Source organism: Bos javanicus, chromosome 4 (genome assembly GCF_032452875.1).
Source record: "Bos javanicus breed banteng chromosome 4, ARS-OSU_banteng_1.0, whole genome shotgun sequence".
Classification (NCBI taxonomy): Eukaryota; Metazoa; Chordata; class Mammalia; order Artiodactyla; family Bovidae; genus Bos; species Bos javanicus.
Window position 1 is genome coordinate 82,902,300 of NC_083871.1, and position 288,358 is coordinate 83,190,657.

At 40.9% G+C, this 288,358-nt stretch overlaps 1 protein-coding gene, 1 long non-coding RNA gene and 2 gene segments (V, D, J or C); 3 read left to right on the plus strand and 1 right to left on the minus strand.

The window, feature by feature from the left end:
- Positions 1-12,371: 12,371 nt before the first annotated feature.
- AMPH (amphiphysin) lies at positions 12,372-227,317 on the plus strand. Its single transcript, XM_061414521.1, has 21 exons — positions 12,372-12,739; positions 112,273-112,357; positions 129,436-129,486; positions 137,365-137,459; positions 141,050-141,145; positions 150,837-150,944; positions 152,712-152,797; positions 156,385-156,460; positions 157,103-157,185; positions 159,877-160,015; positions 161,572-161,700; positions 174,327-174,443; positions 178,904-178,927; positions 180,435-180,458; positions 183,262-183,294; positions 191,477-191,524; positions 195,850-195,975; positions 211,722-211,931; positions 214,736-214,981; positions 220,477-220,578; positions 226,098-227,317. Exons 1-21 carry the CDS (start codon positions 12,671-12,673, stop codon positions 226,203-226,205), a joined length of 2,055 nt encoding a protein of 684 aa, XP_061270505.1. The 5' UTR covers positions 12,372-12,670; the 3' UTR covers positions 226,206-227,317.
- Positions 190,535-206,511, minus strand: LOC133246330 (uncharacterized). Its single transcript, XR_009736011.1, has 2 exons — positions 205,973-206,511; positions 190,535-191,926 (listed from the first exon to the last, which is right to left on the minus strand). It is a non-coding gene; the product is annotated as an uncharacterized LOC133246330 (long non-coding RNA).
- Positions 227,318-237,826: 10,509 nt separating the features above from the next.
- LOC133246900 (T-cell receptor gamma chain C region C10.5-like) lies at positions 237,827-249,311 on the plus strand. The segment is given in 6 exon segments: positions 237,827-237,938; positions 238,054-238,148; positions 238,330-238,402; positions 241,425-241,754; positions 247,155-247,190; positions 248,783-249,311. Coding segments are annotated over 6 exon segments (789 nt in total).
- Positions 249,312-274,326: 25,015 nt separating this feature from the next.
- On the plus strand, positions 274,327-278,295 carry LOC133246337 (T cell receptor gamma variable 8-like). The segment is given in 2 exon segments: positions 274,327-275,516; positions 275,642-278,295. Coding segments are annotated over 2 exon segments (486 nt in total).
- Positions 278,296-288,358: the final 10,063 nt, after the last annotated feature.

Here is a 288,358-nt window from a genome sequence, read left to right on the forward strand (position 1 = left end):
ATAAGAATGAATAACAAAAGAATCATGAGTCCATATTGACAATAGATAATAAATCTGTAACATTATGGGAAGAAACGGAAAGCTCTTTCATACAGTAGAGTACCAATTGACAAATATAGTAGCACTGTTAGAAGTAGAAAATTGCCATTTAAAATCCATCTTAGAGGGACTTCCCTGGTGGTCCTGTTCTTAAGACTTTGCCTTTCAATGCAGGGAGAATGGGTTCTATCCCTGATTAGGGAACTAAGATCCTACATGCCTTGAGGGAAAAAAGAAAAAAAAAAAGCATAAAGCAGAAGCAGTATTGTAACAAATTCAATAAAGACTTTAAAAATGGTCCACATCAAAAACAAGCAAACAAACAAAAAACCCCCAAAACCAAAAAGCCATCTTAGTAAAAATGATTTTAGGCAAAAACCATTATGCACACCAAACTGAGGGAGGGAGATTTTGATCCCCAAAATGAGGCATTTACATAGTCTCAGAATGTCTACCTTCAACTTTCTTGTTTATTACAGATGAAAAAACAGTAGCTATAGAGCAGAGAGCCCTGACAACACAGATGACCACTAACTTCATCAGTTATGGTCAAAAGGTCCATGTTTAAAGGTAGAAGTCTGGGCCTTATGGAGGATGATCAGCTTCAGAAGTATCTGAAGGTGGGAGGCAGGAAATGATGGGAGGGTGAAGAAACAGCAGGTGATGTCTGGAAGGGACCAAAGCACACGTGTCTACCATGTTCAAGATGCTCTTCTCGTGAACCACAGAGTAGGGGATGGCCTGGGACTACTGTCCAGATCTCCCTCCAGGAAGCGTCTGCTGCCCAAGTAGGGCCTACCAAGTGGGCTTCCCTGGCAGAGAGCTGCCTGGCCCCAGTTCACACCCCTCCTAGGGCCACTGGCCTCCAGTGACGGGTGTAATGGCCCAGGCCCTGTGAGCAGCATGGGGACAGTCTAGGGGCAGTGCTTGCTACACAGCCCCAGGCTTGCCTGGGTGTCCAACTTCCTCCTCTGCTAATTCTGCTCACTCCCTGTGCCTTTCACAGATGCAGTGATCTCTAATTTGCACCCCAAAGTTCCCCCCTGCTTCCTTAGAACCCAACCTGTAACAGGTTCACTCAAAAGCGACTGCTTTTCCCTAAATTAAGAAGGAAAATAAGGACAAATCAGGCACTTACAAAAATACATTGTTTCAGAAGAAAGAGGCAGATGAGCAGGAGCCGTTCCATCTAATGAAAATCTTGTTTTTGGAAATCTCTTTGTCAGTGATTTGGATTGGGGAATACTTTTTTTGGAGATGCATGCTGTTTTGAAGAAGGAGGTTGGATTCTGTATGAGTTTCCTAGATCTGCTATAACAAAGTAACAGGAACTGGGTAGCTAAAAACAACAGAAATTACAACCTCAGTTCTGGAGGCTGGAAGTCTGCAATCCAGGTGTCAGTGGGGCCATGCTCAGCCTCCCAGCTTCTGGAGTTGCTGGCAAACCTTGGTGCTTCTTGGAATGTAGCTGTGTAAGGCCCACCCCTGTCTCCATCATCACATGGCCCTTGGCCCTCTGCGTCTTGTCTTCACCTGGCATTCTCCTCAGTGTAGGTCTGATTTCTAGTCTCTTCTCCATTTTTTAAAAATAAAGACTGCAGTCCTATTGAATCAAAGGCCCACCCTCTTCAGTGTGACCTCATCTTAATTTGCATCTTAATTACAGGAAGTCCCCTACATATGAACCTTCCAGTTGTGAACTTTTAAAGATGAACGTGGGTACTAACTCCTGTGTGCCAGCTGTTATACTGTACTACTGTACTTTTCAAGGTACTGTACTTTAAGATTAAAATTGTTTATTTTATTTTTCTGTACATATTATTTGCGTGAAAAGTATTATAAACCTATTACAGTACAGTACTATATAGCCAGTTGTGTTAGCTGGGAACCTAGGCTAACTTTTGTGGACTTGCAAACAAATTAGACTTACGAACACACTCTTGGAATGAAACTCATTTCCAAATAAGGTTAAATTAACAGGTACCAGGGGCTAAGACTTCAATTATCTCTGTAAAGAAAAAACTCCTTTAGTGTGTTTCTTTTCTATCTCAATACTACTGTCCACCAAATGCTGGGGGCAGGGGGTAGGTTTCAACATGCCAAGTAATTCTGAAGCCCCAGCTGGGTGTCCTACAGGTCATCTTGGTCCTGACACTGTCCACCCAGAGTCAGCACCAGATCCCATAGTTTAAGGGCTCAGTCCCACCCTCCACTTCAGATGCCCATGGCAAAGTCTGGGTTGTTACCTGTGCTTCCTACCAACTGGCTGTAAATTGGAGGTTCCCATGATGCCCCTACTGGGATTTAATTAATTTGCTAGAGCAGTACACAAAACTCAGAGAAACATTTCACCTACTAGATTCCCGGTTTATTATAGGGGTATAACTCGGGGATTGCCAGATGGAAGAGATGCATAGGACGAGACATGTGGGCAAGGGTGTGGGGCTTCTGAGCCCCCTGCAGGCCCTACTCTCTCTGTCCCACCATGCGTTTACCAAGCTGGAAGCTCTCTGAATCTCATCCTTTTGGTTTTTGTGGGGGCTTCATTACATAGGCAACGGAGAAGGCAATGGCACCCCACTCCAGTACTCTTGCCTGGAAAATCCCACGGACGGAGGAGCCTGGTGGGCTGCAGTCCATGGGGTCGCTGAGGGTCGGACACGACTGAGAGACTTCACTTTCACTTTTCACTTTCCTGCATTGGAGAAGGAAATGGCAACCCACTCCAGTGTTCTTGCCTGGAGAATCCCAGGGATGGGGAGCCTGGTTGGCTGCCGTCCATGGGGTCACACACAGTCGGACACGACTGAAGTGACTTAGCATAGCATAGCATTACATAGGCATGGTAGAGTTAATCATGGGCCATCTGTGATTGAACTCAATCTCCAGCCTGATTCTCCTCTTCCCAGAGTCTGAGGGTGGGAGAGGTAGCGGGGTAGGGGGTGAAATGATCACCAGGTTGACTCTCCTGGCAACAAGTCCCCATTCTTAGGACTATTCCAAAAGTCACCTCACTAACATCCATTCAGGTGTGATTGAAAGAAGCTTTCTTAAGAATAGCAAAAAAATACCTTCATTGTTCTAGTCACTTGAGAAATTTCAAGGCTTGGTGAACACTGCAAAAACAGAGACAAACACCAAACATAATATTTCTTATCATAAATCATAATATCACAGGGACAAAATTCAATCCATGACAGGTTCTGTCCTAGACTAGCTTTACAGAAGCCTATCTAAGCCCAATAATGCTGACCTACAGCAGTAACATGGAAAGCAATACTAATAGGAACTACTACTATCATCACTACCCAACTTGTCTGACTCTTTGGACACTACTCTAGTCTTCCCAGGTGGCGCTAGTGGTAAAGAACCCAGCTACCAATGCAGGAGACATAAGAGACACAGGCTCAATCCCTGAGTCAGAAAGATCCCTTGGAGGGAGGAAAGGGCAACTCACTCCAGTATTCTTGCCTGGAAAATCCCAAGGACAGAGGAGCCTGGTGGGCTACAGTTCATGGAGTCACGAAGAGTCAGATGCAACTGAGCATACACGCACACATATTGCCTGTAGCTTAAAGTATACATCATAGCCCATCTTTGAGAACCCTGCCTCCCATACCTTAGTGTTAAGCTAAAATATCTTTGTTAAACTCACAGGGCTTCCCAAATGGCGCTAGTGGTAAAGAGCCTGGCTGCCAATGCAGGAAACATAAGAGACTTGGGTTCAATCCCTGGGTCAGGAAGATCCCTTGGAGGAGGGCATAGCAACCCACTTCAGTATTCTTGCCTGGGTCCCATGGACAGAGAAGCCTGGAAGGCTATTTTCCATTGAGTTGCAAAGAGTTGGACATGACTGAAGTGACTAAGCATGCATGCAAACTCACAGGAAACATCCTGACCAGACTCCCTATAAATGAAAGCAGGAAAGAAGAAATTAACACATCCCCTCTAAAGTATGTCAGAACCAGGAAGTATCTGCACCAACTTACCGTCTTTTTTTTTTTTTTTTTTTACTTTACCTCATCACCTTCCCCTCTTTGTTCTGTAAAAGAAACTACCATCCAAATTTGGGCAAGATGTTTCTTTGGGGCACTAGTCCATCATCTTATCTGTCTGCTGGCTTTCCAAATGAAGTTGCTATTGCTTGCCCCAGTGACTTGTCTCTCCATTTAGTGGTCTGTTGTTTGGTGAGCAGTCCAAGCTCAGGTTAGGTAACGGGACAGAAGGTTGTGTGGTCTCTGCAGAGGAAACATGCTGTACTCTAGAGGAAGAGGCAGATGTTGGGAGGACACGTTGCTTAGTCCTGGCTACTAGCACATAAAATCAGACCATGACCATGGACTGGCTTCATTAGCCAGGGGTGGAGAAGGAAATGGCAACCCATTCCAGTATTCTTAACTGGAAAAACCCATGGACGGAGGATCTTGGTAGGCTACAGTCCATGGGGTCACAACGAGTCAAACAAGACTGAGCAATTTCACTTTTTTTGATTGAAGTGTGGGCTTGGAGTGGAGGGTCACTGTAGTGAGGAATCTTATGACCCAAGATAATACCTCTACTATGTCAGCAGCCACAGCTCCAGGAGTAGTTTGGAGAAAGGTATGTGTGTGTGGGGGGTGCTGGCAAAAGATGGGCTGAGTTGGGGGAGCAGCCATGCAACCAAAGACAGGCATATGTGAATAGCTATACTCATGTAACATAAATATGGACGAATTTAATAAAAAATGAATTCCTTGAACCAATTAATAAGTCTCCAGCCAATATATGATAAAAATTAAGCATTTGTTAAAGAGGTTTTAAAGTAGATCACTGTTACAAAGCTGGGGTTTGTCCAAGCTGGAAACTTCCCAATAAAACAGTCCAGCTACATATGCAATTAAGAGGATGTTCTTGGTAGCCCAGACAAATGTGCCATTTCCCAGAGTGCACAGGGAATTTTTATAGCTTATATGTGGATAGAAAATAGCTTAAAATATTTGCAGGGACTTGTTCCTTTCTTCAGAACGAGTCACAGCTAATTAGAATTTCTATTCTATTTTGCTCCTTGACCTCTCAGTTAGCTTGTAAGCCATTAAGTGATGTTCAAGCAATTTGTTTTGGTGTATAGAAGCGGTTTTTCATATATTTTGCATAAAAGCATCAAACATGGTGTGGAATACTTTAAAGTTACTAGACAGTTTAATACAACGTTATTGTTTTCTTTGGTGCCAAGTGGTTCACCTATTAAAACCAAGCTCTTGCCTCTTATGTGGTATTTTGGGATACATTAGTGATGCATTATTTATAGAGTTAGGAAGTTTTTATTTTTAGACTTGTTTAAATTAGGAAAGGAAAGGACAGTCATTAAGGCAAAATTTAGTACAAAAATATATGTGGAACTTAAAATGTAAATAACTGGCATAATTTGAAGAGTTGAATATTTTCACCTCACATGTACAAAACAATCAGTCAAAAAAAACAGAGTACATCCTCCTTTCACTGCTCTTTTAACATTTGTGAGAGGAAAATAGTCTTAGTCTTTAGTCTTAGTCTTTAAACAAAGAGGTAAGAGTAAGCACTAGTCAATAAATTGGGTATGACAAAAGTCCAGTTAGGTTCAATCAAATGTTTAAATGGAATGGCTTCTTAATTATCTATAAAATGACACAGAATAGTTGTATTAGAATTATTAGAATTAGAATATATAGCATATATTTTCACTCTTATAAGTGTTAATAAATAGCTAAACACATTAAGCACTTGATCTAGAAAGCTCCTTCTCTAAGGGTCTAAAGTGAACTACCTGATATACAGATAGGTTAGGATATCTGTACCACTAAAACATCTGGAAACTGACTTTTGTGATAATACATTAGTAATTCTTGGCCTATTCCAAATTATCCAGTTCATTTCAATTCAGTTCAGTTGCTCAGTCATGTCCGACTCTTTGCGACCCCATGAATTGCAGCACGCCAGGCCTCCTTGTCCATCACCAACTCCCGGAGTTCACCCAAACTCATGTCCATCGAGTCAGTGATGCCATCCAGCCATCTCATCCTCTGTCGTCCCCTTCTCCTCCTGCCCCCAATCCCTCCCAGCATCAGGGTCTTTTCCAATGAGTCAACTCTTCACATGAAACTCCAAAGTACTGGAGTTTCAGCCTCAGCATCAGTCCTTCCAATGAACACCCAGGACTGGTCTCCTTCAGAATGGACTGGTTGGATCTCCTTGCAGTCCAAGGGACTCTCAAGAGTTGTCTCCAATACCACAGTTCAAAAGCATCAATTCTTTGGTGCTCAGCCTTCTTCACAGTCCAACTCTCACATCCATACATGACCACAGGAAAAACCATAGTCTTGACTAGACGGACCTTTGTTGGCAAAGTAATGTCTCTGCTTTTGAATATGCTATGTAGGTTGGTCATAACTTTTCTTCCAAGGAGTAAGCGTCTTTTAATTTCATGGCTGCAGTCACCATCTGCAGTGATTTTGGAGCCCAAAAAAATAAAGTCTGACACTGTTTCCACTGTTTCCCCATCTACTTCCCATGAAGTGATGGGACCAGATGCCATGATCTTCGTTTTCTGAATGTTGAGCTTTAAGCCAGCTTTTTCACTCTCCACTTTCACTTTCATCAAGAGGCTTTTGAGTTCCTCTTCACTTTCTGCCATAAGGGTGGTGTCATCTGCATATCTGAGGTTACTGTTATTTCTCCCGGCAATCTTGATTCCAGCTTGTTCTTTTTCCAGCCCAGTGTTTCTCATGATGTACTCTGCATATAAGTTAAATAAGCAGGGTGACAATATACAGCCTTGACGTACTCCTTTTCCTATTTGGAACCAGTCTGTTGTCCAAATTACCCAAATCTGTCATAATTGTCTTTTTAACTTATCAAACAAGTTGAAATGCAATTTAGAAGAAAGGAAGGTGGATTGGAAGTTAGAATTAATTCAGGAATTCTGCCTTGTTCACATGAAGATCTGGGGTTGTAGCTGTGATGCTGTTTATGAACCTGAATAATCATTAAGCATATTATAATTTAACATCCTGTAAGTAGCTGAGTAGATCAGTGGTAAAGAATCCGCCTGCCAATCCAGGAGATGCAGAACACTGGAGTTCAATTCCTGGCTTGGGAAGACCCTCTGGAGGAGGAAGTGGCAACCAGCTCCAGTATTCTTGCCTGGGAAATCCCATGGACAGAGGAGGCTGTCAGGCTACAGTCCAGGGGGTGGCGCAGGGTGGGACACAACTTAGCACAGCACATGGCAGGAAGCAGCTTCTGGCAGGAAAGAGCTCTCTGCAGGGGGCCTGTTTTGTCTCGACACTAACCATATACCAGGCACCCCCATGCTCTACTCACCTCCAGCCCAAGCACACTTTTCAAAAGCACGCTTTTTTTTTTTAAATTTTATTTTATTTTTAAACTTTACATAATTGTATTAGTTTTGCCAAATATCAAAATGAATCCATCACAGGTATACATGTGTTCCCCATCCTGAACCCTCCTCCCTCCTCCCTCCCCATACCATCCCTCTGGGTCGTCCCAGCGCACCAGCCCCAAGCATCCAGTATCGTGCATCGAACATGGACTGGCGTCTCGTTTCATACATGATATTTTACATGTTTCAATGCCATTCTCCCAAATCTTCCCACCCTCTCCCTCTCCCACAGAGTCCATAAGACTGTTCTATACATCAGTGTCTCTTTTGCTGTCTCATACACAGGGTTATTGTTATCATCTTTATAAATTCCATATATATGCGTTAGTATACTGTATTGGTGTTTTTCCTTCTGGCTTACTTCACTCTGTATAATAGGCTCCAGTTTCATCCACCTCATTAGAACTGATTCAAATGAATTCTTTTTAATGGCTGAGTAATACTCCATTGTGTATATGTACCATGGCTTTCTTATCCATTCATCTGCTGATGGACTTTGCCTGTTGTGTTGGCTCTTTCCATAGATCAAAGAAGTAGAAATGAAGAATAAGTAGTTAACAGATGACTAGATCTCTTCCCTAGCTCTCCCTTCAGTAATCTTGTGAACAAACTATGCGAACAAGATAGCATCTGGAGAAATATGGTATCATAAGAAGTCGACAAGCCTGTACATAAGCCTGCACATAGTGGGGAGTGCAAGAAACGTTTTTTCCTTGACTGACCAAGGAGAAAAATGTCTGTCACTATGAGGAACAGGCACAAGCAGGCAAGGAATATGGCTGGGAAGCCCCATTGGTGTTGGAGATGAAGGAAGCATACACAAAAGTATGGATCCTGCAATTTTAGAGATGGAAGGTGCTGCTAAGACTGCTCATCTCATGAACTTCCGCTGTGTACTGGGAATTACATAACTCTAGGTTGTGTTATTGTGTTCAGTTGCTCAGTCATGTCTAACTCTTTGCAGTCCCATGGACTGTAGCCTGACAGGCTCCTCTGTCCATGGAATTTTCCAGGTAAGAGTGGATTGCCATGCCCTTTTCCAGGGGATCTTCCAGATCTTCCTGACCTGGATCTTCCTGGCTCAGGGATAGAACTCTGGCCTCTTTGTCTCCTGCATTGGCACTAGCGCCACCTGGGAAGTCTGTAACTCTACGGGTCTTCCTTAAAGACAGCCACAGGGAGGGACCTGCTTGGCGGTGCAGTGGCTCAGACTCTGGGCTTCCAATGCAGGGGGCTGGTTTCCATCTCTGGTTAGGGATCTAGATCCCACATGGCGCAACTAAGACCTGTAAATAAAGAAATAGATAAATATTTTTTATAAAAGACAGTCATAAGGAATAAAGAAACTGCCTAATGGGTGGAGCTCTGGGCACTCAATATTCTTTGCACCCCAAGACGATGCATCTGGTACATTTGAGTCTTTCATAAGGTTTTGTATAAAAAAGACTCCACTGTATGGCATAACAATGTTTAAAAATCATAGTAAGTGAAGTGAGCTAGACAGAGAAAGACAGATATCACATGATATCACTCTTATGTGGAATCTAAAAGAATGATACAAATGAACTTATATACAAAAAGAAAATAGATGCACAGACATAGAAAATAAACTTTTGGTTACCAAAGGGCAGAGGGGAAGGGAGGGACAAATTAGGGGTTTGGGATTAACAGAAACACATATATAAAATAGGTCAACAATTAGGACCTACCATATAGCACAGAGAACTATATTCAATATCCAGAGGTAAACCATAATGGAAAAGAATATGAAAAAGAATGTGTGTGTGTGCACGCGCGCATGTGTGTAACTGAATGACTTTTCCGTACACCTGAAACGAATACAATATTACAAATCAACTATACTTATAATTTAAAAAAAATTATCCCAAGGAAAAAGATCACTGCATTGTTTGAGTGCCTTTCCCTCCACCCATGTTCCAGTAGCATTATTACAGAATTAGGAGAAGAAATAGCTAAGAATAGATCCTCATGAACTAGTCTCATGCATGCTTGCATTTTTTTTCCCAGCATATATTTATAACGCACCAATTAAGTATCACCCAAAATGCTTCCTCCATATTCCAGAGTGGCTAGAAAGAGCCACAGGGCAACCTGAAAATGGATACTGGTTGATTTGATAACAGTAGGCACATGACAATTTTTAAAATATGCTCAGCATGTATTCCAAATAGAATTATCAAGAAGTGACAAGTTTGCCTTTCCACCCACACTACAGATTTAGATTTGGGCATGTGAATGATAAGAAAAGTTAACCATTTGCAATTTTATTTCAAAAGATATTAATTGTGTTTATCTAGGTGGGGAGTAACTGCCAAGAGAGACAAAGGCTGGGAGAGTGGGATCTGATAGCTTGGCCTCTAAGGAAGTGAGAAAAAGTAAACTCATTGCTTGGAACTCTGTCCCTTGACTTATCAAAGAGAAAGCAGTGGCAGCTATAATGGGGGCTGTAGCCAGGCCCATCAAGGGAGCCGAGGGGACTCTGGTGTTCAGAGTATGAGTAACCATGGGCTTCCCTGATGGCTCAGCTAAAGAGTCTGCCTAAGATGCAGGAGATGGGAGTTCAATCCCTCGGTTGATATGATCCCCTGAAGGAGGAAATGGCAACATACACCAGTATTTTTGCCTGGAAAAATCCATGGGCAGAGAAGCCTGATGAGTGTCACAAAGAGTCAGACAAGACTGAAGCCATTGAGCATGCATGGACTGATATACTCCAGAACATTCTGGTATATTCCAACATTCAGAGGCAGAGCTAAGATTCAGAAGCCACTGACTCAAAATTCCTAACTTCTGAGTGGCCTTTTCTATTGAATACTAACCAAAAGAAGAATCAAGTTTCTCTTACTTTGCTCTGAAGTTAAACACCTATTTCACTGAGATGTTGGAAACAGGGAGATCAACTCAAGCAGTTTACCTAGGTCTTTCCTGGTTTTAGCACTGAAAGTCCTATGTCCTGGAAAGTCCTTCATTTCCAGGCAAGCTGGGATAAATAGGAAGCCTAAGGAAACAAGAACCAAGTGAATAGGTATTTCAGTAACAAACTATCCCAAAAGTTAGTGGCTTATAACTGTAATTGGGAAGAACAAATCTGACTCCATACTGAATCTGTTTCTTCTAAAATTTGTATTCTACTGTTCTTGCTTAATGTTAAGAATGTTGCCTACAGCCTGAAATGTACAGCATAGACCATTCTCAAGGCTCTGACCTTTAAGGGTCACTTTTGCATTCATATAAATATTAAAAAATCGCAGAACAGAGAAAAACATTTGTCTAGTTGGAAGTTTACAGGACCACCCTGAATTGAACTCCAGGGACAGCTGCAAGAACAAAGGATTCTGACACCAAGAAGTTCGCAACAATCACCCATGCTGCTCCTTCACCTTGCCTTTAAAATGTTTTGCTGAAACTCCTTCAAAGAGTTGAGGATTTAGGGGATCACGAGTCACCCACCCTTCTCCTGAGTCACCTACCACTCTCCTTCCATGGCCCTGCAGTAAACCTTTCTCTGCTCCAAACTCTGACATTTTGGTTTGCTTGGCCTCGCTGTGTGTCAGCCACATCAACTGGCATTCAGTAACAAACCCACTATTTTTTTTTTTTTTTGCTCACCATTCCACATTCTTGGCTAGGATTGGCTGGGCAGTTCTTTTGCTGGTCTTGCTTATGACTTTTTGTGTGGCTGCTTTCAGCCAGTGTGTCTCCAGGAGGCTGGGCTCAGCTGAGATGCAGGGGCATTTGGTTTTGCTCCCTGTCCAAGTAATCTCAGGGCTTCTCCCTTTCCATGGAGTCTCTCCAATGGCCTTTTTACAGCAGGGTAGCTGAAGCTTTACAGGGTGCAAGGAGATCCAACCAGTCCATCCTAAAGGAAATCAGTCCTGGGTGTTCATTGGTGTTTCATTGAAGCTGAAACTCCAATATTTTGGCCACCTGATGCGAAGGGCTGACTCATTTGAAAAGACCCCGATGTTGGGAAAGATTGAAGGCAGGAGGAGAAGGGACCGACAGAAGATGAGATGGTTAGATAGCATCACCGACTCAATGGACATGAGTTTGGGTAAACTCTGGGAGTTGGTGATGGACAGGGAGGCCTGGCGAGCTGTGATTCATGGGGTTGCAAAGAGTCGGATACGACTGAGTGACTGAACTGAACTCCAAGGGTCTTTTTACAGCAGGGTAGCTGAAGCTTTACAGGGTGACACAGTAGGAGCAAAACCTGCCTGGTTTCTCAAGGTGTAGGCCTGGAATTGGCACAGTGTACTTATACCTATCTTATTAGTGAAAGCCAGGTCACAGGGCCTTCTAGAATCAAGGTGAGGGGACTACCCCAGGAGTGGACATCTAGGGGGGCAGTTGATGGGTTCTGCCAACCTAACTGTTTACTCTAGAGGTGCAGTGAGATGCTATCTGGAACTCACAGAATTCCTGGTGCCTGATTCTCTTCTGGCTTGTTTGCGAGCCCGCGTGCCTTACTCTCCTCACATTCGTAGAAAGAAATGAATAGGAATAGTTGGACCTTCCTGCAGAGACTTCAAGAGCTCGGGGTACATCTAGGATAAGTTTATCCCTATTAAGCTTACTCTTGCTAAGTGTACTAAGGATGGTGAATTCCTGTTAAGGTTGCCAGAGGCGACAGTGTGTTCCTGAACACACAGATAATCCAGGGGTGCGCCTTCTGCCCTGGGTGGTCCAGTTGGTCCTTCTGGGAGACCAGCCCAATCCCCTCCATCCCAGAGTTGCTCCAGTTCCACATTCCTGGGGTTCTCCTATCTCCAACCCTTTTTTCCTTCTTTCTTTCTTTTTTTTTTTTTGCTGGAGAGAATTGGGGCCCCCCTCATCCTCCCCTACCACGAACTCCTCCTTAAAAGAACCCGGGAGCTGCTGAGGGCCTTGGGGTCGCTGCAGGCTTCCTTTCCTTTCTGCACCAGACCTCCTCTTCCATCACTGTGGGCACTCTCTGGGCTTTTTGACTCTCTTTCGCTCCCCACCCCGCCCCGGGTCACAGCCAGGGCCAGCGCGTCCCGCCTCCGCTCTGTCGCTTTAAGCGGGTCCCCGCCGGCGCGCCCCTCCCTCACCCCTCCTGGCGCTCGGCGGCTCTTCGCCGCCTCTCCCGCTCCTCCTGCTCCTCCTCCTCATCGTCTCCCGCTCCTCCTCGCCGCCCGCTCCGCTCCTCGCAGCCTCCGCGCACCCGCAGCCATGGCCGACATCAAGACGGGCATCTTCGCCAAGAACGTCCAGAAGCGACTCAACCGCGCGCAAGAAAAGGTCAGCAGCGCGCGGCGGGCCGGGTTGGCGGGGACGCGGGCAGGCAGGGCCGCGTTGGCCGGGGGAGCGCAGGAGGCCGTGCCGGGGCCGGGGTCGCGGGGACGCCCTGCCCTCCGCCGCAGCCGCTGCAGCAAGGCGGCACCCGGCAGTCGCGGGCGCGCAGACCCGGTCCCCGAAGGCGCGGGGTGGGCCCGGGTCTCCCGGCTCCCTCTCCCCCTGCGCGGCTGGGCGGGCGCCGGGCACGAGCTGAGGCAGGTGCGGCGGGTCGCCCGCGGCTCCCGGAGCGGAGCGCATCTCCCTCCCGGCGCCAGCTCCCCGCGCTCCCGCAGGCGGCTTTCGGGTCCCGGCGGGAGCTTGCGGCGCTGTCGTTCCTCCGGCGGGATTTCTGGCTACTTGGGTGCACCAGGCACGAGCGATTTCGCACAGAAGCTACACCTCTCAAATCTGTTTGGATCAAGAGGGCTGACCGCTCAAACCCAACCGCTTTAATACAGTGCAGTGAAGTGAACCCTGAAGTTCAAAACCGAGATCTAGATACATAACTTCTTTCTCTTTCTTTGCTTTTTATTTCTTTTTCTGAGGGGTCTCTGTTACACGTGTATCCCTTTTAACGCCAGTGCCCTTCTCTGGAAGGTCAACGATAAATATGACCTGAACCTAACAATTCTCTGTACATTTATGCATAGAGGAGGGCGTTTTACTGCATTAAAAAAAAAAAAAAAAGCCCATGTTGCAAAAAAAAAAAAAAAGAAGTCCAGTTGGGTTCCCTGATGTGTTTCACAAGCCCCTCAAGATTGGTCACAGTCAATTATTTTTCTCTCCGAGAGATGGGTACAAATGAATGGCAGGTCCACGTCAAGCCCAGCCAGCGCCCAACAGTTGGGGAGATACTGTTCCTTGCACTGGGCTTGCCTGGCTTGCCTTGCCTACTGCTTGTCATCAAGACCTTGCCAGCACTGAGGTCTTCATTTGTGTCCCTTGCAGAGGACATTCATATTGTATGTTAAGCACTGTGCTTGAAATTGACACCAACTAATAAGCCCCGTCGTTTGTGTCCGTTGAACTGTGTTCTCTTTCACGTGGAAGTATTTTCTGTCCCTGGGATTCTGGGTGTTTAGCGGTTTCCTGTTTTACTGGAAGTCAGATTTGCCGCGTTGCTCACTGTGGCAGTGAATTTCCCTCTGCAGACCCTGACTTAGACTGCCCTCCAATTCCCACTCTAGGCCAGGAACTGAGCGGAAGGAGGGCACTGATCCCTTTGCCTCTCTGTGTTCCCAGAGGCTTGGTGGCTGCCTTCAGTCCCTCCCTTCACACATCTAGGCTCTCAATGCAGTAAGAGGATTGTATTTCTTTTAATATCTACCCAAGCTTATCCTGAACCAACAGTGATCCTCCTGCCACTCCTTTAGCTGCTGAATTAGCAAGGCTTCCTGCCTGCTTCCAGTCCCTGGCTACTTGTCCAGAATGTAGCCAGAATCTGCCGGGAACCTGGTTAGGTTTTGTCATCATTTTTCCATACTTCATTTTATCCACTAGTAGATATTCCACCCCACCCTCTCCCTCCTTCCAAGTAATTACTTGAATTTTGGGTCTGAAGCTTTTCATTGAATCCACTTTCCATCTGTGAAGGAATTTAGTGATACAGTCTGCCTTTTGACATATTAAATTATTTCTTAATCTAGGTCACCAGCTGTTAATATGCCAGAAATAACTGAAAAGAAAATGTAATCTGACTTAGCATGCAAGCCCTTATGAATTGTTGAAAACTCACTGTTGCATTACTAAGGTCAAGTGTGTGTTATGATTGCAGTTGTGGCTGGTAGTTGATCACAGTGGTCTAGGGAAGCTTTGAGCAGGGCTTCAAGCGTCCTGCTGGGGAAAGCTGCTGATGAAAAGTGCCTGTTGTACCTAGTTTAGAAGATTAAGACACCAAGAAGCTGAGAGAGTGGGTTCTGGCCCTGGGTAAGTTCTGCCCCTCCTATTGAGCCTGTTCAGTGTATGGGAAAAAGAGCATGTAGAAATCCAGGTAAGGCAGTCCAGCCAAGCCCAAACAGTAGCCCCTGGACAATGGAAAACGAAGTGTGCTGCTGTTGATGGGTTCAGTAGACATCTCCTCCAGTGGTGCCTTCTTTTTGCATCTTCAGTCTCCTGCTCTTCTCCAGATGCTCTGTTGTAGTAACTATGTGCCACGTATGTTCTTGAGACGCTTTGTTCCTGGTTTTTACCATAAATTTTCTCAAAAGAGAGTCTACTCTCTCACTTTCTCATCATTTTTGATCCACCTAACAGCTTGCATGCATTTTTCCTCCAAATGCATGACAAACTACTCTTTCAGGTAACTTATGGCTTTCTATGAATTTAATATAGATTTTTAAATTGAAAGCCTGTAAAGTTTCTTTGGAGGAAAAAAAAAAGTGAAATACACATATAAGGGGGAAAAAAAAACCCTACCAACAAATTAGAACACTCATAAATTCTACCACCCAGAGACTCACAATCATTTGATGTGTGACCCAGTAGATATTTTCCTCTTGTGTATGTATGTATTTATACAACTAAAACAGATCCATCCTATATGATTTTGTAATCTGTTTATTTCATTTAATAATCATGAACATTCTTCAATAGATGTACATATTTTCCACCATGATTTTAAGTGACTGAACAGTATTGGAATGTATGCATTTTAGTGACTCCCCTATTTTTGGACATTCAATTTCCATTGTTTCTGAATATAAATGTGAGTAAGTGAGAAAACTTATAGGGGAAATGTTGGTACACATTCAAGTATCTCCTTAAATAAATTCCTAGAAGAATTATTCTGTTAAAGTTATGCTTATTTTTTATCATAGTTAGATTGCCTTTCAGAAAGGTTGAATCAATTTACATTCTCACCAGCAATCTGTGAGACTTTGCCAATAGCAGATACTAAAATTTAAAACATTCTTCAGATACATAATTGGAAAAAACTCTTGCTATTCTTTTTCTTGGTTTTATTTTTTAAAGGTCTAACATTTTTTGCATTGGTTTTTTTAATCTGTGAATTTTGTCTGTATAGTTTTGCCCATTTTGTATAGTATCTCCATCTTGTTATTTGTAAGGGCAGAAACTTTATCAATTCTTCCTTTTCTATTTATTTTTTAAGTTTTGAGCATTTTTTTTTTCTACTGTGGAGCATATTTATGTTTGTATTATGTTTATTTATTTATTTTGTATTTGCTTAAATCTATCAATTGATTTTGTGTGGTTTCCTCTTTTGGATGTTGAATTACTTAGGATCCTGCCACTTGTAAATGTGAGAAAACTCAGTTCAAACTGGCTTAAGGAAAAAAAAGAATTTAATTACTAAAAATAAAAATATGGTTCTTGCACATATAAATTTCATTTCAGTTCAGTTCAGTCACTCAGTCGTGTCCGACTCTTTGCGACCCCATGAATTGCAGCATGCCAGGCCTCCTTGTCCATCACCAACTCCCGGAGTTCACTCAGACTCACGTCCATCGAGTCAGTGATGCCATCCAGCCATCTCATCCTCTGTCGTTCCCTTTTCCTCCTGCCCCCAATCCCTCCCAGCATCAGAGTCTTTTCCAATGAGACAACTCTTCGCATGAGGTGGCCAAAGTACTGGAGTTTCAGCTTTAGCATCATTCCTTCCAAAGAAATCCCAGGGCTGATCTCCTTCAGAATGGACTGGTTGGATCTCCTTGCAGTCCAAGGGACTCTCAGGAGTCTTCTCCAACACCATAGTTCAAAAGCATCAATTCTTCGGCCCTCAGCTTTCTTCACAGTCCAACTCTCACATCCATACCTGACCACAGGAAAAACCATAGCCTTGACTTAGACGGACCTTTGTTGGCAAAGTAATGTCTCTGCTTTTGAATATGCTATGTAGGTTGGTCATAACTTTTCTTCCAAGGAGTAAGCGTCTTTTAATTTCATGGCTGCAGTCACCATCCACAGTGATTTAATGAGTACAAATACAATATGTACTTTTATTAAACTATGAACATAAATATATTCTTATATATGTATATTTAAAAATATATGTACATGTTTCTGTTATATATGTTAACTCATTTAATTCTGTGCAGTTAGGTACTATTATTATCCCTGTTTTATGGATGAGGAAGAGATTAAGTTACATGCCCAAGGTCACACAGTGTGCAGTAAAGCTGAAGTTTGAACCCAAGCAGTCCATTGCTTCTTGATTACATGGTACTGCCTCTTATAATTAGGAAAGGGGCAGGGGTGGACACATATCAGGCCTGCATGGAAGCAGGGATTCAACCACAGACATCAGGGCTCAGGTGTTTTCTCCCTACCTCTCATCTCTACAGCCATCTTGTCAGTCCCATTCTTGGGCAGGTTCTTCTCTTTTGGTGGCAAGATGGCGGCCAGCAGCTCTAGGCAAGAGCATGTCACTATTTATGGATAACTCAGGATAGCCCTAACCAGCCCAAATTGGGGCTTGTTTCTCACCCTGGAAGAAAGAAATCTCTGGCCAAGGGCCAGGGCCATGAGTTGGATTGGGCCTTAGTCACAGGCTTCTATGGAAGCTGGGATGAAGAAATGTCCCTTAGACCATATGCGGTGCTCGTGGAGGAGGGAGAATCAGAGGACAGAAAAGGGAATGGGTGCTGGGCTGGCAAAATAGAAGGTGTCCACTGAAGTGTAATTAAAAAGCTTCCCTGACCCATGTTTGTGTAAATAATCACATAGTTAGTAATTTGTAATTTAATATTCATTTAAAAATTTCCTATCAAATTAATACATCCACAGTTTAAAAAATAAAATATTAGTAAATGGCTTATTATGAAAAATATCAGTCCCCGTCTCTTCTCTCTTCTACCACCAATCTTGTTTCCCCAGAGGCAGCTCTTATTAATCACAGTGCCTCTCAAATTATGCTTAAAACTACTTCTGAATCTATCCTTTCATATTTGGTGAAATAGGTAAAGATTTAGCTCTCATACATTCTTTTCTCTACTTCCATATCCCCTAATAATATAGCAAAAATAGTTGATTGCTGAAGATTATATTTTTCCAGTGGTAAAGTATGGAAAAGAATAGATATGTGTACATGTATAACTGAATCACTTGATCGTACAGCTGAAACTAACACAACATTCTTAATCAACAGTACTCCAATGTAAAATGGAAAAGCTTTAAAAAGCCTACTTGATAAGATCAAAAGAAAGTATAGTGTTTGTTGACTATAATACACACATCTTAACTATTCAGCCTTCATGGATTTTTGTGTATATGGATCTCTGTATAGCTATCAGGCAAAACATTTCTATCATACCAGATAACTCTCAACCTTGTCTTTTTTTTATGTTCATACATTTTAAATTCCTTTACCATCATTTTCCTTATGAACACCTTTTATTGTACATATTGGTTATTTTGATATCTTCTTTTGCAAAGTGTCTGTTCAAGTCTGTGTTTTATTTGGGTTGCTTGTTGTTTCCTTATTGACTTGTAGAAGTTCTTTATATATTTAGTATATGAGTCCTTTCTCAGATAGACATTCTGTGAATGTATTCTCCCAGGAAGTGGCTTGTGTTTTTACTTTCTTAATGGTGACCTTTGATGAAAGGAAGTTTAAAATTTTTATGAAGCCTTATCAGAAGATTAGGTTTTTCATGTAGTTTTTTGTTTTCCTAGAGTTAATCATAGCCTTATTTCTGTTTGCTTATTTCTCTATGAGCTATATAGAATTGTTTGTTCTTGCTTCATCAGATCTGTTAAATGCCTACCAATATCGTATCAAAGGTCCGTATAGTCAAAGCTATGGTTTTCCAGTAATCACGTATGGATGTGAGAGTTGGACCATAAAGAAGCCTGAGCGCCGAAAAATTGATGCTTTTGAACTGTGATGTTGGAGAAGACTCTTGAGAGTACCTTGGACAGTAAGGAGATCAAACCAGTCAATCCTAAAGAAAGTCAATCCTGAATATTCACTGGAAGGACTGATGCTGAAACTGAAGTTCCAATACTTTGGCCACCTGATGGGAAAGAGCCAACTCATTGGAAAAGACCCTGATGCTGGGAAAGATTGAAGGGAGGAGGAGAAGGTGACAACAGAGGATAAGATGGTTGGATGGCATCACTGACCCAATGGACATGAGTTTGAGCAAGCTCCGGGAGATGGTGAAGGACAGGGAAGCCTGTGGTGCTGCAGTCCATGGGGTTGCAAAGAGTCAGACATGACTGAGTGACTGAACAACAACAACAATTATTATCAAGAGTTCAATAAAATCATATAATGCAATTATGTTCTCCTACTGGAGGACCCCCTCCCCCAAATTCCCTCAATTTGTCGTCTCTGCCCTTTTACTGTAAGCTGGGCTGATTTTTTTCTAAGCCTGCTATGCAGCTGTCATCCTGGGTCTTTCCTCGCCAAAGCTGGGGTTGAGGAAGGGACTTGAAGGCCCATTTATTCTATAATCCCAGGCTTTCAAACTGTTCCCCATTGTCAGTGTTGCGCTTTATCCTCACTTTTTGCAGTTCTTGGTGGATCCAGGTTCTAAGCTGGAATGTGTTTGTGACTAGTGAGAATTGGCTGCTTTTTCATGGGTTGCTTAAACAGGCACTTCTAGAAAGTAGTTGTCTCTATTCAGCTGAGTTGTTTCCATTCTTCTGTCTACTTTTTTGCTTCTGTAAAATTTATTGAGCTCTCTCATCTCTAGTAATGCCTCTCCTCTTTTTATCCATGTATGTTCATACCTTTTTTTATTCCTTTGTTGTCATTTTTTTTGCAAGGGTCTTGGGAGGAAACAGATGTAAATAATACAGTCAGTCGGCCTGTTTTTTCAGAGGCCTTTTTTACTTAAGTATTTAATCCCTCTGGGATTTTTTTGTCCATCTTTATTCATTTGTGAAATCCAGTGACATTTATTTGGTCTTAACCCTCCTTGACCTCTATGCAATATTTAAGTCAGTGGTGCAGTTCAAACAATGGCACCCCACTCCAGTACTCTTGCCTGGAAAATCCATGGACGGAGGAGCCTCATAGGCTGTAGTCCATGGGGTCGCTAAGAGTCGGACGCGACTGAGCGACTTCACTTTCACTTTTTACTTTCATGCATCGGAGAAGGAAATGGCAACCCGCTCCACTGTTCTTGCCTGGAGAATCTCAGGGACAGGGAAGCCTGGTGGGCTGCCATCTATGGGGTCGCACAGAGTTGGACATGACTGAAGCGACTTAGCAGCAGCAGCAGCAGTTCAAACATTTTGTAAGATTAAAACTGTGGCTTCCCAGATGGCACTAGTGGTAAAGAACCCGCCTGCTAATTCAGGAAATGAGATGTGGGTTCAGTCCCTGGATCGGGAAGATCCCCTGGAGGAGGAAATGGCAACCCACTCCAGTGTTTTTGCCTGGAGGATCCCCATGGACCGAGGAGCTTGGCAGGCAACAGACAGTCCGTAGGGTTCAAAAGAGTCTGACCTGACTGAAGTGACTGAGCATGCATTCAAACATATTTTTTAATGTGACTGTAGTGAGGAGGGAGGCTTTTGGCATGTTATAATACTAGCCTCTTTCAGTATTAGATTTTAGTATTAATAAGAGTGAAAGTAAAGTGAAAGTTGCTCAGTCCATGGAATTATCCAGGCCAGAATACTGGAGTGGGTAGCCCGTCCCTTCTCCAGGGGATCTTCCCAACCCAATGAGCGAACCCAGGTCTCCCGCATTGCAGGCAGATTCTTTACCAGCTGAGCCACAGAGGCTTCCCTCCAGTGTTCCCAAGAATACTGGAGTGGGTCAGATCAGATCAGATCAGATCAGGTCAGTCGCTCAGTCGTGTCCGACTCTTTGCGACCCCATGAATTGCAGCACACCAGGCCTCCCTGTCCATCACCAACTCCCGGAGTTCACTCAGACTCACGTCCATCAAGTCAGTGATGCCATCCAGCCATCTCATCCTCTGTCGTCCCCTTCTCCTCCTGCCCCCAATCCCTCCCAGCATCAGAGTCTTTTCCAATGAGTCAACTCTTCGCATGAAACTCCAAAGTACTGGAGTTTCAGCTTTAGCATCATTCCCTCCAAAGAAATCCCAGGGCTGATCTCCTTCAGAATGGACTGGTTGGATCTCCTTGCAGTCCAAGGGACTCTCAAGAGTCTTTTTCCAACACCACAGTTCAAAAGCATCAATTCTTCGGTGCTCAGCCTTCTTCACAGTCCAACTCTCACATCCATACATGACCACAGGAAAAACCATAGCCTTGATTAGACGAACCTTTGTTGGCAAAGTAATGTCTCTGCTTTTGAATATGCTATCTAGGTTGGTCATAACTTTCCTTCCAAGGAGTAAGCGTCTTTTAATTTCATGGCTGCAGTCACCATCTGCAGTGATTTTGGAGCCCAGGAAAATAAAGTCTGACACTGTTTCCCCATCTATTTCCCATGAAGTGGTGGGACCGGATGCCATGATCTTCGTTTTCTGAATGTTGAGCTTTAAGCCAACTTTTTCACTCTCCTCTTTCACTTTCATCAACAGGCTTTTGAGTTCCTCTTCACTTTCTGCCATTAGGGTGGTGTCATCTGCATATCTGAGGTTATTGATATTTCTCCCGGAAATCTTGATTCCAGCTTGTGTTTCTTCCAGTCCAGCGTTTCTCATGATGTACTCTGCATAGAAGTTAAATAAACAGGGTGACAATATACAGCCTTGACGAACTCCTTTTCCTATTTGGAACCAGTCTGTTGTTCCATGTCCAGTTCTAACTGTTGCTTCCTGACCTGCATACAAATTTCTTAAGAGGCAGGTCAGGTGGTCTGGTATTCCCATCTCTTTCAGAATTTTCCACAGTTTATTGTGATCCACAGAGTCAAAGGCTTTGGCATAGTCAATAAAGCAGGAATAGATGCTTTTCTGGAACTCTCTTGCTTTTTCCATGATCCAGCGGATGTTGGCAATTTGATCTCTGGTTCCTCTGCCTTTTCTAAAACCAGCTTGAACATCAGGAAGTTCATGGTTCACATATTGCTGAAGCCTGGCTTGGAGAATTTTGAGTATTACTTTACTAGCGTGTGAGATGAGTGCAATTGTGCAGTAGTTTGAGCATTCTTTGGCATTGCCTTTCTTTGGGATTGGAATGAAAACTGACCTTTTCCAGTCCTGTGGCCACTGCTGAGTTTTCCATATTTGCTGGCATATTGAGTGCAACACTTTCACAGCATCATCTTTCAGGATTTGGAACAGCTCAACTGGAATTCCATCACCTCCACTAGCTTTGTTCCTAGTGATGCTTTCTAAGGCCCACTTGACTTCACATTCCAGGATGTCTGGCTCTAGGTCAGTGATCACACCATCGTGATTATCTGGGTCATGAAGATCTTTTTTGTACAGTTCTTCTGTCTGGAGTGGGTAGCCTATCCCTTCTCCAGTGGATCTTCCTGACCCAGAAATGGAACAAGGGTTACTTGCATCGCAGGTGACCAACTGAGCTATGAGGGAAGCCCAGTAAGACAGTTACATTATATAAACTCTAAGGACATGTACTGTTCCATAGTCTTTGTGCTAGTTTATCTGCCGTGAGTGATTGTTACATAATAGTCTTAGGTGCAGTTTTTTTCATGCATTGTATCTTCCCAAGTAAATTGTAGATGCTTGAGGGGAAGGGCCAAATGTATTGTGAATTGTATGTATGCAGCGATGATGTATTATTTGACATTGTGTTTTCTTGCTAATTTACTTTCCACCTCTGCAAACACATTGCCTGAAAGCATCCACCTACATTATTCTTTCTTTGACTTTTGTGGAATTATGATAAAGTTTTCACTGTATATCACTGCCATTTGAACTGTCATTTTGTGAAGATAGTATATAAAATAAAATTAACTTTAAGAGTTCCAAAGATTGATGGAACTCCATAAATATTAGGTTTTGTTGTTGTTCAGTCGTTAAGTAATGTCTGATTCTTTGCCACCCATGGATTGTAGCACACCAGGCTCCCTTATTCCTCACTTTCTCCTGAAGTTTGCTCAGATTCATGTTGATTGAGTTGGTGATACTGTCTACCCATCGCGTTCTCTGATGCCCTGTTCTCCTTTTGCCTTTAATCTTTCCAAACATCAGGGTCTTTTCCAATGAGTTGGATCTTCACATCAGGTGGCTAAAGTATTGGAGCTTCAGCATCAGCCCTTCCAATGAATATTCAGAGTTGCTTTCCTCTACATTGAACTGTGCTAAATTCTTAGTTTTATAGGTCAAACAGATATTGGTAGAATCCTGTGGTTCAGCCCAATGTTGATTGTATGATATGGCAAGAAAGCAATGTAGTCTCCTTGCATGCCAAATTATGTGACTTTGTGGGTTTTTTTTTTTTTTAATGTTGCTTTCCGGATGCCCACATTTAGGTTTGTTCTCAAAGGGAGACCTATAAATGGTGCTTGCGTGTGCCTGTACTGGTGAGCATGTGTCTGTGTTTATTTTATTTATGCAGATTGAATGGGAGAAGAAATACCTTGCTCTGATCAGGAGAATTTACCTGGGACCAGAGCCTTGTCTGTGGAAGAGTAGCTTATATGACCATGTTTACATTTGAGGATTCTTTAGAGACTGAGTCTCCGAGGCATTTACAGGGTTTCCCCTTTTAAGATCATCTGAAGACTTTGTTGTCCAGTTCTACATTGTACGACGTATACCTTTGCTTCTACTAAGATAATTTTCTCTGGCTGTATTATAAACTGACAGAATGGCAAAACCAATACAATATCGTAAAGTAATTAGCCTCCAATTAAAATAAATAAATTTATATTTTATAATATCATATATGAAACGAGTCGCCAGTCCAGGTTCGATGCACGAAACTGGATGCTTGGGGCTGGTGTACTGGGACGACCCAGAGGGATGGTATGGGGAAGGAGGAGGGAGGAGGGTTCAGGATGGGGAACACGTGTATGCCTGTGGCGGATTCATTTCGATATATGGCAGAACCAATACAATATTGTAAAGTTTAAAAATAAAATAAAATTAAAAAAAATAAAATAAAAGTCTGTAAAAAAATAATAATTTTGAGGGCATTCTTGAGAGTAAGGTTTCCTTCTTCATTTTGTTTTTACACATAAGCATGCTTATATTCATCATCTTTCTTTCCCCAGGAATGAATACGATAGGAATCAGAACTGTAGGGACTGAGATTTAAACTTTATACAAAGTTATTATTATCCTTTGCAACATAGCATATTGTGTGTGTTTTCCATAAATCGTACTTTAAAAGTCAGCTTGTTTATGAACCAATACAACTTAAAATATCTGAAATAGTTGTATAAATAATATGGTCCACTTTACTTGGAATATAAAATTGGGTCCCATTTTAAAAAATACTCAAATCATTTTTTAAAAATACATAAGTTAAATGTTCCAGTGTATCATGAAGGTACACCTACTCCTCCCTGGGTTGTCTGTCTTATAAGTTCGGAAATCCTATGGGGAGTTTCCCTTCCCTAAAGAAGTCTGATTTTTACTCTGGCCGTATGGTAAGGGAGTCAGCTTTCAGATGTCAGTCCTGTCCCCCGGGATCAGGAACCCAGTGGCATTCCCCTTCACTACCCCGATGGCTCTCACAGAGAGGGCAGGGCCAGGAAGCCCTTTTGTGCAGGGTTATACTCAACTATGACCACTCTGTGTCACAGCAGCCCTAAACTCCCAATGTGTGAGCTCTTTATCAGTGGGTTTATCATTTCCAAATATACTTGCATATGTACCCACAGATTCTCACTCCAAGATTTCCCATCATGCCACGGTTCCTAAGTTAGGAAACGACATCAGCAAACACTGGTCATCCAAGTCATTCATGCCAGTCCGCATTCTTCTATTTTTGATAACATGCTCATAGGGACATACCAAATTGATTTTAAGCCTGCAGTTTGAGAATACTACCCTAGCGGAGCCTCAGCATCCTTTCCTGTAAACTACTTTTGGGTCACAAGTCCATTCAAAGATGTGTGTGTGTGTGTGTGTGTGTGTGAGAGAGAGAGAAAGAGATTATTTTAAAAAATATTGTGAAGTACTTTGTGAGCGAATGAGTTGAGAAGGCAAAGAGTATTTTTAAAAATGATATGTTCTGACTTTTTAAGTCTGGAAATTTCCACTTGACTCTTCAAATATACTTTTTTTCCATTTTTATAGCCCTTTAAATTAGGGGCCATCTGAATAGAATACCCGAAGAAATATGTAAGCCTGTGGGCTTCAGTGATGGGATAATGGATAAAAAGATTTCTTGTGTTACAGATAGAATTTTCCAGATAAATGGCTAATGTTTACATAATGGAACTGCCGTCATCACAGAGTTTGAGGAATTCACCTATGAAAGTATATATAGTAAGACTACACACAGCATTGTGTAAAATTAACACAAAAGTAATCACGATTTCCTGGGAACACATTCACAGGTCAACTTTTCATATAGTAATGCTGAAACTTCATTCTTATTGATTCAAAATCTAAATTTAAGTGTAGTATGTTATATTTCCTTAATATATACTGAGTGAATCTTTAGAGGAATAATGTTGGGTAAAGCCACGAATAAGATCTTAGTTTTAAAATATTTGCTATGCATAGTATATTAATTTTGATTACTCTGAAATTATTTAGAACAGATGTACAAAAATAAAAAAGCCACAATTTTGGTCTTTTTCATCTTATTCTCATATAGTTATTTATTCGACAGTTTAGTTCAGAAGTGGGAAGAACCTGAAAAAATGTATATACATATATATATACACACATATGGGGTGTTCCAGGTGGTGCTAGTGGTAAGGAACCCACCTGCCAATGCAGGAGACATAAGATATGCAGATTCCATCCCTGGGTAGGGAAGATCTGCTGGAGAAGGGTATGACAACCCACTCCAGTATTCTTGCCTGGAGAATCCCATGGAAAGAGGAGCCTGGCAGGCTATAGTCCATAGGATACCAAAGAATTGGACATGACTGAAGTGACTTAACACGCACACACACACACACACACACACATATATGTGTGTGTGTGTATGTATACATTTTTTTTCTATCTTAAAGTGCCTATAATGACTTAATAAAATACACATGGATCCGTGAATAAATGTACTCTTGTTATGGCACCTAACACTTGTTGAGTAAAAGCATGCTAGATGTACATATTCTGATAGTTATATATTCTATTGTAAAGTCAACCTGGTAAAATTTGGTTATTCATTTAGAATCATTTATTAAGAATCTAATGCCCAAAAGGCACTTGCTAGTAATATAGCATTATAATATAGCATTCAACAAAGACATCTTGGTTGAAGACCAAGCAGGAGCTGGTAGAGAGATAAACCTTTGAACTTAAAAGTAACTACATAGTAATTAATGAAAAATAATAATTAAAAAACTCTATGAAAAGAGAAAGAAATTTTAAAAAATGTAACTAGGGAGTTGGAGTGAGAGGGTTGGACATGCTTACCTGAAGAAGGTAGATATTAAGCTAAGGTTCTAAGGACGAGTTGCAGCTATCCAGACAAGGGGAGTAAGATAATGGTGTGGGAATTATAATAGTCAATGAGCATTCCAGACATCAGACTCTTTGTCCTTATTCACAATAGATAAGATAAAAATAAGAGCTATAGAAAATAGCATCAGAATTGACTGTTGGCATTGGCCTTATCAGTGATCTCTTCTACCATTTGCATATTTATCAAAGTGGAGAAGTGGATCCTAATTGGGATAGTCTTTTTGTAGCTGCAGTCTCTCTTTTGTGTGATCAGATTTTTACTCTCACATGTTAAAGGGTCTTTCTGGGGCAAAGTTCCCCCTTGATAGAGAGGCAGGATGCTGGTTTCAGACATGAATTATCTGTCATACAAAGATCCCTTTGTACAATTGCAGTAGACACAAGCGCAATCTGTTTTTATGGATATGTAACTAAAGAGCCTCTTGATGATGGTGAAAGAGGAGAGTGAAAAAACTGACTTAAAACTCAACATTCAAAAAACAAAGATCATGGCATCTGGTCCCATCACTTCATGGCAAATAGAAGGGCAAAAAGTGGAAGCAGTGACAGATTTTATTTTCTCAGGCTCCAAAATCACTGCCGACTGTGACTGCAGCCATGAAATTAAAAGACTCTTGTTCCTTGGAAGAAGGAAAACTATGACAAAGCTAGACAGCATGTTAAAAAACAAAGATTTACTTTGCGTACAAAAGTCTGTATAGTCAAAGCTTTGGTTTTTCCAGTAGTCATGTACAGATGTGAGAGTTGGACCATGTAGAAGGCTGAGTGCTGAAGAACTGATGTTTTTGAATTGTGGTGCTGGAGAAGACCCTTGAGAGCTCCTTGGACAGCAAGGAGATAAAGCCAGTCAATCCTAAAGGAGATCAATCCTGCATATTCATTGGAAGGACTGAAGCTGAAACTCCAATATTTGGTCACCTGCCGTGAAGAGCTGACTCATTATAAAAGACCCTGATAGTGGGAAAGATGGAAGGCAAAAGAAGAGGGGATAGCAGAGGATGAGATGGTTAGATAGCATCACTGACTCAATGGACATGAATCTGAGCAAACTCCATGAGATAGCGAAGGACAGCCGAGCCTGGTGTGCTGCAGTTCATGGTTCATGGGGTTGCAAAGAGTTGGACATGACGTATTGACTGATAAACAGCAGGGTCTCTTATAGTTCAGTTCAGTCCCTCGGTCATGTCTTTGCAACCCCATGGACTGCAGCACACCAGGCTTCCCTGTCCATCACCAACTCCTGGAGCTTGCTCAAACTCATGTCCATAGAGTTGGTGATGCTATCCAACCATCTCATCTTCTGTCATCCCCTTCTCCTGCCTTCAATCTTTTCCAGCATCAGGGTCTTTTCCAGTGAGTCAGCCCTTCGCATCAGGTAGCCAAAGTATTGGAGTTTCAGCCTCAGCATCAGTTCTTCCAATGAATATTCAGGACTGATTTTCTGTCGGATTGACTGGTTTGATCTCCTTGCAATCCAAGGAACTCAGAAGCCATCAGGAATTCAAAATAGAAATTAAAGTCCTTATAAAATTCTTAAATGCCACACGTTTGGAAAGATTAGTTTGTCTTGAAAAGGTTTGAATGGGCTTTCCTGATAGCTCAGTTGGTAAAGAATCCTGCAATGCAGGAGACCCTGGTTCAATTCCTGGGTCAGGAAGATCCCCTGCAGAAGGGATAGGTTACCCACGCTAGTATTTTTATGCTTCCCTTGTGGCTCAGTTGGTAAAGAATCTGCCTGCAATGCAGGAGACCTGGGTTCGCTCCCTGAGTTGGGAAGATCCCCTGGAGAAGGGAAAGGCTACCCACTCCAGTATTCTGGCCGGGAGAATTCCATGGTCTGTACAATCTATGGGGTCACAAAGAGTCAGATGTGACTGAGCGACATTCACTAAAAAGTTTGAATACACTTGGATTCCCAGCTTTTAATGAGAGAAAGAGAGAAGAGAAGAGAACCCACATGATTAATGCTGGAGGCCTTAATTATTTTGTGGGCACTGACCTGATTATATTGCAAGCTGTGGTCTTGAGTTTAGGAATCTGAGATAATTTACAGCTTGAGAAGAATCTTAAATTTGGAAGAGAATCTTCAGTTGCAGGCAGATTCTTCCCTTATCTAATAATGATTGCTAACAGTTGAGTAGCGTAGATAGCCCAAGCCATGTAAAGATATTCCATTTTGTGGTAGCACAGCCTAGAACAGTGTGATACCTTTCACATACTCTAGAATGCCTCAATATTTGAGACCTCCATACAAGAAATCCTGCCTTTTTAACCTGTGTGTTTCTACAGCAAAAAATGAACTTCCTACCTGCTCTTTGCTTAGTGGGTTCTTCTCTGAGTCTCCCAAGAAAACTGTGTCCAGATTTTTCTTCTCACCTCTGTAGGAAATGCATGTAAGCATGGGGATCACAGCATTATGAAACATGGTACATGAGAGGGCTCTCCTGGGAACTGATATTGGCCTGTGATTTCTCCTGTTAAGCCTAGAGAGTGAATCTAGAAATCCAGTACCCCAAGGTAGTGTTTTCTCAATAGTCAAGAATATTTGGGGGAGTGAGTGAGTTAAGAATGCAGATTCCTGGGCCTATTTTAAAACCTACCAGAATCTCATATTAAGACTCAAGAATATGCATTTTTAATAAGTTCTTCAGTTAATTCAAAGTCTTAATGAATGCAGAGTACACTGCTTTAGAGAAAGGGGCTTGGTTGAGATTTTGTAGTGGGTATGAGCTTCTAGAGGATTCCCTAGTGGCTCAGACAGTAAGGCATCTACCTGCAATGCGGGAGACCCAGGTTCATTCCCTGGGTTAGGAAGATCCCTTGGGGAAGGAAATGGCAATCCACTCCAGTACTCTTGCCTAGAAAATTCCATGGATGGAGGAGTCTGGTGGGCTACAGTCCATGGGATCACAAAGAGTTGGACATGAATGAGCTTCTAGGTCCACTTCAGGGTTATAGTATAGAGAGTAAGGCTTTCTGGGACATGAATTTGGGCAAACTTCAGGAGAGTGAAGGATAGGGGAGCCTGGCATGCTGCAGTCCATGGGGTTGCAGTGAGTCGGACATGACTTAGCAACTGAATAACAACAACAAGGCTTTCTACCACCTAGTGACTCTAAATTTATCTTGAATGTTGCAGAGAGCAAAGGATGAAAAACAGTGCCCTATGCAATGCTTAAAAATATCCTTATTCTTAAAATAGCCTACTTAGGTTTCAAAGAAACCAGTCAGTTTTGTAGAGGCCAAATCAGAGATGTTTCATCAAGGGCCAAATGTCTTCTTTATTAGGAGTGTTGTACAGCATGGAGGATTGAAGTCTGTGTAATCTGGTTCTCTAAAAGCCATTATAATTTTAGAATAAATCTGGCTAATGCATTGTTCACAAAAAGTAGAAATGTTTGTGTCAAAAAATTGCTGCATATTTTTGGTAGGTGATAGAGAGAGAAGGCAATGGCACCCCACTCCAGTACTCTTGCCTGGAAAATCCCATGGGTGGAGGACCTGGTGGGCTGCAGTCCATGGGGTCACTAAGAGTTGGACATGACTGAGCAACTGCATTGGAGAAGGAAATGGCAACCCACTCCAGTGTTCTTGCCTGGAGAATCCCAGGGACAGGGGAGCCTGGTGGGCTCTATGGGGTGGTGGACCGTCTATGGGGTCGCACAGAGTGGGACACGACTGAAGCGACTTAGCAGTAGCAGCAGCAGAGAGAGATGGGAAAATTTGAGAAATTTATTTATAATTACATTGATTTTGTGTGTTTTATTATGTAGTGAATAGTAATGAGATTGCTTAATATGGCTCATAGAGAGTGTCATCAAAACACAGAGGATAGTTTTGGTCTCTAGTTGAAGAAGCCCTATTGATAGGAACTAGATTATCATATTCTACGTTTAATTTTTTAAAAAGTATTTTGTTAAGAACTTGTGTCTGTGTTCTTTTTTAAAAAATTAATTAATTTATTTTAATTGGAGGCTAGTTATTTTACAATATTGTGGTGGTTTTTGCCATACATTGACATGAATCAGCCCCAGGTGTACATGTGTCCCCCATCCCAAACCCCTCTCCCACCTCGCTCCCCATCCCATCCCTCTGGGTTGTCCCAGTGCACCGGATTTGAGTGCCCTGTTTCATGCATTGAACTTGGACTGGTCATCTATTTCACATATAGTAATATACATGTTTCAATGCTATTCTCTCAAATCATCCCACCCTCGCCTTCTTCTACAGAGTGCAAAAGTCTGTTCTTTATATCTGTGTCTCTTTTCCTGTCTCCTGTATGGGGTCATCATTACCTTCTTTCTAAATTCCATATATATGCATTAATATACTGTATTGGTGTTTTTCTTTCTGACTTACTTCAATACAGTATATTAGGCTCCAGTTTCATCCACCTCATTAGAACTGTTTCAAATGTGTTCTTTTTAATAGCTGAGTAATATTCCATTTGTTTATGTACCTCAACTTTCTTATCCATTTGTCTGTCAATGGACATCTATGTTGCTTCCATATCCTAGCTATTGTAAACAGTGCTGTGATGAACATTGGTTTCCTTGGTGTGTATGCCCAGCAGTGAGATTGCTGAGTTGTACTTGTGTCTATATTCTAAATGGGTATTGTTTTATAGTTTTCTTTTTTTGTGATTTTTTTGCCTGTTTTTTTTTTTTTTTTTTGTATCTTAATAATAATGGCCTGAAATAATGAATTGAGAAGTGACCTGTCTTCTATTTTTTTGGAAGAGTTTGTGAAGTTCAATTCAGCTTAGTTGTGTCTGACCCTGGCAACCCCATGGACTGCAGCCCGCCAGGCTCCTCTGTCTATGGGGGTTCTCCAAACAAGAATACTGGAGTGGGTTGCCATGGCCTTTTCCAGGGGATGTTTTCAACCCAAGGATTGAACCTAGGTCTCCTACATTGTAGGCAGATTCTTTATTGTCTGAGCCCCCAGGTTTCTTGGAAGCCCCCAAGAAACCTAAAAATTAGTATGACTAGCCTTCCTGCAGTGTTCACTTTATTGTGGAGCTGAACCCACACTACCTCTGAGATATGCCTATATTGTACCAGATATTGCTAGTCCGGGAGAATATAAAAATTCAAAATTTGAAGTATACTTTCTACTGAATGGGTATCACTTTTGCACCCAGATAAGTTTGAAAATTGTAAGTTGAACTGGCCTAAGTCAGGAACCATTTGTACATACATATATCAAATCCTTATGTTGCATACCTTAAGCTTACACAATGTTATATATCAATTATATCTCAATAAAACTGTAAAAAAATTGTTGGCCTTTGTTTTACAGCTTAACGTGATCTGTTCTGGAGGATGTACCATGTGCGTTTGAGAAGAATTGTAATCTGCTGTTGAGTGAAGTGATTTATAGATAGATGTGTGCTAGGACCACTGATTTACAGTGTTATTCGTATCCTCCAGTTTCTTACTGGTTTTCTGTTTAATTGTTCTATCCATTACTGAAGGTGAGGTAGTGGAGTCTTCCACTAGTATTTTTGAATTGTTTATTCTTCTCTTCAGTTTTGTCATTTGTTGCTTTATACATTTTGTTAGGTGCATAAATGTTTATATTTCTTATATTTTCTTTATGAATTGACCTTTTTGTCATTATAAAATGTCCCGCTTTGTGTCTAGTAACAATTTTTGTCTACAAGTCTATCTTGTCTGCTATTAGCATAGCCACTCCAGCTGTCTCTTGGTTACTGTTTGCATGGTACAAACAGTATCTATCTTTTCCATCCTTGGGCTCTTAACTCATTTGTGTCTTTGAATCTAATTTGTGTCTCTTGTAGACAGTGTATAGCTGGGTTTTTTTTTTTATCCATTTTTCCAATCTTTGCCTTTTAGGGTGCTTAACTTATTTACATTTAGTGTAGTTAATGACACATTAGGATTTATGTCAGCCAATTGTATGTATTTATTTTTGTTCCTTGATTTCTCATCACTGCCTTCTTTCTGTTAAATAGACATTTTGTAGTGTGCCATTTTAATTCCCTTGTTTCTTCTACTATATTTTTTGAATTATTTTCTTAGTGGTTTGCCTGGAATTACAATTAACATCTTTTTTTTTTTTTAAAGGGATGAACTTAGATTTTTAAAAGAAATGTTTATTTATTTATTTATTTATAACTATGCTGGGTCTTCATTGGTGCACACAGGCTTTCTCTACTTGTGGCATACAGGGGCTAGTCTATACTTGTGATATGTGGGCTTCTCACAGTGGGGGCTTCTCCTGGTGTGGGCTTCTCACGGTGGGGGCTTCTCACGGTGGGGCTTCTCACGGTGGGGGCTTCTCACGGTGGGGCTTCTCACGGTGTGGGCTTCTCACAGTGGGGGCTTCTCACCGTGGGGGCTTCTCATGGTGGGGGCTTTTCACGGTGGGGGCTTCTCACGGTGGGGGCTTCTCACGGTGGGGCTTCTCACGGTGGGGGCTTCTCACGGTGGGGGCTTCTCACGGTGGAGGCTTCTTATGGTGGGGTTTCTCATGGTGGGGGCTTCTCTTGTTGCAGAGCATGGGTTCTAGAGGGAGCAGGTTTTAGTTGTTACGGCATGTGGGTTCAGTAGTTGCTGCTCAAGGGCTCTAGAGCTCAGGCTCCACAGTTGTGGTGCATGGGCTTAGTTGCCCCTTGGTATGTGAAATCTTCCTGGACCAGGGATTGAACCTGTGTCCTCTGCATTGGCAGGCACATTCTTAACCACTGCATCACCAGGGAAATCCTACAGTTAGCATCTTAATTTATAGCAGTGTAATTCAGATTGAAAGTGAAAGTCACTCAGTCGTGTCTGACTCTTTGTGACCCCATGGACTATACAGTCCAGGGAATTCTCCAGGCCAGAATACTGGAGTGGGTAGCCTTTACCTTCTCCACGGGATCTTCCCAACCTAGGGATCAAACCCAGAATCCACACTGCAGGAAGATTCTTTACCAGCTGAGCCACAAGGGAAGCCCATAATTAATTCAGATTGAAGTGAACTTAATTTCAATAGTATAGAAAACTTTGCTCTCACACAGTTCTATTTCTTCTTCCCTTTTGTGCTGTAGTTGTCAAACAAATTACTTCTGTATGTATTGTACATCCATGAGTGAAATTTATAATTATTGCTTTATTTTATTGTCTTTTAAATTGGATAGGATAAAAAGTAAGTTAAAAGCAAAAATATACTGTATTTTACATTTACATATGCAGTTACTTCATGTTTCAAAACATATATTTCTTATGAAATGGATTCTGTTTGTTAGGTAATAATTAGCTCATTTCTCAATTTTTAAAACTGAGACAAGAACACAGTAGGAGATAGCTAGTGTTAGCACATTTATTAAAGGAATTAGTCTTTAGCTTTATTGTAAATAAGTGTATACCTACAATCTGTTAGTCTGTTTAAAGAAAAGGTTTCAGACTCCTCTTAATGGTTTTATAGTTCTGTAGTTAAGAACTATTAAGTATTACTTAGGATTTAAAATATATGCAACATTTTATGCTTTTTTTCCCCTGGTTACACATAGTTTTTATCAGATTCTCAAAAAGGTCTATGACCTTAATAGCTTAAATACCAATTAGTCTATAAAGTATTAAGGATCTCTTTCGGCTCAAACATTTTCACAAAACTCCTGGAAGAGCAAGAAGGATAATGAAGTATTTAGTGGATGCTGGAACTACTCGCATCCAGGTGCCCAGTTGTGTTTTGGTTTTGGTCATGGTCCTTGCACCTTGAAGCATTGAAAACTCAGATTACCTGTGTTCCTCCAGATTAGGTCTGTTACTGTGCTTGTTTTAATATGGATGTGTGACACATGGCCTCCATGACGCCAGGCTCCTCATCATGTCTTTAAAAGAATTATTATTATTATTGAAGTATAGTTGATTTACCATATTGTGCTAGCTTCAGGTGTACAGCATAGCAATTCAGTTACACACACACAAACACACACACACACACATTCATTTTCAAATTCTTTTCCCTTATTCAGTTCAGTTCAGTTCAGTCGCTCAGTCGTGTCTGACTCTTTGCGACCCCATGAATCGCAGCATGCCAGGCCTCCCTGTCCATCACCAACTCCTGGAGTTCACTCAAACTCACGTCCATCGAGTCAGTGATGCCATCCAGCCATCTCATCCTTTGTCATCCCTTTCTCCTCCTGCCCCCAAACCTTCCCAGCATCAGAGTCTTTTCCAATGAGTCAACTCTTCGCATGAGGTGGCCAAAGTACTGGAGTTTCAGCTTTAGCATCATTCCTTCCAAAGAACCCCGAGGACTGATCTCCTTTAGAATGGACTGGTTGGATCTCCTTGCAGTCCAAGGGACTCTCAAGAGTCTTCTCCAACACCACAGTTCAAAAGCATCAATTCTTCGGTGCTCAGCTTTCTTCACAGTCCAACTCTCACATCCATACATGACCACAGGAAAAACCATAGCCTTGACTAGACGGACCTTTGTTGGCAAAGTAATGTCTCTGCTTTTGAATATGCTATCTAGGTTGGTCATAACTTTCCTTCCAAGGAGTAGGTGTCTTTTCATTTCATGGAATTTTGTATGTAGTAGTGTGTATATGTTAACCCAAACTCCTAATTTATGTAAACAAAGCCTTATAAAAAAGAATTATTTTGATCTGTTATTTAAGGGATAATAAAATTTCTTGGGGCTTTTCTCGTGGCTCAGTGATAAAGAATCTGCCTGCCAATGCAGGAGATGTGGGCTCAATCCCTGGGTTGGGAAGATCTCCTAGGGAAGGAGATGGCAACCCACTCCAGTATTCTTGCCTGGGAAATCCATGGACAGAGGAGCCTAGTGGGCTACAGTCTTGGGGTCACAAAGAGTTGGACACGACTAACCCACTAAACAATAACAGCAAAAGATTTCTTTATGTAGTCATTGTAGCCTAGGTTTTCCCAGTTGTCCATCCTGTAGTAACTAGAGATATGTATATCGAGGTGGCCTAGGTAAATGAAGAGGGAGTCTCTATGAGAGGTGATCAGGGAGAAATCTACATTTGTCTCCAGAGTGCATTAGATGAGTTCCTGTAGAGTCTGGGTGTTGAGCAACCTCTTTGGAGTAACATGGTAAAATTGCTGATCCTCCGCTCATCACTAAAGATCCTGCTTCCTCAAACTGAAACAGAAAGGTACACATGTGTATGTGCAGTATCTGTGTGTATGTGTGTGTGCATGTGTATTTTTGGGACTCTTTTAGAATGAGGTATGACATGCATATATTAATTTGCAAAACTCTTAGGTGTACAGCTGGATAAAATTTTATAAATATATATGTATAATATATAATCTGGCTTACACTCAGATGAAATGAACAGGCTCCCTCAGGCTTCTTCCAAGTTAATAAATCCTCTCTTCTGGTCTCTTCCTCCTACCAGGTAGCCACTACTCTGATTCTGCCTCCCATGGGTTAGTTTCATCTGTCCTTTAAATTGGTATAAATGGAATCATAACAATGTATGGGGCTTCCCTGATGGCTCAGTGGGTAAAGAATCTGTCTGCAATGCTGGAGACACAGTAGACAAAAGTTCAATCCCTGGATCAGGGATATCCCCTGGAGAAGAAAATGGCAACCCACTCCAATATTCTTGCCTGGGAAATCCCACGGACAGAGGAGCCTGGCAGGCTACGGTCCATGGGGCCTCAAGGAGTTGGATATGACTAAGAACTAATACACTGTGTACTCTTTTGAGTCTTACTTCTTTCACTCATCACAGTACGTATGAGAGTGATCCATGTTGCTGTGTGTAGGAGTTCATTCTTTTTTATACACGAATAGTATTACCCTGTACAATCTTATTTATCCATCTTCCAGTTGATAGGCATTTGGTTCTTAGGAATACAGCTGCTATGCACATTCATTATATATGTCTTCCAGTGGACAAAACCACCAATTTCTCTTGAGTTAATACTTATGAGTAGAATTACTGATTCTTTGAGATAGGCATTATTTAGTTTTAGGAGATAGGGCCAAAGAGTTTGCCAGAGCAGTGTATCAAATTTACACTCCCATCAGCAACTGTGAGAGTGTAGAAAGCCTGTAACTTCGAATGGTGAGTTTGATGTTGCAAACTGAGTTGTATTTGTCCACTGTTGCATCCACATGCGTGTGTGCATGCATGCTAAGACACATCAGTTGTGTCTGACTTTGCTATCCCATGGACTGTAGCCCATCAGGCTCCTCTGTCCATGGGATGCTCTAGGCAAGAATACTGTAGTGGGCTGCCATTTCCTCCTCCAGGGGATCTTCCCGAACACTCTGTCTTACATTATAGGTCTCCTTGATTAATGAACAGATGAGTTTATCTTTATATATTTTGCATATAATCATAGGAACATTTCTCTCAAGAACCCATCAATATATTGTGTTTTAATTAGGTGGTGGGGAAGTGGTCCATTTTTAACTCACACTGCAACTCACATATGCAGAGGAAGGTTACAGATGGTGTTGTGTAGATGGGGTGAGGGGGAGGAGGATTGTGGTGCAAACAGTCTCAAGGGGTCAGGGTTCTTTGCTGTGCTGTCTTCTTCCTCCTCTTATCTGGGAGCAGTGTCTCTGGTTCACACAGGTGCCTTTCCCTGTAGGTGTATATGGCTCAGTAACTTAGGATCTGAGCATATCTGGGTTCAAGCATGGTCCAATAGCATGGCGTGCTGCAATGGACTTAGCCTCACTTTGGTTTCTTCTGACCCTGTATGTGCTTCTGCCATCTGACTGGACTGATACACTGGGTTCTGGACCCCAGCCCTTGCTACAAAGCCATGTGGCTACTACCTCAGCAACCCACCCCCTCTTCCAGTCTGGTGAGTTGCCTGGCCAAATTTCCAAGTGACTATGTGTTCACCATGAGCATCAAGGCATTGCAGAATCTAAGCTTCAGGCCCTTCCTTCACCTTGTTGCCTCATGCAGCTAAAGTGATGTAGCTGTGCTCAAGGTTGGCAAATAGGTCAGGCTGAGAAGGGATCTTTCTAGAGTGTTTCATGAGGTGTAACGGTCATAGCTGCCTTTTGCTGTTGACATTATCCTTATTTCAAAGGCAGGGAGAGGAAAATTGGGATCTACTTTTCTTCCACCTTTTTTCCTCTTTTACAAGAAGGGGAAGGCTTTCCTTTTCATTCTTTGTATCTTCCTGACACAGAGCTTGCTAGGCCATCACGGATGGAGGGGGCATCTTTATTCCAGGACAGAAATAGTATGGACCTAACAGAAGTAGAAGATATTAAGAAGAGGTGGCAAGAATACACAGAAGAACTATACAAAAAAAGATCTTCATGAACCAGATAACCATGGTGGTGTGATCACTCACCTAGAGCCAGACATCCTGGAATGTGACGTCAAGTGGGCGTTAGGAAGCATCACTATGAACAAAGCTAGTGGAGGTGATGGAATCCCAGTTGAGCTATTTCAAACCTAAAAAATGATGCTGTGAAAGTGCTGCACTCAATATGCCAGCAAATTTGCAAAACAGCAGTGGCCACAGGACTGGAAAAGGTCAGTTTTCATTCCAATCCCAAAGAGAGGCAATGCCAAAGAATGCTCAAACTACTGCACAATTGCACTCATCTCACATGCTAGCAAAGTAATGCTCAAAACTCTCCAAGCCAGGCTTCAGCAATACAGGAACCATGAACTTCCACATCTTCAAGCTGAATTTGCAAAAGACAGAGGAACCAGAGATCAAATTGCCAACATCTGTTGGGTCATCAAAAAAGCAAGAGAGTTCCAGAAAAACATCTACTTCTGCTTTGTTGACTACGCCAAAGCCTTTGGCTGTGTGGATCACAACAAACTATGGAAAATTCTGAAAGAGATGGGAATATCAGACCACCTGACCTGCCTCCTGAGAAATCTGTATGCAGGTCAAGAAGCAACAGTTAGAACTGTACCTGGAACAACAGACTGGTTCTGAATTGGGAAAGAAGTATTTTAAGGCTATATATTGTCACCCTGATTAGTTAACTTATATGCAGAGTAGTACACCATGCAAAATTCTTGACTGGATGAAGCACAAGCTGGAATCAAGATTGTGGGGAGAAATTTCAATAACCTCAGATATGCAGATGACACCACCCTTATGGCAGAAAGCGAAGAGGAACTAAAGAGCCTCCAGATGAAAGTGAAAGAGGAGACTGAAAAAGCTGGCTTAAAAGTCAACATTCAGAAAACTAAGATCATGGCATCTGGTCCCATCACTTCATGGGAAATATATGCGGAAACAATGGAAACAGTGAGGGACTTAATTTTCTTGGGCTCCAAAATCACTGCAGATGGTGACTGCAGCCATGAAATTAAAAGACGCTTGCTCCTTGAAAGAAAAGCTATGACCAACCTAGAAAGCATATTAAAAAGCAGAAACTTTACTTTACCAACAAAGGTCCATTACGGTTTTTCCAGTAGTCATGTATGGATGTGAGAGTTGGACTATAAAGAAAGCTGAGTGCTGAAGAATTGATGCTTTTGAATTGTGATGTTGGAGAAGACTCTTGAGAGTCCCTTGGACTGCAACAAGATCCAACCAGTCCATCCTAAAGGAGATCAGTCTGGGTGTGCATTGGAAGGATTGATGTTGAAGCTGAAACTCCAATCCTTTGGCCACCTGATGGGAAGAGCTGACTCATTTGAAAAGACCCTGATGCTGGGGAAGATTGAGGGTAGGAGGAGAAGGGGACAGCAGAGGATGAGACGGTTGGATAGCATCACTGACTCAGTGGACATGAGTTTGGGTAAACTCTAGGAATTGGTGATGGATAGGGAGGCCTGGTATGCTGTGGTTCATGGGTTCACAAAGATTCAGACACAGCTGAGCAACTGAACTGAGAATGAGACTGATGGTTTTTCCAGTAGTCTTGTATGGATGTGAGAGTTGGACTATAAAAAAAGCTGAGCACTGAAGAATTGATGCCTTTGAACTGTGGTATTGGAGAAGACTCTTGAGAGTCTCTTGGACTGCAAGGAGATGAAACCAGTCACTCCTAAAGGAAATCAGTCCTGAATATTCATTGGGAGGACTGATGCTGAAGCTGAAGCTGAAGCTCCAATACTTTGGCCCCATGATGCAAAGAGCTGACTCGTTGGAAGAGACCCTGGTGCTGGCAAAGATTGAAGGCAGGAGGAGAAGGGGACCACAGAGGATGCGATGGTTGGATGGCATCACTACTTGATGGACATGATTTTGAGTAAGCTCTGGGAATTGGTGATGGACAGGGAAGCCAGGTGTGCTGCAGTCCATGGGGTCACAAAGAGTCGGACACAACTGAGTGACTGAACTGAATTGAACTGAGGAGCAAGACTCTGCCGTGGGCTTCATTTCCCTATTTAGCATTTGATATACTAAGGAGAGAAATGAAAGATTATGGAAAATTTGTACTTGAGGCATCTTCATTGTCATACCTCATCAGGTTTGCATTAAGAATGGGATGTTTCCTGGGGAATAGAGCCAATATGTTGTAACAACTACATGGAAACTAACTTTTAAAAATTGTGAGAGCCCCTGCACCACACTGAAGGCTCCCTTGTGCTGCAACTAAGACCTGATGCAGCCAAGTAAATGATAAAATATTTTACAAATGTATAAAAATAAAAATTTTGAAAAGTGAAATTTATCTTAAAAAAGTAAAGAATTCAGTGTTTTCTATCAATCAGGCACCATTATGAGCAATTTACCTATATTGGCTCCTTTAACTCCCATAGTAAACCTGTGAAGTAGGTGTTTTTAAGCTTAGTTTACAGATGAGGAGACTGAAGCACAGAAAGGACAAAGTTGGACAATTTGCCTGAGGCATTATGACCAACCTAGCATATTAAAAAGCGGAGACATTACTTTGCCAAGAAAGGTCTGTCTAGTCGAGAATATGGTTTTTCCAGTAGTCATGTATGGATGTGAGAGTTGGACTGTAAAGAAAGCTGAGTGCTGAAGAATTGATGCTTTTGAACTGTGGTGTTGGAGAAGACTCTTGAGCGTCCCTTGGACTGCAAGGAGAGCCAATCAGTCCATCCTAAAGGAGATCAGTCCTGTTGATTGGAAGGATTGATGTTGAAGCTGAAGCTCCAATCCTTTGGCCACCTGATGGGAAGAGCTGACTCATTTGAAAAGACCCTGATGCTGGGGAAGATTGAGGTGGGAGGAGAAGGGGATGACAGAGGATGAGATGGTTGGATGGCATCATCGACTCAATGGACATGAGTTTGTGTGGACTCTGGGAGTTGGTGATGGACAGGGAGGCCTGGCATGCTGTGGTCCATGAGGTCGCAAGGAGTCAGACACTACTGAGCGACTGAACTGAACTGGACTGAATAGTTAAGGCTGGCAGTGGCATTAGGATTTGATCTTGGACGTCTGGTTCCAGAGAGCCCACATTCTTTGAAATGAGTGAGAACTTGGCAGTGACATGTTCTTTTCATCCATTCTGATGACATTCTTCTGTAGTGTTGAGTTGAGAAAATGTCAGATCTCCAGTAGTGGCCCCAGATGGGGGAGAAATTCCATGTAGTCTGGTACCTGATGTGGTTTCATTCCTTTATGAGTCATTCATTGCTTCATGTGTTGTCATATTTGTGCCCCTGGGACCTTTGCATTTTCTTGAAGTGGGGCAAACCCATGTGACAGTCATCTGTTTTTGGTTACATTGTAGTTTTATCTCAGCAGCTCAAACTACTTTACTAAACATGATGCTCACACGCTTAAGGGATCTGGGAAGGAGTTGCTAGTCATTTGGGATGAGTCTCAAAAGGTGCATTTGGAAAAACCATAGAGAATTATCAAGTACTATCCAAGTTCTTTTCATTTCTTACAAGATGAACACCCTGCAAAATCTTTACAACTCACCCTAAAATTGAGTGTCAGTAAAAGTAAGAGAAAGACATGCCACTGGATATGACCTCACAGATGGCGAAGAGAGCAGAGCATGCATGTGTGTGTTCTACCAGATTGACAAAGGCAGCTTTCTACAAAGGGAAGATTTTTCCTAAGCCACCAGTGAACCGATGCATGTTCTATATCTGCATCTTAGAAATTTGCATTTGCCAAGAATGCTGATTTCCTCTTAATTTAAGCTCACTTGAATAACCCCATTTTCATCTCTCCAGATGCTTTTCCAAAGCCTCTCAAATCAGCAAGTTTTTCATGATCCATCACAGAAACTCTCTAGTGTTCGCTGATGATTCCTGTTTGTTCTTTTGTCACCTGATAGACAATTTCAGGTTGCCCCTAATATCAGTTCTTCCTCTTTCCTTCCTTTTTCTGGATTCCTATCCAGCTAATTATAGCATTTCCAAACTTCATTTGCAGCTAGTTGTGTCTGTGGGAGTAAGCTCTGACCAGAGGCAGATGAGTTAAAGGTGCACCTATAAAACTTGATTGTAAGCATAAGGGGTTGGGTTCCATGGAATGCTTCTTAATCCCTGCTCTCTGGAATGTGGATGTAATGGTGGGAGCCAGGACCTTAGACTGTGGATGTCCCATAGTCTCGAGTGTTGAGAGTGGCAGAAAATTGAGGTGTTGGGAGCCTGGGTCCACCACGCTGTGGAGTCACCGTAGCCTCAGGGCTCCAACAGAACAGTTGCTGGAGAGGGCAAGAGAATCCTATCTTTGCAGAAGCTGTTGTGTTTTCTGGATTTTATTCTTACAGCTAAACCTCCATCTTAAGGTTTAGTTTGAACTCTTTGAAACTGCCATTTTTTGAGAATTGAAAATTGTAAACAATTACAGTTCAACTTAAGAACACACATTCATTTAATCATTTTTTTTCCATTGAGTTTTGCACCTACTGTCTGAGGATGCATCCTGTGAAAGTAGAGAGTGTTTGATGGAAGGTGACTCAGACACGGTGGAGAAGTACTTGTGGTTTGGAACAGAGGGTAATGAGTAGGTGCTAGATGACTTAGAAATTATCCAGATTTGATCTGTTGAAAAGATTGTTTTCTTGGTTACGACCTTCCTGGAAGCATCATAAGGTATTATTATTATTATCCAACTATTATCCCAATTAGTTGGAAGGCAGCCACCTCAGCAGCTGAGTCTATCAATGGATGGCTTTCAAGTTTGACCCCTGAATGATACTCTTGCTTGAACTGTGATGCTAATGGTCCACTTGGGTTGGGTCATTTTTCAAGGGTAGGTGCTGACTCTCTCGGGACTATTCAAAGCTGTCTGTGATACTTTAGAAAGTGTATTTTTAGTAAAAGATAAGCTAGACTTCTAAGACTGCCAGGATTTGGAAGCAGTTAAGGATGATGGAAGAGATTTGGGAATTAGTCAGGTATGGGTTTGAATCCTGATCTCCTCACTTCCTAGCTGTGTAGTCAGTTTTTCTGAACCTATGTTTCCACTTCAGTAAAATGCAGAAAATGATGCTGATTTTTTTCAGACTGTACAGAATGAAAATCTGTTAGATTTTCAATCTCAATACAGTTAGTATCTGAACTAGTATTGTAAACATTTGTACAGTATATAGTAGTTCCATACAATAGAATAGAAATGGTAGCTATTTTTATTTTTTTGGATTTTAATGTCTTTCTTAAGGTGACAAATTAGTGCTCTATTTATATGGTTTCTAATCCTCCTTTAGGTGAGAAGGCAAAAAGAGGATCTAAGTATATACTCTACACATCTATTTGGGCCAAATTGGAAAGTGCCTTGTTTAAACTGAGAAAACCTGGTACATAACACATATTTCCTTTGGTCACATGCAAGTGTGCTAAGGAGGTGGGAAGGAGGTGGGCCAGAACCGCAGGTGGAGGGAGATAAACCATTTGCCATCGTCTGTCTACCCTCGGCTATTTCACAGGCAGAGTGTGTGGCCTGCATCCTTAGCCATGGGGAAACAGACCCAGGAAAACTTTGGAAAATCCTGGTTCTTATCTGTGCAGAGTACCAACAGCTTTTGTTGAGACCAAGATAGAAAGACATTCTCTCTCTCTCTCTCTTCTCTCAAAGCTGCCTACATTTCAGTGCCTGTGAGGTCCTTTGAGGAAACCATTCAGATGTTAAGGAGGAACTTGATCCCATGGGTAAGGTTTAATCCACCTTGCCCTCTGTTCAAGTTCTGAAGCCCTCCTTGTGATATTTTCGCTGTGACAATGGTACAAAACAACAAGAACCTTACTAGGGTTTTCACTGGACTTGGACTAGAACTTAAGACCTAGAAGGGAAGTGAGAAACCAGAGTGTGTCCTCAGACCCAAGACGTTGGCTTAGCTTACTGTCTTAAGTTGTGTAGACTGACCTTTTTTGGCATCTGTTACATTTACAGTAACCTAGGCTCATCTCTTCCTGTGATTTGGCTCTCTTATCAGTATAATTAAAATTTTAATGACTAACTGTTATAATTGACATTTATGAAATAAGGAATAAGAAACCTCTGTTCCAACCCCATAGGAAATATATTTAATACACCCATAAACAAGGTGAGCTGATATAAGTGGTCAAATTTAGGTGAGACAACCTGTGACATGACTAGTGGGTATAATTGAGGTGCTACAAGTAGCAGTTGCAGAGTTATTACACCCAGAAGGATACAGCAGTCTGAAGAAGAATTCCTATGATGTATGGAGACTGGACATTTAGGACATATTTCCAGAGTGGGGACAAGACATTTAGGAATCAGAGCTATACATTGGGCTTCATCATACTATCCTAGTTTTACAGAACAAATATGATCCTGGGGTCAGAAAAGAGAAGCTTACCTCATTTAAACATTAAAAAAATACTTTATTATGGTAAAAACACAATGTGAGATCTCCCTTCTTAGCAAATTTTAAAGTATATAATCCAGTATTGTTGACCACAGGTGCAGTGTTATACAGCAGATCTGTAGAATTTATTTGTCTTGTCTAACTGAAATTTTATTCCTGTTGATTATTGTTATTTAGTCATTAAGTCGTGTCCAGGTCTTTGGAAATCTCATGGACTGTAGTCCACCAGGCTCCTCTGTCCATGGGATTTCCCAGGCAAGAATACTGGAGTGGGTTGCCATTTCCTTATCCAGGGGATCTTCCTAACCCAGGGACTGAACCCACATCTCCTGCATTGGCAGGTGGATTCTCTAACATTGTGCCACCAGGGAAGCCCCATCCCTGCCTGCTTCTTCCTCCCTGCCAACCCCTGACAGGATGTCTATGAATCTGATTATTTAGATACCTCACATGCAGCATTTTGTCCTTCTGTGACTAGCTTATTTCACTTAGTATTGTGTCCTCAAGGTTTATCTATGTTGTCTCATATTACAGAAGGTCCTTCCTTTTTTAAGGCTGACTAATATTCCACTGTATGAATGTGCCATATTTTCTTTATCCTTCCATCAGTTTAGGGACAATGAGATTGTTTCCACATCTTGACTATTGTGAATAGTGTTTAAAACGATGAGCTGCTGAGGCATTTTTAAAGTGTTTTTATTTATTTATTTAGTTTGACCACACTTCACTGCATGTGGGAATCTTAGCTCCCCAACCAGGGATCGAACCTTGGCCCCCTGCAGTGGAAGGGTGGAGTCTTAACCACTGGGCCACCAGGGAGGTCCGCTGCTGAGACGTTTGTATCACACATAGGATAGAAGCCAGCCCAAGACTTTAATGTACTGATGACAGCTTCTGGTGACCAGGCTTTCCACTCTGATTTATCACCCCATGAGGCCCTGGACTCTGTTTCTTTGATTTGATGTCAGTATTGATCACTGGTATCAGTAGTGACAATTAATGGTATCAATATATTGGAGGGATTGGGGATATACATGACAGAGATTAAATAATTGGCCTTTCTTCTTTTAAGTCTGGGGGCTTTTGGGGGGTACTGATAGGATAAAAAACTTTTGCTGGAGAGCTGAAGAAGCTTAGACAGGGATCAGAGTGTTATATGAGGAAGGTGACAGCTAACTCAGTGAAGAAGAGGCAGAAGAAGCAGGCAAGAGAGGAAATTTATCTAATCTTCACCCCAGGATTGGGAGATAGACAGCTTTACTTTTCTTCTTACAGATGAGTACATTACGAATGCAGAGAGACAAAGTGAAGGATGATCAGAAGAGTTGGCAGTGAGGCAGCCTAGGGGAGAACTGTCCCACAGGTTCATGTTCAAATGCCCCCACAGTCCTGAACTCCATCAAAGCTCATGTCTTATGCAAGCGAACCCCTGCAGAAACTCTGACCATGGGGATTTGATGAATAGACACACAAAAATCCATCCCTGACTTATATCAGACTTTTCACCAAGGGGGAAAAAAGCAGAAAGTTCTATCTTTTAAGTCATTTTCATAATGCTTTATAAATGGAATTTTTAATGAAGTTAATGTTTGTAACATCAGGAATTGGCCTCACAAGGACTGGATATTGGAAGTCTTAGATCCTATTTTCAGTACTTCCAGTGGTCTATGCAATTAAAATCAATTACCAGGAAAACTTTATGAGCTCCTAGTGTTCCTCCTTGGAGCAGACCCCCTCACTTTCATATGATTGTGCAGTCATGGGAATAGATGATTTAGCAAACATTAGAGCATTCTCTAATAATGGAAACAAACTCTCCTATTTCTCTCTATTGCCTCCTTTCTTCCATTTGTCTGTAACTCTTGGTTCCCTGGAGGCCCCGATGTCTTCTGGAAGGGCTTTTTCACAATCCGCTTTGAACCATGATAGAAAGCTTCTTTGATGTTAGCCTGAAACATTGCATAAAATCATTCTGCTGTCAGAAATTGGATCTGTATCATCAATGTGTACCCCGAGGTACATTGAACTATTTTAGTGTTTTGGATGCTCTGCTTTGGAAATTTAGTTACAGTGGGGTTTTCAGTTGAGAAAATGAGGTCACGTTCTCCATTCCACACCCCAAATGCTCCCTGGCACTTGGATATAACAGGTACACAGACATGGTGGTCATAGAAGGAGCAAAGGCTTTGGGTCTGTGGAGTTGGAGGGTTTATTACCTCATCCTTTGGTCTTGTTGCAGTTTCTGTCTTGCCATCATTTGTCTCAGGTTCTACTGTCTTCTGAGGCTCTGCTTGGAGCCTTAAGGAGGAGGGCTGATTCTTGGGAACGTTAGCTACAGGCCACCTGGCAGGGTGCCCAGCCATGCCAATAGAAGACCCTGTTTCTCCAGGACATCTTAGGAGACACACACCCTGGTGCTTCTGCCTGTGGTCTGAACACTGCTCCCCACCTTTGTCTCTCAGGGCTTGGGAATTCAAATTCAGCTGCCACCCGATGTGTTCTTTGTTTTATAGATCTTGTTACTATAGGTCTTTTCTGTGTGTTGTGACAATGCAAATATCTCCTCTTTATTTAGAAAGATTTTAGTATACAGGTGAATGAGGTCCAACACGTAAAGTTTCATCTGCCGGCCATGGTCTTCATAAATGACCCCATCTGTCAATTGGACGGATTGGGTGCAATTGGACTTATTTGCCTAATTTTGATGTTTCCTTGAAACTGCCTCAACCCATCTTCATTCAGCAGAAGATGTAATTTTCACATTGAACTAACTTGGTTTTCTGCCTTATACTCTGTTCTTTGTCCGCTGAAAAGATAATACTTCTCATGCATTGGGCTTCCCTGGTAGCTCAGCTGGTAAGGAATCTGCTTGTAATGCAGGAGACCCCGGTTTGATTCCTGGGTCAGGAAGATCTGCTGGAGAAGGGAATGGCTACCCACCCCAGTATTCTGGCCTGGAGGGGTCACAAAGAGTCAGACACGACTGAGTGACTTTCACTTTCTCATGCATTGCACTCCCGCACATGTTGTGAAATTTGTCAAAACCTGCATCTTTTTCTTATTTTTGTTTCCAGGATGAGAGCAGGACCTGAAATACAACTCAGCTGGGCTTATATTTGGTAGCACTCTCCACACTGGAGCTTAGGAATAGTCTGGGGGCCTTAGGATGGTGCCACCTAATGACCGGGTTGTCTAAGCAGGGAGAGCTGGGGCTGTGCTAGGCTCTACTCACAGTGAGCTGTCATCATGGATTTGTTGAGTCTTTTGGCACATCTGTTTTCAGAGCCTGTGTGGTGCATTAATCTAGAGGCCTGGCTCTTCTGGTGGTCTTAAGTCAACCACTATACTTGTTTTATGCCACCACGGAGACATACATTTGTAGCTGTAACTTGTGCCTAGCTTGTTGCCAGAATGGTCTAGGCACTAGAAAGAATCTGACTCCCATGGTGAAATCCAAAGGAGATAGAATAGAAAAGAATTTCAAAACTAGTTTGAGTAGCTTTTCTTTTGCTTTGGAATTCCGAGAAATGAAAAGTATGTTTTCTCTTTAATGTGATTTAAAAAATATATTTCCTGTCTTATTTTATTTATACATTTTACTTTAACATTATTTCAGACTTATAGAAATGTTATAAAGTGTAACAGTATTCAAAATCAGGAAATTGATACCATGCTATTATCTAATCTAGAGACCTGATTCAGGTTTCATCATTTGTGTCTTTTTAGCATATCTTTCGGAGAAGGCAATGGCACCCCACTCCAGTACTCTTGCCTGGAAAATCCCATGGATGGAGGAGCCTGGTAGGCTGCAGTCCATGGGGTCGCTAGGAGTTGGACACGACTGAGCGACTTCACTTTCACTTCTCACTTTCATGCATTGGAGAAGGAAATGGCAACCCATTCCAGTGTTCTTGCCTGGAGAATCCCAGAAACAGGGGAGCCTGGTGGGCTGCCGTCTATGGGGTCGCACAGAGTCGGACACGACTGAAGTGACTTAGCAGCAGCATATATTTTTAGTCTCTTTTGAGCTCAAGCAATCCTCAACTTTTCTTTGTATTAGGATATTGACAGCTCTGAAGAATCTAGGTCATTTTTTTGTAGAATGCCCCTCAGTTTTAGTGTGCCTGTTCCTTGTGATTCAGTGATTTTGGCAGGGATACTGTAGAAATGGTGCGGTGTTTTCAGTGTGTCACAGTACATTACATCAATGTCTTGGAGATTGTAGTAACCAGAGTAATATGCCCTCAAGATGTTTGCATCCTAATTTCTGGAACCTGTAATATCGTACCTTGCCTGGCAAAAGGGACTTCACAGATGGGATTAAGTGAATGATTTTGAGATGGGGAGATTATCTTGGAATATCTGGGCAGGTACAAGATTATCAGGGATCCTGATAAAGGAAAAGGGAGCCACGGAAGTCAGAGGAGGAGACATGATGAAAGAAGCAGAGGTTGGAAGCTGTATCTTTAGTTCAGTGTCAGCCTGGGGGATATTGTCTATGGTAGCACTGTAACTTTGTAATAGTATCTTAATGTTTTATTAGATTTGTCTCATAACAAGGTTGAATAAAGAATGCTTAGCCCAAGATCACTCATGAATGTAGATACAAAAGCCCCATGTAAAAATGCTGACAAATTGAATTTAGAAGCACATTAAAGGAATTATCCTCCGACCACACAAGATTTGTCCCCTAGGTGCAGGAATGGTTTAATATTTAGTGTCTTTTAGTATGTTAGTTTGAACAATAGGGAATTGCTGTGTTTTCTAATTTAAAAAATGTTGGAAGGTTGGTATTTTCCTATGGTTCAGCCTCAAAATGTACCAGTCAATGGGCAATAATTTCAATAGATGAAAGAAGTGTATGATAAAATTTACCACCCATTCCTGATTAAAACCTGCTTTATTCTCATGACAAAAATATTGATATTAATCTTATAGTGAGCATCATAGTCCTTCTATTTAAAATCAGGAATATGAAAAGGATCTCCAGTTAACAATATTATTTGATGTTGATATGGAATTTCAGGCTGATTCAGAGAGTCATGTATTGGAAGTAATTTTATAACATAGGTGTGACATGATTAACAGATACAAAAACAAATTTAAATATACAAATAAAACTCAGGTAATTATTTAAATCATTTAGTACATTCGTACATATGAGACAAAGAAAAAATGACTATTTTCTCATATATATATATCAGTATTTGGAAGCTATGATAAAAAAATCGTTCCATTTAGCTTAACAACACAATATAAACTCTGAACAACCCTACTAAGCAATGTGTGGGAATAATTAAAAGGAAATTATATTCTAAGAGCCATAGCTGTAAGTTAAGTTCATGATGTGAAAATGTCTGAATGCATGGAGAGATGTACTGTGTTCTTTAGAAAGGCTGAGTATTTTTAAGATGGCAGAACTCCCAATTTAATCTCAATTTTAAAAACATCCTAGCAGCACATAATCAGATTAAAATACATCCAAATATTTTGTGTTATTTTGTGCTACCAGAGGACTTACCCTTTTCATATTTAATGTATTATAAAGGCAAAATCATGAAAACAATGGGCATTTGTTTAAAATCTATACACAGATTAGACCTCCTATACACAGACCTCCTATACACAGACCTCCTAAAAAGGCAGACCCATTGGGAAAGCATTAGTTTGACAAAGGGAATAACTCCAAAAATATATGAAAGGAATATTCAACAGTATTTCTTATAGAAAAAACAGCTAATTGGGGAAATCATGAATTGCATGTTTTCACCTATGCCATAAATGAAAACATTTTTCAGATGGCTAGCATATTGAAAAACAGAGACATTACTTTGCCAACAAAGGTCCGTCTAAGTCAAGGCTATGGTTTTTCCAGTAGTCATGTATGGATGTGAGAGTTGGACTGTGAAGAAGGCTGAGCGCAGAAGAATTGATGCTTTTGAACTGTGGTGCTGGAGAAGACTCTTGAGAGTCCCTTGGACTGCAAGGAGATCCAACCAGTCTATTCTGAAGGAGATCAGCCCTGGGTATTCTTTGGAAGGATTGATGCTAAAGCTGAAACTCCAGTACTTTGGCCACCTCATGCAAAGAGTTGACTCATTGGAAAAGACTCTGATGCTGGGAAGGATTGGGGGCAGGAGGGGAAGGGAACGACAGAGGATGAGATGGCTGGATGGCATCACTGACTCGATGGACGTGAGTCTGAGTGAACTCCGGGAGTTGGTGATGGACAGGGAGGCCTGGTGTGCTGCGATTCATGGGGTTGCAAAGAGTCGGACACGACTGAGCGATTGAATTGAACTGAACTGAATTATAAAAATGATATCAGATAATTAAGTGTGAATATATTACTGAATCTGGGATGACAAAGAATTTTCTAAGCATAAAAGCAACAGAATACTAACATAGATTTGAACGCACAGAGGTTTAAAGTTTGTTTGGAATGTATTGCTACTGCCAAGTCGCTTCAGTCGTGTCCACCTCTGTGCGACCCCATAGACAGCAGCCCACCAGGCTCCCCCATCCCTGGGATTCTCCAGGCAAGAATACTGGAGTGGGTTGCCATTTCCTTCTCCAATGCATGAAAGTGAAAAGTGAAAGTGAAGTCGCTCAGTCGTATCTGACTCTTTGCGACCCCATTGACTGCAGCCTACCAGGCTCCTCCATCTATGCTATTTTCCAGGCAAGAGTACTGGAGTGGGGTGCCATTGCCTTCTCCGTTGGAATGTATTAAGCAGTATTAAAAAGCAAACAACTAAAATATATCATTTGCAACATATGTGAGTTGTTTTCCTATTACAGCAAAAGGTCTCATGAGTCAATTAAAGTGTTCATAGTCTTTGGGGAATGGACCAATGGGTGGTTTAGATAGTCATTAAAAGAAGTTAATAGAAACGATTTGGAAAGGTATGAGACAGCTCAGATTAGTTGGTAATAAAAAAAATACATTTAAATTGCGATTTTGTCTTTTATGTTATTAGACTCTCAAAGAAAAATAAATAAAATCAACTCATTACCTCTTAGTGAGGGTCCAGTCACTTTAGAGTTGGGAGGGCAGTCCTTATAAATGTTTACAACGTATGACTCAGTAATTCTATTTGCAGGAATATATGATAAGAAAATTAAAACCCTCAAGGATATTTTTTATAGTAATGCTTTGTATAGGGGCTTTTTTTTTTTACTTGGGTGGGGAATGTCTTATAATAGTAAAATGTGGGAATAAATAGTGTTGGAGAATAGGAGTTTTAGTAACTATGTGGGATCCATTTATTATTAAGTTACCATTAAAATAATATTTACACAGTTTATTTAAATAAATATTTAAAATACTTCAAATCTATTTGATACTAGTGATAAAATATTAAGTAAAAGTTCATGCCACAGACTAAATATATAATTTTATATGTATGAATATATCAATTTGTATGTATATATTCATATAAATGGGAGGATATAGGTGATTTATTGTGTCCTATAAATTAAGAATATATGCTCTTATCTAGTACTTCATGAATATTTACACTGACAAAACTATACTAAGTTATGAAGATCATCTTTCTACATTGCTAAAAGCAGAAATCACATAGACCATACTCTTTCTATAACTCGAAGAATTAGAAAATAGCTCAAAAGTTTTATCAGAATTCAACTACAGAGGAATCAGAATTACAAAGGATTCTGTTAAGTAACTTGAAGCAAAAAGAGGAAATTAAAACCACATGCAGGGACTTCCCTGGTGGACTAGTGGTTAAGAATCCACTTTGCAATGCTGGAGACTCAGGGGTTTGATCCCTGGTCAGGGAACTAAGATTCCTCATACCATGTGGGGTGACCAAAAAACAAATTCTATATATGGAAATCACTGTGTAGGAATCAATGGCCGTGGCACATTGCACACTAACAGTCATGAGATCATGCAAAACTATACTCAGAGAAAAAGCAATTGCTTTGAGTGTTTTTATATGAGCAGGAAAGGACAAAGTTAAATAAAATGAGCTTCTACTCATGAAGTCAGGAATAAGGAAATAAAATATACAATACAATTGATATAGTAAAATAAGACTTAATTCTTTAAAAAGACTAATAAAAAGTGAATGTAACTCTAGGATGAGCAATCAAGAAAAATACTGGAATACACACCAAGAAAATAAGGAGAAAGGGGATGCAACCACAGATATAAGGCTGATTAAAATGTAAAATACTAAATCTGTAAGTCAGAAAATTTTGGTGAGAAGAACTAGACCTTGTTGTAACAGATGTCAAAATACTGCAAACACAAAATATGACTTGAACACTGACTGACAGAATTTTAGTGAAAGGAAATTGACTTTGTCTTATCAGGTATTAAAATATTGCAAACATAATGATATCAATAAGTGGAAAATTATAGAAAGTTGAGATATAAGGCCAAAGATATGTTAAGAACTATTCTGCATGTCTACTTGGGTCAACAACTCATCATTTTGGAAAAAAATATCGTATTTATTTTATGCACTCTGTATAAATATAAAAATCACAGCTAGAATGAGGATTAATGTGCAGAAGAGAAAAGCAATACAGGTGTTCTCAGAAACTACAGGTAAATATGTACATAGGGAGATTGAAAGTAGGAGAGTTCTTCTGGTCCAGCTAGCAAGGCAGACACCATAGCAAAAAGATTGACATATTTCACTCTGTTAAAAACACCAAGAATAAAATTTCCATAAATAAGATTAAGAGATAAAGATATTTTCAAATCGTATGACAGCTGGCAGCATGTTCTATTATGTTCTATTGAGTTTTGATAGGTGGATGTGATTAAGATGAGTTTAGTTTATCAGACATTAATGTTGTGTTCTGTGTGTATTCAGAGTATTTGGTAGGAGTAATTTCTGTTTCTGCTTGTGAAAGATTATAAAAGTCTATTTTAACTGTGAAAAAGACTTTTAAAAGCTAATTTAACTCAGCATGAGAAATGTATATTTAATTCTGTTTGAGAAATCCTAGGCAGTGAATTACTCCAAAGCATCTCTCTTGAATTAAAATATTCATAAATGATTATATATTTGTATATAATTTTTTATCTTGAACTCCTAGCTGTAGGGCAGATTCAAATCCATCGAGGTCAGGTGCATGATCTGCTGAATTTCGTGATTCATTATAGCTTTTGTCCTATTCCTCTTATGTGGCAAATATGCAATAGAGGGCTGCTGCTGCTGCTAAGTCGCTTCAGTCGTGTCCGACTCTTCGCGACCCCATAGACGGCAGCCCACCAGGCTCCCCTGTCCCTGGGATTCTCCAGGCAAGAACACTGGAGTGGGTTGCCATTTCCTTCTCCAAAGAGCGCTCAGTCGTGTCTGACTCTTTGCGACCCCATGGACTACAGCCCATCAGGCCCTCCGTCCATGGGATTTTCCAGGCAAGAGTACTGGAATGGGGTGCCATTGCCTTCTCCAATAGAGGGCTATTTTCTTATATAATAGAACTTTCATAATGATGAACTATTAAACAGAAATGCCATCATATACTTAAATCTATGAATTCCTATGATTGCATATGTCATACAGTTTTGCAAATAAACCAAAGAATTGATTATGAATCTGAAGCTTTTATTAAGTATTTATGGTATCAAAACTATAGGATGAAATGGATATTGTTCCTCTGCCTTTTCATTTGATTGTAATATTGACAAAGAATTATGTATCCCTTTTAATATTCAGTTCTGAGGTTTATCATCCCAGTTCAGTTCAGTTCAGTCGCTCAGTCGTGTCTGTCTCTTTGCGACCCCATGAATCACAGCACACCAGGCCTCCCTGTCCATCACCAACTCCTGGAATTTACCCAAACTCATGTGCATCAAGTCGGTGATGCCATCCAGCCATCTCATCCTTTGTTGTCCCCTTCTCCTTCTGCCCCCAATCCTTCCCAGCATCAGGGTCTTTTCCAATGAGTCAACTCTTCGCATTAAGTGGCTAAAGTACTGGAGTTTCAGCCTCAGCATGAGTCCTTCCAATGAACACCCAGGGCTGATCTTCTTCAGAATGGACTGGTTGGATCTTCTTGTAGTCCAAGGGACTCTCAAGAATCTTCTCCAACACCACAGTTCAAAAGCATCAGTTCTTCGGTGCTCAGCTTTCTTCATAGTCCAAGTCTCACATCCATACATGACCAGTGGAAAAACCATAGCCTTGACTAGATGGACCTTTGTTGGCAAAGTAATATCTCTGCTTTTGAATATGCTATCTAGGTTGGTCATAACTTTCCTTCCAAGGAGTTTTATACTAGGACTAAAAATGGAGCATACATAGAGATGATCTAAAATAGATTTTTTCACTTATTTAATGACTGTTTTGCGTTCTTGCCCTGGGCCAGGTGGCACTGGACTTTATCCTAAAGGCAGTGGGAAGCTGTTAAAACAACAGAGAGCTTAGATCTGAGTGTTTAGAGGGTCGTCTGGACTGTGGTGTAGAGGATGGATTGGAGGGGTAAGAAAGACTTGAAGCAAAGAGGTGGTGCATAGGCAGAGAGGTGATACATGGGTGAGGGGCAGAGGATGGAGGCCATCTGGCCAGGGGAAATGGCAGGGGCTAGAGAGGGGCAGCCAGGATTGAGGGGTCTTTGAGAGGGAGGACGCATGGGATTTGATATGTGGGACTGGGCAACAGAGATGGTCAAGGGCAATTTTAGGTTTCTGACTTGAGAAAGTAAATATAAAAGGAGGACTGGACTTCTGTCCTTTCTCATCTCTCCCTTCCCGTCCACAGTTTCATTTGATCACACTTGACCGCACTGTGAAAGTCGAAAGTCACAACACAAAGGTGCACTTCTGAGTGTGTTTATATGTAGTGTCCCAACTTCAAATCCAGTATGAATGGTGTGCCTTCACTCTTGACGCTATGTCCCACCACCTCTCCATAGTGTCTCTACACTTTCCCCTCTTGCTGCCCACTCTTTCCTTTCTGGAGCCTCCTTTTCTGATGGTCTATGAAATCCCCGGGCTCTTTGCTTGTGTCTAAAGGGCTGGTCCTGGGTGCTCCTTGCTGGAGTTGAAGTGGAGGAAAAGGCTGCAGGAGGCCCCCACTGATGGGTCCTGCGAGGTGGTGGCTTGTGGATAAGCTGCCTTCTGTACACTCTTCGTTTCTCACCTACAGGCAAGGGGCCCCTTCTCTTTCCTGGCAGTTTTTAAGTCTTGCATATCTCTTTTGCTGTATGTCCAAATTACAGTTGGGCTTTTATGGATGCCCTGATTTACATGTGAGAGGATTCTTGCTCTTCTCTGTGGCCTCCACTCTATATTTGGGCTTCACTGGCCATTCTGAAATCTTTTCTCTGCAGAAGAACCGCATCAGGGACTGTCCTTTTGACTGTTGATTCTCTAGCCTGGACCCCAAACACTCTCTTTTTGTACAACCCATTATTTTAGAAAAAATTCATTTTACTGAAGCATAGTTATTTACAATTTTGTGTAAATGTCTGCTACGCAGCAACGTGATTCATTTCCATTACGGTTTTTCTCAGGATACTGAATATGTTTTCTTGTGCTCTACAGTAGAACCTGGTTGTTCATCCATTCTATATGTAATAGTTTGCATCTGCTAATCCCAAACTCCCAATCCAGCCCTCCCTCTCGCCCTTGGCAACCACAAGTCTGCTCTCTAGGTCTGTGAGGCTGTTTCTGTTTCTCAGGTAAATTAACTTGTGTCATATTTTAGATTCCACGTATATGTGATATCACATGGTGTTTGTCTTTCTCTTTCTGACATACTTCACTTATGGTCACCTCTAGGTCCATCCTTGTTACTGCAGATCACATTATTTCATTCCTTTTTATGGCTGAGTAGTATTCAATTGTATACATGTTGTACAACTCATTTTTATGCGACCTTCATCTTTCCTAGCACTTCCCACCCTGAACCCCGGCATAGACCACATACCTGCACCCACCTCCCTGCCTACTGCCAAGGGGAGAGCAGGAAGCAGAGGCGATGGAAGGAAGCCACATGGTATGGAGCCTTGGGGAGCACTCTGCTTCCACTTGAAAGTGGAGGTCAGAATTAATAGGTCAAAGGCATAACTGGAGAGCAGTTCCCCGTCCCTCCGTGGTGACAGAGCACTGGCTGCGAGCAGACTCTTTGCCCCAGTTTCACTTGGCAAATATCTCTCCTGGAGAGCAAAGGCCATCTGTGTCCTTGCTCTTTTTATATTTGTTATGTGACATATTCCAATACAGTGGCCCTCTAATCAGTCTTAAAATTCTTAACCGCCCCCCCACCTCTTTTTTTTTGGCTCATGTCTCATCCCTGCCTTATTTCTCTTTGAAGGGTTTCTTGGATTCTTTATTTACCTCCACATCACCTAAGATGATCATTTCAAAAAATATTATTGATCAATCTAGGAATAATTAGCAGCAACATTGCCTTCTCTGTCTAGCTAGGATGAACTGCCCTTATGTGAAATTTGGTACAAAGGTGTGTTTATTTAGCCCATGCAAGTATTGGTATTTGTTTTAGAATGCTGTAGACACAGAATCTCAGACATATGTTTGGTAATTGTTTCCCTCTCTTTTTAAAGTCTTAATTGGGTAAGATTGAATGGGAGCAATATACGTTTTTAGAGGCCATTTTACACAAAACTATAAAAATACAGTTTTATGGTGTGGGTATTTTTTAAAATTACACATGTAAATATCAGGAGTGTCCATATAATAATCTGGATTTCAGAGTTCTCTATGAAGAAATATGAAGAGAAATATGAAGATGTAGCAATACTTCATATTTCAATAGAAATATGAAGATGTCGAATGACTTTCCCTTCAGGCAACAAACTCCTGGGTTGGAATATATGACCCCCCATTTATTTTATTTTGTTTTTTAGTTTTTTGACTGCACTGAGGGGCATGTGGGATCTAAGCTCCCTGACTAGGAATCAAACCCGTGCCCCCTGTGTTGGAAGGTGAAGTCTTAACCGATGGACCACCAGAGAAGCTCCTCCATCTCCCTTTAGACATGCTGTCTCTTCTCTGGGTCCAACTTCAGGCAGATCACCGACCTCTGCTGAGCCTCAGGTCTCTTTAATACAAGATGGAATATGAAAAAGAATAAAATAATGCCATTTGCAGCAACAGGAACGGAGCTAGAGGTTATCACTCTAAATGAAGTAAGTCAGACAGAGAAAGATGAATACCATATGAAATCTCTTACATGTGGAATCTAACACATGACACAAAGGAACCTTTCTATGAAACAGAAACAAGATCACAGACATAGAAAACAGACAGGTGGTTACCAAATGGGAGGGGCTTGGAAGGGGATGGAATGGGAGGTTAGGGTTAGCCGAAGTAAGCTTCTTTATGTAGAACGGATAAACAACAAGGTCCTAGTGTATAGCACCGAGAACTATATTCAGTATCCTATGATAATCCACAATGAAAAAGAATATAAATAAAGAATGTATATATATATACATGTGTGTGTGTGAATCACTTTGTTGTAAAGCAGTAATTAACACAACATTGTAAATCAACTATACTTCAGTGAAAAATGAAAGAAAACAAAAGCATAAGATGAGATAATAATCACCGCTGTACAAATTTGCAGTGTGGATTATGTGCACACAATCACAATGTCTAATATGAGGTAGACCAGCAGGATACATGGGTTACTGTCCTCTAGGAGCTGGTTCAATGGTTTAAGACATGGTGTGCTGGGAAGGTGTTTTGGGAACATAGGAAGATGTATTGGAAGGAGCTTGGAATTCACTAGGATCACACACATATCTTGTGTGCAGACCTGGCAGAAAGCAGAAACTGTGTCATCCTAGACTCTGCTCTTTCCTGCCCCACATCCAGTCCATCAATAAATCATATCAGCTCTGCTTTCAGAAGGAACCTGGAATTGGGTCGCCCCTCACTTCTCTCTCAGATCCAGACCATCATCATTGGTCACTTGGTGATGGCACTGGCTTCCCAACTTGGCTTCCTGCTTCTGCTGCAGACCCCTGCAACTTACACACCTCAAGACTATCAGAGCACTGAGGTCAGAGTGAAGCAGGCCACTTCTTAGCACTCTCCAGTGATGCTCACGTCACTGTGGTCAAAGCCACCACTCTCCGGGTCATGATCCGGCTCCCCTTTATCTCTCTGACCTCATTTCTTACTGCCTTCCCCCCCACCCTCAGCTTTCTTCACTCCATTTCTCTCCTTTCTGGGTTCTTTATTGCATCTTGAGCACTACTCCTGTCTAACACACTACTTATTTTATTTCTTCATCTTTTTTAAAAAATTAATTTTTATTGGAGTAGAGTTGCTTTACAATATTGTGTTAGTTTCTGCTGTACAGCAAAGTGAACCATGCTGCTGCTGCTGCTGCTGCTGTCACTTCAGTCATGTCCGACTCTGTGCGACCCCGTAGATGGCAGCCCACCAGGCTCCCCCGTCCCTGGGATTCTCACGGCAAGAACACTGGAGTGGATTGCCATTTCCTTCTCCGACGCATGAAAGTGAAAAGTGAAAGTGAAGTCACTCAGTCGTGTCCGACTCCTAGTGACCCCATGGGCTGCAGCCTACCAGGCTCCTCCATCCATGGGATTTTCCAGGCAAGAGTACTGGAGTGGGTTGCTATTGCCTTCCCCGAAAGTGAACCATAGGTATACATATATCCCCTCTTGTTTGGATTTCCTTCCCATTTAGGTCACCATAGAGCCCTGAGTAGGGTTCCCTGAGCTATACAGTAGGTTCTTATTAGTGATCTATTTTGTACATGGTATCATTTTGTACATGGTGTCTTCATCATATTGCTATTTCTTTCTGTAGTGGCATGTAAACTTTGGGAAAGGATTTTGGACTATCTATTCACTCCTCTTTTATATCCCCAGTGTCAAGAGCAATACCTGGCACTTAGTACTCACCAATGTTTGTGGACGAAGGAAAAAAAGCTAGTGAAAACATGTTACCAACTATGAGTTCCTGTCACCCGCTTCTTTCCAAAGCAAAGCTGTGAGGTAATGCAGCAGTTTAACGCTTGCTATTTTTATAGAGGCAGTTAGCTCCTGTGATAGAACTAAAAGCAATAGGGAGGAAATTATAGGTCCTTTCATATTTTTACTTGATTAAAGGTAGGAGTCACCCAGGAGCACTGTTTGTATCCCTTGGTGTAGTGAATGTTGACTTGGTTAATTCAACAGGGTTTGTTCCCTTAGAAACACATTCATCAGAGTGTCTTGGAAGCTCCTGGAACTTTTCTTTAAAGAATGTCAAAGCAATTTAGTGAATATGTCCTACACTGAAAGAATACATTCTGCTTCACTAGAGTGAAACAGATCCTTAAATACAAAAATAAATATTGGACTGCTTGTTAAGCTGTTTTATGGTTTCTTTCCTCTCAGAAGCCTTTCATGTCTATCATTTGGCTGGCAGTTATTGTGTCCCTACTGTGTGCCAAGGGTTTCCCTCGTTGCTCAGTGGTAAGAGAATCTGTCTGCCAATGCAGGAGATGTGGGTTCCATCCCTGGATTGGGAAGATCCCCTGGAGAAGGGAATGGCTACCCACTCCAGTATTCCTGCCTGGGAAATCCCATGGACAGAGGAGCCTGCTGCTGCTGCTGCATCTCTTCAGTCGTGTTCCACTCTGTGCGACCCCGTAGACGGGAGCCCACCAGGCTCCCCCATCCCTGGGATTCTCCAGGCAAGAACACTGGAGTGGGTTGCCATTGCCTTCTACAATGCATGAAAGTGAAAAGTGAAAGTGAAGTCGCTCAGTCATATCCGACTCCTAGCGATCCCATGGACTGCAGCCTACCAGGCTCCTCCGTCCATGGGATTTTCCAGGCAAGAGTACTGGAGTGGGGTGCCATTGCCTTCTCCAACTGAGGAGCCTGGTGGGTTGCAATTCATGGGGTTGCAAATAGTCAGACACTACTTGGGGACTAAACCACAACTGTGTGCCAAATGTTTTGTAAGAGGTAAAGAGACATTTAAATGATGTCTGCACTTTAGTAATTTGCAATTCAGCTGGAGACAGAGAATGCAGATTCTTAAGCATCTGTAAGAATGTGAATAAGTAGGAGAAAAGAGATGCATCTTTAACAGTCATTGGAATCTTAGAATATGCCAGACACCCTCCTCAGGGTAGGTCAAAGTGCGTGACCTTATTTATGCAGCTATGATGTAGGTATTGCTGGTCCTACAGTGCAGTGAGATGGAGAGAGCTTAAGTAACTGGGGATTCTGCAGTGGGAGAAACTGAATTTGAATCCAGGTCTTTAGACCCCAAGATCATTGGATCTCTAGGTCATTTCTCTTTCCATTCAAACATGGCTGAGAAGGTGCTAAGGTTCATGTGGTGGGGTGGGTGGGGGAGGATCATGTTTGCAGGGAGAGACCTCAGGGAAAGTTGAATGAAGGACTGGGCTTCAGAAGGACATGAGTGTCAGGGCAGTGAACAGGAGGTAGTAGAAGAGGCTCATGGAATGCAAGTGTAGGGTTGTCAGCAGTTTGGCCCTGAGCTTGTTGTGGGCAGGGGGCGGGGTGGTGATAGGGATAATGAGGATTCAGGGAACTTTGCAGTATTTTCCCACTTTGGAAACTCTCTCAAACTTAGAAAGATGGTAACAATAACCCTATATATGAGACAACAAAAGAGACACTGATGTATAGAACAGTCTTTTGGACTCTGTGGGAGAAGGAGAGGGTGGGATGATTTGGGAGAATGGCATTGAAACATGTATAATATCATATATGAAACGAGTCGCCAGTCCAGGTTCGATGCACGATATTGGATGCTTGGGGCTGGTGCACTGGGACGACCCAGAGGGATGGTACGGGGAGGGAGGAGGGAGAAGGGTTCAGGATGGGGAACATGTGTATACCTGTGGCAGATTCATGTTGATATACGGCAAAACCAATATTGTAAAGTTAAAAAAAAAAGTAAAAAAAATAAAAATAAAATACACCTAAAAAAAAAAAAAACTTAGGAAAGTAGAGTTGACCCCAAAAGCCTTTGGACTTTCAAGATTTGCATGTTATTCTCTCTCTTGACTGGGATAATTTTTATTTGGGAATTGCCTTAGCTTTAGGGAATTTGAGAGCTTGGTGGGAGTCAGAAGAGTGAGTGAGTGAGTGAATGAGTGAAAATTGCTCAGTCGAGTCTGACTCTTTGTGACTTCATGGACTACACAGTCCATGGAATTCTCCAGGCAAGAATACTGGAGTGGGTAGCCTTTCCCTTCTCCGGGGTATCTTCCCAACCCAGGGATCAAACCCAGGTCTCCCGCATTGCAGGCAGATTCTTTACCAGCTGAGCCACAAGGGAAGCCCAAGAATACTGGAGTGGATGGCCTATCCCTTCTCTAGCGGATCTTCCCAGTCCAGGAATCAAACCGGGGTCTCCTGCATTGCAGGCAGATTCTTTACCAATTGAGCTGGGAGTCAGAGGAGACCTGATAATTTAGCCCTATGCTCAAGAGAAAAAAAGAAATCATGGGACTTCTGAAGAACTGTGTGACTGGTAGAAAAACCACCCTGGGCTTTGGACGCAGATCAACCAGGGTGTTGACCCCCCCCTTCTATCAGTAAGAAGCTGTGTAGTATGTTTTAACCTCTCTAAAATGATCATAATGATATTTATCATGCTTTCTTGAATGTAAGGCAATCAGTGAGAAGATTCACTCTCAAAAATATTTTTCTCCCTGTGCGTGTGTGTGTGTGTGTGTGTGTGTGTGTATATACACTTATAAAGCTGTGGTTGAAATTGTTGAATATAAATTTCCAAAATTAATGTATTAAGTAGCATATACTTAAAAATCTATAAAATTTTTATAGATTAGAGATGCCCATGAAATATTCAATTAAATTTTTATAAAATTTATTTAGGTACACTGGGTCTTACTAAGAGCATCACGTGGGCTCTTAGGTGTGGCACTTGGGATCTAGTTCCCTGACCAAGGATCGAACCCGAGCCCCCTGCATTGGGAATATGGAGTCTTAACCACTGAGCCACCAGGGAAGTTCCTCTTCAATTAAATTTTAACAATGACAGCCATGATCTCAATATCTTCAATATAGTATCATGAGTTCTTTATACTGATGATTTGGTGGTAGAGAAATAATGGTCTTTAGCATTAAGGTGACTTCCAACAGGTTTTCTGAAAATATCTTTTTTCCTAATTATAGAAATAGTCAATACACATAACAATTAATGCAGTATAGCCACCCCCCCCCCATAACTGGAGAGTTAATTAGGCATAGAATAAAGTCAGGAATGTGAGTAGGGCATTTGTTGTTGTTTTTGGTTTTTAGTTCCTAAGTTAAGACTCTTTGTGACCCCATGGATGCAGCACGCCAGGCTCAGCTGTCCTTCACTATCTCCTGGAGTTTGCTTATATTCATGTCCATTGAGTCAGTGATGCTATGTAACTGTTTTATCCTCTACTGTCCCCTTCTCCTTTTGCCTTCAGTCTTTCCAAGCATCAGGGTCTTCTCTAGTGAGTCACCTCTTCTCATGAGGTGGTCAAAGTATTGGAGCTTCAGCTTCAGCATCAGTCCTTCCAATGAATATTCAGGGCTGATTTCCTTTAGGAATGACTGGTTTGATCAGTAGAGCATACTAATTGGCAGGAAAAAAAGTTTTACATTTTGATGTGCTGGCATTAACATATCTGTAACATGCACTAGACATTTAGAAAATCATAAATCATTGTGCCTTTGCTTACCCAGATCGGTTCACCAAGGGAGTAAAAGCAAGATAATGATTAAATATATCCTGGAATTGTTTTGCTTTTGTAATATCTAGGGAAGCCGAGTTCAGTGGAAAAGTTTCAAGATAATAAGAAACTCCATTATGTAGGTGATTGAGAGAGTGGTACAGACTTATCTTGGGAGGAAAAGATTATTTGAGATAAGATGGTAAGTAGTATAGAAATGACAAGGACATTTAATAAGCTCTTTTGAAGTTTAGAGTTTGGAACCCAAGAAGCCTAGCTGATTACTCAGGACTATATAAGGGCCTAATATTGGAGTAATATTATAATTTAGGGCTTGGAGAATGAGCATAGTTGGCAGTCACAATAATCATGATGATTTTCTTTTGGAATGGACAGGAAACATTGGCACATATGGGTGATCTTATGGTTTAGTACATCAAAGCAGGGTCATCCCTGTACCACTTGTTGGTACCATTGGAAGGTTTCGTTCATTGTTCAAGAAAATTATTAATTAAATATTTCATTCAAAGAATTAAATTCAGAGGACTTTGCATTTGCCAGCCCCCGGTGAACTATCTCAGAGTGCTTTCTCTTTTGTAAGCTTTCAGTAGTTACCTGTCAGAATCTTTCCAAATCCCTTTTCAGCTGATTTCAGTACAAGATGGTGAGTATCAGAGGATCTTTTACTACTTGGACTTACAAGCCACTGATAACTCAGGAAAATTAAGCTGACAGTTGCCCCTGGAAATACCTTCTTGTGAGCACTTCCAAGTTGATGTTAAATTGTTCTTTTTTTTTTGAATCTTTCTTCCTTATTTATTTATTTAGGCTGCACTGTGTGGCATGCAGGATCTTAGTTCCCTAACCAGGAATTGAACCGATGCCTCCTGCATTGGGAGCATGGAGTCTTAATCCCTGGACTGCCAGGGAAATCCCAGGATGGCACTGGGGTTAAATATTTCATTCAAAGAATTAAAATCAGAGGACTTTGCGTTTGTGAGCCCCCAGTGAACTATCTCAGAGTGCTTTCTCTTTTGTAAGCTTTCATTAGTTACCTGTCAGAATCTTTCCAAATCCCTTTTCAGCTGATTTCAGTACACTGATGGCACTAAAGAGTCACAGCTACCAAACCTCATGACCCACTTGCTCTGGGAAACATGGACACCCACAGTTGTTTCCTAATAGGTAAGGTGGTCTGAAGTGTGATGAAGGGTGCAGAGCCTGGTGTGAACTGACTAGTGTGGCTTCAGCTCCTTGATTTGTTTATTGTTGTTTGGTCACCCAGTCGTGTCTGACTCTTTGCGACCCCATGGACTGCAGCACTGATTTGTTTAGTCCCTTAATAATTCATAAAAAAGTTATAAAGTTCGTAAAGGACTTCATAGACTCAGATTTTAATCAGATATTACACAGGTACTGATCATTCATTAACAGAATGAGGCGAGGATTTTATTTGTGTGTGTATGTGTGTGCATATGTATGTGTGTTTATATTAATGATGTTTGGAGCCACAGTGTGTTATAGGAAAAGAATGCAAATTTTGAAGTCAGGAGGACCTGGTTTATAATCAAGACTCTGCTGAACAAGTAATCTAATATCTCTAAGCCTCCATTTCTCCATCTGCAAATTGATGATTAAAGTGCTTATTTTGCTGGAGATTAAAGAGATCTGTGAAGTGCTTAGGACAGGATGTAGGGTAGAGTAGATCAGCCTTAAATGGTAATGGCAGGGATGAGGATGACAAGAAGCAAAATTTGGGAGCTACGGTGTTAACTCTGGGGTGGTAGGATTCAGACCGTTTACATATTTATTTTCCTGGTTTGGGTCACATGCTGTCATCCTGTACGCAGTGTTGGCTCCAGACCACTCTTTCCATCTTGGTCTTTGTATTTTCACATGAATGCAATAAATGTACGAGAAAAGATCAGTGTTCTTTAGAGCTGACTCACTAGCAATTAGCACTTTCACATCTTGATTTGTTGCAAGCGTGAGTTACTATCTAGAGTAGTTTTGAAATTGAGCAGATGTTCTTGTTTTAAGATACCCCATGATGGGTACCACAAGACTGAAGTCTGATATTGTCACTTTATATCATGCTGTTATAAAATACCAATTTCAGACTCTACTGGTATTTTAATGTGAGGTTTGTTTTATGCTTGATCTTAGCCAAAAGGCCAAGAAACAGTGTGTAAGGTTTGTTTTGCTTAAAGAATGCCTTTTAAAAAATTCTGATGAGAATGGGATGGACATATGACCCAAGAATGACAGAGCTAGCTGATGGGTGTGTGTGGGCATGTTATACTATTATGTCTACTTATGTGTATTTTGAAAATTTTCCATAATAAAAATGTTCCACATTTTGAAATTTATAGGATGGTTTTCTTCTGTACTTGGAAGTAATGGGCATGTTTTAGTTCCATGTTTGAACTTGATACAGCTATCTTTTAGGCATTATTTAATGTATTGTGTCATTAGTTGTAGGATGAGATGATTTAAAAGGTCATAAAGAAGATGAAAACTAATTTCAGAAGAAATGTGGATGGACCTCTATCAGTCAGTCGCTCAGTTATGTCCGACTCTTTGTGACCCCACTTCCAGAGCTTGGAACTCATGTCCATCGAGTCGGTGACGCCATCTGACCATCTCATCCTCTGTTATCCCCTTCTCCTCCTGCCTTCAATCTTTCCCAGCATCAAGGTCTTTTCCAAGCATCCAGCTCTTTTCCAATGAGTCAGTTCTTCACATCAGGTGGATGGACCTAGAGATTGTCATATTAAGTGAAGTAAGTCAGACAGAGAGACAAATATATGATAGCACTTATATATGGAACCTAAAGTATGGCTCAAATGAACTTATTTCCAAAATGGAAATAGATTCACAGATTTAGAAAACAATTTATGGTTACCAGAGGGGAAGGAAAGAGAGGGGGGATACATTAGGATTTTGGATAACATATACACACTACTCTATATAAAATGGGTAAAAAGTAAGCACCTACTGTGTATAGCACAGGAAACTACTCAGTATCTTTTAGTAAAAGAATCTGAAAGAGTGTGTGTATATAACTGAATCATTTGCTGTACACTTGAAACTGATACAACATTGTGAATTAACTATACTTCAATTAAAAAAAAAAGAAATGGGAGAATATTAGCTCAGTGAAAATAGAGGAAGCCTAAGAAAAAATCTCCCATGACAACTGCAATCTCACTGTCCTCTGGTTTAAGGATTATGTAAGTAAAATCCTCTGTGTGGCCAGATTCTGTAGTTAAGCATACATTTATATTTAATTTTCCCATCAGGAGAAATAATCAGTACTGAAGCATTATTGGGATTTAGAAATTCTGGTGTATATAGTACTTAAATGATGAAAGATGTTCAGAAATAGCCCTCACTGCATTTAAATAGCCTATTAGAGCAGACCGGAAAATTCCACTGATACAGTGGATGGTGAACCTGTTTAACAGGTCCATGTATTAAAAGTTCAGGCTAAATTTGGGTCTGTGATGTGTACAACAACATCAAAGTCTAGTATAAAGCACATTTATCACGTTGTTTCTTCCAGTATTCTTATGTGTATAAAGAATGTATTTTTCTTAAGACAGGTGTGTGTCTGCAGGACCTGGTATCTCTGATGATCTCATGGCTTGCTTTCACCATCAAGGGCATCCTTCTCTTTGCAAGAGCTCCATGAGTGCCTTGCCATAGTTAGCAGCATTTATTTGACTCTCCTCCCATCCATCTGAAAGCTAGCAATCACCTTATATCTCCTCTGTCATGCCACCTGGAAGAATGATGTTTGTTCACTCTTTCCTAAAGAGTAATGGTTTAGGGCCTGGAGGTTGGAGTCAGACAGTCCTGCACATAAATCTCTGGTTGTTCTTGCTGTTTAGTTGCTCAGTCATGTCCATCTTTTTTGTGACCCCCATGGACTGTAGCCTTCCAGGCTCCTCTGTCCATGGGATTTCACAGGCAAGATTATTGGAGTGGGTTTCCATTTCCTTCTCCAGGGGATCTTCCTGACCTAGGCATCAAAACGGCATCTCCTACTTGGCAGGTGGATTCTTTACTACTGAAAAACCTGCTGCTGCTGCTGCCGCTAAGTCACTTCAGTCATGTCCGACTCTGTGCAACCCCATAGACGGCAGCCCACCAGGCTCCCCGTCCCTGGGATTCTCTACTGGAGTGGGTTGCCATTTCCTTCTCCAATGCATGAAAGTGAAAAGTGAAAGTGAAGTTGCTCAGTCGTGTCTGACTACTGAACCACCTGGGAAGCCCTTAAATCTCTGGACTACCTCCTAATACCTGCGTGCCCCATGGCCTCACAGATTCTCAGATTCCTTATCACAAAATGGGAATAACAGTGGTCTCTATTTCATAGCACTGTTGTGAAAAGAAACAAGATACAGCTCCTCACTTAAGCTGCCACCCAATAAATAATTGTGGGAATGGTTGTAGTTATTATTGTGATTGTGAGTCACTGACTTAGAAGTCTGAGTGTTTGATCATGTAGCTTGCTGCTTCCAGAGTTGGAAATTGCCATCTCTCCTAGTTGTCATGGAGAATTCCAAGATGAGTATTTTGTGATTCTTACTTAGAAGGGAGAGGAAATTTCAGTCTCAAACCTGAGGCATGAAGGGGAAAATGTAGACCTGGGGTCTATTTGGAAAAAAAAAATACACATATGCCCTCGCACACTGGATTCAAGCCCAGACATTTATGTAACGGCCACTTTATTTAGGTAGAAGTCGTGAGGACACAGCTCCATCTGCTCAGGTCTGTGCTGAAGCAGCAGTGGAGTCAGACTGTGCACCCAAGAGGGCTGAGGGAGAAAATTTCCAGGAAGCTTGCTCCCCATGAATATTAATTTCCCAGTTCTCTCACACACCTGGTCTTCCAAAGCTCCAGGAGGTCCTTTCCCACTTCTATGCTACAGCGTAGTTCCCAGTTGAATGCCAAGAATTACCCACCAGAGAAAGAAGAGTCTGTCTGGAGCTTTAATTTTTGGCAGGGTAATTGCCTGCAGAGGAGAGTCCCTCATGGATGGTACTGTCTGAAAAGGGAGATACTAGGTATTAGTATTAGTAAATGAATTATCTCCCTGCAGAGACAACTCATGAGATGAGTAAGACCACATATGGAGGGATATACTGCTGTCTGATGAAGAGGCTTAGAAGCAGAGACATCTATGCAAGAATAACCCATATCTTATGAAAAAGAACTGTTTCCTATTGAAATCTCTTACTGCCAGGACTCCTTGAAGAAATAGCTGATTCTGCATGTGGGTAGGAAATGTACATGATGAGTCTGGAATATCTTGTTATCCTTGAAAACAAGGAAGCTATCCAAGACTTTAGGTCACTTTCAGAGGACTGAGGTGGCAACTCAAAAAAGCTCCCAGTGACCTGAGGCATCACGATAATCAAAAGGATAATGCCTGTGATGGATTGAAACACACCAAATACATAAAAATAAACAGGATTTAAATGATCCTAAAAATGTTTAAAAACAAGTGTACATATAAAAATAAATTGGTCATAACCAAGTCATTCATTTTTAATGGATTCAGGCAGATGAGGCTCAGTTCCTAAACCCACAGAACACAGTGACAGTCCCTTTCTAACTTTGTCATGATAGAGCAGAACTCAGTGAACTGAGAAGTGTGGCAGTGGTGATGGTGGGAGGGGGAATTCTTTAGGGACAGCTTTCAAGGGTTGTTATTCATTTAAAGAAGATCCCAGGACTTAATGGCCGGCAAATGTTACTGAGTCCAAGCTCACACTGCTTACCTCACAACAGGCCAGTAAATTGAGAGATGGGTTGTTGAGGTAAGGGACAGCAATTTTATTCAGAAAGTCAGAAGACTGAGATGGTGGACTAGTGTCCCAAAGAACCATCTTCCCCAAGTTAGAATTCATGCTTCTTTCATACTGAAAGGGGAAGGGGTGTGGTTTGTTGTTGACAGCTTCTTGGTATCACAATCCTTGATTCTTGCTGCTGTCCACATATGTCAGGTCAAAATGTTTCAATAAACTTCCAGCAAGACAAATATTATTCTCTGTTCTGCAACTTTTTAATCTCTATTTGAATATAAAAGTGTTATATCTTTAAAGTTTAGAGCTTTGAGATTGGGCTGTCTGTATATTTCAGGCTATAGGCAATATTCTTAACTCATAGCAAGAGCAATAGAATACAAGGGTCAAAGAAACAGGTTCAATATGGAGTCAGATTTGTTCTTCCCTATAGCAAGTACTAATTTAAAATACTCTGATTTATCCTCTTCAGTACTCCCAGTGTCTACCCCAGTACCTGGCGTAGTGTAGGATTCAATAAATGTGTATTGAATAAGACCTAATAGAGTATGTCCTTGTCCTCAGAGTATACAGAAAGCTTCATTATGAATATTTACATTTGTTTTTTCCCTGTAAATCCTTTATTGTATTTTTTTTTTGCTTATTGTAAGTGTATCCTGACATTTTAATTTCACTGTTTTAAAGGTATATCTTGTTATCTATTACTGAAATACTAAAAAAAAAATCTACCATTTAATATCTATCATTTGCTTGACTCTATATTAAGCAGTTTGTAAAGTTGCTTCTTTTGACCTTCAGGAATTTCTGAAATCTCTGCTGAGGAATGAAATCTCAGAGAAGTTAAATAACTTGCCAAAGTCATTCAACTAGGAAGTGGTGGAACCCAAGTCTATGGAGCTTTCAAATCTATATCATTTTTTCTACACTGAGATACAGAAATGTCATCTTGGGCTCTTGGATGCTTTGAGTGAAGGGGAGATTTGATGAATATCATCTTTGAGAATGAGGAAGTAGGACAGTGATGATTCTGTTAGCTTTGACATTTTATGAAAACAATTCCCTATTCCCCTTAGTAATAAACCATATAATTGCCAATGCATTGTTTACTATTATGTATGGAGAACCATTCTAAGCTAAATTTCCCCTTAGACAAAAATATAATGAAGATAAAGAGAGTTGGTATCCATGTGCAGAATTGTGCTTGAGTATGAGATGATCATATGCATTTTAAATTCAGGTCCTGAATAAAGAGTTTTTTCATAGTAGAGCCTTTCAAACAGTCACAGATCACACCAAATCTGCTTTTGATTATGCCCCATGTCTCCTCCAGCATGTCCCTTTGGGCTGTAGCTTTGCTATATGCCAACTCCTAGGGCCTCTATGTCCTCTCAAGCTGATGGCTGATTAGTTAAGAAATGCATACAGCTCACTTACATCAGACAGTGGAACTGGGAAAAGATGCAGCATGGAATACTCTTTCATTCCCACTTTTAGTACCTATCTCTCTGTCTATCTACCTATATATATCTGTGGTTCTCAAATTTTGTTGATCTCTATACCATTTTGTGCTCTTAAAAACAATTGACCCCAAAGATTGTGATTTATTTGGATTATGTTCATTGATATTTCCCATATTAGAAATTGACGGAGAAAAATGCAAAGCATAAGAATTCACTGTATTAGCTGTCAGAGCAAAGATGCCATCACATATCATGGAGTCTCTGGAAAAAACTCATTCTACTTTCACTGCTCTAGGACAGGGCTCTGATAATGATTTTCCCCTTGAGAAATAAGTCATCACTTCACAGAGAAGACTCTAGGAGTATTTTACTAGGAGTATTTTACAGTAGTTATTCTCTCTCTGCTAGATCTACCAGTGATTTTTGGGGCTTCCCTGATCGCTCAACTGGTAAAGAATCTGCCTGCAATGCAGGAGACCCCGGTTCGATTCCTGGGTCAGGAAGTTCCCCTGGAGAAGGAGTAGGCTACACATTCCAGTACGCTTGGGCTTCCCTGGTGGCTCAGATGGTAAAGAATCTGCCTGCAGTACAGGAGACCCAGGTTTGATCCCTGGGTTGGGCAGATCCGCTGAAGGAGGGCATGGCAACCCACTCCACTATTCTTGTCTGAAGAATCCCATTGGACAGAGGAGCCTGGCAGGTTACAGTCCTTGGGGTCACAAAGAGTTGGACATGACTGAGCAACTAGCACAGCATAACACTCTCGTGAGAGAATAAGGGTGAAGATATTTTTGATTCCGAGGACCCATTGAAAGTTCTTGAGGACCCCTCACCAAGGGTGTGTGGACCACACATTGCTAACTGCTGATCTATGTGTTTTTCATTTCTCTTCTTCTTGAACCCACTCTAATCAGGCTTTCTACCTGATCATGCCAGATACACTGCTCTTGTTAAGGTCATCCGTTACCTCCACATGTTTAATTCAGTGGTCAGTTTTCAGTCATCACCTTACTCTACCTCTTAGAACCATTTGACACAGCTTATCATTCATTCATCCTTAGAATATTTTCTTCATTTGGCTTTTTCTGCATGACTCAGCCCTTGAACTTCTTTTCTTAAAAAAAAATTTAACAGATTGATTGTATCTATTTATTTTTAATGTGTATTTCTTTCTTTCTTTTTGGCTGTGCCAAGCAGCATGTGGGATCTCTGTTCCCTGACCAGGGATCGAACCCACGCCCCCTGCATTCGAAGGGCAGAGTCTTAGCAAATGGACCACCAAGGAAGTCTCAAACTTCTTTTTTTTTAAGCTCACCAAGTATTTGCTTGGTGAGGACATCATCCAATCTCATATTTTAAAATACCATTTATGTGTAGATACTCCCAAGTATTATTTTCAGTCTTGACCTCTCTCCTGAACTCCAGCTTCTTTGATCTGTGTCCTTAGCTGTCTGGTAGCATCTCAGACTTAATGCATGCACAACTGGGCTCCCCAGCTCCTTCCCTAAGCCTTCTCCCATAGTCTTTCTCATCTCAGCAAATGCTCATCTTTTGAGTTGCTCAGTCTAAACACCTGACTCCTCATCCTTGACTCCTCTCTTTCACACTCTTCACCCAGTCCCTCAGCTAGTCTAATCTTTACTCAAATTCTAAAATAGATCTAAAATCCTGCTATTTTGCACCACCTCCTCTGCTACACCACCCTAATGTCTTGCCTGAGTTACTGCAGAGCCTTTCAACTGTCCCTTGGTTCCTCCCTTGCTTTACTGTAACCTCTTCTTTGTACAACCATCTGGTTGTTCCTGTTAAAATGTGCATCAGATCATGGCTTTCCTGTGTTCCGGATGATCCAGGGCATTTTTATCTCATTGAGAAAGAAAGCCAAAGTCCTTAAAAAGGCCCCAAAGCCCCATATGACTGGTCTTCTACTTCTACGGTCTCTTTCCTTTTCCCCTGACTCACTCCTATCCCAATACACTGTATCCTGTGGTACCTCCTGGCTTTTGCTCTACAGCATCATCCTTCTAGAGAGTCCTTCTCATTTGTCTTGAGGGTTTACTCTTTCATCAAAATGAAACAAAAAATAAAAGAGTTGCAAGAGAACTTTTGGAGGTGTTGTGAATGTCTGTTCCTTTGACTATGGTGATGGTGGCAAGAGTGTTTGCACATGTCTAAACTCATCAAATTGTATACATCAATTATGTCCAGTTCTCTGTGTATCAACTATACTTCAATAATGCTGCTACAAAACAATACTGGACATTATTCACATATCACATTCTCATGTGAGGCCTTGTTAGCACCCACTTCTTGTTTTATTTTTTTCCCCATTACATGTTCTACTATCTAATTATATATTTTAAAAATCATCTCCCTTCTCTCCAACCACAACTGAAACTCTCTTAAGGCAGCAGTTTATTTTGTCTATATCTTCTCTTGCAGTTCAGTGCCTAGAGGGTGCCTGGCATACCCTAGGCTTGCATTAAAGATTTGTTAAATGATGAATGAGTGTGACTGTCAATTTCATTTCCTTGGGTTGAGAAAGAATTTATTAAAAATATCAAAGAAGCAGAGTAGGATTAGCTAATTCTAAATTCCGCATTTTAAGATTATTCGAAATAATGTGTAATTAAAAAAATGTCTCTTTTAATAAGTCTTGACTTTGATCATAGGAAGGCCCAATATTTAAAAATGACATCGAAGAACATTTATTTTATTAAATTTCTTTTAGTTTGTATATGGCTTCCCTGGTGGTTCAGTGGTAAAGAATCCACCTGCCAATGCAGGAGATGTGGGTTTGATCCCTGGGTCAGGAAGATCCCCTGAAGAAGGAAATGGCAACCCACTTCAATATTCTTGCCTGGAAAATGCCATGGACAGAGGAGCCTGGCGAGCTACAGTTCATGGGGTAACAAATCTTTGGACATGACTTAAGAGACTGAGGAGAAGGCAATGGCACCCCACTCCAGTACTCTTGCCTGGAAAATCCCATGGACGGAGGAGCCTGGAGGGCTGCAGTCCATGGGGTCGCTAAGAGTTGGACACGACCGAGCGACTTCACTTTGACTTCACTTAAGAGACTGAGCATGCAGGCATAGCTTATCACCAGTGTTGTGATAGTTTCAGGTGGACAGCAAAGGACTCAGGCACACGTATACATGCATCCCTTCTCTCTCAAATTCCCCTTCCATCTAGACTGCCATATAACATTGAGCAGAGTGCTGTACAGTAGGACTTAGGACTTTGTTGGTTATCCATATCCAATATAACAGTGTGTACATGTTGATCTCCAACTCCCTAACTATCCCTTCTCTCCATCCTTCCCTCCTGGCAACCATAAGTTTCTTCTCAAAGTCTGTAAGTCTGTTTTTATTTTGTAAATAAGTTCATTTGTATCATTTCTTTTTAGATTTCTCATATAAGGGATGGCGTATGATATTTCTCCAAGAAGACCCAAGTTTTCTTTTGGGGTTTAAGTGAAGACTCATACACATGGTGAGGTGCCTGGGGCATAAACTGATTTGGGAGTGGAAGAAGTCGGTGTGGGACTTCCTTTTGAGAACAAGTGCAGCTATTCCAGAGTTCTCAGAGCCTTATCAGCATCAGCAGCATCATTACTCCATTACCTTGCAACTTCTTATACTCGGATAATAGCATGTCCTCCTGTGTTGTGTGGTTAGTCGTGTCTGACTTTTTGTGACTCTGTGAACTGTAGCCAGCCAGGCTCTTCTGTCCATGGAATTCTCCAGGCAAGAATACTGGGGTGGGTTGCCATGCCTTCCTCTAGGGGATCTTCCTGACCCAGGGATAGAACCCAGGTCTCCCACTTTGTAGGCGGATTCTTTACTATCTGAGCCACCAGGGAAGCCCGGATAACAGCATAGGTAATAATAATAGGTAATAATACATAATAATGGGAGGGCAATTATCTCAGGTTCCTTAGGCTACGAGCTGAGGGAAAACAAACCCAGGTGCAGGTCTGGTTCATCCACTCAGGGCATCACACAGGACACCCTTGGGATCTGGCAACCTTGAGGTTTGACACTAAGGATATATAGGTGGGGTTGGCAAAAAGCAGGGAGGTTCAAGATAAAATAATCTGGGCGTTAACCAGTTAAAGTTTCTGCTTTTCCCAGAGCCTGTATTCACAGGTGTATAAAGTAAGCCTCTACGAAGGAGTTATATAGGACATGGTGCCTCGCACACACATTGGAATACAAACCCCTTGTGTTTCTGCAGCTCACTGCAGGGAATTCATGAACACAGTAGTGTGCCTTTACTATTTATATGTGTTACATTTTCTTTCATCTGTCTTCTGGCCTCTAACACTGGGAAGAGAAAGACTTAAACATTAAGTAGAAATGTCTCATAATGAAATGTTTCCTCCAAAATGAGAAGAAAGTCTAGGGGGGTATTTTATTTATGCAGAATTGGAGCAGTGCTCTGTTGAGAATTTGCAAGAGGGTGTGAGCCACAAAAGTCACCTGAATCTTTTCAAGGTTCCCACTAGGCTAGCTTTTTGCATAATTTTGTTTTTTTTGGTCACTCAGGGGCCAGTCTTACATTGCATGTTTTCTTGGTCCCTTTCCTTATTTATTCAAAGGTTTGGTGACGAAGGAGTCCTAAGTTAAATTTAAGTGTAGATATTAACGTCATTACTTTACATTTGGCTGTAAATATAAAACATATCTTCTCTTATTGATTTTTATTATTCCTTTATCCCTTAAAGAATGATTCTGGGAATATACCTATTGACATTACACAGTATTTGCACCTTTTGTAAGAAGGATTTCTAAAATTGTAGGCTATTAAGTTATCTTTTTTAAAAAAATTATTTATTTAGCTATACCAGGTCTTAGTTGCGGCATGCAGAATAGTTCCCTGACCCTCTGTGTTGGGACTACAGAGTCTTAGCCACTGGACCACCAGGGAAGTCTCTAGGTTATCTTTTTAAGATCTCAGCATGTACCAACTGGTCACTGAAAGTAAGTTAAGACAGTATGCCTCCCACAGATACAATTTTTTGTAGCCACTGCTACAATTAGAAGACAGCCTACTCTTGATGTATATTATATTGAAAAACAACTTAGGAATTGGCTTGAGAATGGAGCTGTCACCCATTCCTTCTTTGAGGCTTACAAACACTGTTCTCTGAAGAATGGTGCTGGAGGGGAAAGCAGAGGCCACATGTGGTGAAGAGGATCTGCTCATGTTTCTGTGGGAACCAGTGTTCCAGAGGAGAGTGACCACTAGAGTCAGCCCTGGACTGGGGCCAAGAATGGGCATTTCTGTCTCTCCTTTCATAGATAGTGATCTATAGACCAGTTGACCAGCTAGAAGGAGCCGTGGACATCAACACAGCCTCTGCTGGGTGTTTCCTAGTCTTTCTCTTTGTCCTTGGGTGGCTTGGAGTTGCAGCTCTCAAAGTGTGTGGTCCAGGGACTTTGACTGAACCAAATATTTTTTGAGTGGTTTTGTGAGACCAATATTATTTTCAAAATAACACTAAGATTTTATTTTTGCTTTTGTTTTTATCACTCTTATACTTTCACAGGTGTACAGTAGAGTTTTCCAGAGACTAGTATCTCAACAGATTGAATGCCAAGGTAGACGTGAGAATCCACCTGTCTTCTAGCATGACAAACTGTAAAGAAATTTGTAAACGTAGTATTTAAAAAGCTGTAAAATGTCATGAAATATATTATTTATATTGACATATAGTACATTTATTGTTATTTTAAATAGCTTCATAAATATTTAAAATAGTTTTTCAGTTAAAATTCAAATTGGGTAAATCATTAGTAAGAGGTAACTCTCATAAACTCAAGATGTTTTGAACATTTTAAGTATGCCCCGATATTGTGGGTATTTTTATTTGCTAAATCTGGCAACCCTAACCTCTCATCCCTTGTTTCTTGGGGAGGGCTTGTTTTAGCAGATATTCTTTGACTGTGTGGAGAGGGCAGAAAAGCCACTGTCTCTTCTTGTTTATTTACTGACTGCCAGTTTAGCAGGCAGTGGAACCAGTTTTAATGAGTATAGGCACACTGGGTTATTCTTTAAAAATTTTTTTTAAATTATTTTCTTTATTCTTATTTTTTACTGAGATCATATTGGTTTATGACGTTATATAAATTTCACGTGTACAACACTGAGTTTCTTAAATATGACTGTACACTACATTGTGTGCATGCTCAGTTGTGTCCGACTCTTTGCAACCCCATGGACTGTAGCCTTCTAGGCTCCTCTGTCCATGAGATTTTCCAGGTAAGAATGGAATGTGTTGCCATTTCCTCCTCCAGGGGATCCTCCCACCGCAGGGATTGAACCCACGTCTCCAGTGTCTCCTGCATTGGCAGGCAGATTCTTTACTACTGAGCCACCTGGGAAGCAGTATACCTTCTGCTTATTTCTTCTATATAAAAATCTTATTTCCAGATTTGCTCACACCCTGGTAAAGATGAGAATGTGATGGTAAGACTAAAAGAGAATGAGATGGTAAGCCAGAGTCCCATGCAGATCTTCTGCGAGAAATGATGACTGCTAGTTACTGAGAGTGTATTATGTGTGAACCCTCTGTTATTTCATTTGGGTCCTGAAAGCAGTCCTATCGGGTAGAGTTTATCATTTCTATTTCATAAGTAGGGTTTATAAACAGATTCCAGAAAGGCTGTCTTGCCATAGATCACACAGCTGTTAACATGGCAGAATCCAGATTCTGTCTCCAAGTCCATGTTCATATGCACATGCTGTGTTATGCCACTCACTTTGCTTGCGCTAGACCCAGGAAAGAGTTAAGTGGAAGTCTCTCTCTCAGGCATGAGGCTGGGGTTTCTGCCTGATCCTTAAACCTTTTCTTTAGAAACAGACATGGAAAAGAACAACAAGCAACCCTCTATGCCCCATCCTTTTGCCTTTTCTCTATGTACTCTCACTTGATAAATAAGACAAGATTGGCATTGTCTGGGCATCTAATTCTCATAACCAGATGATTTCCTGGAAGGTCCCAGATGGTTCATTCTAGGTATCCTCAGGTGGATAAGTATGGAAACAAGAAAAAATAATGAAGATAGAACAACAACACATTATAAGAAAATTGCCATAATTTAATATTTTAAGATATTAAATCAAACATTTGAAGGGCTGTCATGTGGAGAATGGATTAGTTCTGCCCTAAAGCAATGAACCAGGAGAACCAATAAAGAAAAATTACAAGTATGAGTTGTGGAGCTCACTGTTAGGAAGTTTTTTATTCTATTTCACTCCTGCCTTCCTTCCCCATTCCTTCCCCTCCTATTAAACTTTTCCAAAGTGATATGGGCTCTGGGGGAAGGTTTTGAGTTCTTGAGCATTGGAAGGCTTTCTGTGGTGGTGTTTTAGTTGCTGGTTTTGAACTGTGATCTTATATAGTGCCACATCTCAAGGTGTTTAGAAATTCCAGTGGCAGTCAGGACCAGAGGCTTATAAAATGTTTATCAGTGGACAAGTTTCCTTGTAAAAGTTATTTAGGGAAGAGGCGTAAAAACTACAGCACTGGCTGGAGGAGGTTACCCATGGCCCTGTCAGGCTCGGAGAGGCCGGGCAGGGGAGGCACCTCCACTCCCTGGCTCTGATTCCAGGTGAATGTCACATAAGAACAGCTGGGGGGTGGGTAGCAGAGGCTGGCAGTGGGTTAGGGAGTGCCAGGCAAGGTGGAGAGAGCATCACACTGCCTTTTGATGGCTTCCTTTCGAATCCTGGCTGTGACACATCGTGTTCACTCTCCGTTTTGTACATGTGTAAACATTATGAAATTGACATTTAATCACAAAATATTCATGACTATATTTTCCAGGTTAAAAAAATCAAATTACTGCAGAGAAGACTAAACACTTTTTGTTCTCTATCCCCAGTGCCTGATGTAGGTTCCGCACAGAGTAGGGCCTAGAGCACATTTGTTCGTAGAGGAAGGATGCAATGGGACAGTTGGGATCTGGATTTACTTGCACTATTCATTCCTTGTGAAGTGTTTAATAATGCCTCTTTTATTTAGATAATAGTTATAAGTGTCAATTGTAGAAATATAGGCAGCCTAGAAGACATAAATAAAAATTCCCCTATAGACCTATGGCAGGCATAAGGATAATGTTGGTAATCACTGCTCTCATTCTTTTATTTGTCCCATTAATATATATATATTTTTTTGTAGTAAGTGAATGGTTTGTTACAGTTTGTTACAGCTTTAATAACTGGTTTGTTACAGTTTTCAGGCCAGCCATTTCTTTGTTATAAGTGGCATTGGCTTCTGATTGTGATTCTCTTTTTGGTTTCCTCAATCTTGTGATTAGAGGAATTCTAAGGAGAGAGCAATAATTGGCTGGAGTTCTAGTCTTCAATGTTGTTAGGAGTGTTCACTTGTGTGTTGAGGATCCTGCTGTCTGAGTGGACCTCACCAGGAGCTGATGGGGCCAAAGTCTCCAGTTGTGAATTTGATAGATTATCTGCTGAGTTGTCTTCCTTAGTGATTCTGGAAACCCACAATGGAAATAGCAAGGTCCTGCTTCGTCTCTGTTGTCTTGCACAGGTGAAGTCAGGGAAAATAAGATTATATGTGATAAAGTTGACATCACTAACTAACAATGGGAGATGAGGATGGTTCAGTCACGTTGCTGGGATTGTTAGCTGGTTATGTAGGAAAGGCAAAAAGTACTTTTCAGATCTTTGTCTTGCACTCTTTGTCAAAATGCATCCCAGAGGCAGCATGGTATTATGTTTGAGCACCAAGAACCTAGAGCCAGCCTTGTGTGCTTGTCCTGGTGTGCTCAGTCGTGTCCGACTCTTTGCCACCCCATGGACTCTTTGCTAGCCCATCAGGCTTATCTGTCCACCGAATTTTCTAGGCAAGAATACTGGAGTGGGTTGCTACCAGTGGGTTTTCTACTCCATAGGTTCAAATCCTGGCTCTGCCACTTCCTGGCTCTGTGACTTTGCTCAAATTCCCTCCCTTCTGTAGGTCTCTCTTCTCACCTGTAAAATCGGAATCGTAGTAAAGGCTATTTAGGACAGTTGTGAGAATTAATGGTACCCTACTCCAGTACTCTTGCCTGGAAAATCCCATGGACGGAGGAGCCTGGAAGGCTGAACTCCATGGGGTCGCTGAGGGTCGGGCACGACTGAGCAACTTCACTTTCACTTTTCACTTTCATGCACTGGAGAAGGAAATGGCAACCCACTCCAGTGTTCTTGCCTGGAGAATCCCAGGGATGGTGGAGCCTGGTGGGCTGCCGTCTATGGGGTCGCACAGAGTCGGACACAACTGAAGTGACTTAGCAGCAGCAGTGAGAATTAAATGAGCTATTGCATTATTTACTGTTTAGAATGTTTAAATTTTACTTTGTATATCTACCACAAACTAGGTTCCATATAATTGTTTACTATGATGGTGATGATGTTTGCTATTATGTTTGTAATTATTCTTATTACTTACTACTACTATTATGCTTTACATATTTTTAATTTAAAAAAAAACATGAACTAGCCAGGAGGAAATAGCAATGGATATTTATCTGATTTTAAGATCAGAAAAGGTTCCCTAAGCATGGAGTCAGTATAAAAAATAAAAAAACACTGACAGATTCAGCTACATAGGCATTAACATCTGTATTGGCTAGGTCAACCAAGTAAAGCATAAATATTTACAATATTAAAAAGTAAATAAAAACACAGAATAACTAGTTGCAACATGTCTGACAGATGAAGAGATGATAACCTTCCAACACAATTTAGCAGGATACCAAAACTCATACCTTGGATTTATGTTCTATTATTTATGGTTGCCATTAGCCCGTGCTCAAAATTATGCATGCATACTTCTGTGAGTATACATATGTAAGTGTACATATGTGTGTATACATGTATGTATTTCTTTCCTGCTTGTTTGGTAAATGATTTACCAGCTTACAGTAATGCAAAATAGCAAATATTAAAAATAAGAGAAAAAAAAAAAGTGGAAACACTCGAGGAGGACTGAGGAGGAGTCACAGTGCAGTCTCAACATTCACTGTCCATAAGCCTGAATCTACCTAATTACTTAAGGGCCTTGCAAGTCATTTTGATAACTGAGAACAGAGGAAAAAATTATCTTCAGGGTCTTCAAGAGAGGGTACTTACTGGTTATATATTGATCAGCAATATATAAAAAGATTGATCAGCAATCTTTTTTAAAATTAAAAAAAAATTTTTTTTTGACTCTGCCATGTTTGGGATCTTAGTTCCTCAACCAGGGATCACACCTGTGGCTCCTGCATGGGATGCTCAGAGTCTTAACCACTGGACTGCCAGGAAAGTCCCAGTGATCACTAGTCTTAAGACCAGTACTTGTCAATGCTACTATTACTAATGATAATGGTGCATTTCATTCTCTTGGTATAGGCTGATGGCATCACACTAGAGCAGATCACAAGAAAGCAGTTTCTTGGAGTTGAGAATGGTAGCATTGTGATGCCGAGCAAGGGCCTGCCTATCCTCAAATGCCCTTTCTGGGGCAGATGCTGACCCTCCTCTGCTCTCTGCATTGGAAGAGCCAGACCCTGAAGCTCCAATTCCCAGGCTGTCAGTTGGCTTCTGGCTGGTGTTGGCCACTGGGACTTTTTCTTTCTCTGTTTTAGGAAAATTGCTTCCATCGCTATTTCCCTGGCTCTGTCTAGAGGGTGGAGGATGGAGGGCGAAGGGAGAGACTAGGGTAGTTCTCTCTCTTACCTCACCTGGGCTGATTCCTTTAGCTGCAGCTGTGTGTCCTTCCTGGGTCCAGCTTCCATGAACTGGCCAGCGGTGGTGCCAGCTTCTGTCCGCTGACCTTGGCCCCGGGTTCTCTCCAGTTCTGGTGTGGGAGTAGCTTTCCCTGTTGCTAGTCTTTGGAACTCTCACGTGTCCCTTTGACTTCTCACCTCCTCCATCTGGAAAATAAGTGGTTTCTGATTTCTGATTCATACAGACATCAGGTCTCAGCTGACCTGGCTGGATTCTGGATGATGATATATTGTCTCACGAATCAGCATCATAGGGACTTCCTTGGTGGTCCAGTGATTAAGGGTCTGTTTTTCCATAGTAGGGGGTGCAGGTTTGATACCTGGTCAGGGAACTAAGATCCTACATGCTGTGTGACACAGCCAAAAATAAAATACAAAATTACCTGAAGCTTGAAGACTGGCCTCACTAGCTAGTCTCCATGGCTAATGTGGAATCCATGGAATACATTACTTATTATAAGATCTTCTTGGTAAAGTTACTTCTGTGAGTATGCTTTCTCCACCAAAGGGCTGCTTTGGATTGATTGAACATTGAAAACTGGCCCAAAGTCTGGGGCCTCCAATTTCCAGGACTCATTCGGGCAATTTCCAGGCATGCTGCTGTGTTAGAATCTACTTGGACATCCACTTGCCTTGGGCACAGTGTTATGTAGAATGTGTGCTGTCATGGAGAATTACCATTTAGATTGAAGAAATGTGCTTCATTTGGTTCTGTAATTTATTTCCAAGAAACCTGGGCCCTTACAAGTAGAGCACAATTGGGACTTTCTGTTTCTCTGTTTTAGGGAAATTGCTTCCATCTCTATATTAATGAAAAAGAACAAAGTAAGAACAACTCAAAAGACTTACACATGCAGCTTCCCTATCACCTTTGATGCTGTGGCCCCCACTCAGGTGGGTACGCATAACCAGCCTCTCACAACAGTTATTCTGCTGGTACCTCCCCACCTCTGTGCCTGGTTGGCTTTTATTCCTAAGTCTTTCTGGATTCTGTGTGCATATGTGCTTAGTTGCTCAGTCGTGTCCGACTCTTTGCCACCCCCATGTACTCTAGCCCTCCAGACTCCTTTGTCCATGGAATTTTCCAGGCAAGAATACTGGAGCAGGTTGCCATTTCCTCTTCTAAGGGATTTTCCCAACCCAGGGATGGAACCCACATCTCATGCATCTCCTGCATTGGCAGACAGGTTTTCTACCACTGCGCCACCTGGGATGCCCCTTCTGGATTCTGACCTCTTTGCAAATTTCTTTAAAAAAAAAGTTTTTCCATATTCGTATATGTAATCAAATGGAATATGAAGTTTATTTATTAGAAATCTATTGGATGAAGTTCCTTCATGGTCCAGTGGCTAAGACTCCATGCAGTTTAGGCAGGGGTCCTGGGTTTGGTCCCTCTTGCCACAAAGAAAGATCACACATGCTATGACTAAAAAACATCCCACTTGATGTAATTAAGACTCAGCACAGCCAAATAAATAAATAAATACCTTTTTAAAAGAAGAAATTTATTAGAAAGTGGAAGAAACTCTGTCCCTGCCACTGTTATTCTTTATGTTACTTGGACTCCCCTGACACTTCTCCCCCAATTTCTGTTTGACTGTGTTTTGCACGAATGCAGGTACTTCTCTCAGATGGTTCTGTTTTCATATCATGTGAACTGGTATTTATTTTCTTTAGGACAAATGTACAAGCACAGAAATACAGTACTTACAATATATGTAGATACAAATACACATATAAACATAAGTTGTACTTGTGCTCAGTCGTGTCTGACTCTTTGTGACCCTTTGGACAGTAGCCCACCAGGCTCCTCTCTCCATGAGACTTCCCAGGGAAGAATACTGCAGTGGGTTGACATTTCCTCCTTCAGGGGATCTTCCCAACCCAGGAATCAAATCCGTGTCTCCTGTGTCTCATGCATTGGAGGCGGATTCTTTACCATTGAGCCATCTAGAAATCTCCAAACATAAGCCACTTATAAGTAAATGTTAACTAGCATTAGAGATTGTTTCAGTGTATGGTGATTCAAAAGAATTACTTTATCTGATTATAAAATGCATAATGTTGAATTGCATTTTATTTAGCAATTATGAGGAAGGTATTTGTGCATAAAGTCTGTGATGGGTTTTAGACTTAGGTGCCATAAATTATTTCTCAGTGATCATATTATGCAGATTATATTTATCAGCCAAAATTGATGAGGGTTGGGTTTATTAAATAATATAGCCATTTTAATTTTAAGAAAAATATGATTCCAATTATATAAAAGAGTCATTTCAGTAGAAAAAGAAGAAATATGCCAAATGTTCATAGTGGTTTTTGATGGTTGTTGAGATTATATTTTTGTTTTCTTTTGACTTTCCATGTTTTCTGTAATAGAGCATTTATAGCTAAGTAAGATTTATTCCTAATTATTTTGGGATTATTTTTATTGTTTTCAAATAATGATTCATTAAAAAAATACATTATTTCTCTCCTCAAGGTTTTAAAATCTCAGGTCATGGATTCATGTAAATCTTTTGTCCAATAGATACTTAATGACTGCCTCTAAGAGAGACTGTGCAGCTCACTGCATAAGAAGCTCAGGCCCTGGGAATCAGATTCCTGGATTCAAATCTCACCTGTGTTACCATTTGGTCCTGTCATTTTGAGGAAGTTCCTTAACTCAGAACTTTACTTTTATAGAGCTCATAGCCTTCTGGGAAAATGTGGTATGGATACTTATGGAATACCATGAAATGAAGTTATTTGATCATAATGTTCTTATTACTGGTGTTGGCCTATTGATTTCTCAAATAGGATTTGAGAATAAATGATTGAAACAAATTAATGAAACAAGATTGAATTAGAAAGCCTTTCCCCTAAAGATCTGTTGCTTCTTCTGGGGCATTTCTGTATGCAGTTAACAAGCTGCCCCTGAATGAACCCACTCATCCATTCAGTCACTTACAACTCATTCATCCATTCATCATTCATATATGCAATGCATTCATATCATCAGTCATTCAGTCCTTCAGTTCAGTCCCTCAGTCATGTCCAACTCTTTGCGACCCCATGGACTGCAGCATTCCAGGCTTCCCTGTCCATCACCAACTCCCAGAGCTTGCTCAAACTCATGTCCATTGAGTCAGTGATACCATCGAACCATCTCACCCTCTGTTGTCCCCTTCTCTTTCTGCATTCAGTCTTTCCCAGCATCAGGGTCTTTTCCAGTGAATCAGTTCTTTGCATCAGGTGGCCAAAGTATTGGCGCTTCAGCTTCAACATCAGTCCTTCCAATGAATATTCAGTGCTGATTTCCTTTAGGAATGACTGGTTTGATCTCCTTGCAGTCCAAGGGACTCTCAAGAGTCTTTTCCAACACCACAGTTCAAAAGCATCAATTCTTCTGCACTCAGCTTTCTTTATAGTCCAACTCTCACATCCATACACGACTACTTGAAAAACCATAGGTTTAACAAGATGGACCTTTGCTGGCAAACTAATGTCTCTGCTTTTTAATATGCTGTCTAGGTTGGTCATAGCTTTTCTTCCAAGGAGCAAGCGTCATTTAATTTCATGGCTGCAGTCACCATCTGCAGTGATTTTGGAGCCCAATAATATAAAGTCTGTCACTGTTTCCATTGTTTCCCCATCTGTTTGCCATGAAGTGATGAGACTGGATGCCATGATTTTCGTGAATGTTGAGTTTTAAGCCAGCTTTTTCACACTCCTCTTTCACACTCATCAAGAGTCTCTTTAGTTCTTGGCTTTCTGTCATAAGGGTGGTGTCATCTACATATCTGAGGTTATTGATATTTCTCCTGGCATTCTTGATCCCAGCTTGTAATCATCCAGCCTGGCATTTTGCATGATGTACTCCGCATATAAGTTAAATAAACAGGGTGACAATGTACAGCCTTGACAATGTACTCCTTTCCCAATTTAGAACCAACCTGATGTTCCATGTCTGGTTTTATTTATTACTTCTTGACTGCATACATATTTCTCAGGAGGTAGGTCAGGTGGTCTGGTATTCCCATCTCTTGAAGAATTTTCCACAGTTTGTTGTGATCCACACAGTCAAAGGCTTTATCGTAGTCAATAAAGCAGAAGTAGATGTTTTTCTTCCTAGAATTCTCTTGCTTTTTCAATGATCCAGCGGATGTTGGCAATTTGATCTCTGGTTCCTCTGCCTTTTCTAAATTCAGCTTGAATAATCCTTAGTGAGCATCTAATAAATAAAATGATAAGTGTGAAACGTCTCTTTCTAATGCCTTCTCCTTAGAAAATATGTTTTAATTCAAATAGGAAAACATGAAATGCTTAACAATTAACTTCCCAACTGGGTGTGAATGTAGTTGACTTCAAGTGACCATTATGGAATTCAGATATTGGTGGTGATGCTTTGTAAGAAGAACTTGGACAAGCCTTCAAGGAAGATGCCTTTGAAATCATGGCTCTAAATTCTGTTTCAAGTGAATCTTTTTCCCTTAAAAGAAGCTGAAGAGTTAAGTGTGAAGACACACCCCTTACATTGTTTTTTCTTTGTTTATTCCTTTTGCTGCAGTATTCTTGAAGTAGCAAATTACAAATAAAAGATGCATTTGTTTTTTTTTCTCCCCTTTCTCTTACCCCTTCAGCTCTGCTTTCTCTCCATGCCCCTCTTCCCACCTTCCTCTTCTACTTTCTGTAATCAAATCATGGTTCCTTTGAATGTTTTCTTACACGCCAACGTTCCTGCAGAAGTCTAGGCTGTGAGTTTTAACACCTCTTCATGTTTTTGCGAATCTGTACCTTTGCCTTAATTCTGTCACGTTCATGATGTGGGAGGCTTTTAAGTGTTTCTTCAGTTTCCCTTTCTTCTCTTCTGCTCTGTCGGTAGGTGATAATAAATATTTATGAACTAGTGATTCCATCTTGATGCTGTCACAGCACTGTAAATGACATCAATTTGAAGCATGTTTTAAAATTAATTGATTTAATGAGAAAAGGAAGCTACAGTGCAGTTAGCACATCCTCACCCTGTCAGACAGCTGCCTGATGCTTCCAGGGAGTGAGGGCTTTCTCTTCTGAATATCACGGGTTGTTTGAAAGAATTGAAATTGTTAATGGATTTTGCTTAGGATTGGACAGGATATATTTTTCCTTCTTTATTGGAAGCAAGTTGCCCCTTGCTTGCCTTCTTAACTTCTTCATTTTTCTTTTCTAGTCTTTTCCATCCATCGTAGGATTTACTTCTTTTCTTCCCACCTCTGTTTCCACCCATCTAAATTCCTCGTTTTATTTTGTACTTGGCCCTTCAGCTGAAGTCCCATCTCTTCTGGAAAGGCTTCTAAGTCAGCTCAGGCTCCTGTAACAAGACACCATGGACTGAGGAGTTTAAGCAACAGCTCCCTTTCAGTTCTGGAGACTGGACATGCAAGGGCAAGTTGCAGACAGATTTGCTGTCTGGTGAGGGCTCTCTTCCTAGCTTGTAGGCAGCAGCCTTCTCTCCATATGCTTACATGGCCTTTCCTCCAGCAGGTGCATGTAGAGAGACAGAGAGTAACAGTCTCCTTCTCTCTGTATAAGGGTACTAATCCCATCAGGGGCCTCTCCTCTCATAATCTCATCTAAATCTAATCACCTCCCAAAGGCTTCTCCATAAAATACCATTATCTTGAGGGTAAGGGCTTCTATATATGCATTTTAGGGAAGATGGACATTCGGGAAGATTCCCTGGAGGAAGGCATGGCAACCAGCTCCAGTATTCTTGCCTGGAGAATCCAATGGACAGAGGAACGTGGTGGGTTATAGTCCATAGGGTCATAAAGAGTTCAACACAACCAAAGTGACATAGCATGTACTGAAAAATATGTACAACCTAGGAGCTGAGAATTATCTTTTATTTGGTGGACAAAACTGAGGACTTAAGCCTGAGATACAGCCTTTCAGATAGCGCTGAGGAAATGTTCGCGAGAGGTGAGGGAGGAGCCAGGATATGTCACAGTTTTTGTAACAAAGAAACTTCAACAAAGGTAGTTGAAGCATCAGAAGATTACTGTTAAATAAAGAAAATGAATTTAGCAGTTTTCTGTGTATGGGAAAATGCAGGCGTCTGGATTCATGAAAATCATTCTTTTGATATGCACCTCAGCTATCTGGGGCCAGTATCCTGTGCTTTCTCAGCCTGAGTCCCCTCAGGGTGCCTCACTGGGATGGCTGTAGTGGTTGAGGGCTTGGCCGCGGGCAGCCGGTTTGTCCCCATGCTGATTTGCCTCAGGCCTCACCATCTGGTGTGGCTGAAGCAGCTTAATGGCTGCAACACCTTTGTTTACTGATATGGCAGGCAGCAATTTTCATTTACACGTTCAGAGCCCCTTGAGCTAGAGGACTTCTGCCTTCCTTTTTCCTTTAGGGTTACTTGTGTGCCAGCCACTTGTCTCTGGAAGGTTATCTCATCTCCTCTGCTTCTTTGTAAACATGGTTAGCTCAGGAATCCTGCATTTTGCCCCTTCTCTGTTGCAGTGCCTAACACGGAGTGCTTGGCTCAGGCTTGGCACTCAGCATTACTTGACGGAGTCTGTGCTGATCACAATTTATGTGCTGGCCCCTCCCTGGGCTGGAAGGACAACACTTTCCAGAGGGTGAGACAGGCCCTACTGTCCAGCTTCATGAGGGAAACCAAGTGTTGGTCATTTAACTTGATTGTTGGTAATTACTGTACAATCCGACATCAAAGCTGGATGAGAACTTAGTGTTCGTTGTTCAGCACCTATTTCCATATGGTAAAGACGACTGCAGGAAAGCTTAAATGACTTGCCTGCTTATGATTTGACATAGAAATAACCATGTACCTGCCCTGTGAGCCTTATGAGTGGACATAAAATAAAGCAAGACCTGGTGAAGAAGTCTGGCTGGCCACCTGTCCATATGCATAGATGTCAGGGGTGCAGAGAACGTGTGGTCTCTTGACTTGAAATCATCTCACAAGCTCAGCATCATGAAGTGATAGGTTATTAAAAGCATAGATCTCGGTTTCTGGTGCTAGTGCTATCATTTTTTAGCTATGTGACATTGGGCCATTTATTCCCTACCTACAAGCCTCTATTGTCATCTGTAAATTGGGGCCAATAATGCTACCTTCCTTACAGAGTTTTCATAAGGGTTAAGTGAAATAAAGCATGTAGCATAAACTTTCTCTGGATGAAGTTGTTGTAATCAGACATTCCCACTTGTCAGAGGAACAAGGTGGAACTTCCCTTAGTTCCTATTTAATGTGACCCAGGGCTCCAGCTGGACATCTGAGCCAGTTATCAGTGATGGTCCACTAAGCATCTCTCTGGGATCCCTGCTCCCCATTCCATTGGGAGACCCAGTGCAGCTGCAACCACAGTCTGGCTTTCTTCCAGGATATTCTGTAGAAGCCACTGTCTTCCCTTCCCCAGCCAGAAAATTTGATTTGCGTCTCTTTGTCCTTCATCTGTATTCACCTTGCGTGGGGGAGCTGTAAATTAAGTAGGCTTTGGGCCGCTCTGTCATTTTCTATTGTCATAGTCAAGAGAGGAGCTGAGGAAATATGGTCAGGTACCTGATTGAGATTTCAGTAGTACGCCTGCTAGGTTTGCCCATGGGCCAGGTGACAAAATGCTGGCAGCTGGCAAGCTGCATATCCCATGCCCACGAGGAACTTGAGTCGGCCACAAAGCACATGAATTATACCTTTTGACAACGTGAACATGTAATGGGCATGTCCTCTGTGACTTCAGGTTTTCATTAAATAAACTGTTCTTGGATTCTGAAACCCACGTGCTTTCCTTCCATCTCACTGTTTCCTGGTTGGTGTGTGGCTGCCAGGATAAATTAAGTGGAGTGACTACAAATGGAAGAATGCAAAATAATCTACTTAACGCAGAAGTCTGTTCATCATGTAGATGCCAGTTACAAAACAATGAGCATTGTTATTTTCTGCCATCCTTTCCTCCCAGATTGAACTAGCGGGGTCACTGGAGCCGCATGTGACTGTCGAGTGTCACAGGATTTACACTCACCACTCACTAGTGGCTTTTTAAGGCAACTTTCTTGAGATGTGAAAATTGTTATATAACATGTGGTTCAGCATCTCTTAACCTACAAACATTCCTTTAAAAGAAAATGCTTTACGTCTTTCTCACCCAGATGCTTGCTAACCAGCCTCCCACCTCCTTCATGGCATTGTGCCTTTCTTTCCACCCCAAGAGCTAAAAATAGCTTTAATCAAAGTGTTTAGAATGGTTTTTCAGATTTAAAGGCAAGTTTGGCGACGTAGAACATATTTTAGGTCCAGAGAAGTTTCAGTTCTCTGAATAAGCCAAGATGCAAATTTAAAATGAAGACCTAATTTCAAGACTACATCTGTCTTTTGAGTCCCGATCAATGGTTTCTGGCTAGGTGTGCCCTGGCATTTATCACTTTTTGATAGTGCAAAGCCTCTGGTAACATGACAGGCCAAACCATCAATGCCTAGACCTGTCTGCTCACTGCCCTTGAGCTGAGTGTTGTGGAAGCCTTTCTCTGGGCCATTTGCCAAGTGTGTTCATTTGGATGGACTTTCTCTAGGATCTGTGCTTAGAAAGGTTTCAAGAAATACATTATTTGCTTCAGCAGTTAAGTCACTAATGAGCATTCTGAATGTCCCTAGGCAACCTAGTAGTCACCATGTCTTGCAGATTTGACCTCTTAAATGTTTCATGAATCTCTTTTCTCCGATTAAATAACAAAAATTTAACCAAGTAAATTTAAAGATCAAGTTGGCTTTATTGCATGATTCATGAATCGGATGGCATCCCATCTAACAAACAGAAAGGACCTCTCCTGAGCTATAAAAGAGGAGAGGTTTTAAAGATTGAAAGAGGGCAGAAAAAGTAAGTTATTAGCAAAGTATGCATTGTTTAAGGAAGGTCACTCTCCTAAGGTGGGCAGAAGGGTTCTTTACTTCTGGGGTGGATTATTTCAATAATGCTGACCAGTTGAGATTACAAGCTTGTGGGTTGTTGAAGCTGCATTTAGGTTAGGTGTAAGTCTTGGTTTGCTGTTGTAGGGCTTAGCACAAGTAACTCAATGTTGGGCCTGTTGTCTCAATTTTTCCTTTTGATCAGACTCTCAGCCTAACCGAGGGATGTGGTCAACATTTAAGGCATTAGCACTACTCTCAGATACTGCTCTATAGTTCTTGCAGTTTCTGCTACCTTTTGTGTGATATTCGTAGATCATGACTTTATTGTTTAGTTCGGTTCAGTCGCTCAGTTGTGTCCAACTCTTTGCTACCCCATGGACTGCAGCACCCCAAGCTTCCCTGTTCGTCACCAACTCCTGGAGCTTATTCAAACTCATGTCCATAGAGTCAGTGATGCCATCCAACCATCTCATCCTCTGTTGTTCTCTCTCCTCCTGCCTTCAATCTTTCCCTGCATCAGGGTCTTTTCCAGTGAATCAGTTCTTTGCATCAGGTGGCCAAATTATTGGAGCTTCAATGCTTATTGAAAAGATTATTGTTTAATAATCTATTATTGTTTAATAATAATAAAAAAGAGATTATTGCTTAATCTCTGTGATATTCATGGGCCATGATTTTAGGTGCACAATTTTGAAGTTGGCCATTCTCTTTGTTCCTTTTCTGATGGTCCAGTCTCAGGCAGATTATTTGCTTGATGGTTAGTGGGCACAAACCTCCATTTCTCTTTTTGCGAGAATATCATGCCCCAAGGATACAGTTATAAGACTGTTATAAACTGTTATAAACAGGATAATTCCCAGTATCTGGAGTATACTTCAGACACTTCCTTGCTCAGCTAAAAACAAAACAAAAAAAAAAATCAAGGGCTATCCTATTATCAGTTTTAGCCAGAGAGCCTTCAGAATTTTTGTCAGGAAGCTAGTTCTTGAACAGTGGATTATGTAATACTTTCAAGAGTTAATGAGAGGTTCCTGATTGTATTCTCATGTACATTCACTCCTAACCAGGAAAGTATGTCCATCAGTGATATAAATCTAGGAAAGTCAGCCAGTGAGGTGTCTTTGTTTGTGCTAGGGTGGCACCCCACTCCAGTACTCTTGCCTGAAGAATTCCATGGACGGAGGAGCCTGGTAGGCTGCAGACCATGGGGTCGCTGAGGGTCGGACACAACTGAGCGACTTCACTTTCACTTTTCACTTAAATGCATTGGAGAAGGAAATGGCAAGCCACTCCAGTGTTCTTGCCTGGAGAATCCCAGGGACGGGGAGCCTGGTGGGCTGCCGTCTTTGGGATCGCACAGAGTCAGACATGACTGAAGCAACTTAGCAGCAGCAGCAGAGGCACAGTTAGATAAGTTAAGAGGCGTTGCTGGGCTGTATGACAACCATGTAGGCATTCGTGAGCCCGAGGAGGATGGTAACCATCACAGAGACAGACCTTGTTGGGCACAAACCGTTTCCTTTAAGACTGTACTATTCATGGTGCTTGTTCAGGCCAGCAGTCAGTTAATTTTCTCCCAGTTTGAAATAACGAAGATGGGTACTGTTGGTGAGATCTTTTAGTGAAAAAAGGCAGATCTTCTGTAGATAGTCAGGAGAACCTAAGGGTGCAAGTGTACTGATACATACTTAGGTATTTGTAGCTATTTGTCACATGTAGCTATAAGAGAAAGGTGAGAGTAATGCACTAGATGTTCTGGCTGTAAAAGTTAAACTCTGTAAGAGACTTCTAAGGGGGAAGGGTCAATAATTTTCAGTAACATAAGATAAATTGTTCATGGGGCAAACCAGGGGGTCTTTAGTATCATGAACAGATCAAAGTTTTTTGATGGCAAATCCAGTGCTCTGAAAGATTAGCAATGGCCTGGGAAATATGAATGATGGTAATTATTTTTACCAGGCCATGTCAGAGTGAAGGAAAGAAAGAGAAGATAAAAGGGTTTCAAGTTTAGCTAAAGTATGAAGTCTTGGGAGGAAGCAGTCTGCCTTGATGTTGGCTTCTTCCTTCTTCTTCCATTGGACTTGGAGTTCTCCAGCATCAGCACAGGACCAGATGTTAGGTGGAGCCTTCTTCAGCTGGGAGATGTGTATCTAAAGTCCAAGTCTTTAACGTTTGCCTGCCATCTGGGTAGTGAAGAAGACCTGGTTCTTTCTCTTCCAAGGAGATTCAAGCGCAGTCTTTGTTCTTGTGTGCAGACCAAGTCACTTCAGTCGTGTCCAACTCTTTGACACCACATGGTATGTAGCCTGCCAGGCTTCTCTGTCCATGGGATTCTCCAGGCAAGAATACTGGAGTGGGTTGCCATGCCCTCCTGCAGAGGAATCTTCCCAAACCCACAGCTCTTAGGTCTCCTGTATTGGCAGGTGGGTTCTTTACCACTAGCAGCACTAGTGATTCCGAATCAAAAGGCTGGGAGAAGATTGAGAACGTTCACTTGGAAAGTTGCAGCCAGGTTCTTGAGGAAGCTGGAAGCATTCAGGATGTAATGCAGTTTACAGGTATATTCAAAACTTTAAAAACAATGAATAGAATTAGACTCTAATACAGCCAAAGGTGCAAATATATTTTTTCTCTCTACAGTTATACCCATTTTTTTAAAAGGATAATCACGGTGAAACTAATTTGTTTGCATTATACTTGGTATGATTATTTATATAAATATGGCAAGAATAGTGGTTGACCTTATGAGGTCTTTTTAAGACTGCTTTTCTGGAAAATGGGAAATTATTTTAATAAAACTCAGTCTTTGTTTTCTAGGCAGATCATTTAAAAGGGAATGAAAAATCTCTATTTACAGTTTCTCATTAACAGCAGACAAACAATCCAAGGACAGTTGTTTTTTCATTGGATGAAAGAAAAGTAAGGTTTAGTTTTACATAAGTACATTAAAGCTTAATTTTATAACCCTTATAATAAATTTATTTGATTTATTGACTACACAAGATAAAAATCTATCTTTTCCCAACTTTTAATTTAAATTCTCTTTTTTTCCCTCCATTCCAAAATAACTAATGTAGGACAAAATAACTTTCTTTTCCCTTAAAAAAACGTATATGCATTCCTGATAACATCTCTTACTGAAAACACATATTCTACTTTCCATGTTTACAGAGGTTTTCTCCTATTGTTTGTAGTAGTTTTAATTATATATATTAGAAGTTTTATTAACCCTAAACACTTGACTTTTTATAAATTTTATTTATTTATTTTAATTGGAGGCTAGTTGCAATATTGTAGTCATTTTTGCCATACATTGACATGAATTAGACATGGGTGTACATGTGTCCCCCATCCTGAGCCCCCCTCCCACCTCCCTCCCCATCCTATCCCTCAGGGTCATCCCAGTTTACTGGCCCTGAGCACCCTGTCTCATACATCAAACCTGGACTGGTGATCTATTTCACATATGGTAATATACATGTTTCAATGCTATTCTCTCAAATCATCCCACCCTTGCCTTCTCCCACAGGGTCCAAAAGTCTGTTCTTTATATCTCTGTCTCTTTTGCTGTCTCATGTATAGGGTCATCATTACCATCTTTTTAAATTCCATATATATGCATTAATATACTGTATTGGTGTTTTTCTTTCTGACTTACTTCACTTTGTATAATAGGCTTCAGTTTCATCCACCTCATTAGAACTGATTCAAATGCATTCTTTTTAATAGCTGAGTAATATTCCATTGTGTATATGTACCACAGCTTTCTTTTCCATTCATCTGCCAATGGACATCTAGGTTGCTTCCATGTCCTAGCTATTGTAAACAGTGCTGCGATGAACATTGGGGTACACGTGTCTCTTTCATTTCTGGTTTCCTCAGTGTGTATGCCCAGCAATGGGATGCTGGGTCGTATGGCAGTTCTATTTCCAGTTTTTTAAGGAATCTCCACACTGTTCTCCATAGTGGCTGTACTAGTTTGCATTCCCACCAATGGTGTAAGAAGGTTCCCTTTTCTCCACACCCTCTCCAGCACCTATTTTTTGTAGGCTTTTTGATGGCAACCATTCTGACCAGCGAGAGATGGTATCTCATTGTGGTTTTGATTTGCATTTCTCTGATTATGAGTGATGTTGAGCGTCTTTTCATGTGTTTGTTAGCCATCTGTATATCTTATTTGGAGAAATGTATGTTTATTTCTTTGGCCCATTTTTTGATTGGGTTGTTATTTTTTCTGGTATTGAGTTGCATGAGCTGCTTGTAAATACTTGACTTTTTAGTGAAAATAAAGAGGTAAACAATTTAAAATTGTTATTTACATTAGTATTGCATGGCTTGACAAATTTACAATTATTTTTTATAAGTTCTAGAAATATATCCTTTCTCATAGTAAATTTTTTTAGGGTGGCATGAAATATGTTTGCTAATAAACCCAAATATCTGTTAGTTTCTTTGTAAAAGGAAGCCAAAAATGGATAAACCTGTGTTCAGTAATTAATTTTTCAGTATTTTATCTTATATCTTGATATTTAATGATTACCCATCATTTAATTTAACTTAATAAACTTTAAGGTTTTAAGTTAATGAAAATATTTGAAAAATTAACCCAAAAACTTTTTATCCTACTTACATCAATTTAATTTACTTGTTCTTAGCAGTTATGTTTATATTACCCATAATCTTTATGAGACATTAAACAAAATCAGCCATCAATCCAAGCTGTTTTTCTTGTTGGCAAAATTTGTAAGAGATTACATGAACTTATTTGACCTTACCTAATAAGCCTAAGTAGAATAGAAGTTGTATGTCTGCATTATTTTTAATGTTGATAACCATAAGGAAATGTCTATTTTAATTAAATTAACACATTTAGACTAGCTTTAATTTACTAAAGATTTCTCAGATCATGTGAACCTGAAAAGTGTTTGGTTTGGTTTTTATTATATGTTTAAGAGTTTTACAATACATAACATGTCAGAGTTTAAATTTCTTTAGGCCAATTAAATAGAGCTCTTTTACAAAGTAATTCTGGCAGTACCATATAGACATAAAAAATATGAGACATCTGTAATACATCCATATAGACACAAGTGAACAGCCAGATGCCAACAGTGGATAGCTTACATAACACTTTAGATTTCTCGTTTGTCCAAGTTCCAAATTACCTTTCCCCCTTTTGCTTTTCTTCTGATAAAAAATACATCCTTGAAATTTGTATTTTCATATTTACATCTCAGAGGAGCAGGGAAAGAATGTAAGTTTCTCCAAGAAGGACTTTGCTTTCCTATCCATATTTTACAAGTTTTATGAAGTAAGTACGGGAGGTTTAGGGATTGATCTAAAGGAATAGGTGAACCTCAAATTGCCTCTAGAATCATATTTCTAGTTTTGCAAAGGTTTGTAAAATAAGGACAGTTGCTCTTAATTCCTCAGAGAATTGGGTTGCAACCGAAATGACATCATAGGTTGATCCACCCAATAAATCCTTTTACAGGGGCTTTAGAGGTTTTTCTTTTTTCTCTGGGTACATCATTTGATTTTAGCTTAGGGGAGAAGACCTAAAAAAAATTTCTGTCGGGCTCTGCAATTTGACCAATTTCTGACCACAGAGCTGCTTTGTATTTTTTACCGGGCACTGACAGTATTTTTGGAAAGTATTGAACAATTGCTTTGACTCAAGAGGCCCCTCCGAAGAGGGTGCGAAGGTATTTTATTTTCCTCTTTCTATTGGGTATTACAGAGGTCTGGGAAAGAGGATTCTGATACGAATTCTTACCATCAGCTATCTTCTGACCTGTCTGCCTCTTCCGTAGTGTGAGCAAACCCCTCTCCAGCCTACAGAGGGTGGAGACTGGTGTTTCTGGTCCTCCTGGAGGCTTCCTTTATATCAGTTTCAGTTCTGAAATTTTATTTTATAGAAATCAAATTCTGGCAGTTCTCAAGGGCAATTTTTAAGGGCTTTAATCTGAGTAAATATCTATTACCCTTCTTAAGACACAGGCTTGTTTTGCAATTAGGGCTTTAGAACTTTGACTCAATGTAATATATATTTACATACATGCTACTTGATGTATATTAAAATGGCTTATTTGGATCCTCTCTATTCTGAGAGACCAGGGGTTTTTGTGACCAGATTTATGTGCATATGTGCTTTAAATCTGCAAATATGCCCCCAGCCCCTGCTCAGTGGATCCAAGATAGGCACACTGGGACTACTATGTATAAGATAAATAACTAATGAGAACGAACTCTTTAGCACAGGGGGCTCAGTGGTCTGTGGTGACCTAAATGGGAAAGAAATCCAAAAAGGAGGGGATATATGTATATGCATAGCTGATTCACTTTGCTGTACAGTAGAATGTAACACAACACTGTAAAGCAACTATCAGTTCAGTTCAGTCGCTCAGTCGTGTCCAACTCTTTGCGACCCCATGAACCGCAGCACGCCAGGTCTCCGTGTCCCTCACCAACTTCTGGAGTCCACCCAAACCCATGTACGTTGCGTCAGTGATGCCATGCAACCATCTAATCCTCTGTCGTCCCCTTCTCCTCCTGCCCTCAATCTTTCCCAGCATCAGGGTCTTTTCAAATGAGTCAGCTCTCCGATTCAGGTGGCCAAAGTATTGGAGTTTCAGCTTCAACATCAGTCCCTCCAATGAACACCCAGGACTGATCTCCTTTGGGATGGACTGGTTGGATCTCCTTGCAGTCCAAGGGACTCTCAAGAATCTTTTCCAACACCACAGTTCAAAAGCATCAATTCTTTGGTGCTCAGCTTTCTTTATAGTCCAACTCTCACATCCATACATGACTACTGGAAAAACCATACTCCAACATAAAAAGAAATTCAAAGAACAGAGATAGTCTTGGGCTATCAGTCTGGGCCCGGTGGGAGATAGGACTCAGCTCAGATGGTTCAAGATGCTTTAGCGTAGACTGTACAAGGGAGGAAGTGTTAACGGAATCATCAAAGACGAGTAACAACAGCAAGAAACTGTAACCACTGCTAGGACTCAAGGGGCAAGAGAAGAAGATGGCTCCACCAAATAGAGTGAGAGCTGGAGTCATAAAGGAGGGGTTTCTGGATGGGAGCCATAGGGGTGAAAGGTCACGAGCACTGCCAGAAATAGCTCAAAGCGGAGACAGAGACCTGACCTTCCTTTTCCACCTTTTTTTTTCCCCCTGCTGTTGCCTCCATAGGCACAGAAAGCTAGAGCCAAGGGAACATAGGTGAGGTGGTCCACTGGGTCAGTGGACTGACCACTGGTCCACTGGTCCACTCTGCTGATTGCAGAGACCTGTAGAGAATGGATTTTGGGGCTGGTGAAAGATTAGGTCTTGATGTAAATGTGCTACACAGATGGTTTTATTTCATTGCATGCATGCGTAGTCACTCAATCGTGTCCAGCTCTTTGGGACCCCATGGACTTGTAACCCACCAGGTTTCTCTGCCCGTGGGATTCTTCAGGCAAGAATACTGGAGTGAGTGGGTTGCCATTTCCTACTCCAGGGGATCTTCCCGACCCAGGGATCAAACCTGGGTCTCCTGCATGGCAGGCGGATTCTTGACTATCTGACCACCAGGGAAGCCCTTTGTTTTATTAGTTGTCACCTAAATGGTGAAAGAATGGTGGAGAAGAAGAGGAAAAGCTGAGACAGCTTTGGCTTACACTTGGCAAAGCTGGGGCATGAACCAGATACCCCCTCCCCAGTTATTTGAGCCTGGGTTTTGTTGAATTATTCGTGCAGGGCAGTTTTTGAGGCTGTTGTATGGATCCCAGTAACCTGAGCTGCACCTGGCAGAAGTTACAATGCAGGGATTCTGTTTGGGAACAAATGAAGCTTTCTCCTGCTAGTATTGGCCACTTTTTACAGCTAATTTAAGTATATTTTATGCAGACGAGTCTATCATGAAGCTCCCAATGAGAGATGAGAAGGGAAAAGGAAAAGAAAAAGAAGAAATGATAGGAGAAGTCCCCATGTTTGTGCATGTGCTAAGTCGCTTCAGTCATGTCCGATCCCATGGACTGTAGCATGCCAGGCTCCCTTGTCCCTGGGATTCTCCAGGTAAGAATACTGGAGTGGGTTGCCATGCCCTTCTCCAGGGGATCTTCCCTACCCAGGGATCAAACCCACATCCCTTGTGTTTCTTGTATCTCTTGCACTGGCAGGCGGGTTCTTTACCACTTATGTCACCTGGCAAGCCCACTGGAGAAGTCCCCACTTGCCATAATTATGTTCAGAGGCGGTGGTGACTGGTCATCTGTGTTTGTGGAGACTGCACAGAGCTAAGCTGGTGTCTTGTTCACAGCCTGATGCTGACTGGGCATTTGGTCACTGATGTTCATTAGGTTTTGTAGGAAGAAGCAAAGATTGGTTCAGTGTAAATGATGTATGGCCTGCAGACTTCTGGGTTCAGGCCTGTTTATTAGTTTACATACAAAGCCACCCTAGGACATGTGACATAGAAATAGATTTGTTCTTATTTTGCAGCTTTGACCGAGGTTAAAATTTCTTTACTTGCAGTCTGAGTTGCTTGAAACATTGAGGCCGAGGTCCATGTGATTTCAGTTGTTTTCACTGAAAGGACATGAGCACCCATCAGGGATTTTGAGCCATGACTTACTTACCATTTCGGGGGATGGCCAGGAAAACCTTCACGGATGTTCCTGTTTTATATATCTGAAGTTGTTGACTATCACTGAACCAGAAACTCGCATTTAATTCAAGTATTGTGGACAGAGACATGACTAATCGGAATGATTCCGTTTCCTATGGAGCGGTTTGCAGAATCATCTTTTTATAAAAAAACTGATTGTGAGCATTTCATTAAAATGCAAATTAAACTGCAAACAACCAGAACCCACTCAACTGTCCAGAATATTTAATCATTTGGAAATTTTTTCAGTCATTTGCTTTAAGAGGATGGAGGAAATGCTGAATAGAGATCATGCATATTCATTTAATTTATTTTTACAAAAATATTTATTTATTTGGCTGCATCGGGTCTTAGTTGTGACACAAGGGATCTTTTGTGGCGGGGCACAGACTCTCTAGTTGTGGGACACGTGCTCCAGAGCGCATGGGCTTCAGTAGTTGCAGCATGAGGGCTTAGCTGCTCTGAGGCATGAGGGATCTCAGTTCCCTGACTGAGGATTGAACCTGCGTCCCGCACTGCAAGGTGGATTCTCAGGGAAGTCCCCACCCATTCTTTTTAATAACCAGTGTTCAAGATGTATCCTATGATCATTGCAGCTTTAATCTGATGATTTTGCTTTTTTTCCTACATTGATAGCAAATGTCTAGAATAATGACTAATTTTTTAAAATTCACCTATAGAAATACCTATTGAACTCTTAATTTTCAGAGCAGGCTTCCCAAACTTGAATGTATGGATGAATAGCCCAGGGATACTAATGAACTGCAGTTTCCAATTCAGTGGGTCCAGAATTAGGCCTGAAATTCTGCATTTCTTGCAAGATGCTGGGTCAGGCTGATGCTGCTGGTATACGGATCCACTTGAGGGGTAAAGATTTAAAGAAATGTAAATAGGATGGAAGGACTCCATCTGATAAATAATCAGTTATATTTATTGCTTAGTAAATTCATCAGGATGACTAATCTTGAAAGCTGTTCACTAAAAAGATTTGCAAGTGTTCATAGGTTACTTCTTTCTGGACATTATACTGATCGAACTGCAGTATTCCTTCCATTTGCTAACTAATCAGATGTTATATATTATAAATTATGGCTTTAACAGGAGCATTGGAGTTGAAGGAAAAGAACCAACATTTTACAAAGCGATCTCATATTTGGATCTTTTTAAGAAGGCAGAAAAATACTTCTATAGTATTGCATATAATATAGTATGGAACCAATGTAGTCAGTAAAATCTAAAGAAATTATCTCATGAGAATGCACGCTGTGGAGAGGTTTTGCCTTAGAGTCATGGTCATTTATTTTTCTAAGAACATAGTATAGTCCTAATTTTTTTTAAATTTTGATTTCTGTTTTACACCAGAGACCGTGCATGGGATTTGGTTTCCCCATAAACATAGAATAAGACATATAGAAGCTAGTTGTTTGCAGGTGATTGTTTACTTTTTACTCTACTGGGAATTTACTTGGTGCCAAGGTCAAAGGTTTTGAAGGAAAGCACCCCTTTATTAGGACAAAAGTGAGTCATTCCAGCGTTAGTTTTCTATTCTGAAAGTTCGACTTTATGACTCTAAAGAGCTTTGGCATGGGATGTAGCATCCTTTTTTATTCTTCCTTCAAAATTGTTTTGACTATTCTGTGTCTTCTACATTTCCATATAAATTGTAGAATTATCTTGTCAATTTCCTCAATGAGCCTACCAGAGTTTTGGTTGTGATTACCTTGAATTCTCAGTGGAGGAAAATCAATATCTAAACAACACTGATGAAAAGATGATGTGCCAGGGATAAAAGTCCTGCAACCTTTAAAAAGGAAGAACAATTTGCCTTCAAAATAAGGCTGAAAATACCTACTAAACACTTTTTAAAGAGAATTATCCTTTGCTGACTGTAGAGCTAATGTTCCTAAAAAGCATCCTTGTTGGCAAAACCCTATTGTTGTGGAATCAGTATCTTTAGACTTGCTTATCATGCAAATTGTTTCTGGTAGGATGGATTGTGCTGGTTTGTTTTTAGACCATTTTTACACTATGACGCAGCAGTGGTGCTTTTTTAGAAGTGCTTTGGGTTGCTTTTGTTCATTAAGGCTCATGGTTGAAAGGTAAAATGGATACTGGGAGAGTTGGGAATGGATATCTGGGAATTTCAAGTGAAAGTGAAAGTCGCTCAGTCATGTCTGACTCTTTACGACCCCATGGACTATAGCCCGCCAGGCTCCTCTGTCTATGGGATTCTCCAGGCAAGAATACTGGAGTGGGTTGCCGTGCCCTCCTCCAGGCCATCTTCCCAATTCAGGGATCAACCCCCTGTCTCTTGCATTGCAGGAAGATTCTTGACTGTCTTAGCCACCTGGGAAGCCCAATGACTTATGGAGAGGGTTACAGGAAACCAGCACGGGATAGGAAAGGCTGCTGCATCTAGAAGGGTACTAGGGATCTTTGACCTCCAGGCCTAAAGAGGAAGGGGAAGGAGCTGTCATCAGAAGTTAGAGAGATGAAATTGTTGGAAGGGCCACCAGAAAGCGGGTAGATTGATGCGACTGCAGTCAAGCTGCAGGGAGGCAGCCAGGGGCACCAGTGCCCAAACCTCTTTGCCTCTGCCCTTCCATCTTCGGCTGCCTTGATTTCCCATGGTTGACTCCAGCCAGGAGCCAGAAGGCCAGGGCTGGGTGTAATCCCTAGAGGTCTGAACCGGGTGAGGAGTGGGGAGTGTGGATCTGTAGGCATCAGTGCAGAGTATGCCCCACAGAAGGGTCTGCATGTATTTACAGATGGTCTGAACAGCTCGTAGAATTTTCTGTGAGTATCACTCAAAGTCTACAGAAAACAACCATGTTCTTCTTACCCATCCTATCATGCAATAGTTTTTACACACCAAACTGTGCATAAAGTATTCCCCCATCAAGGCAAGAGTCTGGTGATGGAGCCCAAAGCAGCATACTCTTAGTACAATATTTCTTTGAAGGCTCAATATTTTAAATATTCAGATAAAGTTTGAGTTTAACATTATAAAATATTCCATGCTAACCATTCGAGCATGGTGATTCCAGCTCCAGAAGCTCAGATTAAATCTGAAAGTAGGCCTTCTCCAAACTGGTCAGTAGTTTCTATTCTTTAGTAATTCACTTCCTGCAGATCAGACTTTGAAAATAGCTGCAGAAAATGGAAAATCAAAGTGTAGAAACAAAATACAGAAATGTGTGCAGAAATAATGAGTGCTACACAATTGATTTACTGGTATCTTGTGGAGATTGCATGTTTACACGTGAGAAGTATTTTCAACTGAGCGCTCAGGAGGCTGAGTGCTCTGATAGGCAGCGCTCACAGATGATAAGGAACATCATCTGTCTCACCCAAGTCTCCGAGCACCTTATGTTGCCACTCTGTTCAGTGCTCTTTGAATAAAGGTCATGAAGGCACTCAGAGTTCCTTCTTGTGACAGATCTTAAGAAAATGACTACAGAAACAAACTGGAATACCATTTGGTTTTCAGCTTAATTAGCAATCTCTCACTCTCTCTCTTCTTTTTTTTTTTTTTTGACTTCCATTCAGACCTGCAATTTGTATAAAAAGTTAAAAATCAGATTATTGTTAGTTTTGGATCAAGAAACATTAAAGGTAAACACCACCAGTGAAATTGACTTTGAGTCACATCCTGATGGGTCCCTCTAAAATCCTTGGTAATGATGAGCCCTGGCATTTGGAGTGTGTTGTGTGGCTTTTGGGGGTCGTTTAGGAAACCTGTGAAACTGGGGTGGTATTCCAATCTGAGATTACTGAGAATGTGATTTCTAAAGTTCTTTAAGCTCCCTGTATCTTTCTCTTTGTATTAATTCACAATGTGAGGCAGGAAGGGTCAAGTTACCAAAGGCATCATTAATTAAAAAAAAAAAAAAAGGAGTTTGTTTGAAGAAGGCCAGTGTCCTTCCTGATATTTCAGTGCCCTCAGTGCAGACTTGGGCGTGAGGATATGTTCATACCATTCTTTCCACCAAAAGTTTGGGAAACAGTGAAGTGCTTGCCCGTAGAACACTTTGGAACAAGTAGCTAGGGCTTCCTTGGTGGCTCAGGGTAAAGAATCTACCTGCCATTGCAGGTGACACAGGTTTGATCCCTGGTCCAGGAAGGTCCCACATGCCATGGAGCAACTGAGCCCATGTCCTACAACTGTTGAGCCTGTGCTCTAGAGCCTTGGAACCACAACTTCTGAGCCCACGTGCTTCAACTGTTGAAGGCTGTGTTCCTGGATCTGTCCTCCACAACAAGAGAGGCCGCCACAATGAGAAGCCTGCACACCACAACTAGGGAGTGACCCCCACTCACTGCAACTAGAGAAAAGCCCGTGCAGCAAAAATTAAATAAACAGAGTTATTAGAACAAGTGACTATACTGCACTCCTCTGTACCTGAGGTTGTATTTTGTTTTATTTTTTCGTGTCACTTGTTGCTAAGACACTCTTTGTGGTCTGATCTCTAATGTTCTTATAATGAGGTGATGTCCTCCCAGGCTTTTTGCCAATCTGAAGCCAGTTGGACCTTTACTTCTAAGTAAGGGTAGAGTGGGGAGAATGCATATTTTGTATAACCCATGTCCACTCACTCAGGGTATTTGAATGACTATAGTGACCTATTTTGGATGGAGATGGCGTTGGATGGTTCCGTTTAACAAAAGTATGGATACAGCAGTTGTAATATTGATAGATGACGTGACCCAACCCAGAGGGACAGAGGGGCGCCCCCGGATTCCTAGAGAAGAAGAAGGAGTTGGCTATCAAAGTTCACAATACATTCGTCTTTGCTACATCAATATTCCTTGTTTTCTTTTTTAACAAGATTTTTTTTTAAGTCAGAGGACTAAGATGTCCTCAACTGTAAAGGATTGGGGAGGGTAGAAGAGAGCGAAAATCAAACATGATACCTCACCAGGTAGACCCTGATGGAGAGCAGCTTTGCCTGGTGTTTACTGTATCTGCATTTGAGGGGCCCACCTCCCTTATTTCTATCTCCTTTCCAGGCTCCTGACCTTTTTTCCTCTCATTCCAGCCAGTCAGTCAGTGTTAGTTGTTCAGTCATGTCTGACTCTTTGTGACCCCACAGACTGTAGCCCGTCAGGCTCCTCTGTCCATGGAATTCTCCAGGCAAGAGTACTGGGGTGGTTGCCATTCCCTTCTCCAGGGTATATTCCTGACCCAGGGATTGAACCAGGGTCTGCTATATTGCAGGCAGATTTTTTACCGTCTGAGCCACAAACTGCTTTGTAATTCCTGATTGCCCCTACCCCACTTATGATAAATCTGCTTATGTCTGAGACTTGTACTTTCTCTCTACCATATGTTCTTCTCGAAACTGTTTAAGCCTGAAGGCCACCCAAGTGGGATGGAAGGCTGTGAGGCTTTCCTCTCTCATCTCTTCTTATTTACTTCCCTAAAAGTCTTTCCCAGAATTAACAAGAAGACTCATGCCAACCTCTTGAGAGGCTTTGATGACGTGATGGCTAATGTACTGTTGAAATCTGCCAGGGCAGGAAGTGGATGTCATAGCGGTGCTGAAATACATCCTGCAGAGGACTAGGTGAAGGGCAAGGCGCAAGACTTTGACAGGTACCTGAATCGTACCAAAGGATGACTCGTCTTGTTCCTCTCAAGTTAGGGCACATTAAAGCCACTTATTTAGATTTTGAAACATATACTCCAAGAGGTCAAGGGACTAGTATCCTGAAGTTTGGGAAACATGCCCATAGGACCCTTTAGAACAAGCAGCTACCCTGTACTTGCAGGTACCTGGTGGTCACCCTTCAGTCCAAGGTTATGGATCTTTGCACAGCATCAGAGTGAGCACTTGATAAATGGATAGGTGAGTATACAGACAAATATTAATGAATGAATCACCTGGGCGAGGGCAGTGGTGGAAGACCAACTCTCTGCCTTCTATCCAAAAAAGGCCATGTCATCCCATGTAGTTGATTCCTGGGTTCTGTGGATAATGTATACAAAATCTGATATGGTGTTCTTTTTTTTTTTTTTTTTTCAAAGACAGAAAAGTGAAGAGAGAGGCACTTCTTTGTTCAGAGAATTGTAATTAAATTGTAGGATTATTACTATGACTTTCTGGATTAAGGAAGTATGACTCACACAGAGTTGGAAGCTTGTCTGGTCTAAGCCCTAATCAAATGCATGAATCTCTCTAGGGCACCCCGGAGGCCAATCCTGCAGAATTCTTTCCACCATCACCCTCATCCCAATATAAAGCTGTACATAAAAATGTGTCTCTGACACCCCCAATGGCTTTCATCTTTTTTGTTTGTTTTGTTTTTATTTTTATTTCTTTTAATTATAAATATCAAAATGAATCCACCACAGGTATACATGTGTTCCCCATCCTGAACCCTCCTCCCTCCTCCCTCCCCACACCATCCCTCTGGGTCTTCCCAGTGCACCAGCCCCAAGCATCCAGTATTGTGCATTGAACCTGGACTGGCATCTCGTTTTACTTTGTTGTCTGCATTTCTGCATTCCCTCCTCTTATCAGTTTCCCACTTTGGATCACAGGACTGGTTTTCTTGTTTAGAGTCATAAATTTCTTGACCTTCTTCGATCTTTCCCCTAATTAAAAAAAAGGGGTTTCCATGTGGAATGGAAGCTTGTGAATTTTTTGCCTTTGATTTTGAATGCCAACTACTTTCTTTGAAACCTGTGTACACAGTATTCCATTCCTAATTTTAACATATGGATAGAAGGCAAGTATTACTTTTATAATGGTCAGTATTTAATTTGCACTGGTCTCTGAGAATTTGAAATTTGGTCAGAATTTTGGCTTTACAGTAAGAGGAAACTATCCAAATTAAAAAGAGTTCTAAATTTTTAGGGACTTGACTTGGACACTTTACACGTGAACACTTGCTCTAGAAAAGTATGTGAGATTCACATCATTGGAGCAGCCATTGTAATCTAAGCTGAACAACCAACTGCTTTGGAGACACTGAAAGAAGCTTTATTAGTTGAAATAGTCCAAGTTACCATAGTCTTGCTTTCCCTTCCTGTTTAATTTTTTAAAAAAGATTTTGATGTGGATCATTATTGAATTTGTTACAGTGTTGCTTCTGCTTTATGTTTTGGTTTTTTGGCTCAGAGGCATATGGGATTTTAGCTCTTTGACCAGGGATGGAACCCACACCACTTACATTGGAAGGCAGTCTTAACCACTGAACTGCCAGGGAAGTCCCTTTCCTGTTTAATTTTTTATTTGCCCGTGTCATAGTCTCTTTCAGAATCAGATCAGAACTTCTGAACTTAGGGCTGAGAGTGAGAAGCTAAGCACCCAGTCAGCCCTATAGGAATATTTCGGAATCTCACTGAAAGGAAAGGCAATTTGAAAAAGCAACTTCAACTTAGAATATTATTTTGCATTTGAAAACCTTTAGCAACAAAAGTAACAACAGAAATCCTATTGTGTCAAAATAGGAAAGCATCAATGGAGATGAAATCATCTAAGACCTAAATCCTAAACCAAAATGCACCAGGCTTGGAATTTCTTCCTCTTGCCTAAGGAGGAGGAAGATGTGTCGTGTTGTCAAAATCTGAGTATCAGATGCTTGAATATATAGTAGTAATCCTCTTGTAGTATCAGTGATGCCAAACCGTTCAGGCTTAATTGGTATTTTCAGCATAACTAGTAGTGAGGTGAAGGAGAAAGGCCACCTAAATTATGAACACACTTTGAAATATTGTGATATTAAACATGGTAAAAGAATTTTATTTTTTGGTCGTCTCAATTCTAGGTTTCATTGACCTTGGTGCCACAGATACTTTCTTTCTTTTTTTCTAATTTTATTTAATTTAACTTTACAATATTGTATTGGTTTGCACATCAATCTTACTACCTATGTCAAGGCTGCTGGAGAAAAATCATGAAACTGCTTGAACATGGGTACCACTCAGCAGCGGTTTCTGTCTCACCTGAGCCTTTGGTTCCATCCAGAATTTCTGCTGCGTGTTTCTGGTTCTTACCTTTTACAGTCCCAAATCTAAACCATTCCCACCTCCCTGGGAAGAGAATCTGATTGTCACCAGATGACCCACTCGGCCGCCACAGTGGAAATGAGGTCATCCTTGACTCACCTCTATCCTTACCCTTTGCGTCTCATAAGCCATGGTGTTCTGTGTGTTTGCTTTGCGAGGATTGTGTTTTATCTGTTCCTTAGCTCCAGCTGTTTTACTGCCTAAACTATTCAAACAGCTCCTTAACTGGCCTTACTTTTCCAGTCATTCTCTCTTCTAATCTGTCCTTAATACTGTCACCAAGGAGCACAAATTTAATCATGTAGCTGCCTCCAGGGAAGAGACACTCTTCGTTGGCTTCCCACGGTCTATACAAGCAGATTGAAGTCTTTAGGCTTGCAGACGAAGCCTTCCCATAACCTGCCCTCTGCCTAGCATGCTGGCCACATCTGTCCTAGTTCCACTGTAGCACCCATGCTCAAGCCTGTCAAATGACCACAGTCTGGGGAACACAGCTGGCTCTTACGCAGTCCCTACCACAGGGTTTGCAAGCAGTGTTCAGCAAGTCAATATCAGTCGGAGATAGAAACAAACATTCTTCTCTGAGTTCTATTCATTGAGATTTGTATTCTTCTCTAGGGAAACTGTCTAACATTATACATTGATTATGGATTCAAGAATTAGAAGGTATTTGAAATATTATGACTTATTCTATTCATGTTTTCAATAAATAAATTCCTTTTCTAAAACTTCTAACTCTTCTGCTAAGCTGCTAAGTCGCTTCAGTCGTGTCCGACTCTCTGTGACCCCATAGATGGCAGCCCACCAGGCTCCCCCGTCCCTCGGATTCTCCAGGCAAGAGCACTGGAGTGGATTGCCATCTCCTTCTCCAATGCATGAAAGTGAAAAGTGAAAGGGAAGTTGCTCAGTCGTGTCCGACTGTTCATGATCCCATGGACTGCAGCCTACCAGGCTCCTCCATCCATGGGATTTTCCAGGCAAGAGTACTGGAGTGGGGTACCATCGCCTTCTCTGTCTAACTCTGGGTTAAGCTCAAATAACTCAAGGACAGTGAGCTCATTACCTTAACCAACAAACTATTTAATTTCTAGGAACACATGATAGAAATTTCTGGTGAAAACATTTTCTTGATATAGCTTTTACCTGTCCATGTTGGTTTTTTTTTAAATACCATTTATTTAATTTATTTATTTGACTGCACCAGGTCTTCATTGCAGCATTGTGGGATCTTTAGTTGCCGCATGCAAACTCTTAGTTGCGGCACGTGGGATCCAGAAGCAGGGAGTCTCAGGCCCTGGACCACCAGGGAAGTCACCCTTTGCTGGTTCTTGATCTTGGTTTCTTATCGGGAAAAGTCCAATCCTTCTTCCTTATGTTGGTTCTTCGGGTATCTGAAGACAGCAGTACTTTCTCCCCGGTAATATATTAATTAAAGAATCTGCCTGCAATGCAGGAGACAGGGGTTCGACCCCTGAGTGGGTAAGATCCCCTGGAGAAGGGAATGGTTACCCTCTCCAGTATTCTTGCCTGGGGAATTCCATGGATAGAGGAGCTTGGTGGGCTATAGTCCATGGGGTCGCAAGGGTCAGGCATGACTAAGCGACTAGCAGGCAGTGTGCAAATTGTGTCACGTATGCCTCTTACCTTATGGTGTCAGCTCTCTGCCTTTCTGGGGGCCCTTTCAGCTGGCTCAAGGTTGTCTGTGTATCTTTGTGTTTACCAACTAGTCAACCACAGAGAGGCTTTCAAGACTGCTCTCCTCGTATCTCTTAGGCTTGTTAGTGCAATCTGAGATTATGTTAGATTGGCAACAGTGTCACTTTGTCAACTCATATTGACTGTCAGCTGAAATTACTCCTTATTTCTACGTAAGGGCAGAAACCGTGTATTCTTAACATCCATCATGTTGTATTATAGTTGAAAGTTGAATACAGTCTGGTACTTAGACAATTATATTTTGACCTACATTTAATCCTTGTTACATTTTAACTGTTAAAGTTCTTTTTGTGAATCCTTATTCTCAGCATGTAACATATCCAATATCCTCCCCAGCTTTTTGCCAATATAAGTTTAGGCCATTGACAAGTTATTTAATCAGGTTAGATTATATCTATAATAAGAGTAGACATTTATTGAGCATTATTTATTTGCTGGGCTTCCCTGGTGGCTCAGTAGAAAAGAACCTGCCTGCCAGTGCAGGAGATGTAAGTTTGATCCCTGGGTTGGGAAGATCCCCTGGAAGAGGAAATGGAAACTCATTCCAGTATTTTTGCCAGGATAATCCCATGGATGGAGGAACCTGGTGGGCTACAGTCCACGAGGTCGCAAAAGAGTTGCGTCACAAAAGAGTCGCATCGCAAAAGAATCGCACACAACTCAGTAACTAAACAGCAACAGCAACAATTATATGGCAGGCACCAAAGCTCTGCCTTTCCACGTGTATCCTTGGTAGTTTCATACAGTACTGTTGATAACTCTCTCTTTACACACAAACCACTGAATCAGACATAGGTCCTAAGGGCTGCCTTTGGAAATCTTTCTTCCAGTTGATAGTAATTCACTCATCAATTTCTTTAGAGGAGAGTCTTTCAGCCAGTTACTAACAATCTTCTCACTTATACTATGATCTAATACATAAATCTCTTACATACAGGCTATCAGTATGATAAACTCCTGATTATTTATCTTTATGATTTTTTTCTGATTATTTTAGTAACATGTGACCTTTGAGGAAATAATGGCAAATATAGCAAATTATAAAGAAAAATAATAATCACTCTAAATCTTACCATCCAAGAATAACAACTGTTAACTTTAAAAGATTCCATATGCATTTTTGATCATATTTTTTATGCTTATTGCTTATTCCCTAGTTACAATGTCCAGTTCTTTGAAAAATTTAGTGTTTTCTGCTCTGTCTCTCAAAGAAACTCTTAACTGAGAAGAGATTATTAGCTGATAGAGTGATTATTTGTCCTTTTAGTAGTTATGTTACTGGATTCGTCCAACTCTGTTTAAATAATAAGTTTGCAATGAGGAATAATATATCTTTCATATTATTCATATGTGGTATTGGTTTGTGATATGAAATTGAGTGAAGTTGAGTAATTGGTAATATATGTGAGTCTATGTAAGTTTTTTTTTTAATCTTTATTAATGTGAAAGGAAGGAATATTAGCATATGTTATAAACAATTAGCTTTAGAGTCAGTCAGTCAGTTCAGTCACTCAGTCATGTCCGACTCTTTGCGACACCATGAATCGCAGCACGCCAGGCCTCCCTGTCCATCAGCAACTCCTAGAGTTCACTCACACTCACGTCCATCGAGTCAGTGATGCCATCCAGCCATCTCATCCTCTGTCATCCCCTTCTCCTCTTGCCCCCAATCCCTCCCAGCATCAGAGTCTTTTCCAATGAGTCAACTCTTCACATGAGGTGGCCAAAATACTGGAGTTTCAGCTTTAGCTTTAGAGTAGAATAAAATAATCATTTTTTACTTACATACTTAGAATAATTACTATTTACCTGCAAAGAAAATTTATTTCTTGGAAGAATTTGCAAGGACTCTGTGTTGTTGGGTAAATACTTCCATACTTGGGTTTATTTAAGACATTCTAAACTGGTCTCGGAGAAGGCAATGGCACCCCACTCCAGTACTCTTGCCTGGAAAATCCCATGGACGGAAGAGCCTGGTAGATTGCAGTCCATGGGGTCGCTAGGAGTCGGACACGACTGTATAACTTTCAAGTAGACAACCTGAGCGACTTCACTTTCACTTTCACTTTTCACTTTCATGCATTGGAGAAGGAAATGGCAAGCCACTCCAGTGTTCTTGCCTGGAGAATCCCAGGGACGGGGGAGCCTGGTGGGCTGCCGTCTTTGGGGTCGCACAGAGTCGGACACGACTGAAGAGACTTAGCAGCAGTAGCAGCAGCAAACTGGTCTAAGGAATTCTCAATTTGTACAAGATTATATCTTTGATTTTAGGAAATAAATTAGCATAAGCTGATGTAAAACTTAGCCATTGTTGTTGTTTAGTTGATAAGTCGTATCTGACTCTTTTGTAATCCCATTGAATGTAGCCCACCAGGCTCCTCTGTCCACAGGATTCTCCAGGCAAAAAAACTGGAGTGGGTTGTCATTTCCCTCTCCAAAGCGTCTTCCTCACCCAGGGACTGAACTCATGTCAGTCATCCGCCTTGTCATCCAACTCATGTCATCCACCTTGCATTGGCAGGTGGATTCTTTTCCACTGAATGGACTGGGAAGCCCTAAAACTTAGCTATAGAAAGTGCTTTGTTTGAATATATGTTTTAATGTCCAAATGTTTATGCTTCAGGAAAATATATTTGGTAATGCTATAGGGAATACGAATTCCGAGAAGGCAACGTTTATGGAGCTTTTGTAAATTCTTAAATAAGTCAGTATTTTAGACACTAGATATGGGAACCTTAAATAGTGATCTCCATGTGACTCTCAGGGTTCTTCTGCTGTGGCCCAAAGTAACTTTCTGCTATGTTTCTGAGAACCGTTTCTTCTGTTTCTTCTGATACCCAGCCCTGTGCTCTAGGAAAACAGAACCACTTACGCCCAGTCCATCATAATTTTTCCAGTGGTCCTTCTTTTGGTGCTTCCTTGGCTGGAATGTACTCTGCCCCGTTCCCTTCTGCTGGAGTTCCCAGCACATTTTCAAAGTTGTAGTTGATTACAGTGTTATGTTAGTTTCTGGTATACAGCAAAGCGATTCATACATGTATATATATTTTTCCATAGCCTTTTCCATTATGGTTTATTACAACACACTGAATATGGTTCCCTGTGCTATACAGTAGGACCTTGTTGTTTATGTATTTTATATATGGTAGTTTATTTCTGCTAATACATAATTCCTAATTCATTCCTCCTCCACCCCCTTTCCCCTTTGGTAACCATGTTTGTTTCCTATATCTATGAATCTGTTTCTGTTTGTGCTATAAGTAAGCACAAATAAAAATAAATCTGTAAAAAAATGTGTGCTGTATTTTAGATTACACATACAAGTGATATTATACGGTGTTTTCTTTCTCTTATTTCACTTAGTTTGATACTCTCTAGGTCCATCCATGTTGCTGCAAATGGCATTTCTTCACTCTTTTCTTGCTGAGTAGCATTTCATTGTATATACGTACCACATCTCCTTTATCTATTCATGTGTTGATGTATATTTAAGTTGCTACAATCTCTTGGCTATTGTAAATAGTGCTGCAATGAACATTGGGGTGCATGTATCTCTTTGAATTACAGTTTTGTTAAGATATATGCCCAGGAGTGGAATTGCTGGATTCCAGCACATTTTGAATAATCTCAACCAGCATTCCCTGAAGGGATATTGCTTCTAACATCTTGTAACCCCTTCATGTTGCTTATTACACATTGTCTTGATTTATTTGTAATCTTGCCTTGTCTACTTCATTAGATAATAAGTTTCTTAAGATTAAGTCCTGGAGCCTTGTTTTATTCATTTATATATTTCTGGGTGACCAGTGCTTCATATGGGCCTTGTGCTCCCAGGGCCTTCTTTGAGCAATTATTGAATTAAAGGGTCTATCAGGAGATGGTGGGGGAGAATTTACCATGTACCTGGCTCCAGTAATTCTAAAACCATCCTCTATGAAATAGGCTAATACTTTCCTCAAATAACTTTGGTTCATTGTTTAACCAAAAATTGAGCTACTATTATGCTTCAAGCATTGTGCCAGATACTTTGGACAAAAGGACAAGGCCTAGTTTTTGTCTTTAAGACATGTACAACCTACTGGAGAAAAGCTATGTGAATAAATAAATATTTCAGTATAGCATGACTCTTTCTCGATGTCATTGAGCTTTTGAGTGGCGGAACTGTGCTTAAAATCCAAGTCTGTCCAACTCCAAAGGCAATGAGCCATGATGCTTCCAGAATAGAAAAACTAGCAGTGTTAAGAGGGAGATCTCCTCAGAAGAGTGAAACAATAGCCTTCTTCCACAGATTGTTGAAAACATTAGTAAATAGAGCCATTTTGTTTTGTTCACGAACTAGGTCCTTCAGAAGCTTGGGAAAGCTGATGAGACAAAAGATGAACAGTTTGAAGAATATGTCCAGAACTTCAAACGGCAAGAGGCAAGTACATTTACCTAGTTTCTGGAGTGGGGAATGGGTTGACTTTGTGTTTTAGTGTGTAAATGAAATGCTTTGATGTTGAAGAAAGAACTCATTCACTGGGCTTGGTATTAACTAATTCTGTAGACGTTTTCTGTGTAAGGCAAAGAGGTAGTGGGCACTGCAGGAAGAAGATTTGTATTTTAGAATCTCAGGAGATAGAGACTTTGCTTTCCTGGAGCTCTTCAATACAGATTACTGATCTCAAGGAAAGGCGATCTTTTTAGTGGTTTATATTCCACTAAATATTATCAGTAGTTAAATATTTCTGGCATAATTACTTCAGTTGCTGCATGCATCAAGATCACGAATTCTCGATAGAGATTATATCTCCTTAAGAGGGAGAAAACTGGTTCTTGTTGGATGAAATGTACTCTTTTTATGAGAACACGTCACATAAATACTGATAGTATATCTGTGGTATTAAGATTTTATGAAGGGGTATGATTAGGAAAAAAAAAATGCCCAAAACATTTCCTCAAGGGCGGCAATAATGAGAAAAGTTTGAAAAACGCAATTTGTGATATTTGTTCCTTTCTTAGGGTGCTACGTGTTTAACAGTAGTAATAGTGCTCGGTTGCTCAGTAGTGTTCGACTCTTTGCCACCCCATGGACTGTACCCTGCCAGGCTCCTCTGTTCATGGGATTTCCCAGGCAAGAATACTGGACTGGGTTGCCATTTTCTTCTCCAGTGTTTAATAGACACATGAATAAATAAGCTATTTTGAAAATTATTTGTTTATATCACTAGGGCTTGATTCATGGTTAGCATATCACCTTTAGAGAGCAGACATTAGAGTCAGGGAAAAGGAAGCAGGGCCCTCTCAGGTTAGAAAATTCAATTTAGATGTGGGCTGGAACAACCAACTTTGGAAAGTGGGGTTTGGACATGAGGACAATGTAAGGACATGGGTTTATTTCTCTGCTTTTGTTGTAGCCACCAATGTCTACAGATGAAATTGCAGCTTCAGAGATAAGTATGCACGGCGTCAGTGATGACAACTTAGAAATGGAAAATCAGCACAGGTTTTATGTCACTCCCTTTGCTTCTGTTTTCAGATCCTTGACCCTGGAGGTTTCTTTTTTCCATTTGTGTATCAGAGTTTTTGACTGCATTCTAACTGGAGACAGGCTGTTTCTTTTCCTCACCCACAGGCAATATAAAATCCAGCAGGTAGAGCCAGGTAGACTAGTCTCCACCAAAGCACATTCCTGAGTGTCTCCAATTTCATTCTAAGACTAAAGGTTGGACAGATAGGAACTCAATTTAATATGAATGACAGTGATCTCATTCTATCTGAAAATGTGGAAAGAGAGGGGAGTTGGAGAAGAAAGCAGTAATAGAGAGAAAACTAGTTCTTATCCAAATCACTAAATATTATAGAGAACTTTGGATTTATGAAGGTAGAAGAGAGAATTCTTAGAGAAATGTTGGGTGTTGGCCCATAGAAGAAGGCACCCCCCCCCATCCCCCGGCAAAGTCTCCTCCAGGAGAACGGATTCTCCATGTTCCCTTATGTCCTCATTTGGTGAGTTCTCTTACACTTTTCATGCACTAAGATAGGGCTTGTGCAGATTATTGACTTGGATGGCAGCAACTTCCCATAGATAAACTTGTCAATCAGTGGCCTTGTTACTTTGCAGGGAGGTCCCCAATGTCTGCTTGAAGGGACTGGATTTGGATAGAAGAAGTGACTCATGTTTATAGTTTTTCATACTTGAGGATTACACTCTTTCCTTTGAAGCTTGGTCTTCCTGTCTAGTGTGTCCCTGTGGAGCTAATTAGTTCTCTGCTGTTAGATTTTTTTTCTCTATCTGTTTTATTATAGTATGATATTTTAGCACCCCTGAAGGCTGACCTTGGGAAGCATGAAGCTCAGGAATGCATTCATGTAAGGTAGTACTTTGCATTTTCCAGTTCCGGTGAATTTTTAGTTCTTTTTGGACTTTGTTGACTGAACAAGGTGAAGACTGTTTTTTGTCTAATGTATTAGAGAAAAGTGCAGTTGGCTGAGTCATCAACTTTTATCAGTTTAATACTGCTCTGCCATCTATTCCTGTCACTTTATACATTATCAAATATTGTGGAGCCAATAGTAAGTATGCTGTTATTCTTGAAGAACAGCATCTAAGTTCTGGCAAGATCATTAGCAGATTTCAGGATGCAGGTAAAACTTCAACATTTAGGGAAACTTAAACAAGCAATTCTACTTTATAAGAATAAAATGAGCAGAATGGAAATGTAGGAATAGTATTTCTCAGGGAGTCTCCTGACCCTATTTGGTTCCCTTTGGAAATACTCTGCATCAAAACCATCTTGCATTTGTCGATCTTGCTCATTTTGATATTTTCTGTTTTAATCAGAAAGAGTAAATTATAGTCATTTTCATGCCACAAGGAGGGAGGGAACCTTAACCTTGTTGGTAGATAGAGGGAGAAAAGGAAAAAAAGAGGGTGTGGGAGGAAGTTGAGGAGACTGTTTATTAATCTATCGAAATATATTAAAGTTTGGGAAGAATGGCTGAAGACTGAATTTATTAATACTCTAGAGGGAAAAATCCCTTTAATCCCCAGTACATATTGGTGACCACTTCCCATCCACTGCATATGCTGAAAAAAGGCATAGTCCTTGTGTAGAAATATTAACCAAGGATGAAGGATCTATCAAGATTGTGGTGACCTCTGCAAAGCCTACTATTTTTAGTATTAACGTGAATCATTATTCTAAAGGCAGAAGGCGTTATATTTAAAGATTTTTTTGATGTGGACCATTTTTGAAGTTTTTATTGAATTTGTTTACAATATTTTTTTCTGTTTTATGTTCGGGGTTTTTGGCCATGAGACAGGTGGGATTTTAACTCCCAGACCAGGGATTAAACCCACGCCCACTGTGTTGAAAAGCAGTCTTAACCAGCGGACTGCCAGGGAAGTCCCCGAAGGCATTATCTTACAGCTGCATTCTCTGAGGACATTGACCTAGGACATCTAGATTTATTTTTTCTGTGTATATGTATTTCAAATCCAAAAAGATATTATGTATAGTATAAAGTGAACTTTTTTTTTGGATTGGTACATTATATTATAGTCATCTGACCATACTCAATTAGTATTACATCAATAGTAGACTACTAAAATGTTCTAGAAAGTATTCAAACATTTTGGGCTTGCTTTTAAATTCTCTTGAAGAAAATCATAAAAGTCCTTGTAGTAATTCGTATAATTCCCTGCAGTAATTCCCTGCTCGTTCATGGTGGAAATGGGTCTGTGTTTGAGCTTGAGCTTGAGGCTTAGCTTTTATCTTATTCCAACTCCCAATTCTCTTTTTAATGCCAGACTTATTTTCCTAAAAGTTATATGATTTGTGTTAGCCCAGAAGCCTGGTTGAAGGGTCTGTGCATATGCTCTCATTGTCCACTGTGCTCCACGTTGTCATGGATTCTGTGGTCTAGATTTTATGAACAGCTCAGTTAGGACAGGGAGGAAGGGAGAGGAGGGTCCAGCAAGTGGAAATCAAGTGAATCACTCTCACCCCCTGAGAACTCAGGGCTTTCCATGGACAAGTGGTAAGGAAAGCAAGGATTAGAAATATCCAGCAGGAAGAATGAGATGTAACTTTACCCTTTCCTTCCCAGAGGGTTTGTTTCCTTTCTTACCAACACTGCTGACAAGTAGCAGAAAAGACTGCTGTGAGTGTTGGGTGCTTTCGTGTCAGTTCACTGGAGTGCCTGCTAACGGCTGTGTTAAGGAATCCAGAGTAGGTCCCCAAGTAAAAGAAAGGTCTTTGGGTTCTCTCCTTCCTGTCCGTAAACTTGCCCACTAAGATACCATGCTTGTGGCTGATGTACAGTTTACAACAAAATAATAACCCTGGGGCTGGTGGGGCCCAGATAACCAACTCACATTTCAGCGAGTGCAGATGTGGGAGCCCTAATGGAGGCACAGTCTGAAATTAGACCTTCTCATACAGAGGGGAAGGGAATCTCACTTCTACTCCCATCTCCATGGCTTCTCAGTTCCCACTGGAATTCTGTGTAGCTCTCCATGCCCACCACCAGGTGACGGCCTATTTGGTGTAACACAGATGAAGAAGGGGAGAGATATTGGGACGTTGAAATCTCTCCAGTTTGGAGGACCCACAGCCAGTGATTCTCATTATTAGGATAATCCATTGTCTGGAAGCTGGAGTCATGTCTTCAATACTGATCTCTCCTCTGCCCAGGGGTCCTATGTGGCTGCTTTCATCTTTTTCTCTGTACAGAATCTAGTGCTTTACACATAAACTTTAAAACATTTGTCAAACTTGAAGCTGAATTAATGGCAGAAATGATCATTTGGAGCATGTTCCTAGAGCACGTTTTTATTTCTGGAATGGAAGAAGTGTTGAATAGTGTGTGAATATTTGTAAGCAGTTTCATGACATTTTTTAGGACATATGTCCATAAATAGTTAAAAATTACAGAATAGAAGTTTGAAAAAAAGAGTTAACATGAAATGTACTCCTACAGTGTGTTAATGTGTGGATAAAATTTTTATTTATGGCAAACCACATTTACATACTGAAAAATTCTTTGATTTTCTTGAGCCGATATCCTAGAGCTATTTCTTTGTAACACAGATAACCGTGATATAAAAAGGAATAATTGGTTGTTCCTATGTCTGATGGTGTTATTTAGGGCCTGCCTGCTAGCTTCTAAGCTGTTCTTCCACTTTCTCCACTGCAGATGCTTTGTTATGATTGAACTATCCTTGCCTGTCCTGCCATCTCCATATGTTCAAATTCCACCTTTGCTTAGGGTCAGTTTACAAGATATTTCTTACCTAATGTCTGTCCAGTCTCCTCAGCCACGTTCTCTCTTTCTCTGTGTCCTCCAGAGTACATTTTCTTTTTTTGTAACTTATCCAATAGCTCTTGTTCCATTTTTTTAATATGACAGTTATTTTAGGTGTGCATCTATATCCTCATTAGGTTATAAAATGTTTAAAGGAAAGCAGCCTGTTGCAGTCATTAAAGAAATCTTCTATGTTCTCCAGCACCTGCTAGTGCTTGGTCAGGATATCCCTCCTTGTCACACATATCTCTGTATTCACCTTTTGTCTTAGATTTTCCATGCCTCCTCCCTCATTCAATATCAAAGCCTCCCTTCATTATCGTCTACTTCATCTCTTTGATCCTAGTTTTTGGCAGCAAATAGCCCTTGGACAGTGTCTCACATTGCCTGGACTTGATTCTAACCTGAGTTATCAAGACTAGGGAAAGGCTCTGGTCCCCTCCCTGGATTTTGAAGCTGCCCTAGTTCCATGCTACTCCATAATTATCAGCTGGTATGTACAGTATTTTCCATCTTCTAAGAGCTTTATTTACTTTTAGTCACAATATAGTAAGTCATTGTAATTATGCAGAATGTTATTCAGTCCTTGAATCCCAGCTACATTCTCCAATTTGTAGTTATTTTTTTCATGTGTTGTGTTTTAGAGCAAGCTCACTCTTCTGTGATTAGATAATATTTTGACCATAGGCATTAATATATTTCCAGGTGGCGCCAGTGACAAAGAACCCACCTGCCAATGCAGGAGATGTAAGGAACACGGGTTTGATCCCTGGGTCAGGAGGATACCCTGGAGAAGGAAATGGCAACCCACTCCAGTATTCTTGCGTGGAGAATCCCATGGACGGAGGAGCCTGGTGGGCTACCGTCCGTGGGGTTGCAAAGAGTCAGACACAGCTGAAGCGACTTAGCTTATCAATTCATTAATTGATACCAGTTAATTTCTTCCAAGCAACTTCTGAGAGAATTGTTGAGTCTTGTTGCTTGCATTTATACTTGGTTTCTAATAGAGTTTGCACTCAATAATTGCACAATATATTTTAAGAGAATTCATATATGTCTGCCTCTCTGGAAATAAAGTTTACTGGTTTTTCTGGTTAACTCTTAAGTTTTTGTGAGAATTCCATAGTACTGAAAACCATCTTAGTGTGCAAATATTTTACAAAATTTAAAATGTTTCTTCTTAATCACAACTTTTGAGGGAGTTTCTCAGTTATTTGATTGATCATAACCTGTGGGTACATGTTTAGAAAAAATAATACATAACTATGTCAATATCTGGCCTGCCTGCTGTGGTGAGTTTAACAGTTCTAACTAGGCAGTCTATCTCCTTGAACACACAATAGAGTAGCTCTGATCCAAAAGCTCAGAGTAGAGATCTGTATAAACTCAAGTTAGTTGGCTTAAGGGAAATACATGGAAAATGGTACCTGTAATTGCTAGCTAGCTTTCTAATTTTACTTTGTTGAAAGGCAAAAGATATTTGATTTGGTTTTCAGATCATAGGTGCTCTTGGGATTGCTGACAAGGATAGCTGGAAATTGGGCCATGAATCTTGGATAAAACTGTGGAAGCTGAGATGTCCTCTTTGATGTCTCTCTTCCTTCTCTGTACCACCCCCTACTGCCATTAGCCCAGAAATATGATTTCAAATGCACTCCAGTCTCCTGTCTATCTTGTATCTTTTGCATGAAGATTTGCAAAAGAAATCTTTTAAAATAAAGAAATCGGTTTATGAAACCAATGCTAGTTTCTTAATGAGAGCTCCTATAACTACAAAGAGCTCAAAGCAAAGAAGCAAAAAATATATGTTCCTGAGATCCTGCTGCTTTTACCTTTGAAAAACTCTCATCTTCCAACTGAATCGGAACCTGAACTTGTCAGAATAGAGCACTATTTCTTAGTAAACCAAGAATGCCTGGAGTGTTGAGCAGCCTAATGTGGTCTTTGATCATAAGTGGATTCAGACATTATTAGTTATCTGTTCATCAAGTTGCTGATTATGACTCCATTAGATCTCATCTCCTTGATAATCTAATTATCTTCTCAGCTTCAAAAATGATCACAAAATGTACTCACATTACTTTTAAGATTGAGTTAACCTGTCTGAACTCTGAGGAATTGAGCCAGTTTTAATTCTGATGTGTTACTTAACCTTTTCAGGAGGAAAAATAATATCAGTAAAGGCCAAAAATAATAATGTAACTCTGGGAACTTCTATAGGTTCATGATCACAGACGAACAGATAGGACTTACTGTTGTGAAATCACAATTTTTGAAGTTATATCTCTTCAGATCCAAGTTGTATACATCTGTTTGTGCTGTTGACCTTCCACCTGGACTCCTTTTTAATCATCAACTCACCATTTCTTAGTTAAAGAGGATAGTTAATAAAAAATGTTCTGTCTTGTGGGTGCTGCTTGATTTTTTTCTATTTTTAAGACAAAAGCTACCTCTAAATAGAAATCAGTATTACATTTACCATATTTTAACAAGTCAATTCAACAAAACATTGCTTGTTTAATAGGTATTACATACTCGTTGCCTTAAGATGTTTAGCTAGATCTGTATAATCTTGCAAATAAAATGCACTGGATTTGGTTTTGCAAGTACACTCAGGGACACAGTGGTATATATTCCGTGAACAAAGGTGTCATGTACCTGGGATTACAGTATGGGGCATGGTGCCCCTGAATTTATAGACACTGTTGCCATGAGTTTAGTTAATTCATTCTATGAATTGTATATACAATCTGGTAAAATTAATGTCTCATGTTTGTCTTCTTGCTTTCAGGCAAAAGTAAATGGGTCAAAAGTGAGCTAACAAAAGTTTACTTCTGTATTGGCTCCTGAAGTCCTAGGCATAAGTATATATATCTTTTTTTTAGTGCTTTGGAATTTAATGTACCTAAACAATAAAAGACATGACATTAATCTTCAAGTGTTATTCATCGTAGCTTAATGCAGTCCTGTTTTTAAGCCCAGTGCCCAGAGACAGTTTGCTGTAGTTGTAGGACTTAGAGACACTATCTTTGTGTGTCAATCTGTGGTAGCTTTCTTTATCAGGAACCTGACTCAACTTGTAGGAAATCTGTCTGTAACACTTCTTTGCGCTTACCAAAATGCAGTAGGAAACTTTGACATGGTGGCCTTTACAGCTGGTCCTTTGACACTACATAGATTAACTCATGAAAGTTTAAGAACAGCTGAGTCTGGGACCTGTCCGAGGTGCTGAAGAGAGACTTACGTGAGAACTATCCAAGAGCCCAGCTTGTCTGGGTCTGGACACCCTTCTCTGCTCTCCCCTCCCCTGAAGACATATAAACAAATAATTAAGAGACTGGTGTTTCTGAGGACCAATCTGATGTAAAACAACTTGGAAACACATTTAATTAGGTATGGAATGTAATTTCTTTGTAGTGGGTAACAGAGATATCTGAAACCTTCCATGGTGGTGTCCCTGCTGCATTCTTTCTCCAGCTATTTAATTAGATTTTATACTTCAGTCTAATCCTTAGAGGCAGATTACCATGAGAGGTGCTCACAGGACCAGGGGAAGAAAGCAACAGCTTCAAGAAACCACTTAGCAAGACAAAAAAGGGATTTTTAAACTTTTTTTAAATGAGGCAATGTATCTCAGACCTTTGTAAGCTTTTAAAACCATGAATACTTTTGCTTGCCTATTAATTCTTGGTGGCTTCATGATGAAACCCAAAATGACCCTGGGTTGTTTTCCAGGACAGCCAGGAAACAGGACTGGGGAGACAGCTTTCTTCTCCCCAGCCCTTTGAGGGTGTGACACCCAAGGGAGGGAGTGGGTGGAAGTAGCTTTAATGAGGAGGGAGAAACAAGTCACTCCCTCAGGCTGTGTGGGAAGAAAGTGAGGCCTGGGGAACCTTCTGGGCTTGAGAGGCAGCTGATCCTGACACTGATAAATGATTCATTTGAAAAAATGAAGAACCTCTGAGTAACACCAAGGCCATGTTATTATGCTGTATGCCAGGTGGGTGGTGAATCCTTCTAGGATCATTTCCTAATAGGAGTATTAGTAGGCAATGCAGACAACTTAATTATAATAGGATTCACTTGCCCATAAACCCTGAGGATAGTGTGACCAAGAGTTAGAATAATAATTTTATCTTGTCCTGTTGATAACAATATTAAGAAAAAGCAGGAAAAATTCTCAAGGTTGTGGAATTTTGAATCTCTTTTCGGTATACATAAACACTCACAGTACATAATTCAAGGGTGAATTACTGAAATGGAAATTTTCAGAGGAATGTGGAATGAACTTTAGATTCAGTGAAATCTGAGCAGTGCTATAAGAATTTATTTCTCATTTAAACCTTACTTGTGATTCAGATAGAATAATGATGCATAAATTTTATTATGCAATAGGTTTTGTGCAAAAGAACTACTCTGTGACATATTGTAGGTGAAAAATTTCTCTCCAGAGACTTACTTTTTCGACTCAGGCAGAACTTTATATGAAATTCAGTATGGTTATTACCAAATGCTTTATGAACCTTAATATTCATGAGGAAAATTAGGAATGTTAATAATTGGAAAAGAATAAAGTTATTTAAATTAGCTTCCATTTTATCTAGTTAAATTGAACTCATCTAGATAAGCCATTATTATATAGTTTGACTTTCTTCCACTCACAGTATTTAACATTTCTCCTGGGATTCTTAATTTATTTAAAAAAATTTTTATTGACCCCGTTGGGCTAGATGAATTCAGTGTATAGATTAGAACCTGAATATTTCATAGTCTTTCTAGTGCTCAAAGAAAAGGCAGAGACTTAATTGTGGACTTAGTTTGACATGCTTTATTCCTTAAATATTTGGGAAAAGAATGTCCTTCCACACTGTTCTTTTATTGTTTCCAGGTACTCTAGGCAGTCGTGGGAACTCAGAACCATCATTTACTCTGGTTGGCTTTGTATTACTTCCTGCAGGAAGAGCATCCTTCTAGGTGAGACGTGAGGCCTGCCTTAGCTAAGTACTTTTTGCATTCTTCTAGGGCAGGAGCAGAACAGCAGTAGAGCAGAACCCTAAAGCAGATGTCTGAAGACAGGAGACATCTGTGAAGTTCTGTTTCATCTCTACGCAGTTTTTCATTCTACATCATAGCAAGGTGGCTTAGTGATGGCAAAATAATGATTTATCCATTAGCTTCATTCAACCTCAATAAACAGATGTTCCACAGAGATGTTTTAGGTGTGGCTATAAGTGCCCTAGACAAACCATTAAGTACCCCCAAACTCTATACTTCTTTATTTTGAAAAATGTGGCCTTAGGGGAGTCATACCTTCCTAATTGCCCCCTTTTAGGATGTAGGCTTTAGATCAGCCTGGTTCTAGATCTACCTGAGTAAATCACATGTCTGAGTTCACATATTATTTTCTCTAAATGATCTGCCATCTGTTCGGACAAATGATTCTGGCCTTGCTGTCCTCTCTCAGTAATATGCAGCCTCTATCAATTACATGACTGCCTCTCAAACTCCATTTGCTAAACCATGCACTTTGTCCATCATCTTTTCAGTTTGAGTTCCTTTCTGAAGTGTTTCTGTAAATACCTTTAATGCTTTTCTGCTCAGTAACTCCACTGGCTTTTTGTTGTTGTTGTTATTGCTAGATTTCAACCTCCTCTGCCTTTCTGCATTTCTGCTCTTGACGGTGAACCATCGTATCAGGCTCTTTATGGTAGGTCATGCCATGGTGGCAATACCTCATTGGCTTTTAAGAGCAGGTTGGTTTCTCACTTGTGAAAACATACACGGACGTGTTCTTCATCTTCCCTTCACTCTGAGACCCAGGCTGGAGAAGCAAACCCAGTCTGGAACATCATGGGGCTCATACTAGAGGGGAAAAGGCATGATAAGAGTATGCGATGGCTCTTATATCTTCTGCTCAGAAGTAGCACATGGCACTTCCACTCACATTTCATTAACCAAGTCAAGTCCCACAGCCAAGCTTATTGTTGATGGGGCAGGAACTATAATCCTCCCCCAAGCAGATCTGGTAGGGAGGTGCAGTGTAGATGTGACAATAATAAAATCCCCCCCCAAAATATCTTTTCAGTATTTTACATACTTAGAATCTTACACAGTACCTGTCACAAAATCGATAATCAACTGGAAAAGACTTCCTTCTTTTTTCCTCAGATTCTCTTCATGTTCATGTTGGGGACCTTGGCTTGACTCTACCTGTTTCTTCTGTGGATCCTTCTTATCTTCTACCTTTACCCAAGTGTTTATCATTCACATTCTTCTTCATTCTCATTATCATTTGTCTACAGTTTTGCACTATACTTTGATGTTTTGGAAAGCCACTATTGTTGTTGAGTTTCTCAGTCGTGTGTGACTCTTTGTGACCCCATGGGCTGCCAGGCTTCCCTGTCCTTCACCAACTTCCGGAGCTTGCTCAAACTCATGTCCATTGAGTGGGTGATGCCATCCAACCATCTAGCTTGTGGCAGTTTGCTCTCACACTGTATTTCTGAATGGCTCAGAAAAACAAAGGAAGCCTAGAGTTTTCATATTCAGCCATACTGAGCCACAAGAAAGGGAGTCAGTTGTTTAGAACTCTGATAATTTCTGTGTTGCCATTCTGAATAGCACCATTTGTATTGAAGTTTATATGTGCTAACAAATGACTTAACATTAAGCTTTCATCTAGTAATACCTGGATTTACAGAGTTGCAAAAATAGCTTGAGATTAAGGCAGGTAAAGAAAACCTCACCAGAGTTTTACATAGACTTTAGAGAAATAATGTCACTATACCTGCATTATAATATCTAGGAAAATATTCTCTTCCAGAATTTATTTTGGAGTCCAGCATGGTCTTAAACACTTTTTTTCAGAGTTTATTTCTATTAATCACTATCTGTTTTTAAATGCACTGGGCATTTTATCTTTCCTTTATATTCCCAAACACTCTGGATGACTAAGTTAACATAATCTGCTTTGAGATGCAATTTTTCCTATAGATATTTTAGTTCCTCTACGAGATTGTAATTTACTGAAGGAAGTAGTTTTTTTCCTGTTCATCCCCTTCCTTTTTTGGTTCAGTTCAGTTCAGTTGTTCAGTCCTATCTGATTCTGTGACCCCATGAACTGCAGCACTGGAGGCTTCCCTGTCCATCACCAACTCCTGGAGCTTGTTCAGACTCATATCCATAGAGTTGGTGATGCCATCCAACCATCTCATCCTCTGTCAGCCCCTTCTCCACCTGCCTTTAATCCTTCCCAGCATTAGGGTCTTTTCTAAAGAGTTGGTTCTTCAGATCAGGTGGCCAAAGTAGTGGAGCCTCAGCTTCAGCATCAGTCCTTCCAATGAATATTCAGGACTGATTTCCTTTAGGATGGACTGGTTGGAACTCCTTGCAGTCCAAGGGGCTCTCAAGAGTCTTCTCCAACACCACAGTTCGAATGCATCAATTCTTTGGCGCTCAGTTTCTTTATGGTCTAACTCTCACAGCCATACATGACCACTGGAAAAACCATAGCCTTGACTAGATGGACCTTTGTTGGCAAAGTAATGTCTCTGCTTTTGAATATGCTGTCTAGGTTGGTCATAGCTTTTCTCCCAAGGAGCAAGTGTCTTTTAATTTCATGGCTGCAGTCACCATCTGCAGAGCCCAAGAAAATAGTCTCTTACTGTTTCCACTGTTTCCCCATCAATTTGCCATGAAATGATGGGACCAGATGCTATGATCTTAGTTTTTGAATGTTGAGTTTCAAGCAAGATTTTTCACTTTTCTTTTACTTTCATCAAGAGACTCTAGTTCCTCCTCACTTTCTGCCATAAGGATGATGTCATCTTCATATCTGAGGTTATTTCTCCCAGCAATCTTGATTCCAGCTTGTGCTTCATCCAGCCTGGCATTGTGCACGTAAGTTAAATAAGCAGGGTGACAATATGCAGCCTTAATGTACTCCTTTCCTGATTTAGAACCAGTCTGTTGTTCCATGTCCAGTTCTAACTGTGGTTTCTTGACCTGCCTACAGATTTCTCAGGAGGCAGGTCAGGTGGTCTGGTATTCTCATTTCTCGAAGAATTTTCCACAGTTTGTTGTGATCCACACAGTCAAAGGCTTTGGATTAGTCAATAAATCAGAAGTAGATGCTTTTCTGGAACTCTCTTGCTTTTTTGATGATCCAACGGATGTTAGCAATTTGATCTCTGGTTCCTCTGCCTTTTTTTAATCCAACTTGAACATTTGGAAGTTCTTGGTTCACGTTCTGTTGAAGCTTTGCTTGGAGAATTTTGAGCATTACTTTGCTAGCGTGTGAGATGAGTGCAATTGTGTGGTAGTTTGAGCATTCTTTGGCATTGCCTTTCTTTGGGATTGTGATGAAACTGACCTTTTCCAGTCCTGTGGCCACTGCTGAGTGTTCCAAATTTGCTAGCATATTGAGTGCAGCACTTTCACAGCATCATCTTTTAGAATTTGAAATAACTTAACTGGAATTCCATCACCTCCACTAACTTTGTTTGTAGTGATGCTTCCTAAGGCCCACTTGACTTCACATTCCACTATGTCTGGCTCTAGGTGAGTGATCACACCATTATGGTTATCTGGTTCATGAAGATCTTTTGGTTTAGTTCTTCTGTGTATTCTTGCCACCTCTATCTTAATATCTTCTGCTTCTGTTAGGTCTATACTGTTTCTGTCCTTTATTGTGCCCATCTTTGCATGAAATGTTCTCTTGGTATCTCTAATTTTCTTGAAGAGATCTCTAGTCTTTCCAATTCTATTGTTTGCCTCTATTTCTTTGCATTGATCACTTGCTATTCTTTGGAACTCTGCATTCAGATAGGTATATCTTTCCTTTTCTCCTTTGCCTTTAGCTTCTCTTCTCTCAGCTATTCATAAGGCCTCCTCAAACAACCATTTTGCATTTTTGCATTTCTTTCTACTGGAGATGTCTTGATCACTGCCACCTGTACAATGTCATGAGCCTCCATCCATAGTTCATCAGGCACTCTGTATATCAGATCTAATCCCTTGACTCTATTTCTCACTTCCACTGTATAATCAAAAGGGATTTGTTTTAGATCATACCTTAATGGTCTTGTGATTTTCCCTACTTTCTTCAATTTAAGTCTGAATTTTGTAATAAGGAGTTCATGATCTGAGCCATAGTCAGTCCTGGTCTTGTTTTTGCTGACTGTGTAGAGCTTCTTCTTCAGCTGCAAAGAATATAATCAATCTGATTTTGTTATTGACCATTTGGTGATATCCATGTGTAGAGTTGTCTCTTGGGTTGTTGGAAGAGGGTGTTTAGTATGACCAGTCCGTTCTCTTGGCAAAATCCTATTAGCCTTTACCCTGCTTCATTTTGTACTCCATAGCCAAACTTGCCTGTTACTCCAGGTATCTCTTGACTTCCTACTTTTCCATTCTAGTCCTCTATGATGAAAAGGACATCGTTTTTGTGTGTTAGTTCTAGAAGGTCTTGTACTGCTGCTGCTGCTGCTAAGTTGCTTCAGTCGTGTCTGACTCTGTGTGACCCCATAGACAGCAGCCCCCAGGCTCCCCCATCCCTGGGATTCTCCAGGCAAGAACACTGGAGTGGGTTGCCATTTCCTTCTCCAGTGCATGAAAAGAAAAGTGAAAGTGAAGTCGCTCAGTCATGTCTGACTCTTAGTGACCCCATGGACTGCAGCCCACCAGGCTCCTCTGTCCATGGGATTTTCCAGGCGAGAGTATTGAAGTGGGTTGCCATTGCCTTCTCCTAGAAAGTCTTATAGGTCTTGATAGAGTCATTCAGCTTCAACTTCTTTGGCATTAATGGTTGAGGCATAGACTTGGATTACTGTGATACTGAATGGTTTGCTTTGGAAATGAATAGAGATCATTCTGTCATTTTTGAGATTGTACCCAAGTACTGCATTTCAGACTGTTTTGTTGACTATGAGGGCTACTTCATTTCTTTTAAAGGATTCCTTTTTGGTAAATTCTAACAAATGCTTGTTGAAATGAATATGACCATTATAGTTACTATATTAGTGGGTATATTATTAACTATCAAGTTAGAGTTGTAAAATAGTTGTGATCATATTAATTTTCAAGGTGGAGTCATTCTATATGCTAGTTCTGTGTACTTCTATTCAATGACTGTGCAGTTAAAATACATTTTTTTGATGTGTTTCCTTGCAGTGTCATAGACAACACTGTTGGTGCCCAGCTATATGCCTTCGGTACCTACCTTTTCTGACCCCACTAGATTGACTCGCAGTTGCCAACAGCAGAACTCTTTGATTGAGGTCTTACTATGGTTCCTAGAGACCTGTCTGCCCCTGTGTGGATATAATGGGGAATTCATGTTCCCCAGAAGCAGGGTTCAGGCTTCCTTGCTAGCTCAGCTGGTAAAGAATCTGCCTGCAATGCAGGAGACCCCGGTTCAATTACTGGGTCAGCAAGATCTGCTGGAGAAGGGATAGGCTCCCCACTGCAGTATTCTGGCCTGGAGAATTTCATGGACTATTCCATGGGGTCACAAGAGTCAGACATGACTGAGCAACTTTCACTTTCATTTTAAGAAGCAGCCATTAGCCAATGTCCAACAGGAGATGATATTAAATGTCCCAACTCTCTTGTCCCTTGGTGAGGATGTCTGTAGGGTGTTTGAGTCTGTCTCCTAGAGTTCCCCAGTTGAATTAAGGCAGGGCTCCCCACTGTGGAAACTTACTTGTTAGTGCACCTTGAGTTACCTCTCTTTCCCTCCCTGCCTCACTTCCCCACACGACCATTAACATTTCCTTGGGTAACTCCAGACCAAAATCTAATCGTAGTCTCAGAGTCTGTGAGTTTCTAAATGCATTCCTGGTGGATTCATTTTGATATTTGGCAAAACTAATACAATTATGTAAAGTTTAAAAATAAAATAAAAAAAAAAAAAAAAAATAATAAAAAAAAAATAAAATCTAAGAAAAAATGTTAAATGTGAAAAAACAAACAAACAAACAAACAAACCAAAACAAGTATTCCTAGGCCAAAATTTACACTCTAACAATTTCTCTATTTTGGTGATGTCCAGTAGGAATATACGGAGAAGGCAATGGCACCCCACTCCAGTACTCTTGCCTGGAAAATCCCATGGACGGCAGAGCCTGGTAGGCTGCAGTCCATGGGGTCGCTAAGAGTCGGACATGACTGAGTGACTTCACTTTCACTTTTTACTTTCATACATTGGAGAAGGAAATGGCAACCCACTCCAGTATTCTTGCCTGGAGAATCCCAGGGATGGGGGAGCCTGATGGGCTGCTGTCTGTGGGGTCGCACAGAGTTGGACATGACTGAAGCGACTTAGCAGCAGCAGCAGCAACAGTAGGAATATAACACACACCACACTCATAATTTAAAATTTTCTAGTGGCCATATTTTAAAAAGTAAAAAGAGGCTGTACACTTGAAACTAACACAGTATTATAAACCAACTCGGGTTTGATCCCTGGGTTGAGAAGATCCCCTGGAGAAGGGTGTGGTAACCCACTTCTATATTCTTGCCTGGATAATTCCTCAGACAGAGAAGGCTGGTGGGCTATACAGTCCATGGATTGCAAAGAGTTGGACATGACTGAACAACTGAGCATGCATGATACTTCAATTTAAGAAAAACTGAAAAGAGTTACAGTGAATCTTAATAATATAGTTTAATGCATTATATCCAAAATATTGAATCAATATACAGTCTATCTAGAATATATTAATGATATATGTGTGTATATATGTGTGTGTGTGTGTGTGTGTGTATGTTTTTGGTACTAAATCTCTGTAACCCAGTGAGTATTTTACACTTCCAGTACATCTTCATTCAGGCTAGCTACATTGTAAACACTTGACAACCTTGGCCTAGTAGCTACCATATTAAACAGTGAACAGTGGTGGTTTCCTACCATTGTAACCTATGTGTCAAAATTGAGAGACTTACTAGCTCTTGAATGTATAGAAGGCTGTATGGTGGGTCAGTTTCTATTCTTAGCAAAGTCTTACTTGCCTTCTCCTTTCCCTCTTAAGCTGAAAAAAATCTCTGTAAATATCTAGAGTGATGGATACCTTGTTTAGTCTGAATTCACATATTTATTTTCTTTCAAGAATGAACTTCTGGTAAAAATAACTCTAAGCTTATGGCTTTGTGCATGTTTGCATGCAAAATATAAACAAGATGTTGAGCATCTCTGTGTTTGTGTGTTTTCAGGCAGAGGGTACCAGACTTCAGCGAGAACTCCGAGGATACTTAGCAGCTATCAAAGGTAATGTGTCTGGGTTGTTTACTGCATGTTACCAAGCACGGGTTGTTCTTGGAATTCAAGAGTGACAGGATCGAGTGTTAATTAGAAAGCCATTTGGCTTTCTGGCAGGATGGTTACTTGAGCACAGGTGTTCCATTCTACCCAGTCCCCAGTTCCCATTGAAATGATAATCAGGGTATATAAGGAAAAAAATATGTGGGCCCTTATGCTGTAAACTAGGAATAAGTGCCTCCCATGTGCCAGGGCTTTCTAGGAAGAGTTAGAGTGAGCTGCAGACCTTGTTTAAGAAAAGCTGCAGCTGGTTTCATCCCAAGGGAGAGTATGTCCCAAGAGTTTGAGGCTCTTAGACTTGCACATAAGCCCTCTAGCAGGAGCAGGCAAGGGATGACAGCAGCACTGACGTGAAACATGGCCCCGAATTGCCTATGACTTGTCAGGACCAGCTGCACCTGCAGCCCTGCCACTGTAGGGGAAAGAGAGGCTCTGCTGTTGTTTCTAGTCTCTTGATATTCAAGGCGAGGAAATAAGGCTAGTGGTGGAGAGTGGAGAGAGCAATCAGGTTGGGTACTCCATCTCTGCCTCCGGAGACACCCAGTCCCCTGCACTGAGTCAGATTCAAGTGCACCCACGGTGGATGATAAGGCAGGTTTTGAGATTAGTGGGGAGAGAATGGATCATCTGACAATGAGTCTTGGGTAAACTGGCCAAACACTCAGAAAAAAAGTGAGATTCCCAACCTCATTCTCTAGTCTCTCCTTCTTATTTCCAAATATAGTGAAAATTTAAATATGTAGACAAAGAAATGCGCTCAAGTGCCAGAATAAAATACAGTAGACTTAATCTCCAGTCTCCGGTGACAAGGTCTTTACAAGGCTCCCCGAGAAGGCAGAAATTGGAAAGGGCAAGTTTGAGAGATTTGACCTCATTAATGTACACAATGCTTAAAAAATTATTTTGACAGCATATTTTAATGCAAGTGAGCCAGGAGATAAAGAGCTCAGTAAGTAATCTAAATGAAGATTAGTGGATCAAAAGAAAAACTGAGTAGAACATATGGAGAGAAAATTAATCAAAGAAGATCTGTGGGTGGGTAATAAATGTGAAAAATGCTTGTCCTGAGTATTCAAAGAATATAATATGAAATCAAAGGGAGAAGATGTTATTTTTCTTGTAAGTGTTCAAAGACATAAAAAGTTAAAAAAAAAAAAAAAAAAGACCCCAAACAAAGCTGTAATACCTAGCATTGGCAGAGCCGTGGGAAATGGACTCCTTTTGTACACTTCTGGTAAGACTGCTTTCTTGAAGAGGGATTTGGCAAAGGCTTTTATATGTGATTTTTTATTTTGTGTGTGTGTGGAGGGGGCCATGCCTTTTGACACACTAGTTTCATTTCCAAGAATTTATTCTTAACAGTTTCCATGTGGATGTATGAAATTGATTACAAAGTTATGGCTACATAATGAAGCTCCTAATAAAAATTAGTCATAAAAGTCAAAATCAGTGAAAGTAATTTTTAAACTAAGATGTATTTAAGCTTTTATTATTTTATAAACCAGCCATATAATTTCAATTCACCTAACAACTCTATGAGGCAGGTACTTATTTTATCGTTAAAAGCCAGGCATAGAAGGGTTAAATAGCTTGTCTAGGGTCATGGGCTTATTAAACAGCAGGGGTGCAATGCATGGTCTGGTCTCTGTGTTTCCTGAGACCTTGCTATTCCCTTGGACTGCCGTTGAACTATATAGCCATCAGTATTGCATTGTTTCATAATTTGAGTTCATCTGTACAATGGAGTAATGACAACTTACCTCTGTTGCTTTTTAATGAGAGACCTGGGTTCAATCCCTGGGTCAGGAAGATCTTCTGGAGAAGGAAATGGCAACCCACTCCAGTACTCTTGCTTGGAAAATCTCATGGATGGAGGAGCATGGTAGACTACAGTCCGTGGGGTCGCAAAAGTCGGACATGACTGAGCGACTTCACTTTACTACATGCTAGGCTGTGTACTAACCCACTCCAGTACTCTTGCCTGGCAAATCTCATGGACGGAGGAGCCTGGTGGGCTGCAGTCCATGGGGTTGCTAGGAGTTGGACACGACTGAGCGACTTCACTTTCACTTTCACTTTCATGCATTGGAGAAGGAAATGGGAACCTACTCCAGTGTTCTTGTCTGGAGAATCCCAGGGATAGGGGAGCCTGGTGGGCTGCCATCTGTGGGGTCACTCAGAGTCGGACACGACTGAAGCAACTTAGCAGCGGCAGCAGCAGCAGGCTGTGTACTGTGTTTTATGCATGTTACTTCTTTGTCACCACCCATCACACGCTAAATGACATTAGCCTTATCTTGCAATCATTTACTTCATTTGTAAAGAAGTAAGACCCAGAGAATTTAACCTCCACAATTCACAGAGGTCATAGTTAACTGCTGTAAAAAAGTTTACCTCAAATATTTCTAACAGTTTGGTCAGAAAATAGAAGGCACTCTAGGTAATTTTTTCATTGTTGATTCAAGATTTGAACACAAGAAGTCATACACTTTAAAGTACAGGATTTTCTCTTTGTTAGCTGATTTTTAAAAAAGTGGATACTTTTGTTAAATGAATGAGCGAATTGGATCTCTTGTCCAAGACTATGTATTTGGGTCTATTTTACTGCCCTAGTATGGAGAATGCTATTTAAAAAGATTGGCTTATTTCTTTTCCCTAATGTGGTCTGGAAGGAGAATCCACTGTGAGAAGACTTGGCTCCAGGGAGACAATGGGTGCAGCGTCAAAGAGACTCTTCCATCAGTCTGTGCCCTGCACCCCACTTCTCATGGTGACATCTGCACATGAAGGAGGAGGGACTGTCTAGTAGCTTTTCCCCACAAATTTTGTTGATTGCATGACTAACAAACAAGACTAACAAACAAATCTCTCTTCTCTAAGAGAGATCTCTGTTTAAATGACTGGCTGAGGCTGTGGAATGAGTTTTAAACAGTTTACTGCAGAGTTTATCAGAACCCTTAACCCTTAATCTAATCTCCCATAGGCCTGTGGCGTGGGCAGCATTTTTCCACTGATTTAATTGTAGAATGCTTTTTTCTTCTCAAAGTCTTAGAAAGAATCAGCATTCCTTGGGGCATATTTTGAGTTTTGGAAACACACTTAAAGATAAGGGTTATACATTAAGTAGATTATAATTTGCTTTTTCAAAGTGCTTTCATGGCCCATTTTCTGGTTTTCACAAGAACAACTCTAGCTAACTAATGGGGTGGTTTAATACAGGCAGCATTACAGAGAATGAGATCTCACCAGTAGAGTGATGAGTCCTGGGTCCAGTCTCAGAGGCAACTATGGGATAAGCCAAGCCTGTCAACTGCCTCATTTGTAAAATGTGCCAGATGTTCCTCAGCTATAAAGCGCTCCAGTTGCTCTCGGAAGTCCCCCCACATCTCTGCTACTGGCATTCTATGAAATTGGATTCAATGAGCTCTACTCTTTGTTTTATTATCCCTAATCTCTGGGTGGCATTCACTCCTGTGGGGCTTTGTTATTTCTGCTGATGGCTTGGGCTTTGTAGGGGACTTATGCTCTCATTGATTTTAGTAGCAAACATTGCATTGAGTCTCAATTATGGGCCTGACACTGTTCTAGAAGATAGGGATGCAGAGATGAATGAGACAGTGTTTGCTCTCATGGGGCTTGTGGTAGAGAAAGCTAATAAACAAAAAGGCCAGATATGCACGGTAATGTGTAGTTTAAGAGAAGCATGCTCTGTGCTATCACAGCAAAGGAGAGTCCTCCCACCTTAGCTGAGGGACAGGAGACCAGGTTAGTAATGGCCCTTCTGCAGAACTTACACTGAATGAACCCAAGAAGGGGACATCCATAGTCATCAGGTGATAAGATATGCCAGGGAAAGAGGTTGATGTTGGAAAGACTTTCCAGGTAGAAGAAATCTTGGGTTTTATTGTGTCAATGGAGAAAGGAGTCCTTACATTCTTTTAGGTGAGGGAATGAGTCACATGATCAGATTAGCATTTTAGAAATAATTATTGTAATGGTATGAAATACAAACTAGAGGAAATGAAACTGGAGACTTTTTAGAAGTCTAGGCTAATAGTTTAATAATAATTATAGTTCACTTTTATTGAACACACGTGTGCCAGGCACAGACATAAGCTTTTTATGGCTCATTTCATGTATTATTCCTATAACATATGGTGTGTACTATAATTTATTACTAATGAATATTTTGGAAAACTGAGGTCTAGGATGCTCCAAATTTTTGGTGAGAGGGAAATGGTTCCCATCCAGTAGTAAGATGATCATTTGTCTATGTATGAATTTTGATACTTATGGTTTTGGAAACCACTAATCTTTTAAGAAAATACTCCCTTCTCCAGGGAATATTCTGGACCAGGAATTGAACCCAGGTCTCTTGCCTTGCAGGTGGATTCTTTACCATCTGAGCCACCTGGAAAGCCCAAGAAAACATTGGCACTTAGCATCTATTCTGCTTTAATGTTGCCAAATTACTTTGAAGGAAACTTGGGTTTTAGCTATGTTTTTTCCTCTTTAGCTCTGCCACCAGAGGAAATTCTAAATCTATGCCAATCTTTTTGTCTTTTAAGAGCAAGACTTGTGTTTTGTTCACCTGTCTATCTGTCAGAGTATTTCCTATGGAGGGTTGTAGAAACAGCTTTTTGTCAAAATAATGTCTTCCCAAATTACTCACACCTCTACTTATCCACACAGCAATTAGTAGTTATTTTGGGCTGATAATAGACATATTTACTGCAACATTGTGTTTTTTTGCCTCAACGAGTAAGATTTATATAATTTTATTTTAAACTTAAGTCACAGTTTCATTTTCCACCACAACGGTTTTTGTTCTGCAATACCATCATGCTTCTTTCTTCCTCTTAAGACATTAAGAGCTTGTCTATGTGCATCTGACTTGAAGAATTAAAAAAAAACTTTAGAAGCCTTTTGCCATCTGAATGATAGAGTTCTAACTAGTGATGCACTTTTGGTATGAATTTGATGGGTGCATTTCTTAGTATTAGTTTGCTTAGGGTTAGGGTTAAACATGGACATTCAAGATAAATATTCCTGCCACATATGGTCAGCAGTAACTGCATGTGAAGACCACATCACAAGAGAAAGATTCTTCCTTGCTTGGACTCAGAGTGCTAGAGGATGGATGAAGTTTTTGCATTACTTTTTGTGGCTCAGTGGGAAAAGGATCTACCTGCAATGTAGGAGACACAAGAGACATGGGTTTGATACCTGGGTTGGGAAGATCCCCAGGAGGAGTAATTGGGAGCTAACTCCAGTATTCTTGCTTGGGAAATCCAGTGGACAGAGGAGCCTGGCAGGCTACAGTCCAAAGGGTCACAAAGAGCTGGACATGATGAAGCACACACACAATGCAACGCTTGCCTGTCTCTACACCTATAAGACTGGTTCATCAGTGTCCCCAGAGAACTGAGTCATCACTGCTTTCCCACAGCACCCTGCTGGGCTTCATCTTGTGGTTGTCAAGTCATTTCAGCTGGTGTGGGTTGTTTGTACTCCTCGTGGTAAAGGGTGTCCTTAAACATGTTCAGTGATGTGCCCTTTATGGAGAGAGGGTCACAGGCTTTCACACGTCATGTGGCTACAAAACACGTTCATACTTTTCGTGTGCAAAAACCAAATAGGTATCTGCATCTTACCAGGGGAAAACAAGGGGGACTGTCTGTCCCCTGAAGTGAAGTGAAGTGAAAGTCACTCAGTTGTGTCTGACTCTTTGTGACCCCATGGACTATACAGTCCATGGAATTCTCCAGGCCAGAATACTGGATCCCCTTCTCCAGGGGATCTTCCCAACCCAGGGATCGAACCCAGGTCTCCCACATTGCAGGAGGATTCTTTACCAGCTGAGCCGCCAGGGAAGCCCAAGAATACTGGAATGGGTAGCCTATCCCTTCTCGAGTGCATCTTCCCAACTTAGGGATTGAACTGGGGTCTTTTTCATTGCAGGAAGATTCTTTACAAAATGAGCTATCAGGGAAGCCCCTCTAGAGAGAGGAAAAGTATTGTGAAATACCAGATTAGATGTTGACTCTTTTTTGGGGGGTGGAATTAATATTTTATTTTACTTCTTAAATAATTTATTGAAATATATTTGATTACAATGTTGTTGTTTCAGGTATACAGTAAAGTGATTCAGTTATATGTATATACACATATATGTGTGTATATATACACACACTTCTTAATAGTCTTTTCCATTATAGATTATTACAAGATATTGAATATATTTGACTGTGCTATATAGTAGGATCTTGTTGGTCATCGATTTATGTGAAGTAGTGTGTATATGTTAGTCACACACTCCTAATTTATCCCTCCCCTGCCTTTCCCCTTTGATAACCATAGGTTTGTATTCTAAGTCTGTGAGTCTGTTTCTGTTTTGTAAATAAATTCACTTGTATCATTTTTTTTAGATTCCACATATAAGTGATATCATATATTTGTCTTTCTCTGACTTACTTCACTTAGTGTGATCATCTCTAGGTCATTCCATGTTGCTGCAAATTGCATTATTTCATTATTTTGTGCTGCTGAATAATTTTCCATTGTGTGACTCTTGTACATATTGTTTGAGGATATACTTTGATCATGTCATACATCTTATTTTTCATTTTCTGGAGCAGAAAAAAATTTATTACAAGCACCAAGCAAGGAGAATGGGCAGCTTGTGCTCAAAAACCTCAAACTCCTCAGACGCCTTCTATTTTGGCTTTTTTTCTCTCACGGTTGAACCCAAAACTGACTGCTTTAAATCCAACAAACACATGGTTGAATTTAGAGTGTTGCAGCTTTCAGTTTAACAAAAAACTTTCCCTCTTTGATTCACTGCCATTGAGTTTATGAGATGTGTCTTTTATTTCTGATGATGGCACTCTGGTTTTTCTCTCCTCTCCTTCTATCCAGCCTCATTTCATTTCTCCTAGTGACAAAGGCCAAGGCACCAACTTAGCCAGGTCTCACCTTCTAGCTACGAGGAACAGTCTGGTGCCAAAGTGGCACTTCTCCAAGTCACCAGCCAAGACTCCTCCTTGTTCTGTTCCCAGCCCCGAGTGGTCTCCACTGTAGTCCACACTTTACCCCCATGTTTTGAAGGAGGGGCAGAAGGGAGATTGAAACAGACTTAGTGACACTTTATATCACCACGCTGCACTGGGAAACTTTATATCTTTACTATTGTTAATAAACCATATTTTTGCAACATACCAAATTATACCAATAATTAAAATTCTGACCCATAGACTGAAGAACTTGAAGTTCTCTGAGCCTTCTAACTTAAAACTGTATATATAGCTTTTGATATTGGAAAAAGAATTTTTTTTTAATTTAGGCCCCTTAAAACAGTTCAAATATTATGCCCCAAAATCCTGTTGATGGTGCTTCTGTCTGCTTCAAAAAAAAAAAAAAAGCTGTATTTCTAATATTCAAATTCATTTGGGATTAATTTCTAGGACTCTGTCATTTTATAGAGAAGAGCTCTAGGTGGCCTGTACATTTATGGTTTCACATCATTTAACAAGTGACAGCAAGCCTAGTAGGACTTATTGTTTTCAGAATAGAATGCCTTGTTTATTCATTTATTTTTTTAAGATCCTGTATCTGTCACTGTTATTGTAAATACAAGAAGGTGCATGCTGTAATCAGAATCAGGAAAGACGTGACTACAAATGCAAATAGCAGCTGTACTTGCCCAGTTTTTCCTTAAACATTTAGCAAGTGTTCAAGATTTTCCCTCTCACTTAGAAAAGTAGGGGAAGGAGGAAGAGACTTTTCACCCACCTCTCTCTAACAGGAATTGTTTCTCTCCAACGCTAGGCATGCAAGAGGCTTCCATGAAGCTTACCGAGTCACTGCATGAAGTCTATGAGCCTGACTGGTATGGGCGTGAAGATGTGAAAATGGTTGGCGAGGTGAGAGCCGGTCACAGCGCTCGGGAGGCCCAGCATGGCTTCCCTGCGGGTCCCACCATATCCTACTCACTCAACTTATCCCCTCTCAGCACTTCATGGCCCTAATCAGGAGGGGACACCATGTACCCAGAAGGCACTGTGCAGTTCCGCCATCCAGATTGATCCAAACTCATAGTGAGGAGTGAACATGATGATAAAACCACTTGGGTAGAAAGCTGGGAGTTTTAGACTGTTTTTCTTCAACATAAGAGTAGCACTTTTCTGTTCCTTACTACACTTCTTAGCCCATTTCAGCAGGAGAATTGGCTCATGACATGATTTTATGTACTGCCCCTACTTCCCCATCCCTCCTTGAAAGCAGGTACAGGAGCTGAGAAGAGGATCTGTTTCAGTTTACCACCAGCTGGTCCATTCGCCAGTCTGCAGGGCTAAGGACAGACCTTGCCAGTAGAAATTTAATTCATGAAATACTTTATCCCAAGACATGTCTTAACACTTAAAATGCAGTCTAGCCCAGGGCTGTCTGGCTCTGGAAAGCAAGAAAGTAGTTACTGTTGCTTTGAGGAAGGCAGGATGGGATGTGACACTGGGTGAGTTCTTTAACCTTCTTTGGCTTCAGTTTCCTCATCTGCAAAGTGAGAGTGTTAATTTTACCTCCTAATAACACACTGAAAGCCTGTGTACTCACATTCTTGACCTAGTGCACAGTGCATGTGATTGTTACAGACGTTAGGAATCCTGCTGTCGGGAGTTTTCTCATGACCAAGTTCTTTGTTAAAACAAAGAGTGGTTGTTTGTCATGCCCACTTCACGGGAGCTTGTTGCTTCTCATGAGGCATGGAAGACCTAAGAGATGTGGCCTCCACAACCCAGGGGAAGGTCTGGTAGGTGACATGCTGACCATCTATGCAGCCTTTGGAAAGATGGGTTAACAACTCATCTGGGCTGCTCCCTGAAAATTCTGACACTCCCATATTGATCACAAATCATAATCTTGTTATGACTGTGATAGAAACAGAGATTAGTTTTTTAATGAATAAGGCTCTTGTTAGCTCTGTTAACTTCTTTTGAAACCTTTCAGGTTGTGAATTGGGCAAAATCAGCCTCCACACACCATTTTTCAATGCTGTTTTGAGTAATTACATCTTCTCATATTTCTTAAATATAAAGACACTGTTTCAACAGCATGTTTTAAAGGCTTACCTCATTTTGTAAATTTCTGATTAGAGGTGTAACATTTAAAATTCATCATGAAAAGAAGACTTTTTAAGGGAATGATAGAAGCTTGCATAAATGACTTTTCAGAACACTGTGTTACGATTCTCTGTGTGGCAAATGCCACGATCTTGACCTTTATTCCTAAGGAAACAGCTGATATCCTACCTTGGTCCTTGTGGCTTCCAGAATTTTGGGAATCTTCAGTTGCTGACCCAAATATGAGCTCTTTTGAAGCTGAAGCACCTGACACCGCATGTTCAGAGGGTCTGCTCAGATAGAATATAAGCCTTTTTGTATAATGGATTTAAATTTTTGGGCTGCATAAAATTCTTGAATAAGGATCTATAACAGTTAGAACTGGGTTTTAAAGGGTGAAAAAGAAAAAGAAGCAAATCAACCATTAAAAAGTGGTTTCATCAAGACAGAAACTTCTCTCCCATAATGGACATTGAAGGTTGGCAGCCCATGTGTGGTGGGGGAACCCACGACCATCAGGGGCCCATCTTTGCATCCCTGATGTCATCTCTGCTTTCAAGTGACTGTCTGGCTCTGGCTATCAGCACTCATTTCTGTCTTCCAGTAACAGGAAGGAAGAAGCATGGAGGACAAACCTCCCTTTAAGGACGTTGCCTTCAAGTCCCTCCTGTTGGCAGAATTAGTCTCATGGCTACAGTAGCTTGCAGTGGAGACTGATAAATGTGGTCTGTGTCCTAGGAGGCCATGTGCCTGGCAGAAACTGGAGGTTTTGTTACTAAGGAGAAAGAAAGGGTAGATGGTGTCAGGAGACCCCAAATGTAGTGATGGGAAGAATATGGAGTGATGTTCTTACACACTTGCTATGTACTTGGGATTCTGTGAGGCACTTTATGTTGTCAGTTCCCTTGATTGGGTAAGCTGAAACTCATTCTAAAGTCACATAGCTGGGATATGAACCCTGTGCTGGTGAGGCAGCCTGGTGTCAGAGACAGATCGTGGGCTTCACATTCAAGCGTTGAACCCAGACTCTGTCATTTACCAGCTACATGACCTAGGCCAGGTTGTATATCATCTCTGGGCTTCAGCATTCTCTTCTACATAAAGATAACAGGAAGACTTTTCCTCATAAGAATATTGAATGGCATTGAAACATGTATAATATTGTATATGAAACAAGTCGCCAGTCCAGGTTCGATGCATGATACTAGAGGCTTGGGGCTGGTGCACTGGGACGACCCAGAGGGATGGTACAGGGAGGGAGGAGGGAGGAGGGAGGAGGGTTCAGGATGGGAAACACGTGTATACCTGTGGCGGATTCATGTTGATATATGGCAAAACCAATACAATATTGTAAAGTTTAAAAATAAAATAATAATAAAAAAGAATATTGTGAGAATTAAATCACACACACGCACACACACACAGACAAGTAAAGTGTTTAACCAGCTGCCTTGATGTCCATGGGTTGCAGAGTCGGACACGACTGAGCAACTAATACTTTCACTTTTGGGCTTCTTTGGTGGCTCAGATGGTAAAGAATCTGCCTGAAATGTAGGAGACCCAGGTTAGATCCGTGGGTTGGAAAGATCCCCTGGAGAAGGGCCTGGCAACCCACTCCAGTATTCTTGGCTGGGGCATTCCATGGGCAGAGGAACCTGGCAGGCTTTAGTGCCTGCAGTCACAAAGAGTCGGATGTATCTGAGCAACTATGACTTGACAGAGTGACAGTAGTAGTCATAACAGTCATAATATCTGATAGTCACTGTGTTTATCATAACTGGTACTCCATGCATGGGAGGGCCCTTTCCAGTGTAACTGTAAGTTTTCTGCTGTCTGTGTGGAAGCTTCAGCAATGGTTTGTTGTTTGTATGGAGTGGCTTCTAATTTCATGGACTGCTTCAGAAGCAAGCTGTTTTACTGGATTTCTTCAGACTCTTAGCCCCAAAATCCATTTATAAGGATTTATAAGGGGCCTTCTGATGGAGAGGGAAATGGAAACCCACTCCAGTATTCTTGCCTGGAAAATCCCTTGGACAGAAAGGCCTGGCAGGCTACAGTCCATGGGGTTGCCAAGAGTCGGACACAACTTAGCGACTAAACCACCAACACCAGGAGCCTTTTGAAGTTTCTGTTGAATACATTCTTTATTAATTCAGAAGCAGAAATGCATTTTTAAATGAGCTGAGCCCTTAGGTAACCTATATATTCAGTATTGTAAATTTAGAAATGGTAGCCAAATTAAGGTATTTTTAAATAATCCACATTCCTTCTACCATTTACTATCCAAGGAACTAGTACTTATCTGATTTTATAGTTTCAGGCTTTTTAGAAGTTGGTGAAAGGTATCCAATTAAAATAATTCTGCATTCATCTCTTTATTTCCTTTTTTCTTTCAGAAATGTGATGTGCTGTGGGAAGACTTCCATCAGAAGTTAGTGGATGGGTCCTTGCTGACACTGGACACCTATCTGGGCCAATTTCCCGACATAAAGGTATTTTATTCTGTGTCTACAAAGGGAAGAATTTAATGGTTGCATGTACTTATTAAAAATGGGCAAGAGATAAGTGGATAAGAGATAAGTTAAAAGTCCTCAGGCTTACATCAAAGACAGAAACTTTGTGCCTATTTAAGTGTGGGATTTTTATTCTGTTCCTATCAGTATAAAATGAAATATAGTTACAGAAATAAGATTTTCCCCTTTAATGAACTGCTTCATCTTTTATTTCTCTATAGAATTCTTTTTAATCCTATATATATATATATATATATATATATATATACACCTGATCATAAATCAGAGCTACTAAATAATTTCAGTCTATGTTCAAACCTTTTTATTATATGGGACTTGACAAGAATTTCCATTAGGATAAACAAGGTCACGAGGAAAGGAGAAACTTCATGGCAAATGTGAAAGCAAAATCTGATCTTTGTTCTGTATTTTGTATATGTTCATAGCACACCTGCACATTCTTAAGATGTAAGCATTTCAAATACATTTGCATCTGGATCTAAAAATATCCTGTCTAAAACATTTGTCTTATTTAACAGTTGGATTCATTGAAAGGGAAATACACAAATGAAGGATTGAATATCACAGTTTCAGAATTGACTCTCAAGGTAAAGATGGTTTTTAAGCCATCAGGCTTGTAGATAGCAAATGGTAGCTTTGATAGATCAACCCTCCAGTTGTTTTCCCAGCTGAAAGAGGACTTCAAGGTAAGACAGCCACATGCTGCCTTTCCTGTAGATCAAGGAGCCGTAAACCACCATCCATGGGTATTTGCAGTATCTTAGTAGGTGACCTTTGATGTAAAGTTCCATTTTAACCTGGTCTTTTTTTTTTTTTTTTTAAGAAGCTTATAACAATACCCATTTATTAGCTCACAGTCTGTAGAACAGAATTCCAGGCATGGTTGCCTAACCTTTATAGACATTGCCAAACACCAGGAAAATACCTGCAGTAGTGTGAACTGGCTTTGGCCATGAAACATAGTGAAACTTCTTGGCCGAAATCAATGATGTTCATTTCCTTGGCCCTGCACAGAATGCCTAATGCTAGTTGGCTAATACTTCAGTGTGTTTTGGGGAAGCCAGAGGCACCAGACAAGAACCTAAGTGAGTCAGACTAGATACATTAGCCTTGTTGGCAAAATATCCTGGAGAACAAATCTAGATATCAATTCTCAGTGATGTTATCATCATAGGCAGCAGAACAATTTATTCAGTCATTATATAACTACATCCTAATGAAAAGATTTTAAGTCAGTTTTTAAAATTTTCTGAGAATTAAAAAGTTTTTTAATAAATTTTAAAATTCTGTACACAGAGAGTGCATTTTGAGACATCTTCAGATACTTTGATAGGCATTGACATTTTGTATTGGAATTTGCAGCGTTTATGAAGCAAAGATTCTCAGAATTATCATCACACTTTAGAATATTGTTTATTGGATGGTAATTAATCTTCATGAAAATCAATTTCCAATAAGTCAGAAGGAGGTAAAAGAAAAGTTTGTCTTCCTATTGGAAAATTTCAAAGAACTTCACAACTTGTCTAAATTATTCAGATAATATTTGATAGTATGACTTTAATAAGCAAATGAAAATTGTAATTGCCTACAGAAGAACACATTTGAAAAGTTGTTGGGTTTCTTTCAGGATCAAAACTTAATGCCATCAAAAGAAGTGTGAAGCATTTATTATTTGTTATTTGCTATGGTACTTCCCAGCAAGTTATTTGGAAATTAGCCATTCTCTTTAGGAGTGTAAAATTACAGAAGACAAATAGACACAGAACTACTTATGTTGAAACATAGATTAAAATAAACTCCTGATGGATTATTTTGGTTTATGTTTTCAGTTTGTTGAAACACTCAGTGGGATTTTTACTTTTCCTGGGGTCCATGTGGTGGAGGGGCAAGCATAAAAATGATCCTCCACTTACTGAAACATCTTTATAAGAGAGATCTGGAATCATTTTTCCAGCTGCATGCCCTGAAGATAAATGAAATATATTTCATGGTTTTACCTGCATCATGAAAAGAACCTACATAATCTCTCTCTCTGTTTTTGTGAAGTCATGTTTAGACTATTAGAGCATACACATAGGGTTTCAACCAAGATAGAGGATTGCAAAGCATTTCATATGATGAACAGTGAAGGGAACAGCAGTGTTTATCTTGGAAAAGAGAAAATTTGGAGTTGGAGAGTAGGTGGGACAGCTGCTTCTAGTGATTGAAAGACTTATCTTTTATGAAAATACACGGAAGTATGCATTTACCCAGTGGCTGGAAGTTAGAAGTGGATATAGACTCCGTCGTTTCATAAAGTGAGTGTTGAGTTTTTATATAATGAATGGGTTATTGATGAAAAGGGGCTTATGATTAAAAATACAGTGGAGAATTTTCAAAGCTTGGGACACAGTTAACCTCCTTGACTCTTGTTAATATCAACAAGCTGTGTGTAACCTCAGGCAGATTTCCAAATATTTACTGCAACCCATCAGCAAAGACTATGAAGTACCAGTTATGAGGGGATGATGTTTGACTTTTCCAACTGTGATTGGCAGGGCACCTGGTGTTACAGTTTTTTATACAGCACTGACATCTAACATCAGTGTTGTAATAAGAGCCAGCTTGTCACTAACCCAGGCAGGCTTACAGCTGTGAGCTGTTACTGTAAAATGCGGTTTAGAGTTTATCTTGGCCGCCATGCCTGAGCCACTAAGCATATATCTAGAGCGGGGGGCCAAAATGAATGCCAAATTGGGAGTATTGTTGAAATTTTAAAAATTTCAGTAAATTATTTTCTTTGCTGCAGAAGGTCAATTCATAGTGGGAAATCTGAAGCACTTTTAAATAAACCACTTAGTTCAACTATTTATTGGGATTTCCCTGGTGGTTTAGTGGTTAAGACTTCACTTTCCAATGCAGGGGTACAGGTTCAATCCCTGGTCAGGGAGCTACGATCCCCACATGCCTTGTCACCAAAACAAAAAAAAAATAGAAGGAATATTGTAACATGTTCAATAAAGACTTAAAAAAAATGGTCAGCATAAAAAGCAATCTTTTTTAAAAGACAGAAATCATTTACTATTAAGCTAGTAAATTTATTTAATAAAACTTACTATTGGATGGTTAAATTAGAATTGTATCATTTTCTTTGTAAAAGCTGTGGTGTATTAACTCTACCCTTACTTAGGAGATGAGGTTTTCCAAATATCAAATAGGTAAGGAAATAAGAGTGGCTCTTCAAACACAAAAATATGTGCATCAAAATGAGTGATGGCCTTCAAAATAATAACTTCTACCACAGTAAGCTGAACTCTGTAATTGACTTGTCAGTTACACAAGAAAATGACTCACATTATTTACTTCACTTCTTGTTTGTGAACAAAAAATAAGATGATCCAGTGTACCTTCCCAGGCTTGGAAGTAATTGAATTTTAACGCTTTTCAAAAATCAAATTTGTCTTCAAAGAATCCAGGTTTGCTTCTTGGAAGATATTAAAGGAAACTCCTCACTCCCACCCCACCCAAGTCCACAAACAGAGTTTTGTAAGAGTTTCCATAGCGTCACACAAGGCCACTGCCTCGAGGGTCAGTGCTTCCTGGGAGGTAACAGATATTTGCTAAAAATAATGAGTTTTGTCACCTTATCAGACACTTCTCTCTGCTCTGCCTGGACTAATTCATGGCATATTTTAAATGAATGTGGTATATCAGCCAAATTTTTCGGTAACACCAGTTGGAAGTGGTCTGTGCAGAGTCAAGTGAAAGGGATTGAAAGTATCTAAATGAGAGTAACTGCCTCACGGTGCCTGTCACATCTCCTTCAGGGAGCGTGGAGGAGGAGCACAGCAGGACAGACAGTATCTGGACGACAGAGTCTGTCACAGAAACCTGGGCACTGCTAGAAGAGTACTAACCCAGAGTTAGGAGCAGGGAATGAGTGAGGCAAGTGAGGGCACAAAGGTTCAAAATATAAGGAGATGGGACTGCTCTGGTGGTCCAGTGGTTAAGAACCCACCTTTCAATGCCGGAGATGCAGGTTCAATTCCTGTTCTGGGAACTAAGATCCCACATAGCACGAGGCAACTAAGTCCACGCTTTGCAAACTGCACAGCCCACACGCTCCCACATGCCACAGTGAAAATCCTGCATGCCACAGCTAAGACCGGACGCAGCCATAAATAAAGAAATAAGTATTAAGAAAAACTCATTTTAAAGTCAAAAATTAAAAAAAAACACAAAATCTTATGTGCCTGTTTTTTGTTTTCTTTTTAAATTATTTCTGATACTCATTTCTTTGACAGCTCCACTTGGTATTGCAATTCTTATGTGGCAGTGAGTTCCCCCAAATGTTGTTTGTCTTAAAAAAAAATCTTTATTTCATCTTTACTTTTGGGAGGTATTTTCACTTGGAATAGAATTCTAAGATCTCTGTTGATTTTTATTTTTCAGTGCTTAAAAGATACCACTCCATTGTATTCTAGCTTGCACAGTTTCTGAAAATTAGTCTTCTGTAATTCTTACCTTTGTATTTGCTGTTTTTCTTTATTCTTGATTTTTAGCAGTTTGGCTATGATATAGCTGGCTGTGTCTTGTTTGGTATCTTTCTCTTTTGGGATTCTGAGTTTCTTGGAACTGAATTTTGATGGCTCCCTTATTTCATAAAGTTGTCAGCCATTATTTCTTCAAATGTTTCTTCTGACTCTTGTTCTCATCTCTTTCTGAGAAGTCCAATTTACACTATGTTAGACTATTTGATATTGTATTAGAGGCCTTTTGTGGTTGATTCTGTTTTGTTTTTTTTCTCCTTGTGGTTTAAAGAGAATAATTTCTCTTGAATTAGCTTCAACTGTACAGTTTATTTCCTCATCTCTTTTATGTCTAGTGAACAGATGTATCCTCTCTGATATATAAATTTTTTTTTGTCTTTAGCATTTCCATTTGATTTTCAATTGACGGTTTCCATGTATCTGCTGAAATTACCTGTTTATGTATTTTGTCTAATTTTCCAACTAGATACTTTAACATATTAGTCATAGTTATTTTAAAATTACTGATTGATACTTCCAACGTTTGGGTCATGTTTGGGTTTGTTCCTGTTGATTGCTTTGTGCTTTCTCATGGGCCTTTTTTGTTTTTGTTTTTTTTTTTTATGTATGTGTTTCAAAATCTTTGATTGAATGCCAGACTCCATGTATGGAAGAATGAAGACTGAAATAATATGTATGCCTGGAAGTGGGCATTCTTTGTTGGCAAGCTATTAATGTAAGAGCTAATTGCAGCTTGAGCTGGATTTGAGTTTCATTGTTGCTATTGTTACTTTCAGTGCACCATCGCTTTCAGATTCCTCCAGAACAGAGCTGCTAATGCCTTGAACGTATAGACTAACATCTATAATATTTTCAGACTCTTGAGGTCAAGTCCAGTTTTTGCATCTTTGACCCACATTGGGTGGGTCCTTGCATGCCAGAGAGTTTTTATTAGTGTTCCTGTTCCCCATCAGATTTCAGGAGTCCTTGTGTGCCTGTATTGCAGAGGGGCTTTAAACCCATACATTTATCCTTCCTCCAGTGGTAAGCAGCAATTTCTTGTTATTCAGTGGTGGACTTGGAGTGGGGCAGGGCTGCTTATGTTATCCTTTTCTGGTCTGTCTTAGGCAGAGCCAGTTTCACATTTGTGATTGGTCTAAGCAGGAGTTTGCTGCTCCTGCCCAGGTGGGATCAAACCTCTTCTTGTTATAGAAGTCAGATCTTAGGTCCAAGAAGTTTTTATTTTTAAAATATTTCTTTCTTTATTTATTTGGCTGTGCAGGATCCCAGCTGTGGCACGTGGAATCTTCAATCTTTGTTGTGGCATGCAAACTCCTAGTAGTGGCATGTGGGATCCAGGGATTGAACGCAAGTCCCCGGCATTGGGAATCCCAAGTTTTAGTCAATAAACCACCAGGGAAGTCCCCAAAGAATGTTTTATGTTCCTCCCCTATGGGTTGAGATTTTTTTTTCCTCCCACCCTTCTGTTTATTGCAATTATTTTTTAATATATCCTATGGACTCGGGGAATCAATAGTATGGGAAAGACTAGAGATCTCTTCAGGAAAATTAGAGATACCAAGGGAATATTTCATGCAAAGATGGGCTCAATAAAGGACAGAAATGGTAGGGACCTAACAGAAGCAGAAGATATCAAGAAGAGGTGGCAAGAATATACATAAGAACTGTATAAAAAGATCTTTATGACCCAGATAATAATGATGGTGTGCTCACTCACCTAGAGCCAGACATCCTGGAATGTGAAGTCAAGTGGGCCTTAGGAAGCATCACTACGAACAAAGCTAGTAGAGGTGATGGAATTCCAGTTGAGCTATTCCAAATCCTGAAAGACGATGCTGTAAAAGTGCTGCACTCAATATGCCAGCAAATTTGGAAAACTCAGCAGTGGCCACAGGACTGGAAAAGGTCAATTTTCATTCCAATCCCAAAGAAAGGCAATGCCATAGAATGCTCAAACTACTGCACAATTGCACTCATCTCACACACTAGTAAAGTAATGCTTAAAATTCTCCAAGCCAGGCTTCAGCAATACGTGAACTGTGAAGTTCGAGATGTTCAAGCTGGTTTTAGAAAAGGCAGAGGAACCAGAGATCAAATTGCAAACATCCATTGGATCATCAAAAAAGCAAGAGTTCCAGAAAAACATCTATTTCTGCTTTATTGACTATGCCAAAGCCTTTGACTATGTGTATCACAGTGAACTGGAAAATTCTGGAAAAGATGGGAATACCAGACCACCTGACCTGCCTCTTGAGAAACCTATATGCAGGTCAGGAAGCAACAGTTAGAACTGGACATGGAAGAACAGACTGGTTCCAAATAGGAAAAGGAGTATGGCAAGGCTGTATATTGTCACCCTGCTTATTTAACTTATATGCAGAGTACATCATGAGAAACGCTGGGCTGGAAGAAGCACAAGCTGGAATCAAGATTGCCGGAAGAAACATCAATAACCTCAGATATGCAAATAACATCACTCTTATGGAAAAAAGTGAAGAACTAAAGAGCCCCTTGATGAAAGTGAAAGTGGAGAGTGAAAAAGTTGGCTTAAAGCTCAACATTCAGAAAACTAAGATCATGGCATCTGGTCCCATCACTTCATGGGAAATAGATGGGGAAACAGTGGAAACAGTGGCTGACTTTATTTTTCAGGGCTCCAAAAACACTGAAGTTGGTGATTGCAGCTGTGAAATTAAAAGACGTTTACTCCTTGGAAGGAAAGTTATGACCAACTTAGATAGCATATTCAAAAGCAGAGACATTACTTTGCCAACAAAAGTCCGTCTAGTCAAGGCTATGGTTTTTCCAGTGGTCATGTATGGAGGTGAGAGTTGGACTATAAAGAAAGCTGAGTGCCGAAGAATTGATGCTTTTGAACTGTGGTGTTAGAGAAGACTCTTGAGAGTCCCTTGGACTGCAAGGAGATCCAATCAGTCCATCCTAAAGGAGATCAGTCCTGGGTGTTCATTGGAAGGACTAATGTTGAAGCTGAACCTCCAATACTTTGGCCACCTTATGTGAAGAGCTGACTCATTTCAAAAGACCCCGATTATGGGAAAGATTGAGGGTGGGAGGAAAAGGGGATGACAGAGGATGAGATGGTTGGATGGCATCACCGACTTGATGGACATGGGTTTGGGTGGACTCCGGGAGTTGGTGATGGACAGGGAGGCCTGGCATGCTGCGGTCCATGGGGTCACAAAGAGTCGGACACGACTGAGGGATTGAACTGAACTGAACTGATGGACCTGGGGGATTCCTGTCCCTTCCCAGGGTTAGTTTGGTTTTGCTTCTGCTTCTTCCCCAGAATGGAGCATCTCTGCCTGGTGTCTCTGGACATGAAGATCTGTTGTTTCCTCGTCAAGTGACATAAAGCTTTTGCTTTGTAAATAGAAAAATAACCTAGGAAATAGGCAGGGCTTTGTGTCTACCCCTTGGCAGTCAGAGATCACCTCATTCTCACCTGCACTGCAAGGGGGTGTCTTGTTCCCCAAACTCTGGTAGAATCCATTGGAAGCCCTAGGTAAGAGCTTGCTCATAATTGCAAGTTACCCTCATGTCTTTTTATTTTTGGCTGTGCCGGTCTTAGTTGCAGTACACAGAATCTTTGGTTGCAGCATTTGAACTCTTAACTGCAGCCTGTGAAATTCTTAATTGCAGCATGTGGGGTCTAGTTCCCCGACCAAAGATTGAACCTGGGCCCCCTGCATTAGCAGCATGGAGTCTTAGCCACTGGGAAGTCCCTCCCCTGTGTCTTGGACACCCAGCTATTATTCAAAACTGACACCTTAGCCCCCAGTGGATCTTTAACAATTTGTTAAAATTTTAGCTGATCTCTTGTCCACTTCCTAAAGGAAATCTGCCCTGAATATTCATTGGAAGGACTGATGCTAAAGCTGAAATGCCAATACTTTGGCCACCCAATGCGAAGAACTGACTCATTTGAAAAGACCCTGATGGTGGGAAAGATTGCAGGCAGGAGGAGAAGGGGATGACAGAGGATGAAGTGGTTGGATGGCATCACAGACTCAATGGACATTAGTTTGAGTCAACTCCAGGATGGACAGGGAGGCCTGTCATGCTGCAGTCCATGGGGTTGCAAAGAGTTGGACATGACTGCATGACTGAACTGAACTGAACTTGTCCACTTATATTGGGTTGGCAATAGCTTTTACCCACCAAAAGTGAAATGGTTTTTGTGTCTCATCTCTCCCTACAGGGACTTATCCCTCTTTGGGATTCAGATGGCTTTATTGGCTTGTGAGTTTATGTCTCTGATACAGTCAAGACAATTTATGTTTTTGTAGACTATCCAGATATTTTTTTCTTGTTAGTGTGGGAGTAATATTCTTTGCAGCTCTCTATAGCCTAACTAGAAGTGAAAGTCTCTAGGAATCAATATATTCCTAAAGCTCCTCAGATATTTCTAACAAACAAAAGGGTTGTCAAACACTTCTAGGAAAAAAGGGTTTCTTAGGATTTATATCACTGCTGTTAGTGTGAGTGCTATTAGAATTATAAAAGCAGATCCTAATACAGTCTTTGACTGTCTTTAAAATGGAACATTTAAAGGTTTAGAATAAAGACTAATAGAGAGTATAGGTTGATGTGCTTTCCTCCACCAATTCTGGAATTTCTCTGGTCTTTGACTGCAAATTCTGCCTTCAGATCTTAATGGTTGTCCTAATTATTATCAGAAGGGAGGTATTTACCTAATGGTAGTCACACAAATCTCTAGTGATAAGGAATCTGCCTGCCAATGCAGAAGATGCAAGAGACTCGGTTTCTATCCCTGGTTGAGGAAGATGCCCTGGAGTAGGAAATGGCAACCCACTCCAGTATTCTTGCCTGGAAAATTCCATGGACAGAGGAGCCTGGCAGACTACAGTCCATGATGTCACAAAGAAATGGACATGACTGAATGTGCACACACACACACACACACACGTATTCGCACAAAGGATTGAAGACAGTAGTTTGATTTCTAGCAGTCATTTGTCTACTGAAATTCTGGTTCACTTCGATCTCCAGCTACTCTGGACAAGGAAAGTGTTTTGGCAGTCAAGAAGAGAATCTGTGACCGTGTCTCTCTCTTAGTGCTTATGCTTCCCTGTTGGCAGAATCGTATCGCCAAGCGCAGCCGGAAGCTGGTGGACTACGACAGTGCCCGCCATCATCTGGAAGCTTTGCAGAGTTCCAAGAGGAAGGATGAGAGTCGCATCTCTAAGGTAGGGGCCAATTCCACTGTTGTCACCAGTCTCTGTACTCTATGACCTGTAGCAACTTTGCTTTTGAAATGAAATCTCTCTTTTCTCATGGAGATTGGAATCAGGACAGAATTTAAAAATTGAAATATGGGTCTTGTGGGATGCTGTCTATAATTTTGTAAGTTACACTAAGGGTTTTCAGGTCCTTGGTAGAATTCACTTGGGTGGCACTGACTCACACATTTTCATCATAATAAATGTTTACCCCTAGCAGTACTGCCTGATCATATAAAGTAATGTGTCCTTACACTCTTTATGTGTGTCACGTGTGTGCATGTGTGTGCATTCTAAGTCGCTCAGTTGTGTCCAACTTTTTGAAACAATTTTTGAGACACTGTAGCCCGCCATGCTCCTCTGTCCATGGGATTCTCCAGGCAAGAATGCTGGAGTGGGTTACCACGTCCTCCTCCAAGGGGTCTTCCCGACCCGGGGATCATACCCACGTCTCTATGTCTCCTGCATTGGGAGGTGGGTTCTTGACCACTAGCATCACCGGGGAAACCTGCTGTGGTCCATACTTGACGACAGAATGAAGATTCAACTAGGAAATGAAGTGTGAAATCCTCAGACGTAACTTGTGCTTGAGAGTACAGATGTGTGCTACAATTGCTTGACATTCATTTTTTTTAAAGAACCCATTGCCAGAGATTTCTCCATATATGTCAGTCACTGACAGCTCATTGGAGACACATACAAACTTCTCTCTTGGCTTCCAGTCTTGTCTCCCCCCATCTTCCCACATACAGCTTCCTGGATCACCTTTCTACTGAACGTACCCAGGTAGAATTTCTCCAGTGCTTAAGTCTTTTAATGGCTCCCATTGCCTGTCAAAAAGTTCTAAATTCCTTAGCATGGCCTATGCAACCTTCACAGCTGGTTTCTGGCTCACTTCTCCATCTTGTCAGCTTTCAAGTCTTCTTTCCCCTGCTTTCCTTCCTCCACACAAACATCCTAATCTAGAGCTTCTGTGACCTACACACCGGCTCCTAAGCAGTCACTGTAAGAGCTGAGTTTCACATCAGGCCCCTGAGAAGCAAGGCCCTGTGATCAACACTTTATTTACATCCACTTTCCTTAATACTCACAACACCTGTGAGGTGGACATTGCTGTGTTCGTTTATGGATCTTAGGTGCAGAAAGGTGGTAAAGAAAGTCCACATGGTTAGTGAGTGAGAATCCCAACCCGGGCAACTCCTCCTGTATGTGTTGTCCACCATTCCCCACCATTTCATTAGCAAACAGTTGCTCACTCTTCAAGATTCAGTATCAAGTTAAAATATCACCTTTTCCATGGAGTCTTCTCTAATTCTTGCACTATCTTTCTTAATGGCATGCTCCATAATAGCTTATAAGCCCTCTCTTGTAGTGTAGTTACTTAGACTTCCCACTAGACAGGGAATTTCTTGGGAAGCATCCTGACCCAGTATCCCTAGCAGAGTATGTAACAGTGTATGTGACAGGCACTTCACGCAATTTTGAAGAATGAATGAATCTGCCAGAGACTGCAAGAGCAACCATTGTAATCCATCACATTTTCCTTTTTCAATAAGACTTAACATTTCACTTTTATTGAAAATGATCATGTGGATTTTAACCAGATTTCTCTCCTTTCCAAAATGTTCCAGGATGCCATAAAGCTATTTCTATTTTATATTAAATGTTGTTGTGTCTAGAAGTGTGGTATGCCTGTGATGTTTTCAGTGTAAACATGTTATGTGTTATTTCTAGGCAGAAGAGGAATTTCAGAAAGCACAGAAAGTATTTGAAGAGTTTAACGTTGACTTACAAGAAGAGTTACCATCATTGTGGTCAAGGTAAAGATGGTTCTGTATATGTTATAAGTTCAGGAATAGTGAATATTACTTGTCTTATTTCCTGTGATGAGTTAGCACTCACTGTCCAGTAGAAGTGTTCAATAATCTGTAATTTACCATATGGTAGCTTCTAACCACATGTGGTTCACCTTGAACACTTGGAATATGTTTAGTATGACCTGGGAACTGAATTTTAAATATATGTTATTTTGTTTTAATTCGTTTAAATTTAAATAACCCAATTTTGTTAGCTACCACATTGGACAACACTGTTTTAGACTTTTATTTCAAGTAGAGATACAAATCTCATTTAGAGGCATTAGGAGAACTATCCTTAACCTTGAAATTTAAAGGATAAATTTTTAACCCTTGGAAGAACATTTTATTTCAAGGGGTCATCTAGTCTCTGTCTTTTGTGTGAAACCTCTACTGTCAGCTCTCACCTGTTAATCTGAGCTTCATTCTTATTTTATAAATGAAATATTCTTTTTTATGGGTACTCTGCATTTCTCATTACACTAACTTCAGTTTTCCCATTTAGTGGTAGAACCAAGAAGTTGTTGGGTGAAGTGGGGCCTTATGTCTCAGTTTTCATCAGCACACCCATGCTACCACCCTGAATAAACAGGATTGTGCTTGTCATGCAACACTGCTTTAAGTACAATTCCAAATCTTGGTTAGGATGTGGAGGTCAGGGAATCCTCCTACACTATTGGTGAGATTGTAAATTGATGCAGCCACTGTGGAAAACAGCATGGAGATCCCTCAAAAAATTAAAAATAGACTTACTATATGATCCAGCAGTCCCACTCCTGGGAATATACCTGGACAGAACTATAATTCAAAAAGATACATGCACCCCTATGTTCATAGCTGCACTATTCACAATAGCTAAGACATGGAAACAACCTGAATGTCCATCAACAGAGGAATGGGTAAAGATATGGTATATGTATACAATGGAATACTACTCAGCCATAAAAGAACAAAATAATGCAAAATTGCAGCAACATAGGTATACCTAGAGATTATCATACTAAGTGAAGTAAGTGAGAAAGACAAATACCATATGATATCACTTAAATGTAGAATCTAAAATATGGCAAAAATGAACATATGTGTAAAACAGACTCATAGACAGAACATGCTTCTTCCATTGAAGGAGGCTCAGGGGGAAGCAGTGACCAGCTCACTGGGGCTAGGGGAGAGTGTCCTGGCCTGCATTCTGGGACTGCAGTAGGCTCAGCTGTTAAGCCTTTCCATGGTTTCCAAGAACAAAGAAACCTCTTAATGAAGAAATTAAGTTGGTCTTAACAGCTAACCAGAAGGGCCCTGAGGATGCCTCAGACAAGTACTTTGGGGAAATGGTAATGTCTCAGAGTCCCTTGTTGATGAAGAGCTTGTGAAATGAATCCTCATTTTATAGCTGATATTATCAGAGTACCTGACAGCAGATAATATCACAATTCAGAGCCTGGTACTCTTTGTGGGTGTATATTTTACTGCTGACAACACCAGTTTTTTGTAAGTCAAGGTTATAGTCAGAATGTGTTCTTCCAGTAGAATGAGCGCCAGATTTGTTCATTCACTAGTTTGTTAATCTGCTTATCCGTTCGCTCATTCATTCATGGAATATTTACTGCATCGCCTGTTCTGTGCCAACTGCTATTAGGTGCTGAGTCTGTTCTTGTGAACTAGCCAAAGGCAGTTCCTGCTTTGATAGAATCTCTGATTTCATAAATAAGAATCAGTATATGATAAGTGGCATCAAAACTACTGAACATGTTTTTTTTTAAATTAAATACATCCTTGTTGATTTGATTTCTGAGTTCTCAAAGGAAATAAAATCGTAGAAAATCATAGATGTTTGTCTAGTCATTCTAAATAAGGTGTTTCTTACTAGTACTGTGCCAATTATTTTCCTAAATAATCATTGGAATAAACAAGCTGTGTATCAGGAAGCAATTTAAAGATAGAAGAATGGGGATTCTTGTTTTTGCTAAATGTATTCAAGGTTCAGTGCTTTTAATAGAAAATTCTGTATGAATAATAAGAATAAAACAAGCTCTAAGAAATAAACAAGCAAATTCAAATGGGCAATAGATAAAGGAACAAAAGAGGATTAACTCAGCTTTCATTAATGGAAGATAATTTAAAAGCAGGTGAGATGCTAGCTTTTTCCCAGCATATTTACAAAAGTTTTGTGTCAAGGGCCTAGAAGGTGCCTGCATAGGGAAGTGGGTCAGCAGCACCCGTCAAAGCTGCTTTTCTCTGTACCTTTCACCCAGCGTTTACAGTCAAGAAGCTTATTCTGAGGAAACAGTAAGCTGGACACAGAGTTAATTTCATAGATCTTCATTAGGGTTTTGTTTAGTATAGTGAAAAATCGGTGCAAATAAAACAATAACCACCAATCAGTTTCAGCTGGGCGTCCACCATGGCTCAGCAGGTAAAGAATCCGCTTGCAATACAGGAAACACAGGAGATGCAGGATCAGTCCCTGAGTCGGGAAGATCCCCTGGAAGAGGAAATGGCAACCCGCTCCAGTATTTGCCCTAAAAAATCCCATGGATAGAGGATCCTGGTGGGCTGTAGTCCACAAGGTTGCAAAGAGTCAGACATGACTGAATGACTAATCACAACTTCAGCTACCTCCCCCTTCCCCATCTGCACCCACCTTCTATTTAAATCTGATCCTTCTTCATGGCAGCCTGTTTGTCCTCTCAAGCAGATGTTTGCAGCTGGCCCATCCTACCCTCTTCTCTTAGTTCCTTCAGCTGTTTCTGTCCAAAGCTGCTGAGTTTTGGTATTTAGTCTTGTGTGGCCGTTTGTATTAATGTGAACATTCACATGCTGTTTTGAAATCTGCTTCTTTCTCTCAGCAGTATGAATGAAGCATATGTTCATTATAAACTTCTCTATCTCAAAACCTTTACAAAGTACATATCTAAAACACAAATTCTTGGGGCAGTGATTCTAGAATCACTGGTTCTGAACCAGCAGCATCAGCATCACATAGAACTTGTTAGAAGTTCATCACAGACCTGAGGTTCCCTAGTGACTCAGATGGTAGAGTTTGCCTGCAGTGCAGGAGACCTGGGTTTGATCGCTGGGTTGGGAAGATCCCCTGGAAAAGGGAATGACAACCCACTCCAGTATTCTTGCCTGAAGAATTCCAATGACAGAGGAGCCTGGCGGCTACAGTGCATGGGGTCACACAGAGTTGAACACAACTGAGCAACACACACACACACACACACACACACACACACACACACACCCCTCAGACCTATTAGATTGGAAATAAATCTGTAAGTGATCTTGATGCACATAAAAGTGTGAGAAATGTTTCTTTGGGTATTAACCAGATATCAGGAAAGACTGTGTTCTGTACCAAAAGATGGTATCCATTCATTAACGGATCAGGAAAGGTTGGACCTACTTTGGGTTAAGTATTTTTATTTAATCTAGTGTTACTCAAAATTATGTAAAGAAAACCTGTTTTTTAATATATGTAATAGCCATTAAAAACACAGTTTTGCTGATTGGGCTTTCTCTTCTTTCCTCTTTGTATTTCCACATGGTAGACGAGTTGGATTTTATGTCAATACTTTCAAAAATGTCTCCAGCCTAGAAGCCAAGTTTCATAAGGAAATCGCAGTGGTGAGTAATGATGATTATTTTTCCATATGGAATATAAAGTAAATGAACATTTATTCTGGAAGCAAATGCAATGGCACACATTAGGCAAAGAATTTACTTTCTTTCATGTTTCTTTTAATAGTGTGTTTTGACTCTCAGTGATATTTCTACATTGTTTTGTAGTGACCACATGTTTCTATAAATCTGGTTCAATTTGTACTTTCATGAACCCCTACCTACTTGTTACAATCATACAATCTTTTTTATTTTTTCAGGCAGTTTTTAAAGTTGGATTTTCAAGTCTTTAGGCTGAGGAAAAATTGGTCTCCAAATAGATAGTCAGCATTTGTGTCATTGAGTAATATTTTCTTAGTTCAACAGGGTGGTTGTATCACTTTATCTCTAATAGAATGAATGTAAATAATAAGTGTGTGTTTTCTCCTCTATATTCTGGTTTACGTATATGTTAATTTGTGTTTGTGGCCTTACAGTTTTGACATGCATTTAAATTGGACCCAATTCAGACATTAAATTATTCTGAGACCATCCATGCTATCATAAGTTTCTTGATGTTTCAATAAATAATTCCTTCCTGGGGGCAGTAGCCTGAATTTGCAGCAGAATGACTTAAAATTAACAGACAAGTGACATCTGTCTTCCTAGCTTTGCCACAAACTGTATGAAGTGATGACGAAACTGGGCGACCAGCATGCTGACAAGGCCTTCACCATTCAAGGAGCTCCCAGGTAGGCCATGTTCATGAAAGCCAAGTTCATCTGTGTATACCTTTAAGGCCAAAATTGTTGCAATTTCTACAGCCTATACCAGCATCTTTTACTCATCCTACAAAGATCTAAAATCAAGGAATTTTTCCATCCAGAGGCTGATACCAGAACTTAGTTCTGTGCTTTTACATTGACTCTTAGCCTTCAGATATATTCTCATGGACTTTTGTCACTACAGAGTGCTATCTACCTCTTTTTGCTTTCCAGCTATAATGTCAACTTCTTGCATACAAATTCTAGTTGTGCACTTGTTACTTTATTTGGAGAGGAAGAGAATTCCCTAAACCTACAACAGTTAGTCTTGTTATTTATTGGGTTGGCTAAAAAGCTCGTTCAGGTCTTTCTATTACCATATTATGGATTTTTCTATAACATCATATATTATGAACTTTTTGGCCAACCCAATATATTGGTGTTGATACCTTTAATGAATCCTTTTTGGGAGAGGCAAAAGGAAGTAAGTGAGACCTCACCATCATCTTCCCTCCTAACTTGACCTCGCAAACACTTCATTGTTTGGGTTTTGTTGAACATTGGTTTGTTTTTATTTTGAGTGTGCCTGTCAGATGTACCAAAGGCTCAGTGATCTGTAGATGAATAGTCTACAGTGTCAGGGTTTGGATTCACAGCATCTTACTCTTATGATTTGGGAATCCCTTTTATCCATCCTTCTCAGGCGTTATGTACTCAGGCTAGTGAGGCTTGGGTTGGAATTCAGAGGACTCAAATTTCAGTTTTCTGACTCTGCAGTTAATTTGCTCTGCCTTCCTGGAGGAAGTTCAATAACCTTTCTGGATAAAGGGCTCATTTAAAAAATCAATAGAAATAAAAATATGCTATTGAACTAAACAACTTGTAAGGAAATAACACAGTCCTGACAGTCTATGATTTTCGATCCATCGATGGATACCCGCATACCCATGCATTTATAAAAACACAGTGCTCTTACACAGGCACTGCCACCTCCATGTATTAGTGTTTGGAACCTCCTGGAGACAGGTAATTTTCTCATTTGATGCTATTTGGTCTAGTTATACATGTAGTCCCTACCCTGGCTGCTATACTAAGTGAGCATTAAGTATATTGTCTTAGAACATGGCCTAAAAGAAGACAGGAAAGGGACAGAACTATTGTGTCCAAACTGAACGAAATGTAATAGGAATATCACAATGACATTTGGGTGATTTAGGAAGGAAGTACATGGGGAAAGGTGGCTCCCTTATACAGAGATGAAGGGACAATGGATGCATGTATATGTAAGGCTGAGCTGCATCGCAGTTCACCTGAAACTACCACAGCGTTATCTGCTGTGAAAGTGAAAGTCGCTCAGTTGTGTCTGACTCTTTGTGACTCCATGAACTATTCAGTCCATGGAATTCTCCAGGCCAGAATACTGGAGTGGGAACCTTTCCCTTCTCCAGGGGATCTTCCCAAACCAGGGAACGAACCCAGGTCTCCCGCATTGCAGGCAGATATTTTACCAACTGAGCCACAAGGGAAGCCCATTATCTGCTATACCCCAATACAAAATAAAAAGTTTAAGGTTTTGAGGGGGGAAAAAGGTATCTGGAAATTTCGTTGCTGCTGAATCAGATACAATGAAGAGAAAATGGGGCCACGACTGCTTAACAAATGTTCTTCATTTTTTTCAACATTCCTCTGCAGAACGAGGTGGTGAGTGAGCTCAGAGGGGCCTCCATTAGGCATAGATTGGTGGCCGTGCTTCCCAGGGGAGACCATGATTGGCAAGGTTCCAATCATGTGTGTGTCCGTGTCCTGTCCACGGGACCCATTCCCTTGGCCTGTTGAATCTGTAGACCCTCCTGCTGTGTACGTGCTCATTTATTTGGGGGTACAGACCTGTTCCTTCAATCTGTAGAGTTTAGAAATTCTTAGAGAGTAGGATGTGTCCCCAGTGGTGGATTAACCATTGCATTTGGGCTGATCACGAGCATCTGGCCTGGGGCCAGGAGCATGATGGGCTGTCAGTAAACATTACACACTCTCATCCATCACATAATTCGTTTGCACATGTCTGAATTGAGTTATTGTGCTGTAAGGTGTAGAAAGCGAGACAATGAATTAATTTCTAAATATTATCAGAAAGCACGCCTACCAAATCTTAATGAACATTGTCCTGGGGATGCCTTTTAATAGCCAATTTATCACTTGGTGGGGCAGGGTAGGTTTTGCTATAGATTATGCCATAGCAAGTTTCTCTTATAAATCAAAAGTGAAATTAGTTCAATTAATTCAGCTTATGTTTGGAAGATTCTTGCAGAGCTATTTGGCTCAGTGGAAAGAATAGGAGTTCAAATTAGTAAGGCCTGAATTTGGATCCACGAAATTTTCCAGTGACATTAGGGATTTTTTATCCTCTCTGTGCCCCACTTTACTTAAGTGTAAAGTGGAGACAGTAATGCACTGGGTCTTGTGATCAGTGGAGGTAACATAGGAATGGGATCTTGCAGACAGGGACAATGAATGGCACCAGTTATTGCATCACCGTTACTAATAACCAGGATGAACAGGAAGAGGGAATAGATAACCAATAGTGCCTGTCATGCCTGAGAGTTCTGTGAGAAGGAAGGCCCCTGAGAAATAAGGACCACTCTGTAGAGAGCGCCTTGCTTACCCTCTGTGTTCATTCAGCGACTCGGGTCCTCTCCGTATTGCAAAGACGCCTTCGCCACCTGAGGAGGCTTCACCCATCCCGAGCCCGACCGCAAGTCCCAATCACACGTTGGCACCTGCATCTCCTGCACCAGTCCGACCTCGGTCACCCTCACAGGTAGGAAGACATCACATGTATGAGGTGGACCGGAAGAACCCAGGCTGAGCTGACCCCACCTGGGATAAGCCCATGGGGCGCAGTCATTGACAAGAGTTTTCAGTGTGAGCCTTGGCCATTGGGATCATCACTAAGGAATAAACTTCCCTTTTTTTTACTCAGATTTTTATGTTTCCTCACATACCCTCTGCTTCAGTGGGTTGAGACATCTCTTTCCATGATCTCAACTTCCTGAGGCTCTCATGATCTCGTCTTCTCAGCATCTTGCACTTTTAAGGCTCTGTTGAATCCTGCCTTCTCCACATGGCCTCCCTCCTGTTAGTCTTTAGGTTAAACACCTGGAGCAAGAACGGCCATGATGTTTATGTCAGTTCACTTTTTTTTTTTGTATCACCCGTGGCATATTGTGCATGCACTCAGCAAGTGATGGAACAAGTGATTGAAAGAAACAGAAAGGGCCAAGCAAAGGCAAATGTAGAGAAAAACAGCCACCCTCATTATCCCTTCTTTTGGAGAAAATGAAATTCCTATGGGGAAACTTAAACTGTCTAATCCAGCTCAAGCTTTCTTGTGTATGGTTGAAACTAAAGATCGTTGCGAAAAGATGTGAATAATGGATAGAGCTCTAAAGTGCGTATTTGTTGTTTATTCGCAAAGTCATGTCTGATTCTTGTGCGACCCCATGGACTGTAGCCAGCCAGCCTCCACTGTCCGTGGGATTTCCCAGACGAGAATACTAGAATGGGTTGCCATTCCCTTCTCTGGGGGATCTTCCCGACCCAGGGATCAAACCTGAGTCTCCTGCACTGGAGACTGAATCTTTACTTGACTTTATTGGCAGGCAGATTCTTTACTGCTGAGCTGCCTTTCCAAAATACTGGAGTGCAGAGTGAGGTGTATGCTGCCCACAGTGGTCTCACTGACTAGTGAAATCTTGTTAGATTTTAGTTCTAGAATTCTAATGTGCTGCTGAAGTGAGAAATCATTTGCTGTTGACTTTGGAGAACGTATGGCATTAGTTTGGGCTTCCTAGGTGGTACTAGTGGTTAAGAACCTGCCTGCCAATATAGGAGATGTAAGAGACGTGGGTTAAATCCCTCGGTTGGGAAGATCCCCTGGAGGAGGGCATGGCAACCCACTTCAGTATTCTTGCCTGAAGAATCCCCATAGACAGAGGAGGATGGCTGGCTACAGTCCATAGGGTCACACAGTCGAACACGACTGGAGCGACTTAACCCGAGCACACGCACGCATGGCCTTATTTTAACTTGAGAGGCACAGGTACGTGGCCCCGCAGTGCTGTGATATAGCACTTGTGTTAAGATGGATGGAGTCTTGTGGCCTGAATTTTCCTTATTGGACCATTATTTGTCACACCATAGCTACAAGCAGGCATTCTTTGCCTGAATCAGGTGGGCTGATTTCTCAGTGCAGACCAGAATTTGAATCAGGGATCAATCTCATCCCCTGGCTCTGTTCCCAAGACATTTCTGCATGTCTCCCATGCCATCTTCCACTGAATTAAACCCTGTTTGTTTGTGTGTGATGTTTCTTAGACAAGGAAAGGGCCTCCTGTCCCACCTCTTCCTAAAGTCACCCCAACGAAGGAGCTACAGCAGGAGAACATCATCAGTTTCTTCGAGGACAACTTTGTTCCTGAAATCAGTGTGACCACACCTTCCCAGGTGAGCACCTGGAACAGAGCTGGGATGTCCATGGACGCTCCATGGCAGAGGGACTCTCAGGGCTCAGCTCTGAGAAGGTGGCAGATGTGAGAGCCAATGGTGAAATTTAGTTGTTATTCAGGTTTGCTTTAATTACCTGATGTATCTGAAGGATTCTCAAGTGACAGATGTACAGTATTTGAGAAGACTCCTTCTTTCCATTATTAGGAGCTATGCATCATTACTATAGAAAGTTGGAAAATACTGAAAAGTGTAAAGTGAAGAATTTTAATAAGCTCTTAAATCATAGCGCTCTGACATAGCCACTGGTGCATTTAGGTTTGTGTGCTGTGTGTGTTTAGTCGCTCAGTCGTGTCTGACTCTGTGCAACTCCATGGATTGTAACCTTGCCAGGCTCCCCTGTCCATAGGATCCTCCAGGCAAGAATACTGGAGTGGGTTGCCATGCCCCACTCCAGGGGATCTTCTCAACCCAGGGATCGAACTCAGGTCTCCCTCATCGCAGGTGAATTCTTTACCATTTGAGCCACCAGAGGTTTATTTTATTTTAATTTTTTCTAAGTATATGTCAAATTTTGCAGCACAAAATTCAGATTGTATTGTTGCATATTCCTGACTTTTCTGTTTAATCTTATTGAGCATTTTTTTTCATGTCATAATATTGTCTTTTACAAAAAAATCAAAGTTTGACCAGAATATTTTATCAGATGAATGTAACCAACCCCTGATGGTGGTCACACTTCCACTTTTTTGTTACTTTATCAGCACCTTGGTGATATCAATATATATTAATACAGAAGTGTTAAATGTTAGTTACTCGGTTGTGTCTGACTCTGCAACACCATGGACTGTAGCCCACCAGGCTCCTCTGTCCATAGAATTCTCCAGGCAAGAATACTGGAGTGGGGTGCCGTTTCTTTCTCCAGGGGATCTTCCTGACCTAGGGATCAAACCCAGGTCTCCTGCATTGCAGGCAAATTCTTTACTCTCTGAGCCACCAGGGAATCCCTGGTGTATATTAATACATATTTGCACCTTTTATTATTTTTTCATATTGCTTCTTAGTAGAGAATAGGAAAATAAAATTCAAAGAGGTGAATATTAGGTCTTTTGACCTTTACTAGGTGTAAATGGATCCATTTACATGACTTGGCATGTAAATGCCTGTGTTCCCCCTAGTTTCAAAGACACCTGGGTGTGTGTACCCATTTATAGCTACCCTCGATGTTATACCTACACCTGTCCCAGCTTGGTTGTCCTTTGCCTCAAGGATAATCTTGACTTAGTTGTTCCTCATGTCATCAAAGCCATCTCTTTGTTAAGAGTGAATGTCCCCAGAGATCATGCCAATACCATTTCCTCCTGGTATTCTCACAGTCAGAAATAATTTTAACATTTTGCAAGGGGTGCAAACATAACATTGTAATTCCTGAGTACACAAATAACAGCTCTATGTCCAACATCCCAGTTACAATTGCATCCTATCAATAACAGAAATCATGTACTAAAAACAGGGGGTTCAGAAAATAAAAACTTAAAAGTAGTGCAGTGGTACGCCATAATGTCTCGTCTCTCTCTAGAGGGTGTTCATGGATCAGTGCAATGCCATTTGCTATTGTTTTCATTCTCCTGTTGTTTGTAGGAGATTTGAATTTGGTAAGCTATTAGGGCTTGAAATGTGATTTAGTAGCTCCTTTGAGGGGAGAAGGCAATGGCAGCCCACTCCAGTACTCTTGCCTGAAGAATCCCAGGGACGGGGAGCCTTGTGGGCTGCCGTCTGTGGGGTCGCCCGGAGTCAGACACGACTGAAGCGACTTAGCAGCAGCAGCAGCAACTCCTTTGAGGAAAGGGAATTGCATGTTTATCAGTGCATGGACCAGTAATATCTGTGGATACACAGATGCCACCAGGGTAGTGGTTTTAGAGCCAAATAATCTTACCCAGCATCCACCGTGGCCTTGGCACCAAACTGGAGCAGTTTTCACGTCCAAGTTGTTCTGTGCCTTTGTACTTCTAACAGCTTGTTCTGTTTTTAGCTTCATTAGTTTTAAAGTGAGAGTGTTTTAGAGTGATAAGACCCTTACTGAAGTTGCTGTCACCTGGACCCCTCAAGAGCATCCTCTCAATTCCATCTCCAATAAAGAATATGGTCACCCAGAAGCCGTGTGTGCTTAGCTAAGGACATCTCCATGTAGCAGCCAAGGCCACTGAAGTAGAGAAAATGTAACAAGAAGACTAGTTCTGAAGTAAAGATGGGGTTCAAAGATGTTCTTTCTTTGACAGTGTTTTTTTTATTTGCAGTTTGCTGGCTTACATAAGGGTCCTTCACAGTGGGGGGAAGAAAAAGAATCAAAGCACTTTAAAAAAATACAGATGCCAGAAGAGGTGCCTAAGTCCTTCTAAGAGGGTTAACTTTGGCTGGTGCTGTTGAGTGAGAGAGATTGATGAGCAAAATCAAGAGTTAGGGGAGAGGGTGAGGAGGCACTTGTCAAACCTGAAATGTCTCCAGCTGTGGCTACTGCAGTGACAATCAGCTGATAGCGGCCCCATCCTTGCCCCAGCTTGGCTAGCCTGTGTTCAGGCTCCCGGGCTGTTGGAATGGAAAGGAAAGGCATCCCCCCACTAGCACCTTTTCTAACTTACTGGCTGGGTCAAGTCCACCAGTGTGCCAGGGGACCGTGAAGGAAGTAACCCCCAGAGACATTATGGGGGTGCACTTCGGGGGATTTGTCTTGATATATATTGTTTTCTTTTAATCTGGGGAGGAGGCAGAAAAGGGTTTCTATCTTTTTTTTCTGGATCTAAGTGCCAACATGGCTATAGCAGGTGAACCCCAGTGTATTTGATGGGGTAAAATGATGGAAATGAGTCGAAGCATTTCCATTGACTCAGTGGCTGTGAGTCTTACGTCACCATGTTAAGAGCAAGGGTAAAGCAAGGATTTATATTTTAGTCTGCTTGCTCCCTTATTGAAGGATATAATCTAGCTTTATTTAATTTTATTTATTTTTTCTTTATAAAAGTATATTTGATTTACAGTGTTGTATTAATTTCTGGTGTACAGCAAAGTGATTCATGTGTGTGTGTGTGTGTGTGTTAGTCGCTTAGTTGTGTCCAACTGTACGCGATCCCAAGGACCTTAGCCTACCAGGCTCCTCCATCCATGGGATTTCCCAGGCAAGACTACTCGAGTGGGTTACCATTTCCTTTATATACATATATTTAATATATATATATAGTATATATATTCCTTCATATATATATACTATATATATTTATATATATGTTTTATTTTAATATTTTTAAATGTTTAATAAGTCATTTTAGATTTAACAAATAGGTTTGCATCCTCAGTTTGCTATTTTTATCATTTGCTTAATGGGGAGGAAAAGCATTTGTATGAATCCCACCCAGAAGTTCAAGATGTAATGAATGAAACATCCCTTGTCTCTAATGGATGTATTTCGTACACCCTGCTTCATCAGAGTGATAATTCTCTCTTGAGTGTGTCCTGGGGTTGGAAACAGAAATCCCTCAGGTCTACAGAGCCCTCTAATGGCCTAAACCTTAACTGTAGCATGTGGATTCTGGAAATATGTATATTTCCTAAAATCTTCCCTGGAAATAGCCATATCTATGTACAGGGACTTGCCTGCTTGTCTAGACCACAAGGCTGATTTTGTTTTTTTGGTTCTGTGTTTACAGAAATGGACCTGCCACAGGACATACCCACCTCTCCCTATTTTTAACTCCTAGTGACTTAAGTTAAAAAAGACATCCTTTGTGTGTGTGTGTGTGAGTCTGCGCACACCTGCATTATTCTTTGAAAACAGCATTTTCCATCTAGTCCCCTGAGATCCCCTTGGTCATTGGAGGCTTGGAGGGCTGCATCTCCTTTTGCTTTTTCACAGTGAAAAAGCAAAAATGTTCAGGCTCTGAGAACTTCCGTGACAAAATCCCTATTTACTTTCTTTAAATCAGAGTTTCTCAAGTAATCTCTCATTCTCCCCCAACCAGATACTCTAAGGAAGTGGATATTTGGTAAACATTTTTAAAAGGAAGATTGAAAAGGTATTATGTCCCTTGAAACCAAATTGTGGCAAAAAAAAAAATATGATTTTAACAGGAGATCAAGACCAAAATAACACAATCATGTATATACATATATATGTGTGTGTGTAAACATATATGTGTATATAAGCACACACACATGTGTGTATGTGCTTCCCTGGTGGCTCAGTCATTAAAGAATCCACCTGCAATGCAGGAGACCCGGTTCTATCCCTGTGTTGGGAAGATGCCCTGGAGAAGGACATAGCAACCCACTCCAGTATTCTTGCTGGAGAATCCCCATGGACAGAGGAGCCTGGCAGGCTACAGTTCATGTGGTCACAAAGAGTTGGACACGACTGAGCATCTAAGCACAGCACAGCATATATATGTATATACATGATTGTGTTTTTTGGTCTTGATCGCCTGTTAAAATCTTACTGCTTTTCATACAGGTGGTCAGGGGGCTCTCCATATAAACAGTCTGAGTCACATGACATGAGCATACCAGCAGCATCCTGGTGGCCACTCTCATGGGATCCCGAGTGAAATGACATGCTGGCCAGCAGGAACAATCTGCTCACCAGCCACCTTCTTGGAAGCAGGACTGGCCACCAAGTTTCAAGACAATCTGGTGGTTTATGAGTCCCAGATTCCTGGGGCATTTGGTGGACCCTCCCTGTGGAGTTAGGGTGGGACAGTGCTCCAAAGAGGAAAGACGGGGGCCATGCCCATGCAGATCCTAGCCCAGGGGTTTCTGCTCTGACGGCACTGCTGGTCCCCACCACCAGTGTGTGCATGCATACTCGGTCACTTCAGTTGTGTCCATCTCTTTGTGACCCTATGGACTGTAGCCCAGCAGGGTCCTCTGTCCACAGGATTCCACAGGCAAGAATACTGGATGGGTTACCATGCCCTCCTCCAGGAGATCTTCCCAACCCAAGGATAGAATCCGAGTCTCCTGCATCTCCTGCACTGCAGGTGTATTCTTTACCACTGAGCCACAGGGGAAGCCCCATCCCCCACATACACAACCAGAGAACGACCTAAAAAATTTCAAGGAAGGTGCTCAGAAGTGCAGGGACCCCTTGAGAGGCAGGGCTAGGGGAGCAGGGTTCCTTCTTGCTTATTTTCCTGTCAATTGGCAGTGAGGAAGAAAAGATGGCTTGTTTGAGGATTTTTTTCACAGCAGATACCTCAACTATTTGGCCTAAATCTATTCTCAGCATATTTTCTCTCTTTGATATAGCTTTCCCATTTACAAATCCAGAAGGATTATCTTCTGAACATTCTAGCTTATTCCTCCAAGCCCTCCTGTCACCCTGCTGTGCTAAAAAGCAAGATATCAGCACAGCCTTTAAGTTGTGTGACTGTTGGGATCAAGTCAGTGCTATGTATTTATTTATTTACGTAAGGCTGCATCTTACATTTTAAGTTCATGAAATCTTCCTATCTTGCCTAGTAAATCAAATCAAAATAAAATTTTCAGCTTGCAAAATACATTCACAAGATGGCTCTTTTTCACCTGTTCTGATGGGGCCAGCCTGAAATTATTTACATGTGCGCCACTCACTTCCTGGGTATCTGTAACCTGCTTTTAAATACCACGCTGGCTATTCAGTTCAATGTAGCAAATTTCTGGACCAGCTGCTTCTTCTTTCAGTGGCTATTTATTTCAAAGTAAACACATTAACATTCTTTGAGGACAAGGAATGAATAAGATGAAAATTGGAGGAAAAAATCGGTGCCTTTCAACACCAGAGTCAGTCAGTATGGGTTGAAATTTATTTCTTTACATATGGCGGTACAGTAGTTGAAGAATCTAGCTTTATTCTACTTAATTGCCTTTGTACCTTTGTGGAAAATGAGTTGTCCATCTGTGTATGGTTCTGTCTCTGGGCTCTGTGGTTTTCCTTTGATCCTTTTACCTACCTTTGTGCTAGGACCGCACTATCTTGATGACTGCCTCTTTATACTGTCTTGAAACCAGAGAGGGTTAGTCCTTCAACTTTGTTATTCTTTTTCAGAATTGTTGTGGCTATTCTAGGTTCTTTGAGTTTCCATATGAATTTTAGAGTCACTTTGTAAGTTTCTACAAACTTCCAGGACAATGGATTTGATTTCTAGGGCAGTTGTAATAAAGCACCACAAATTGGGTGGCTTAAAACAACAGGCATTTATTCTCTTGCAGTTCTGAGGCTAGAAGTCCAAGATCAGAGTGTCAGCAGAGCCATACTCCCTCTGAAGGCACCAGGGGAGGGTTCTTAAATGCCTGTCAATTTCTGGTGGTTGCTGGAAATCCTTGGTGTTCCTTGGTGTGTAGACCCAGCATCCCACTCTCTGCCTGTCATCACACTGCATTTTCCCTGTGTGTCTCTGTACTCTGTGTCTTCACATGGCGTTGTCCTTGTGTCTGAGTATCCAAAATTTCCTCCTCTTATACGGACGCCAGTCATTGAATTAAGGCCCATCCTAATCCAGTGTGACCTTATATTAATTTCATCACATCTGCAAAGACCCTGTTGCCAAATAAGGTCACATTCAGAGGTTCCTGATGGATGTGAATTTTACAGGGGACTAAGAGGGCATGATATTCAACCCAGTACAAATGATTGGTTATTGCATTGATTCTATAGATCAATTTGGGGAGCACTAAAGTCTTAATATTCGTTGGAAGGACTGATGCTGAAGCTCCAATACTTTGGCCATTACAAAAGACCCTGATGCTGGGAAAGATTGAGGGCAGGAAGAAAAGGGGGTGACAGAGGATGAGATGGTTGGATAGCTTCACAAACTCAATGGACATGAATTTGAGCAAGCTCCAGGGGATCATGAAGGACAGGGGAACCTGCCGTGCTATAGTTCATGGGTTTGCAGAGAGCTGGACATGACTTAGGGAGTGACCAACAACAATGACATCTTAATAATATTGAATTGTCTGGCCTATAAATACAGTATATGTATCTATATATATATACATATATATATATATAACTTTTTATGAAGATCTCTATTTTTGCCATGATTTGTTATGTTTAGTGTACAGGCATTTCACATCATTTGTTGTGTTTATCCCTAAGTATTTCATGCTTTTAGTGCTACTATACATAGTATTTTAAAATGTTCAGTTTCTGGGTTTTTATACTATTAAATATAAATATAACTGATTTTTATGTGTTGACGCTAACATGCAAAGTGTTGCTTGCAATCTTGTTAAACTCAGTATTAGAGCTTTAGCCTTTTTGTAGAGTTCATTGGATTTTCTATATACGTGATCATATCTTATGTGAATAAAGATAGTATTAGTTCTTCCTTCATAATCTGCATGCTTTTTAATGTGAATTAGGTAAAATTGGGTCATAGTGTTGCCTATATCTTCTATAACCTTATTTAATTTCTGTTTGTTCTACTATCAAAATTTCCTCTGCAAAATTAAGCATATTTCTATTTCATTTTGTTGTTTTCTTGGCTCTGGTTTCTTAAATTTTGAAACTGTAATTGAATGCACAAATGTTTAGGAATTGGCTTCTTTTTATTTCAGGAAATGACCTTCTTTATCCCTGCTTATACTCTTTGATTTGAAATCTACTTTGTTTGTTGTTAAATGTAACTATTCCAGCTTTCTTTTTGTTAGGTTAGTGTGTTTGTCTTTTTCTCTCCTTTTACTTTTAATCTATTTGTGTGTACATATTTGAAGTTAGTTTCCTGTAGACAGTGTCTAGTTGTCTTGATTTTTTAAATTCAGTCTGACAGTCTCTGTCTTTCATTATATTATTTAGAGCATTTTCATTCAAGGTGATTGTTCATATGGTGAAGTAAAATCTAGCACCTTGATCATTTTTTGTCCTGTTTTAGCCCTTCTTCTTCATTTATCTGCCTTATTTTGAATTAATTTATCATTTTTATTATTCTCATTTTTTTTATTAGCTATACTTAACTATTTTGTTATTTTAATGGTTGCTTTAGGACATAAATAACTTGTGACAGTCTACGCTCAAACAGTAGTATTCTGTTTAGGGTATGGTATACAAACCTTACAATAGTATATTTATATTTCTTCCTTTCTGATTTTTGTGCTATTTTGTCATTGAGTTTACTTTTTAATGTGAAGTAATTTCACATTACTTTGTTATCTTTGTTTAAGCAATCAATTACTTTTTAAGAAGATTTAAATAATAGCCAAAGTCATATATACTTGCCCACGTATTCCTATTCCTGATCCTCTTCATTTCTTTAAGTGGATCTGTATTTCTATCTGGTATCATTTCTTCTGCCTAAAAAAATGTTCTTTCACACAAATTCTAATGCAGATCTGATGGTGATAAATTCTTTCTGCTTTTGCATGCCTGAAAAAACTCTCCATCTCATTTTTGTGTTTTTTTTTTTAAATTTTATTTTATTTTTAAACTTTACATAATTGTATTAGTTTTGCCAAATATCAAAATGAATCCATCACAGGTATAAAAATATTTTCAAGAGGCACAAAATTCTAGCTTCTTCCTCTTAGTACTTCAAAGATATTGATTCACTATCTTTTTGCTTTCAGTATTTCTGATGATAAATCTACTATTACTTTTATGTCATTCCTTGTAAGTAAAATGTCTTTTTTTCTGGCCACTTTTAAGAATTTCTCTTTAACTCTAGTGTTGAGAGATTAGTTATGATGGGCTCAGATCTACTCCATGTGTCTCTCATCCTCTTTGGCCGGTGGCTGGACAAAGCTTGTACTTTTCATGAATGGCAGGAATCCGAGAAAAGGAAGTCAACCATTCAAGTGCATTTCAATCCTTTGCTTGCATTATGTTCACTAACATCCCTTGGCCAAAGCATGACACACGGTCACCCCCAAGTCACAGGATAAGGAAGTAAACTCCATCTATCATGAGGTCAAGGCAAAGCTCGGCATAAGGATTATGCTCACCTATACTGGAAGAAGTCCAGTACCTTAATTATAAACTTCAGCTGTCCCCAGCAAAAGCTGCCTCATGAAGTATAGCACAGAGGATTATTATTGTTGGTAGTGTTTCCCTTGGGTATCTTTCCTCACTGTGGTCTCCACACCTAGTCTCCTTTCTTAGATGCACATCCCAGGTCACCTCTTTCAGACTTTCAGTGGTAAAACAGTAGTTGACATCAAGCTCCCAGAAAGCTTTAAGAATGTTGGGACCTCATCAGATTGACTCCAGTGGTGATGCAGGTGTAAGGAATGAGAAAAGATTAATTCCCTTCTGTTATGTTAGGGGAAATTACATGTCACTGTTTTGACACGTAGTGACAGCACTGTGAGTACCTCAGTGCTCTTTTATAAAGGGATAATGCATAAACAGGCAACCCTTTTCCCACTCTCTTTGTAGCTCTATTAAATTACTATTTGATATGAGTGCCTTAAGGGATAACTCTCAAGATGAAGTAAGCAAAACCAAATAGATATCAAGCCCAAAGTAGCCAGTTACACCTTTTGAAGGCAGCCAAACTGGTATAGTGGATATTTAATGACAATACTTTTACACAGATCAACATTGTTACTAATAGCAGTTACTAATAGCAGGCTTCTATTTCCATTTTGAATATTTTCAGAATACTATGTTTAGTGTATTTGTTGTATTTATTGTTCATGGTAATCTTTTCTAGATATTATACTCTCATTTTGTGCATGAAGAGATGGAGGCTCAAAGAAGCTGAATTAACTGCCCAGGAAATGTAGCAAGTGGCAAAATTGGGGTGCAAACCCAGATTTATTTCAAAGTCAAAGCATATCTCAGTTTAGTATAATTTTTTTTTTTTTTAACCCTTGATCTCTAAATTCCCATTTAAGCTTCCTTAAGGGGCTCTTCCTCAGGCACTGATGGACATATTTGTGTGGCTCAATTTTTATGGAGAACTTGCAGATATCAGGGGTCCCTAAGATGTGGAAACAGGTCTCTGCAGCAGCCTGGAATAGCATTGGCGTCAAAGGACGGTGGAAAACCTGGTACAGCCTGTTCTACTCATCCCTGAGTGGGAAAATGATGCCATCTGGTCCTTGATTTTTTTTAAGGATTAGCAGTGCCCATCGGAGAAGGCGATGGCACCCCACTCCAGTACTCTTGCCTGGAAAATCCCATGGACGGAGGAGCCTGGTAGGCTGCAGTCCATGGAGTCACTAAGAGTCGGACACGACTGAGCGACTTCACTTTCACTTTTCACTTTCACGCATTGGAGAAGGAAATGACAACCCACTCCAGTGTTCTTGCCTGGAGAATCAATCCCATGGACGGGTAGCCTGGTGGGCTGCCGTCTCTGGGGTCGCACAGAGTTGGACGACTGAAGTGACTTAGCAGCAGCAGCGGTGCCCATAAAATGTGCTTTGGGGGAAGATAGTAAAGTAATTCTTTAAAGACAACAAAGTACATTAACACAAGTTATTGCTCAGATGTATCAAGTTCATAGAGCAGTGCCTAGAGCATTCTAAGTGTAATGTGTGTTTGCAAAATCATAAAAATATAATTTGTACCAATATACAATTGATGAAAAAAAAACTGCAAATTTTTAATAGGGGCTGAGGGAATCAATTGACAGTTTTGTTGTTATAATTATTAAAGAAAGAGGGATCTCAGAAGAACATTATCCGTGTTAATTTTAAAAGTATATATGAAGAATAACTGTGCTACTGAATAGATAACTCAAGACAATATGCAGGATGTATAAGCAGATTTCCTCCTACAGTGAGTATGGATATCCTAAAAAAAAAGTATTATCTGTAATGCCCTTAAGGTTTTCATACATTTCTAAATTTCTAAGTTTTATATCTATGATCAACATTAATTAAAACAACTCCTGTTTCTTAAATTTTTTTCTCCATACATCTCTATTCTTATATAATACTATATCCATTGTTGTTATCTTTCAATTTCTAGGCAACAGATGGTCTATATTGAGGCTTATATCAAATAACAAACACATGTACCTCGAATCATGTGGAAACTGACCTCAGTTCTCCCACTGTGGTATAGTTTATGAGGGCTGACCATCCCTGTGTAGCCCAAGCCCGAGTTAGACCAACTTCAAGCCCATGCTATATCCTGATCTCACAATAAATGTGTATTGGTGGGTATAGTAGTGAACAGAGGTACCTTCTATAATAAATGAACTAACATTAGTTCAGTATTATATATTTTTTGCTATTATTATAGCAAGACTTTCATTCTCTCTTTGGCTTGCTTTCTTTCTAATCTAAGAATGTTATTGGTGTAGGAGCTCATTTTTCAGTGGATACTGGGGCGTATGTTTTTCTCTCTTTCATTCCCTCATGAATGCAGTTGAGACAAACAATATTATGGATGAAGAATGGATGATATGATAACTGAATCCAGGGATGGGGGAGAGGCAGGTGGGATGAGGTCACTATAGATATTGACACCTTCCTTTTAAAAAAATTTTTTTTTAATTTTATTTTATTTTTAAACTTTACAATATTGTATTGGTTTTGCCAAATATCAAAATGAATCCGCCACAGAGGATGCTAATAGATGGAGAAATATACCATGTTCATGGATTGGAAGAATCAGTATAGTGAAAATTAGTATACTACCCAAAGCAATTTATAGATTCAATGCAATCCCTATCAAGCTACCAACGGTATTCTTCACAGAGCTAGAACAAATAATTTCACAATTTGTATGGAAATACGAAAAACCTCGAATAGCCAAAGCTATCTTGAGAAAGAAGAATGGAACTGGAGGAATCAACCTACCTGACTTCAGGCTCTACTACAAAGCCACAGTCATCAAGACAGTATGGTACTGGCACAAAGACAGAAATATAGATCAATGGAACAAAATAGAAAGCCCAGAGATAAATCCACGCACATATGGACACCTTATCTTTGACAAAGGAGGCAAGAATATACAATGGATTAAAGACAATCTCTTTAACAAGTGGTGCTGGGAAAACTGGTCAACCACTTGTAAAAGAATGCAACTAGAGCACTTTCTAACACCATATACAAAAATAAATTCAAAATGGATTAAAGATCTAACGTAAGACCAGAAAATATAAAACTCCTAGAGGAGAACATAGGCAAAACATTCTCTGACATACATCACAGCAGGATCCTTTATGACCCACCTCCCAGAATATTGGAAATAAAAGACACCTTCCTTTTTAAATCTTAGCTTCCCAGGGGGCATCACAGCAGTGAAATGATGTGATTACATCATTTCCAAGTCTTAGATCATTTTATTTACTTGGTTCTCTGTAAATTTTGACTTGAGTTTTATGAGCTGGCAGAGAAGGAGATTCCTTGGATCTTGCTGGCTTTAGGATACATTTCTCAAAAATTCTATTTGTTGCCTGAACTTGGAACTAAACAAAGAATAAGGATTGGAGCCTGGGCAATGTACCTGAGCAACTTGGCCAGGGTTGGCTATTTCCGCCTCTCATCATATAAAACTCTGGGAGCCCGTGGATGAGCCAACTAAATGGTAAATTATCAAAGCATGCTTTGGGAATATCAAATAAATTCGAGGATTATGCATGGATGAGGTCATGAAATCTGATCAGATTCAAGCTCATACATACTTTATTTTATTTCAACAGAATGAAATCCCTGAGGTGAAGAAAGAAGAGACCTTGCTGGATCTGGACTTTGATCCTTTCAAGCCTGATGTGACCCCTGCAGGTTCTGCTGGAGTGACCCACTCACCCATGTCACAGGTATCAAGTGGATTTTTTGATGGTTGGGGCTGATAATTTATAACCTTTAGTAAAGCTCAGTAAGGCATTTCCCTGATCCCTCTCCCTTTCACATGACTATTTCTTTTCACCTGACAAACATATCCTAATGGGAAGGAAGGATAGAGAGAGGACTTGATCGATGTCAATTATTCTCAACCTCCCCTACTGTTAGCTTTCTCTACCCACAGAGTTGGGATAACACACATTCCAGTTTGCAGGAATCATCCATCTCAGAGTTACCCATAGTTCCACATTTGTTCTCTGAAGTGTCCAGGCTTGGATGATACATTCTATGACTTCCCTAAGTAAGACTCTTCCTCTTGGCTTGGGGTTTAATCTTCTTACTGTTTTCTCTACTGTTTTTCCTCATACTTTGTAAATTAAGTCATTTGGCCATCACCATGAGATTTTGTCCAAACAGGAATCTTCTTCAGTCTTGATAGTTCTGAACTTGATGCTGATACTCATGATGCCTATGTGGTCTTTGTTTTTAATTTATTTATTTTAATTGGAGTATAATTGCTTTACAAAGTTATGTTAGTTTCTGCTGTACAACAATGTGAATCACTATACATATACACAAATCCCCTTCCTCTTTAGCCTCCCCTCCATGCCCACCCCACATCCCACCAGTCTAGGCCATCACAGAGCACCAATCTGAGCTCTCTGTGCTATACAGCAGCTTCCCACTAGCTGTCTGTTTTACCTATGGCAGTGTATACATGTCAATGCTGCGCTCAATTGGTCCCACTCTCTGATGTTTACATGATCTTGATGATAACTTGATGCAGAGTTAGCCTTGCTTATCCATGCTTACCCATGTCCACAACTTCCTCACTCTCAACATTCTTCCCATTTCAGTAGTTATTATGATCATAATGTCTGTCAGGGGGATACTGGTAAAGTAAAAGTAAAGTGAAGTCACTCAGTCGTGTCTGACTCTTTGTGACCCCATGGATTGCAGCCTACCAGGCTCTTCCATCCATGGGATTTTCCAGGCAAGAATACTGGAGCGGTTTGCTATTTCTTTCTCCAGGGGATCTTCCCAACTCAGGGATCAAACCCAGGTCTCCCACATTGTAAGCAGACGCTTTACTGTCTGAGCCACCAGGGAAGGTCCAGAGGGATACTGGTAGTGGGTGCTGAAATGACCTGTGGGTAATTTCTCTGGAATATAGTTACTTTACAGTCGTCTATGCTAATGGAAGGAAGTTAACTCAAAATATTTGCTACCCAGAAATTGTTTATGTCAGTATTTTTGATGTGGTTGGGGCCTCACATTTGAGTCTGGGAAAATCCAAGGATGCTAGAATATAACTTCAGATTAATTAATCAAAGTGTAGTGCAAAACTCAACTTAGATATTGAGACCCAACTCAACTTCTTGGTCTTGAGGCCTACTTGATACCTGATGGTAAATCACTGGGACACAGACAGCTAACTGTGACCTCCAGTAAATAAAGCATCTCTCTAATCCACACTTTGTTCAGAATGTGATCGGATTTATGCAAGCCTCCATGTTGTGATATTAAAGCAATAAAAATCTGAGATGTCAGTAAAGCAGGCGATTGAGTAGATTAGATGCTGGTCTGAAAGGTATTTAGCAAAAAAAAAAAAATGGGTTTCTTAGATGAATGTTTTAGGAAGTTTTATTAAAATTCCCTTTTAGGATATTCATGACATGCCTTAGAATATTCAGTTCAGTTCAGTTGCTCAGTCGTGTCCGACTCTTTGTAACCCCATGGACTACAGCACACCAGGCCTCCCTGTTCATCACCAACTCCCGGAGCTTGCTCAAACTCATGTCCATCGAGTCAGTGATGCCATCCAACCATCTCATCCTCTGTCGTCCCCTTCTCCTCCTGCCTTCAATCTTTCCCAGCATCAGGGTCTTTTCCAGTGAGTCAGTTCTTCACATCAGTTGGCCCAAGTATTGGAGTTTCAGCTATAGCATCAGTCCTTCCAATGAATTTTCAGGACTGATTTCCTTTAGGAGTGACTGGTTTCATCTCCTTGCAGACCAAGGGACTCTCAAGAGTCTTCTCCAACACCACAGTTCAAAAGCATCAATTCTTCAGTGCTCAGCTTTCTTTATAGTCCAACTCTCACATCCATGCATGACTACTGGAAAAAGCATAGCTTTGACTAGATGGACCTTTGTTGGCAAAGTAATGTCTCTGCTTTTTAATATGCTGTCTAGGTTGGTCATAGCTTTTCTTTCAAGAATATTAAAGGCTGCAAAAAGTCCTGCACTTGTAATTAGCCTCTAATTAAAATACATAAATTAAAAAAAAACTATTTAGATTTGTTTAAATTAGTTTCTCAAATTTGTTTGACCTCAGAAATGTGTTCCAATGAAACGTTCTTAGCATTCATGGGAGTGGTCCCTAAAACTCACTTTGGGAAATGCTAATGTGGTCATTGTCAGCAAGTTTGAGGGTTCTATCTTGTTGATCAAGCAAGGTAGAACGTGAATGTACGTATCATTCAGAATATCTCCTTGGCAGAGCTTTCTCATTGGATAGACAGCCAGCAGAATTCAAGGGACTTCTGCCTTCTCCAACATTCACTATGTTAGTGGCAGGAGGAAAGTTTCCACAGTGGATGCTGTGATGATCAGGGGATGAGATGCCATACCATTTCAAGCTGCAAGTTTGACTCAAGAGAGGAATCTCTTTTCTATCAAGTCATGGTTAAATGAATTCATGAATCACAGAATTTAAGACTAAGAGATTTTTTTTCAGAATTAAACAACAAAAAATGACCTGGGTTAAATATTCAGAGGTCATAGTCTCTGGCAGAAATTCATTACTGCCATCAGGGCAAGCTGTATGTGCCCTTCTGCTCTTCCCTCGGGTCAGGTGATAAACTGCTCTGGCTTCCCAGTGGCCGTAATTGAGTCACCTCACTGCAGCATTGACCTGTGATCCAACTCTAGTCACATAGCTCATCCTTGGTGAAGAAGAAAAGTCTTAGGCTGGGATGACAAAAATCACAGAGCTGTTAGATTTTGCTACCTTCTGTCTCCTTGACTCAACGTGATATCCCTTCCCCATCGCCTGATCCTGTGTTTTAAATTGCTGTTCTTTCTGCTCACGGAGCACCTCACCCTGTGATCTCTGCAGTGTCCACATGAGTTAACATGTCCTTTCATGATCGTAAGGAGTGATAAACATGACGTTTCACATTGCTGCCTTCCTTCAGAGAAAATGCCTGTGCTTTCTGCATTAAGCAGAGATGAGTAGGAGCTTTTAGAAGCTGTGATTCTTAAAGGGCTGTGAAGCAAGAAAACATAAACCATCTAGAAAACCAGAAAATGCATGTAGGGTGCAGAAGGACTCTGTGTACCAGTAACTGGCTTTCAGTTGTCATGTCATTCTACAAGTGAGTGCTAATCGAGAGACCGACCAGGCTGCCTAGAGCTGCAGGGGAGGGGGACATTAGAGGAGGCCCAGACCAGCCTGAGGGGGTTTTCAGTTGGAACCACAGGGCCTGTCTTCTGTAGTACAGAACCCTGTAATCCCATCTGGAAACTGTCATATTTTTCAGATGAAAGTGTCAGGCTCTCTAATTTTCTGTGCACATTTAGAGATTCAAAACAAGAAAACCAACATGGATGTAGTCTAGTCACAAAGGCATGAACAGAAAACGATGTGGCTTTAGCAGTAATTCTCGGTCACGAAGGAATTAAGAAAGAGAGGTCTCCTCCACTGTTTACACACAGTGGAAGTCCTTTCAACCATTTGGATTTATTCCCCAGGATCAATAAGTTTCATAATTAAAATGCCAGGAATAAGTGTAATTCAGCCACATGTCTTAGGGGGCACTCTGCTAATTTGCATGATGGCCAATTAATTGAGCTGTGTGTTGTCTGATTCAACATATTGAAGAATTGCTTTTCTGGAGGTCATTTACCATCAAACAGGTCATCCTCTTTAATTTGATAGGGGAGTGGGGTAGAATAAATAGCATTTTGAAGTGACTAGGATCTGCATTTCCTCAAAGAAGTGATAAACTCTAATATCTGGACACCTTGTTTACTTCACTTTAATTGTGTGTGTATGTGTGTGTGTATTAATGTAAGTCCATTCATCATACTTTGGATATAGATTTCACTCAGAGTGAAAAACAGATTGACACATGTGGATATTTTCAATAATCTACATTAAATATAAGAATGTAAAATTTAAAATTTGGTTCTGTTATACTTGCACATTTCAACTCCCAATACCACATATGACTAGTGGCTGCCATATTGGACAGCATGGACATGGAACATTTTGTCACCAAAGAAAATTATATTGGGCAGTGCTGTACTAAACGTTTCTAAAATGTTTATGATTCTGTTTCAAGAACTTATATCACCTCCGTATTTTTTACATGCTTGAGGTTTATCTGCTGATGGTTTTTTTGTTTGTTTGTTTGTTTGTTTGCTTTCAGACATTGCCCTGGGACCTATGGACGGTAAGAGAACTCTTATTTTAATGTATCTGGATGGCTAGATATTGGGAACCTTGTTATATTTTATCTATTATGGAAAGAAGACCCAGACATTTTTGATGACAATCATCAGCTCCCTGATGATTTCTAAGCATTTATCTGCACCCAGAAACAGTGGCGAGGAAAAGAGTAAATACCAGACTCTTGGGTGAGCAAGAATTCAGTGTTGTGCCCCTTCATGCATCTTCTTTGATTATCGGTGGCCAGAGGAAATGTTGTAGTAAAGGGCATATATATTTGTTACTGCTTATAGAATACATGAAAAGTATGGATGAGAAAATGTAAATGACAAGCTATTCCACACAGGGAACCATTAAAACTTAAAAAATTTTTTTTTGCCATGAGGCATGTAAGATCCTAGTTCCCAGACCAGGGATTGAACCTGAATCCCTTGCAGTGGAAGCGAGGAGTCTTAACCACTGGACAAACAGGGGAGTCCCCAGGGAACGCTTTTTTTTCATTATTATTTTCACTGAAGCTTAGTCACAGAGGATTTGAGCTTTAGAGCCAGACATCCCTGGATGTGAGTCTACACTGCAGTTACTATAACAACATGACTTTCAGCAAGTTCTGAAACTCTTGAAGCCTCAGTTTTTTCTCATCTGTAAAATAAGGGTTATGACACCTACCTCAGAGAATTGTGTGAGGATTAAAGGAGATAATATTTGTAGAGTATTTAGCTCAGTATCTGTCATGTATTGATACAAAGTCTATATTACTGCTGATGTTATTTATTCAGCTAATCTGATGTGCAAGGGTGAACATTTCCAAAACTGAGAATTGAGACTAAAGCACAGTTTGGTGGTGGCAACATCTGTGAAATTAAGAAAATAACTGCACCCATATGAAGCCCCATTTCTCTTGCGTTTGGGCCCTTTTCTCCCCTGTCTTAGAAGAGCCCTGGGTCACGTGATCTTAAGAGCTCAACTTGAGTTTAATGTTTTCTTCTCTTTTAATGAGATAGCAACAAGAAAGTTGGGTAGATCTAACTATTCATGAGCCTGGTCTTCTGAAGTGACATTGCTCCTTTCTTCCCTTAAAACAGAAAGATGACTATTCCCTTCCCTTCCTCAGGAGATTGAAGCATCATGGAAGGCTCTCAAGAAAAGGGCTAAAAAATTTCTGCATGAAAACATCTTTTATAGGGAGGTGGTTTTACTTGGATATTCACAAAAAGGGCTGACATTCAGAACATTGGGATTCTATAACCATAAAATGTTTTTGTTGATTTTAGAAAGTGACAGGGGCTAGCTTCATGTTTCAATTGTGTAGTCTTCACAATAGTGAAACAAAACTCATTTCTATTGCAAAACAAATTGCAAAACTTAATCTTAAACCAGTAAAAGTCAAAGTCTTCAACGGTATGTTGATTTTGGTCAGTGTGAGATTTTAATGTGCTAGGAAATTTTCTTTTCTTGTCTTATGATCATGCATATGCTTATTTATTATTATTTTTTTTTTACTCATATAGACAAGCACTGATTTGGTACAGCCGGTAGGTAAATATCCAGAAAATTCTGGATTTTTTTTCATATTTAATATACATTGTATACAGAGTGTATTATCTTAGAATGAGCTTTCATTTCTCATGGCATTGCTAGTCACAGACGTAATATTATACAATTTAATTTACATACTCTGTAGCTTTATTTAACTGGTGCTACTCTATTGAAGACTTTTGTGTTTCTCATCAAATCTTACCATGATCTATTTCATCTTATGTTTTTTTTTTTTTTTTTTCTTTGCTCTTCTGCATACTCTAAAGACTGATTCTTCAAAAAGTCTTTCCCTGTGTAACCTGATTATGGAGGAAACTCCAGACAGTGGGTTGACCGAAGAAATTCAAAGATCTCAGATTGATTTAGGTGCAATTATTTGGGGCCCCGATGGTAGTACAGACAGTGTCAGCCAGAAAATGACCCAAGATGGGTCACAGGAAGACTCTGCATGTCTCTCTGAAGCAGAACAGGACCTGGGATTGTCCACTGGAATGTTTCCTTCTGCTGATTGGCACACTGTAGCTGGGCAGGGTGAAAATGTCCTGCGGCCAGCCCCTCTATGTGGAGATGAACAACTGCCCCCAAACCCCATGCCTGGGGCTGCTTGTATGGAGATGGAGCATCCTTATGATTTACCTGACTCAGAGATACCAGCCATGGAAACTAGTGGCCTGGTCAAAGAAAGTCAAGAAGATATTAAAAAGTCAGAAGAAGAGGAAGAAAACCAGAAGACTGAAGATTCTATCTGGGCAGGTGTGGAGACATATGAAAAGGTAGAGGCTGGAACTGTTGGTGTCAAGGACCTAGAAGGGACAGAGGAATTTGAAGAGAGAACATGTGAAAGTACAGGAAATGGAGTAGTAGATCTTTTTAAGACACTAGGAAAGCAAGACCAGGAGACCTTAAAAATCAATGAAGAGGAAACTAGGAAATATCTAAGTGCTGAGTGTGAAGAAAGCATAAAGACTGATGAAAAGTATCTTGAGAAAACTGACATATTAGAAAAAGACAAGAAAAATGTAGATCAAGCAGATGAGTTTAGTGACAGAGCCCAAGGGCTAGATGAAGGGAATCAAGTAGTAATAAGTAATTGTGAAATTATAGAGAGTTCTGAAGCTAACGGTGCCAGTCATACAGATATTTTGATTCTGCCTCCCCAGGCTGACTCTGTGTCTAATACTGAAGATGCCAGCCCAGAGGGATGGTTCTTAGCTGAAAAAGACGAAGATAAAAAATTAATAGGCCCTCCTAGCCATAATATAATGTATCACTTAGCACAGGGGAGTACAGATGCTAAAGAGATTCAGTGTGGGGCTGTGTTACATGCGTTTGGAGCTGACAGGGATGGAAATCAGGCTATTGTTTTATCAGTAACACACAAAGCAGCAACTCAGTCTAGGACAGATCTTAATTCTGCTCTGGGAACTGATGCAAACAGAAGAGACTGGTGTTTGTGTAAGACAGAGGATTCATTAATAGAGGGACCTGAAAGTACAGGGACTAGGAACTGTAGCCAAACCATTAACTTGCCAAGAATTGCAAAACCGGGGCCTTGGGGAACAGATCCAGGTCAAATCCGACAGCCAAGCTTGGATTCAGCAGGGAATAATGTAGAAATAGTAGAATTCTCTGGTATACCAGATGGCCAAGCAAGTGGATTTGCCAGTTGTCTTGATTCTATTAACCACTGGTCTACCAGAGGCATAGAAGGCTTAGATAATTGCAGGGAATGCTTAGATACAGTTGGAAGCAAGAAAGGGCTGGAGGTGGATTTACTAGCAGATGTAGGTGGGAAACAAGTCATTGGTAGCTGCTGGGAAGAAAGCCAAGAGATAGCTATACCATTGGTTCTGGGAGCCTCCCAGAATGCTAGCACCGAGAGTTCTGCTAGTCCCCAAGACAATGACACCAACAACTCAGATTTATCTGAAGATGAAATTGCTAACCAGAGATATGGATTGTTGTACCAAGAAATAGAGGCTGATAAAGAAGAGGTACTTACCCCAGTATGTAGTATAGACTAGCCAAAGACTTCTGTAGGCTCTGTTTTTCCTAATGTTTCTCACCTACTTCATCATCCATCTATGTCTTCTCCAAGGTCTCCCTCATCTCCTTAACAGATTGTCATGTGCCTCTTGAAATCTGTGCAAACCAAACACAAATAGGTTGACAAAAAAAAAAAAACAGACAAAAAAGACAACCAAAATGACAACAGAAAAAGCAGAATGATTGTGTTGGGAATTGATGAGAGTCTATTTTACCATCCCATTTATTGTGTTTATTCTTTCTACTTTCAGTTTTATTGTTCAAGCATTAAGATATATAGAAAAAACAGACTAATTTACTGTTCCCAAAGTGGTTACACCCCAATAAAAGCACATGAAATGTTTCTACCAAGGTCCATTGAAACTATAAAATCTCATAATAGCTGTTCATTAAAGTGATGTATTTAGAGAAAAGTACTGGATGTGCTTCTAGAGTCTATCAATGGCTAAAAAAAGAACTATTTAAACCCTCATGGCTCTTGTACGGAATCATGTTCTCATTATCAGGAAAGTAGGCTTTGGTTAGCCACATACCAGCAATAATTATAAAACTAATGTTTCCCTTTTTTGTCAACCTATTTAAAATAATACAGTATGGCCTTTTCCATTTCCTAAGCATTTGAATGCACAGCGACCTTTTGTATTATTTTAAAATTTGTGGTGATCTTCAGTTTCCCAATTGTCTAATAGACATTTATCAATCCTACAGAAGTAATGAAAAAAATAACATACTCTGATTTCCATTTCTGTTTAGGCTTCTGGAGGTTCATTTAATGGATTCACCCAGGTAAGAAATTGACTTACTGGTAAAATTCATCAGTTGAGAATGTTGCAAATTTTAAAAATATGGAACCTCTGGTCACTGGAATAGCATAATGTTAAAAAATAAAAGAAAAAAAATAAGTATGTCAATATAAAATTTGACCCCACTTCTTGTGAACTTAGTAATGGAAATAGTAATAGTAGTAAGGTTGCAGGGTTGTTGTGAAGGTTAAATGAGATACCAGTGCAGAGACAGTCTAGAAGCCTGGCACATACTAAGTGCTCCATGACACTAACTGGCTATTGGTAATAAGGTATACTATGGAATTCTGATGGTTCCTCCACTAGAAATTTGAAGTTGTCTTAATCTGAGAGATCTGCTAGGCTCAGCAGCCTCTTCTTGGAAAAGAAGAGATAGGATTGGTTGGATCTAATGAGATGGCTCTTTAGACAATATAAGTGATTTTTAGGAGCCTCCTTCTAAAGATTCATTTAAGAGTCATACTACACAGAACCTTATTTTTTCAGTAGTTCTTCAGAAAGGAGCCATTGGAAGATCACAAACCATTGACCAGGGTGGCTCTGGCCAATAAGCCAGCATTTTCCTTGGAAGTCTGTGATGGAGGGGCCACACAATGGACTGTTCCATTCACTGCATGTGTCCCAACAGATGGACAGTGTAACCCATATGAAAAGCAGACCACATGGCTATCAAGTCATGGAATAAGTTCTGAAAACTTCTTCAAGGGAGACTTCAAATATCTGCCTAGCTGTGATGAGTGTTTCGTCTCAGATCTTACACATGATCAGTTTTGAATATCAACCTTCAGAATTTCTCCATTTAAAAGTTTGACAACTTTACCACATGTGATCTATAAAAAGAGAAAACCCACTCACACACTTGCACCTGAATACAGATACACACAAACACACAAACACACAGAGAGATGATAATGTATCTTTCCATAGAAGCGAACTCTTTCAAAAGATTGGGTTTTAAGAACTGTTCTTTATGTCTCATTTTTAAAGTCTGTATTTTTATCAGTTATAAACGCACATAATTTAAAGGGTTCAGTTCAGTCAGTCAGTCATGCCCGACTCTTTGCGACCCCATGAACCGCAGCACGCAGGCCTCCCTGTCCATCACCAACTTCTGGAGTCCACCCAAACCCACGTCCATTGAGTCGGTGATGCCATCCAACCGTCTCATCCTCTGTCGTCCCCTTCTGCTCCTGCCCACAATCTTTCCCAGCATCAGGGTCTTTTCAAATGAGTCAGCTTTTTGCATCAGGTGGCCAAAGTATTGGAGTTTCAGCCTCAACATCAGTCCTTCCAGTGAACACCCAGGACTGATCTCCTTTAGGAGGGACTAGTTGGATATCCTTACAGTCCAAGGGACGCTCAAGAGTCTTCTTCAACACCACAGTTCAAAAGCATCAATTCTTCGGCACTCAGCTTTCTTTATACTCAAACTCTCACATCCATACATGACCACTGGAAAAACCATAGCCTTGACTAGACGGACCTTTGTTGACAAAGTAATGTCTCTGCTTTTTAATATGCTGTCTAGGTTGGTCATAACTTTCCTTCCAGGAAGTACTTCAGTTCAGTTCAGTTGCTCAGTCGTGTCCGACTCTTTGCAACCCCATGGACCGCAGCACGCAGGCCTCCCTATTCATCACGAACTCCTGGAGTTCACTCAAACTCACGTCCATCGACTCAGTGATGCCATCCAGCCATCTCATCCTCTGTCGTCCACTTCTCCTCCTGCCTCCAATCCCTCCCAGCATCAGGGTCTTTTCCAATGAGTCAACTCTTCACATGAGGTGGCCAAAGTATTGGAGTTTCAGCTTCAGCATCAGTCCTTCCAATGAACACCCAGGACTGATCTTTAGGATGGACTGGTTGGATCTCCTTGCAGTCCAAGGGACTCTCAAGAGTCTTCTCCAACAACACAATTCAAAAGCATCAATTCTTTGGCGCTCAGCCTTCTTCACAGTCCAACTCTCACATCCATCCATGACCACTGGAAAAACCATAGCCTTGACCAGTTGGACCTTTGTTGGCAAAGTAATATCTCTGCTTTTCAATATACTATCTAGGTTGGTCATAACTTTCCTTCCAAGGAGTAAGTGTCTTTTAATTTCATGGCTGCAATCACCCTCTGCAGTGATTTTGGAGCCCCCCAAAATAAAGTCTGACACTGTTTCCACTGTTTCCCCATCTATTTCCCATGAAGTGATGGGACCAGATGCCATGATCTTAGTTTTCTGAATGTTGAGCTTTAAGCCAACTTTCTCACTCTCCTCTTTCACTTTCATCAAGAGGCCCTTTAGTTCTTCACTTTCTGCCATAAGGGTGGTGTCATCTGCATATCTGAGGTTATTGCTGTTTGTTCCAGCAATCTTGATTCCAGCTTGTGCTTCCTTCAGCCCAGCGTTTCTCATGATGTACTCTGCATATAAGTTAAATAAGCAGGGTGACAATATACAGCCTTGCTATACTCCTTTTCCTATTTGGAACCAGTCTGTTGTTTCATGTCCAGTTCTAACTGTTGCTTCCTGACCTGCATACAGGTTTCTCAAGAGGCAGATCAGGTAGTCTGGTATTCCAATCTCCTTCAGAATTTTCCACAGTTTATAGTGATCCACACAGTCAAAGACTTTGGCATAGTGAATAAAGCAGAACACAGTTTAAAAGGATTTTTTTAATTAAAAAAAAAAAACAAAAAACTTTAAACTTTAGGCCGTTTTATACCCCCTCCATTTCCTGCTTCTCAGAGGAAAATACTTTCACACCTTGTAACAGATTCTCTGGTTTCACTGCTACATGTGTGATGACTTTCTTATAATGGTCCTTCTTGATTTCCAAAGCATTAGTTATGGACTCATCTCTCTGGAAGACTAAAGTGTCTTCAATCTGCTACCCTCGGAGTTCATATCTCTTTCTCTGCTTCCTGCCCTCCAGTGACATCATAGCCAGCCAGCCAGCCAGTCAGTGGTGGGATTATTATGATGCTGTAAATGCTCTTATTGGTCAAGTGATGAAGTTTACATTTCCTTTTAGGCTAACATTTTTTTCCTTGGAGGAAGTAATTGTAGCATCTTGTTTGTGAGCTTATTTGTTTGCGAGCTTCTTTATTTGTTTGTTTAGTTTTCTAGGTACTTATTTCTAATTCAACCACATATTCTGTGGTTATAGAAATCTCTCTTTTTGTTTAAAACATTAACCATTCATTAAGTTTCATCCTCTTAAACATTGAAACTGTTCTTCGGGACTGCTCTAGTCAGACCTGGAAACGCTATGGATTATGACTTGCACAGCTATAATCACAGGGTCTCCCATCACGTCTGCTGTGGGGGTGGTCACCTCTCTTCTGTCCATCCACTCTTTTGAGGACACAAATCACCCTCATTTGGGGTTAAACCCCTTATTTGGATAGAGCACATCCTCCAGTAACTTCCTGAGAAAAGTGTGCACAAGACGCATGTATTTGTGACCTCCTGTATTGAAAGTATCTCTGTCCTCATGTACCTAATAGACTGTTTGGATATTATAAGTTATTCACTATATTCCCTTAGAATTTTGAAGCCGTTGTTCCACTCAATTCTATCTCCTAGTGTTGCCACGGAAAAACTGTCATTTCTTTTTCGTTTCCGTAGGGTACATCTTTTTTAACATTTAATAAATAATTTTATTGAAGTGTAGTTGATTATCAATGTTGTGTTAGTTTCAGGCGTACAGTGGAGTGGTTCAGTTATGCAGGTATATAATCTTTTCCCTATTCCTTTCCATTATGGTTTAATCACAGAATAGTGAGTATAGTTCCCTGTGCTATATGTAGTAGGACCTTGTTGTTTATTTTGTATATAGTAGCATGTATCTGTTAACCCCAAACTCCTAATTTATCTGCCCCTGCAATGGCACCCCACTCCAGTACTCTTGCCTGGAGAATCCCATGGACGGAGGAGCATGGTAGGCTGCAGTCCGTGGGGTCGCTAAGAGTCGGACACGACTGAGTGACTTCACTTTGACTTTTCACTTTCATGCATTGAAGAGGGAAATGGCAACCCACTCCAGTGTTCTTGCCTGGAGAATCCCAGGGACGGGGGAGCCTGGTGGGCTGCCGTCTATGGGGTCGCACAGGGTCGGACATGACTGAAGCGACTTAGCAGCAGCAGCCTTTCCCCTTTGGTAACCATGTTTGCTTTCTATGTCTCTGAATCTATTTATTTTTTGTAAATAAGTTAATTTGTATCATTTTTTAAGATCCCGCATATGAGTGATACCATATAGGATTTGTCTTTGATGAGAAACTGTCATTTTGAGTCTTGATATTTTGTAAGAAACCCTCTCTCTCTATTTCTCTGTGTGCTTGTATACCCCCCTACCTTTTTTTCTCTGCAAGTCCACGTAATCTTTATACCCATGTTTCTAAAATTTTACAATGATGTACTGTGGTCTGCATCTATTTTCATACATTGTACTAGGCCATTTTAATCTGAAAATTGATTTTTTTTGTTTGTTTTCTTGTTCTGCAACACTTCTCTTTTTCATGTACTGACTTTTTGAGTGAGTCTTTCTTTTTTCCCCCTTTTCCTTTTCTCTTTCTCTGCTTTCCAACTTGTCTAACAGATTTTTTAACTTCTATATATATATATTTAAATTCCCATAAGCTTTTTGTTTACTGAATATTTCTTTTTGAATAGCATCTTCTTATGTTGTGAGTATACCATCTTCCACTGTATCTCCAAGGGTATTAATAATTCTCAAAGGTGTAAAGTCTTTGTTTCTTGAGACTCCTCAAATGTCTGGTGACCTTGGCTGTCTCTTTAAGAGGAGGTCACTGAAAAACTGAGAGACTTGTACAAGTAGGTGGGACTCATTGACTATGGGTTTTGTTGTAGGATTTTCTGGCTCATCTTTTCTGTTGAGGAGTTCCTGGTATCAGATTCTTTTGACTTTTTTTCCTTCTCTCTCAAGCTGGTCATGTTTCTCTGGAAAGACTCTTCTGGTCTTTTGTCTGGGTATGTGAAGGTCGGGTCAGGGTTCAAGCCTGGTTGCCAGGTTAATTGGAGTTGAATGGGGAAGTAGTTGGGAGGAGCTGGGAGGAGTAGTGGAGGAGCCCTTGTCTCTATTATGTAAATATTCAATTAATTCCTCTACTTTCCTAATATACCTGTGTGTCCCCCGGTCCAGAGACTCCAGAGACCCTCTGTTTCAGCCTCTCAAAATAGGGGCAAAGGGTGTTGCTTGGTTTTCAAATATGAGACTATCTCCAAGTCTAAGTAATATTCACTAGACTTTCAACCAGTTCCCCTGGCTTTTGTACCACCGTCATTTCCATTTCTCGTGGTACCTAGCTTATAATTCTCTTTTAAATTAATTTTTATTAGAGTATAGTTGCTTTATAATGTTGTGTTAGTTTCTGCTGTACAGAAAAGTTAATCAGCTATATGTATACATATATCCCCTCTTTTTGGGGATTTCTTTTCCATGTCAGTCACCACAGAACACTGAGTGGAGTTCCCTGAGCTATACATAGGTTCTCATTCAGTTCAGTTCAGCTCAGTTCAGTCTCTCAGTTGAGTCGGACTGCAACCCCATGGACTGTGGCACACCAGGCTTCCCTGTCCATCACCAATCCCTGGAGCTTGCTCAAACTCCTGTCCATCAAATTGGTGATGCCATCCAACCGTCTCATCCTCTGTCATCCCCTTCTCCTGCCTTCAGTCTTTCCCAGCATCAGAATCTTTTCCAGTGAGTCAGTTCTTCGCATCAGGTGGCCAAAGTATTGGAGTTTCAGCTTCAGCATCAGTCCTTCCAATGAATATTCAGGATTGATTTCCTTTAGGATTGACTGATTTGATCTCCTTGCCGTCCAAGGCACTCTCAAGAGTCTTCTCCAGCACCACAGTTCAAAAGCATCAATTCTTCAGCATTCAACTTTCTTTGTAGTCCAACTCTCACATCCATACATGACTACTGGAAAAACCATAGCTCTGACTAGATGAACTTTTGTCAGCAAAGTAATGTCTCTGCTTTTTAATATGCTGTCTAAGTTGGGCATAGCTTTTCTTCCAAGGAGCAAGTGTCTTTTAATTTCATGGCTGCAGTAACCATCTGCAATGATTTTGGAGCCCAAGAAAGTAAAGTTTCTCACTGTTTCCATGGTTTCCGTGTCTATTTGCCATGAAGTGATGGGACTGGATGCCATGATCTTAGTTTTTTGAATGTTGAGTTTTAAGCCAGATTTTTCACTCTCCTCTTTCACTTTCATCAAGAGGCTTTTTAGTTCTTCGGTTTCTGCCATTAGGGTGGTGTCATCTGCATGTCTGAGGTTACTGATATTTCTGCCGGCAATCTTGATTCCAGCGTGGCATTTTGCACGATGTACTCTGCATAGATGTTAAATAAGCAGGGTGACAATATACTCCTTCTATTTTATACATAGTATCAATAGTGTATGTATGTCAACCACAATCTCCCAGTTCATCTGAACCTCTCTCTCCCTCGCTTTGGTATCCACACATTTGTTTTCTATGTCTGTCTCTATGTTGGTTTTGTAAATAAGATCATCTGTACCATTTTTCTAGATTCCACATTTATGTGTTAATATACAGTATTTGATTTTCTCTTTCTGTCTTACTTCACTCTGTACGACACTCTCTAGGTCCATCTACTTTGTTGATCCATTGGGTTGTTTTTGGCATTTCTACATCAACTTACAGTGCAGACTTTTTAGATCCTCCAAGTTACTGTTCATTTGTTTGCTTTTTAATTTCAAAATTTTGTTGCGGTTGTTTTTCTTTCTATTCTTTTTACCCTCATGGGTTTATGCCTTTAAAATTTAATTTTCTTCTTGTTATCTGGTTTGGATTCTGGAGGCAACAGAGGTAAATGCCTGTGTTCCATCCTCCATCTTTGACCAAATGTCACTGGCTTATCTTTTCTTTTGGAGAACCGTTGATATCTGATTATTTAGGGTTTTTTTTCCCTTTGAACTGGTTAGATTACCCAGGAAAGACTCTTCTGGTTTCTTGTCTGGAGAGTATAAGCCAGGTTACCCATATAATGGGGAATGAAGATTCTCCCTGAGATCACTGTTCCCTTACCTTGTCTCCATCTTGATTTTTTTACAATCCATATCCCAAATGAATATATTGCATACAATTTTATTTTTATTTTTATTTTTTTTCTAATCTTAATTTTTAAACTTTACATAATTGTATTAGTTTTGCCAAATATCAAAATGAATCCGCCACAGGTATACATGTGTTCCCCATCCTGAACCCTCCTCCCTCCTCCCTCCCCATACCATCCCTCTGGGTCGTCCCAGTGCACTAGCCCCAAGCATCCAGTATCGTGCATCGAACCTGGACTGGCAACTCGTTTCTTACATGATATTTTACATGTTTCAATGCCATTCTCCCAAATCTTCCCACCCTCTCCCTCTCCCACAGAGTCCATAAGACTGTTCTATACATCAGTGTCTCTTTTGCTGTCTCGTACACCGGGTTATTGTTACCATCCTTCCAAATTCCATATATATGCGTTAGTATACTGTATTTATGTTTTTCCTTCTGGCTTACTTCACTCTGTGTAATAGGCTCCAGTTTCATCCACCTCATTAGAACTGATTCAAATGTATTCTTTTTAATGGCTGAGTAATACTCCATTGTGTATATGTACCACTGCTTTCTTATCCATTCATCTGCTGATGGACATCTAGGTTGCTTCCATGTCCTGGCTATTATAAACAGTGCTGCGATGAACATTGGGGTACATGTGTCAATTAATTCATAGATATCACACTTTGATGAAACAATAAGATTAAGAATCCAACATTTAAAATGCTTAAATTTGTAGTTTAGATCCACTAAATTCTAATTCATTGATGATGTCCTGGAAAGAAGCTGCAGACCAATAATGCCTTTGAAAACTCTGCTCTTTGTTGAATGCTTCTCATCATATTATTGAATTCTACTAGGTCAGATTTATATTTAAAATAACTACTGTCAGAAATTATATTTGCATTTTTTGCTTTTGATTTAAACTAAATGAGACAAATGAATCTTTATAATGTATTTGTTGATGCAATTCATAGAAACTGATTTAAATGATATCTTTGTGTTGCTGTTTTGGCAAAGTAACTGAGACCCTAATAATTTGGAATCTTCTACTTTGTCCCCACTTTTCAACTCCAGGATACTTCATTGTTCACAATGCAGGCAGACCAGAGTATGTTCAACATGGTGAGTTGAATTTGGTTTGTGTTTTGGGAAAATTTTTCATTACCACCAAATGTTCCAAGGTTGATCATCGTAGGTAATTTAGAGCTTAAGTATTCAGAGTGTGGTTTCTGTAGCTCTCTCTTTTCTAGAAAATAGGAAGGAAAGCTCCTGAAAAATCATGTGACTTTGTATGTGGTTGCTTCTATTTATAAAGGCACAGTGATCCTGGCAAAAATCAAAGTATAGGCTTCGATGGAACATGAAGTCTAGCCATTCAAGAACATGGATGTTTCTGTGTAACTATAGCTTATGCTACAGGACTGACAACGGAATTGCCTCAAGAATTCACGCTGCAGAATAGATCCTTGCTTTTTCTTGAACCCGAGCTACTTCATCTCTCATCTCCTCTCTTTATTTTGTAACCTGTAGAAAGAAGTAATACATGGTAAAGATGTGATGCCTACTTTGCTGCCAAATGAGATAATGAGAAAAGTTTAGCTCAGGAGTGAGTAGGAAGCAGAAAGTTTACTCTGGGTGTTAGAGGAGATTCTTGCAAGATTGGTTATCATAGGAAACATATGTAGCAGCAGCTTACTACTAAGGCTGAACAAAGAGACCTTGAGTAATGTCACTGAGAGCTTGTCATTGCTGCACTATGGAGGATTTAGGCTCTTTGAGGATTAGTTCAGGAAGGTTATTTGTAGCGTACTGCTTTTCCTGTGGGAATGGCATAGAATTATCCTAGCTTCTGGCTTTCACTTTGGAAACTCAGAATTGGATTTAAATAGAATGAATTTTTCCTTTTAGATGATTTTACTTCTAAGAAAGGATTTCTGCTCTAGAAGGTTAATTGGCCATTTTTCAAAGACAAGTGTTTCTTTAACACTCTGTCCATAGATGGGTGTATTTTTGCCTTTTGGGTAACCAGGTAAAAGGTGGAGTCTGTGATGCCTGCAAATGAAGAGTTAAATGTTTAATATTCATATTATATTGGTGTTAATAATGGAGCTAGAGAGACTTATGTTTCATGATTATTAGTGGTTTTCAGTCTGGGTGATGGAGTAAGGGTTATACTGACACTGGAGGATGAGATTTTTAATTACCAATTGTGAATGAGTTAAAAAATGGAGAAACACTGCTGTAAAAAAAGGCAATGGGTCATCAGTAAATTCACACCTACTACAATTGCAAATTCCTGGCACAGAATCCAGTGGTTTTTAAGTTTCTCCGAACATCTCCCTACCACCCCTACACATACAGCTGGTTCTCGGATCTTCCATGTGGGCCCTTCTCTTCTCTTTCTCTGTGTTTTCTGAAGCAGATTTCTTGTACTGTCTTTCCATTGGGGAGCTTAGCTGTGTCATGCCCAGCACTGCAGATGCTGCTAGTGTTGGCTCTGCGCTGTGAAGGACTAGGAGATCACAGTGAACCTTGCCCACTGAATTGCAATTGTGTAGCATCTTCCCAGAAGCAGAACAATGTCTGGACATGGGTTCATTGACTGATCTGAGCAAAGCAGAGGCTGAAGTTGGTAGTCAGCTGCACATCTCCCTAGTCTTCATCTTGTGGCCCCAGGAGATATCCCTTGAGTACAAGTTTAAACCCTGTTGAATCTGCAAACCCTACTCTGGACTCAGGATTAGCTCCATGGCCCTTTGAAGTTCTCATTAGAGTAGCTGTCTTAAGTTTGGAGAAGGCAGTTACCATATTGGAATGCGTCTAGACCCTTAACTCCTCTCTCCCAAACCATCTCTTCTTACCCTGCATTGCCTGCTTTCCAGCTTATCACAGAGGATGCTAGAAAATGTGTACTCTAGCAACAATACTTGTTTTCTTCTAAAGCAGGAATTCTGTTTCTGAGTCTGCAGAGTTAAACCGTCGTGGCATCCTGCTGCCACTAATATATACAGAGAATACCTCTCCTCTGAATGTATAATGATGGCTACTTCAGTGAACACCAGTGCCCCCAGATGGGTACAGCATGGTATCAACCCGTTTAAAATGTTTGCCAGGGGAAGCTTCTTATAGAAAGAAAAAAAAAAGTGCTTGAAACAGGGCACAATTCCTAAAGGTCTACTTTAAGATCTTTCCACAAGATGCTGTTACCTTTACTTTTCCTTCTATCTTGACAAAATATTTTCAATTTTACATTATCGTAGAAGGATTAGATAAGTGACTTAAGTTTCCAAATTTGAGCAGCCTATTTTATGTATAGTCATGCTGTCATGTTTCAACCTTACTCATCATTCAGTGAATTCTATTTGTCCCCCTAGAATTTAAATTTATAATGCTATATTATAATATTTGGCGTGATATTATAATTAAAGGAAAATATTGTGACTAGTGGAATATAACCAATTCCTCCTCTTTATATTTTGCTTCCATTGAGTTATTGTCTGACTGCAACAAGCAAATACCATTGGACTTATTCATGAAAACACCCTGCCTATTCTTGCTGTGTATGAAACTTCAAAATTTCTCAGACTTCCAAGAAACCCAGACTGATGCAAATATTTTTTCATTTTAGGTTATCTTTGTGTTTGGTTTTGGGTTTCTTTTTTTAATCTTAATGTAAACAGATAGATTTATTTGATAGATGTTTTGAAACTTCCTTGGCTCCTCGTCTCCCATTGCAGACTCAGCTCACAGTGGGGCAACCATCTGCCCATGGGTTTCTTTGTCTTTGTCAAATTACTCTTCCAATCCTTGTTGTGTAGGTCATTTGATATCCTCTCATAGCAAGTCACCTTGACTTCCAAAATGATTAGATCATACTGTGAGAGCTTATAGTATTTCTTAGCTGCAATGAAAACTTGTTCTATTATGAAGATAATTCCTTTTGAACAATACAAGTGAAATCTTTTCCAATAAAGAACTCCTGAGAGTAGAGTGAATTTTATCTCATTCTTTCTTAAAACTTGTGTCACATCGCCCTTTAAAGGTTATAAAAACCCATAAAAATACCAGATCTCTGTACATTTATCTACCTAAGTATCCTTTTATTTTTATTATGCCCTTTCAAGAAAGGGGTAATGTGACCTTGGCATGGGTTGCAATGGAGGATTTGATGGCAGCATAAGAGAAATAGTTTGCATATTTATCCAACAACAGGCTATTCATTATTTTCTATTATCTCAGCATAACTTCTCCATCACTTCCCTATGGAACCTATCCTGTGCACCCATTTCAGTCTACATATGAGAGAAAGATGGCTTTTGATTTCTTATGGCAAATGTTTGACAGAGATTTCTGAATCCTCCAAAGGTAATATTTATTGGAGACTCCTTACTCTTTTAGGAAAACACTTTTAAACTTTCTTGTGGTTTAAACACCTTGATGGAAAAAGATCTTAGCATACCTTCCAGTGGCCATCTGTATGTTAATCTATGAATCAAAAGAGAGGAAATAGTTTCAGTAGCCACGGCAACATGCATTGATTGGCTGTGCTGTTTTTCCATAGCTAATTATTATTTAATCTTGCTAACTTTAAAACTGAAAAAGTCTGGAGCTAAGAGATTCCAGAGGTTTTGTTCAGCATGTAATTGGAATCAGGAGGGTGTCTGTGGGTAGAGGTCCTAGTAGGAAGACAAGACTTCACTCTGGTCTGCACAAGAATCTGATTGATATCAAAGAGAATACTGCTCAGTAGTTCCTTAAAGGATTAGTTTATCATGTGAAAACAACTGATGACTAAGGATTTTGTTGGAAGGAGAAGTGAAATATAGGGACTGAACAGCAATGTACGAGGGCAAGGTATCTATAACTGTGGTGGCTCCTTGCCGGGTGGCTGAGTCTGTTCCTCCTAGCTGGGCAGTGGCACAGTCATTCCATAGTGACCTTTCGTATGCATTAATGCATTTTGATCTGAAGCATTAGGATGACCCCTCAGTTTTTTGGCTGCATTGCCCATCAACAGAGCGGGCAGTGCCCAGAACTGTGTTCTCCTTGAATTCTTCCTTACTCCTTCCAATTTCCAAAGGAGGGAGCTCCTAGGATCTCTTCTGTCTCTGCTCCATAGTGCAGAGTACTGTATCAATGTCCCAAGAAGCGAATACTCAGAATGTTGAAAGCAAGTGCAACGAGTCACCAAAATGGTAAGTCTTTGCCCAACTTCAAAAGATATCACAGTGACGTTATTGTGAAACTTAATATGTTTATTCCTAGACTTTTTCAGTTCTGTAAAGAACCATCATGCTTAATCTGGATTTTTTTTTTCCAGCACACATTTAATGAAGCTAATTACCTATATCGTGATGAAGAAAATTGTTAATTGTCCAGTATTCCATAACATTATCTGTTCACATGTTGAATCTTTTTCCTCTAACCCTCGAAACAAACCATCAAAGGCTGAATCTGAACAGGCTCCACCCACAGAGCCGAAAGCTGAGGAGCCCGCTGCTGCTGTTCCACCTGCCACTGGGCTGGACCTTGGATTGGACACCCGGGCTGAGGAGCCAGAGGAGGGGGCAGCGGTGAGCGCCACCTCCCTCCCACCCTCCGCCCACCTCCCCACCACTGCTGTGCTCATCTCATCCCATTTCTCCCTTCTCATTCCTGTTTCACTTGGGCCACATCACTTCCATACCTGTCACAGCTTCCCAAGTTCAAATGGCCTTTATTCCTTTGACAGTGAAAGTTCATTCTCTTATTTTTTATTTTTTAAAAAAGGAAGATATCCAGAGACCTGATCTAACACTGTCATGTTGCCACAGGCTTGGTTCTCAATAAAGGGTACCTTGAATCTTCCTGCTACTCTCCCATTCATGGTAAAGAGGTGGTAATAACTCACAAATAACCAGACTTGTTAGTGCTTGCCCCACCTATGATGGCTAATGGCGGACCTTCCATTAGGGACCAACCTGCAGATGATAAGTAGAAGGGTAATCACTTTGTTGTTTATGTCTCCGTATTGATTTCTTACAGTATTAGTCTTGTAGGTTGGTTTAGGCCCCATGAGGGACTGAAATCCCACATTAAAAATCATTGAATCTACAAGGATTCCTATGTGTACCACTGTTTGCTCAAAATCAAGTCTGGTACTGGTTGTCATAATATGAGGGAGCTTAAGGATCTATTTTGTGCAGAGGTGAAGACTCGTCTGTCTGCCTGGAAACCTCTCACATTGCTCACTGCAGCTGTGTACCACAGCACATCCTAACGCAGAATGGGCTCTATATACACCATACTGAATTGCATCATTTAATACACGTGGAAGTGTAGAATGATACCAAAGAAAATATAATCCAAAATACCCATGGAGAGTGAAAAGAGTTTATTTATGAAATGCAGTTAAAGCATCTCCCAAGAATTTAATCAGAGTGTTGCTGCTGCTACTGCTAAGTCGCTTCAGTCGTGTCCGACTCTGTGTGACCCCATAGACGGCAGCCCACCAGGCTCCTCTGTCTCTGGGATTCTCCAGGCAAGAATACTGGAGTGGGTTGCCATTTCCTTCTCCATTTAATCAGAGTACCATTTAGTAAAGGCTGTAGTATTTACTACAGCCTTCATGTAATCTGTACAGAGAGGAGAACCAATCTCCCAGTTTCCAAAATAATATTGCCTAGATGAGATAACTAGAGGAATGAAAGTTATATTTTTCCTGTTGGTGCCCTCTGTTATTTTGCCACGAAAAGGCAGGTCATCTGTCTAATTTATCATTTATTAATAGAGTAGAAAAATAAATAATAGGGCAAGATAGTGATGCAAGTATAAATTAAGAATGACTCAAGAAAAATGGTCATATTTTCCATGTAGAGGTATAGAGTTGGGCCAAATCCTGTAAAGAGAACAAGAAATGTTCTCTTTCTGCTAGATTGAGTCCCTCCTAGGAGGGCTGCTTGCACAGACTGTAGACTGGGAAGTGCTAAGACACCATGCTCGAGGGGAGAGTTTTCTCAGCTCTCATCCCCAGATTCACAGGTGATCTTAGGAACTCAGTGCAGATTGAACTTTTTCATTTGGTGTCAGATTGTGATCTCTGCACCTAATTAGGGTGATTTATGTAACAAAGGAAGGCTTCCCAGGTGACTCAGTGGTAAAGTGAGGTGGCAGGTGACTCAGCTTGCCAATGCAGGAGACTCAAGAGACATGGGTTCAATCCCTGGGTCAGGAAGATCCCCTGGAGTAGGAAATGGGAATGCATTCCAGTATTCTTGCCCAGAAAATCCCATGGACAAAGGAGCCTGGAGGCTACAGTCCATGGGGTTGCAGAGTCAAACACAACCAAGGAACTGAGTGGTGGTGGTTTAGTTGCTAAGTCGTGTCCAACTCTTGCGACCCCATGGGCTGTTGTGACCCCACGGACTCTTGCGACCCCATGGATTTTTGTTTTCTCAAATTCTAAGTTTATTGGTTGTCCAGTGAACAATCTGAGTCAGTTATCAATTATCAAGTACCTACTTTATTATACCTACTACATTTATCAAGATTTATAAAAGATTGGTGATCTTTGAAATCAAGGGTAGTATTAAAAATACTTAACAAGCTGCATGGTAAAGCATCAACCATTACTAAACCTGGTTTCCCTCATGTTGAGTGAAGATATATTTGAAAGAATTCTTCATTCTGAAAATACTTGTCTCCTAAACTTCATTTGAACTTTAAAGAATAGAAATTTAGATTCCTTGTGAAATAGAAAGACTTCAAGCAGTTGACTTCTCCACCCTTAAAATGAACTAAAACATAATAGTAAGAGAGGGCAGCTCACAGCAGTTCAGTTTGCCTAATGCCCTTCAAAAGTGGATCCTTTTCATGTGTTTAGAATGAACATACTTGGATGAAGTCAGTTCTTCCCCAAGTTCTCCCTTCTTACTTAAGCAAATAATGTCAGACAGAATGTATTTTTGTTCTCTAACATAGGTTTATAGCTTCTTTCCCTTGGTGATAATCAAGATAATATTAGGGTTATTTTTTCTAAAGAAAGGTCTCTTCAGTTGCTAGATGTGTGATATTCAGTTGTAAAGACACAAAATCCACACTGTGTCCCAAGCTATTATTAAGCAGACTGGCTGTGGCTGTCATCAGTCAGGATGGGGTTGACGTGACCTTTTGAGGTCCTCATTTTTGCTACCAAAATGTCACCACATGGTTATTATTTCTAGTCTTGACAGAATGCATTTCATATTAGGTGAAATTTGTGGTGGTTTTGTTGAAAAAGAAACAAATGTAATTTTGAAAACAGGAAATTTAAGCAGTGGTTCACAAAGAAACCCTGGGCTCTCAAGAGAGGTTTATTACATTTTTGTTTGTTGTTTTATTCCCTGAATAGCTAATATTGCCTTTAGTTTTTCCCTACAGCACCAAAAGCACCAAATTTTACCTCTGTCTCTGCGGGATGCATTTTAAAAACCAACACTTGTTACCTCTTCTCTAGATGTTTCCATGTTATATAAGTACTGAAAATTTTCTTTAGGAAAGATAATCAATATTTGTTTAGATATATATTAGAGAAATAGATTAAAAAATAAAGATGATTTTTTTCCTATATTTATTTCATTTTCTTGCAGAGAACCCCTTCTTTCTCTAAATTTCTGTCTGATCCTATAGTTTGCTCAAACGATGTGAAGTGGACCAATGTCTTTTTTTCCTATTAGTTTTAAAGAAATAATGCAGTGTAATTGAGTTTAGGGTTTAGCTTTGTTTCCAAAACAAATAAATGGGGAAAAAAATCAAGATAGATATTTTTTAAATATTTAGAATAATTTTAGAATCCTGGAAGGTGAAACACTGACTACTTTTGATTTTTTTTGTGTTTTGTTTCTTTAAATATTTCACCAAACTTAGGTTGACTTGTCAAGGCCAATTTAAACCAACAAATATAGATGGATAGAAAGATAGATATAGATAGATATACCATGAACTTCATCTTGCCAGGGAATAGCTCTTTCTGTGTGTGTAGAAGGCATATGCTAGTTTCCCCTTTCATTCAGCTGGTAGACATATTTGAGCCTCTCTAGATGTGAGGCTCTGTTCTGGTTCTGGGGGATACAGTTTTGTAGGCAGTAGCTGTGGCTCCAGCCATCCTAGTTCACACGGAGTGGTGAGAGAGGAGGCTGACATTGCACAGCACTCGAGGCATCCTACTGCAATGAGCACGTGGGTGAGAAACAGCATTGAGTTTTCTCCTTGTGCTGCGTGGGCTTGGGAGCTCAGACTTCCGCTGTGTCTCTACCTGTGAACTCGGATCTGTCAGGAAGACACTGAGGACCAGAGGAAGCCAGATGAGGCCGATTTCTTGTCTGCTCTTCATTATCATAGAATTATGTTCAGATGCAAAGCACTCACTCTGAAGTATGCCTTACATATATAATTATATATATTTCCCTGGTGGCTCAGATAGTAAAGAATCTGCCTGTAATGCAGGAGATCGGGGTTCTGTCCCTGAGTTGGGACGATCCCCTGGAGAAGGGCATGGCAACCCACTCCACTCTTCTTGGCTGGGGAATCCAAGAGGCAGAGGAGCCTGGTGGGCTGTGGTCCATGGGGTCATGAACAGTCAGACCTGACTGAGCAACTAACACACACACACACACACACACACACCAGACTAATTTGTGTGTGTGTGTATGCATGCCTTGGAGATGGATTTACCTCTTTACTTTTCTTAGAAAAACAAAATCACAGGAATGGTTATTTTCTCTGAGTTTGACTGCACTCCTATTAGCAGCTAACTACATTCTCAGTATCCCTCAGGCCAAACAAATAGCTGTTTCTTTTGTGTCCCAGGCACCCAGCAGAGATCCGGGTGTATAATGTATGCCCAGTAAATTGTGAGTCATTGATTTGTTGATTGATTGACACTATAGTCTGCTTACCTGAATGAGACTACAGCCAAAGCTATTAAAATACAGATATTACAGGATCATTTTCTTTCTGTTTCCATTCAGATAATTGAATTTTTGTATCTAGGAAAAGAAAACTGTTTATTGTGATCAAAAGCAGGACCATCTATCTTGTTATGCTGTCCAGGAGCCCTGTGACATCTGAGCCTCAGTTGCCACAAATGGAAAATGGCGTTAGTGTTAATTGCCTTCACAGTTTCCTACAAGGGCTTGGAAATAATCCACATTCCTAGTTTAACATCTGGTACATAGAGGTTCCTCAAACAATGAGAGTTGGATAATATTATTGTCATCATCTTCATGATAAGTGGTTCCCCCCAAGATAAGCACAAGTCAGCAATACCTTTACTCTGAGAAGGGGAAGGCCAGAGATGCAGAGGTATCACCCCCCACCCTTTTCAGTTTGCTGCACGATGATATTAAGGGACTCGATCTTGTATAGGTCCCCACCCAGGCCAAATTCCTCCTGGATCCTGAAGAAGCTGCATCCCATGAAAATTCTTTGCCGTTTCCAAGACCACTTTGTCTCTTCTAGGGGACCTTCCTATTGGGTCCACTGATAGGAAGTATTCCAAACTTCACTGCCAGGAAGATATGAGCATTTGGAGGCATGCAGCCTCCTTCAGGAACAGTGGAGAGAACACAAAGGCAGATGAGTTCCAGAGATTGACACAAAGTTGATTCCAGTGGTCGGGCCAAGAACTTATTTTTTCTCTACCATTGTACCAGGTCACAGGGAAGAGACAAAGTTAACCAGGGCTGATATGAAGGTAACAAGATGATAGACAACTCCCCATGCCTCACACCTCACAGAGCAGATTGACTTGGGGTTGTCAGTTTCCATATCTGAAAATGGGGTGCTGGTTGTTTTCATATGTGGCTGATATTAAGTATTCATTAGCCACCTACCAGCTGGCATACACAGACTGTCTTCCCTGCTTCCTAGGGTCTCATGTTCCAAAGCAAGACCCATGTGAGGATTGTGTGATGTTGTTATTTTGTTCAGAGTGTTATGATTACATGTGAACATGGACATGAGGTTTCAGTTTATTCTTCTATCTTCAAGGAGCCCTTTGTCCACAGTTGGTGCCTAGTGATTTTTTAGGTGTTACTTTTGGCATGTACTCATTTTTTTCTATTGAGGTGCAATTCACATAACATAAAATTAATCAATTTAAAGTGAACCTAACATGAATTAATTGATGTTTTATTGAGGTGCAATAACAGTCGATTTAAAGATAAAACCTCAGTGGCTTTCGTACATTCCTAATGTTGTACAACCACCACATCTGTCTAGTTCTGAAACCTGTTCATCACCCCAAATTAAACCCTTGTGCACATGGTCCCCTCCTCCCCCCCCAACCCTGGGCACTGCCAGTCTGCTTCCCATCTTTATGGACTTTTCTACTCTGGATATTTCATATGCATAAAATCATACAATATATGACCTCTTGGTTCTGGCTTAGTATATACTTTTATTTATTTATAATACTGAGTCTCAAGCAACCCCAATACTGCCTTACTCTGTGTGATCTGCAGTAAAAGGCAGTTTATGACTACAGACACCAAGAGAATTAAGGTATAGTCAACAGGACCATATCGAATGCTAATAATTGACATGCCTTCTCTCACAGCAATCCCAAGAAAGATGATATTTAGGAATCGTTGTCCCAGTTTGCAAATTAAGGAGACTGAGACACAGAGAGTTGAAGTGGTTTAAATGAAGATTACGTACACAGAAAGCGATGACATGAAACGTGAATCCTGACATTTTAATTCATAGATACTCCTCTCTTAACTACTACAGAGGCTATGTTTTTCAAAAATGCAGGTTTTAAAAGTATGTTTACAGACCAGTCTAAAGCCAACAGGATTACAGTTGGGCTGAAATCCCTCCATGTTGATACCAGAACTTTCTCCAACCCACACTTAGACTTGGTACATATTCCTGGTGTGAAGCTGAAGGGTCAAAAAAGGAACAGAAATGCTCATACAGCCCCAACCTTGAGCTTCTCTGAGGCAATGAGTATCCTGATCCTTCACTTTGGCTGCAAAGCAAGGATCTAAGGTGATATAATTGGAAAGATCACTGAATAAGAGTCTGGAGAATTGGCTCTGTGGCTAACTGCTGAGGTGGCCTTGGGGAATTCATTGGGGGAAGTCATTTTCCCTTTCTGTCCCAATTTTCTTCATCTCTCCTCTACAAGTTGTGCTTGATACACAATATGTTCTCTTGCTGCTCTCAAAAATCTATGACTTATTCCATTAAACAGTGAAGAATTTCCAAAACCCCTCATGGTAACGAGTACCCTTCATTCCTGTCTTATAGCTTCTATTTGCTAAGCATATGGGGTGATGGATTGGCATGGAGTATGTTTTACTTACCCTAGTCAGAGGCTGAAATATCCGAAGGAAGACATTTGGGTCTTCTAAGGGTGACTATCAACTCCCTATCCTTCCTCAAGACCCAGTCCCCGACTACCATCTGGATGGGTCCCAGGCTACCCAGGGAGGTGCCCATGGTTCTGGCAGGGTCAGGGTTGGGAGTTTTAAGCATGGTGACATATAGGTGATTGGCAGATCTCCAGTTTTTGGTCTGGACTCTGGGTGTGCCTGGTAGCCCTGCCTCGGCCTTCTGCCAGCCTGAGCCTGGACCTACTCACAAGAAGGCAATTTGAGCAGTGGCAGCAAATGCTCAAAGACACCATAGCCAGGCAGAGTGAAATGTTTATTGCGCAGTAAAGGCATTTTCCTTAAATAAGCTCTTTGCAACTCCCACTGAGGCTGTGTTTTGTGGCTACTTCTGAAACTAATACTTGATCACATCAAAACCTCTGAGAGTGTGCAACACACAATATTTACCTTTGCTTGTAAAGATAAATCCACTTTTCCTATCCATTTCTCCCAAAGAAGAGGTTGCAAATAATCTCTAATTAAAGCTTTGTTTTAATATGTACTATTATCAGATAGTCTACTATGACCTTAAAGGCCAAATTAACCCCAAATTCATTAACTTTGGTATTTCAGCAGGAGATTGTAATTTATAAAGAAAGTATGGAGCCAAATCGGACAGATGTTGCCATGGCAACACCTCTGCCAGCAGCTGAGTTGCACTGGGACCAGGCTGCTGAAGGTTTATGATGGGACTGCAGGCTATACTAGGAGAGTAGATTGAAAAGGATGATTAAGATGAAGGTCAGGGAGGAGGGGGAAACCATGAAATTCCTTGATTAGAAAGAATGAAAGTGTTAATCACTCAGTCATGTCTGACTCTTTGCTATCTCATGGACTGACGCCCTCCAGGCTCCTCTATTGTGGATTTCTCCAGGCAAGAATACTGAAGTGTGTTGCCATTCCGTTCTCCAGGGCATCTTCCCAACCCAGGATTGAACCCGGGTCTCCTGCATTGCAGGCAGATTCTTTACCATCTGAGCCAGCAGGGAAGCCCAGAAAGAAAATGCAGAGGGTAGCAAATTAAGTTTGTAATACCAGGTACTACAAAGGGAGGGAATACCAGTGGTGGTGGGAGAGCTCATATTACAGTTGTACTGAAGGGAAATTGTCACCTACCATTTTGTGTTTTGGGTTATTTTTTAATATTTATTTGACTGAGCCAAGTCCTAGTTACAGCATGCAAACTCTTTAAGTTGTAGCCTGTGGGATCTAGTTCCCTGACCAGGGATTGAACCTGGGCTCCCTGTTAGCTACTGGACCATCAGGAAAGTCACTGCTGTGTTCTAAGTGTAGTTTATGTGAAAAGGGGTACTCTCCACCAGGCTGTGTCTTAGGACAGGGATTTTTCTCTTCTCTAGTTGCCTCTTAAGCTTTTCTTTAAGATGGATCCTTAAATAAATCCTGTATTTTCATAACACGCTTGCATTTTCAGACAAGTCAAGAGCTCAGGTTGGGTCCAGAAGAAGGCAAGGGCAGCCTGCAGCCAGGATCCACACTGTGGGATCCATCTCCCTTTTTTACTTCCCAAAGGGACTCAGGGGTCACTCCAGCTCTAGTGTTTATCAGTGGGAGAGTCAGAACTCTCCAGGGCTACTCGGCCTCCATCATATTTCCTCACTTGTAACATGAGAACACAGGGCAGGTAGGGGGCTTACTGTACCTGCTCATATTCCCATCTGTGAATGTGCAATGCACAGTATTTACTTTTGTTTGTGAAGATAATCCGCCTTTCCTAGATGAGCCTTCTGATCCTTCCAGCTTTGGAATCATATCAATGTTTAACTTGTGAACATAGCTAGGACTGCCCAAGTGCCCAGTTTCTGTGTGTTTTCAGTTATAATTCTGCAGTGCACTGGAAAAAACCAGGATGATCTTCTCTTCCACTTTCTCATTCTGTCCATATATTTCTAAACAATAGAATTTTCAGGAATATTGGCAAAAATAATGACGAGAAATTCTACCTAACCAACCTCTTCTCAATAGCTTTTTACCATATGATTTGTATCAGATAAGAGGAGTTTTATGACATGGTTGTTTAGGTATCCAGATCATGTCTGCAAATAGATTTTGAGTCTATGGATCTCATCTTTTTGTTTGTTTTACTTATTTTTCAATGGAGCATAATGGCTTTACAATGTTATATTAGTTTCTGCTGTACATTGAAATGAACCAGCTGTATGTATACATATATCTCCCCACCCCCCTGCCCTGGACCTCTCTTCCACCCCACCCCCCCAAATCTCATCTTAAAGACAGCATTCCTAGAGTGTAAGTGAATGCAATGGCTGTAAGAACATACTCAAATTTTTCAGCAAACATTGCTTGTTTGGAGTTGACAGTAGGAAGTCATGGGTCTGGGGAGGTGCCAGGTCTTAGCATCACAGTGGAACTCTAGTTTGAGAGGTGCATTGTCTACTTGAATGCTGGTTGGTGTGAAGAAACACAAAAATTAGAGTCAGATTGTCCCAATCCTAGTTTGCTGACTTCTTGAGTTACTTCAGCTCTTAAGTATGAGTTGATTTGTGTAGACAGTGGGACTATATCTAATAGGGCTGTTGGACGAATAATACACAATAGATGTAAAACACCTGGGATGGTGCCGGGAAAACTGCAGAGTCACAGTAAATGTCAGTTTCCCCCACAGGCTACAGAATGTGCATATACTGAAACTGGCAGAGGCTCTGCCAAGAGCAAATGTCAGGAAGATGGCTACTCTCTGATTTTAGTATAATCAAATTTAAAAAATATATTTCTTACATTCTTTACTTATCGTTAAAAATATATATTTCAGGCATTGTTCAGAGCAAATATTGACAAGAAAACAGTGAATAAATAAATCAATAAATTACACAAAGCCCACAGATTACAAATGCCTCTGCAGCCGATCAGGGCTCTTACTTGTCTCGATTCTCATCCTTGTTGATCTGCTTCTAAGAAGGGCACCAGCAACCAGAGGGACTGGCTAGTTGCTGTCACCCCTGAGGCTCCCCTGCTTTGCCGGATACGGGTACCATTGTTGCATTGCATTCACATCACTCTACTTCTAGAAAATCTCGCTAAGGCCAGTAGGTGTTTAAAATACCAACACATATAGATTTCCACCAAGAGGATTGTTGATGCAGACGATAAAAAGGCAGTAAGATCTGTACAGTACGGTAAACTGAGAAATGCTCACCTCAGAGAAGGTCCCATGTGGGTCTCTGTGACTTCTGTGATGAATGTGCAAATTGTTTATAGGGTGCTTGTCCTGCACAGACCTTGTGGATACTGTAAACAACCCGCGGGCAGGGAGAACCAACTTTTAACCTGTTTTTGCGTCGGATGTTTTCCACCATAAATCAATGAGGCCAACCAAGATAGTGTACCAAGGTAGTATAATTTTGGCAGCAGATAAGGTACTGGTGTTTCTCTTAAAATGTAAAGAGAAAAAAAATTTGATAATGTTGAATATCAAAGGCTTGAAATACTTTCAGTAGTTTCAGCCCTCTGGTCTCCCTTAAAAACAGCAGCAGCAACAACAACAAAAAAAGCACTTAAAAAATATCCAGTAGCCGTCACTAGTCATTGTGGTTGCAGGTATAACATCTGTGATAGCAAGCAGAGTCTAGAAAAAACTAAATTTAGAGTCTAAAACTACATTAGCTAACAAATTGGAATGCATAAAAATAATCATAAAAGAGGGATAACTCTTCCTGAAAACCTCTTTAATCTATTCTTGATTTATCTGGAGCAAACACTGAATCTGAGCAAATGGATTCTATTTCCACTGTATCTGTATGTTATCTATTATTGCTGCCAGTAAATAGGCACTGGAAGTATTTTGGTAAGAGCAGAAACTATGGGGCAGATTCCAGACATAAGGTGAGGATCAGAGCATCCTTGATTTTCAGAGCAATGTCGGACAGAGGCAGAAATATGCAAGGGAATACAGGTAGAGACAGTCCTCTCTTTTTGTAATATTCCTGCATGTGTGCATGCTCAGTCCCTTCAGTTGCATCAGACTCTTTTTGACCCTATGGACTGTAGCCTGCCAGGCTTCTCTGTCCATGGAATTCTCCAGGCAAGAATACTAGAGTGGGTTGCCATGCCCTCCTCCTGGCAATCTTCCTGACCCAGGGATCAAACCAAAGTCTCCTGCATCTCCTGCATTGCTGGCAGATTCTTTACTGCTGGGTCACCAGTGCTGTGCTGTGCTTAGTCACTCAGTCATGTTTGACTCTTTGCAACCCTGTGGACTATATCCCGCCAGGCTCCTCTGTCTATGGGGATTCTCCAGGCAAGAATAGGACTGGGTTGCCATGCCCTCTTCCAGGGAATCTTCCCAACCCAGAGATTGAACCCAGGTCGCCCACATTGCAGGAGAATTCTTTACCATTAGAGCCACCAGGGAAACCCTGTACTGTTCTTAAGGTTTCTAAAATCAGAGTATTAATTTCAGCTAGGGAAATAGAAATTCATTTCTAATGGACTCATGGAAGGCTGGAAGAGTGATCATTTCTTCCCTTTTTAAAGTAGGTCATTCAAAGTGTTTAACTTTTCCTCTCTATAGTCAAGAGCTTTCTGGTAGCACTAAGTGGTAAAGAACCTGCCTCCTAATACAGGAGACTTAAGAGACATTGGTTTGATTCCTGGGTTGTGAAGATCTCCTGGAGGAGGGGGTGGCAACCCATTCCAGTATTCTTGCCTGGAGAATCCCATGGGCAGAGGAGCCTGGTGGGCTGAAGTCCTTGGGGTCACTAAGAGTCAGAGTTGACTGAGGCCACAGCACACACACATGACGCATGCTCTGCAGCCAAAGTGCCATTTCCTTGGCACCTCGTCTTTATTATCATTGTTACTATTAGTATTTAGGTGATTTTTATTTTCCATCATTTTTATCAACGATTTTCCACAAGCTCCGTCCCTTTTTTGTGACAGGGAGGTAAATTGGTGACATTGAAGCTTTGCTCTTTTGAGGTCAGAGTATCAGAGCAGGCAGACAGAGTCCTTGATCTCCACCTGCTGGTGGCCAGCGTCACTGCAGCCACCCTCTCAGGTCTAAATCAGATCCAGTCGATGATGATGATGCTTGTTAAAATTATTAGCAAAGGCAAGGTGATAACATGCATATCTTGCATTAGTAAGATCGGATACAACCAAACTGATAGTTATGTACAGCTGTAGAGATAAATCAGGAACTCATTATTAAAATCTTATTTGTGTAGAGTTAAAAGATTACTTTTGAACTTTACATAATTGTATTAGTTTTGCCAAATATCAAAATGAATCCACCAACGGTATACATGTGTTCCCCATCCTGAACCCTCCTCCCTCCTCCTTCCCCATACCATCCCTCTGGGTCGTCCCAGTGCTCTAGCCCCAAGCATCCAGTATCGTGCATCGAACCTGGACTGGCATCTCGTTTCATACATGATATTTTACGTGTTTCAATGCCATTCTCCCAAATCTTCCCACCCTCTCCCTCTCCCACAGAGTCCATAAGACTGTTCTATACATCAGTGTCTCTTTTGCTGTCTCGTACACAGAGTTATTGTTACCATCTTTCTAAATTCCATATATATGCGTTAGTATACTGTATTAGTGTTTTTCCTTCTGGCTTACTTCACTCTGTATAATAGGTTCCAGTTTCATCCACCTCATTAGAACTGATTCAAATGAATTCTTTTTAATGGCTGAGTAATACTCCATTGTGTATATGTACCATAGCTTTCTTATCCATTCATCTGCTGATGGACATCTAGGTTGCTTCCATGTCCTGGCTATTATAAACAGTGCTGCGATGAACATTGGGGTACACGTGTCTCTTTCCCTTCTGGTTTCCTCAGTGTGTATGCCCAGCAGTGGGATTGCTGGATCATAAGGCAGTTCTATTTTCAGTTTTTAAGGAATCTCCACACTGTTCTCCATAGTGGCTGTACTAGTTTGCATTCCCACCAACAGTGTAAGAGGGTTCCCTTTTCTCCACACCCTCTCCAGCATTTATTATTTGTAGACTTTTGGATCGCAGCCATTCTGACTGGTGTGAAATGGTACCTCATAGTGGTTTTGATTTGCATTTCTCTGATAATGAGTGATGTTGAGCATCTTTTCATGTGTTTGTTAGCCATCTGTATGTCTTCTTTGGAGAAATGTCTATTTAGTTCTTTGGCCCATTTTTTGATTGGGTCATTTATTTTTCTGGAGTTGAGCTGTAGGAGTTGCTTGTATATTTTTGAGATTAGTTGTTTGTCAGTTGCTTCATTTGCTATTATTTTCTCCCATTCTGAAGGCTGTCTTTTCACCTTGCTAATAGTTTCCTTTGGCAAAACTAATACAATTATGTAAAGTTTAAAAATAAAATAAAATTTTAAAAAAGGAAAAAAAAAGATTACTTTTGGCCACACCATTCAATACTTCACAGAAATCTACTCTCTTCAGGAGATACATTGATTCAGTTGAGAGTAAAATCCAATTACTAATAGTATGTGGTTGGAACATGTATGTAAGGGAGGTTTTATGTGTAATCACGTGGGGGAGCAGCCTGTCAGGTAACACAATGTCTGTGTTCTGATCTATAATAGAACGTCTGTGTGTGTGTGTAGTAGGATTCACACTCAGCTTCCCATGCTGTCTGCATGATGCAGAGTCTGTCTGGCCCGAAACTGTTGAAACCAGGGGGGTGATCACTCCACAGGTGTGATTTTTTTCAGACAGATGGAAAGTATATATAACTTAGAATGATGACAACACAACTTGCTTTCTACATTTGAACTCCTAAGTCCATTGTATACACAGTGTGTTTATGTATAGTTTATGTGTAGTTCTTAGGATCCTGGAGAGAGCTTGTTGGTTTCTCCAATAGCAAAGCTAAAAGCCCTTGTTTATCACTCTTCTTGAAATTAAGGTGCCCTCCTAAGTTTTATTCTAAGCATTACTCTATTAACAGTGGCAACAATAACATATATAGAAGATCTATGTTTATGTAAAACAAGAGATATAATTCTTTTAAATTTTTAAGTTAACTTTTATTATGGGAGTTTTCAGTCATTCACCTAAATATAAATCCCCCTGTACCTCATACCCCACTTATCAGTGCTTATAATGCACCTTAAATAAGTATCATGTAAAAGGATTGTTTTTCTGAACTCATGTACTTAATGACAGAGTAGGAAAAAAAAACTACATTCTATGTCATGGCCAGTGACTGTGTTTTAAATCATTGCGTACGTTGTGGAGGTAATAGGATATCAAATTCTGATAGTAGGAAATTCTCCTAAGAGAAGGAAATAGCTTCTAAGAGTATGAGTGATACTTGTCCATATAACAAATATCACAGTGCTAGCATTATTTTTCATTTCCAAAGTAAAATGTGGTAGAAAATGTATTCAGCAACAGGTTAATTTTATATTAGTTATTTTTGTTTTTTATTGCAGTATGGTTGGTTCATGATTGTGTTTGTTTCAGGTGTACAGCAAAGTGATTCAGTTTATATATATATATTCTCTTTCAGATTCTTTTCCCTTCTAGATTATTACAAGATATTGAGTATAGTTCTGTGCTATACAGTAGGTCCTTGTTGGTTATCTATTTTCTATTTAGTAGGGTGTGTATTTGGAGAGGAGAATGGCAACCCACTCCAGTGTTCTTGCCTGGAGAATCCCACGGACGGAGGAGCCTGGCGGGGCTACAGTCCATGGAGTCGCAAAGAGTCAGACACAACTGAACGACTAACATACGCACATGCACACACAGACAGGGTGTATATTGCAATGGGTTATTTTTATAAGTAAAAGTACTTTTGAGTCAGAAGGAGGTTTTTTAAATGCCCCGCTATGGCCATAGGTGTGTGGCTCAGAATCTCCATCTCCCATTTCTGAGGCCCACTCAGCAGGCACTGTGCATTACCCTTTTCAGTATTCTGGGTTCAACAGTTAAAGTATCTGCATCATGAAAGCTTTCCTAACTTAATAGGACAAACTGGGTAGAGTTTATTCAATAAGGAAAAAGAATGATTAATGCCAATCACATCAGCTAGCAAGATCAGTTTTTGAAAGATGCTTCCTGAGTGTATTATATACAATTAATCTTCAGTGCTCCTTTTTCTCAGTCTTTCTGATTTGAATCTCTGAAATCAAGTCTGCAAACTGATGTGAGAGTCTTGTAAAGACTTGGACTCCATAGCCAATCTGTTCAAAACTAAAATTTCTGATTGTACTTTATTTCACTAGTCCAAGTTTTACATACTACTTAAAGCTCTTCTGACTACATTCCAACCTTAGAAACAAGATTCTCATTTTTTTCTATTTTGTATTTCCTAGTAAAGGACCCTAAATCTGACTTAATTTGAATTATCATATATATTTGATGACAAAAATGATTCTCCCTTCATTCTCAAGAGGTCTCATTGAGAAACTTGCTAATTTTTTTTTAATGAATTTAATTTGGCTTATGGGACCTTCTCCATGAAGACTTGGAAGTTTATATTTTTAAATGCAGTTTATAAAATTCTGACTTTGTGTGATAAGGATGCTTGTCAATGGCTTTCTTCCGTGGTCCAGGTAGTATCGGGCCTGGGCCCCTTCCATTTTTGTCACTCAGATATCCTCCGCAATACTGCTATCATCTGCTTTTAGCCAACAAGGATTAAAAAGAGCTTGTGGAGGGGGCTGTGCACACCTTAAAAGCCGTGTTTCAAGAGTGGCATGTGTCACTTCCATTCACATTCCGTTTGCTACACCACCTGCAAGGAAAGCTGAGGAATGTAGCCTTGTTGGGGGCCCAGGAGGCAGAGGAGTCAGAACTTGGAGCAGGTGGCAGACTCTGCTGTACCTGAATACTGGGCTCTGGGACATGACAAAGAAAGCCTGAAGTCTGATGGCCTCAGAAGAGGGGAGAGACATGACAGGGCTGAGTCTGACTCTTACTGAGGCCTGTTTGGTTTACAGATCATCCCTGGAACGGAGGCTGATGTGACGGCTGGGACCTTGGTGCCGGCAGTTGAGGGGGTTCCAGTGGAGGAAGCAGAGACAGAGAAGGCGGCTCTTCCTGCTGGAGCAGGAGCAAGTTTAGAGGAGGCCAAGACTGACATTGAAGCCACAGAGGCCATAGATGGTGACAGATCTCAACTGGAAGAAACAGAAGCAGTGGCCGCTCAGGTACATGTCCTAGAAAATGGAGTTTCTGGGGAGATGGTGGCCACTGGAACCCTCTGTTGGCTAATGGTGATACCTCTTTTGGATGTGGAGTAATGGATGGTGTGTAGCCATTTTGTGGCTCCCACTCCACCAAAACAACATATTTCATTCTCAGGAAGAGTGATCTCAGCATTCTCCTGTATCAGCATTGTGAAGCTCCACAAGGCTCCCCTGGCTCTGGTGGACTGGGCTTAAGCACAGATAGGGGCAAGGGAAACCATGGTATTAAGTGATGGAGAAAAAGAATGAAGCACAGATGAGGAAAAGGATATGAATGGAGGGAGGGACGAGGAAGAGAATTTGATAGAACAATAGGCTTGTTGGGTGGATTAGGTGAGATAATAGCCAGAGTCCTCAGCTGGGTGCCAAGCAGATGGTGGGAAGCCAGTATTAGTAGTTAAGTCATATTACTATTATTACTCTTTATTATTCAGTTCAGTTCAGTTCAGTCACTCAGTTGTGTCCAACTCTTTGCAACCCCATGGACCGCAGCACGCCAGGCCTCCCTGTCCATCACCAACTCCCGGAGCTTGGACATCAAACTCATGTCCATTGAGTTGGTGATGCCATCCAACCATCTCATCGTCTGTCATCTCCTTCTCCTCCTGCCTTAATCTTTCCCAGCATCAGGATCTTTTCAAATGAGTCAGCTCTTCACATCAGGTGGCCAGAGTATTGGAGTTTCAGCTTCAGCATCAGTCCTTCCAATGTACATTCAGGACTGATTTCCTTTAGGATGGACTGGTTGGATCTCCTTGCAGTCCAAGGGACTCTCAAGAATCTTTTCCAACACCACAGTTCAAAAGCATCAATTCTTTGGTGCTCAGCTTTCCTCATAGTCCAACTCTCACATCCATACATGACTACTGGAAAAACCATAACTTTGACTAGATGGATCTTTGTTGGCAAAGTAATGTCTCTGCTTTTGAATATGCTGTCTAGGTTGGTCGTAACTTTCCTTCCAAGGAGTAAGCGTCTTTTAATTTCATGGCTGCAGTCACTGTCTGCAGTGATTTTGGAGCCCAGAAAAATAAAGTCAGCCACTGTGTCCACTGTTTCCCCATCTATTTGCCATGAAGTGATGGGACCGGATGCCATGATCTTCGTTTTCTGAATGTTGAGCTTTAAGCCACCTTTTTCACTCTCCTCTTTCACTTTTATCAAGAGGCTTTTTAGTTCTTCTTCACTTTCTGCCATAAAGGTGGTGTCATTTATGTATCTGAGGTATTGATATTTCTCCCGGCAATCTTGATTCCAGCTTGTGCTTCCTCCAGCCCAGCATTTCTCATGATGTACTCTGAATGTAAGTTGAACAAGCAGGGTGACAATATACAGCCTTGACGTACTCCTTTTCCTATTTGGAACCAGTCTGTTGTTCCATGTCCAGTTCTAACTGTTGCTTCCTGACCTGCATACAGCTTTCTCAAGAGGCAGGTCAGGTGGTCTGGTATTCCCATCTCTTTCAGAATTTTCCACAGTTTATTGTGATCCACACAGTCAAAGGCTTTGGCATATTAAAGTGCCTTAAACTCTCCATTAGGCTCCTTTTACCAAAAGCCCATCCCTATGTTGGGTAATGGGTCATTAATATGACATGAAGTTGGAGTTACCCCAGAGACATGAAGGCAACAAATACAGAGACTCCTAATGTGAGGCCTCAAACCCAGAGGCCACAGCAAGGACGGCTCTTCTAAACCCCATGTTCTTCTTGCTCCTCTGAATTCTAAGTAGAAACAGTGAAGAGTTCGTTTAACGTGAGGTTTTGCTTTTTCCTGATTATTTCACTTATAATAAATTTCCAGAAGTCTTTCCAGAGCTCCTTAATGCTTGAAGCTAAACGATCCTGTTCAAACAGCTGGCAGTGGTACTACTTAGCGAAATAACTCAAAAGTATATTCTATATTTTTCCATAGATTGTCTTGTCACAATGCAAGGCATATTTCTGTATGTGTGACAATATGCTCATTGACAGAATGTATTATTTCCCCCAAATTGAAGAATGGAGGTGCCTATCTATATTTACTGATATCTGAGGATATATAGAACTTGATCTCCAGGCTTCCAATATACTAGTGAAATTCCCTTCCCTGCTCATCTTCGTTAAAGAATAAAACAGGTCTTGATCCTTTGGTTCTGCTTTGCCCCCAGACAGCACAATACTTAGAGCAGTTGGTGGGAATTGTCATTGCTCAAGTTATCACTGCAGTGTGAGCTCTGATGATAACCAGCAAGCAAAGGACATCTCCAAACAGGGGCCAGATCTTTACTAACAATAGGGTTTCCAGGAGAAAAGCAATCACAGGTGGTTAAATGTCAGTTTCAAGTGAGGGTTACTATTCAGTGGGACAAGAATGGACCACTGTGAAAAGGAGAGCATCCTTAGAGTCTAGCTACATTCCCTGTCAGGATTATACCCCTCCTCCCATCACGATTAACCTCTCTCCCCAAAATCTGCTAGTCCACTTCCCAACTTCCTGAGAAACCTGTCTTACCTAACTGCCTGGTTGTCAAGGATCCACAAATTAGTCCCATTAAAGGTTTCTGTCTCAGGAGACAGAAAAAGGAGGCCATGTTGGGAGGAATGTTTTGCAAGGTGGAAGGATTTGAGACCAGAAAAGTTGGGTGAAGGGCAGGCGTTTAGCTGGATGGGAGACGTGGGGAAAGTGGAACCACGGTGGGTGGGATGGGCTAGAGGAAACTCCTGGAGAGTACAGAAGCCTTCTTTCCCAGCCCTTGCCCACACCACCATATTTTTCTCCCCCCAGGAGAAGGTCATCCCTTCTGTCGTCATACAGCCCGCCTCCAACAATGAAGGGGAAGGAGAACACGAAGGAACCGTGGATGCAGAGTACAAAGAGGCGACTGATGACACGGCTCTTCCCGGCCCCACCAGTGAAATGCCAGAGCTGGCCTCGGAGGAGCAGAAGGCGGCCAGGGCCTCCCAGCCTGCACCTTCTGCTCCCTCTGCAAGCGAGGCCTTCCAGGAAGTGCCTCCCGGCTTCCTCTACAAGGTTCTAACTTTTATTTTTGCCCCCTTTTTTTCTTACTTTATTCAGTGTCAGGAAAATACAATAGTAAAGTCAGTCACCTTTGATGGAGAATACAGTGTAATTAAATTTACTCTTTTCTTACTTGAGGACTCTGTTTCAGTTTGATTTGCAGTTCACCAAAGTTCATTGTTTTGGAGAAAGAAATGGCAACCGACTCCAGTATTCTTGCCTGGGAAATCCCATGGACAGAGGAGCCTGGCAGGCTGCAGTCCAGAGGGTCGTAAAGAGTTGGACAGGACTGAAGCGACTTGGCACACAAAGTTCATTGTTTAGTTTCAAAGCTTGTACATTTGGTGGTCTTGTCTACACAAAAGGATACACTTCAGATGCCATGTGCCACACTGACTATTAAATATGTTTTCAGTTCTCTATGATCTGCTTTACAATTTTGCTTCAGTTAAAGCTGAGTCTCTTTTAAAAAAGAGAAATGTGTTTCTGGTCCCTTAACATTTCTTACTTTTTAATCTGGTGACCGTTGGTCTTTTCTTTGCTTTGAAGCCCTTTTGTGCAGACTTGGTTGTTTGGTTTTCATTCTTTTGCCATATGTATTTATTGTTTTTTTTACTGTATTACTTTTGCCTTCATCCTCACATCACATTATAACATTGTAAGATTTCCATGCTGCTGGGCTGCAAGAAGCACAGTCATGTCTTCTATATTTTAACAACTGGTAATTAAAGAAAGTTCGGCCACAAGGTAAATGATATGCCCCTTGGTAGTGAATGGGGTGATTGTTTCCTCCCCAAGTGCCCCCTCAAGCTCCCCCTAGAGCCCAGGGCTTGAAATTATCCATGTGCTTATCTGCTCTTTGCTGGAGGGCAGGAAACACCTTGCTGCAGTTGTATGGCACAAAGTAAGGGGTACATAAATATTTTAAAAGTGAATAAATATGTTAATTGGCTTCTATGATAAGGAAGGGAGAAGGCGATGTTACCCCACTCCAGTTACTGTTTCCTGGAAAATCTCATGGACGGAGGAGCCTAGTGGGCTACAATCCACGAGGTCGCTAAGATTTGGGCACAACTGAGTGACTTAACTTTCACTTTTCACTTTCATGCACTGGAGAAGGAAATGGCAACCCACTCCAGTGTTCTTGCCTGGAGAATCCCAGGGACGGGGGAGCCTGGTGGGCTGCCGTCTCTGGGGTCGCACAGAGTCGGACACGACTGAAGTGACTTAGCAGCAGCAGCATGATAAGGAAACAAATGATGGAGAGAAAGTTTTTCTCAGAGAGGCCATCAAATGACTAGTCTTCATCAATGGAAGGGTCCTTACCAAAAAGCCCAGTTTTAATACGTTTTTAATAAAAGTGTTAGTCACTCAGTCATGTCCAACTCTTTGCTACCCCATAGACTAGCCCACCAGGCTCCTCTGGCCATGGAATTCTCCAGGCAAAAATACTGGAGTGGGTAGCCAATCTCTTCTCCAGGGGATCTTCCCTTCCTAAGGATCGAAACTGCATCTCCCACATTGCGGGCAGATTCTTTATTGTCTAAGCCACCAGGGAATCCCCATACTTAAGCCTAATACCTGGGCTTAAGCCAGGGGCTTAAAGGTAGATGATCCTACCTAATAGATTATAGTTGGAATACTAATATGCATATTTGACTTGGCATTTCCAACTTCAGCTCTTTGTCTTTTAAAAAGTATTAAATATGTGTGTGCTTGTAGGGATGGAATTGAGTAGAATAGTCATTGTCTTTTTCTTCTATTTGCTCCTTAGAAAGTAGCTGCTACCTTGCCACCTCCATTGGGGACAGGTGGGCTTAATAGATTGATGAATTAATTAATATGGAGGAAAAAACTAGATACATGGCCACTAAGCCAGTGTTCCACTGTGTTCTGTTTTAAGAAAAGGGCATGAAGTCAAGCAGGCAGGGATACCAAGCAAGGCCAGGTCTGGCTGGGTCCCTCCCTGACTTTGCTCAGTAGCTGCACTGTGAGCTGGGGAACAGCATTTACCCAATATCTGGGCTTCAGTGTTTTCATCAGAAAAAATGAATTTGGCAATAAGACAGTCATTTCTAGCTCTTCCATGTTATGCTTCTGTATATAAAATATACAATTTAAAAGCCAGTTGTTCTGAAGGCTGCCTTTTCACCTTGCTAATAGTTTCCTTTGTTGTGCAGAAGCTTTTAAGTTTAATTAGGTCCCATTTGTTTATTTTTGCTTTTATTTCCAATATTCTGGGAGGTGGGTCATAGAGGATCCTGCTGTGATGTATGTCGGAGAGTGTTTTGCCTATGTTCTCCTCTAGGAGTTTTATAGTTTCTGGTCTTATGTTTAGGTCTTTAATCCATTTTGAGTTTATTTTTGTGTATGGTGTTAGAAAGTGTTCTAGTTTCATTCTTTTACAAGTGGTTGACCAGTTTTCCCAGCACCACTTGTTAAAGAGATTGTCTTTAATCCATTGTATATTCTTGCCTCCTTTGTCAAAGATAAGGTGTCCATATGTGCGTGGATTTATCTCTGGGCTTTCTATTTTGTTCCATTGATCAATATTTCTGTCTTTGTGCCAGTACCATACTGTCTTGATAACTGTGGTTTTGTAATAGAGCCTGAAGTCAGGTAGGTTGATTCCTCCGGTTCCATTCTTCTTTCTCAAGGTAGCTTTGGCTATTCGAGGTTTTTTGTATTTCCATACAAATTGTGAAATTATTTGTTCTAGCTCTGTGAAAAATACGGTTGGTAGCTTGATAGGGATTGCATTGAATCTATAAATTGCTTTGGGTAGTATACTCATTTTCACTATATTGATTCTTCCAATCCATGAACATGGTATATTTCTCCATCTATTAGTGTCCTCTTTGATTTCTTTCACCAGTGTTTTATAGTTTTCTATATATAGGTCTTTAGTTTCTTTAGGTAGATATATTCCTAAGTATTTTATTCTTTCCATTGCAATGGTGAATGGAATTGTTCCCTTAATTTCTCTTTCAGTTTTCTCATTATTAGTGTATAGGAATGCAAGGGATTTCTGTGTGTTGATTTTATATCCTGCAACTTTACTATAATCATTGATTAGTTCTAGTAATTTTCTGGTGGAGTCTTTAGGGTTTTCTATGTAAAGGATCATGTCATCTGCAAACAGTGAGAGTTTTACTTCTTCTTTTCCAATTTGGATTCCTTTTATTTCTTTTTCTGCTCTGATTGCTGTGGCCAAAACTTCCAAAACTATGTTGAATAGTAATGGTGAAAGTGGACACCCTTGTCTTGTTCCTGACTTTAGAGGAAATGCTTTCAATTTAATTCAAGAAAATAATAGCAAATGAAGCAACAGACAAACAACTAATCTCAAAGATATACAAGCAACTCCTACAGCTCAACTCCAGAAAAATAAATGACCCAATCAAAAAATGGGCCAAAGAACTAAATAGACATTTCTCCAAAGAAGACATACAGATGGCTAACAAACACATGAAAAGATGCTCAACATCACTCATTATCAGAGAAATGCAAATCAAGACCACTATGAGGTACCATTTCACACCAGTCAGAATGGCTGTGATCCAAAAGTCTACAAGCAATAAATGCTGGAGAGGGTGTGGAGAAAAGGGAACCCTCTTACACTGTTGGTGGGAATGCAAACTAGTACAGCCACTATGGAGAACAGTGTGGAGATTCCTTAAAAAACTGGAAATAGAACTGCCTTATGATCCAGCAATCCCACTGCTGGGCATACACACTGAGGAAACCAGAAGGGAAAGAGACACGTGTACCCCAATGTTCATCGCAGCACTGTTTATAATAGCCAGGACATGGAAGCAACCTAGATGCCCATCAGCAGATGAATGGATAAGAAAGCTGTGGTACATATACACAATGGAGTATTACTCAGCCATTAAAGAGAATACATTTGAATCAGTTCTAATGAGATGGATGAAACTGGAGCCTATTATACAGAGTGAAGTAAGCCAGAAAGAAAAACACCAATACAGTATACTAACGCATATATATGGAATTTAGAAAGATGGTAACAATAACCCTGTGTACGAGACAGCAAAAGAGACACCGATGTATAGATCAGTCTTATGGACTCTGTGGGGGGGGGGGGGGGGAGATTTGGGAGAATAGCATTGAAACATGCATAATATCATGTATGAAACGAGTCGCCAGTCCAGGTTCGATGCACGGTACTGGACGCTTGGGGCTGGTGCACTGGGACGACCCAGAGTGAGGGTAGGGGAGGGAGGAGGGAGGAGGGTTCAGGATGGGGAACGCGGGTATACCTGTGGTGGATTCATTTTGATATTTGGCAAAACTAATACAATATTGTAAAGTTTAAAAATAAAATAAAATTAAAAATAAATAAATAAATAAAAGCCAGTTGTTTAGTCTTGGCTCTGGGAAAGAGGTCAGGGACACAGGAGAGAGAAAACTAGCCTTGATTAAATAGTTATCCAGGCTGGGCAATGAGTCCACCAGGGTTCATTTTAGTACTCTCCTGCTTCTTAAAAATTTTCAGTAATCAAAATTTAAGGAAATCTTTTAAAAAGGGGGAAAGAAGAGTGGTGGGCTAAGACAGATGTTTAAGCTGGTAGTAAAGTAGCCCTAGGTATCTAATCCATGGTGAATGATACCGTTGTGTTATTATCATCAAAAGGGCTAAGAAACTAGAATTCAACCCCACCACTAAAAAGAAATGATAATTATGTAACTTACTCAGGTGCTAGATAGTACTACAGTGGCCATCATGTTACCATATGTAAATGTATTAAATTAACATGGTATATACCTTAAATGATACAATGTTACATGTCAAATATATTTCCATTAAAAAACAGAAAAAGAGAGAAAGGAAACAGATTGTCATGGTTTAAAGGTAAGATAGGGAAGGAAGTTTATTTAAGAAATTGATCACAGGGTTTAATTAGATAGTACTTTCCATATAACATACAAGTGATGGTTTTCCCAATTATTAATTGTTTTACAGAGGAACTTTTCACTAGGCATCTTTAGATTAAAAAATAAACAAATAGTAACAAAGCATTGGTGATAATAAAATAGAACTCTCTAACAAAAATGTGAGAAATTAAAATTTAATTAATGCACTAAATTTTAGCTTTGGAAAAAGGCATTACTTTACTAAATATATAGTACATTCAGATGGCCTCAGTGTCTGCCTGTATAACTCAGATATTTTTAAGTAAACAGAGATTAGAATTTCCTTTGTTGTTAGAGTCCCTAGAAAAAGAAAAGAAAGTGAAGTCACTGAGTCGTGTCTGACTCTTTGAGACTCTGTGGACTGTAGCCTGCCAGGCTCCTCCGTCCATGGGATTTTCCAGGCAAGAATACTGCAGTGGGTTGCCATTTTGGGCTTGACTCGTATCTTCATCTTTTTTTATCCAGTTTAGAGATGCTTCTAAGAGTGCCTGCTGATAATCTGGCTGAAAGACTTTGCTTTTATATCTTCTTTTCTTTCTAAAATGAATCAGTTCTTTTACAATCTTTTGCAGGTGGAAACACTGCACGATTTCGAGGCAGCAAATTCTGATGAACTTACCTTACAAAGGGGTGATGTGGTGTTGGTGGTGCCCTCAGATTCGGAAGCTGACCAGGTAAAGGATAAGGGCAGAAAGTACCACAGGCTCTACTGGTTTCTCCTGAGGGTCAGGTGGGCTCAGTGACTTCCTGAAGATGTTTCTACCTTCTCAGTTGCTCCATGAATGCTCAGTTGCTCAGTGGTGTCTGACTCTGTAGCCCCATGAACTATAACCCGCCAGTCTCTTCTGTCCATAGAATTCTCCAGGCAAGAGTATTGGAGAGGGTTGCCATTCCCTTCTTCAGAGGATCTTCCTGACCCTAGGATCAAACTTGGGTCTCCTTCATTGCAGGAGGATTCTTTAACATCTGAGCCACCAGGGAAGCAGTGTACTTTGGCTTAAGTACTTGAACCTATTTATAATAGCTGCTTTATAGTTCTTACTGTGAATTCCAAAAGCCGGGTCATCTCAGGACACATTTCTGTTGCTTTTTATCTTTGGGTCATATTTTCCTATAATTAAAAAAAAATGATACTGGACACAGTGGATGTTGCATTGTAGAGTCTCAATTCTGTCTTCTACCTCTGAAAATTGTTTCTTTTTAACAGGCATTTAAATGAGTAGATAAATACCTTGAATTCATGTAAGTTTGTTTTAGTTTTTTTACTCTCAGGCTAAGTTCTTAGTCCTGAGAGATGTCTCTACCTCTCAGACATTCTCCTTTGGGATTTCAGTAGAAATCCTGAAGAATTATCAAGCCCACTAGCTTTGTGGGATCTGAACTTAAAATTCTGCCTCCTCTGCACTGCCAGTGCTGAAATTTCTACTTAGCTGTTGTTGCCTTCCTGCCGTTCCTTTCCCCCAGGCTCCTAGAGAAGCCCTTATGCATTTACAGCTTGGGTTGCAGCTCAGGATTCCAGGAAAGAAGTTTTCTGTATATTTGAGGTTCCCTCTCTGTACTCCCCTCTTTCAAGATATTCTCCATAAAAGTACAGCTCCTCTGGCAACCGTAAACTCTATCCTCTGAATGCCCTGCATCACACAGACTGAGGTTAACCCTCAGGAAAAACCTTGTTAACAGCTCTAACCCAGTGTGGTTTCAGGGGTTAAATATCACCCAATTTCTGCACTGGTGGCTCATAAATGGTAAAGAATCTGCCTGCAATGTAGGAGACCCAAGTTCTATCCCTGGGTTGGCAAGATTGCCTGGAGAAGGGCATGGCAACCCACTCCAGTATTCTTGCCTGGAGAATTCCATGGACAGAAGAGCCAGGTGGGCTGCAGTCCATGGGGTTGCAAAGAATCAGACATGACTGAGCAACTAACATGTTCACTTTCAATGTCTGCCTGCTTTTGTTCATTTTCAATGCCTTCACATAGTTGATATGTATACCTGCTAAGTCACTTGACTCATGTCCAACTCTCTGCAACCCTATGGACTGTAGCCCACCAGGCTCCTCTGTCCATAGAATTTTCCAGGCAAGAATACTGGAGTGGGTTGCCATGCCCTCCTCCAGGGGACTTTCTCAACCCAGAGATCAAACGCAGGTCTCCTGCATTACAGGCAGATTCTTTACCATCTGAGCCTCCAGGGAAGCCCTCTAATATATAAACTTATATTTTGTAGCAGTCATTTTTATATAAAAATAGTTCCATTTATGTATGCACAGGTATCTACAACTATAAATATAGTTGTGTTCTATGCAATAGTGTTTGTTGGATACCAGCTATTTTGCCACAACCAAAACTGGAAATCTTCAGTCTACCACATATTTTAAGCATTTAAAATTTACTTTTCTATATTTTTCTCAGCTAAAGATTGATATTAACTGCCGGGGACCAGCCCCGGCTGAACCAGGGTATTCGAAGGAGAGACGGCGTAGGCGAAGATCAGGAAACAATTGCTTAATTAAATGTTAATTAAGGATATAAAGAGTAATAGAATGAGGATAGCTCAGTAAAGTTCAGTGGAGAAAAGAGGCTGAAATAAGGATAGCTCAGTGAGGAAATTCAGTGGAGAAAAGAGGCTGAATAATTCAGCCAGAAGGTAAGAGAAAGAACGACATGGTGAGACCAAGTTTCGGTGAACAAGGCCCGCACTTTATTTTTCAAAGTAGTTTTTATACCTTAAGTTATGCACAGAGGATAATGGGGGAAGGGGTAGAGTCTTGCAGCAAACCAGGCTTTCTTCCTGCAAACTTATCATATGCAAAAGCTTAGGTGATTTGCATCATCTTCTGGCCTGGAGGCCTGTTAACATTTTAAGACCTTTTCTTCAGAAAACTTATTTTTCTCTAAAGGTGATTGGTCAGGCGCCACCCTCCAAAAGCATTAGATAAAGTTGCATTCCTACAGAGCAAAGGTGTGGTGGGCTACAACAAGAAAAAGAATTAACTCAAGGGTCCCAGGTTACAAACATTAAAGCTACTATTTACACCAATTATATTAACCAATACACTGCCAGGGACACAGCAGGTAAGGGATATGGAGACTTAGCAGCAAACATTGGCCCAACAAGTGAAAATCCCTTCACCAATACAATTTCTAATCAATCTTTTAACTACTCAAAAGAATCTGTGTTTAGACAGTTAGAACATCTCCTGCTTCTCACAGTTGGGAGGCTCTGAACAATCACATGTTGCCGGAAAAACCTATTCAGGCAGGCTAGAGGATTTCCAAAGGAGTTTGTAGGTTAAACACTGTCACACCCAGGAATTATTAACTGGAGCTGTAAGCTAACTTTTTTTCAGAGAGGTAGTGGGGGACAGCCCCCCGTAAAGCAGAAAGTAGGCAGACTCTGGTTTTGGGGGTATATGCTCGAGAATTTCCAGGGGGACTCCTGAGGCTCGATCCCGCCTTTGCGTATGCCGAGCCTCCTTCCTCATGACCTTTGTCATGGGCGGAGTTCCTCACGCTGGCTACCGGCAGTGATAGAATTCCAGTTGAGCTATTCCAGATCCTGAAAAGTGCTGCACTCAATATGCAATATGCACTCAATATGCAATATGCCAGCTCCCGGCAATTAACTATGATGCTTCACTTTATAAGTTGCATTTCAAAATCTATGAGTTGGAATATATCTTGATTATGGGTTTATGCCAGCCTTTTATGTTTGTCTTTATTGAAACTATTTTAAAACCCATGACTCCACTTGGCTTCATTGGATTTTTCACTCACTGTAAATAAAGTCAAATGTAGACACTTAAGGGGAAAATATGACCTTTTGTATGTTTACCAGAGGTTTAGAAAATATTTAGTTATCATCTTTTACTCTAAGTATACCTTTGTCCTTCACATATATAATATCATAATTTTATAGAGGACACTTTTCCTCATCAGCTAGAATATTATCAGTTATTTTATCAAATCATTTTTTCTGTTACTTTTTTTTCTGTCATCAAAAATTGGCCTGTCTAAATGCTTATATTTCTTGTCCGTATAGCAGCATCAATTTATGGTCTTAGATTATATCAAAGGAAATGTATTCAGCTCCTTTATTTAATTTTATGAGACCTCATTTTATCTGATGTACTTGAACTATACTGGGGATTGGTTCCGATGAAATCTGGCTATCCTTCATTTTAAGTGGGATCTTTTTCCTGTATTGGTTAACATAATAAAGACAGTCATTTCCCACTGGTTTCACATCCTATGATCTGTATGTTTGAAATTGTTCCTTCAGCTCAGCTTTCCCCACGTAGACTCTGCTTGTCTCCGGAAGGCTGAAGGCAGATGTCAGCCTCCATTTCTCATTTCACATTTCATCTACCATACGCTGTGGCCATGCACAGACGGGTTCTTTAAATTGTCTGTGGCTAACTGTCTTCATTTTTGTGAGGGCACATCTATACGATAGACAAATGTTTATAAGGAATAATTTACAAAGACTATGACTATTTCCAGCACAAATGTCATGACGTCAAACTGCTCTGTCATTTATATAAACTCAAAAAAGAACAGTGGCAACAAACACAATGGTGATACCAGGCAACACGTATCAAGCTGTTGGTGTCTGATTAAGTCCTGTATATGGTGGTTTATTTCAGTTACATGTGTGAGTGGGCAGACAGAGTTCTTCCTTATAAGCAAGTGGTTGAGGCTGAAGTAGAAGACCTCGCATGGTCTTCTCAGCACTATATTCCAACCCAGGGGTCTCTAAGCCTTTCTTTCACTGTGATCCACAGGACGGGAAATGGTCCTGTGCATGATGTTTTCACACGGTGTCCCTCTCTTTGCATAAATTAATTCTTTCCTCTTCTTTAAGAATTTGTTACAATCCAGTTAGCATCAATTAACTACACTTTGTACAAAATTATAATATTAACATTTGTTGTTGTTCAGTCTCTCAGTTGGGCCAACTCTTTGCGACCCCATGGACTGCAAACACACCAGGCTTCCCTGTCCTTCACCATCTCCCACGGCTTGCTCAAACTCATGTCCATTGAGTCAGTGATGCCATCCAGCCATCTCATCCTCTGTCGTCCCTTTCTCCTCCTGCCTTCAGTCTTTTCCAGCATCAAGGTCTTTTGCAGTGAGTTGGCTCTTTGCATCAGGTGGCCAAAGTATTGGAGCATCATTTCAGCATAAGTCCCTCCAATAAGTATTCAGGACTGATTGCCTTTAGGATTGATTGGTTTGATCTCCTTGCAGTTCTAGGGACTCTCAAGAGTCTTCTCGAACACCACAGTTCAAAAGCATCAATTCTTCAGTGCTCAACCTTCATTTATGGTCCAACTCTCACATCCATACATGACTACTGGAAAAACCACAGCTTTTACTACATGGATCTTTGTTGGCAAAGTATTGTCTCTGCTTCTTAATATGCTGTTTAGGTCTGTCATAGCTTTTCTTTCAAGGAGCAAGCGTCTTTTAATTTCATGACTGCAGTCACCATCTGCAACATTAACCTTCAATTAACTATATATATAAAATAAATAATTTCAAATTTTATTCTATTTTTCTTAAACTGACAACTTACTAGGGACAAGCTTTATCCCTGAGCTCAGCACACAAGTTTACAGGTACTGTGATATCCTTGTACAGGACCACAATACTTAATAAACCCATTATTTTATTAATCATTGGCAATGTAGATTTTTCCAGTACAATAAGTCCCCTACCTATAAACAAGTTCCATTCCAAGAGCACATTCTTAAATCTAAGTTGTTTGTAAGTCCAACAAAGTTAACCTAGGTGCCTGACTAACATAATTGGCTGTATAGTATTGTAGTGTAATAAATTCATAATACTTTTCACACAATACATAAAAAACAAACAAGATATAAAGAAAATATTTAAAATCTTACAGCATGATACCTTGAAAAGTACAGTAAGTACAGTACAACAGCTAGCCTAGTGGTGCTGGCATCGAGTGAACAAGCATAAAGAGGTATTGACTGTAGGAGAGAGAGGAGGTGGGAGATGGTAGAGCTGAAGGATTGTTAGCAATAGGAGACAGAGGGCAAGCTGCAGTTTTACTCACGCCTGAAGTTGATGGAACACACGTTCTCATCTTTGAAAGTTCGTAAACTGAAGGTTCATATGTAAGGGGATTACTATAGTTGGACTCTAAAAGCCTTGTCTTTGTCTTGCAGGATGCAGGCTGGCTGGTAGGAGTGAAGGAATCAGACTGGCTTCAGTTCAGAGACCTCGCCACCTACAAAGGCCTCTTTCCAGAGAATTTCACCCGGCGCCTGGATTAGGGCCAAATATATTGTAGAAAGAGCCTGATTACTGGGTTTTTAAACCTTTGTGGAAACCTGAAGAGTTCACTTTTGCTATGACACTCTTAATGATTGACAGACCGATTCCAGACAAAGCTTGGAAGGCTGTCTCAGTGGAGCATGTGTGCAAACAAATGTCAGAGAAAGCAAAAAGTAAATTGAGGGAAGAGTCCTCACTGGTTCCCATGTTCTTGCTACCAGGTTTGTTTGTGCTTTGTCCGAGCTGTGGAGACTCGTGTACTCGACCCCCTCCCACCAATTCTAAAATAGCTTCCTCCAGACCAGAACCTTAATTTCTCTGCACCAAGTATGTGGTATTGAGTGGCTGCCCTGCCGAAGACATGATGAATTACCCTGTAATGTGAGATTATCGTATTCCCCTACGCAGGTGTGAGCACGGGCTCTCCCTTTCACGTTTACTGTGTTCAAAACGAAACTGCTGCAAAAGTTGTCACTGTTCTTTTCCAACACACCTCCCTCTCTGTAGATATCCATGGACACACAGTCACACGAGCTAGTTCCCATCACTTCTGAATCTATGTGTATGCACAAGGCTACATATACATAGCTGCACTCTCTCCTTTCCACTGTAGCTCTTAGTCTCTTAAGCGTCATTGATTCATGCACTGCTCTTATTCTGTCTGGCATTGCAGTTGCAGTTTTGCCTCTGGGCAAAAATCAGCCATCCCATTGCCAAAGGAGTCGACAGTATCTGTGTTGGGAATGCATTTTTCAGGATGCAATGACTCATAGCCCGTCAGAGGTGCCTCCTCTTTGGAGAAAGCAGTCTGGCGCTCTGAATGGCCACTGTGGCTGGAGATAGGTGAGTTGGGATGAGCAGCTCGATTGTCTTAATTTCTGCCTTTTTGAGATTGGCCAGCTGATGGGGCATTGAAATCAACCCCCAAAGAACACTATTTCCAAAAGCTCCTAATTTCCACCTCTTTCTATTTATGCAACTCATCTTCACCGATTGTCCAAAAATAAGATATAGGTGATGTATGCTGTACCACAAGTCATCTGTAATGATTCTGTTTTCAGTGCTGTGTCATTCCAAATAAACCTTGGGTAATCTCCAGCAATGACCTTAATTCCTTCTGATGACTCATTTGTTTTGGAAAGCTTGTTTCATTTGGACGCATGACTTGAAACAGTCGATGTTGAGTTGTTATTTGTGCAGAAATGTGCTCCTTCCTCTGGGTTGTGCTTCACAGCCCATCTCCCTTCCGCTCACTCCTTCATCCCAGTCATTGCTGGCCACTTGGAGGTCCTTGCTGCCCGGCAATCACTACAGCACAAATAACAGCTGCCGATGGAGGCCCTGTGCTGACTGTGGCTGCAAAGAGTGTGTATCACAGAAATCTGACGACCTCCATACTCAGCAGTTTCTTCTCACACCAGCCTCATCTTTTGGACACTTTTCTTTCGGACATGTTTATGTTTGTAGGTACATACAAAAATAGATGATATAGAAAAGTCAATTCACTAGACATTTATAGGAGAGAATTCTGAAAACAAAACCCTTTTATTCTTTTCTGCCCTGTAATTGTACACAATATAAGCTGATCAAGAATGCATGTTACTTGACTTTTAAATTTGGTATGTATTAGTGGTTCATGATTTTGTGTCTCATGGTGGATTACCGACTTGGACACTTAGTGAATGTTTAAGTGCTAATAGAAAAATAGCTGTTATTTTTTAAATAAGTTTTGCTTATTATTTTTAAAAAACTTTTAGTTGCACCTTGCACATGGGATCTTAGTTCCCCTACCAGGGGTCGAGCCCACATTCCTTGCATTGGAAGGTGGGGTCTTAATCACTGAACCACTGGGGACGTCCCAAGAAATAGCTATTCTTGACCTAAGATTGTTCCAGGGGCTCATCCAGTGAATCTGGATCGCCACAAATGGCCTAGCCTCTTCTTCATCTTTTAAGATTTCTCTTACAGACCCAGTAGGATTCAGGCCTTCAGATAGTACAGAGAACCTTCAAAAAGTCAGATAAGGATGCTTGTAGTTCTTATTAAACATATATCTTTCTGAAAGTCCTGCTTATACTACATATAGATTGAGTGTGTATATAGTTTGCAAGGCTAAGCACTTTGGCAATTTGGATTTTGAAAAATATTTTAGCATCACTCGGGCCCCTGGGATGGGGAAGGCTCCATGTACCATGCTGTTACACTGCCTCCACCTTGGCCAGCTCTTTCTGACAAAGCCAGGACAGCTTTTGAGTGAGCCAGACCCCCACATCCACAAGCTGCCACAGAAGGAGTATGCGGTTTCAGAATTCTGAGCTTTTTCACACATAAAAAAGCCAAAACTCAGACTATTTAGGAAAATCCAAGCATGGCCCCATGACCCATTCTCATGATCCATTGAAAAAAAAAAAAAAACTTTGGGAAACTGCAGCAATTTTAAGAAATCAATGAATTTAAAGATTACTGAAACTCTGTGCTTTATGTCATACAAACTTCATGAACACCTCAAAGCCTGGGAAACAGACTGATTTGCCCTGCTTGGACTCTACTACTCTATTCAGAGGAGCCCACGCTGCCTTCTGGTTTTTACTTGGAACCTAACTAAAGGCCTTATGAACGTCATGGGCCAGACCTTGGACATAAGCTGGTCACACAGTTTCCTTGGGTGGTGGTGTAACTACCGTCTTCCCAGGAAGATGTAGCCTCACCTTAGGGCTCGGATAAAAGGCACCAGATGTTGGTAGCTATGTGGAGAAGACTATGACCAGTGACCTCCTTGCAAACTTTGAAATCAGAGCCATGTGGTTCTATTCATTCTTGACCCCATCATGCAGAGTCAGGACAAGAAGAACCCTGGTTGTTCAGGGCAGTCTTCCTCAAGGCACACAGCACAGGTTTGATACTTTATATATATATATATATATATATATATATATATATATAATTCCTGAATACAGTGTGCTAGAATAAGCTTAATATTCCATATCAATAGTAAATGGCTCCCTGGTTATCATTTAAGATTGCTTTGGGCTTCCCCTATGGCTCAGCCAATAAAGAATCCTCCTGCAATGCAGGAGACACAGGAGCTGGGTTTGATCTCTGGGTCAGGAAGACCCCCTGGAGGAGGAAATGGCAACCCACTCCAATATTCTTGCCTGGAAAATCCCATGGACAGAGGAACCTGGCGGGTTACAGTCCATATCAAGTGGTCACAAAGAGTCAGGCAGGACTAAAGCAATTTAGCACACATAAGATTGCTTTAAGATGCCATCCATAGTAAGTGGCTCATTGGTTATCATTTAAGAATGCTTTAAGATTACCCTTGAAAAGGTAATTGAGACACACCCTTTAATTTTATGCAAATTGAGAGGTAGACCAGGTACCTTGAAGCTTTCAAGGTTTTCTTAAAATCTAGCTAATTCCCAGTCCCCTGGGGTCTCAGGTCCAACACGCAAGTTGCCTTATTTGTATAGGTTGGGTCCAGGTCATGGACATATTCCCCATCCCCTATGACCATGGGTGTGTCTGCCCTTTGCCCTGGGGAGGCACCTCCTGATGCCTTTTAATGCCACAAAAACCAGAGCAGGGAGGCCTGGTCTGTAACACCCATTCACCCCTGGGGATGGTCTATGCTCTCACACCCTCCCCTGGTAATAAATATCATTAGGCTCAGTGTCCTTGTCCAAAATTCCACCAGTGACCACTAGGTAATTTTTGTGACATCTGATAATGCCGCCAAACTTCTCCAAACTCTCTGCAAGATTCCAAGATACTCATTTTCCTGTTTTCCCACCTCTCTGTTCCTCCTCTGTCACCTTTACTAATTTTTCTTGCTTCTTCTAGTGGGTGCTGGGGTGGGATGGAGGCAGGGAGCATCAGTTTCCCTCCCAGGTCTGTGTGCCCAAAATCCAGGGGACGTTCTCTTTAAGGATTCAATTACTGCTCCCAAGTCCACATGTTCATCTATTCATTAAACTTTTGTCAAGCTCTTGCTAAGTGTCCGTTACTGTGCACTGGACCCTGTTGACTAAGATCTTGCCCTCAAGGTCTTAGCTCTTGAAACCCTGCTGCAGCCCAATCCTAAGGGGTCCCTTTCTTGAGTCCCAGGCCTGGAAACATGGGTGCTCACTTCTGCCATTAATTTTTCAAATTCCAAGCACCTGCTTTTGTTCCCTCAAATGTCCTGTGACCTTGTGCTTTAATCCCTGGTACACTATCTGGGCAGATGGTGCTAGTGGTAAAGAGCCCTCATGCCAATGCAGGAGGCATAAGAGATGTGGGTTCTATCCCGGGTCAGGAAAATTCCCCTGGAGTAGGAAATGACCACTGGCTCCGGTATTCTTGCCTGGAAAATTCCACAGACAAAGCAGCCTGGTGGGCTACAGTAAATGGCATGGCAGAGTCGAATGCAACTGAGCACATATACAGACCCTTTCTGGGAGTGGGCCTCATCTCAGCCAAGAAAGACTCTTTGGATGCCTGTCATCCCACCGTCTCCTGTCTCCTTCCTTCCCTTCTTCCTAGTTTATCCCTAGACCATCTCATCTATATTGATGTCAAAGGATTAGCACTCCTCTCCCATTCTTCTCCCTCCTCCCCACCCGCCTCCCTGGCACACACACAAACGATGATTACTATTGTATAGCACATCAAAATCCCATGCCTCTGCTTGGCTTTCAAAGCTCTCCACATCTCCACCAATGCTTGTCTTCTGCTTCTGTCCGAGGCTCCTCCTCACTGGTCCATCCCGTCCTCTCACTGCGCCTCTACACTACACCTTGCTCACCCCATTGCTTCCTCCTCCTGAAACACCTCCCACTCTGGTCTGCCTCTGTAATGCCCTCTTCCCTCCCGGCACAGTCTGAGTCCCACCTCCCGCACAAAACTTTCTCACCAGTCTTCTCTGTCTGCACCCATTCGACTCATTGAATTTAGTGTAAAATGGATTATCATTTAGTTCTTTGCTTCTCCCACTAACTGATAAACTATCTACCAATGTTCTCTGTATTCCAAGTCCACGCCAGGACATTATATACAATTGCACCGAGCAAAGGAATGAGAGACTGAGTGATGGATTAATTCAGAAAAATCCACAAACTCCAATCCCCAACCTAAACTTATATGTAAGAAGAAACTATAGAATGATTCTGAGAGACTGCAGAGGGAGAAGTTTTCTTAAACAAGGTTTCAAAGTTCCCAAAGTATATGCCCCAAGCAGTTTGAACTACAAAATTGAGAATATCTATTTAAGGAAAGATGCTTGAGCAAAATTAGTAGACAGACGATAGATTTGCTGAAAATATTTGTGATAGCTGAAACTCACAAAGGAATATCTAGAACACATAAACTCATTCACGTCAAGTAGCTAATAATAGTGACAGTATAGTCTAATTTTAGTAACTTAATTGTGTTTTTTATCATTATATTTACAATATTCATGAAGTGAAGTGAAGTCGCTCAGTCGTGTCCAACTCTTTGCGACCCCACAGACTGTAGCCTATCAGGCTCCTCCGTCCATGGGATTTTCCAGGCAAGAGTGCTGGAGTAGATTGCCATTTCCTTCTCCAGGGGATCTTCCCGACCCAGGAATTGAACCCAGGTCTCCCGCATTGCAGTCAGACGCTTTACCATCTAAGCCACCAGAGAAGCCCATAAATCACTGGAAATAGTCATATTAAGTATAATCATATACTATTATTCTATAATAACATACAGTATAATAATATAAAATCTAGTACTATATAATAGCTAACATTTATTGCATGTCTGTTATTTGCCAGACACCCTCCTAAGTGTTCTGCAAGTATTAATTCATTTAATCTTCACTAATCTGTGAAGAGTTGCTGTTTTTTCTTTTTGTAAATGAGAAGGCTAAGGCACGGTGAGTGATATAAAGAAACTTCAAAGTCACACAGACAGTGAATGGCAGGGCCAGACAATTGCCTTGGCAGCTTAGCTCCAACGGAGGCTTTGCCCCTCTCTAGCCACCCTTATTTTTGCTCTGTCTAAACGACTTGAATTGGCAAAGCTCTGAAGGTGACACTCAAGTACCAGGCATAAAAAGAAAACTTCAGCTTCCTAATAATCAGATTAGTGCTAATAATCTCATAGACTAATCAAATCCTTGGAGAAGGCAATGGCACCCCACTCCAGTACTCTTGCCTGGAAAATCCCACGGACGGAGGAGCCTGGTAGGCTGCAGTCCATGAGGTTGCGAAGAGTTGGACACGACTGAGCAACTTCACTTTCACTTTTCCCTTTCATACATTGGAGAAGGAAATGGCAACCCACTCCAGTGTTCTTGCCTGGAGAATCCCAGGGACGGGGGAGCCCGGTGGGCCACCGTCTATGGGGTCGCACAGAGTCGGACACGACTGAAGCGACTTAGCAGCAGCAGCAGCAGCAATCAGATCCTGCTTGGTAGCCAACATGCTGGTAAAAATTAAAACATCAGTTAACATGGCACTGGTGTTATGTAGAGAACATGTGTATGTATATTTCCTGGGACCACCAACCCTGGGGTTACTGGTGGAATTACTGACACTGGCTTAAGAGAGCCTCTGTCAGTCACTGCAAAACCGGAAGTGGCCAGGAGGGGGCAGCAGGTGACGCGCCAGTCGCTGGGGGATGGATGAACACAGCACAGTGGCTGAAAGCTGTGAACAGTAAGCCAGGTGAGCAGACAGATGTACAGACACAGGCAGGTAAGGTTGCTGTGTCATTTATATCAGTGCAAAAATACATTCTTCATAAACGATACTCTAGTTTTCACAGATACATAAGCTCAAAGGAAATCATCAAACAGATTGAGCATCTTATGGAGGAACTCGAATAAGGGAAGAAGGAGAGGAAAAAGAATAAAATAAATAACAAATATGTAAAACTAAGTAACATGACTACTACAAATTAATGGTGCTAGTGTGTGATACACTGAGAAATACCACACACACACACACACACACACACACACATACACACACAAATGAGAACTGAGGCTAAAAAATAAGCAAAAAGCAATCAGAAAATGCATACCATGGAGGCACTCAGAGAATGCTAATTCCAAGGTAAACCATCAAAACCTCATATTCGAGCTTAATTTTCAACAACCTGTCTCCCCTCAATTTCAAGAGTGGCTTCAACTGGTAAATTAAGGTCAGGGTAACTCAAAGGCGATTTGTTCATTTTCTTTATTGGTTGAGGAAAGTGTGGCTTTTTTCCTTCTTCAGAGAAAATTTGTGTTCACTGGCTGCTAATTAACATCTAGCTGGCCCTGGCATTGTGTGCTAGTCATGAAGTTGATTTCCCCTTCAAGGCAATGCTCTCCTACATGGTGATGAAAGCAAATCCAGAAGGAGGACACTCCTGCATTTAGAAACATACACTGGAGTCAGGCGCAAGCCTTGGGAGCTCAGGGGTTTGAAAGTGAGAAAAAGTATAAGAAGATAGTTTTTAGCCAAGCTACTTTCCAAACCATAGTTAACTACTATGTTTCTCAGAGACAGGCATACGAAGTATGTTGTTGATAATCTTTTTGGTTTTTAAAAACCAGAAAATATTCAGTTCAGTTCAGTTCAGTTGCTCAGTTATGTCTGACTCTGTGACCCCATGGACTGCAGCACGCCATACCTCCCTGTCCATCACCAACTCCCGGAGTTTACCCAAACTCATGTCCATTTGAGTCAGTGATGCCATTCAACCATCTCATCCTTTGTCATCCCCTTCTGCTCCTGCCCTCAATCTTCCCCAGCATCAGGGTCTTCTCATATGAGTCAGCTCTTCGCTTCAAGTGACCAAAGTATTGGAGTTTCAGCTTCAACATCAGTCCTTCCAATGAACACTCAGGACTGATCTTCTTTAGGATGGACTGGTTGGATCTTCTTGCAGTCCAAGGGACTCTCAAGAGTCTTCTCCAACACCACAGTTCAAAGGCATCAGTTCTTTGGTGCTCAGCTTTCTTCAGTCCAACTCTCACATCCATACGTGACTCTTGGAAAAACCATAGCCTTGGCTAGATGGACCTTTGTTGGCAAAGTAATGTCTCTGTTTTTAAATATGCTGTCTAGGTTGGTCATAACTTTCCTTCCAAAAAACACATTAAAATTAAAAATAAAGTTGAAGAATGTGAGTGGTACAGACAGATGGCAAAAAAAAAAAAAAATCTGAATATCCCCAAGAGAATTCTATTTTTATGCATATTTAGATTTACTAAAAGTCTTCACTTTTAGTTTCCTGACAGAGCCAGAACCAAGTACCTAGGCGAATCAGCACGATTCAGCTTTATGTATGTACTTTATCTGTGTACCTTATGTATGTACTGTAGTTGAGCACACGTACCTGTGTGTCTATGTGTATGCATGTATGTGTGCACAAGGACTCTCTCCAAGCGTCAATGTTTGCACCTTCTCTAGGTGCGATGTTTGAACATTTCCTTTGCACTGGCCTAGAATGAGTTTGCTGGAGGAAGTGCCTAGGGTAGGAGTCAGGCTGGGTAACAGAGTCAGTGGCTATAAATACCCTCACATCACACTTAAACTACTCAGAATAATTTTCTAGAGCCGTACTAAGTCAAGAGGAAGCAAGCAATGTGCATTATTATGGGATCAAAACCAAAGTAATAAGCTTCACTATTTTTCATCCTGCCTGACCTGTTATTTCAATATCCAGAGTGTTAATTCAGTTCAGAATCACAAATCATTGGAACCAGACGAGACCAAAAACATCACCCTCTCTCCTCATTTCGAGGCTGGAGAAATGGGCTGGAAACATGGGGAAAACAATTGGAAAAACAAGTTTCCTGCCCTGCATTCCAGGGCCCTTTCATTCAGACACCGAGTCTTTTGCTATTAATCACTTTCTGGGGTTACAAGGCAGGAGACTCCAACTTGTGTGACAAACCTCTCATGGCCAGGAGGGGGCGCTAGAGGTTAGTATAAGTGAATCCATCAAATACTGAACTTTGTAAGCAGGAAGCATGAATTGAAAGCAAATCAGATGTACAGCAACATCACAATTTGCATTAACATGAAACAGTCCAGTGAGGAGAGAAATTAATTCCTGAATCACAAACTGCCAAGCAGGTTTCTTCGGGCGCAGGCTCTGGAGACTGGCTGACTTGGCTCAAATTCTTGGTGTGTTTTTATTCCCTAGGCAACCTCAAGTAAGTTACTTCACCTCCCTAAGCCTCTGTTTCATCTGCATATTGGGCATAAATAACACCATCTTTATATTTGCAAAGAAGGGATAAATATGTACAATGTTTCACGTTCAAAAACGGTATTTGTTGTCATTTAATGGATCAGTGATTTCTGTTATGACCTTAAGAAAATTAGTCTTTTAAAAGGGCCATCAGGTATTAACACAAAAGTGCTAAAAGAAATTTCTTTTACTTTTTGAGGTCCATCACATTAATGAACGTGGGTTCCTCAGGTATATCTTATGTTCATTGTGCACTGGTGTGTGAAGGCTATTCTTAAATTTCTATAATCTTTCTGAGATTTTCCTCGTGGTCTCTTGCGTATTATAATTTAAAAAGAAATCACATATGTTTATTTATTTATTGAATAGATGGTGGCATGGGTTTTGTAATTTGTTAGACTTGGGTTTGAATCCAGGCTCCATTACCTTCTTCTTAAATGACCCTGAGAAGACAAAACTCTTTAACATTCTGACTCTTACATCATCAAATGTGATTGAATATAACCAATTTGAAGTATTATTACAAGGATTAAAATGGTATAAGAATTAAATCGTACTTAAGACCAACTTAGATAGTATTTATTTAAACCCAAACAGTCTGTCATAGTCCCTGGCACAGGATGAATAATGTATCCAGAGTAAGCATCGTTATTCTCATTTGCAATGACTTGCCCAAGGACACATATCCTTCAAGTGGCAGATTTTGGACTCCAGCAGTCATTCTATCTTTTCCAAAGCAATATAGCCTCACAGAATCACAGGGTCTCATGTCAGACTCTCCAAACATCCCCTTTTGGTGCTTCCATCCTGAGAAGGACCATTTTCCCTCAGCTCACTGTTTATGGGATTACACTGCTGTCTGTCCAGAGAGCCAAGCCCCAAGCAGAGCCCTGTTACTGGGTCATTCACTTTGACAAGGAAGTTGGGAAGGCTGACAGCCATGTGGATTCAGTATGATCCAGCAGCTTCACCTCTTTTCCTCTGAACCCATCAGAGCCTGTCACTTTAAAATGAAATCTTCAAAGAATCCAGAGACTAAACCCTTAATTTCTTAAAAACACACTAAACAGATGAAATGCCTCTAACCCAAGGCATAGAGAAAGAAAAAGACTGAAAGGAAACTCAGGAATCCAGAGAGGGGAAGTTTTGTTTCACAGAAGAGATACTGGGATTTGGTAGAGATATATTGTTCAGGTAGCCAAGAGGGAAGACACAAACCTGAAATTTAAATTGAAGCAAACAAACTGGAATGGAGTCTTAAGACCCCGAAGTGGTCAGTGAGTACCATATGGTGTAGGTATGTGGGTAACTGAGCAGATGTAAGCATATTGATGAACCAAAGATGGTTACAGGAGTTCTCAATGAGCCCAGTGATGCAGAACCCAGGCCAGATTATCCTCCTTTTTCCCCCACCAACTCTGACCTGACAACACTCTGGAGTTACGGAGAATTTCTTCTGTGAAAGACAGTGGGAGAAAAGAGAGAATAAATATTAAGATCATAGCATTAAGTCACCCCATCTCCCCATTAGACAGCTCTCCATAGTCAGATGTTCTGTCATTGTGTAACCAAAAGTGGAGTCCCGCTGCTTCTAACCAATAAAGAAACAAGGTTGATGGAGAGAAATTTTCGTTTTGTTTTGGATGCTGAAAAACAGGGGTGAGGAGTGGGAAGGGAGAATACCTGTCCAAAGGCCAATCCTCCAGCCCACCTGACAATCAGGGAGCAAGAGCTTTCATAGACAGAGGGAGGCTACATGCCGAAACAGCACAGTCAGCCCTGTCATCTTACAATCGGTCATCAGTGATCTGACCAGCGTCTTCTTGATTGTTTTAGGTACAGTTAATCTTCAGCTACAGGATCAATTCAGTTACAGTCTGGTCATCAGGTGATTAACTTCTCCAGCTGTTGGGGATTTCAGTCTCTATAAGAGCTCACAGGATAGGGCTCAGAATATTACCTATAGCCCTTGAGAAGGAACTAAATGCCCTTGACTATGCTTAATGACCAAACTATTATTTGGTCTCCTTTCTTTTTCTTTGTGTCTGCATGTTTATTTCCATAATTAAATTTATTCTTTTGCTAAGGTTTTTTCAGACCAAAGGCAGGCAGAGGACTTGGGGTGACAAGGACCATAGGGTCCCGCTCTGTTTCTGTTGCGTCTTTATTACACCCAAAGAACTTAGCATAATGTCTTGTGCCTAATGGCAGATTCATAAATCAAGTTTGGAAAATGATTCCTATCCGATTTCTAAGGTGGCCATCTGTGTGGTCTATACTAAGCTGGAAGTCCTTGAACTACTTACTGTCTTCATATGGAAAGGATGTGCTAGTGTGTGGTGAAGACACTCCTTCACAATAAAGCAAGAGTCATGTTCACACACACCAATGGAAAGTCTGACTTGATGGACTCAGCCAAGCCCTAATGGTGTTAAACCATTTTCAGCAATGCTTGCAGACTGTCCTGAATGACAACACTGTTAATGCAGACATGCTGTCACTGTTCCAGATGTTAACTCTGATTGTCCTCAGGGCTTGTAAGTTGTTCTTTTCCCCCAATTTCCTTTGACCAATATTCTCTAAATTTTGTCCCTTAAAAAAACTCCAACTTTCTGGTTTATTTATTCTCCTCTTTTTTTTTTCTCCCCCCAGTGTGTGTGTATTGTACAGGTCATCTAGAACAACCTCAAATTTCCAGTACCAAAAAGCTGTCTAGAACAGCCCGCCTGGAGTGCATGGTGTCCGGTGTAACAATTTCTACCACATCTGTATATTGGTATCAAGAAAGACCCAGTTAAGCCATACAGCGCCTGCTACACATTTTCTCTAACAACACCATCAAAACGGAATCAGGCATTCTGTTGAGCAAGTTTGAGGCAGATATGATACCCGCAACTTCTACATCGACCCTCACTGTTTACAGTGTAGGGGAACAAGACTCTGCCACCTATTACTGTGCCCTCTGGGATCTTCGGCGATGGGACAAAACTTGTAGTCACAGGTAGGTATCAGAGGAATGCAAGTTTTTCAAGTTTCTAGAGAAGAGAAGAAAAAATTAAATTGCAGTAATAGTTAAGAATGTTTAGAGAAAACAGGGCTTTGATGATGTTTAGATGTAGAAATCTTAGAACGGATTTTTAAACGAATCTGCAAAGGATAGCACAGACAGCACTGTGTACGTATTGTGATAGGAATTAGCTTTGTGTCCGTGTGGACTTGTACGAAGTACTAATATCTATGTAATTATGAAGGTGTTTGGCCCAAGGCCAAAGTTTATTATTGCAGGTAAGTTTTGTGAGTTGACACATTTCCTTTTCTGATGATGAAAGGATGTTTTTAAGGAGTGTAAGCTTTGGCTGAGCTGGAGCTCTGAATCCATTACTTACTGCTTATATGAACTTGGAGATGATACTCTGGCTTCAGTTTTCTAATCCGTAAATGAGATAACAATATGTATCCAGCAGGGGTTTTATTGGAATTGAATGAGATAGTGTGAATATAGTACTTTGTACATTGACTTACTTATCATGGGTGCTGGATAATGTAACTACAACCTATTCAAAGAGAAATGTATCCAGGATGGAGCTATTTGCAGCCTATAGCACTGACAGAACAGATGTTCTCCAGCAAATACAGTTGTATTTCTAATTGCCTAAATGAAGAATTATCTTACCGTCCACTCACACAAAAGATTGAATTTAGATGTATTCTTTTTCTCTTTAGGGGTATTGTTTTCACTTAACAAAAAAAATGAAATTAAAATGTGTTCATTTTTTATTTTTGTTCATAAATATAGACTATGAACACTTTATGCACATATAAGAAAATAAATCTTAATCATTTTTTTAATTGATATTATATCTACACCAAAATTTATTGCCTCAGTTTATAGCCCATAAATTTGGGCTTCATGCTTATAGTTATAAGGAAAAAAATTAAATTTTTATGGAGAATGGTCGTGGTATAAAGTCAAATAGATGTTGTTAGAAATGTCATAAATTTGAAATTCTTATTTAAATATAAATGAATTGTAATTATTTATCTGATTAAAAATATGACAAGAAAAAATATAACACATAAATCAAGATCAACAAATTACATATACAGATGGAGAAATATTTAGTGTCTTATTGCTGCTACTGCTAAGTCTCTTCAGTCGTGTCTGACTCTGTGCAACCCCATAGATGGCAGCCCACCAGGCTCTACCGTCCCTGGGATTCTCCAGGCAAGAACACTGGAGTGGGTTGCCATTTCCTTCTCCGATGGGTGAAAGTGAAAAGTGAAAGTGAAGTCGCTCAGTCCTGTCCGACTAGTAGCGACCCCATGGACTGCAGTCTACCAGACTCCTCCGTCCATGAGATTTTCTAGGCAAGAGTACTGGAGTGGCTTGCCGTTGCCTTCTCTGTAGTGTCTTATTACAATCAATCAAATATTATTTGTGCTAAAACAGAAATGTATAAAATTAAGCACATTGTGAGCTAATTGTATTTACAGCATGAGTAAAAAATTAAGATTGCTTGCTTACTGATTTAGTATAGAAATCAAGACCTTTGTTACACAGGCAGAAATTATCAAGAATATTTTCCATTTCTTCTCAAAGGAGAAATTCAGTGCTTCTTTTCTTAAGAAATTGCCCCTTGGATTATTCAACTAAATGCAAGTTAGCCAAAAGATAATATCAGCAAAGCATTCATGTTCAGTTGAAGATCAAATTGGAAAATGTTCTAAGCCTTATTATAATAACAGTAAGCATATAATCAAGAACATTCCAGCATCCAAGTGACACCTTTTGGAAACTGTGATTTTTTTTACATACCTTGACTTTATGTCTGCAAGAAAACTCGGGAGCCATAACTTTTAATGTGACACTAATTCTATATACACTTTATTCAGCAGTTGTAAACAAAGAAATATTTTAGTTCATAAACAGTTTAGCAGCCCAAAGTAGATTTAAATTTGAGGGAAGACACTGAAAGTCAAAATATGGTGTGTTCTTAGTTATGCTTCAACTTTGAATGAAATTCCAAAATAAAATGTGTTCTTGATGAACATTTTCTAAAGCAAAACAAAATTCTATAACTGCATTACTTGGCAAAATAAATATAAAAACATTTCTGAAAATAATTTATTTTAATAGAAATACTGAAAATATCATTGTTTTGCTTCTAAATTCAAGGCACTGTAAATAATTTAGAGGTGAAACTTTAATATTGCCCCACTCAAAAGTCTAGAGTGGTTCTGATGTGACCTTGAGAAGTTGTATAAAGTTATCAATTAGCAAGAACTTCACTTCGGAACTGAGCATAGGACCCACATTTGAAGCTAAAAGTTCAACTTAGATTGTTAAGTACATGTGGACATAGATTCCCATGAATACAAGTGAATGTATATTGTTTTAAAATGATAACCTCTCCTGACATTTATTTATTTAGGAATCAGAATAAGTATGATATATCCCAGAGTAAGTTAAATGAAGAATAAGAGTCAACATATTTGCAGAATGTGAGAATGTATTAATTGGCCAAAAAGACTGTAATTTACAAAACCTGATATAGGAAATGGAAGTCATTTAGAAGCAACTAAAGATTCTTACCTATAGAGAAATCATCAAAGTTACCTCATCTCCTCCCCTAGCCCCATCACCTACTCCCATCCCTTTTAAAATAGTCTCCACTATGATAGAACAAAAGAGATTTAATAAAATTAATTTGTTTATGAATGTCACAAGCATTGATACAGGGCATTTTTAAGTCACAGTCCAACTTAGCACTTGGAAAAGGAACCAAAGCCAAGATGTGGGTGAGCCTCTGCTTCTGAAAAACTGTGACTTTGGGCAAGTGATATAACTTTTTGAACATTGCTTCCCATTGAAATAAAACATCTACTGTGGATGAAAAGCCATGATGAGAGTTAATTCACTGGCAGCTTTTCTTCTTTTCACTCTAAGCCAAATTGTTCCAAACTTCATGACATGTATGTTTCTCTAATAATTCTTTTCAATTCTCTTCCATTTCCCCCCACAGATAGAAGGCTTGATGGAGACTTATTTCCCAAGCCCACTATATTTTTTCCTTCAGTTGAGGAAGTAAAACTCCACGGGGCTGGAACACATCTTTGCCTTCTTCAGAATTTTTTCCCTGATGCTATTAAGATACAATGGAAAGAAAAGAATGTCAATACAATTCTGGAATCTTATCAGGGAAATATCATCAAGACTAATGACACATACATGAAATTCAGCTGGCTAACCTTGACTAAAAAGGCAATGGATAAAGAACATGTATGTATCGTCAAACACGAGAATAACAAAGGAGGACGTGATCAACAGATTCTTTTTTCTCCAGTTAAAAAAGGTATGAGATTATAAAGAAACATAACCCCCAAGAATACTTTTTTTTTTCCAAAGGAAATACCCTACCTTTTCAATCAAGCATTAATGAAAACAAATATAAATCATCTTTAATGTTGTTACCTTTAATGATAGCCTAAATATCCTACAAAATTGTATTGGCTGGCTCAGCTGGTAAAGAATCTGCCTTCAATGTGGGAGACCTGGGTTCAATCCCTGGGTTGCAAAGATCCCTTGGAGAAGGGAATGGCTACCCACTCCAGTATTGTGGCCTGGAGAATTCCATGGACTGAATAGTCCATGGGGTCACAAAGAGTCGGACATGACTTAGTGACTTTCACTTTCACTTTGAAACATAAAAAGAAAAAAAATTTACTAAACCTTTCTCAGATCAGTTTGATCATCTAAAATATAAAGGTCACAATGATATATTTTAGTGTTGTTGTGTAGATTAAATGAAACAATACACGTCAAAGTAACTATCAATTAGCATGTAATAAACACACTGAAAGATATTCCATTTTTGATGATCTTACTTGATCAGAAATAAGAACAACTATATATACCTTTCAGAAAAGTTCTACTCATCAAGTAAAGTCACTCTTACTTCAGTCTTGCTTTGTTCAAGATATAACCCAGAAATAATGAGCCATTAAATGACAAAATGGCATTTTTATGAGGAATTCAGATTGTAGCTCAACAAAAAGTAGAATAATTACTGCTGCAGGCTTATTATGGTCTTGGGTTTTTGAGATTTGTGTTTTACCTACTACCTTAAGCTAAAATTTTGTAATTAAAGTGTGTATTAGTTGCTCAGTTGTGTCCAACTCTTTGCGACCCCATGGACTATAGCCCACCAGGCTCCCCTGTCCATGGAATTCTCCAGGCAAGAATACTGGAGTGGGTTGCCATAGGGTATCTTCCTGATTCAGGGATTGAACCCAGGTATCCTGCATTGCAGACAGATTCTTTACCATCTGAACCACCAGGGAAGCCCAATTAAAGATGGAGTGAGGCTAAAGTGTACAGACTTACTCCCATTCTACATAATGAATGTATCTCATTGGAAAATGCCTCTCACAAACTTTCATTGCAGCCCTAGCATGTGCCAATCCTGGAGCGATGTGTGAATGAACACATTTGGGCGAATTACTTTCCCAGAAAGATGCACTACAGTAAAGAGAATATCCGTCAGTCATGTCTGACTTGGTGATCCCATGGACTGAAGCCCGCCAGGCTGCTCTGTCCATGGAATTCTCCAGGCAAGAATACTGGAGTGGGTAGTCATTCCCTTCTCTAGGGGATCTTCCCAATCCAGGGATCAATCCTTCATTGAAGGCAGATTCTTTACCATGTGAGCCACAATGTATGTAAAGAGAATATGCTGCTGCTGCTGCTAAGTCGCTTCAGTCGTGTCCGACTCTGTGCAACCCTATGGACAGCAGCCCACTAGGATCTTCTGTCCATGGAATTTTCTAGGCAAGAATACTGGAGTGGGTTGCCATTTCCTTCTCCAAAAGAGAAGGTACTCGTTCCCTAATCACTCAGGGTTACTCGTGATTTGGGCATAATGTCCCAAAGGAGTCCCTTTGATGCAGATGCTGGACGTGTCTGCTCAATGCAGGCAGAGGGCTGGATGTGCCTTGGCCCTGTAAGTGGTCCTGTAACTCCCTGGACTTGGAACTTAATGTCCTGAGTATTTGCCTAACAGACCAAAGGCCCCAGAGTGCCCATAAGAAGGAATCATTTTGTACTTCTCTCTGTGGTTAGGAAGCTTTTTTAAGCAGTGGGAGCCAAGCATTAAAAAAAAATGCATAGAGATTTTGGTGTAGCAGTCCGAATTTCTGAAATAAGTCTACCTTCTCAGAGCCTTAGTTTGTCCAGTGATCAAATTATATTTGAGTAGTTGCCTTGGATTTGTCCTGGGGCCTTGATGAAGAGTAAATGAAGTAACATCCGAGAAAATGCTTGCTTTCCAAAACATAATACTGTTGTATTTATTCATATATTATTTGTATTTATTTATATCCTTTTCTAAAACTAACTAGAGTATGATTACAGAAACAACCCCAGATTTCTGTTTCTACACCTAAGAAACAGAGGGGAAGCAAATATACAAAGCAAGTTTACTATAACCTTAGGCTTAAGTGCCCTATTAGATTTTGATTTTCCCAATATTCAGGGGAAAATAGGAATAATAAGTTCCAGGTAATGACCATAAAGGAGAGATGTTCCAGTTCATAATATATCTTACTTGGCACTTAATTTCTGAAATAAATGCCTCCCATGGGCTTCTCAGAGCAACATAGCTAATAAGGGCATTTTATCAAAGTCATTCTATACTGAATTCCTAACAGTGTTTCTTAGAAGTTCCTGTTTGTTTTTTTTGTTGTTGTATTAATAAAAAATAAAAATAAATATGGAAGCACAAATCAATGACGTGATCTTGAAGGCACATAAAAACTAATCTGATCCAAGTTTTTGACCAACGATGACTGAGAAAGAGAACTTAGGATACTCACACGATTTTATGAGGAAAAAATTTTACATTATTGTTTTTAGCTCAATCAATGCATGGTGATAAGTGATCTTTATTAATATTATAATAAATTCACTGTAAGGAAAAGAAAGTTTTTAAAGACTTATTAAAGCCAGTTCTTAAGTATATTTTAACATCTAACATGAGTGTACTAGCATTTTCATTCTTGGGATTTACCCCAACGTCTATACAGGTTCCAGTACTCTTGCCTGGAAAATCCCATGGACAGAGGAGCCTGATGGGCTGGAGTCCATGGGGTCACGAAGAGTCGGACACGACTGGGTGACTTCACTTTCACTTTTCACTTTCATGCACTGGAGAAGGAAATGGCAACCCACTCCAGTGTTCTTGCCTGGAGAATCCCAGGGACGGAGGAGCCTGGTGGGCTGCCGTCTACGGGGTCTCACAGAGTCGGACACGACTGAAGTGACTTAGCAGCAGCAGCAGCACCAGCAGCTATACAGGTTTAGCTTCTACCCCAAAGTAGACTGTTCCTGTGAAATCTATCCTAAGCAGAAAGGCAGAAAGTGAAGAAGCAATCATCTGAAGACACATTTGGCTAACAAATGCACAAAAAGTAAATAAAAAATAAGGCACAGGGCTTCCCTGGTGGCTCAGTGGTAAGGAATCTGCCTACCAATACAGGAGACATGAGTTCAATCCCTGGTCTGGGAAGGTCCCACATGTCACGGAGTAACTAAACCCAAGCGCCACAACTATTGAGCCTGTGCTCTAGAGCCTGGGAGCCACAACTACTGAGCCCATGTGCCCTAGAGCCCGCACTCCACAAGAGAATCCTGCGCATAGCAACTAGAGAGTAGCCCACGCAGTAACAAAGACCCAGTCTGGCCAAAATAAATAAATAAAACTATATGCATAAAAGAAAGAAAGTAAAGCACAGATGCTTACGGACACAGTTCAGATCGATGGCAATGTAATGCTGAGATGCTGAGTGCGGGTCCTTGGCAAAGCTGTCCTTGCTGCTGGGGGTGCCCACTGCCTCTATCACGGCTGGCTGCAAAACAAACACTAAATGCTACTTTTACTTCTAGCCTTTTTTCATAAAACTGAAAATCCTCTTCAGATTCCTTTGCAAAAACAGGTACTTATGTAGATCTTTTGTAAGAGCAAAGTGGTAAAAAGTGAACTTCTGAAAAATGGGGACACTATATCCCAAATGCATTTTTTAGAGTGAACCAAAAAAAGATCTCAAGGGTGTAAAACAGCACACCAGAACCACATCATGTGGACAAAAATACACCTAGGATAAAAAGGATAAACCCGAACAACCTCTGTGTCTCTGCTTCCCTCCATCCAACAGTTTATTATGTTTTAAATAAATTTTGTCTTTGTATGAATATTTGCCTTTTTTCACTTTAGATAAATACAACTCTCACGTCAAGTTTTATATTGTCAAGAACAAGTAATGTGATTTGGTCTCTCTCACCACCCTGGAAAGAATTGCACTGAAATGCTGATCTCCTGTGATAAATATTTCATTTGTTAAGAGTAATTAAGAACTCTGGAAAAGAAGGTGTTTTTAATGTCCATCACTGAGTGACTAACATGGTGAAATTATGTGGTCTCTTTAGAGATTAATTTCTCTGTATTTCGATGGAATATTTTTACAAGTACCTTTCACATGGTTTATCTCATTTAATCCCCCACAACCAACATTTGACTGTACTGTCATCACTGATATCACTTACCCTCTAACCTTTATTCTCCTTTTGTGACATGGAATCCCTCCCTAATATAACTCATCACAGTGTCATTGGGGAATTAAAGGAGCTAATGCATGTGAAGTATTTCATTAAATGGCACAGTAATAATCACTCACTAGTTATTAGTTAGTTAGTTAGCCCTTCAGTCGTGTCTGACTCTTTGTGACCACACTGACTGTAACCCCCCAGGCTGCTCTGTCCATGGGATTCCCCAGGCAAGAATAATGGAGTAGGTAGCCATTCTCTTACCCAGGGAATCTTCCAGGCATTATATTGTTATCCTGATATCCATAAATTCCACGACTGTAGAAAATCATGTATGTGAGTTGGGAGTACTGGAGTATGTGTGACTTGGAAAGGTTTGGCTGTTTTTTTTTTTGACTAGGTGTGAAATTTACCTAAGCCAAACTCCTTCAAATGTGAGATTCTGTTGTGGATTCTAGGATTGGATGCATTCCTTTTGGTAGCATCCCTTCACGTAAGCAGTGGGTACTTAAGAATGTAGAACAGTTACTTTTTCTGATGATTTGTCTTTTTGACAGTATTTCTTGAACACTTACTTTGGGTCAGACACTGTGTTAGAAGCTATGAATACAGAAGGAAAATAAAATGGTCTTGAAAGTGAAAGTGTTAGTCCTTCAGTCACGTCTGACTCTTTGGGACCCGATGGACGGTAGCCCACCAGGTTCCTTTGTCCACTGAATTTTCCAGGATACTGGAGGGTGTTGCCAAGAATACTGACATGTGTTGCCATTTCCTTCTCCAGGGGATCTTCCCAACCCCGGGTTTAAAACCAGGTCTCCTGCATTGCAAGCAGATTCGTTACTGTCTGAGCCAACAGGGAAGATGTCCTTAGATATTAATATTACCTTCTGATTGTAACAAAGGAGAAGAAAAATGTCCCCTTCATGAACTTCAACATTGTCACATACAGAAAACCACATATGAGTTAGGTCTACTGAATTATGTCAAATCAGACCATCTGTTCTTAAATTTGTAGGGCTCTTATTTTTAATGATTTTCTCCTTTCTTGGCAGATTCTATCTATCAGCTTGTCTGTCTATCTATAGACACACGCAGAGACACACACTGTCAAATAATAGATATAAACAATTCACTAATGCTTGCTTTTATTTTGTAGAGGTCGATACACATGCCTGCATGAAAAAAGAAAGTGGTAAGTTTTTGTCTATGTTTGCCTTTATGTCATGCTACCACATTTTTTTCCTCTGGAAAAATTTAACTATTGAACTTCTTTGGTTTAAGGTGGAAAAAACAGAATGTCTGGATATTGCAGAAATGGACTGAGTGATTTTTTAAGTAAATCTATCATCATTTCCTAGGAGTCATCTTAACACTGTAAATGCTGATTTTGATGTGAGATAACTCTGAATTAGAGGGTGCAGTGGTAGACTCTGAATTATTTCAACAGTGGATTTCCTTTGTTTGTGTGGCTTGTGTTTCAAATAACTGGAGAAAAGTGATATCAAGTTTCTTGTAGGTTTTTTTTGTTGTTGTTGTTATTGTCTTTGGTGATTGCTAGTAGCTAATACATGAACTGACACTGAGAGCTTTATATATACAAGGTGCTCTGCCATGTCTTGCCTAAATATTATGTTTGCTCCTCCTAACACTCCCCTGAGGTGGTACAGTATTTTCTCCTCACTTTACAGATGAGGGCAAAGAGCTGAAAGTAATAAAGTCCCTTGTATGAAGTCACAAGGCTCGATCTTGAAATTCAGCCCAGCACATCTGAATCAATGGCTCACACACTTACTCAGTTCTCTATTCTGCCTCTAAGATACAGGCATAGAGCAAGAATCCCAAAGCCATCCCAAAGCCAAGGTCTTGAGATAGAATGGATCCGCTGCAGGGTGCAGGGCAGGGGGTGGTATGTGCATAAGTGTGTGGGCTTCAGCATATCAGATGGACTTTAACACCAGTTGTTTTGTTATTGCATGAATATGGGTAAATTACTTATATCTTCTGGACAGTAATTTCCTTAACTGCCAATAGGGTACAATTGCACTCAACTCAGTTAATTGGGAGATAAGGTCACATATGTGGAATGTTCCCCATAGGGTATCTATTTAGCTAGCACAGAAATCAGTACTAGTGGGTGGCCCGTTCTCTCTACATGAAGGTTCTAGGTGAATTTAGAAGTTCTGGCTCTGCTCATCCCTCCTTCATTCCCAGTATCAGGGGGCCAGGAACTGAGCTAATGCCTGACCTGACTGAGGTCAGTTGAGTTATGAACATATAGCTTCCTGAGATCCTTTCCACACTAAGTGCTAGTGATTCTGGAGTTCTGACTCTATGAGATGAAGTGTGGAAAAAGGAAATTTTCATAGGAAGAGACCTGCGGATCTATTGAGGAGGCAAGTCAGACCCATCATCATTGTTATTTTTTCTTGGCATCTTATATATCTTGCAAGATTTCAGAAGAGAATAAGTACAATTATTCTATGACATCTTAGCCTCAATGAAAGATGTTAAAGAAAATACAAGGGACTGAAGCATGAGCTCCTAAAGTTTCAGAGAGTTTGGATTAAACAGTTTATTCCATTTTGTACGATGTTCTCTTTACTAGCCACTCCCCACCCTCCACCCTAAACACCAACAGATTTCCCTGGTTTGTACCCCTTAGAGGAATCTCACTGATGGACAACATATAATGGATCAGACTTTTCTAACTATGACATGTTTCCCCATCACTTTTTTTTATCCTTTTGAAAGACGAGGCCTAACTAATCAAAGGACTTCTCTTAGATACCCTGCAGCTGCAGTTTGCGAACACCTCTGCCTATTATACCTACGTCCTCCTCCTCCTCAAGAGCATGATCTACTTCTCCATCATCGCCTTCTGTGTGTTCTGGAGAACAGGCATCTGCAGCGATGGGAAGATTTTCTGATAGACGGTGCCCTAAAATGGTCAACTCTCCTTCATCATCTACATAATGGGTACATTTTTCTATTATTGTGTACTGGTTTTTCAAACCACTGGGCAAACAGTTTTCCTCTGTAACAAGGAATTCTGCCGTTATTCAGGGAAAATGCCCAGGGCTGGTCCAGGGGAGCCTCTCCCCACCCTGTCGCTACAACCTCATCAGCTCCTCCAGCCTCCAAGTCCTTGTACCTGCACACAACGGGCAGCTCCCCATCTCTTCCCTCAGCACCTCCCCCCAGACCATCACCCTGACCCTCCCTGCCACACATTCTGGGACTGCCAGCTTAGCTACTTGAATTCTGTACTTTCTGTTTTAATAATAAGCATAATAATTAAAAAGAGAAACCAATAGCCACTTTTGTCTGTGTGTACTTTAATTTCATGAAATTTAACCAAGCTAAGAAACAGCATGACGACTGAAATATTAAATTCAGCACTGGTTGTAATAATGATCAACAACACATTTCTAAGTCTTTCCCTGAGATGGTGGTTATGGTGCTTCCTTTGGGGCACTGGCCCCAAGAGGACTCCTAGCCAAATGAAAGTACTGGTCTCCTTCTCTTTCAAAGTCACCAGATTCAGACTCATTGGTTTGGGATGTTCTGATGGTGACAGGGTGACACCCATTATGCCTTGAACTGTGCATGTTGAGATTGTACTAATGTCTCACAAGCACTGCCTACTGATCCTCACATTAACCCCATGAGAATTGCTCCAGCACCAGAGGGGCATCGGGTGGAGGGTGAAGCGCACAGACTCTGACCACCCCCCTGACCCTGAAGGTCTGGGTTTGAAGCCTGAGTCTCTATTAGCATCTGTGTGACCTCAGGAAGCGATTTGAACTCTGTGCCTTCCTCTTCTGGGTAATGAAGTTACAGAGCCCTGTCTCCATGAGCATGAAGAACATGAGTTAACGATGTTGGGTTCATGCAAGTCCTGAACAACATTAGCATCTAGTGTTGGCAGCTCTACTGTAGAAATGGTATTGATAGATTCCACACATACACAGGATCATCACGAATCATCTCTAATCTCATTTCCCTGCAGACAAGTTGGATGTGGGTGGAAGAGGGACTCATTTTCTGTTATTCACCAGGTAATCCCATTAATCCTCTAAGAGCCCTTGAAGGAAGGTATAGTTACAGTCCACACTTTACAGATAAGAGAAATAAAGTTATCTGCTTTTCACCACTATTTTGTTAGTAATACTCATTTAAAGCCAGGTCTCTTTGTTCTCAGATCCTATATTTTGTTACCTTGTATGTTTTAGCTTCCCCAGCATTCACTTTCAACTGGGAAAACAAAACAAAGCAAATCAAAAGAAAACAAGACATGCACTGCTTCTTTACTAAAGAGATTCTTCAATGAGTCAGTGAGAATTTTCTTAAGGACTTGTGGGTGCGTCTGCCTTCTCCTCGTGTATATTCTCTGCAATCACCATAGCTACTCCCCTTGTTATCAACACTATGGAAATCCTGCCTTACTCTGGGAGTGTATCTAGATTAGTAACTGCTTTTTGAGGGGAGTGTAACATTGGACTGAGAGTCTTGGGCAGAGGAGGACAGTGGATGGTACTCTGAGCATCCTGACACCCCAGCTCCGCCCTTAGACTCAATGGGCCCTGAGGTCCTCAGAATCTCCCTGCGGAAGCCTCTTGTGTATCCAGGTGCATTTCTGAGGTGGGAGGAAGGTGTACATCCTTTTGGTCCAGTCCTTTTTCACTACAGCATGACTGCCACGTGGTATGGGGGGAGGAACACTGGACCAGAGTTTCCACCTCACACCCCATAGTTAGCACCTTGGCTACTTGGTCTGTTTTAACCAGCTGTGTCACGTCTCCTTGACCATGTCATGTTGCCTAGTTTATCCATCTTTTGAAGAGAGTGTTCAAGCTAAATAATTTCAAATTTCCAGAGCAATTTATAAATTTAATGACTAAAGTCTTAATGAAACAGTAATAGCAAATGCTGGAATAGTGCTTTCTGGGGCTGGTTTAGGTACCTGTTATTAAATTCTCATGAGAAACTTATGAGATAGGCATTTTGATCTTTTCTATAATTGGGGAAACTGAGGGACAGAAAAGATAAGGAGTGTCTGCAGAAGGAAACAGCTAATAGGAAACAGAGCTGGGATTTAAACACCAGCAGTTTGGTTACTGGAGCTCTGTTCTTTCCTTCTACAGTAGTTGCTGTTAAAATAGAAACAAATTACTTTTACTTTCAATTAAAACAGGGAAATTTTGTTATCAGGCTAAGAGGTGATGAAGACAACTGCCTCTTCCCCTGTCTATATTTCCTCTCTTGCTCCTAGGTTGAGAAGAGGTTAAATACCAACCTCACATCTACTAATAGGATTTCTGCAACTAAAGTTCAAGAGACGTGGTTCAATAAAATAAATATTAAAGCAACAGGCTACATCCACAGGTGAGCAATAGAAAAGTTAAGCAAACATTTGCGTATTTCCATATCAAAACACTCAAAGCCCAATAAATTTTATAGAGCTAGAGTGGTCCATACCCTCTCAACAATAAAAAGCGAAACTTCAGAAAATAATTCTCAAAGTTTTCCCATTATGCGTTCTCTACTGTTTAGAATTCTTTCTCTCTTTGACTTCATGCTTTGCAAACTTTCTGTCAATCAAGTAGGTGACAGTTAAGTAATACTTGATTTCCCCAAAAAGCAAAGTCCTATATAACTGTCAACTAGAAATCATGAGTAATAAGAGATAACCAGAGGGACTACACCAAGATGAGCTAACTTAGTCAAAAGGCTAGAAATTCTACATTTCTGTTAGCCATGAAAACTTGTCTAAGTGTATGATCTCTGTATGTTCTGTTAGGCTAATTTTCTTTTTTTGCTCTCTCTCTCTCTCTCTTTGTTTGAATGGCAGCATGTAGTTACTACTTAGTAAGCATCAAGAATTCTGTAGGCAGTTTGTTTGCTTCAAGTATAATCATTTCACTGATGGAAAGACTAGGTCCCAGAGAGACTGGGAAAGGCATCCAAGGTTAAGCAGGGAGTAGTGCCGGGATACACACGGGCCAGGTCTGCATTTGTACCACAAAGTAGGTGAATGTTTGGAGAGTGATATCAAAGGTCAGGATTTTGCTCATCCTGGTGAAAAATAACATCTCATCGTAGTTTAAATTTGCTTTTCTTTGAAAAGCAAGGACCGAAGTATTTTCATATAGGCAAATATTTCTGTGCAATATTTATTCATATCCTTTGATCACTTTTTCTATAGAGTAATAATACTAACAAGTATGATGTTCATTTAATTATATGCCTTGTATTTCTATAGGCACAGGCATAAAATGTGTGATGCCTGATACATGCGTGGAAAAAAGATCACATATTTTTCTATTTTCTCTAGTGACACATTTTAAAGTAAAACTTTTTAGGAGTCAGATGTAAGCCAATGTATCATTTAAAATTGGAAATTTCTTTTTTTGTTTGCTTTTCATCAGCTTTAGTATCGGCTAAGCAGGTTCTTTGAGAAAGGAAGTAGAAATTCCCTTTGGGGGGGAAAAAAATAAGAGCAACCAGATACAAGAAAGATGAAATCTAACTTAGATCAACTCCTTTATTTGCATGAATTTGATTAAGCTTCTTCAGCCCAAATACGTGGCCCTCCTCGTATAGATATGGAACTATTTCTGCATTGAGAAAGTACAGAAGGCAAGAAGGGAAACTTGTAAATCACTGAGTTTTTGCAGCTGATTCCATAGCTAGGGCCCTGTGGAGAGTTTTTTCTGTGGTTTCCAACTTCTCAGCAACTTCCTGCCCCAACTTGTCCTGGGCTGCCCTGGGCTGCCTTGGCCTGGGAGGTGCAGAGAGGGGAGGGCCGTGGGGATGGGGTGACGGCCTGATTGACAGCAGGAGGGCGCTGGTGTGGCTGATGGGGTTTCATTTTCTCAGGGTTTTTATGTTTACGTGCTCTGTCAAATGTGGTTGATTCGTGGAAAATGCTCAAAGTCAAACTGGCCTCTACTGGTTGAAGCTGTGCAAGGGGTAGCTGGGGTGTCACAAGGAAATGAGAACAGTTAAACCACAGCCAACTTTGCTCACTTTCAAAGGGTCACAGCTAATGCAAGAAAAGTCCTCTACACAGGCATGTGATTGTTATCAAACATACTCTGGGCTGTGGGTCCAGGTTCCCCATTTTTTACAGACAAAGTTCCTCCAATCAACTCTTCTGTGAGTTGAGAAACTTACAGCCAGCATTTACCTCCATCCATGCTCAGGACCCTGTTCTGGAGGAAAAGCGAGATCATCCCTGATGTTCCGCCAACCACCTGGGCTCTTCCATGATCTGTGACTTACTGAGGCTGGTACTTCTTGGTCTCATTTTCCCAATGTAGATGGGGTGACACACCTGATTCCTGAACCCAGTAATAGGGACAGACTGCAGGTATGGGCAACAGCAGTCTGCTTTATTCCTCAAAGAACAGTAATAAGGAGGCCCTGGCTTCACTTGTGCAATGAAGTGTCATATATGGAGTCACATAAGTGAAAATGACTTCAGAGTCAACCTGAGAAAGGCTTACTAGAGGACAGTAAGTCAGATGACAATGTGATGAGTGAATGAGCACAGGTCTGCTCAGCAAAGTCAACATGAAAAGCAGGTGTCCACCCATTCCCCCCAGCAGGTCCAGGATGAGGGTCCAGGTCCTAGACTCCATCCATCCAGTCCCAGAGGGAAGCTCAGCTCTATGGCTGAGAATAAGGCTTTAGCTCTCATAGTCTGACCCTAGGGCAGATTCAAGTCACACACTGACTTGTTCTCATAATGATGGACAACCAGGAAACCCAGCAGAAGTGCATTAAGGCCTCTTACGGTTGTCAACTGAAAAAAAAAAAAAACCCACACAAGATAGGAACTGTGAGTTGAGTTCGCTCAGTGTCTTACTGAGGACCACAGCCTGGGACACTGACTCTCAGTAGCTCTGAGAAACTGTTCTAAAGTGGTAAGTGTTGGGGGGAGTGAAAAATGTGGACGTGTTAGTCAGTCGGTCATGTTCGACTCTTTGTGACCCCGTTGACTGTAACCCACAAGGTTTCTCTGTCCATGTAATTCTCCAGGCAATAATACTGGAGTGGGTTGCTATTTCCTTTTCCAGGGGATCTTCCTGACCCATAGATCAAACCTGTGTCTCCTGCATTGCAGGCAGATTCTTTACCATCTGATCCACCAGGGAAGTCAGTATATATATAATTTTGGTGAAAGGGTACATGCAATCAAGGACACATTTGGGTAGAAGGTTACTGCTAGTCACGAGAATCAAATCTTAGTTATTGGCTTTAATGCTTTAAATATTTGATGATACAAGAATATCATCTCAAGATTTTTTCCTGAAAATATTTAACTATTTTAAAGTCTGCCTGCCAGCTTTCTCAAAGCAGAGAGTACCTCATTCTTTTTTATTTTTTTATTTTAATTGGAGGCTAATTACTTTACAATATTGTATTGGTTTTGCCATACATCAACATGAATCCGCCACGGGTATACACGTGTTCCCCATCTTGATCTCCACCCTGGACTCTTCAGGGTGCGTTAAAAGTCAGGGACTACAGTTGCTAATGACTCAATACTAGTAGAGACAGAAGGTGAATGACATTCTTCAGTTGGCAGTGCCCCCTCATGGTCATAAATTGCAAAAAGGATTGGAAGGTATTTCATGATCATTTTGGCCAACGGTGCTAAGAATGTTCATTTCTAGGTCAAACCAGGATTTCATTGATAGGCCAATCAATGTGCTATTACTGGAATGGGCCCTATTAACAGTAGCCTAAAGCCTCTTTCCTGGTGGCTCAGACAGTAAAGCGTCTGTCTGCAATGCAGGAGACCTGGGTTCAGTCCCTGAGTTGGGAAGGTCCACTGGAGAAGAAAATGGCAGCCCACTCCAGTATTCTTGCCTGGAAAATCCCATGGACAGCGGAGCCTGGTAGGCTACTGTCCATGGGATCGCAAAGAGTCGGGACACAACTGAGTGACTTCACTTTCACTGCCTCTATATCACCTGTCTTACTAATCTGTTATGGTCCAGGAAAAGCTTCCCTCTTGTCGCTTCTTCTCATACCTGAGTTACACTATTACAATTATTGATCTCATAAAGAACTGTATATTTATTCAATCCTTTCAAGACTTATAGTCATCATTATTTTTATCAGTGGCTCAGCCACATATTTGCAGACAGCAATCTTGTAAAATAGGTACCATACAAGTAATACAAGTAGTTGTGTTAATAAAGTTAGCCAAATATTTAAGCCAAGAGCTTCTAGCACCAAACCAGTGTTTTAAGGGATCATGAAGACTGGGGAGTGGATCACTTAATGAAGAAATCTGATTTTTCACATGGGTCATTAAAAGTGTTGTCATAGAGGATTCATCTGGTATGAAAAAAGCACACTTCAGTTTGAATTATGGCACAGATGCCTCCTGAGATGCTGTAAGGATACTGAGGACCGCTCAGTTTTGTAATATGACTTTTCTCATTGTAAAGAACTCAGAATTCAGTAGGTTAATAGCCTGTCTGATTACTATTATTTATAGTCTGCTTCATGAATTTGTTAAAGCTTTGATATGGTCAGTTATATCTTTGGATCCTGTGAAGGCACAAAAACACTTGCTAAATGGTCATACCGGAGAAGGCGATGGCACCCCACTCCAGTACTCTTGCCTGGAAAATCCCATGGATGGAGGAGCCTGGAAGGCTGCAGTCCATGGGGTCGCTGAGGGTCAGACACGACTGAGCAACTTCACCTTCACTTTTCACTTTCATGCATTGGAGAAGGAAATGGCAACCCACTCCAGTGTTCTTGCCTGGAGAATCCCAGGGATGGGGAAGCCTGGGGTCGCATAGAGTCAGACACAACTGAAGCGACTTAGAAGCAGCAGCAGCAGCAAATGGTCATACCACTGAATTACAGATCATTTGAGCCATTAGGCTTATACCAATGGTAAATTTGCTGGGGCCATATCTAAATTGGCCTGAAGGTGATCTTGAGTCCACAGGAAACCTAGGGTACATCTTCTGATACATCCTGGAAGAAACCAAGGCCATTAATTGGTTCCTCAAGTTCGTTAAACTCTATTAGGAGCAGCTCACTATATCCTCAGTCCTTCGATCCAGTCTGTCTTGTGTTGCTGTCTCTAAGGGTAATGATATATTGGCATTGTTCACAAGGTACAAAGCCCAATTGCTTAGCGTTATTAGAAAAACTCCTGACATAAGGGAGCTTTTCTGCTTAAAAGACCATAGCCTGGTGTTAACCATATAAATCCATCTCAGGATTGTGGAAAGTGTCCCCCTAATAAAGTGAGAAGATTTTATTTTTCTCTTGTACTATAAGGTGTACAGGATCTTAGTTCCCCAACCAGGGATTGTACTTGAGACCCCTGCAATGGAAGTATGGAGTCTTAACCACTGGCCTGCCAGGGAAGTCCCAAGGTTAATGGTCTTTGACTGACTCAGCTCTTTGTTCTGGTTGAGCTTGAGAAACCTTTCAAGAATATTCATATGTATGGTCACTGTTAGAGTAGGTATTATTGATCAGCCAAGTGAGGGCAACCTATCTTGTAATATCAATAGTGGCCTGAACAGGACTATGACTTCTTTCTTTTAAATAAATTTCCTAAGTGAAATTCAATCAGTGTCTTGGAGGGGCGAAACACACCAAAGTTAACGAAAGGACTGGAAATAGGTAATTAACCACAAGCCCAACAACTGGATTTATATCTAAAATCTGCACAGGCTCCTTCTCAGATAGAAAAACACTTGATTCTGTGCAGAAGTCCAAGAAATTAAGAAAACATGGGTTGGGTTTGGCATCTTGGGACAACTGTCTAGTTCCGATTCTTCTCATCCTGGTCCAGATGTGCCTTCTCCATCTGAGCATCACTGCAAGGTGATCTTGAGTTACCATTCCCTCACAGAATCAGACACCACTGAAGCAACTTTGCACGCATGCACTACAGACTAGTCTGGTTCAGGGGTCATTTTCCAGTGGGAAATATAAATCCAAGAATCAGTTTCCTTTCGTTTTGTTGCAGATGAGCGAAAGTACCTGTTAGGGGCCTTTCCATCTAGGATGGAGTACGTCTTTCCAAGTGCTCTTCTTGTACACTGGTCACTGCAAGAGAACTAAGGGTCCAGAAACAAACATCTTTACGGTCAACTGTTTTTTTGTTTGTTTGTTTTTTACAAATGTGCTAAATCAATTTGATGAAGAAAATGTGGTCTTTTCAACAAATATTTATGTGCCAACTGGTTACTCAAGTGAAAGAAAACTTACTTTCTTACCTCCAAACACATTCAAAATGGCCAGGAGAGGGTGCTACAAGTTAGCAAAAGTATCTAAATAGAATCAAGGTAGCTTCCCTGGTGGCTCAGATGTTAAAAAAATCTGCGCACAATGCTAGAGACCTAGGTTCAATCCCAGGGTTGGGAAGATCCACTGGAGAAAGGAATGGCTACCCACTCCAATATTCTTGCCTGGAGAATTCTATGGACAGAGGAGCCTGGTAGGCTACAGTCCGTGGAGTTGCTAAGATTTGGACACCCTGATCGAGTATCACTCACAGGGAGTAAAACAATATCACATTATGCATCCATCCAACATTCCAAAGAGGACAGAAATTGATCACCGAATCACAAACAACCCAGCAATTTACTTAGGGCACAGGCTCTGGAGACTGGCTGACTTGGTTCAAATTCTTCATTCCCTAGGCAACCTCAAGTAAGTTACTTAACCTCCCCAATCCCCTGTTTCATATGTAAAATGGTCATCAAACTATATAGAAAGAAAGACACTCATTTAGAGGTAATGATAAAATTCTAATATTTCTTTATATACTATTTCCCATATAACTGCCAGGTATCCGCAGCTGAAATAGAAATGTAAGTAATATTCTGGATGCTGTAACATTCTCCCCAAGGAAGCAATGATTTGGCAACTCTCCTAACATGACCACATAATTCTGGTGTCTTCATATGTGACAGGGAAAATTGTCAGGAGAAGCCAAAGAAGCACATTTACGCTTGTAAGCTTGAACTCATTCTCCCATCATAGCGAGCTGACCAGATGCCCTGGGCTACATCCCACAAGCCAACAGAGCCCAGCAAAGATGATAAAATACAACGGCAGGGATGGCAGAGAGAGATTAAATATACTAAAGGGAAAGGAAGCTATTTAAAGATACTGATAGCAATAGAAATTAGTATTAGGAAGTTCGGGAAAGAGGGATGAAGGGCAGAGTGGGCATGAGAGGAAAATAACAAATGAGGGAGACAGTGACATAGAGATAAAAAGAGTTAGTGAGGAGAGAAATGTACACATAGAATTATAGAACTCTAATGAAAGGAGAGAGAGATAATAAAAGAGAAGTAAGTAAAAAGAGAGGGATAGAAACAAAGGGATAACGAGATGGAAACAGAGAGACGGAGAGGAGGAGGGAATATTAATATTGAGAGATAAGAGTAGAAAGAGATTTTCATATAAATACAGTGAGAGGGAGAGGTAAACACCAGAGACAGAGATGGAGAGAGAGGGAAATACATAGTAAGAGAATCAGAAATGGAAGCAGAGACACAATGACAGAGCTATAGAGACAGAAGAATATATGTGGCTACACAGAGTGTGATATACATGTTGAGATGGATATGCAGAGATAGAAGGGAATATTGTGAGAGAGAAAGAAAGGGAGAAATAAAATTAGAGATATGCATATTTATATACATATTGTTACAAACTATATTTACATAGTTACACATTTATTCAATATATGAATACATTTTATATAATAAATTAATATTATGATTTATTTCTTTTCTATTTATATATATTGTCTTTCTACCTATCTATATCTATGTCTATCTATTTATTTATCAGTTATTTATCTACCTATCATCTATCTAACTGCCTAATAAAATGGTATAACAAACATCCCAAACACACAGTAGCTTAAAACAATAATTAATTCTCACAAGTCCACAGGTCAGCTAGGCTATTCTGTTGATCTGGGTCAGATTTAGCAGTTGACCAGCCAGGCCCAAGCTAACCCATCAGCTACCATCTTATGACCTGGTCAAGGTGACCTGGGCTGAAATGAATCAGCTCTGTTTCAGGTGGAACTTCATCCTCCAGCTAACTAGCTGGACGTGTGCTCATGACAGTGTGGGGGTGCAAGAGAGTCACCAGGAGTGCCGTAGGCCTCTTTTGTTGTCGTTGTTCAGTCACTCAGTTGTATCTGACTCTTTTTGACCCCCATGGACTGAAGCACACCAGACCTCCCTGTCCATCTCCAATAACTGGAGTTTACTCAAACTCAAGTCCATTGAGTCCGTGATGCCATCCAATCTTCTCTGTCATCTCCTTCTCCTCCTGCCTTCAATCTTGCCCAGCATCAGGGTCTTTTCCAATGAGTCAGCTCTTCACATCAGGTGGCCAAAGTATTGGAGCTTCAGCTTCAGCATCAGTCTTTCCAATGAATATTTGGGGTTGATTTCCTTTAGGATTGACTGGTTTTGTCTCCTTGCAGTCCAAGGGACTCTCAAGAGTCTTCTCCAACACCACAGTTCAAAGGCATCAATTCTTCAGCACTCGGCCTTTTTTATGGTCAAGCTCTCATATCTGTACATGACTGCTCTCTTTGCTGTACAGCAGAAATAAGCATAACATTGTAAATCAACTATACTGCAATAAAAATTCATTTTAAAAAAAGAAGTAAGGGAGGAGGTCAGTGTATATATGATATTAATGAAGGAGTACAAGCAATCAAGCACACATCTGAGTAGTAGGTTGCTGCTAGTCATGAGAGTCAGATCTTAGTTAATAATTTTAGTTCATTTCTAAGCATGGGAAGGTGAAAAATTTTGCATTCATGAGTTTTTTCTGATAATATCTAACTATCCAAAGTCTTGATTTGCCAGCTTCCCTAAGCACAGATTACCTCAATCCTGGTGTTCATCCTGAAGTTTTTTCGTGGTGTGTTAAACATCAGTAGCTGCAGTGGTTAATGGGTTAATGACCCAATCCTAGTAGAGCCAGTTAGTGAGCAACATGCTTTAGTTGGCAAGGTCTGGATTTGGAACTAGAGCTCCATAACTAATGAGGAGACTGGCACCTCTCGTTTGAGGGGCTGACATTCACATCGCAAGGAGTGAGTTCCAATTCTGGAAATACTACTGTGACCACACTTGGTCCTCTATCTCTCATTGATCGCAATTATAACCCCTGAATCTGAGGACTCTGTAAAATAAAGGGTAGCAAGCAGATAGGAAAAGGAAATCATAAAGTGAGTGTTATTGAACAAATGTGAGTTTCCCTCATTTTTTTTCACTGAGGTCTTCCCTGGCCTGGACTCAAAAAGAGCCTGAAGCCTGTCTGTGCATCAGGTGCAGACAGAAGGAAGGGGGCACTCAATGGGCCCGGAGGCCTGCTTGTCTGTTTCTGCTTGTGTTTCTTTTGTCCTTTCTCCTTCTTTCCCACCCCTCAGCCCCTACACCCACACACCCCCACCCCACACCCACATCCTGGTGTCATGGAGGCTAAACCCTGAGGGAAGGGACCTTCTCTCTCACACAAGAACCTGTGGTCCCAAGAGCACATGGAGAATCCCAGTGGCTTTTGTTCTCTCTCTGTCATCTCTCTTCTTGGCACAGAAGGCAGCCACAGTTGCAGAAATGCACAGCAGAGCAAATATACTAAAGTCTACTTATCTGGTCCAAGAACTAGAGGGACAATTCCTGTGAGTTGGAAAATGGTATAGAGATTGCAGAGAGGAGATTAAGAAAAAAAGTCTGATATAATTGGTGTTTGACAACTAGGATCACCCCTCCCCCTGGCCCCCACCCATATGCAGAGGCATAAATGTGAGGAAAAACAGACTTCGCAAATTGATATGAAGTGTAAACAACCACCTAGAGCCTATACTCAGCTTCCCTGGTGGTTCAGATGGTAAAGAATCTGCCTGCAATGCAGGAGATCTGGGTTCAAGCCGTGGGTCACGAAGAGTCCCCTGGAGAAGAGAACAGCAATCCACTCCAGTATTCTTGCCTGGAAAATCCCATAGACAGAGGAGCCTGGCAAGCTACATACAGTCCATGGGGTGGCAAAGAGTTGGACATGACTGAGTGACCAACACTTCCTTTTTGGGGCCTAGACTGGTCATTGGATGACATGAGCAGTTCAGTGTGAACAGCACTGTATTGACTCAAACTGCCCATCAAAGGCAGGTAGGAATTTACTGTCCCTTATACAAAAGCAGAGACATTACTTTGCCAACAAAGATCCATCTAGTGAAGGCTATGGTTTTTCCTGTGGTCATATATGGATGTGAGAGTTGGACTGTGAAGAAGGCTGAGCGCCGAAGAATTGATGCTTTTGAACTGTGGTGTTGGAGAAGACTCTTGAGAGTCCCTTGGACTGCAAGGAGATCCAACCAGTCCATTCTGAAGGAGATCAGCCCTGGAATTTCTTTGGAGGGAATGATGCTGAGGCTGAAGCTCCAGTACTTTGGCCACCTCATGCGAAGTGTTGACTCATTGGAAAAGACTCTGATGCGGGGAGGGATTGGGGGGCAGGAGGATAAGGGACCCACAGAGGATGAGATGGCAGGATGGCATCACTGACTCGATGGACGTGAGTCTGAGTGAACTTAGGGAGTTGGTGACGGACAGGGAGGCCTGGCGTGCTGCAATTCATGGGGTCACAAAGAGTCGGACATGGCTGAGCGACTGAACTGAAGTGAACTGAACTGAGTAGGCTGCAGTCCATGAGGTCACACAGAGTCAGACACGACTGATCGACTTAGCAGCAGCAGCAGTGGGTCAATTAATTCTCTGCTTACAACAGCACAAAAACCACAGCCAGAAAAAAAAAAAAAATCAGGATTCTCCATAGTATTTAAGCACTAACGAGAGTCCGTGGCATTGTATTGAAAATGTGCAGAATACAATCCACAATTCCCCAACAGGTGAAGAACCAGGAAGATCTCGACATCACACTGTGGCAAAGCTAGTAAACAGAGGCCAATCCTGACGTATCACAGGATTTTTTATGCCCGAAGAAAAAGGAGAGACTGACATAGAGATAGAAAGTCATACAGATGAGAGAGATATAAATGGAGAATTAGAAAAGGAAAGACAGGTGGTAGATTGGGCAGACAGAGAGATAAAAAGAGAGAAATAGAGACAAGGAGAGAGAGAGTAAGACAGGAGAGAGATGAAGAGAAACAGAGAAGGGGAAGGGGACAGAGCTGGAAAGAAAGGCAGAGAAAGACTTAGAGGGGTGGGAAGTGATAGTAAATACAAAAGATCTGTGGACACAGAGATGGAGAGACAGAGACCAGTCCAGACAAGTGATGGAGAAAGCCATGAAGAGATAGGGAGACAGAAGAGTAGAGAAAGGCGAGAGAGCCAGTGCAAGAGACAGCTGAAAAATGCTTAAGAGAGTTGTGTTTTCTTATTTATCTTTTCCTTTCTTTCTTTTTTTCTTCCAAGTTCTCACCCTACACCCCTATCTCTCTCTTTCTTTCGGTACATTGTGTCTAATGAATATATTCTAGTGCCAATATATTGTAATTTTTTCAACATCATAGTTGATAGCTCTTTCACATTCTGGTTTTTTCTCTTACTATTTTTTTGTCTGTGTTTGAAGAATTTTCTTTCCACTCTAGACTAATGGAAATTTTCTCCTTATATATATATTTTTGAATTTATTCACTTATTTTTGGCCATGTAGCTTGGCATGTAGGATCTTAGTTCCCAGACCAGTGATCTGACTGGCGCCCTGCAGTGGAAGCTCGGAGGCTCAACCACTGGACTGCCAGCGAAGTTCCTCCCCTTTTTTATTTTTAAACCATGAAACTTCTGTTCCCGAAAGGATTTTCTAGGACTCCAGGGCACTCGCACTTGCTTCATGTACAACAGCCTGGAACACTCTGCTCTCAGATTAGTTCCTGTCCCCTGCACCGTTGGTCCTGGTGGCACAGGGAAGACCAGCTTTAGTCCTGTCCCTTCCTCACTCCCCTGCTGTCTGTCATGAGCCTAGAAAATGAATTATCTGAGAGAGAGTGGCCAAAACATTTTATTATACATATTTTAAACATATATCCCAGCATTTTTACAAAGGTAGTGAGTGAAAATCTGTATGCACATCATTTCAGTTCCACTATGGTTTCACTATCCCTTGTCTGATCTCCTACTTATCCATCTATGAGTCCAAGTAAATTAAAGGGGAAAATTTTAATAATGTCACCACAAGCATGCTTGTCCTTGAGTCCTGGTGACATGAACAAACATTTCTGTGAGATGTATGCCTCATAGTGGAAACACAGTGTATCTGAACACCTTTCAATAGGTTTATCATTCCTTGTGGTGATTGCAGCCATGAAATTAAAAGACACCTACTCCTTGGAAGGAAAGTATGACCAACCTAGATAGCATATTCAAAAGCAGAGACATTACTTTGCCAACAAAGGTCCGTCTAGTCAAGGCTATCTATGGTTTTTCTAGTGGTCATGTATGGATGTGAGAGTTGGACTGTGAAGAAAGCTAAGCACCGAAGAATTGATGCTTTTGAGCTGTGGTGTTGTGGTGTTGAAGACTCTTGAAGTCCCTTGGACACCAAAGAGATCCAATCAGTCCATTCTAAAGGATATCAGCCCTGGGTGTTCTTTGGAAGGACTCATGCTAAAGGTGAAACTCCAGTACTTTGGCCACCTCATGTGAAGAGTTGACTCATTGGAAAAGACTCTGATGCTGGGAGGAATTGGGGGCAGAAGTAGAAGGGGATGACAGAGGATGAGATGGCTGGATGGCATCACCAACTCCATGGATGTGAGTTTGGGTGAACTCCTGCAGTTGGTGATGGACAGGGAGGCCTGGCGTGCTACAATTCCTGGGGTTGCAAAGAGTTGGACACGAATGAGTGACTGAACTGAACTGACTGTATATGCAGGAACCATGCATGTTCTTTACTCTTTTTTTTTTTTTCATTTTCCCTGTTTTGAATGATTTCTTTCTTTTAAAACTCAATTTATTTAAACAAACCATTCAAGTGTTTCTCCCATCTCCTGCCACTTGCCTCTGGTAACCACTGATCTGTTCTCTGTTTCTCCACATGTAAGAGAGGTTTATGATATTTGTCTTTCTCTGTCTTAGTTTTTCACTCAGCATAATGCTCTTAAGTTCCACCCATATCGTTGCAGATATCTGAGGAGTATTCCATCGCAATCATATACTCCAGGTTCTTTACCCATTCATCTGTATAGTGATGGACACTTAGGTTTTTCCAAGTTTAGACTGTTATAAATAAAGCAGCAATGAACACGGGAGTACAGATACCTTTTCAATTCGTGTTTTTATTTTTCAGATCAATACCCACAAGTAGCATTGCCGGGTCACATGGTAGTTGCATTTTCAATTTTTCAAGGACCCTTCCTACCGTTTTGATAGTGACTGTGCCAATAGACATTTCCACCAAGAGTGCACAAGGGTCTATTTTCTCCTTATTCTCAGCCACACTTGTTAGTTCAAGTCTTGTTGATAACAGCCATTCTGACAGCGTTGAGATGACATCTCATTGTTGTTTTGGTATCCATTTTCCTGGATTTCAGATAAACATCATGTTTTTTTTAGTGTAAGTATATCTGAATGCTACATAGTACTATGTAAGACATTTTTCTCCACTAAATCTAGCAACCCTAGGTGATGGCTTTTACTTGATGATAAAAAAATTTCTCTTATTTAATTGATTTGTAAGCACACACACATACACATTTAACTTTGAGGAGAGTTAAATGTAGATCAATATACCTGGTATCAATTTCATGTAATAAAAGAGGGGTGAATGCTTATTGCATTTGCAGGTGGTTGCCTCAAGTTTACCTACAGATGTAAAAAGGAAGGTAGAGCAGGGAAATGATAGAAAGGTGGTTCCTTGAGAGAAAGACTATGGCAGCATCATTAACACTGAAATACTGAGCTACAGGGAACTTAGCCTGATTCACGTCTGCTCACTCCACTAGGCCACAGGCAAGCTTGTCCACATTTCTCTGCCTGCCCCTTCATCTGATCCCTCTGCTTGCAGTTCTGAGAGCTCAGAGCTCAGGCTTCTCTTCTCCTGTGGGGGAGGCGGCTGCTCCCAGCCTGCCCTCCAGAAAGGGGTTGGTGCAAAGAGGCAGGGCTCCTCCCCAGGCCTCACCCAGCACTCACCCCTTCTGGGCTCAGCCTGGTGGTCTTTAAGAGAGATCCTCGCTGACTGCTCTGCCTGTCACATCTTCTGGGAAACTCAGTCTAGCTCACTGTCCCAGGCATGCCGTGGGTCCCAGCACTGCTTCTGGTGTTCCTGGCTCCTGGTAAGTGTGTTGCCTGGATGCTCTGGGGATTTTTCTGTACTTTTTGGCAATGGTGAGGGGGAGGGTCATACTAAGAAATGGTGTTTCCTCTTTCTCATGATTTTTTGTTGCTTTCCCCATTGCAGTCACACAGGTATCTTCCAACATGGAAGAGGACAAGTTGTCAGTCATGAGGGCGACTGGGTCATCTGTTGTAATCGAGTGTGATCTTACAGGAAGCTATATCCACTGGTACAAATTCCAGGAGGGAGCTGTACCCGGACGCCTTCTCTACTACGATGTCTACTACTCAAAGGTTGTGCTGGGCTCAGGAATCAGTGAAGGGAAATACCACGTTTACAAAGGCACAGGGAAGAGCTACACGTTTGTAATCTCCAACTTGCAAGAAAGTGATTCTGGCACCTACTACTGTGCTGTCTGGGAGAAGCACATTGGTTTAGACTTCCTTTACACTGCACTGGAAATTTTGCTTGTGGCTGCCAAAACAGCCCTGATACACAGGATAGACCAACCCCTGCTCACTTCCTGCCCCCAATTCTTTTTACTCTGAATGAAGAGAAATCCTGAGCTCAACGCCCAGCCCCAGTCACTGCCACCTCCCACCTCCCTTCAGCAGCTGTTGTTTGTTGTTTAGCCAACAAAGACTTTTCCTAAGAGCAGGTCTCCATCTTAAGGCCTCAGGCAAGCAGCTGGTAGGCAGCATATTCTTTTAACTTCCCTAGTAGCTGGTAGAGTCTATTCAACGGTCTCTTGAAGACAGACAGAGCACCTTGTATTGATCTATTAACGGGAATATTTAGGAGAACAAATTGAAAGGTTAGTTATATTGAATCATTTATCTGATCATTTTCCAGAGAAGATGGCTAGGAATGAAGCATCTTCATTATTCACGATTATGAAATATAAGAAAAGATGGAGTGAAAACTTGGATTCTTGAAGCCCAAGCTGGTATCTGATCTATCTATTGGAGAATTTGAGATTTTTCTTATATAAACAACCACGGCATGAAATGTAGGAAAAGGGGGATTGATGTAGCTATGCCATCATAGTATTCTACTTACACCTTCTGCTGAAGTTCAGCCCACAGCCAGAACTGTTCTGTATTAAACAAGTAAGGCCAGAAGTTCTTTTCACTCCCACCCCCGATATTGACATGACCAAGTCCCAAACTGGAATGAGACTTAGATTTTTTTTCAATAATCCAAGTTAAAGAACATTTGGGGGAACAGTAAAACAATGAGTGGTATCTGTATCAACTGAAAAGTCATATAAGAAATGACTTTCTTATCGGGCTAGGTTTAAGGACATAAAATTAATACTGAAGTACAGAAATGCTCTATTTATATGTATGTGGTTTCTTGTGTATGAGGTCTCTTGTGTATGCATGTGGGCTAAGTTGCTTCAGTTTGCCTGACTCTGTGAGATCCTATGGACTGTAGCCTACCAGGGATAGGCTGTACTGTCCATGGGATTCTCCAGGCAAGAATACTGAAGGGGGTGGCCATGCCCTCCTCTAGGGGGTCTTTCCAACCCAGGGATCGAACCCGTGTCTCCTGCATCTTCTGCATTGCAGGCAGATTCTTCACCACTGAGTCACCAGGGGAGCCCCTCTTGTGTATGCTGCTGCTGCTGCTGCTAAGTCGCTTCAGTAGTGTCCGACTCTGTGGGACCCCATAGACGGCAGCCGACCAGGCTCCCCTGTGCCTGGGATTCTCCAGGCAAGAATATTGGAGTGGGCTGCATTTTCTTCTCCAATCTCTTGTGTATAGTATCCTCCAAATTTCTACCAGAACAGTGTTTCTTAACGTGTGGTCCACGGACCACACCTGAGTCAGAAGCATTGGGTTGGAATAAAAGTTCCCATTATGGATGGTACCGAATATAGGGAACACAAATCTTGGAATGAAGCATGAAAATGCATTTTCCAATAAGTTCCATAGCTTATTCTTATTCAAGTTGATTTATATCAATGTATATAAACTGCTGTGCTAGCAGTATCAGATAAATTGACATGTCTCCCTCTGAAATGGACTGGTTCCTGGCCTCAAACAGGAGTGGATTCTAGAACAGTGTTTATGGGCTTATCCCCAGCCCAGCAGTCCTTCCTTTCTTGTTGCATCCTGGGTGCGCCTGCTCTCTCAGGTCATCACATTTCTCCATGAGAATCCCACAACCACAGGTCAAAGTTTCTGGTCCTTCTTACTCCTGTGACTGCAGGCAAGAAGGAATTGGATAGTAAATGCACTGACTTTAACTTGGGCCTCGGTACCAGGGACCATGCACTATTTTGGGGCTTTAAAAAAGATTGAAACAAAAACTTCTTGTCATTTATATTTTTCCAATGTTGTATAGGATTTGTTCTGCACATTTATTTCTTTGATCCACTTTGAGTTTAAATTTTACATAAAATTGGACCTGCACAAATGGAGAGACTTAACATATTCATGAAGGAAAAGATCAATATCATAAATAAGCTGATCTTTCCTAAATTCATGTATGTAAATTGACTATAATTCCTATCAGAATTAAGAAAAGATTTTACTTTTGTTCTATGATATAGAACAAAATGTTTGAAACATAGAGAACTTCTATTAATTGGATAAAGCATGATTAAGTAATGAAACAGCCCAAGTATTTGTGTAAATAATGACAGGAATAGCACTGTCTTATTCACTATGTGAGGCTTCCTTGGTGACTCAGATGGTAAAGAATCCACCTACCAATGCAGGAGATGTGGGTTCGATCCTTGGGTCAGGAAGATCCCCTGGAGAAAGAAATGGTGACCCACTCCAGTATTCTTGCCTGGAGAATTCCATGGACAGAGTAGCCTCATAGGCTACAGTCCATGGGATCTGAAAAGTTGGACATGACTTAATGACTAAATAATAGCAACATTATCATTTCCTAGGAGTCATCTTGACACAATAAATGCTGGTTTTGGTGTGAGATGACTCTCAATTAGAAAGTGTAGTTATAGGTTCCGAATTCAAACAGTGGATTTCATAATTTAGTGTGGCTTTTGTTTCGATGTCTCATTGCAAAAATTCATTGAGAGACAAAGCGATAAGAGGTGGATTTGTTAGGATCCAGAGAGAAGCCACTCTTCAGGGTGTGAACCATTGCCAAAGGCAAGGGCTGGGGCCATGGTATTAGGCCTGGCTAGGTTTTGGGACGGAGAAGGCAATGGCACCCCACTCCAGTACTCCTGCCTGGAAAATCCCATGGACGGAGGAGCCTGGAAGGCTGCAGTCCATGGGGTCGCTGAGGGTCGGACACGACTGAGGTACTTCACTATCACTTTTCACTTTCATGCATTGGAGAAGGAAATGGCAACCCACTCCAGTGTTCTTGCCTGGAGAATCCCAGGGACGGGGGAGCCTGGTGGGCTGCCATCTATGGGGTCGCACAGAGTTGGACACGACTGAAGTGACTTAGCAGTTTGTTTCTAATGACCAGGGAAACATGATATCTTTTTGCTTCTAGAATTTCGGTTGTGCTAGTAGCTATTACATGAACTGACCCTTACAGAAAGTGTGTTATGTGGAAGATATTGTGTTGTATGTTGCATGCATTTTCTATTTAATCCTCATTACTCACCTTGTGGTGCTACAATATTTCTCCCTGCCCCTACTTTACAGATATGTTTTGTAAGTTGTTAAAATTAAGTTCCTTTAAATGAAGTCACACAGCTCTAATCTGGGGATTCAACCCAGACTACCTCAATCAATGGTTCACATAATTACTTCTCTATCCCTCCCCTAGGATACAGACATAGAGCAAGAATACCAAAGCCAAGGCCCTAAGACAAGACAGCCTCATGAGCAGGAATGTAAATGCATGGGCTTCTGAGTATCACAGATTAAACTTTAAACCCCAGTTCTTTTATTTATTAGCTATATGAAAATGCAAGAATTCATTATGCTGTCCTCATTGACCAACTGGGAGTAATTACATCCAACTCAGTTATTGCAGTGATAAGATCACACATATGGAATGTCTCCCACCAGGTATCCATTTAGCCAGCACAGAATCAGTACTAGTCAGTGGCCCCTTCTCTTACATGAAGGTTCTCAGTTGTATCTGACTCTTTTCGACCCCCGTGGACTGCAGGGCGCCAGACCTCTCTGTCCATCTCCGATAACTGCAGTCTACTCAAACTCAAGTCCATTGAGTCAGTGATGCCATCCAACCATCTCTGTCATCTCCTTCTCCTCCTGCCTTCAATCTTGCCCAGCATCAGGGTCTTTTCCAATGAATCAGCTCTTCACATCAGGTGGCCAAAGTATTGGAGCTTCAGCTTCAGTATCAGTCTTTCCAATGAATATTCAGGGTTGATTTCCTTTAGGATTGACTGGTTTTGTCTCCTTGCAGTCCAAGGGACTCTCAAGAGTCTTCTCCTCTTGAGAAGGTGTTGTCTTCTCCAACACCACAGTTCAAAGGCATCAATTCTTTAGCACTTGGCCTTTTTTATGGTCAAGCTCTCATATCTGTACATGACTGCTCTCTTTGCTGTACAGCAGAAATAAACAGAACATTGTAAATCAACTATACTGCAATAAAAATTCATTTTAAAAAAAGAAGTAAGGGGGGAGGTCAGTGTATATATGATATTAATGAAGGAGTACATGCAACCAAGTACACATCTGCGTAGAAGGTTGCTGCTAGTCATGAGAGTCAGATCTTAGTTAATAATTTTAGTTCATTTCTAAGCATGGGAAGGTGAAAAATTTTGCATTCATAAATGTTTTCCTGATAATATCTAACTATCCAAAGTTTTGATTTGCCAGCTTCCCTAAGCACAGATTACCTCAATCCTGGTGTTCATCCTGAAGTTTTTTCGTGGTGTGTTAAACATCAGTAGCTGCAGTGGTTAATGGGTTAATGACCCAATCCTAGTAGAGCCAGTTAGTGAGCAACATGCTTTAGTTGGCAAGGTCTGGATTTGGAACTAGAGCTCCATAACTAATGAGGAGACTGGCACCTCTCGTTTGAGGAGCTGACATTCACATCGAAAGGAGTGAGTTCCAATTCTGGAAATACTACTGTGACCACACTTGGTCCCCTATCTCTCATTGATCGCAATTATAACCCCTGAATCTGAGGACTCTGTAAAATAAATGGTAGCAAGCAGATAGGAAAAGGAAATCATAAAGTGAGTGTTATTGAAGAAATGGTGAGTTTCCCTTATTTTTTTTCACTGCAGGTCTTCCCTGGCCTGGACTCAAAAAGAGCCTGAAGCCTGTCTGTGCATCAGGTGCAGACAGAAGGAAGGGGGCACTCAATGGGCCCAGAGGCCTGCTTGTCTGTTTTTGCTTGTGTTTCTTTTGTCCTTTCTCCTTCTTTCCCACCCCTCAGCCCCCACACCCACACCCCCACCCCACACCCACATCCTGGTGTCATGGAGGCTAAACCCTGAGGGAAGGGACCTTCTCTCTCACACAAGAACCTGGGTCCCAAGAGCACCAGGGAGAATCCCAGTGGCTTTTGTTCTCTCTCTGTCGCCTCCCTTCTTGGCACAGAAGGCAGCCACAGTTGCAGAAATGCACAGCGGAGCAAATATACTAAAGTCCACTTATCTGGTCCAAGAACTAGAGGGACAATTCCTGTGAGTTGGAAAATGGTATAGAGATTGCAGAGAGGAGATTAAGAAAAAAAATCTGATATAATTGGTGTTTGACAACTAGGATCACCCCTCCCCCTGGCCACCCCCCCTCCCCGCCCATATGCAGAGGCATAAATGTGAGGAAAAACAGGCTTTGCAAATTGATATGAAGTGTAAACAACCACCTAGGGCCTATACTCAGCTTCCCTGGTGGCTCAGATGGTAAAGAATCTGCCTGCAATGCAGGAGATCTGGGTTTGAGCCCTGGGTCACGAAGAGTCCCCTGGAGAAGAGAACAGCAATCCACTCCAGTATTCTTGCCTGGAAAATCCCATAGACAGAGGAGCCTGGCAGGCTACATATAGTCCATGGGGTGGCAAAGAGTTGGACATGACTGAGTGACCAACACTTCCTTTTCGGGGCCTAGACTGGTCATTGGGTGACACACACAGTGCAGTGTGAACAGCACTGTACTGACTCAAACTGCCCATCAAAGGCAGGTAGGAGTTTACTGTCCCTTGCTGCTGCTGCTGTTGTGTCGCTTTATTCGTGTCCGACTCTGTGCGACCCCATAGCCAGCAGCCCTCCAGGCTCCCCCGTCCCTGGGATTCTCCAGGCAAAGACACTGGAGTGGGTTGCCATTTCCTTCTCCAATGCATGAAAGTGAAAAGTGAAAGTGAAGTCGCTCAGCAGTGTCTGACTCTAGTAACTCCATGGACTGCAGCCTACCAGGCCCCTCCATCCATGGGATTTTCTAGGCAAAAGTACTGGAGTGGGGTGCCATTGCCTTCGGGTCAATTAATTATTTGCTAACAATAGCACAAAAACCACAGCCCACCCTCACCCAAAAAAATCAGCTTTCTCCATAGTATTTAAGCACTATTTAGAGCCCATGGCATTGTATTGAAAATGTGCAGAATACAATCCACAATTCCCCAACAGGTGAAGAACCAGGAAGATCTCGACATCACACTGTGGCAAAGCTAGTAAACAGAGGCCAATCCTGACGTATCACAGGATTTTTTTATGCCCGTGGAAGAAAATGGAGAGACAGACATAGAGATAGAAAGTCACACAGATGAGAGAGATATAAATGGAGAATTAGAAAAGGAAAGACAGGTGGTAGAGTAGGCAGGCAGAGAGATAGAAAGAGAGAAATAGAGACAAGGAGAGAGAGAGTAAGACAGAAGAGAGATGAAGAGAAACAGAGAAGGGGAAGGGGACAGAGCTGGAAAGAAAGGCAGAGAAAGACTTAGAGGGGTGAGCAGTGATAGTAAATACGGATCTGTGGACACAGAGATGGAGAAACAGAGAGCAGTCCAGACAAGTGGTGGAGAAAGCCGTGAAGAGATAGGGAGACAGAAGAGTAGAGAAAGAGAGAGCGAGACAGCCAGTGCAAGAGACAGCTGAAAAATGCTTAAGAGAATTGTGTTTTCTTATTTCTCTTTTCCTTTCTTTCTTTTTTTCTTCCAAGTTCTCACCCTGCACCCCTATCTCTCTCTTTCTTTCGGTACATTGTGTCTAATGAATATATTCTAGTGCCAATATATTGTAATTTTTTCAACATCATAGTTGATAGTTCTTTCACATTCTGGTTTTTTCTCATTATTTTTTTTTTATGTTTAAAGAATTTTCTTTCCACTCTAGACCAACAGAAAATTTCTCCTTATTTTTTTTTGAATTTATTTACTTATTTTTGGCCATGTAGCTTGGCATGTAGGATCTTAGTTCCTAGACCAGGGATCTGACTGGCGCCCTGCAGTGGAAGCATGGAGCCTCAACCACTAGACTGCCAGGGAAGTTCCTCTCCTTTTTTATTTTTAAACCATGAAGCTTCTGTTCCCGAAAGGATTTTCCAGAACTCCAGGGCACCCGCACTTGCTTCATGTACAACAGCCTGGAACACTCTGCTCTCAGATTAGTTCCTGTCCCCTGCACCGTTGGTCCTGGTGGCACAGGGAAGACCAGCTTTAGTCCTGTCCCTTCCTCACTCCCCTGCTGTCTGTCATGAGCCTAGAAAATGAATTATCTGAGAGAGAGTGGCCAAAACATTTTATTATACATATTTTAAACATATATCCCAGCATTTTACAAAAGTGGTGGGTGAAAATCTGTGTGCACATCATTTCAGTTCCACTGTGGTTTCACTATCCTTGTCTGATCTCCTACTTATCCATCTATTGCTGTTGCTGCTGCTAAGTTGCTTCAGTTGTGTCCGACTCTGTGTGACCCCATAGATGGCAGCCCACCAGGCTCCCCCGTCCCTGAGATTCTCCAGGCAAGAACCCTAGAGTGGGTTGCCATTTCCTTCTCCAATGCATGAAAGTGAAAAGTGAAAATGAAGTCGCTCAGTCGTGTCTGACTCTTACCCCATGGACTACAGCCTACCAGGCTCTCTATCCATGGGATTTTCCAGGCAAGAGTACTGGAGTGGGGTGCCATTGCCTTCTCCTATCCATCTGTGAGTCCAAGTAAATCAAAGGAGAAAGTTTTTAATAATGTCACCACAAGCATGCTTGTCCTTGAGTCCTGGTGACATGAACAAACATTTCTGTTAGATGTTTGCCTCATAGTGGAAGCATAGTGTATCTGAACACCTTTCAATAGGTTTATCGTTCCTTGTGGTGATTGCGGCCATGAAATTAAAAGATGTTTACTCCTTGGAAGGAAAGTTATGACCAACCTAGAAAGCATATTCAAAAGTAGACACATTACTTTGCCAACAAAGGTCCATCTAGTCAAGGCTATGGTTTTTCCAGTGCTCATGTATGGATGTGAGAGTTGGACTGTGAAGAAAGCTGAGCACAGAAGAATTGATGCTTTTGAGCTGTGGTGTTGGAGAAGACTCTTGAGAGTCCCTTGGACTGCAAGGAGATCCAACCAGTCCATTCTGAAGGAGATCAGCCCTGGGATTTCTTTGGAAGGACTGATGCTAAAGGTGAAACTCCAGTATTTGGCCACCTCATGCGAAGAGTTGACTCATTGGAAAAGATTCTGATGCTGGGAGGGATTAGGGGCAAGAGGAGAAGGGCACCACAGAGGATGAGATGGCTGGATGGCATCACCGACTTGATGGATGTGAGTTTGAGTGAACTCTGGGAGATGGTGATGGACAGGGAGGCCTGGCGTGCTGCAATTCATGGGGTTGCAAAGAGTCGGACACGACTGAGCGACTGAACTGAACTGACTGTATATGCAGGAACTATTCATGTTCTTTACTTTTTTTTTCTCATTTTGTCTATTTTTAATCATTTATTTCTTTGAAAACTTTATTTAAACAAACAAACCATTCGAGTGTTTTTCCCATCTCCTGCTATTTGCCTCTGGTGACCACTGATCTGTTCTCTGTTTCTCCACATGTAAGAGAGATTTATGATATTTGTCTTTCTCTGTAATACTTTTTCACTCAGCATAATGCTCTTAAGTTCCACCCATATTATTGCGAATGTCTGGTGAGTATTCCATCTCATACCTATACTACAGTTTCTTTACCCATTCATCTGTATGCTGATGGACACTTAGGTTGTTTCCGAGTTTTGCCTGTTGTAAACAAAGCAGCAATGAACATGGGAGTACAGATACCTTTTCAAGTTTGTGTTTTTATTTTTCAGATCAATACCCACAAGTAGCATTGCCGGGTCACATGGTAGTTGCATTTTCAATTTTTCAAGGACCCTTCCTACCGTTTTGATAGTGACTGTGCCAATATACATTTCCACCAGGAGTGCACAAGGTTCTATTTTCTCCTTATTCGCACCCACACTTGTTAGTTCAAGTCTTGTTGATAACAGCCTTCTGACAGCGCTGAGATGACATCTCATTGTTGTTTTGGTATCCATTTTCCTGGATTTCAGATAAACATCATGTTCTTTTAGTGTAAGTATATCCGAATGTTACGTAGTACTATGTAAGACATTTTTCTCCACTAAATCTAGCAACCCTAGGTGAAGGGCTTTTACTTGATGATGAAAAAATTTCTCTTATTTAATTGATTTGTAAGCACACACACATACACATTTAACTTTGAGGAGAGGTAAATGTAGATCAATACACCTGGTATCAATTTCTTGTAATAAAAGAGGGGTGAATGCTTATTGCATTTGCAGGTGGTTGCCTCAAATTTACCTACAGATGTAAAAAGGAAGGTAGTGCAGGGAAATGATAGAAAGGTGGTTCCTTGAGAGAAAGACTATGGCAGCATCATTAACACTGAAATACTGAGCCGCAGGGAACTTAGCCTGATTCACGTCTGCTCACTCCACTAGGCCACAGGCAAGCTTGTCCACATTTCTCTGCCTGCCCCTTCATCTGATCCCTCTGCTTGCAGTTCTGAGAGCTCAGAGCTCAGGCTTCTCTTCTCCTCTGGGGGAGGTGGCTGCTCCCAGCCTGCCCTCCAGAAAGGGGTTGGTGCAAAGAGGCAGGGCTCCTCCCCAGGCCTCACCCAGCACTCACCCCTTCTGGGCTCAGCCTGGTGGTCTTTAAGAGAGATCCTTGCTGACTGCTCTGCCTGTCACATCTTCTGGGAAACTCGGTCTAGCTCACTGTCCCAGGCATGGCGTGGGTCCCAGCACTGTTTCTGGTTTTCCTGGCTCCTGGTAAGTGTGTTGCCTGGATGCTCTGGGGATTTTTCTGTACTTTTTGGCAATGGTGAGGGGGAGGGTCATACTAAGAAATGGTGTTTCCTCTTTCTCATGATTTTTTGTTGCTTTCCCCATTGCAGTCACACAGGTATCTTCCAACATGGAAGAGGACAAGTTGTCAGTCATGAGGGCTACTGGGTCATCTATTGTAATCGATTGTGATCTTACAGGAAGCTATATCCACTGGTACAAATTCCAGGAGGGAGCTGTACCCCGACGCCTCCTCTACTACGATGTCTCCAACTCAAAGGCTGTGTTGGACTCAGGAATCAGTGAAGGGAAATACCATGCTTACAAAGGCACAGGGAAGAGCTACACGTTTGTAATCTCCAACTTGCAAGAAAGTGATTCTGGCACCTACTACTGTGCTGTCTGGGAGAAGCACATTGGTTTAGACTTCCTTTACACTGCACTGGAAATTTTGCTTGTGGCTGCCAAAACAGCCCTGATACACAGGATAGACCAACCTCTGTCTCACTTCCTGCCCCCAATTCTTTTTACTCTGAATGAAGAGAAATCCTGAGCTCAACGCCCAGCCCCAGTCACTGCCACATCCCACCTCCCCTCAGCAGCTGTTGTTTGTTGTTTAGCCAACAAAGATTTTTCCTAAAAGCAGGTCTCCATCTTAAGGCCTCAGGCAAGCAGCTGGTAGGCAGCATATTCTTTTAACTTCCCTAGGAAGTCTATTGGTGGAGTCTATTCAACGGTCTCTTGAGGACAGACAGAGCACCTTTATATAGGAGAACAAATTGAAAGGTTAGTTATATTGAATCATTTATCTGATCATTTTCCAGAGAAGATGGCTAGGAATGAAGCATCTTCATTATTCACGATTATGAAATATGAGAAAAGATGGAGTGAAAACTTGGATTCCTGAAGCCCAAACTGGTATCTGATCTATCTTTTGGACAAATTGATATTTTTCTTATATAAACAACCAGGGCATGAAATGTAGGAAAAGGGGGATTGATGTAGCTATGCCAATCATAGTATTCTACTTACACCTTCTGCTGAAGTTCAGCCCACAGCCAGAACTGTTCTGTATTAAACAAGTAAGGCCAGAAGTTCTTTTCACTCCCACCCCCGATATTGACATGACCAAGTCCCAAACTGGAATGAGACTTAGATTTTTTTTCAATAATTCAAGTTAAAGAACATTTGGGGGAACATTAAAATAATGAGTGGTATCTGTATCAACTGAAAAGTCATATAAGAAATGACTTTCTTATCGGGCTAGGTTTAAGGACATAAAATTAATACTGAAGTACAGAAATGCTCTATTTATATGTATGTGGTTTCTTGTGTATGAGGTCTCTTGTGTATACATGTGGGCTAAGTTGCTTCAGTTTGCCTGACTCTGAGATCCTATGGACTGTAGCCTACCAGGGATAGGCTGTACTGTCCATGGGATTCTCCAGGCAAGAATACTGAAGGGGGTGGCCATGCCCTCCTCTAGGGGGTCTTTCCAACCCAGGGATCGAACCCGGGTCTCCTGCATCTTCTGCATTGCAGGCAGATTCTTCACCACTGAGTCACCAGGGGAGCCCCTCTTGTGTATGCTGCTGCTGCTGCTGCTAAGTCGCTTCAGTAGTGTCTGACTCTGTGCGACCCCCTAGACGGCAGCCCACCAGGCTCCTCTGTCCCTGGGATTCTCCAGGCAAGAATACTGGAGTGGGCTGCCATTTTCTTCGCCAATCTCTTGTGTATAGTATTCTCCAAATTTCTACCAGAACAGTGTTTCTTAACGTGTGGTCCATGGAGCACACCTGAGTCAGAAGCATTGCCTTGGAATAAAAGTCCCTATTATGGATGGTACCCAATATAGGGAACACAAATCTTGGAATGAAGCATGAAGCATGCCATTGCCTTTGGGTCAATTAATTCTCTGCTAACAACAGCACAAAAACCACAGCCTCCCCCTCCCAAAAAAACCCAGCTTTCTCTATAGTATTTAAGCACTATCTAGAGCCCATAGCATTGTATTTAAAATGTGCATAATATGATCCACAATTCCCCAACAGGTGAAGAACCAGGAAGATCTTGAGTTCACACTGTGGAAAAGTTAGTAAACAGAGGCCAATCCTGACGTATCACAGGATTTTTTTGTGCCCGTGGAAGAAAATGGAGAGACAGACATAGAGATAGAAAGTCACACAGATGAGAGAGATATAAATGGAGAATTAGAAAAGGAAAGACAGGTGGTAGAGTAGGCAGGCAGAGAGATAGAAAGAGAGAAATAGAGACAAGGAGAGAGAGAGTAAGACAGAAGAGAGATGAAGAGAAACAGAGAAGGGGAAGGGGACAGAGCTGGAAAGAAAGGCAGAGAAAGACTTAGAGGGGTGAGCAGTGATAGTAAATATGGAAGATCTGTGGACACAGAGATGGAGAGACAGAGAGCAGTCCAGACAAGTGGTGGAGAAAGCCGTGAAGAGATAGGGAGACAGAAGAGTAGAGAAAGAGAGAGCGAGAGAGCCAGTGCAAGAGACAGCTGAAAAATGCTTAAGAGAGCTGTGTTTTCTGATTTATCTTTTTCCTTTCTTTCTTTTTTTCTTCCAAGTTCTCACCCTGCACCCCTATCTCTCTCTTTCTTTTGGTACATTGTGTCTAATGAATATATTCTAGTGCCAATATATTGTAATTTTTTCAACATCATATTTGATAGTTCTTTCACATTCTGGTTTTTTCTCTTACTATTTTTTTGTGTGTGTATTTGAAGAATTTTCTTTCCACTCTAGACTAATGGAATTTTTCTCATGTTTTTTTAAATTTATTTACTTATTTTTGGCTATGTAGCTTGGCATGTAGGATCTTAGTTCCAAGACCAGGGATCTGACTGGCACCCTGCAGTGGAAGCATGGAGCTTCAACCACTGGACTGCCAGCAAATTCCTCCCCTTTTTTATTTTTAAACCATGAAGCTTCTGTTCCCGAAAGGATTTTCTAGGACTCCAGGGCACTCGCACTTGCTTCATGTACAACAGCCTGGAACACTCTGCTCTCAGATTAGTTCCTGTCCCCTGCACCGTTGGTCCTGGTGGCACAGGGAAGACCAGCTTTAGTCCTGTCCCTTCCTCACTCCCCAGCTGTCTGTCATGAGCCTAGAAAATGAATTATCTGAGAGAGAGTGGCCAAAACATTTTATTATACATATTTTAAACATATATCCCAGCATTTTTACAAAAGTAGTGGGTGAAAATCTGTATGCACATCATTTCAGTTCCACTGTGGTTTCACTATCCTTGTCTGATCTCCTACTTATCCATCTATGAGTCCAAGTAAATCAAAGGGGAAAATTTTAATAATGTCACCACAAGCATGCTTGTCCTTGAGTCCTGGTGACATGATCAAACATTTCTGTGAGATATATGCCTCATAGTGGAAACACAGTGTATCTGAACACCTTTCAATAGGTTTATCATTCCTTGTGGTGATTAGCCAAGAAAATAAAAGACACTTACTCCTTGGAAGGAAAGTTATGACCAACCTAGATAGCATATTCAAAAGCAGAGACATTACTTTGCCAACAAAGGTCCATCTAGTCAAGGCTATGGTTTTTACAGTGGTCATGTATGGATGTGATGGTTGGACTGTGAAGAAAGCTGAGCACCAGAGAATTGATGCTTTTGAACTGTGGTGTTGGAGAAGACTCTTGAGAGTCCCTTGGACTGCAAGGAGATCCAACCAGTCCATTATAAAGGATATCAGCCCTGGATGTTCTTTGGAAGGACTCATGCTAAAGGTGAAACTCCAGTACTGTGGCCACATCATGCAAAGAGTTGACTCATTGGAAAAGACTCTGATGCTGGGAGGGATTGGGGGCAGGAGGAAAGGGGATGACAGAGGATAGGATGGCTGGATGGCATCACCGACTCGATGGATGTGAGTTTGAGTGAACTCTGGGAGATGGTGATGGACAGGGAGGCTTGGCCTGCTGCAATTCATGGGGTTGCAAAGAGTCAGACACCACTGAGCGACTGAACTGAACTGACTGTATATGCAGGAACTATTCATGTTCTTTACTTTTGTTTTTCATTTTGTCTATTTTGAATGATTTCTTTCTTTTAAAACTCAATTTATTTAAATAAACAAACCATTCGAGTGTTTCTCCCATCTCCTGCCACTTGCCTCTCATAACCACTGATCTGTTCTCTGTTTCTCCACATGTAAGAGAGATTTATGATATTTGTCTTTCTCTGTCTTGCTTTTTCGCTCAGCATAATTCTCTTAAGTTCCACCCATATCGTTGGGGATATCTGAGGAGTATTCCATCACATACATATACTCCAGCTTCTTTACCCATTCATCTGTTTGCTGATGGACACTTAAGTTGTTTCTGAGTTTGCCTGTTGTAAACAAAGCAGCAATGAACATGGGAGTGAAGATACCTTTTCAAGTCATTGTTTTGTTTTGTTTTTTTTCAGATCAATACCCACAAGTAGCATTGCCGGGTCACATGGTAGTTGCATTTTCAATTTTTCAAGGACCCTTCCTACCGTTTTGATAGTGACTGTGCCAATAGACATTTCCACCAAGAGTGCACAAGGGTCTATTTTCTCCTTATTCGCACCCACATTTGTTAGTTCAAGTCTTGTTGATAACAGCCTTCTGACAGCACTGAGATGATATCTCATTGTTGTTTTGATATCCATTTTCCTGAATTTCAGATAAACATCATGTTTTTTTAGTGTCAGTATATCCGAATGTTACATAGTACTACGTAAGACATTTTTCTCCACTAAATCCAGCAACCCTAGGTGAAGTGCTTTTACTTGATGAAAAAAAATTTCTCTTATTTAATTGATTTGTAAGCACACACACATACACATTTAACTTTGAGGAGAGTTAAATGTAGATCAATATACCTGGTATCAATTTCTTGTAATAATAGACGGGCGAATGCTTATTGGATTTGTGGGTGGTTGCCTCAAAGTATGGAGAAGGCGATGGCACCCCACTCTAGTACTCTTGCCTGGAAAATCCCATGGACGGAGGAGCCTGGTAGGCTGCAGTCCAGGGGGTCTCAAAGAGTCAGACAGGACTGAACGACTTCACTTTCACTTTTCACTTTCATGCATTGGAGAAGGAAATGGCAACCCACTCCAGTGTTCTTGCCTGGAGAATCCCAGGGACGGCGGAGCCTGGTGGGGTGCCATCTATGGGGTTGCACAAAGTCGGACATGACTGAAGCAACTTAGCAGCAGCAACAGCAGCAGCCTCAAAGTTTACCTACAGATGTAAAGAGGAAGGTAGTGCAGGGAAATGATAGAAAGGTGGTTCCTTGAGAGAAAGACTATGGCAGCATCATTAACACTGAAATACTGAGCCGCAGGGAACTTAGCCTGATTCAGGTCTGCTCACTCCACCAGGCAACAGGCAAGCTTTTTCCATGTTTCACTGTGCACCCCCTATCTGATCCCTCTGCTTGCAGTTCTGAGAGCTCAGAGCTCAGGCTTCTCTTCTCCTGTGGGGGAGGCGGCTGCTCCCAGCCTGCCCTCCAGAAAGGGGTTGGTGCAAAGAGGCAGGGCTCCTCCCCAGGCCTCACCTAGCACCCACCCCTTCTGGGCTCAGCCTGGTGGTCTTTGAGTGATCCTTGCTGACTGCTCTGCCTGTCACATCTTCTGGGAAACTCAGTCTAGCTCACTGTCCCAGGCATGCCGTGGGTCCCAGCACTGCTTCTGGTTTTCCTGGCTCCTGGTAAGTGTGTTGCCTGGATGCTCTGGGGATTTTTCTGTACTTTTTGGCAATGGTGAGGGGGAGGGTCATACTAAGAAATGGTGTTTCCTCTTTCTCATGATTTTTTGTTGCTTTCCCCATTGCAGTCACACAGGTATCTTCCAACATGGAAGAGGACAAGTTGTCAGTCATGAGGGCTACTGGGTCATCTGTTGTAATCGATTGTGATCTTACAGGAAGCTATATCCACTGGTACAAATTCCAGGAGGGAGCTGTACCCCGACGCCTCCTCTACTACGATGTCTACTACTCAAAGGTTGAGTTGGATTCAGGAATCAGTGAAAGGAAATATCGTGTTTACAAAGGCAAAATTTTAATCTCCAACTTGCAAGAAAGTGATTCTGGCACCTACTACTGTGCTGTCTGGGAGAAGCACATTGGTTTAGACTTCCTTTACACTGCACTGGAAATTTTGCTTGTGGCTGCCAAAACAGCCCTGATACACAGGAGACACCAACCCCTGTCTCACTCACTTCCTGCCCCCAATTCTTTTTACTCTGAATGAAGAGAAATCCTGAGCTCAATGCCCAGTCCCAGTCATTGCCACCTCCCACCTCCCCTCAACAGCCATTTTTGTTATGGTCAAAGATTTTTCCTAAAAGCCCATCTCCATCTTAAGGCCTCAGACAAACAGCTGGTAGGCAGCACACTCTTTTAACTTCCCTAGGAGCTGGTGGAGTCTATTCAACCTTCTCTTGAGGACAGACAGGGCACCTCGGATTGATATATTAAGAGGAATATTTAGGAGAACAAAATGAAAGGTGATTTTTATTGAATCATTTATCCAATCATTTTCCAGAGAAGATGGTTTTGAATGAAGCATCTTTATTATTCATGATTATGAAATATGAGCAAAGATAGAGTGAAAACTTGGATTCCTGAAGCCCAAGCTGGTATCTGACCTATCTTTTGGACAAATTGATATTTTTCTCATATAACCAACCAGGACATAGAATATAGGAAAAGGGGAATTGGTATAGTTATGCCAATCATAGTAATCTACTTACACCTTCTGCTGAAGTTCACTCTGCAGCCAGAACTGTTCTGTATTAAACAAGTAAAGCCAGAGGTTCTTTTCACTCCCACCCCCAATATTGACATGACCAAGTCCCAAACTAGAATGACACTTAGAAACTTTTTTTTTCAATAATTCAAGTTAAAGAACATTTCCGGTGAGCAATTAGACAATGAGTGGTATCTGTATCAACTGAAAAGTCTTGTAAGAAAGGGTGTGACTTTCTTATTCGGCTAGGTTTAAGGACATAAAATTAGTACTCAAGTACAGAAGTGCCATATTCATATGTATGTGGTCTCTCGTGGGTTAAGTTGCTTCAGTTGTGGCTGATTCTGTGAGATCCTGTGGACTGTAGCCTGCCAGGGATAGGCTGTACTGTGCATTGGATTCTCCAGGCAAGAATACTGGAGTGGGTTGCATGCCCTCCTCTAGGGGATCTTTCCAACCCACGGATTGAACCCGGGTCTCCTGCATCTTCTGCATTGCAGGCAGCTTCTTCACCACTGAGTCACCAGGGAAGCCCCTCTTGTGTATCAGAACAGATCAGATCAGTCGCTCAGTCGTGTCCGACTCTTTGTGACCTCATGAATTGCAGCACGCCAGGCCTCTCTGTCCATCACCAACTCCCAGAGTTCACTGAGACTCACGTCCATCGAGTCAGTGATGCCATCCAGCCATCTTATCCTCTGTCGTCCCCTTCTCCTCTTGTGTATAGTATCCTCCAAATTTCTACCAGAACAGTGTTTCTAAAAGTGTGGGCCGTGGACCACACCTGAGTCAGAAGCATTGGGTTGGAATAAAAGTCCCCATTCTGGATGGCACCCAATATAGTGAACACAAATCTTGAAGCCTGAAAATGTGCATTTTTCAATAAGTTCCATAGCTTATCCTACTCAAATTGATTTATGTCAATTTATATGAACTGCTGTGCTAGCAGTAACAGATAAAGTGACATGTCTCCCTCTGAAATGGACCAGTTCCTGGCCTCAAACAGGAGTGGATTCTAGAACAGTGTTCATAGGCTTATCCCCAGCCCAGAAGTCCTTCCTTTCTTGTTGCATCCTGGGTGCTGCTGCTCTCTCAGGTCATCACATTTCTCCATGAGAATCCCACAACCACAGGTCAAAGTTTCTGGTCCTTCTCCCTCCTGTGACTGCAGGCAAGAAGGAATTGGATAGTAAATGCACTGACTTTAACTTGGGCCTCAGTACCAGGGACCATGCACTATTTTGGAGCTTTAAAAAAGATTGAAACAAAAACTTCTTGTCATTTATATTTTTCCAATGTTGTTTAGGCTTTGTTCTGCACATTTATTTCTTTGATCCACTTTGAATTTAAATTTTGCATAAAATTGGAGTTGCACAAATGGGGAGACATAACATATTCAGAAAAGAAAAGATCAATATCATAAAGATGCCAATCTTTCCTAAATTCATGTATGTAAATTGACTATAATTCCTATCAGAATTAAGAAAAGATTTTACTTTTGTTCCATGATATAGAACAAAATGTTTGAAACACAGAGAATTTCTATTAATTGGATAAAGCATGATTAAGTAATGAAACAGCCCAAGTATTTGTGTAAATAATGACAGGAATAGCACTATGCTGTTCACTATGTGGGGCTTCCCTGGTGACTCAGATGGTAGAGAATCCACCTACCAATGCAGGAGATGTGGGTTCCATCCTTGGGTTAGGAAGATTCCCTGGAGAAGGAAATGGTGACCCACTCCAGTATTATCACCTTGAGAATTCCATGGACAGAGAAGCCTGGTAGGATCTGAAAGGGATCTGAAAGAGTTGGACATGACTTAATGACTAAACAACAACAACATTTCCTAGGAGTCATCCTGACACATTAAATGCTGGTTTTGGTGTGAGATGACTCTAAATTTTAGAAAGTGTAGTTATAGGTTCTGAATTTAAACAGTGGACTTCATAAGTTAGTGTGGCTTTTGTTCCTAATGACCAGGGAAGCATGGTATCTGTTAGCTTCTAGAATTTTGGTTGTGCTAGTAGCTATTACATGAACTGACCCTTATTGAAATCTTCTTATGTGGAAGATATTCTGCTGTATCTTGCATGCATTTTCTATTTAATCCTCATTACTCACCTTGCGGTGTTACAATATTTCTCCCTGCCCCTACTTTATAGATGTGTTTTTGTAAGTTGTTAAAATTAAGTTCCTTCAAATGAAGCCACACAGCTCTATCTGGCGATTCAACCCAGACTACCCGAATCAATGGTTCACATAGTTAATTATCTATCCCTCCTTTAGGATACAGACAGAGAACAAGAAATCCAAACCAAGGCGTTAAGACAAGACAGCCTCATGGGCAGGAATGTAAGTGCATGGGCTTCTAGTATCACAGATTAAACTTTAAACCCCAGTTCTTATTTATTAGCTATATGAAAATGCAAAAATTCATTATGTTGTCCTCATTGACCAATTGGAGTAATTACAATCAACTCAGTTATTACAGAGATAAGATCACACATATGGAATGTCTCCCACAAGTTATCTATCTAGCTGGCACAGAATCAGTATTAGTCCGTGGTCCCTTCTCTTACATGAAGGTTCTGAGGTGAAATAGAAGCTCTGGCTCTGGCCCTCTGATCCCTCCTTCACTCCCTGTATCAGGGGGCCTGAAACTCAGATAACACCTGACCTGACCAAGGGGAGTAAGTTACGAGCATGTGAGACCCTGATAGTCTTTCCACGCCAAATGCTAGTTTTGGAGTTCTGACTCTGTGAAGATGAAGTATGGAAAAGGGAAATTTCCTCAGGAACACACTCAGCCTTGTGGTTCATTCAGTAACCAAGGCAGAACCATCATCATTAATGTTAATTATTTCTTGACATCATGTATTTCTGGCAAAATTTCAAAGAAGAGTAAGTACCATTGTTCTATAACATCATAGCCATGATGAGAGACATTCAAGACAGAGAGGTGAATGAGGCATGAGCTCCTAAAGAGTCTGAGAGTTTGGGTTAACCACTTTCTTCCATTTTATACAATATTCTCTTTAATAACCTCCACTCCACTCCACTGTGAAGGCCAGCAGATTTCATGGGTTTTACCCTTTGTAGGAATCTCATTGGTACACAATATGTAATGGCTCAGATGCTTCTAAATCAGCGATTTAACTTGATATTTATGCTAAACCTTTTCATGTCTGAAGTATTTGTTGCACACAGAGATGCAGGGTTACAGAGCAGTTAAGAACGCGTTCTTTACTTCCCAGTCAGGTTGCTGGGAATGAAATATGGTTTCTGGTATTTTCTAAATGTGTGACATCAGACAAATTAGTCCATCCTCAGTTGATTTGTAAAATGGGAATGAAAATAACAATCTCATAGATTATTGTATAATGAAGTTAGATTAGAGCTTTGCTTGCAAAGTTCTCAGAATAAGTGCCTGGTATTTGGATCGTGGTTAAATAAAGATTAGGTGTTATTATTATTAGAAGACATGGTGAGGGCAAAGAAGATACTAAAATATCTCAGAATTTTCCCCCCCTCTGGACTCATTCATTAAAAACACAGATTATTTGCTAATATTTGAGAAGGTTCTAAGTGAATTTGGCAGAAGTTGTTGATTGACTTGAATTTTGAGTTGGATTTTGGGTAGTTCTGGTGGTGGTTCTTGTTTACCTTGGGGATTGGTGGTGCTAGGGTGTCACTTTATAGTAGGTCATCAGCAATAACTTATTGTGACCTTCTCCCATCTCTATTCCCTGACCTTTCAAAAGAACAGGTAACTAATCAAAGGACTTCTCCTAGATAGCCTGCAGCTGCAGCTCATGAACACCTCTGCCATTACACTTACCTCCTCCTCCTCCTCCTCAAGAGTGCAGTCTACTTTGTCATCATCGCCTTCTGCATGTACAAGAGAACAGGTGTCAGCAACAATGGGAAGAGCTTGTGACAGAGGGGCCCCAAAGGGGTCAATGTGCCTTCATCATCTATTGTCTCAAAAAGTATCTGCTGAGGATCTAGCCTGGCTTCCTTTCTGCATTTGGGTTATTTCTATTCATGTGGTATTTGTCTATTATATCTTTATTTTGTAAGAGTTTTCAAATCTTTGGGCAGACATTTTGACTCTGTATCAAGGAATTCTGCCATTAATCAGGGGCAGGGTCCAGGGCTGGTCTAGGGGAACCTCTCCCACCACTATCCCCACAACCTCATCAGCTCCTCCAGCCCTTGAGTCCTTGCATCTCCTGAGCCTATGCAGTGGCCAGCTCCCTGTCTTCTCCTTCAGCTCTTCCACACAGACCATGGCTGGGACCTTCACTGCCATATACCCTGGAGCTTTCAGTTTTGGTACTTAAATTCTGTACCTTGATTTTCATAATAGGCACAAAAAAATTAAACATATCAAAAGCTCACATTTGTCTTTGAGTACTTTAATTTCATGAAATATAATGAAGGTTAGAAACAGAATGACAACTGAGCTATCAAATTCAGCATTGGTTGTAATAATGGTCATTAATACATTTCTACATCTAACATGATTATGGTGCTTTCTTTGGGGCCACTGGCTCCAGTTGGGTGTGTGTATGTGTGTATGTGTATGTGTGTGTGAGCTCAGTCGTGTCTGACTCTTTATGACCCTATGAACTGTAGCCCCCCAGGCTCTTCTGTCCATGGAATTTTCCAGACAAGAATACTGGAGCAGGTTGCCACAGCCAAACTAAAATGCCAGGGTTCTTCTGTTTCAAAGTTGCCAGATTCGGACTCATTGGCTTGAGATGTTCCTATGGTGACAGTGTGACACCCAGCATGACTTGCACTGCATGTGCTCAGATTGTACTAGTGTCTCACAAAGCATCGACTCCTGATTCTCACAGTAACCCCATGAAAACTGCACCAACACCAGAAGCGTGTCAAGTGGAGGGTTAAGCATGTAGATTTTGACCCCTGAGGACCAGGATTTGAACCCTGAGTCTGTATTAGCATCTGCATGACCTCAGGCAGTATTGGAACGCTCTATGCCATTGAATCTTCAACTATGTAATGAAGTTACAGTGCCCTGCTTCCTGGGGTATGAGGAATAGATGAGCTAATGATGCTTAATCTGTGAAAGTCCTGAACAACATTAGCTTCTACTGTCATAGCTCTGCTGTAAAATCGATAGATTCCATACGTACACAAAAACCCTGAAAACCATCTCTAACCTCATTCCCCACAAACAGGTTAGATGTGGATGGAACAGAGACTCAGCTTCTATTATTCACCAAGTAATCTCATGATTCCTAGTGTGTCTAGTTCACTCACAATAAAACGAGGTCCCAGAGAGACTAAAAAATACGCTCAAATTTAAACACGGAGCAGTGCTGGGTTCCACATGGGCCAGGTCGGCCTGACTTAAAACGGGCTACATTTTTTTTCCCTATATATCAGTGGCCCTCTTATTATAACTGTAAATAAATGATTAGAGAAACAGATTGCTAAGTAAATAAATGCATAAGAAAGAATAGTCACTGAGGTCCAGACTTCATCACAAGCCGGGTATTAGACTTTAAAAACGCTCCTTCAGTAATTCTAATGTGCAGCCAGGTTGAGCCAGCAGGTGACAGTTCCATCGCTGCCAGCTCGGATTTCAGGCATCAAGGAACCATCACATTGTTTCTTTGCATACAATCAGCTTCACTGTGAAATAAATCCGTGGAAAACCACATAGAGGTTCCCATTCCAAAACACAAAAGACCAATCAGATACAAGATGGATGAAATCGAATTTAGATCAATTCCTTGGTTGTTATGAATTTGATCAGACCTCTCTAGACAAAATATGTGGCCCTGATCTTGGAGATCTGGAAATATTTCTTCATTGTGAAAAAACAATGCAGGAGACCCGGGTTCGATCCCTGGAAGATCCCCTGGAGAAGGAAATGGCAACCGACTCCAGTATTCATGCCTGGAAAATCCCATGGACTGAGGAGCCCTGTGGGCTACAGCCCATGGGGTCGCAAAGAGTCGGACACGACTGCATGACTTCACTTCAAGTGTAAGAGGCAAAAGGGAAACTTGCAAATCACTGAAAG

Excerpts from the sequence above, each read along its gene's own strand:
- AMPH (XM_061414521.1), top strand. The coding sequence starts at position 12,671 with ATGGCCGACATCAAGACGGGCATCTTCGCCAAGAACGTCCAGAAGCGA. Across the intron at positions 129,487-137,364 it reads ATACTTAGCAGCTATCAAAG|GCATGCAAGAGGCTTCCATG; the intron begins GTAATGTGTCTG and ends CTCCAACGCTAG. Across the intron at positions 214,982-220,476 it reads CTCCCGGCTTCCTCTACAAG|GTGGAAACACTGCACGATTT; the intron begins GTTCTAACTTTT and ends AATCTTTTGCAG.